Source organism: Melanerpes formicivorus, unplaced genomic scaffold (assembly GCF_026170545.1).
Source record: "Melanerpes formicivorus ecotype bairdi unplaced genomic scaffold, bMelFor1.0.p_v2 SCAF_11, whole genome shotgun sequence".
NCBI classification, from domain to species: Eukaryota; Metazoa; Chordata; class Aves; order Piciformes; family Picidae; genus Melanerpes; species Melanerpes formicivorus.
In genome coordinates this window covers 15,048,960-15,292,752 of record NW_027142363.1, presented here as the reverse complement: position 1 = coordinate 15,292,752, position 243,793 = coordinate 15,048,960, and the positions used below count along the sequence as shown (strand labels likewise).

At 40.7% G+C, this 243,793-nt stretch overlaps 1 protein-coding gene across 1 annotated transcript; it reads right to left on the bottom strand.

Moving 5' to 3' along the window:
- Positions 1-3,572: 3,572 nt before the first annotated feature.
- LOC137444200 (ephrin type-A receptor 6-like) lies at positions 3,573-187,077 on the bottom strand. The gene is made up of 5 exons (XM_068144635.1): positions 186,836-187,077; positions 146,954-147,018; positions 66,144-66,807; positions 6,511-6,582; positions 3,573-3,773 (listed from the first exon to the last, which is right to left on the bottom strand). Exons 1-5 carry the CDS (start codon positions 186,987-186,989, stop codon positions 3,688-3,690), a joined length of 1,041 nt encoding a protein of 346 aa, XP_068000736.1. The 5' UTR covers positions 186,990-187,077; the 3' UTR covers positions 3,573-3,687.
- Positions 187,078-243,793: the final 56,716 nt, after the last annotated feature.

The following is a 243,793-nucleotide window of genomic DNA, read 5'->3' as shown; positions in this document are numbered from 1 at the left end:
ATTCATCAGCTCTATACAACCTGATTAGAAACAACTCAGATGAAGACTTTCTGATTTGATAAGCCATACTTTGACCTAATCTAAAAAGTACAAATAGATCTCATGAAGGCCACTTATTTCACTCTTAAGGTCTGATGAATTTTTTATGTGTATCCTGATAACACAGTAATATAAAACACCCATTCAAACACAAATATTTCAGATTAATTCATTGTCACTTGTAGCTTTCCACTTTATTCAATGCAACTCAGCATCCTAACATGACTCTGACATGCTTTGAGCAGTTACCTTCAGGTAAACACTGAAAACATTGTTTACTCTATGCTTGAAATATATACTGAACTTTCTTTTGTTTTCCCCCTTTTTCAATAAGCCTGCTCAGAGTTCTGACTAAACCAAGTTCTGCTTTTTGTTTATAAAGGCGTAGAAACAAATGGCATGTTATACTCACATAGCACTGTAGAAATAACGCAGCCACTTGTGATTCAAGCTTAGTGAGTGACAACTTGGGGAGTGTATATTCTTCATCTTAAAAAATAATACCTTGAAGTTTTGAGGTATTGCTTTGTGGGCTGTAAAAAAATACATTGCTCTTTTTACAATTTAATGAAGCAAGGATGAAAACTGCCAGCGAATCTTTGAAATATTTGCTTAAAATGAGACTGTTATTAGCCTTTATTATTTAAAAAAAGCACACTGTAGTGGTTCTTTCTTACACAGATATAAAATCCGCAGTCTTACAGAGCTTTCTGACCAAATACAGGACATATTAAAGAACCTCAACGCTACCTCTTTTCAGGGAATAAAAAGATGCTACCCAGTTGCAACCAATAAACATCTTAATTTCTTTGGAAATTGTAAACCATAATGGAAGATAAGCACCATTACTGTTGAAATAGGGAAAATCTGACTTTTATTATTTTATGGCCAGAAATCTAGCTGCTTATTACTTGTAAAATGGCTATTGCAAAATATGTACTAAAATATGAGTCAAATCAAAAGGAATTGAATTTGAGACAGGTAAAAGCACAGGAAAATGAGTTGTTTAGTACTACATGATGACCAAAAAATTGGTAACTAAGAGAGCTGTTGGAAGCACAGATATTGAAAATAGGGAAGCTTATAACTTATACAAGTATCCAGGACTAAAACAGGCACACACTGGGTGAAGACCCAGCTGCCTGTGTTCTATGACATCAAGGAGAAATGTAGATTTGGGCCAGCGGTTAACTATTCCCAGCTACAATCAACTTTTCCTGGCAGAAGGTGATTTTTCCTGGCAGAAGACATCAACTTAAGAAGGATATTGAGACTCTTGAACGCGTCCAGAGAAGGGCAATGAGGCTGAGCAGGGATCTGAAGCACAGCCCTGTGAGGAGAGGCTGAGGGAGCTGGGGTTGCTTAGCCTGGAGAAGAGGAGGCTAAGGGGAGACCTTATTCCTGTCTATAACAACCTGAAGGGAGGTTGTAGATAGGTTGGAATTGGTCTCTTCTCCCAGGCAACTAGCATCAGAACAAGAGGACACAGTCTCAAGTTGTGCCAGGGGAGGTTCAGGCTGGATGTTAGGAAGAAGTTCTTCCCAGAAAGAGAGATTGGCCATTGGGATGTGCTGCTCAGGGAGGTGGTGGAGTCACCATCACTGGAAGTGTTGAAGAAGAGGCTGCATGAGGCACTTGGTGCCATGGTTTAGTTGATTAGATGGTGTTGGGTGATAGGTTGGACTTTATGATCTCAAAGGTCTTTTCCAACCTGGTTAATTCTATTCCATTTTATGTGTGTAATTGCAATTTTATTTTCTTAGATCTCTACATCAGAGATTTCTGAAGCTAAGTGCTTGACACTGGCAATTGTAAAGAATCCAAATATATGTTGGAAGTGTAAATAAACCATCTTAGTTTTGCATCTGACTACTAAATGCAACTGAACCTACAGCAAAACTGGGCTGTTCCTGCATCTGGTGCTGGACATATAGTCATGGGGCAATTGTGTTCTTTGTGCCCTCAACTGCTTCCTTTGAAGGGAACAAGACCTACAATAAGGCTGTTAGTGTGTGGTGTTGGATGTATAGCAACTCATCCTAACTGGCATTCCTATTAATAGATAAGTCCAGCCACAACTAGCCCCTCTAATCTCTGAGGGCTGCTAGAATGCAAGGGGATTTATCTCTTACCAAATTTACCCATCATTTCATGCAACATTAATAAAGTTAAAAGACATCATAAAGTCTGTGACTTACAAAATAAGAAAGATCTAACTATGTCTTAAAAAGACAAAAAAAGGTGCCCATCTACAGAAAGGAGGAAATGAATCTGTAAGGAAGGGTGCCAAAAACTAAAGATAATGAAGACCTACCTATATAGCCAAATTTTCCAACAGTGTGGGTGAAGACTCTCAATTAACGAAGCTCAGAAGAGACTGCAGAAGAAAGGAAGGGTGCACCGGGCAGGGAAGAGAGACTCAGCTTTGTGAGGAATTGCATGGCATAAAAGGAACTATACAGACTAAAGACTTAAGTAAGAAGCTAAAAAGGATGCAGAACTGAAGTATGGACTGATTTTGCGGTTAGAATAGAAGCAATTTACCTACCCTCCTCTCCTCTACATATGTTGCTACTAAGACAGACGCTACAAAATTAGAAAGCATTTAGAAGAAAGTTTTACTTTCTCTGCACATTCATCCCACATAGCACCACTTCCTATTCTTACAACTGTGATGTTGCAAGATAGCATATTGCAAGCTGGGGAAAGGTAGCATAGTAGTCCCACCACATGTCCATGATGGCAGACCCCCCCCCCCCCCCCCCCCCCCCCCCGTGGCATATGTGGGTCTTCTTTGACACTTCTGTCTCTGTACACTGGAACATACCCATCCTGAGACAGGAAGGCTTCCCTTCTGACTTCCAGGTAGTTGGAAACACACCAAAAGCAGAACTTAAGCATAAAGCAGAATAAAACACTGTAACCTCATGTCAAAATTACTCTTGTTTGTTTGTGGGTTTTGATGTTTGGGTGAGGGCTTTGGTTGGTTTGCTTTGCTTCAAAGGGTGCCAGGGTCTGATACTTATAGTGTGGATCTCCAACTTCTTGCCTCAAAATCAAATCAGACATGCCAAGGTTGGCCTGTCCCCACTAACTCCCCAGTCCCTCCCCAAGTCCCTTGTGGCACAGCTGAAATCCTGCAGCAATTTCTGTCCTTGAGTTCCCTGGTTTTTCACTACCCCAGTCCACATTGCCATTTGGCATTTCCCCATTTTTAAAATTGTTAGTGCTGTGCCCCCACCTGAATTACTCTTACTGGCCACCAGTACTGATTGGTGGCTTTTCCTTGGCTTCTGTGTCCAGCCAAGCCTATAATGCAGCTGATCCTTTCCACCAAATGAATAATCCTGTATTTGTTTCTAAGATGGATTTAAAAGGTTTTAAACTAATCAACCCGGATAGGATACAGCAAGGGAAGAGAGCAGAGAAATACTAGCTGGAAAAGCCTTGTGGCAGCCCTACCGGCATAAGACACACTGTTGTATAGTCACAATCCTCCCATACACAAGCTCATACATTTATTATTTCTTTCTTTCTATATGGATAAATATATCACATCGTATAAACAAAGTGCTTAAGTGGATTTTCCATTCTGCTGATCTTCTATCGTGGTAGCTGGCCCAAAGGTGAAGGAGTGCTGGAAGTCTTCTAAACAGTACAGGTTAATACCTTGGTTGATTCCTCACCACCACTGACAACAACTGCTGAAGAGCTTACCGGAAGTGTACAGTTCACTAACCAAAAGTATAGAAAATCAGCAATGAAATTAATTATTTTCTAAAGGCTTATTATCTAAAAATGGTTTGTATTCTTTTCTTGGTAATTATTGCACTGCCCTTCAATGTTCACCTTTTAAATATCAAGAATGGAAAGAGGATACAGTTTTGTCTTCATCAGACAGCAAAGGGCAACCTGCAAATACCATAGGCTGCTACTGCAGAAAGACATTTACATTTTATCTGATGCTGTTGTTTAGCATCCTCCTGCAAGTACAGAAGAAGAACAACCTGACACTACACTCACTTGCATGCTTCAGTCAAGATATATGGCTAGCCATTAAAGACTCTTCTGTATAAAAAAAGAGATTCTAAAGCCCATTAATTGCATCCACTTTGCATAAAAAAACCCCAACCAAACAGTCCAAAGGGAGAGGGAGTGAGGAGAAAGTTACAGTGCAGTTATTGACTGAAGGTGCTTTTTGCTGTCAGCTTGTTATGTAGACATATTCAGCCTCCTATCTTAATCCACAAGCAGATTTTTGTGATTGTATTGCTATGTCTTATGATGTCTTCATGTCTTACATTGTTGAGAAGTATACTTGTCTAACAGAGCAGTCCACTAACTCTGCTATATCAGCATACTAATTTCCTGGCATGACTGAATTGGAACAAGTAAGAAAGACAGAAGGTGCCTTGCTTTGCAAAGATCCCTGTTTCAGTTCTATATTGCATGTATATGCACGCACAATCATATTGCAGGATCAAGGACTGCTTAAGAGGAATTTCTCCTGACACCTGAACCACGGCTGGGTATTCTGGAATAACTCTAAATATATATTCATATATCAAGGCACAATGTGCTACAAGTCTTTTCATGAAGTATGTCATCTTACTGTGCAAGATAAGTATCTGAGTATCTTAGTATTATTTGCAAAGAATATCCTAAATGAAAATGGAAATAGTCTCTAGTGGGAAAAAGTAGCTGACTTTGATATGACACAGACTTTGTCAGTCTGTGAAAAAGAATTGTAAACTGCCTCCATGTGAGAAGTGAAGGCTTCTCTCTGAGGGAACACTGGACTTTAGTGGTTATTTGTATTGTATTTTGCAATCTCACCCCCATCACTGAGGTGTAGTGCCCTGAATTTACATTGCATCAGCTAACATTCAAAATTGCAGTTGACTTCAATTCTATTATATTATATACTACTTCTCCACTGCCTGGTTTTATTCGGATTCTGCTGAGGAGTGGAGGGTTTGACACTAGGTAATAGTGACAACCTATATATCTTGAAAATCTATGCTGCCACTCAGACTATAGAAATTTTGAATGCGGAAGAAAGTGTGCCATCTCTGATCAATGCATTGGCTAATTCAGTTAATCAGAGCATGAACTCCTTTCGTTTGAAAAGCAGTTTGCTGCAGGCATGGAGACCTCCCTGATGGAGATAGGCACTGGACTCCAGGAGAGGGATACTGGCTGGTGATAGGAAGCACATCTGGTGCTGCTCTGTTTTCTGTTTGTCTGCAAAACAACTTCCCTATCTTCAGAAAAAACAAGTTGCTAGCCATTTTTAGTGCCTGAGGATCACTTCTTTCGGAGCTACACATACCAACACTGATGAAATGTTTTGCTGTTGCAAATATCCCCTTCAAATGAAATTTAGCCTCTAGAATGTTAAAGCTGGTAGCCTGGCTTTCGAGGGAGCGCAACAAGCCACATTTTTCCAAAGGCTGCTACTGGGAGCCAGGTAACATAAAAACTTAGGACTCAGGCTTAGATTCTTGCTCACAGCTTCAACACACTTGTTCCTGGAAAGCTAGTGAGAGACAGTGAGTGTGACAGGCTTCCTTGTCACATACACTTAAGGATATTTTTTAATCACTGAGTTTTTTAATTCATGAACTTGCTGATTGTACTGTAGTTGCTGACACTAAAAGGCAGAATTTTTATGTTTGTTTTTTTAACTTGGAAGAAAGCATAGCGAAAGAAAGAAGCGAAATAAAAGCTTCACACATGGACAGTTCCTCTCTTCAAAGTATACAACAGCAAACAACCTGAAAACAGCAGTATTCAAAACCCATTTCAGAGTAACACCTACTCAAACTACATTCTCTTTAGGAGATGGAAGCCAGACTGTGTACATCATAGCTACTGCTAAAACAAACTGGAAAAGGTAATTCCTGAAAAATTAGTTGGCCAATACCATGACAAACTGTTGTACTCGCTCTGTTTGTGAACACAAAAATATTTGAATCACATGAGATCATCCAGTCCCTTCAGGAATTACATTGCACATGATGACTCACATTTATTTTATAATGGTAATGCAGCAATGATTTGTAATTTTGAGAGTGAAATCCTCTCAGGGTTGAAATTCAGCATCAGAGAAAAAAAGGCATCATTCATTTTTCCTTTTATTGTTTATGCCTATGTGGGCATATTTAAAATTTCATATACACTTAAGCAAAACCCTGACATAGTATTTAAAAGATTATGTTGTACAAACAATTAAATCATAGACTTATTTATTTCTACCTCAGTGTTCAGTTGCAGCTCCTTTCTCCCATTTTCCACTTTTCCATCCAGTCACACAGCTGGGGAACAACGGGTCTCCCACACTGTCTGTGTGGGACACAGCTGTATAGACAGCTGCTTTAAGTTAATCAGCTCTCTGAGCAGAGAGGTGGGGGTTCAGAGGGGTGTAAGAACTGGCAGAGAGGAGTAACTACTTTATTTCACCTGGCATACCTGGCAGGGTTTCCTGCTGTCCTCCTCCTAGGAGTGTTTCCCACAACCTCTCCTGCTCCACAGCTTGAGCCTCTGGAGAAGCAACGAATGAAAAAGGATCAGTGGCAGATGGGACCTGTACACCGGTAGGAAGGACTGGTGCTGGTGGAGAGGAAGTATCACAGAAAGACAAGGTGAAGTATCTGAGAAAAAGGCTTTCTGCTTTGAACAACAATGCATGGAGATAATGTGATTTGGACCAGGGTTTGCCTCTGTTGTAACCTGGACTTTGCTGAGAGCAGAAATAGAGAAGAGCCAAAGCCCATCTCCTCAGCCACAGGCAGAACAAATGACCTGCAGCTCCCTGTGGGCAACACTCACAGACATCTCCCTGCTTTTGAGCCAGCTCTGTTTTACCTAGAGATGTCAAGGACCAGCAGATCCAGGCTTTCCTCAGGAAGGAAAGGATCATCTATGTACTATGCTGAACCAAGAGAAGAGACAGTGAAAGAACAGGAAAATATTTGCACATATGTTCATGCTGGAAAGCAACAGAAGGACACAGCTGATAGCAAGCTATGCCTTTCCTGAGTGCACCACTTGTGATTCATAAAGCTCTGGAAAAGAACTCTTCACCACTCCCCATTCCTGGTGACTTACCAGGGACTGAAGTTTACTTTAAAATTTCCACCTGCTAGGTATCCTGAGGTTTTCTAAGTCTAAATAACAATTTTCCTTTTACCTGCAATGAAAAAAAAGTGGTTTACTTGACAGCCAGTCTTAAGTGGCCCTTAAAGACAATGGGAAATATTGAGCTTTGCCTAAAAAAATAGAACTAAACAATCTCAGCCAGTCCTAAGAAAAGTGCTCCACAGGCAGAGACCAAACTCATTTAATTCTTTGGTTTATTTTTGTATATTTTCTTTCTCCATGAATTAAAGTTTAATTTATAATGAGTGGAATTTTTCTAGTAGGGGTGAAAAAGCATTCCAGACTCAAGATAAGGTGTGTTACACTGTCTGCTCCCAACCACCTGATGAGCGTCACTTGGCTGGTGCTCAGACCAGTGTTTTGAACAAGGGATAAATATGTGACAGCTGCCAAACCACAGATGAACTAAATGAATGGAGGAGGATCTCAATGATCTGAAACTGCAGTGTGGGACAAGACACCTGTCACAGAAAGAGCAGAAGAAGTTTTTCAGCTGGCAAGGTTGTAAAATGACAGACCTTTTCTCTGTGAGGTGGAAAGCTGGTTGCTATTGTCACCATCAGGATTTGTGACAAGATCTGAATGCACGAGACATGTCAGCTCGGCCTGCATCTCTGGAGGCACCCACGCTTATGGCTCGCCACATCTTAATGTTCTTTGACAATATTTCTAATAATATTTTGAAGCATTTATTAGTCATTTTGTAATACCTAACATACAGGATAGAGCTTAAAGTAGTATCTGTTCCTAGGCCAGACTGGAATTTCAGGAGTGTTTTATCACATTATACTAAATATACATATATCCCAATTAAGTTGGCTGTATTGATTTTTATTTCCTCATAAGCTGATCCACCGAATAGTGAGTGCAATAGGAGACCTCTTATAAGGAGCAATATGACCAAACAAAATTATAGGAAAATAGTGAGAGGAGGAGAACAATAGGGGAATTTCTGTCCTTGCACAAAAACCTCCTCTGTTTCAGCTACAAAACCAAAATGAACAGGAGACATTTTAAGGCACAGTGGGTCTGGACAGAAGAGTATAATTTTGTAAGAGGTTACTCCTTTAATCTTTTTAACATGCATATCAACTTTCTGCCAGTATGATGCTTCACTTGCATATTTCAGTGCTGATTTGTTAGAGAATGCCTTATGATGCAAATGTTCCAGTGTTTCTACAGAAATACATTTTATATTTAAAGTCATACAAATGAAAACCATTTTATTCTTCTTTCTGGGCAAAATGGTTTAAATAGTTTAAATTGAAATTACAGTGACCCACATGCCCCAAAGCTGCCTGCCTATCTTTCAGTCTTGCAAGTCATCAGTAGAAGATAACATGCATGCTTCCTTGCTGCTGTTCCTTCCACTTGGCATAAAAAAAAATATATTTTGATAGCACATGCTGTTTATTAGGTTGAAGTCATAGTAAATCCCCTTGACTTTTTTATATCTAACCTTATAATCTGTGGTTCAGTTGCACATAAATGACATACCTCACAGAGACTGAAAATCTTTTTCTCTGCAGAAACTCCAGGGATGGCATCCTTAGGCAGAACCTCAGCCCTATTAAATCAATGCTATCTGAGACTATTTGAATCCTGACTTTTTAAGCTGCTGTGAATCACAAGCTGAGGGTACTTACAGTCTTTAAATCAAATACATTCTTCTGATGCTCCCTCAGTATGTTCATATATGAAATGCTTTCCTCATGTGGAGCATGGCGTCACCTAAGGGCACAGTAATGTTATGGTGACCTGCAACGTGGATATCCACAGTGACAGGGATATTGGTAGTTTTGGGATATGAATGGCAAACTGCAGCTGTGGCCAGGTCACTGCCCAGACCATTTCTGAACTGATGGAAATGGTTGTCAATAGTGTCCTCCCTCATTAATTACATTAATTAATTTAGGAAGAAGTTCTATACAGAGACAGTGATTGCCCATTGGAATGGGCTGCCTGGGGAGGTGGTGGAGTTGCCGTCATTGGAGGTGTTCAGGAGGAGACTTGGTGGGGTGCTTGGTGCCATGGTTTAGTTGTATAGGTGGGTTGGATTGGTTGATAGGTTGGATGCGATGATCTTGAAGGTCTCTTCCAACCTGGTCTATTCTATTCATGGGAGCTGGCAGATCATGCTCATGTATTTACATTTTGCCAGGCATGCTGATATGGGTAGTTGTCAACTCTACATCTATTCTGTCTTTTTGCTGGTTTAACAAGGTAGGTTTGTAACAACCATTGCCACATTTATTCCACATGTAAAATGCTTCACTGAGTAGTAAAGCAGTCTCTAAACTGTAAAAGCAAGAGCACCTACACTAGAGCCATCTAGCAGCAGTAGCTTCTCTTGAGGGAGGCTGTCTCCAGGAACAGTCAGGTTCAGTACTGTTTCTCACTCTAGAGGTCATTTAAGACTAGAAATATTATGATACCTGTTGAGAGCAAATGGATTACATATTTGCAGCAAACCCCTGGTACTTCAGATGTTGGTAAGAACAGATGAAACTTTTGGAAACAGTCACTGAAGCATCTTCATTAGAGTACGAGTCTCGTTTTGTTTGCATCAGCTGACATGTGTTAAATGTTAGTGGTGACAAATTTTCAGCTATAATTCAGAAAGGTAACCATGGAAAATGACCTTTTTAGATCACTGGTCATGTATTAAGAAGTTTCCCCAGCACAGCATAGTTATAAAGCAGCTCAAGACATTTTCCAGTAAGAGGTTGTATTGCTACTCTTTTTAGTAGAAGAAATAGATGTGAAATAGTCCCTAAACCACTCAAAAAGCCCTCAACTACAAAGCTATAAGAGTTGGGTCACTTCAGCCTGGAGAAGATAAAGCTCCAGGGAGACCTTACAGCAGCCTTCAGAACCTCACAGGGACATATAACAAACCTGGGGAGGGACTTTTTACAAGGGCTTGTAGTGTTAGGACAGGAGGGAATGTCCTTAAGTTGGAACATGGTAGATACAGACTGGATATTAGAAAGAAATTCTTTCAAGTGAGGGTGGTGAGACACTGGAACAGGTTGCCCAGGGAAGTTGTGGATGCCACCCCTCTGGAAACATTTAAGGCCAGGCTGGATGGGGCCTTGAGGAACCCAGTCGGGTGGAAGATGTCCCTACCCGTAGCAGGGGATGTTGGAACTATATGATCTTAAAGGTCCCTTCCAACCCAAACCATTTTATGCACAAACTATTTAGATGGGGGATGCCAACTCCTTTGATGATTATTATTTAATTACTTCAAAAAAGATTCACATTTTCTGAAGTTTAGAAATAGAGAAACAGAGCAAACACCCAAGAATTGTTTCATAGCTGATATATTAACTGTCTACCTGCTTGGGCTTGCGTATTGAAATAGTTCTTGCAGTGAGGGCTCTGCCAACCACATTTGCAATTTTCTTCTAGTTCTAAGTAGCAGGCAATTTGAGATCCTCCTTACATTACTCATATGATTTTATCCAATTGAAAATCCTTCTGTTACTATTTGCCACTGAAAGAGAAAATATTGTTTGATGGGCAACCTACTCCTTTCCTTCCATATATTGAATTAAAGCTCATTTCAGAATCAGCTTGCTGTTTTCTTTTCATGAATAAGCCCTCACCTCAGCATGCACAGAATATAAGCAGCACAAAAAAAGTTACAAAGCTACTGCTATCCCAACACTGGTGTTCAGGCACTAGTGGTGTCCCCCAGGGATCAGCACTAGGCTCCAAGTTCTTTAATATCTGTATCAATGACCTGGATGAGGGGATTGAGTCCATCATCATCAGCCAGAGGCAAGACCCTCACCAGCCAAGACACCACGCAGAAGAGCTCAGCCCCAGCCAAGAGCCCCAGCCAGCACCCGTGGATGGGAGTGGAGAAGTCATCAATGTTAGCCCTAACAACCGGGGGGCCACCAGGCCCCCCGGCCTTTGTAGTCACCACCACCATCACCCAGTGTGCACCAGGGGCACTCACCAGAGATAAGAGGAGGATCCTCAGCCCAGATGGGCTCAGCTTAGGGCTGCTGCCTTTCCTGTGGGGATTAAATAGGGGAGTGGGTGGGGAGGGCAAAGTGGCCACAGCTGGGGTGGGAGGAGACTGCACCAGAGCTCAGGTGCTCTGGGTTTGAGGGGAAAAAGGGGCAAATGGGGCTCAGCCTCCAGCCAGTTCCTAACCCAGCTCAGAGTGCTGCTGTCCAAGCCATGGGCTGACAGCTTGGCCAGGAGTTTGCTGTGGGGGACAGTGTCAAAAGCCTTTCTGAAGTCCAGGTAGACTACATCCACAGCCAGCCCCACATCCACCAGGCAGTCACCTGGGCTTAGAAGGAGATTAGATAACTCGGGCAGGACCTGTCCTTCCTAAATCCATGCTGACTGGGCCTGATCCCTTGGCCATCCTGTAAGTGCTGTGTGATTGCACTCAAGATGACCTGTTCCACAATCTTGCCTGGCACCGAGGTCAGGCTGACAAGTCTGGAATTCTCCGGCTCATCCAACCGGACCTTCTTGTGGATGGGCACCACGTTGGCCAGCTTCCAGTCTTCTGGGACCTCTCCAGTCAGCCAGGACTGGTGAAAAATGGAGAGTGGCTTGGCAGCTCATTTGCCAGCTCTCTCAGCACCCTAGGATGATCCCAGAATCACAGAATTAACCAGGTTGGAAAAGACCTTCAAGATCATCCAGTCCAACCTATCACCCAACACCATCTACTCAACTAAACCATGGCACCAAGTGCCTCATCCAGGCTCTTCCTAAACACCTCCAGGGATAGTGACTCCACCACCTCCCTGGGCAGCACATTCCAATGGCCAATCTCTCTTTCTGGGAAGAATTTCTTCTGAACATCCAGCCTAAGCTGCAAAATTGCTTTAGAATCATAGAATTGTTGGGTTTGGAAGGGACCTCAAGGCTCATCCAGTTCCAACCCCCCTGCCATGGGCAGGGAGACCTCACACTACATCAGGTTGTTCAGAACCACATCCAGCCTGGCCTTAAAACCTCCAGGGATGAGGCTTCCACCACCTCCCTGGGCAACCTGTGCCAGTCTCTCACCACTCTCATGGGGAAGAACTTCTCCCTAATATCCAATCTGAATCTACCCATTTCTAGTTTTGCTCCATTCCCCCCAGTCCTATCACTCCCTGACACCCTCACCTGCCCCATTTGCCCCTTTTTCCCCTCAAACCCAGAGCACCTGAGCTCTGGTGCAGTCTCCTCCCACCCCAGCTGTGGCCACTTTGCCCTCCCCACCCACTCCCCTATTTAATCCCCACAGGAAAGGCAGCAGCCCTAAGCTGAGCCCATCTGGGCTGAGGATCCTCCTCTTATCTCTGGTGAGTGCCCCTGGTGCACACTGGGTGATGGTGGTGGTGACTACAAAGGCCGGGGGGCCTGGTGGCCCCCCGGTTGTTAGGGCTAACATCGATGACTTCTCCACTCCCATCCACGGGTGCTGGCTGGGGCTCTTGGCTGGGGCTGAGCTCCTCTGGATGGTGTCTTGGCTGATGAGGGTCTTGTCCCTGGCTCTGGCCTGGGTGCAGAAGTGGTGGTGGTAGAGCAGGAGCTGTTTAGCCAGATGATATGATGCTAATTACACTGATTGTACCTCGAGGCCCCTGGAGTCTGCTCTCCTCATCTAATAAATCTCTGTTTTGTGCCTCATTTGCAGGCTATTTTTTCCCCTCTCACTGCTCTACTTTCAGAAATAAGGAAGGAAAGGAGGGGAAAAAAAAAGGCAATAAAGCAGGTCTGGAAAATGCATTCATTTATCAATCTCCTCTGAAGAAGAGCAGGTTGGGAAGTGAGAGTCTCTTCTTGTGAGTCACAAGACAAATGTCATGAAGGAGAGGCAGGACAAGGCTGTATCTTCCCCACGGTGGCAAACACAGTGGTAAAAAACAATTCCAGCTGGCTTAGAAATCTCAGTCATGCTTCTCTACAGAAAGCATCATTGACAAAGGGACATTGTGAGAAGTGAATGCCCAACCTTCCTACAGACAGCCTGGTCCTGAGTCTTCAAGATGTCTTCCTTGAAGTAGGTGCAGCCCTCCTGGACCCCTTGGATTTTAAGGGCTGTTTCCCAAAGTACTGAGTGAGTTCTTTAATAATCTGAAGTCTACCCTTTGCAAGTCCAGAATGGAGGTTTTGCTGATGCCCCTCTTAGCTTGAGTGCATCTCAAACATACCTTTTATTTTGGCAAAGTGCTACAGGAAGGCTCTTGTATGGTATTCTGGAAATAGATGTCCCAGCCAAGATTAACCATGAGGAATCTTATTCTGAATTAATGAATATATATGTTGAGTTTCAACTTCAGGTCACTAGAATAATTACCCTACATTAACATATGAGCAAGTCAGCAATCATCAGTCTGAGTCATAGGTCACTGACTGCCTCCTGAAAAGTGCTGACCCCTCCACCCATTCCCACCAAATGTAATCTTAATGTAAAATGTTTGAACTTCTTATTACCTTGTTAACCATAAAATATTACAGTAAGCAAGAAACAAAACTTTTCATATAACAAATTCTGAGTGTGTGGATGGCACAAGTTAAAAGACATGCTAAGAGCAAAGTTTAAAACAGCATCACCATGACCTTGGTGGGCAATGGCAGTCATCAATCAGTAACCAGAGCAAGCAGGTGACCAGGAATGGTGGTGCACAAGTTGAAAAATAAACTATTCTGCTATGCAACCCCCCTCTACTCTATCCCTGCTGAGAAATGTGGGAGCTTGTGGTGGTGGTTTCAGACTATGCCTTTAAAATTCAGTTACAGATTTTGAGCAGAAAAGTAGAAAAATATAAATCAATCACTCTTGGGTGTGAAAAGGAAAACAAAAGATTATTCTAAACAAATTCATTGGGAAAATATCTGGAACAAGAGGAGCTCTACCATAACAATTCTGCCCTTTTCTCTCTTCTGATCTCAGCTGCTTTGCTCGGGAGAGATAACCTGCTTTTGGGCTGGCCTTGGCTAAGTCTAACTTCTCTGCTCCTTTCTCTTGTCCCTTTTGTGCAGGGGCATAAGGGGGTTAAGGAGGGAGAAGCTGGTAGCTTCGCCTAGTCCTTGGCCAGGGGGGTCCTTATGCTGTTTATTAATTGTAAATATCTGTAAATATTGTAACTCCTGTATATTTTGTACACATTCATTGCATCCCACTGTAGAGTGCAGATTGTGCTTGTAAATAAAGCTCCATTTGCTTCTGAGTTGGTCTGGCAAAAGTTAATGTTGGGGGGGAAACTTCAACCACCACACTTGTTTATCTTCGAATAGGTACAGACAATGAAGCACTAACCTACATCTAGAAGTGCGGATATACAAATGCTGAAACAAAATTTTATTTTTAAGATTTCCCTCTAGATTATTTGCTTTACAAACTGCCAGAAAAATCTTTGACTTGAATGATCTTCAGGAGTGGGCACAGCTTTTGTAATCTTAGTTTAAGCACTGCTAAGACAACACTCTGGTGGTACCAAGAAAACAGCCCAGCATCTCAACTCTGAAATGCTGCTGAATTCCTTTGAAAAGTCACCTACTGAGGCAACTGAAAAAAGAATAGTTGCATCTTAACAAATAGAATAGAATTCACCAGGTTGGAAGAGACCTTTGAGATCATAAAGTCTAACCTATCACCCAACACCATCTACTCAACTAAACCATGGCACCAAGTGCCTCATCCAGGCTCTTCCTAAACACCTCCAGGGATGGTGACTCCACCACCTCCCTGAGCAACACATGCCAATGGCCAAGCTCTCTTTCTGGGAAGAACATTTTCTTCCTATGAAGAAGCATAGCTTATTATATTTTAATCTTATACAGTTTTCTGGTATTATTGATACATAAAAATCACTCCAGCTGGCCATGCAGTTACTTGTTCTTCCAATAGTACCTTTAAAACAAACAAACATTAATACTTTTCCCCAAGACTATTTTGTTAATATGTAGTGCTGATGATAATGACAGAACACTACCCTCTCCTTCCCATTAAAAAACCCAAACAAACCAAACAAGGAAGCTATTTGGCCAGCATTACATATTACTAGCTGCTAATTTGCACTTTTGTTTTCTCTTACTTTCATTTTTAATTCTCTACCAGGTCATCAGAGAAAAGATAATAGGTGTGTTATGTGTTTTCCTTGAAAACAGTTGCAATAGCTCCCACTAGCAGTATTTATACTTGGAAATGTATTTTGTGAAGTGTAAAAAGAACAGTGTAACCTATGATCTAGAAAATAAATTTCTATACAAATGGAAGAAGCAATTCTTAGAGCCCTACCATTATGTAAGCCAATGTTTCCTTTAATTATTTTTTTTTTAAGAGAAGTTTTTATTTTAAATTAACAAAGAATTATCCTGAAATGAATGTTCACACCTTACCTACTCTGTTATGAAAATATAACTCAAAACCCCAAACCCTGAATCACAGAATCACCAAGGTTGGAAGAGACCTCAAAGATCATCAAGTCCAACCTGTCACCACAGACCTCATGACTAGGTGATGGCACCAAGTGCCATGTCCAGTCCCCTCTTGAACCCCTCCAGGAACGGTGACTCCACCACCTCCCTGGGTAGCACATTCCAATGGCTAACAACTCTCCATGAAGAACTTTCTCCTCACCTCCAGCCTAAACTTCCCCTGGCACAGCTTGAGACAGTGTCCTCTTGTTCTGGTGCTGGTTGCCTGGGAGAAGAGACCAACTCCCACCTGGCTACAATGCCTCTTCAGGTAGTTGTAGACAGCAATAAGGTCTCCCCTGAGCCTTCTCTTCTCCAGGCTAAACAATCCCAGCTCCCTCAGCCTCTCCTATTAGGGCTCCTGCTCAAAGCCTCTCCCCAGCCTTGTTGCCCTTCTCTGGACACGTTCAAGTGTCTCAATGTCTCTCTTAAACTGTGCGGCCCAGAACTGGACACAGGACTCAAGGTGTCGCTTAACCAGTGCTGAGTACAAGGGTACAATGACTTCCCTGCTCCTGCTGGCCACACTATTCCTGATGCAGGCCAGGATGCCATTGGCTGCCTTGGCCACCTGGGCACACTGCTGGCTCATGTTTAGGCAGCTGTCAATCAGCACCCCCAGGTCCCTTTCTGCCTGGCTGCTCTCCAGCCACTCCGACTCCAGCCTGTAGCTCTGCATGGGGTTGTTGTGGCCTAAAAATGAAAGCTTAGGACACTTAAAAGCTTAAAATTTAAATGAGAGAAGGAAACAGGCAGGTGAACACAACTGAAGATGTGTTTGAAAGTTCTCTTTTTGGAATACTGATACTAGAATTACTGTTAACTCTAGCAATAATGTTTATCACAAGACAAGTTTTAGAGAAAGAAATGTTTGTATGGAAATAAAGCCTTGGTCTTTTGTATTGCAGAGAATCATTCTCCTTTGAGGACATGACCACAGTGTGATAGTCTGGCATTTAAATAATTCTATCCTTTGAAGTTGTTCATGCCCTTTAAGCAAAAGAGATGATTATGAACTTCAATATTTTTGATCAGTCTAAGGAGAGTCCTAGGTTGCAAATGGAGCAAATTCATCAAAACAGATCCAACTATGCTTAATGTTAATAAAATCTAATGCAATGTAAGTACTAGCAGACCTTTATCATGAATAAACCAAGCATTTCTTGCTTCAAGCCTATCTTCAGCTAAATCTTCTCGTAGCAGCTGGTAGCAGCACAATATCACTGCACACTGAATAAAGAGTAATTTAATAAAGCAGCTTTAATTTGAATAAGTCTCCCCAGATTATGCTGTGATATGCAGCTTTTTTGCCCTCATTCAGAGGCCTCCTGTCCTAGGCAAGGAGCATTCCCCCCCAGACCATGCTCCACCATGGGTATGGCCACAGCACCACCCAGATTTCCTGCTCCAGCTCCTATTCCTGTGGAAAGACTGTGGACAACAGGCCCTGGCCCTTCTCCTTGAAGGGACTAGTAAGAGAGAGGAAACACTAAAGTCCAGGAAGAAGATAGAATTTACTTCTAAGGACTAACAACTAATAACAAAGACCCTCCCTCCACATGGCTCAATGCTTTTTGATTCCCACCACTGTCACTTGTTAGCCATGTGGGCACCCTGTAAAGCTGACAAAACAGGAAGGTGGTTGCTTAGTAAACACAGTTTCCTCATCAGCCCAGTCCAGCAGATGGAGGCACAGGTGCTTGCAGGTATTTCTGAGATCATCCCATGGCAACTCTGTAGGACCTGTAGAGCATCTGGCAAGGAGGCAAGTGCTTTAACCTGACCTGCAGCAGCTGGGCAGCTGACTTCTTGGAGCCAGCACAGTTGTCATTAGATTTGAGTCATGTTCCCAGTTCTTGAGAGGTGATATTTAATGTTATCTTTTTATGCCAGCAACTCAGAAGTCAGGCTTGTGCTGGTTTAAATCCACGTTTTGCATACACAGAAAACAACAAGAGTTTCCACTGCTGACATGCAAGGTGATGTAATTAGTAAGGCTTTTTTAATCTCTGGCTTCCATTATTTCCATAGAGGCTAGATTACCACTGTCCTAAGAGGTCCTGCATACTCTTACAGCTAAAAACTTTTCTTAAAATGAATATAATGTGAATTTTTAAAAGAAAGATTATTTCCTAACCCTCTTTTGTTTTCATTAAGAATAGGAAACACACAGACTTTACTAACTTTTATTCAATAATACAGTTGTCACCACTTGCTTCTTCAAGGACAGTGACTGGAACTGGATGCCCACAGTTGTAGTGAAATGTCCCTCTGCCTGGATGTGTTCCTGTGTGACCTTCTCTAGGTGAACCTGCCTTGGCAGGGGGGTTGGACTCTGTGATCTCCAGAGGTCCCTTCTAACCTCTACCACTCTGTGATTCAGTCACTAGCATCTTCCCAGATCAGTTTAAAACCCATATTAATGCCAAAACAACACAAACATTGCTATGCCCTGGTACAGAAAAGTAAATTCAACTACAGTTCTTGAAAATTCTCCTTTTCCCCATTCTCCTTTCCTTTAGCCCCCTCCTTCTCTGCCACTATTCCACAATGAATCCTTTGGCAGAGGAGTGTGACACACGTCGAGTGTTGCAGAATGTACCATAGAAACCATACGTGTAAGCGTCACAGTTAACAGACATTCCTGCTGAGAGGCTGGTGTGAGAAAAGTCTAAGGCAGCCCTTGCAGATCTTGGTGAGGGAGTCTTAATGCTACTACTCTGTATCCTGATGTGAGGACCACATTTTGAAACATCTTTCTGAAAAGCAAGGAAGAGTACAGAAGAAAGCTAGGAAATATTTGAAGTCTGGAGAAAATGTTCTAGGGTCAGAATCTTAACAACCTCAATCTGTTTATTTATTTATCACAAACAAGACTTTGTGGTGTTCTAATTACAGTGTAGAGGACTTTCAAAGGGAAGAAACAACAGGTACTAAAGAGCTTTTTGATGGATTGGAGGAAGTAAGGACAGGACAAAAAACCCCAACCAACAAAATCAACAAACAAAAGAACTTCCATCACCCAGAAACAGAAGCAGGAGAGATTAAGCCAAGACTAAGGCAGTGCATTTTAACAGTGGATTAAACACTATGACAAACCAGAGAGGGCTTCCTATCCAAGTACCAACTGGTTACACTTTGAGGACACTTGTGTTAGCAAATCAAAGTGTATAGTTTAATTAAACATCTGTGTCTTGGCTCTCTACAGGGCTAACTGTGTAACATAAAATGTTCTGAAAGCACCAGAGTCAGTGTCCACAAAGGGTGAATTTCTCAAGACAGCACAGTGGCTAACAGTATTCTTCCAGAAAGAGGAAAAAATATTTCTAAATCTGTTTCAGTGTAAGAAAAAAATATATATTCTATTAGCTGAATTGATGACACTCACTTTTCTTAGCTAAGGTGACTCTCTGTAAACATACAACTAGGTAACAATCCTACACTCCACTCTGAATTTAAAGGAGTGGTTCAGCCTAAGAGGCTCTAATGTCTCAGTCCAGCTGAAGGGGGGGGGTGTTTATGAACACTGACACTGCACTCAGAAATGGTTCTTTCTCGTGGACCTTCAGCTGGCTACTGCTCTTGCAAGTCTGAAGACAGCTCCTCAGCCTCTCCAAATTAAGACCTACATTGCTGAAATGTGTTTTAAATAGTCATTAATAAGGCAATGTCAGAAAATACTAAAAACATCTCAGTATATTTATTTTAATGAAGCAGCTCACGCAACAAGCTTCTGCCTCAATAACCCTCATTCATCACTAGTTAGGAATTTTGTAACAACAGATACACAGTTACTAAATCAATCCAAAAAATAATTGAGAAATACAATTTCAGAAAGTTGTTTTTTGTCTCTTCAAGAAATTGTTAGCATTATTGATGAAAACAGTGAAGCCACAGAGGTGGCCCTTTGGCATGGTGTGCTGCTGGAGCCCGTGCTACTCATTGTTGTAATACATAGGTTTAAAGACCACCTTGGCAATACACTTGAATTGTGCGTTGTCCTTAACACAGATACAATGAACACCTGGGAGATGCTAGGGTTAATGAGTATGAGAGACACTCACACATACCTTAATTAACACATTCATAAATATTCATAGGTCAACTAGATCTGTAATTATTCTCAGAGTCTTAGAGAATCCTAATCTTCTATTAAAGCCTTAGCCTTTTATCTTTTTTATCTACTAGGGTTTTTTCTGACCAAATATTAAATCTGTCAGTCAATAAAAAACCAAAAAGCAACCCCCAAAAAAACCAACCTGCAAATTACAGGCTGCTCATTAGTAGTTGAAAAACTCATTCCAGTGAAAAGTTAATTAAACTAAAGCAAAACTAAATATAAACAGCATGGTGCAGGAGCTGAACAAGGAGCAGTAAAATAATGCACTACGCTGTCCTGTTTCAGGTATAATAGCACTTCATGCTGCAGGAAAGCTGGAGGCAAAATCTATCAGAGGACTTACTATTTTATTTTACAGACACATGAAAATGTCTCACAAATCTGTGTACAAATCAGTAGACAATGAGTCTGTCCCCATGCTGCATAAACATGAATCAATTACCAGTCATCTCATTCTCCTCCACAGTGGTTTAATCTATGCTATTCCTCTACACCAAACCACGACAGGATCCACTTGTCCTGTCACATACAGTATGCTGGAAGAGCACAGCACAGACTGTATTGAAGGTGCTGGTACAGCATCCTGTCCTCTATCAAGACATTATTAACACACCTATATTTTGCTATGCAACGCTGCAGGTGGAGCAAATGCAGGTTCCCAGCTATGTCCTGCACTAACACAGCTGCAGTATTTATGGCAAGTTGGTCGTGGCACCTGCACTTCTCTATGTATTTCAGTCTTGCCTACTAAATACTGCTACCTCCCAGCTGGTCTGCTGCAGTCTCACTCTTGATCCATACTTGTGCAGGAAAATATGCAAGAAGATTAACTCTGATTTAACCCTCCCCAACTTTTCCAATTTCAGCCCAAGAGCTGTTCATAATCATGTTTTCAAAACAGAGGTCTGTTCATTAACTTCTCAATGCCCAGAAAACGCCCAGATAACTTGTAATTCTTAGAAATCTGCTACCAACCTTCATCTCTGGAGCCCTCAACACAAGAGGGACATGGACCTGATGGATCTGGTCCAGAGGAGGGCCACAAAAATGATCAGGGAATTAGAGCACCTCTTCTATGAAAACAGGCTGAGGGAGCTGGAGTTGTTCGGCCTGGAAAAAAGAAGGCTCCAGGGAGACCTAATAGTGGTCTTCCAGTACATAGAGGGGAGGCTACAAGAAGCATTCAGAGAGACTGTTTACAAAGGCCTGTAGTGATAGGATGAGGGGTAACGGCTTCAAACTAGGGAAGAGTAAATTTAGATTGGATATTAGAAATAAGTTCTTTACCATGAGGGTAGTGGAACACTGGAATAAGTTGCCCAGGGAGGTGGTTGGGGCCCAATCCCTGGAGATATTCAAAGTGAGGCTCAACAGGACTCTGGGCAACCTGATCTAGTTGAGGATATCCCTGCTTACTGCAGACGTGGTTGGTCTAGGTGACCATTAGAGGTTGTTGTCCTTCTTGGCCACCTGGGCACACTGCTGGCTCATGTTTAGGCGGCTGTCAATCAGCACCCCCAGGTCCCTCTTTGTTTGGGAGTTCTCCAGCCACTCTGACTCCAGCCTGTAGCTCTGCATGGGGTTGCCATGGCCAAAGTGCAGCACCTGGCACTTGGATTTGTTGAATGCCATCCTGTTGGACTCTGCCCATCTGTCCAGTCGGTCGAGGTCCCTCTGCAGAGCCTTTCTGCCCTCTAACTGACCAACATCTGCTTCCAAAAAGGGGTGGATAATGTCATGGATTGAATTGAATCTATGGATGGGCATTCAGTACCATGCTGCTGTCATGCTAACTTCAAAATGAAAGTGCTGGCTGGAGGAAAGTATCATGGGCTTGATGGTCAGATGGTAACATGAGAGGCTTCCTGTTTAGGTTGTTGCTTATGGTTTGTAATTTTGGGTGTTGGTCTTTTCTGCTCTACTGACTGCTGTGTGCTTGGGTGGGGAGAACTGATTTAACATTGGCTTCTGCTGTTGCTTTTGCTAAGGTAATTGTACAGCGTATCAGCTCATTAAACTCCTTACATCAACCCAGAGGGTTGGGGTGGTTTTTTGTGTTAATTTCCCTCCCACCTCTGTGGGGGCAGGGGGACTTGTGAGAGCTGTGTTAACCCAGGACAAAAAGAAAAATGGTAGGGAGAGTTGTGAGAAGCTGACTCTAAGTTTCACGCTGCTATGGATACCCGAAAAGGTGCAGTCATCATTAAAACAGTCTGTCTCAAAACCCATTGTACATTCCCTATTCATTTTTAACCTCCATGATGGGAACATAACAGTTCTGTGAATAAGGCCCTTAACATCTCTCTATTAGGACAGGAGATACAAGTACCAATTATGATAATCAAATGTAATTGCATTAAAAATAATTAGCATTTTAGCTATCAATTGCTGTGCCCTCCACAGCAATTAGAACCAGACCAAATTTCAGTACAATTTTTATTACTCTGCTATTCATTCAGTACAGTAAAAGAGAGAGAATATTTTCTTTCCATGTGTGCTGTGCTCTCATTTTAATGGGCACTATTATCATCTAAGTAGAATACATACTACCAGAGGTGACATAGTTGTCAAAACATTACATTCTGAACTTTTCCCCAAAAGATTCAAGTAACTTTTTTTTACTTTGTATGCTTATGAGACTGTGAGCAAAAGATGTCTGCCATCTAATTATATGGTTTAAGAGATATTAAATAGCTCATTAGAGATATTTAAAGACAATTAAAAAGGACGGTAGGATCAAACCGAGTAAACAAACTTTTGAATAGACTTTATTACTGGTTGATCATGGAATTAAAGATACTTCAGCATGCTAGCATATTGTAAGAATTCAGTTGGACTCTTTGCACAGATATTTTACAGATTTTTTCATTTATAGAATCTAGCTGCTTGGTACAAACCCAAACCAAAACAATGCTATCCTTCTGGATCTGTGAAAACATGAAGTATTCATGAGAGGTAATCTTCTGGAGCAAATAAGTGTGGCTTGAATTGCTCAGAGCTGGGACTGATGAGAGACCTCTTACACACTGTGCTTTAAATCTTAGTGATGAATGGTTTTTCCATACTTGTTCATGGCAAGACACCTCTTCTTTACCCACTTTTTGAGCAGATTCCTATTTTCTTGGATAAAATCTTAGGCTATTGAAAGTGATTCCTCTGTGAAAAGACATAATAACTTCTGGTTTTCCTTGCCTATCCACTGACCAGACCAAAATGTGGATAACAGGCAAAACAAATCAGTCACTTGCCAGTTACCAATTCTCCAGATTCAACTAATAATATCCTAAAAACTCAAATTAAGTCCTCCCTCAAATGATGTCATAAGAAATTACAACAATTCTGTCAGATCCACAGAGTAACACCTGACTGATTTGAATATGGGAATAATTTCAGAAGAAAATAATATATTTGTGTACCATTTTTTATTTAGATATAAACAATTGGATTGGAAAGAAAAAATGAAGAATCATCTGGCAAAAAAGTTTCAACTGTCATCCTTAAAATGATTACATCAATAGAAATGTACAAATAAGAAGGGAAGTTAGTCTGCTATCATGAAGTGCACATCTTCTGTATTAATGGGCAAGAGACACAGGAGAAACTGCATGAAATGCAGTTTGCTTAGCATTGTAAATCCAAGTGAATACAGAATTACACCCAAAGGAAGCAAGGAATAGATGAACTGAGATGACCACTATGTACTGTTACCAAAGTACTTTAAGTTAATCTGTTGCCTGAACACCACTTCTAAGCCAAATTTAAGACAACTCTTCTACCATCCTGTTAAGATGACAAGTAATTCAGTGTGGGAAGTTGAAAAAGGAATAAAAATGGAAGGTGTAGATGGCCTTCATCTTTGTGGAGGTGGGAAAAACATTTAGCACAAGCAACCTGGCTGGTAAATAGTAGAGGTTCAGTGAACTGAGCTGGACCTGCACACTTACATCTGCTACAGGAAGTAGAAGGTGAGAGAGTTCCTGTTGTTAGAGAAAAGAATCAGTTGGGTAAAATTGTTTGGGTATTTTCTCCCTCAGGAGAGGCTAAACCTGTCTGAGGGGTGGTGTCAGCTGAAGGTCCTGGTCACACTTATTGGGTAATGCAAGAGAATGGTGAAATTCAGTGTATTCCACAAAGAAATTTAACTTTAGCTGAGAGAGTTTAAATGCAGAGCGTTGTACAGATACATCATGCCTAAAGGAAGAATCCATGAGGAATCTACAGTGCATGAACCCTGAGAACCCTGAGAGCCCCGAGTCAACTGAGAGTCCCTGATTCCCTTTCTTTGCTTAATCTGCAGAGAAACAAACTGTTTTCTGTTTTCTTGTTCTCTGATTTTCTTGGACTTTTGAATCATCTACATCTGAGGATAGCTAGAACGGACTATAACTTTACTTACAAATTGTAGGTACAGTTTTAGATTGGATGGACAGTATGAACAGCCAATGAAATTGTTTAGAAGGGGTGGATTGTGACAGTTTTAGGCTGTGCCTTTAAGACAGCTACAGAATTCTCTAGCTGAATGTTTTGGTGTAAAAAGGCAAACAAAGATAATTCTAAATGAATTTCATTGGTAGATTAGTAGGAATGTAACTTTAAGGATTTTAGTCTGAGTTCAGTCTGTGCATCTGTTTTCTTTCTGTTCTGTTCTTGGCCGGTGCTGGTGCTGACCTTGGACTAATGAGATAAGAAACTACCTTTTTTTTTTTTTTTCCCTTAACATCTGTTTTGAACTAACAAAATTTCCCTTGATATCCATTTTCTCTCTGTAATCCTTTTTGGGAAAAGGGGAGGAAGGGGAAAAAGGGGTTTTGGGGGGAACCCAGCAGGGGAATTCTCCTCCAGAGGGAGTTTATGTGTTTTGTTCTTTCCTATATATTTTTGTATATACTGTAAATACTGTATATTTTGTATATATTCATTGCATTTCATTCTGCTTGCAAAGTACAGCCTTTTCCATTCGCTTCTCCGACTGAGTTAGCTGTGGTTTGTCTGGTGGGAAGATTGAACTTTCTCACTACCACAAGGTGATAAAGGGATGTTGTACCTCCAAACCAGGTGAGAAAAGGATGGGAGTTAATAACAAGGTACTGCCTCTTGGAAATGGATGGGAAGGCAACTGGGGAGGAAGGTACTTGTTAAAATAAAGAGAAATCAGTAGGGCTTAATGAGGCAGGCTATGGGAAAGTGGAACTGTAATATTTATGAGCCCACGGCTCTGCAGGTCTGGGCAATTTTGCCCACCCCGCGGCAGTGGTCACCTCCTCGCAACTACTCTAACTGCTCTGCAATCTGTGTTGAGACCAGCATCTCCAGGATCAACATATCACTTGACATGCTCAGGAAAACCCACACTTCAGACCACAAAGGATTTATCTGTGTGCATTTGTGTGGGAACCAGTATAACAAACATCTTGGTCTAACAATAGATGCCACAATTATAAACATGGCTAATACCTGGAAGACATTTCTGGCAAGATCACGAGATAGGAAACATCAACATCATGAATTGTAGAAGTAATTTGAAACATATTTGTTGATCTAGTGAGGCAACTAGGAATCCAATGGTTTTCTTCTTTAAAAAAAATCCATTACTTAAGCACTGACTAAACAGCAGTGTTATTTGTCAGCTTGTGTAATAAAAATAGCTGTTCCCACACTTGGTGCTCACATTACACTCCACTTCAGGAAGACCTTCAGAGGCCAAACCACTAGCTGCTTACATCCTGCATTTTCTTTAAAGGCTACAGTAGCATTAAGCACATGGCTGCTTCAAGCTGTTTTCCAGTATATACTCGATTTCTAATGGAGTACTTAGAGCTGTGTGCTTTGAGGGGCTGCAGCACTTAAAAGCATTTTAAGGAATATTAAACTTTTATCTGTCATTTCTGCCCCTTACTGCCACAGTCTTTATACATCTCTCAGAGAATCCTGTCTGATTGGTATAATTAGAGTACAGACATGGGATAATGTCACTGCCCTCTTTCTCAGAAAAATCCTAGAAGTAATAGGTCAAGAGAATAATCTTGTGGGGTACTTGAACTTGTGAGGATTAGAGGGTGGGAAAAGAGAGAGAAGAGCAAGGGAGAGAGTATCACTCAAGTTTATTCAAGTCTCAGGATTGCAATAAGTAATCTTACCCATGGTAAGCAGATTAGAGCTGGAAGAATACTGCTTTGTCTGACTGGCCAATTACAGTTATCTGATTCAGAGATTATTTGAATAGGTCTTTATTTTTAACTATAGTGACAAAAATGTTACTTCAGGTGAAACCACTACTACTAATTTTGAATTTTTTTTGTTCATAACATTTTCATTATCATTTCAAATGACAAAATGAAAAAAAGTCTAGACCAAACCCTTTTTTTACCAAATGCAGTCTCCTACCTTAAGTCAATATATATAACATCTTCCTTCAGGAAGATGCATGGTGCATCCTGGACTGCAACAGGTAGAGGGAAATGAAGTGCTTTTACACAGACATGCACACATACATGTGGTATCTACCTACAGAAGTAATTAAAATAAAAAATGAAGTTGATAAAGGATCATTTTCTTGCCTAGACATATTTTTACACAGTCTACATCTAAAGTTAGTTATGAAACACAATTCCAGGCTTTGCCACTAAACAAAGCCTTTACATCTATTGCCCTCTACAACTGCCTGACAGGAGGTTGTTATGAGGTGGATGTTTGCCTCTTCTCCCTAGTAAAAAGTGATACGATGAGAAGAAATGGCCTCAATCTGAAGCAGGGGAAATTTAGATTGGATTTTAGAACAAACTTCTTCACTGAAAGTATTATCAAACATTGGGACAGGCTTCTCAGGGAGGTGACTGGATCACCGTCCCTGGAGGTGTTTAAAAGATGTATAGATCTGGTGTTAAGAGATATGGTTTAGCACCAGACTCATTGGAATTAAGTAATAGATGGACTCAATGATCTTGAAAGTCTTTTTCAATCAAAACAGTTCTATAATGCTGTGATCTTTCAAATCCAAGTTCACTTAAAAAATAAAAGAAGTAGCATCCGTCTGGAAGGCTGTTATTGTGTAATGTTTCTGGTGACAACATTCATCACACATTTTAAATTTAACTTCTGCATTTTCCTGTGCAATAAATGGAAAAATACATCATGTATTTGAACTAAACCTCAAAGAATTCAGAATATATGCATCTGCCCTGGTAAAAGTATGGGGGGAAAAAGGGGAAAAAAATCCCAAACAGCAAAGAAACAAAAAAAAACACCAAAAACCACCCTGAAAGGAAGTAGAAAGATTGAGGAGAGACTAAAAAAACATGTAGTGGAACTGAAGGAATGGGTTTTGCTTGATAGAAAGAAGAGGGAACAGAAGAAGGAAGATAAAAAAAGGTAAAGCTACAACAAAGACAAGCAAGGTATATAATAGGGAGACCTTTTCCAATCTTACATTGATGAAAGGCAGCAATAAGAAGCTAGCAGTCTCCTTCAATAAAAGTTTTAAGCTCCCAGGCAACCAGCAGCAGAACAAGAGGACACAGTCTCAAGCTGTGCCAGGGGAAGTTTAAGCTTGAGGTGAGGAGAAAGTTCTTCCCAGAAAGAGAGATTGGCCATTGGAATGTGCTGCCCAGGGAGGTGGTGGAGTCACCATCCCTGCAGGTGTTCAAGAGGGGATTGAGCGTGGCACTTGGTGCCATGGTTTAGTAGTCATGAGGTGTTGGATGATAGGTTGGACTTGATGATCTCTGAGGTCTTTTCCAACCTTTTTGATTCTACGATTCTATGATAACTGACCAAAACACAGGCAAGTGCATCATTAGCTATTTTCTATAAACAGAAATTCACATTATGAGTACAGCAATAGCTTCTCAGGTATCTAATGCTTTGCACTCTTCAAATTGTGCCTTTGCAAGTGGATGAGAAGGTAAACAGCAGCAACATTTTTCTGCATATAAACACTGTGCATATACAGCAACCTGCACATATGGCCTTGCAGCAGATATCCAAATAATCTCTAGGGGTCTATTTACACTTTAAAGTTTATGCAAACATATGTGAATTAACATGAAAAACAAGTACGTGTCAGACAAAATAACACACAGCACACATAAGCACCACTGAGTTCATATTACCTCACCTAGTGTTACAATCATTCTGTCTTTGTATTATAAAATACCATATAAACAGCATACCTATGCTGATACATATTGCACACTATGTACTTTTTGCATTCTATTTATAATATATTGTAATGCTACTGTTGTTATTTTCTTATTTGGAAGCATCGACGATTCCTTTCCCCATTTTTATCTGTTCATTTTACCACGCAAGACCTGAATCTCTGGATTTTTGAGGTTAAGCTGCTGACAGGCTAATATCATGCTCCCCTAATGCAAGCCATCTATCACAAGAACCACACAGTAGTTTTAAGCACTCATTTGCAAAGCAGCTTGCCTAAAGGAAGGTCACATTCAGTCATTATATTAGTGAATCCTTCTGCATGAAAGTTAGCTATGTGGTGTGTCACTTTATGTTTATAGCAGCATTACTCCAAGTCTGATGTAAATTTTATGACCCAGAAGGTTGTATCACTTAGGCACTCTGTCAAATATGCTCAAGCACATAAGTCAAGCTACTTTTTGACAGAAGAAAGCAAAGACTGTACATAATAGGAAGACCAAAGGATCTATGCTGTTGCTTTGCTGTGGTTTGATCCCAAAGGATGGAGTACTACAGCTAGGAGTCGACGGAGCAGTGTGTACAGAGCACTCCATGACCTCCTTCAGGAATTCACTTCTCAAGGTTAAGTCTTATCTGAAAAATTGTGGTTCGTAGAGTCTAAGGTCTAAAATAACATGAAATTGTGCATCCTTTCCACCACAGCACTGCTGGAGAAACATGAGTCATTGGGGCTGCACTGGAACAATGCCAGAAGCATTGCCTTTCCTGTTCACTCTGCCTAAGACAAGGAGAAAATACATACATACACATGTACATACATACATACATATTCAAGGAGTTTCTCCCAGTGCACTAGTGCCAAAATTGTTAAATGTCAAGATACATCCACAGAAAAGAATCATAGAATTGTTTGGGTTGGAAAAGACCTTCAAGATCTGGGGTCCAACTATTAATTCTACTTTACTGAGTCCACCACTAAGCACCATGACTTTTAAACACCTCCAGGGACCACAACTCAACCACCTCCATTGGCAGCCTGTTCCAATGCCTGACAACCTTTTCAGTGGTTCTCCCCCCGCCCCCCCAATTGCCCACTTAAATCTTCCCTAGTGCAGCTTGAGGCTGTTCCTCTTGTTCTATCACTAGTCATCTGGGAGAAGAGACAAACACCCACCCCAAGATAAACACCCTTCAGGTAGTTGTAGAGAGTGGCAAGGTCTCCCCACCACCTCCTTTCCTTCAGACTAAACAATTCCAGTTCCCTTAGCTGCTCCAGTACCATGATGACTTTCCTTTATTGGTGTGCCCAAAACTGAACACAATACTTGGGGTCTGGCCTCACTAATGCAGAGTACAGCCTTTCTTGTAGACGAGTTTCATGTTTGCTACCCTTCAGTCCACTGGGATGTCCCCAGTTAGCCATGGTGAGCACATCCACCAACTCCTTCAGTACTCTTGGGTATAATCCATCCAGACCCATAGACTTTTTTGCATTTAAGTGGTGCAGCTGGTCACTGACCATTTCCTATTCAATTGGGAAGGTGTCATTCTGCCTGCTCCACCATGTCTTCCAGCTCATGGGACTGGAAGTCTAGAGAACAAGTAGTTCTACTGCTAAAGGTTGAGGCAAAAAAGGCATTAAGCAACTCAGCCTTTTCAATACAGAATTGTAAAGAAAGTTCAGCCTATGGTTCATTACAAGCAACTGTTCAAAAAGAATATTAGATTGTTATGAAAGTGTTTTCACTCACCACATCTAATTTCATAGGTTTCTAAGTCACTAACAGTCAGAGGATATTTAGGTTGAACTCAGGTGTCAGAAGCACAAAACCATGGAAAAGCACAAAATTATGGGTAAGCACAAAATGATAATGATGATCAGAGGGGACACAGGTTGGGTGAAGATCCATGGTGTTCCCATGGCACCAGGGAGGAATGGGGGAGGTGAAGGTGAAGGCTGTGTAGCTCCATTAGCTCACCTGCAAGATTGCTGACATGACACCAGGATCAGAAAGTGTTTGTGCAACTGGTAATGAAACAGTGTCTTGACATCAGTCCCACCCCAGCACTCTACACCACTGTAGAGTTTTAAGTATTACCTTGATTTCACACCTAACTGGAGGACTGATAGTAGGATGACAAATGACAAGGAGAGACTGATAGGTTTGTCCTCCCTTGCCTCCCCCGTCCCCCAAATGGGACACCTTTTGGTAAGATTTGTGACCTCAGCTATGCTGAGTGCTTCCCCAGTGGATTGAGGTTGTGATTGCAATCATATTTTACAGCTACAGAGATAGTCTGTAGTTCAGCGTATTCATACCTGCAATCTTAAAGAAACTGTATATGTTGCATATGAATAAGCTTCACTATTCATGCACCTGATTGCTTCTTTTGAATGCAGTCAGATCTACAGCAGACAGGCTGTTTGTGCATCTGGTGTCAGGACTATAGTCACAGCAAATCTCTTGCCAAATTTATTCATCACTAAACACAACACTCAGGGAATGATGTTTCCGTTAGCCTGAGTCCTGTGCACACTGGCATCAACAGCAGCATGCAGGATAGTGAGCTATTAGCTTGTAACACAACACTGTGAAATCAGGAGTGTATCAGTGTGGCACAGACTATCTGCTGTGCTGTAGAACACTCCAGGCACCTGTGAGATGAAGAATGTTTGGAAGCGGTTCAAGCATACAAGCACAGAACGGGCACAAAGCTTTTCTTTCTTGTTGAACTTTTGATAGATTTTAAGGACCCTGTGACCAACTACCCTGAAAAGCTTGCTAATGGGTGATAAATAAAATGAACAGTATGCAATAGAGCTTTTGACATGGCATGAAAAACCTCAGGTGACACTGATGATGCACTGAACACCAAAGGTAAAAGACTGTATTTGTGGTGAAAGGATTTTGTTTTACAGACACCCAATGCATGACCACCTGTCCTTAGAGCTAACTGATTTTAGATAAAATTAATAGCTAGGAAAGGCAGAAGCAAAGTAAAAGGTTATGAATGTAGAACTGATGCAACAATAAATTCCATAAAATAAGAGACTCTTCCTGTCAAGCAGTTTTACTTGTTCTGTGCAACTGATCAGCCATTTTAAACAGTTTTGAGACCAAATAAACGAAAACTGAGAAAAAAAAAAGAGAGCCTCAGTTGTTTCAGCACAGGTGACCTACTGGAGAGAAAACCTGCGTGCACACAAACATGCCTCTGCGACAGTATAAAGGGGCATGCTTCATTGCAGGACAAGCAGTGACCAAGAATGCTAAAAACACTGTAAGATACATCTTAGTAGATAATAAAAAAGTATTTAATTCCTGTGTATCTATTAAAATTCTGGAAATGCCAATTCACAGGTATTTTAGTATAGCTCTATTTAAACAGCAAAACAATCCCCATAAAAATGCACACCTCTTTCATCCTTAAAATTTGAGGTGGTTCACATTAATTGGTCGTGTTAGGGAAACAGTGGCATCACAGAATCACCTTTACCAAACTGTGTTTACATGACATAGACCTTTTTCTTTATATTCCGAATATCTCATACAAGCTTTCACTTGAAAATTCAGTTATGTATAAGCAATTCTGCAACATTCAGTTCTTCTGAATCTTCTCTTCACTGCTCTCCTTTCTTCTTCAAATAGACTTGCCTTTCCTGAGCTATTTTGTTTCACTTCACGAACAAGAATAGAAGCAGCAGACTCAAAATATCTTCTGCCTGATACTGCTGAGTAGATTCATTGCCATGCATATTCATATTTAATCAGGATTCTGCCACTTACAGAATTCAGTTTTAACTACTGCCCTTTTCCCTTCTGAGGACAATTATGAATGAATAACAAGACTTACAGTTCATCACTGATTTGTAATACAAGCTATTATTCCAATGGTTTGTTTTGTACGCTCAGCATTATGCCTAGCTATTGTAGTTCACAGAAAAACATTATTAGTACTGTAACTTTGCTGCTCTTCCAATGTCATCAATTATTGGAACATACAACACTGATTAATAAATACAAAGAAAAAAATAGGATGTTAAATGGAATCCAAAGTCCAAAGTATCAGGGAAAGCACCAAACACCCTATAGCTGTTGCCAAGAACTTCTTTCTAGAAACTAGGATTTTAAATACAGTCTGATATATCTGAGAGCACTAACATGACCTGGACAGTGCAGTTTCCATAATCACTGCCAGTTTCTGAGCACTGCATGTTTTAAAGTTTTGGAAAATTTTTGCTGTGCCTTTGTGAAGTTATTGATTGATATTGATTTATGAAATATGGATTATGGAAATATTGATGTTATTATTAAAATTACTAATAACTGATGAATTATGTATGAATTTTATATACAGATTCTAATGCATAATTGTGAAATACACCCCATAAGTAGTTTAGTATTTACTGTTTGGACCCAATTAGAATATTTACAGAATTAATTTCTATTAATAGAATGAACAGTGCATTTCCACAGCTTGACCAGACGCTTGATGGGACGCTGGCAGTTTAACTATATACAGAGTAATACAATGTGTCAGAGGCTTGAACTAGAAATTTGGAATGGAATGGAATGGAATGGAATGGAATGGAATGGAATAGAATAGAATAGAATAGAATAGAATAGAATAGAATAGAATAGAATAGAATAGAATAGAATAGAATAGAACAGAACAGAACAGAACAGAACAGGTTGGAAAAGACCTTCAAGATCATCAAGCCCAACCTATTACCCAACACCATCTCATCAACTAAACCATGGCACCAAGTGCCTCATCCAGGCTCTTCCTAAACACCTCCAGGGATGGTGACTCCACCACCTCCCTGAGCAGCACATTCCAATGGCCAATCACTCTTTCTGTGAAGAACTTCTTCCTAACATCCAACCTAAACCTCCCCTGGCATAGCTTGAGACTGTGTCCTCTTGTTCTGGTGCTGGTTGCATGGGAGAAGAGACCAACCCCACCTGGCTACAACCTCCTTTCAAGTAGTTGTAGAGAGCAAGAATGTCGCCCCTGAGCCTCCTCTTCTCCAGGCTAAGCAACCACAGCTCCCTCAGCCTCTCCTCATAGGGCTGTGCTCAAGACCTCTCCCCAGCCTTGTTATCCTTCTCTGGACACATTCAAGTGTCTCAATGTCCTTCTTAAACTGAGGGCCCCAGAAATGGACACAGGACTCAAGGTGTGGCCTAACCAATGCTGAGTACAGGGGCACAATGTCTTCCCTGCTCCTGCTGGCCACACTATTCCTGATACAGGCCAGGAGGCCATTGGCATTCTTGGCCACCTGGGCACACTGCTGGCTCGTGTTCAGCTGGATGTCAACCAGTACTCCCAGGTCCCTTTCTGCCTGGCTGCTCTCCAGCCACCCTGTCCCCAGCCTCTAACACTGCATGGGGTGGTTGTGGCCAGTGTGTAGTCCCTGGCACTCACATGTGTTAAATCTCATGTCCTTGGACCCTGCCCGTCTGTCCAGCTGGTCAAGGTCCCTCTGCAGAGCTCTCCTATCTTCTAGCAGATCAACTCCTGCCCCCAGCTTGGTGTCATCTGAAAATTTACTGATGATGGACTCAATCCCCTCATCCAGATCATCAATAAAGACATTGAACAGGATGGGACCCTAAATGTTATGCTGCTAGGTGCAGGTGCTTTGCAATGAATGCTAGTGAGTGGAAAGCAGTGCACGATACTCTGTGTCCTTTGCTTGAAGCAAGATTAGCTGCTTGGTGCTGCAGCTTCACCTTTGCTTGGCTCAAAGGAGCAGTGATATATCCAAGACCACTAACATAACCTGGACAGTGCAGTTTGCATAATCACTGACAGTTTTTGAGCATCATATATTTTACAGTTTTAGAAAATTTTTGCTGTGTCTTGTAATATTTTGTGATCTTAAAGCACTTGTAAGTCTGTGAGGCAAGAGCACAGCAAAGTAGTACAATACCTGAAGCTGAAAGCTCTTGCATTTTTGAAAGTTGGTTTTGCTCAGCCTATGTGAACTGCTGTGCAGTGTGATGCATATTCAGTGTCTTCACAGCAGGACTGGTGATACAAATATGAGATCATCTGCGCATTTGAAGAGACATCAAAAATATGCTTGGTTCCAGTTATTCCTTGTGAATTCACTACTAAGCAGAGAGTATTTTAATCTCAAGATGCATATAAGCTTAATGCATGTGCTAGAATCCATGTCTTTCTTGCCACTATCATGCAGACCAAGATTATGGAAAGGTCCTTAACGGTGGAATATGAGAAAAGGTAACAGAAGACTTTCACTATGAAGCAGGTGTGGAGGATGTGCCCCAAGAAGAGGAGGCACTGGCAAAACATCTCACTCCAGATAGTTCAGGTCTCTAGCGGACATGTCCAATGTGATACCTCTGGAAGAGGGCTATTTTACCACATGTAATATCAAAATAACCAGGAAGACCTTCTAAAATACCAATGATTTAATTACACAAGCTAAGGATACTTCCCTGGAAATTGTGTCAAGGACTGGGAGGATGAGGCACTCAGGGATGGAAAAATAGGAGAGAAGAAAAATACTGCTCCTCTGTAAGGGACACTACTATTCCCTTGTTGTACTTAAGGAGAGGATGAGGTATGGCTTATGCATGCACAGCATGATTCACTTAGACACAGTCACACTTACAGCTACTACTGTGTAAATAATCAATAACATGTGGGAAGCAAAACACACACATGCACCACCCAAATCCACTTCTTTTTCTATTGAAAGAGCTTAGAAATCTGGTACATAAAGTTCTTGTTAATACTAAGGTAAGGTTGTACAAAACTAGTTCAGATCCTTACAGATCTGCTTGGTAAAACACTCCTGAAAAAAGAAGACATTAAAATAACATGACTGCTTGTATAAAATGAGTGCTTCCTTTCTGGCTGATAGGATTGCCTCTTAAGTCTCCTGATTAACTCCGGAACACAACTTATCTGCTATTTCTTTGCAATCTAACAGCTTTTCTGCAAGAATTTGCTAAACTGCTAAGCATCTGCTTCTGAACATCATCTAAACATCTGCTAAACTTTACGACTACTTGACTCCTGTTATAGTTTCAGAGCTTGGGCACAGCTCTGCCAATCTGCTTCAAGAGATTGCTCACTGTAAAGTGGAATTGTGTAAGCTGATGAAAGAACTTCCGCGACCATTTCTGGGCAACATAACTAGGGTGCTTTATTCTGTAAAATAACAGCACCAACTCAGCATCTACTGAGCACAATCTCTGCTCTGGGATCTGAGGCATCTCCTTCCCCTTCTTCACTGGCCTTGGGGCTTGAAGAGTTGTCTCTCCCTCGCACATCCTCACTCCTCCCTCCAGCAGTAGTTGCCGTTGCACAGTTTCCCCCTCCCCCCCACCTTAAATATATTATCACAGAGGCACTAACACTGTCAGTGATGGGCTCAGTCTTGGCCAGTGGTGGGTTTGCCTAGGAGCTGTCTGGCATTGGCTCTATCAGATATGGGGGAAGGTTCTGCCAGCTTCTCACAGAAGCCACCCTTACAGCACCTCTTCTACCAAAGCCTTGTCACGCAGATCCACTAGGCTTTTCCAGCATCAGGATATTATGCCTGATTTTACTTTTGGTTTTCCTTTTAGTACTTCATGACATTCTTTAGCTTTTCCATTATCATTTTTTCCCAGAGTCTATATAAAGGCTGGCCAGTGTTATGGTTTGGTTTTGTTTTGTGTTGTGTTGTTTTGTTGTTGTTGTTTTCCTAGAAGTCTAGAAAATATTGACTCTACAGAAACACCACCCTCTTTTCCTGCTCTGGTTCCCTTAATTGCTCTTTGCAACAATTTTCCACTGATCTATTTTCTGAAGACACCATGTCAGAGTTAGCATGAAAAAGGGAAAACAGCCATTTGCCTTTTTACACCTCCTGCTTTTTCACAGCCACCATTATTTTTTTGTTTCCATTGTTGCCTGCAAAGTTTGTCTGCAATTGCCTGCATGAATTCCTATCACAGGTTCAATTCCTGACACATTCTATGTATTTACTATATTGTAATAAAGTTTTCTTCTATGGCCTTTTTTCATTCACAGCACTGGTGTTTGCATTGGAAGAATGTAAGCAGTAAAACCAACCACGCCCAAAAACCCACTCACACTGAAAATGTAAAGAATATAAAACCTTTTAATGTATTTTCTATATCATTCTGTATGTCATATTAGCACAAAAAGTGAATTATCTCCCCACTGAAGAAGACATTCTATTCACAACCAAAAGAAATGTTTCCTGCCTAAAATACATATATAGAACAACTTCTCATCTTGTCATCCTCTGTGCTTCAGAGAGCAAGGTAATGTTTAGTGTACCAATTTCAGGAAATTTATGCTTTAATGATTGCAGTCAATGTGTGACAAGCACAGGATAAGTAATATTTATTAACATAAGACCCCTGGAAGGGTCTTGAAATTGCTGTTAGACTAGAGAGCAATGGACTCTCTGCAAGGACCACTGAAATGGCCAAAGAAATTATCCAATTCACAGTATCACAGTATCACCAAGGTTGGAAGAGACCTCAAAGATCATTGAGTCCAACTCCAATTCCTTTACAGTTGTCTCCAAGGATATTGAGACACTTGAACGTGCCACACAACACAGAGCCATTGGGAATTAAGTCTTTTTGATGTTGAACAAATTCTTCATAAATTCTGTGGAAAATTAAGATTGTGTGCACAACCTGAGGACCCTTCAGCTAAACAGAAGTGAAAAAAACGTGCTTTTGGGAAATACTTTGTTTTCAGTATCCAAAAGACATTGCTGAAAATAGTGACATAGAATGGAGAAGAGGAGTATGTCAACCAGATTGTGGTTTGGATATTGCACAGCTATGGCAGGAGGTAGAATTTGAAAACTACATTACATTGAGCTGAGAAAGTGGCTGAGGATGCTTTAAGCTGGCCATAGTTTGCAGACAGTTCTGTAGCAAGGGACAGGGGACACTGCCTGTGCTCATCTGTCCCTCTCATCAGTAAAACTGAACAGCTCTCTCTATCCTGAGGAAAGAGCAGGCTGGAGGGTCCTGGAGTATCAGGAGCCCTTTCAGTAGCCACCTTTACTCTCAATCTGTTTGCTTGTGCATCTTCTATGCTGTAGACACAATGGTCTACACAGTTCCTCCTTATTATCTCTAAAGTGGGATTTGCTGAGGTGGTCAGTAGCAAGTGCTCCAGCTGGACTCCACAGGTAAGTTGGAGACACTGCTGTTCACCCTGGTTGTGCCCCTACTTAGGTGAGGTGGTCTGGATGGATGTGTGGCTTTCACAATGACATCAATAATGAAGATGATATGTCTGAAAGAAGCCCACGTGGGTTAAAGAAAAGTTGCTTGCATTTGGACTCCTTAAATATATGAAATATTAAAATACAGAGCTTCCTGGGGCACTCCTGCAGAGTTCCCAGCTTTACCTATGGCAACACTGTCCTACAGCTCTTTTTCATAATACTATGGGAAATCAAGTGCCATACAGATCAATTGATATACACACTGCAGTTTGAGCAGGAAGCACTGTGAAACATAAAATTTAATTGAGGATTTTTAAACATTATTTTTAAGCTAAAAAATCCACCCCTGCTCTATTGAGCAAACAAAAGCAGTGTTTTATCTTCACAAGAGTTTTACATGGGTGGATTGCAACCATTTAATGAACTATGGATTTGAATGATGCAGAATTGGGATGTGTTCAGGAGATATCAGGAAGTGAAAGAAGATGAGAAATATTTGTTTTGATGTGTCATAGAATCATAGGATCCTATGATCATCAAATCAGTAAGGTTGGAAGAGACCTCAGAGATCATCAAGTCCAACCTATCACCCAACACCTCATGACTAACTAAACCATGGCTTCAAGTGCTACATCCAATCCCTTTTTGAACACCTCCAGGGACAGTGACTCCACCACCTCCCTGGGCAGCACATTCCAATGGCCAATTACTCTTTCTGGGAAGAACTTTCTCCTCACCTCCAGCCTAAACTTCCCCTGGCACAGTTTGGGGAGCTATTTGTCATAGTTCTGGAATACCAGTAGAGCAATACTATCCTAATGCTACAGAAAGGTAACAAGACTTTATGTAAGAAGAAGTATGTATTGCAATGAAATCAAGTCTTTTAGTGTACAAAGTTCACAAAAATGAAGTAAGCAATAATCAATGTTCTCAAAAGCATTCTTCCTTCATTTTAAAGAAAGAAAAGTTAACAGTCAGAAGAAAATCAAATCAGTAAAAGTAATTGTAAAAAAAGATGCCACATGGATCATAAAATTTGAGATTCATAAAACCTCTGAAATACAACTGACAAAACCCTACTGATGAAAATTTTTTCATTCCAGTATAATAAAAATATGTCAGGCTTAGAGATAATGACTATCACATAAAGCATAAATCTTCTAAATTGCTCTTTGTATGAATTCAGTATTTCTTCCCCAGAGGAGCAATGGATGTGTGAGTAGACACAACAGTTGCATGTCCACGTACATGTGTATAAATACAGCCACAGACATACATAGACATGTACATATTTAAGTGCATGCTGGTGTTCTTGACTATTCTTTTCACCCATACTTAGCATAGCCATATTGAAAATGAGTAATGAAATTATCATAAGTAAATGAGGACTAATGAAAACTTTAGCATCTCATTATATATTGATGATCTGGATGAGGGGATTGAGTCAACTGTTAATAAGTTTTCAGATGACACCAAGTCAGGAGCAGGTGTTCATCTGCTAGAGGAACTCTCCAGAGGGACCTTGACAGGCTGGACAGATGGGCAGAGTCCAAGGGCATGAGATTTAACAAGTCCAAGTGCAGGTGCTGTACTTTGGCCACAACAACAACATGCAGTGCTATAGGCTGGGGTCAGAGTGGCTGGAGAGCAGCCAGGTAGAAAGGGACCTGGGGGTACTGATAGACAGTAGGCTGAACATGAGCCAGCAGTGTGCCCAGGTGGCCAAGAAGGCCAATGACATAGTGGCCTCTATCAGGAACAGTGTGGCCAGCAGGAGCAGGGAAGTGATTCTGCCCTGTACTCAGCACTGGTTAGGCCACACCTTGAGTCCTGTGTCCAGATCTGGGCTTGGATATTGAGACACTTGAATGTGTCCAGAGAATTCCAGGCTATTGGAATGTGCTGCCCAGGGAGGTGGTGGGGTCACTGTCCCTGGAGGTGTTCAAGAGGGGATTGGATGTGGCACTTGAAGCCATGGTTTAGTTAGTCATGAGGTGTTGGGTGACAGGTTGGACTTGATGATCTCTGAGGTCTTTTCCAACCTTATTAATTCTATGATTCTGTGATTTTGGAAGATGATGATAGAAGAATGTGACAAATCCAATTCAGATCCTTGAAAGTGTGCAGCTTATTTGTGGAAAAATATATCACCTCAAATAAAAGGTCAAGTGTTACAGAGCAATACCAAAATGGGAAATAGCATTTTCTTGCAGTTATGTCTTTTGAAATAGCATTGGCAAGCACTGTGCTCTCAGTCCAAATCATATTTGTGTATAATAATAGCTCTGCCTCACACTGCAGAACAGCAGTTGTTTTTTTTTTTTGAAGGAAATGAATGCTGCTAGGTAAATGTAAAGAGAATTCTAAGAAAAGTAATAAAAATTATATACAATGAACGCAGAATTTTAAAATACAATAATTTCTAGTAGAGTATTTGAAAAGATTTCCCTTTCTGCCTTAATTTGAAGCTGTATGAGAGCAATTGAAATCTTGATATGGGCAAAAGTGACACTAAATTGAAATAAATGAAAATACCTGGCACTTAAACAATGTTCAGAATATCTCTAAAATTTACTATACATTTGTCAAAATGAACAGCCTAGGCTGAAAACAAAATTACAATGTTGGATTTATTAGGAAAGCACTGGGGACTACAGGCATATGTTCTCAAAGCATTAAACAAAAAGAGTTGCTTTGGCAGAAGTTTCACAAATATTTGAAAATACAATCACACAAAAAAAGCCCCAAACTTGACTCAGACTCAAAATCGTGTCAGTTCTTACTTGATCTATCTAAATCACACAGTATCCCATGTGGAATGGAATCCAATCTCCTTATCTAATTGCTGTGATAATTATTCCAAGATAGTGGAAAAACAAGAACAATCCATCTGTGAAGGAATTCAATGCTGCATCACTAGAATCACAGAATCAGTAAGGTTGGAAAGGGCCTGAGAGATCATCAAGTCCAGCCTGTCACCCAACACCTCATGACTAACTAAACCATGGCTTCAAGTGCCGCATCCAATCCCCTCTTGAGCACCTTCAGGGACAGGGACTCCACCACTCTGGGCAGCACATTCCAATGGCCAATTACTCTTTCTGGGAAGAACTTTCTCCTCACCTCCAGCCTAAACTTCCCCTGGCACAGCTTGAGACTGTGTCCTCTTGTTCTGGTGCTGGTTGCATGGGAGAAGAGACCAACCCCCTCCTGGCTACAACCAGCCTTCAGGGAGTTGGAGAGAGCAAGAAGGTCTCCCCTGAACCTCCCCTTCTCCAGGCTAAGCAACCCCAGTCCCCTCAGCCTCTCCTCATAGGGCTGTGCTCAAAGCCTCTCCCCAGCCTTGTTGCCCTTCTCTGGACACTATCAAGTGTCTCAATGTCCTTCTTAAATAAAGTTCAGAAATAAAAGAGTAGGCTCAGTATGTGGGGAAGAGTACCTGTGTGTAAATATCCATGTATGGGGACTCTTTTTAATATACTTTCAGAGAATCAATACCCATAATTATGCCTCTAAATAAGAGCAAGTGTTAAACAATGATGTATTGTCAAGATTTTCTATAGTATATAGTGAAATTAATAGGCAAAGGAGTACTAGTCAGCAAATAAAAACATAAAAATTCATCCTTCTTAGGAGCTGTGTTCAGATGAATTTGCATATACTGATTTAATTATACACAGTGTTTCTAAGGCTTTAAGTCCCTCTGTGTTATTGCAGCTCCCTCTCTCACATAAAATATTCAATGTATTCAAAGTTTTCTATTTGCTACTTAATCCTATTAATTAAGAATAAACAAACAGCATTTTTAGGATGATGTGTGGAAATACTTATTGTTAAATAGTCTTAAAACCACTAAGTATTTATTTCCAAATGGACTTTGACCACCCTTATTCAAGCACAGCTTTATAAATATTGTTCCTATGCACTCTTGAAGTAGATTAAGTGACCAGGCTATTATCTAATTCCTGCTTTCTGCTCCATCAAGACAGATGTTGTCTGTGTTTTCCTATTAAGTCTCCAAGACATCTGCACATTCAACTTCATTTATTAAGACTGAATTACTGGAACTCCCTCTCTTGCCTTGACAACACACTTTACTCCATTCATGCCTATTCAGAATATTGTTGCAAAGATTGCTGCGGCATATTTTTGCATCTCATTTTTTTCCTTCTTCCTTCCTTTCATGCCCCTTTATACCAGACAACATAAGCACCTTGTCTTCATGAAAGCTGATTGTGGTCTTTCCATGCATACTTATCTCAGTCTACTACCAACTCTGCTATCTCTAGTTGCCTTCACAAACCCTGTCACCTTGCCACTTCGGTACTTTTGTGCTTCCCTACTCTGCATGTGTAGAGTAAGTGAGGGAAAAGCTCCTTCAGTTTCCCATCAAGCCTGAATAAAAAGAAAAACCAAACCACCACTTTTAAAAAGCTAATTCTCAGTTAAGTCTGTATACAAAATACAGCAAGTAGTCTTTATTATCTATTTTCTTAGTATTGTTATGTCTCTAAAGAATGTAAGTGGTTTTTTCCTGACACATACAAATCGTCTGGGTTCTTGTTTTTGTTGTGATTACTCCACCATGCTACCACAAGTCATAATTCCTTCCACTGGATCAGCTTGTATTATTTGTCGTTCTTCTCAAACAAGCCTCCTGTTGCATTTTAAATTCTCGGTTCTCTGTTCCTCCAGCTACTGTCTAAATCAATACTGTACTTTCAGTAGATAGCCTTCTCACTTTTGACACTACAACTGGCCAAACAAATGCAGGCAGCTTTGGCTCCTTCTTGCTGAGCTTAGTTCCACAACACTGTTGACCTTGTAAAGCCCTAGATTCCTGGAGGTATGATCTTCCTGCATTAACTTCAGCCATGATGGATAAGATCAGTTAGAATCCTTTCACTGTTTGAATAGTTCAGACAAAATCTTTGTACTTATCACTACAATACTTTTCAATGTCTTTGGAGGGGATAAGAATGTTAAAAACCTTTTAAGATAAAATACATGTAACTCCTTTAATTAAGATCCCAGTCTTCACACAGACATTCTGGGGCACCTTGCTGACACCGAGATGTGTGCACATAAATAACTTTGCAAAATATTACCTTGCAACTTCAAACTAGCAACACTACATTTTAATCTAATCCACATGAAATTGAAAATAAAATATGTTGATGTTTTCATTACCATCCACCACACACAAGCCCTCTGTTGGACTCTTTCTAGTATATCCCTGTCCCACTTGACCTGGGGAGCACAGAACTGGGCATAATACTCCAGATGTAGTCTCAGCAGGGCAGAGTAGGGGGGGAAAGAAAACCTCCCTCGACCTGCTGGCCACACTCTTCTTAATATACCTCCAGGATACCACTGGCCTAGATTGGCCACAAGGGCACATTGCTGGCTCATGGAAAACTTATTGTCCAGGAATCCAAGGTCCTTCTCTCTCTAGCAAGCCAAACTCTAATCTGCACTGGTGCATGGTGCTGTTCCTCCACAGGTGCAGGGCTTAATCCTGCTCAGACTCATCAGGTTCCCCTTTGCCTAGCTCTCCAGTCTGTCCAGATGTCACTGAATGGCCACCCAGCAAATCCTCCCAGTTTTGTATCAGCAGCAACCTTGCAGAGGATACTCTGCAAGCCACTCTATTGTGGCAGCTGCTCTTCTGTAAACAACAAAACCTTCTAAGATTAATGCAGAAGGTATGAGATTACTAAATGAGGAACTTGTTTATGAAGAACAAAAAAAACAACAACATTGCATGCATGATAAACATCCTGCAGCAGCTGGACCTATGGAGGTGCTGGGACCTGCCTTTTATAAGGAATTATTTTTAGTACTTTTACAGGGGACTATTTTTAGTCTGTGTACAGGGCTGAATTCTATTGGTTAAGTGGGTTAATGTGCAAGATAAGATAAAGTATATATAATCAGGCACTCAGGGCAATAGAGGGATTCTGGCAATGCTGTAATAAAGGAGATTTGATTCTGTCATTCTATTCTATTCTGCAGTTCTGTGATCCTGTTGTGAAGCATCAGGGTTTGTGCATCTTCATTCCTCAGACTCTATCCCCTCATCCATATTGTTGATGAAGATGTTGAATAAGACTGGACCCAGTACTTACCCCTGGGGAACACAATTAGCTACAGGTCTCCAAACAGACTCTGCATCATGACCCTCGAGCTCTATTGTTTAGCCGGTTCACAAGCCATCTCACCATCCACTCTTCTACCCCATGCTTCCTGAGCTTCCCTACAAGGATGTTATGGGAGACAGTATTAAAATCCTTACTGAAGTCAAGGTAGACAACATCCACTGCTCTCTCTGCATCTGCCCATTCAGTCATATCATTATAGAAGGCTATCAGATTAGACAAACATGATTTCCCTTGGTAAATCCCTGTTGGCTACTCCTGATAACCTTTTGTTATTCCATGTGCCTCACATTAAAATGAAAAAGAGACCAGAAACTCAGCACTGAATTTGGATTCTCATTCTCCAATGAAATGTTGCTTCCATGGTAACAAATGCATAGATAGGAGAGAGCAGAGGACCTGTTGTATTTTTCCTTGCTGAGCCTGTGGAGCCCATCACAGAAGTGGTTAATAACCAGAGGAACTGTTGTCCCCTTGGGATCTTTACATAGCTGCTGCTCAGCTCAGCGAGACCCTGCTAGGACCACACTTGTTTGTGCTGGGCACAGAGAGGTAAGCTGAATGCTCACCTAAATGCTCCCTAAATAAATGAGTTCAACTTTCAAAATAAACCTGAGGGCACACAGTAAGAATAATGACAATCTGATTTCTGCTGGCATGCTGTTACACGTTCTTAATACCTATTTCTGAACAAACTAATTCCTTGAGATGACAAAGAAAAATTGCTGCTGAAAACTGATGCAAAAGCAGTGAGAAATGAAAACAAAACCTGGTCTTATTTTCAGTAGCTGCCACAGAAGTATGCCTGCTTTAGAAAAGAGAATTAGGAAATATTAAATTTTCAGGAAGGTAAAGATGAAGTTGAAGTTTTATTAAAGGAGAAAGATTTGGGGCATTCTGAGATACTTTCCTTGTTCTTTTTTTTAAACATTAGGAAATCAAGAGTTAAGAAATTAAGAAGGAAGCCATTCTGGTTTTGCTCAGTGGTACTTGTTTTTCAGAGTACTGATTTCAAGGTTTAGGTCAGCATCAATCAAAAGATCTTAACACATAGAAACACATTGATAAAAAATGTATGTAGGCTTCCCTCATATTTCAAAACAAAACAGTATAGAATTAAATGAAAAAAAAACACCCTCTTGCACGCTATTCCATTCTTACTTTGTGTCTCAATGGGAAGAAAATGACAGATGGAAGTATAAAGTATGTTTACTCATATCAGACCTTTGATATGCAAATGCTTGTTCTGAAAGAATGAGGAAAACACTGACCAACAGACATCCTCTCAGAAGAGGAGCATCACAACCTGAGGGAAAAGAAAGATAAACACTCCTTGGCAGATGCAGTATGAATGCTGACTATGGGGAGTGCCACCACAACACTTTCCTGAGGGAAGCATTATGTTTTGAAATGTAAGATCTTGACAACATTTAAACACAAAAAGAAGTGTGAAATATCTCTGGGATGCTGAGAATAAATAAAATACATTCACTTACTTGTGCCTTTTAAAAAGTTTATTTTAAAATTTCAGCACACCAGGAATTCTGTTAGAATAGAATAGAATAGAATAGAATAGAATAGAATAGAATAGACCAGACCAGACCAGACCAGAACAGACCAGACCAGGTTGGAAAAGACCTTTGAGATCATCGAGTCCAACCTATCACCCAACACTATCTGATCAACTAAACCATGGCACCAAGTGCCCAATCCTGTCGCATTCCAATGGCCAATTCCTCTTTCTGGGAAGAACTTTCTCTTCACCTCCAGCCTAAACTTCCCCTGGCACAGCTTGAGACTGTGTCTTCTTGTTCTGGTGCTGGGTGCCTGGCAAATGAGACCAACCCCCACCTGGCTACAACCTCCCTTCAGGGAGTTGTAGACAGCAAGAAGGTCTCCCCTAAGCCTCCTCTTCTCCAGGCTAAGAAACCCTCAGTTCCCTCAGCCTCTCCTCACAGGGCTGTGCTCCAAACCCCTCCCCAGCTTTGTTGCCCTTCTCTGGACACCTTCCAGCATCTCAACATCTTTCCTAAACTGAGGGGCCCAGAACTGGACACAGGACTCAAGGTGTGGCCTAACCAGTGCTGAGTACAGGGGCACAATGACCTCCCTCCTCCTGCTGGCCACACTCTTCCTGTTGCAGGCAAGGATGCCATTGGCCTTCTTGGCCACCTGGGTACACTGCTGGCTCATGTTCAGCCTACTATCAGCCAGTGCCTCCATGTGCCTTTCCGCCTGGCTGCTCTCCAGCCACTCTGACTCCAGCCTGTAGCACTGCCTGGGGTGGTTGTGGCCAATGTGTAGAACCTGGCACTTAGAAAAGATCTAACTTCAGCCTCACATAGTTTGCCTTGAGAATCTTATTTTTCCTTTTGCAATGATGAAACATAGTATCATAGTATCAGTCAGGATTGGAAGGGACCACAAGGATCAGCTAGTTCCAACCTTCCTGCCATGGGCAGGGACACCCCACACTAGATCAGGCTGGCCAGAGCCTCATCCAGCCTCGTCTTAAACACCCCCAGGGACGGGGCCCCAGCTACCTCCCTGCACAACCCATTCCAGGGCTTCACCACTCTCATGGGGAAGAACTTCCTCCTCACATCCAGCCTGAGTCTCCCCACCTCTAGCTTCATTCCATTCCCCCTAGTCCTGTCACTACCTGAGATCCTGAGAAGTCCCTCCCCAGCCTTCCTGTAGGCCCCCTTCAGATACTGGAAGGCCACAATTAGGTCACCTCAGAGCCTTCTCTTCTGCAGACTGAACAGCCCCAACTCCTTCAGTCTGTCCTCATAGGAGAGGTGCTCCAGCCCTCTGATCATCCTCATGGCCCTTCTCTGGACACGTTCCAGCACCTCCACATCCCTCTTGTAATAGGGACTCCAGAAATGGACACAGTACTCCAGGTGGGGTTTCACCAGAGCTGAGTAGAGGGGGAGAATCACCTCCCTTGACCTGCTGGCCACACTTCTCTTGATGCAGTCCAGGATCTGATTTGCTTTCTGGGCTGCAAGAGTACACTGAGAGCTCATGTTGCACTTCTCATCCACCAGCACCCCCAAGTCTCTCTCCTCAGGGCTGCTTTCCAGCCAGTCACTGCCCAGCCTGGATTTGTGCCTGGGATTGCCTCGACCCAGCTGCAGGAACCTGTGCTTGCTCTTATTGAACTTCTTGAGGTTGGCTTGTGCCCACCTCTCCAGCCTGTCAAGGCCCCTCTGGATGGCATCCCTTCCCTCCAGCCTGTCTGCTGCACCACACAGCTTGGTGTCATCAGCAAACTTGCTGAGGGTGCACTCAATGCCACTGTCCATGTCACCCACAAAGATGTTGAACAAGCCTGGTCTCAGGACTGATCCCTGAGGGACTCTGCTTGTCACTGGCCTCCGCTGGGACATGGAACCATGGACAGCCACTCTTTGGGTGCGGCCATCAAGCCAGTTCTGTATCCATCTAGTGGTCCACCCATCAAACCCACGTGTCACCAGTTTGGAGACCAGGATGTGGTGCGGGACAGTGTAGAAGGCTTTGCTCTGGTCCAGGTAAACATCAGTTGATTCAAAGGAGATCTCAGTGTATGATGTTTGAGGCCTGCTCTGAATCACTGGCTGGTGGAGCCAAACTGCCTCTGTTAACTGTACAGAGAAGGAGAGGAGATTGGCCTCTTAGACCTTCCAATACAGTGCATTTCTAACGGTGACATTATCACCACTGACATTAGCTTAAAACGTGATTCAAACTCATTCAAAGTTTGTGACCTTAAAAAAAAGCCAAACAACCAACCAAACTCCACAAACAACAAAATAACTCCCCCTTACAATACATTCTAACAATTACTTGATAATAGGGCAGTGCTTGCTGCAACTCTTTAGTGAAACCAGAATGTTTTTCATATGCACTCCAAGTCTTTTCCACAAGTGAAAAGCCAGCACTGCATCTCTTCCAGTCAGCTACAGAACGGAGGCAGGATGCAAAAGAAATGCTCCACAAATCTCAGAGTGCAGGAACATGGTAACAGTTCAGAGGCAATAAAGAATTACTTTAACAAATGTAGCAAGGATAAATACTGCCGTTTTCCAGCTGATTATTTTAACAGGGTATTAAGCAAGATTTTAACAGGGTATTAAGCAAGGCCACTAAAATGGTAAAGGCCCAAATAATGCCACCAACTTGCCTTATATTTAATGCATTCAGAGTCCACAGTGTACTGATTTTTAATTTTTTTCAAGGATTCCTTAGCTTCTCCAACTATTGCTAGCACAGAGATCTAATGCAGAAATAAAACACCAAGATTTTTCAAGATATTGCTACATCTAATTGTTCACAGTGGAACTGAGGTCGTTAATTTCTCCCAGCTACAAGAGGTTTTTTTGTGAAAAAAGAGTAACCTATGATTTTAAATAGTTTTGTCATGAATTTTTTTGTCAGTAATGATAGCTATTGTAACCACTTGTTCCTCAGAATGCACGTTTTACAACCCTGCTGCAATAAAAAACACCCAACCCAAACAATAGCAAAACCAAACCCATCAAAACCAACCAAACCCACCCCCTACAACTCCTCCCCAGCCCCCCACCCCAAAGGACAGCACAAGCCCGTGCCCTTCACAAATGCAAAACCAAATAACTGCAGAAAGACCTAAAAGAATATAGGTGGAAAAATCAATACCCCGATGTTCTGGACATTAAAGGCAAAAATAAACAGTACATGAATATCTTTAAGATTGCTACTACTCATTTCCAAAGGAACAGAAAAGTTTCATTGTGCTCTTGTGCTTCAGATTAAATTGCGCCATTGACACTATTAACATTTAGGTTAAGAGAGATAAGGTACAGGTATAAAGAGCCAATCAAATACCACTTACTCAGGTTGCTTCTCTAGTAACTACACTGTGGGTCTTTTGGATGCAGACAGCTGTAAAAAATTACCAAAGACAGATATTCAGTCAGAAATCAATAGGCTGTTTTACAGCTACTGTGCCTTCATTTCTTTCAGGGATACCTAATTTATTTCTAAATAGCAGGAAAGTCCATAAATCATGAAAAAGTTAACAGCTTTACAGCTTGCTCTGGAAAGATGTTTTTTGTTCTGTTGTTATCACATTGTGGTCGGTTGAAATTACCCCCAACTAATTGGGAGAATTACCCCCCAAAATGAAAATTGCCAGACTAGCTCAGTTTGAGATGGAAGCAAGTGAAGCAAACTGCAATCTAGAAATACGAAACACAATGAATACTAAATATACAAAATATGTACTATACATATATTTACAATTTATAAACAACACAGAAACTCTTCAGACACCCTGAATGGATAGAGGGCACTTGTTCACCTCTTCCCCCCCACTCCTTCCCTCCTTCCCATTACCTCATACAGTAGTCAAAACAGAAATGCCTGGCAAGGCCACAGGAGAGAGGAAAGTTGCCAGCAGAAGCGACAGAAGAAGAAGAGAGAGAAAGGACTGCTTATGCCTCTGCTCCATACTCCCATTAGCAATCCAATGAACTGTATAGAGCTTATCATTATTTCTCTTTTACATCCAATGGTAATAATTTTACTTTCAGCCTTTGCAGTCAAGATCTAGGCTATAACTTCCCCATCAAACTGTAACACACATACAACTCCTTTTCTGTTAACTGGAAACAGCATATTTCCCTATGACTCCTTACACATTGTCATGGGCTGACTTTAAATCTGCAGCTATTTGTACCTCATGACAGCTTCAAAATGGAAGTGCTGGCTGGAGCAAAGTATTATGGGGCTTGAAGTTCAGATTGTAACATGAGAGGCGTGTGTTTACGCTGCTGCTTTTGGGTTCTGGGTTGTTCAGTGTTGGCTCTTCCGCTGGGATGGCAGCTGGACAGGGAGGGATGGGGGAGCAGCTCCCTGGCTTGGGCTTTTAGCTTGCTGGCTTCCTGCTTGCTGCTGCTTCCTGCTGTGCTTTTTCTTCAAACAGGCTAAGGTAATTGTGCATTATGTTATCTCATTTATATTAAACTCTTATCTTATCTCAACTCTTTTATCTCAACCAGGAGGGGGTTTTGTATCATAGTATCATAGTATCAGTCAGGGTTGGAAGGGACCACAAGGATCATCTAGTTCCAACCCCCCTGCCATGGGCAGGGACACCCCACACTAGATCAGCCTGGCCAAATCCTCATCCAGCCTGCTCTTAAACACCTCCAGGGATGGGGCCTCGACCACCTCCCTGGACAACCCATTCCAGGGCTTCACCACTCTCATGGGAAAGAACCTCCTCCTCACCTCCAGCCTGAATCTCCCCACCTCCAGCTTCATTCCATTCCCCCTAGTCCTGTCACTACCTGAGATCCTGAGAAGTCCTTCCCCAGCCTTCCTGTAGGCCCCCTTCAGATACTGGAAGGCCACAATTAGGTCACCTCAGAGCCTTCTCTTCTGAAGACTGAACAGCCCCAACTCCTTCAGTCTGTCCTCATAGGAGAGGTGCTCCAGCCCTCTGATCATCCTTGTGGCCCTTCTCTGGACACGTTCCAGCACCTCCACATCCCTCTTGTAATAGGGGCTCCAGAACTGGACACAGTCCCTCACTTCTGTGTTGTAGGGGAAAGGCTGTGTTAAACTAGCTCATATTTTTATTGCTACAAGAGTGCATAATACTTGAGGAAACCCAACCAATCAAATAACAACAACAACAAAACTTCAAAAATTTTAAATTAGATCTTCCATGCTGTGGATAAAATACTTCATTCTAATCAGGAAATTACAGATTTCACAATGCAGCTACAATGTAGTAGTTTCTAGCAACTGAGGAGTAACTTCAGGCAAAAGAGTCAGTACTATAATTAACAACATCTGCTACAGGGACTTTGGGACCAGAGATGCTGGCCTGTCATGCTTGACAATACACCAGTGGACGCTCCAGGTGCTCCAGTGCTCGCAGGCCCTTGCATGGACACTGCAGTCCTGGTAAAAAGAGGTGATGGGTAAAAAGGTTGCTGAATTAATAAAAGGTATTTCGACGCTGGAAAGTAACTTGATTATCCATCTCACTTTTGTATCCTTGGCCATCCCTGTCATGCATACTATTTCCCTTCTAGTCTTTTCAAGATAAAAACCCTTATCACCTTGTCTACTACAGGGGGAAAGGGTTTCTGGCCCAAGCTGCTCCTGGGCATCATGGGTGGTTGTAGCCACATCAACCCCCTTCTGCAGGAGCTGCAATTCTGACCTGTATGTCTCCATTATGGTAAGAAATAGGAGGAATAACTCAGAAAAATACATTGATTCCCATCAAATGCCCCAGCTAGCACAGGCACCCAGACAAGACTACAATAAGGCACTGTCTACCAGGAACATCTTCCAGCAACCAGCCCTGGTCCCCATTGCTTGTACCCACCTGCATCTGTACACAAACAGGGGAGGCAGATGTTTCTGGTGGACTGTAGATAACAGATTCCTCAAATGCACTACCAGGAGATGTGTACAAAAATAGTACCACCCAGGCACTGCTACAAGAATGCAATGATGTGAAAAAATGTTTCTTCTTTAGATCTTTTTCTCTTGCAATATTGTCACATGAATTTATTCTTGTTCAGCACTGATGGGGAAAGAGAATTTCAACACTTCCTTTTAAAATTATGTGACTAGTTTGGGATTGTTAGACTAGCAGGATATTTTATGAAGGCACATGATTTTATCCACAGACAGCTTGCAAGCAACTTCTCTGCATTTTCTGTAGGTTAGATTTTTTAAAGCAACAAAATATATCTACAATGACAATCCTATAAATATTAGCAGATTTATATTCTGAATACTTCTTTTCCTACAGGTACCTGGAAGAGGAGTGGCTTGTTTTAAAATTCATTCTCACTTATTCAGGCCATTTTTCCCTCAGAGGAAGAATTCAGTTTATGCAAGGTTTCTCTATTTGCAGTAGTTTGTGTTCTGGCATTTTGAGATTTAAACACATCACGAAGTTAGTTCTAGGCTGAACATGAGCCAGCAGTGTGCCCAGGTGGCTAAGAAGGCCAGTGGCATCCTGGCCTGTATCAGGAACAGTGTGGCCAGCAGGAGCAGGGAAGTCATTCTCCAGATCTACTCAGCACTAGTTAGGCCACACCTTGAGTCCTGTGTCCAGTTCTGGGTCCCTCAGTTTAGGAAAGATGTTGAGTTGCTGGAATGTGTCCAGAGAAGGGCAATGAGGATGGGGAGAGGTCTGGAGCACAGCCCTGTGAGGAGAGGCTGAGGGAGCTGGGGTTTCATAGCCTGGAGAAGAGGAGGCTCAGGGGAGACCTTCTGGCTGCCTACAACTACCTGAAGGGAGGTTGTAGCCATGTGGGGGTTGGTCTCTTCTCCCAGTCAACCAGCACAAGAGGTTGTAGAGTCTCCTCTGGAGACTTTCAAAACCCTCCTGGATATGTTCCTGTATGACCTGCCCTAGGCGATCCTGCTTTGACCAGGGCATGGGACTAGATAATCTCCAGAGGCCCTTTCCAGCTCCTAACATTCTGTGATTTGGCTGTAACAACTGTAAATCATTTCTTTCTCCTCTTACATTTTTTTTATTCTAAAATTGTTAATGCCACATGAGAGAGTTTGGTGGTGGTGAACAGACTGGGGCACAACACCTAATAAATCACTGACACATTAGTTCCATAGGAAAGAAGAATGATAATGGCAGTGATCTGGAAATGTCGCTTTACTTCCATGTATATGTGTGTGTGAAGTCATGAATTTTTAAGCTAACCACAACTATTCATCAAAGGGAAAATCTAATGAGGTTTAGCAAGTGGAGCCTAGCCAAACTCCCACAGATTGGCAAGAAGCCATCCAGAGACCTTAAGCATTTCAGAGCACTAAAAAATCCCTGTAATGGGACATTGTCAATGTGGCAGCCATCTCCTTAGGGACGTTAAGGATATAAAGCTTCTCTTCTGCTATCCCTGTTTTACTGCTTTTCTGTTAAACAAAACAGTTTATGTTCACTAAGTATTTGGAATTTCAGCAAGCATTAAAAACTTTCACACATATTTTATTTCAAAATTTTAGTCACCTGATCAAGTTACACCACCAGCATATACCCCACACACCCCATGACAATATACATCAGCATTAGAAAAGCAAAATACTTAACAAAATAGCAAATCCATGAACGCCTCCAAACCCAGCTACTAGAAACTTCTGACAAAAGTGACACTTTTTGTGGGATTGTGGTTTTTAAAAGAGGATCCAACAATGTCAGGATATCCAAAAGCCACTCAAAAGAGGGCATGAGATTTAGGACATCCTAGTGCCGAGTTCTACACATTGACCACAACAACCCCATGCAGTGCTACAGGCTGAGGTCAGGGTGGCTGGAGAGCAGCCAGGCAGAACAGGACCTGGTGGTACTGGTTGACAGCCAGCTGAACATGAGCCTGCAGTGTGCCCAGGTGGCCAAGAAGGCCAATGGCATCCTGGCCTGGATCAGCAATAGTGTGGCCAGCAGGAGCTTGGAAGTCATTGTGCCCCTGTATTCAGCACTGGTTAGGCCACACCTTGAGTCCTGTGTCCAGTTCTGGGCCCCTCAGTTTAGGAAAGATGTTGAGATGCTGGAAGGTGTCCAGAGAAGGGCAACAAAGCTGGGGAGAGTATTGGAGCACAGCCCTGTGGGGAGAGGCTGAAGGAGCTGAGGTTGCTTAGCCTGGAGAAGAGGAGGCTCAGGGGAGACCTTATTGCTCTCCAGAACTACCTGAAGGGAGATTGTAGCCAGGTGGGGGTTGGTCTCTTCTCCCAGGCAACAAGCATCACAACAAGAAGACACAGTCTCAAGCTGTGCCAGGGGAAGTTTAGGCTGGAGGTGAGGAGAAAGTTCTTCCCAGCAAGAGGAATTGGCCATTGGAATGTGCTGCCCGGGGAGGTGGTGGAGTCACCATCCCTGGAAGTGTTTAGGAAGAGCCTGGATGAGGCATTTGGTGCCATGGTTTAGTTGATTAGATGGTGTTGGGTGATATGTTGGACTCATTGACCTTGAAGGTCTCTGCCAACCTGGTCTGGTCTGGTCTGGTCTGGTCTATTCTATTCTATTCTATTCTATTCTATTCTATTCTATTCTATTCTATTCTATTCTACTCTGCAGTCATAAGCTATTTATATATTCCCCCACACCATTTGCATCATCAATATACTTCAAGTGTATAAGGGAAGCATTAAAAAATGGATAATACAGAAGAAAAAAAAAATTACATCTTCTAATCAATTTAAATTCCCTCCCAGACTTTTCCTTTGAAGAGAATCCAGAATTTTATTGATAATTGTAAAAGGTATTTTGCATACTCAAATTCCTTTGAAACACAGGATTTCTCTTGCTAACATGGTTCACCATAATTACAGTAATTGCATGTATAATTTTAACAACTGACATAAAAAGTATAACTATGACTATGCATAGTTTGCAAAGAGAAGTACATGCAGAGGTAACTGAATGTGCTATTCATGTAAAGAATCCCCATTCTGATTTTGAAACAAAAATGTACATATCCCTCCTGTTGTGGGATTTGCCTTTACTGACATCCTAAATGCTGCAAACCAACCATTTCTTCAGGCCTCTCCCCAGGATCTTTATTGCCTCCTGACTTGGTGTGATTTTGTAGCTTCTTTTATGTTTCCTGTTAAATGTGGTGGAAAATTTATTCTGAGCTAGAAATAAAAGAATACTTTTATATCTTTAACTATTATTCCAGTCTCTGATCTCCCAATGTTTTAACAGTAAAAACCTCAGTGCCCCTGTGAAAGAATCTTGAACATGCCATTGTATAAAGCTCCATTCTCCACAATGCAATGGTTCATGTAAAAAATGGTTACATTTAAAAAAAATAGTGGTTTCTGCAATTAATTTAAAGCAATATTTGAAACAAAATTGGAAGAGGTGAATATGAACTGTGTCTTATTCTGGGCCCCTCAGTTTAAGAAGGATATTGAGACACTTGAATGTGTCCAGAGAAGGGCAACAAGGCTGGGGAGAGGTCTGGAGCACAGCCCTGTGAGGAGAGGCTGAGGGAGCTGGGGTTGCTTAGCCTGGAGAAGAGGAGGCTCAGGAGAGACCTTCTTGCTGTCTACAACTACCTGAAAGGAGATTGTAGCCAGGTGGGGGTTGGTCTCTTCTTCCAGTCAACCAGCACAAGAACAAGAGGACACAGTCTCAAGCTGCAACAGGGGAAGCTTAGGCTGGATGTGAGGAGAAAGTTCTTCCCAGAAAGAGCAATTAGTCATTGGAATGTGCTGCCCAGGGAGGTGATGGAGTCATAGTCCCTACAGGTGTTCAAGAGGGGATTGGAGGTGGCACTTGCAGCCATGGTTTAGTTAGTCATGAGGTGCTGGGTGATAGGTTGGACTTGATGATCGCTGAGGTCTTTTCCAATCTTGTTGATTCTGTGATTCTATGATGGTGAACATAATCATTAAGATCATACTCATCAAGTGAAACGAATACTTCAGGACACTGAAATACTCATGGACTTTGGGAGGGGTTTTTTCCCTCCCTAGTTTCTTGCCCATAGATAGTGCACATATTCCAATTACTTTTGAATTTGGTTTTTTGCACGGTTTTTCTCTCTTGACTATTCAGTTTTTCCTTGAAGAATGCTTTACAGTAAATTGAGATCTAATTTTTGCCTCTGCATAGAATATATGTCGATACTGAATTTACTCTTCTACAGGGACTTGATTAGGGGCTGTTACTGAACTGTGCATCATTTTAATTAGAATTAACACTTTCATCTTGTTTATGAATACATGTAAGATAAGTTTTGAAATATTTAACATCTGGGAATACTGTCAAGTTGTCACAGCAAAATTAAGATATTTCACATAAACAGCTACTATTATGTAATAGTCAGATACCAAATAACTAAACATTCATTGTTAGTATTTGGAGTATAATCTCTCTGTGCACACATTTCCATGTCCTTTGGGAATTTATTCATGCTTTGATCTATATCCCTTTGAAGAAACACTCTTTTTCTTCCTTTAAAAAGAGACATTTCAAGTGCATTCCTTGACTCTGTGAGGTGTTTCACTGGTATGGATGAGACTTATCTTAAATAAATTATTCTACCACTAGCAGACATTTCCCTAGAACACCAAAAGCCTACTCCAGTGGGTTGGTTCCCATGGACCTGGGCTGAGATATTTACTTTAGGACAGAGATTCATAGAAATTACTGTTCAAAAGGCCTCTGTCACCAGGTCAGCAACCTCTCACTAACTCAAGATTCTTTCCTGCAGAATATTCTTCTGTGATTTGATGGGATGTGAGGGAGCAGCATGTGAAATGAAACTAAAACCAAAATCCAAACCCCCAAAACCCTTCAAGAAAAGGATTTTCAGCACATCAGCTAAAACATCATGAGACTGGATTTCTGAGAGGAATCCAGCAGTCAGTCTCATGTTAATTATCCCTTTATATCTACTCCAACCTCTGTATTACTACTTGATTATGGCAAGACTTAAACATGATGGACACGTGCCAAGTGAGCTCTGGTTGGCAGATTAATAGCCTGGAGATCAAGTCTGAGGCAGACTTTCTGTGAGCTGCTGGTGAGGAAATACAGGGAGCAATGGCCAGCAGCTGGTGCCTGGGAGACATGGGAGATTAATGGCAGTAGAGAAGGGCTTCTGCAAGGGTGCTCAGGGCTGCTCCAGTGGAGGCTGGCTCCAGAGGTAACTTAGAGACACTTCTCAGTGCAGCTGAAAAGATGTCAAGATACCTTAATTCAAATGACAGTTAAGAAGCTGTTGTGAACCATCAGCTGTGACAGCATTATTTAAAATCTGTATTATAACAATGTATCATGTGCATATTGCTGCAGGGGAAAGGTGACATGCAGTAACCAGTAAGAACTACCCTTTAGCTTCTACAGGCTATGTTTCCTTCTACACCTCTGCTGTAGGCACTAAACACCAAAGTTCCTTTAAAAGCCACAAGAATCACCCTGCACACTTGGACATAGATGTTCAGCACAACAACATGCACTGTCTGTCTGAATGTTGAAACATGAGAAATTGTGGATTATCTTTCTTTCTTTGTTTTTCAGTCTATCAATAGCTAGACTTCTTATTCTGACAAGTCAAACAGTTTTTACATTTCAAACCCATTTGTTTTTCCTTAGAAGTATGGAAAAGAATAAAGAAACATACCTACTCCTCAGGCAACAAGATGTTAATTATTTCCCTTTTACAAACTTGTCTTCTTGGCACACTATTAATAGTGTAGAACATTAAAGATATAACTTTTTCATTCTGTTTATCTTTGGAAGTATTTATGCTTTCTCAACAGAACACTGAAAACGTAACGGCTTGATGGCCGCACCCAAAGAGTGGCTGTCAATGGGTCCATGTCCCAGTGGAGGCCAGTGACAAGCAGAGTCCCTCAGGGATCAGTCCTGGGACCTGTCTTGTTCAACATCTTTGTGGGTGACATGGACAGTGGCATTGAGTGCACCCTCAGCAAGTTTGCTGATGACACCAAGCTGTGTGGTGCAGCAGACATGCTGGAGGGAAGGGAGGCCATCCAGAGGGACCTTGACAGGCTGGAGAGGTGGGCACAAGCCAACCTCATGAGGTTCAATAAGAGCAAGCGCAGGGTCCTGCATCTGGGTCGAGGCAATCCCAGGCACAAATCCAGGCTGGGCAGTGACTGGCTGGAAAGTAGCCCTGAGGAGAGAGACTTGGGGTTGCTGGTGGACAAAAAGCTCAACATGAGCTCTCAGTGTGCACTTGCAGCCCGCAAAGCCAATCAGATCCTGGGCTGCATCAGGAGAAGTGTGGCTAGCAGGTCGAGGGAGGTGATCCTCCCCCTCTACTCAGCTCTGGTGAGACCCCACCTGGAGTACTGTGTCCAGTTCTGGAGCCCCTATTACAAGAGGGATGTGGAGGTGCTGGAACGTGTCCAGAGAAGGGCCACGAGGATGAGCAGAGGGCTGGAGCACCTCTCCTATGAGGACAGACTGAAGGAGTTGGGGCTGTTCAGTCTGCAGAAGAGAAGGCTCCGAGGTGACCTAATTGTGGCCTTCCAGTATCTGAAGGGGGCCTACAGGAAGGCTGGGGAAGGACTTCTCAGGATGTCAGGTAGTGATAGGACTAGGGGGAATGGAATGAAGCTGGAGGTGGGGAGATTCAGGCTAGATGTGAGGAGGAGGTTCTTCCCCATGAGAGTGGTGAGACCCTGGAATGGGTTGTCCAGGGAGGTGGTCGAGGCCCCGTCCCTGGGGGTGTTTAAGAGCAGGCTGGATGAGGCTCTGTCCAGCCTGATGTAGTGTGGGGTGTCCCTGCCCATGGCAGGGGGGTTGGAACTAGATGATCCTTGTGGTCCCTTCCAACCCTGAATGAAACTATGAAACTATGAAACTATGAAACAGAAAATGCTGGCCTAAAAGGAGAATGGAAGATGTAAACTTGTCACCAGGATCTTCCAAAAATTTACCAGCAATTGAGCTCTTTAGATACAATCCACTTGTAATGTAGCATGATAACATTTCCTGTCTCCAGATCATGTTTTCTAGGTACTTTTTGTTTGTTGGTTTGTTGTTGTTGTTGAGGTGTGTGTGTGTTTGTTTTTAATGTTTGTGACATTGCACAACAGAACTGTACAAAATGTCTTGTGTGTTATCTTTTGTATATGCAAATCAGATTGTTTTAAGAAATCTAAGTTATGCAAGATAGACACAAGGATTTTAGACAGCCAAACTTCAAAATACTTACATAACGTGGAGTGATGCCCTTGGCTGAATGCCAGGTGCCGGCCCAAGCTGCACCTGCACCAAGCTCCCCTCCTCAGCTGGACAGAGAACAGGAAAAATAATGCAAGGCTCATTGGACAAGCCAGGCCTGGGGATCCACTCATCTTGGGGAAATAGGTTTAATCAGAAAAGGGTAATGAGAAATAAAACCAAATCTTAAAACCACCACTCCCCCTTCTTCCCATTCTTAACTTTACTCCCAATTTTCTCTACCTCCTTCCCAAACCGAGTGACACAAGGGGACAGGGATTGGGGTTTTTGTCAGTTCCCTCATAAGTTATGTCTGCCACTCCTCAGAGGGACGACTCCTCTCACTTGTTGCCAACTCCATCATGGGGTCCCTCCCACTTGAGACAGTTCACCATGAACTTCTCCAACATAAGTCTTTCCCACAGGGATGTGGTTCTTCATGAACTGCTCCAGCATAGGTCTCTTCCATAGGGTTCAGTCCTTTGGGAACAGACTGCTCGCATGTGTTCTCAAGTATTGCCAGCAAACCTGTGCCAGTGCAGGCCCCTTCATGGGGCCACAGCCTGCCTCAAACACATCCACCTGCTCTGGCATAGGGTCCTCCATGGGCTGCAGCTGGATATCCGCTCTACCATCCTCCAAAGAATGCAGGGGAACAGCCTGTCTCACCCTGGTCTTCACCAGCGGCTGCAGTAAAATTTGTGCTCTAGCACTGAGAGTATCTCCTCCCCCTCCTTCAATGACCTTGGTGTGTGCAGAGTTATTCCTCTCCCATGTTCTCAGTTCTCTCTCTGGCTGCAAATTGCTCTTGCACAGTAACTTTTCCCCCTTCTTAAATATTTTATTACAGAGGTGCTACCACCATCAGTCATAGGCTCAGCCTTTGCCAGTGGTGGGCCCATCTTGTAGCCAGCTGGCACCACATCTGTCAGACATGGGAGAAGCTTTCAGCAGCCTCTCACAGAAACAACTCCGTTACCAAAAACCTGACATGCAACCCCAGTACACATGAACATCAGCAAGAATGATGCTGGAAGAGCCACAAGGCCAAAAGACCAAACTGGAAGCACTAGTAGAGGCACAACATATTTGTTCAGAGTACAGAAGATATGGGAACTGAGATGCTAAGCAACCAGTATTCTACATAGAAGGTCAGGAAATAACAACCACAGCAACAATAACAACAATAATAATAATGCAATAAAGTAGTAAAACAAGTGCCAGCAGCACCACCTTTGTAAGATTATGACAGATTTGTAAAAGCAGGGACAAATGTTTGAAGAAAACCAAACAACATTTCTAAACTGTCTCAGAGGTTCAGTTCCCTTTCTTATTTATATCACTACCAGGTTCCATGTGAAACAGTTCTGCTACTGAGTTCTTGATGATGCCTGCCTAGTACAATTCTTTCAGCTTCCTATTGAAGACTGTAAAGCACTGAAGACACTAAAGCATTACCACACTACAGATCCCAAAGCATCAGTTTCCTTTTCAGAATTATGCCTATGAAAGTAATGCAGCAGCCGACCCTTTTGAGTTCTAGTTATTGATCCTCTGTTCTTGCCAAGAATGCTGTAAGTGTTTGAACAGCACTGCAGCTCAAAGAGATACATCTTCAATGCTTCTCTTGAAAACCATAGGCTCAGTGCTGTAAGTTGCAGCAGAGAACTGATCACCACCACCAACACCTCCACCAAACCAAAGGTGTTGAGCTTTCCCCACATAACAGAGCACATAAAGCAATGTGGAACCCTCACTGCCTGACTCTGCATCAATTCCAGGACATGTAGCACTCGAGCAGCACGGCAAGGCAAGGTACTGCCTGGCATATGGCTTTGCTTAAGGAGGAGCTGTGATTGCAGTCAAATTTCTGCTCCTCTCATGAACCACGATAATGTAAACCCTGACCTGAACTACTGAGGACAAAAAAGTTTCTGTAACTGGAACCTCAGTTTTTGTGGGAGTAATCCTTCCTCTCCCTTTTCTCTTGTACAAAGGTATCAGTCAGAATCCTTCCACTTGAGAGTACTGCAATTTTATTATAATTTTATTTATTTTCCATTTTCTTAAGGCTCCATTTCCTTTAAGCTAGTGAATAAAATGCAGAATGCTTTGCTCAAGGAATGCATCTAATATGACACAAATTTTAGTGGAAGTAATTTCTGAGAGTCTTTTAAATACCATTGTTGTTACAATACAAGTTAATTCCTTACACAGACTGACCTTATAGTCTACACCTATGTCACAGTCCTGCAGTGTAAAACAACTGCTTTTGATGCTATCTGCAACCATAAGTTTTAGGGAGGGAAGGATAACTCAGTTGGCTAAACCAAATCTTGTTTCACTTGTATTATTTTTTTTAAACATGCATAGTTCAACTTTTTAAACCCTAATCACATGTATTCAAGACAAACATTCTGTCAGAAATGTCTTTGCACAGTTACTTCACTCCTGCTTTTCATTCCCAGGCTATACTATCCAAGAGGAAATACCTTATTGATTGCTTTGAAATTACATTTCTCAGTATAAATATTTTAATAATTGACTGAATGAAATGATGGGGAACACCTACAGGAACAGTTCCACCAGAGAATGTGTTTCGTGGTTTATTTCTGAATGTGATATTGATTAATAGCCTGCCTCGTAGGAGGTACTGGTGATTCTCTTTAGATTTTGGAGCTCAACTTTGAGTTCTCAAAGGAACATCATCTACACGGAAATAACAATTTTATTCTAAACTCCTTGAATTATTTTGAACTATAAATTCAAGTGTTGTGTGCAGAAGCAGCAGCATTAGAAAAAGATTAAAAAAACCCCAAAACACAAACCCAAACAAATTCCTAGATTCAGACAAGTGCTGAGCCAGAATTCTAGGAACCTTTTGTAAGTAAGCTGGACTTCAGCAAGGCCTTTGACACTGTCCCCCACAGCAAACTCCTGGCCAAGCTGTCAGCCCATGACTTGGATGGGAGCACACTGCGATGGGTTAGGAACTGGCTGGATGGCCAAGCCCAGAGAGTGGTGGTGAATGGTGTCACATCCAGCTGGCAGCCAGGCTCTAGTGGTGTGCCCCAAGGATCAGTGCTGGGCCCTGTGCTCTTTAACATCTTTATTGATGATCTGGATGAGGGCATTGAGTTGATTATCAGTAAATTTGCAAACAACACAATGCTGGGGGCAGGAGTTGATCTGCTGGAGGGTAGAGAGGCTCTGCAGAGAGACCTCGACAGGCTGGACAGATGGGCAGAGTCCAAGGGCATGAGATTGAACACATCCAAGTGCCAGGTTCTGCACATTGGCCACAGTAACCCCATGAAGTGCTACAGGCTGGGGTCAGAGTGGCTGGAGAGCAGCCAGGCAGAGAGGGACCTGGGGGTGCTGGTTGATGGTAAGCTGAACATGAGCCTGCAGTGTGCCCAGGCAGCCAAGAGGGCAAATGGCATCCTGGCCTTTACCAGGAACAGTGTGGCCAGCAGGAGTGGGGAGGTCATTCTGCCCCTATACACTGCACTGGTTAGGCCACACCTTGAGTACTGTGTCTAGTTCTGGGCCTCTCAGTTTAGGAAGGCTGTTGAGTTGCTGGAACGTGTCCAGAGAAGGGCAACAAAGTTGGTGAGGGGCTTGGAACACAAGCCCTATGAGGAGAGGCTGAGGGAGCTGGGGTTGCTTAGCCTGGAGAAGAGGAGACTCAGGGGTGACCCTATTGCTGTCTACAACTACCTGAAGGGGGGTTGTAGACAGGCAGAGGTTGGTCTCTTCTCCCAGGCAGCCAGTACCAGAACAAGAAGACACAGTCTCAAGCTGTGCCAGGGGAGGTTTAGGCTGGAGGTTAGGAAGAAGTTCTACACAGAGAGAGTGATTGCCCATTGAAATGGGCTGCCCAGGGAGGTGGTGGAGTGACCATCACTGGAGGTGTTCAGGAGGAGACTTGATAGGGTGCTTGGTTGCATGGTGTAGTTGATTAGGTGGCGTTGGATAATAGGTTGGACGCGATGATCTTGAAGCTCTCTTCCAACCTGGTCTGGTCTATTCTATTCTATTCTATTCTATTCTATTCTATTCTATTCTATTCTATTCTATTCTATTCTATCCTATCCTATCCTATCCTATCCTATCCTATCCTATCCTATCCTATCCTATTCATGATTAACATTGGCAAATGATACATACTGACCTCTTTAGTAACGACTAAAAAGCCCAGAAGAATGTGTGACTGGGGATAGTATTTCAGGATTTTGAGGAAAAACATCTTGGAAGGAGATTAAAATAAAAGTGCTATAGATTGTCTATACAATCACTTCAGAGATGAGATAATTTTTTCAGACTATGTGACACACAAATATTTGTGAATCTCTAGTAATCAACAGGATTTTTTCCTCACTGACTTCAGAAAAGGAAGACAGTCTCCAAATTAATGAAAAATTCTTTATCAGTGTGTCTCTCAACTGTTTTAGTCATATTGGGGTATGGATACTGTGAATTCTCCTCAGACACTTTCACTCTGAAGTGATGCTTTTAAAAGCAAGGACAATGGATAGGGAATACTGACGGATTCACAAAGAGAGACATTCATAAACCAGACTTACGCTGAAATAAGTGAAATGTTGCCAGTTAATTTATTTTCAACCTTACTTGCTTCCCTGTGATTTTAACAGCAATGCTAAAACTGATCAAAGACTTTTTTATTCTCATTCTTGCTGCTTGTGAAACTATGAGCAATGTCAAAGGCAGAATGTCATCCCTTATGCCATTTTGTACTTCCTGAATAGAGCGCAGTATCTCTATTAATATCAAACCAAAAATTTACTTTTCAAATCCTGTGACAGATAAGCCTTATTTGCCATGAAGAGCTTATTATTTCCCACTGAGCCATGTGTTGGTGTGTAATTTACGTTTTGACACAATTGGCAAGGAGGAAAATATATTCAAGTTACAGGAGATGAAGATGTAGAAGCTTCTCTTCTTCCCCCACCTACCTCCCCACTGCTCTCTTCTATGAAAACAAGCTAAATACAAGTGTTACAAATTGTCCCTTAGAAAGTTAGTAATATTCAGATATTTTAATATTTAATTGATAGAAGAGTTAGTTCAGGATGTATTGATAAGTTACAAATCTTTCAAAGACTCCATCCATGTCTCAGTCTCTATGGCTGACAAGATTGCTGTCAACATAGGCAGTGATTTCAGTTCAGTTCACAATGGTCAAAACACTCCCATTATAAAAAGATTCCCTGGTGCCCGAGTCTGCATCTCCACCTGCAGCTTTGGCACAGATGGAAATGTGACCTTCCTGACAGTAACTCTTTCAACTCATGGTTTCAGCATAGGATCTGGAAAGTGGCCACAAGTGAGATTAAGTTGTTACTCTTTAGTTCTGAAAATATCTAATACACTTGGGCTTGCCTTAGGCATGACATTCATGAAAGAATGAAAGAGAAACATCTTTTTGGAAAACGGTCAGAAAAACTAGTGCTAATATTAAAATACACTGAAACTGACTGCAGGAAAACATTGGGCAACTTTGAAAGCTAGTTCAAAACACATATGGAAGTTCTACTACATTATAACTTTCTAAAATGCTAATTTGATCCTCTTGGTGGAAACAGATACATGCAAGCATTGATAGCTTTCGCTATTCTGCTCCAGCCAGGCAGAAAGGGACCTGGGGGGACTGGTTGACAGCAGATGGACATGAGCCAGCAGTGTGCCCAGGTGGCCAAGAAAGCCAATGGTATCCCGGCCTGGATCAGCAGTAGTGTGGTCAGCAGGAGCTTGGAAGTCATTCTTCCCTGTGCTCAGCACTGGTTAGGCCACACCTTGAGTCCTGTGTCCAGTTCTGGGCCCCTCAGTTTAGGAAAGATGTTGAGATGCTGGAAGGTGTCCAGAGAAGGGCAACAAAGCTGGGGAGGGGTTTGGAACACAGCCCTGTGAGGAGAGGCTGAGGAAACTGAGGGTTGCTTAGCCTGGAGAAGAGGAGGCTTAGGGGAGACCTTCTTGCTGTCTACAACTCCCTGAAGGGAGGTTGTAGTCAGGTGGGGGTTGGTCTCTTCTCCCAGGCAAGCAGCACCAGAACAAGAAGACACAGTCTCAAGCTGTGCCAGGGGAGGTTTAGGCTGGAGGTGAGGAGAAAGCTCTTCCTGGGAAGAGTAATTGGCCATTGGAATGTGCTGCCCATGGAGGTGGTGGAGTCACCATCCCTGGAGGTGTTCAAAAAAGGATTGGACGTGGCACTTGAAGCCATGGTTTAGTTAGTCATGAGGTGTTGGGTGACAGGTTGGACTTGATGATCTCTGAGGTCTTTTCCAACCTTGTTGATTCTATGATTCTATGATTCTGTGTTGGTTCAGTGGCAGACTGGATGACCAATTGAAAAAAATGAATGGAGTCAATACATTGAAGAAAAATTTCCTACCATTTTTTGTGGGCTTTGGTTGCTGGTTTTATTGCAATGGGTTGAGACTTCACATTCACATTCACAGACATACATGACAGGCAATTATTCATTGAGAGTTAATGTCTTGAAGAAAGTCATTGTCCCATTAGGAGAGGAACATTTTGCCTTTATGTAGAAAATTATACTTGCTTCCAGAAACAGCAATGTCAAAACCAGCATTTTTGCAATCAGTGTATTTTGATAATTACTGCCAGCAAGAGTAGACAACAAAGTGCAGCTAATTTTCTGATTAAAATGCATAGTGTGCTTTTTAATGCCTGACATTGCCCAGTCTTGCTGTGCAACTTGTCTAAAAATTTCAAATCTGAGAAGCTCTTGAGCAACATATTTGGACAATTAGCAATGTCATTTACGTAAGGTATGGATATAGGCTCCTTGTCTTCCTTTTTGCTATAAAGCAAACATTAAACCAAAGTGGACTGGTATCTCAGTGGCTACCGAGGCTTTCTATACAGTCATTATTACTTGAAAAAGTACCTTAATTCTCAAGTGATTGTGAAACCAGAACATACAGAAGAGAATACAGAAAGTACACATATACTTAACTCTTACAGAAGCTAAAAAACAACTAAGAAACTGTAGTATGAAAAGAGTCATGATGAGTTATGATTAAGTGTCACTTGTCCAGCAGTCTTGGCAGGTGGAAATAAGTCTCAATGTGCACATTCTCCATGGGAAATAGTCTCAAATTGAATCCCCCAAAACTCAAAATCCTTGCATTTCCTCATGTATAACAGAGAATTTGAAAGTGTAATTCCATTTACAGATATTTCCCATTTGCAGTTATCAAACATTTGCCAAATGCAAACACCCTTTTGAAAATGGCAAAAAGAGGGTTAGTGAGCCACCACAGCATTTGAACTGTGCAGAACACAAGCATATGATTTGCTCCTGCACGTGTTCATTCTTCTACGTATGGAAGTGTGGCACTGATAAGGGGAGAAAATACATTTCCCTTTGTAGCTATCTCCAGGTTTCAACCTTGATTTGAAACATCTTTAATTCACTATCATAGTGACAAGGTGCAATGCTATGTCATGTTGTCTGTTCCAAACATGGCCTCAAACACCTCAGGTTGGACTTGAGATCTATTGTTTTTTCACTGTGGTAACATGCATGTTATTTATGAAGGCATTCAAAACTCTTTGTTTTAGAGAAATGTTGACAATAATGTGATCTTTTCAAGTAAATTCATCTTTGTCTTTGTGTGCTTACAAAAACATTTGAGTCAGAGTTAGTTAACTAGATTCTCTTTTCAGACACATGGAGGAAAAAAAAGATTCTTTTCCAGTCACTGCTCATCTCAGCTACAACAGGATAGAAGAATACTGCTTCAAATCATGCACTTATCTCCAGTGGGTACAGAAGGAGTGAAGGTAACTAAGTGATCTATACACATTTGCACTAGACAAAGTGAAGGTCATCTTTAGTAACCAACAGTTTTCTTAGAAATCCACAACACTGTGACTTCAAATCACCTTGTTTATTTCTGGACAAGAGGCATTACTGGGGAAAGTGAAACAATATTTCCAACGTCAAATGAGCTATTTGCTGTGCATGCAGCAGTGTAAGAGGTTTTTAATTATTATTTTTAAAAAAGAAAGAAAGAAAGAAAGAAAAGTCAAACAATGTTTTCTTACCATGGCAGGAGCCATCCAGTTCTTCATACCCTACACTGCAGATGCATCGTCCTAGAGGCACAAGCCAATCCCCATCTGCTCCACAATAGAGTTTTGGAGTATCGCGCTCCTCTGCACTCTTCACACAGGAGCCCCGTACTTCCACCAAGGAGGAAGAGTCAACCCTTGGGATAGTATCAGGGAACATTGCCAAATTACGGACTGTGAAAGGGCACTTCTTGTAATAAACACGGACGGAGACCAAAGCAATGCAAGCTCCAATGTCTTGAAAAGCAAGATAAAATCCTTTCTTGTTTATTGGCCCAACCTCACGGACCTCTGTATTGAGTTTAAGAATCCGGTCACCCAAGTCCATCTGGGTAAAGCTCTCATCAGCTGCAATAGTATCAATTTTAATGTACTGGTTTGGCCTGAATTTCACTCCATGTGACTCATCTGACTCCAGGTAGTAGAGATTGAAAGTTTCCTTGCAGGTTCCCAGTACCCATGGAATACTGTTGCAGTCCCTCAGGGTAAACTTCATTTCCACGTAAATTTTCTGTGCGGCGTCGCGGGAGATCCAGTTTGTTTGAAGCCAGTTGTTTTGGTTTGGCTCCATCACGTTACATACCTGGTAAGTATGAATAGGATGATTGTGTTCATCCATTTCAGTTATGGAATCCCACTGGAAAGAAAATAAAATGGGTTACATTTATATCAGTAAATTTAGTAAGTCTGAGAATATGCCTGGGTGTGTCATTCCATCAGCCAGAACATTGCTGTTTGGTGTACTGGTGGGCTGGCCCTGTGGCAGTCCACTAAGCAATTCCCACAGCTCAGGCACATGACACTAGCCAGGCATCTGCAGCAGTTAGCAGCTAGTGTATGGTGTAGGATGTCCTGGTATACACAACTGCCTAAGAAGCATTTGACTGCATAAGGAATAAGGAATGTTACATTTCTGGCTCCATACAGCCTGCATTAGAGTTCTTTTCACTAAAAAAAAGAACACAAAACCAACCAAAACTAAACCAACTAACCCACCCATGACTACCCAAGAACAAACAAACAAATCTGTCACAGGTGTCATGCATGGTTGTTGCCTTCAAAAATTCTCCTTTTTAACAGGATAAAGAGGAGGGAAGTAGGAGTGCTTACTTCAGAATTGCAAAGTAATGTTTGGCCTGTGGCCTACAGGGTTAAGGATACACAGGAAGTACAAGTACAGTTAACCATTTTTAAGCAATAAAATGTGTATCTATCACCACATAGAAACACTGTAGAAAGAAAGACTTTATCTGTTCATCTTTTTCCGTGAAAAAGTAAAACTTAAGGTCTAGGTTCTCATTTTCAGATAAATTCCCATACTGGTAAGGCCCATGTGAGCATACAGAAAACCACCTGGCTTTACTCTGAGTTTTAGGAGCAAATAATGTCACACTATGGGGGTGGGAGAATATGAATGACTCCAGGACCTTTCACACAATCTTTACATAATACTGCAACAACACAACATGAAATCACACAACAAGCTCCACCATGGCAGAAACTGCAGGGAAAAAAAATTAAAAACCAAAAAAATCTGTGGCTACATTAGTCTGGAAATTTTTATTTTAAATGGTGGCTGGAATTAATTCAAAAAAAGGAATTCCCAGTGTTGCTAGATGCAGCCAGAGGACTCAGATTCCTGGTGGGTGCAGCATGCACCCAGGATCGATGCAGAAAATAGGCTAAGTGAAGGCCTTTACAGGCCATTACTTTTGGGGACAATTACTGCAACAGCAAGAATGATAACCTCATCTAAAGATCCTGTCCAATGAATTACAAACCCATGGGTTTCTTTAGATGATAGACAGATGATGGCAAACACTTGTCAAATAATCTGCTGACTCGTAAGTGATGTTACGGGTAAGACAAGAATGGCTTTGCTCCTCTGACTGGTTTGCGTTCAGAAAGGGCAAGGCTGCTGCCTTAGCAAGACAACAACAAATTCAGATTTGTCTGGATTGCACAATGAAAGACTAGTCATCATAGCATTTCTCATGTTGATGTCCTCTAAATGGTCTGAACTATGACTGAAGTCTACCTTGTAGAAAGCAATATCAAACACCAAACAGAATTTGGCTTTTGGCAAAGAAAACTGACTTTCATGTTCTGGTGGGCCAGGCCTCAACCCCTTTGCCAAGTATGAACAAATACAGCTTGAATTGATTCAAAGTTCCACAACCATGAAGGATTGAAGAAAATAATTAAAATTATGTTTACAGTGTTAAATAAAATTAATTAACAACCACAATTTCAAACCTTAAAACTTCACCAGAAGAGGTTCTTCAAAAACCCAGCAGGTAAGTCTCTGTTGCTGATTGACATTTTGCCTATGTCTGGGCCAAGGACATACCACCTTTTTCCTCAGGTGCTGTATGTTTAAAGACTATTACACAAGTGTGTCACACACAAATACAACCACAAGTTAATCAGAAGAACAAACAAACAAACAAAAACCCCTCACACACAAATGCAAAAGGTTTTCTGCATTTATTTGTGATCAAAGAAATATACCATATGCTCCAGAAAGGTCTCACAAAAAAACCAACTAACCAACCAACCAACCAACCAAACTACACACAAAAAACTCCCAAAACAACCAATAAAAAAAAAAGGCCATCCACAAAACCTCAAATCCACCAAACAAAAAAACAAACCCACAAAAGCCTACATAAAACCCCAAACACTTCACCACCCTAAAGACACAACAAAAGAGAAGTAGGTGGGACTGCAATGTAGTTTTTAAAACAAAGACCAGTCTTGACAATCAGAATAAACTAGCTTCAAGAAAAAAACCTCAACACACTACTGTCTCTTAAACATATTAAGAAAAAAAATATACAAGATATCCTCACCTTCCTGCAAGATTCTCTTCAGGAATAGTGTTTACTCACTTAGAATCAATACCTCAATTTGTATTTAGAAATTGGAGTCCTGAAGTGAGCTGCTAATCATGTAGTTAATAATATAAAGCTGTTACTTCTGTAGGAAAGTAAAGACTCAGCACTTCAATAACTGGTATAAATGAATATAGAATGATGGACTGATCAAACATAGACAAGGCATTGTTTCATTCAGGTCTTCTGTGCTTCATGCCAGTGCCTTTCCACAGTGACCCCTGAAAACTGCCTGCTGACAGCTCCCCATTTATAAGAATGCATGCACTGGGCAAGTTATTTGCAAAACAATTTAACACAAGTAGTAATCTTGTCATCAGACACAAAATATTTTTGAAGGAGATTAATAACTCATGCTGCAACATGTATGCATATAAATACAACTGTGGGTTTGTTGGCATGTGCTTTTGATTATTAGTCCCATATTCTAAGTGCAAATTAAGCGTATTCCACCAGCCTATAATGTCAATGTAATTTACTGAAAAATCTGACAGGACTCAGTCAGTGACAGTCTGACAAGGACACATGCTTCCTAGTGAAATACAACCTGGTTTTACTTTTACACAAGTGCTGCATTTTTATTCTGATTAAAACAGACAGGAAATATTAAGTAATAGTTTAACCCAGTGATGACAAAAAGAAGCCAACCAATTCATTAAATACACACATTGGAGGTTTGGGTGTGTTTCATATAGTCTATAATTAATTGAAAGTATTTATCCATATTTTAGTTGTACAAAACTATTCTTCACTTAAACCTTAGGAACAAGTGAATGGAAGCACCCCATCAGTGATCTTTTCATGGGAAAGTGGTAGCTTCCCACCAGAATGCCTAACCTGACATGCACAAAAGCTGCCAGACGCTGTCTGACTTACACAAGCAGACAGTTCAGACCTCCTTCAAACCAAGCCTCTTGCTGTCCAAATGCACTGAATTACTTAAAAAAAAGAAAAACAAATGTACCTTCCTTTCAAATGAGAAAAGCCTCTGATATTGTTGATGGAAGTAGCAGCAGTAATTCTCACAACTGCAGTTCCAGGATATGTGAAAAAATAAATGGTTTGGAGGAAAGACTGCAAAATTGTAATCAACAGCTGCATGGATAAGAGGATATGTTTTACTTTCTTGTGTGGTATAAAGCAGGAGTAAATGTCACTAAAATAGATGGACATGGAATTTAAGTATTGGTGGAGAGAATATGTTAAGATTACTTGCCACATTCAAGTACCAAATGCGAGATTAGGCTACAAAGCACCTAGATTTTAGTTAGATAAAACCTCAGCTGTTTTCATACCTCTCCAGGCTACTTTACAACCTTTCTGTTTCATTTTAGAACTTCACTAATATTTAACAGTTGAATAGAGAACACTATTAAGAGCAAGTTACCTCACTTAGATCTTGTACTGGCTAAATCTGTTTTCAGTGTTCCCTACTTCTTATTTTAAACCAAACACTATGGATTTACAGCAGCAGCCATTTATTACAATTCAGTAGACTGTTTCACCGCAGGTTTTATGAACATTACAAAGAGAGAGATTTCACTTCATATTTTATGTTATTTTTTAACATATCACTATTTGATAAGGAGATGTCTTAGTGATCTGATGCTGCAGGGAAGTAAACACAGTGGACTGTGTAAACACACTCCAGACTGATGGAAGCAGTCATAAGCATCCCTGAAGACACCGGTTATTTAAACAGATTCTGAAGAGATGATAAATTGATGATTGGCATGATTTTCCCATTACTAGCCATACACAACACTGGATTTAGAGGGGAAACAGAACAGAAAGGACTGAGAAGATATTAGCTCATCCTGTTTCATCCCAGGCCTCTGTGGCAGCACAATAAAGCTGCATGCTTCCACATCAACCCTGTGGCTCCACTTTTACTTACAGCGTCAGGTGCTGCCTACAGGCAGCCCAGAGCAGTCATGGCACTGCCACAGAGCCAGGAACAGTTCATCTTGTCCTATGTGAAGACCTGCACTGAAGGCTCTTCATCGTGACCCTTGAGCTAACATTTCCCATGTTAGCAGTCTCCACTAGACCAGTTGCACGTGCTTGGCCCCGTGAGGCCAAGCATATTCTCATCTGTTCAGCAGCAGCTTTATTTGCACTTAAAGAATTAATTACAGTATTTCATTTGTATGTCAGACTTTACTGTGAGAAGATTTTCCATTTAATAGGGATAGTTATAACAACTAGCTGAAAATGTCTATTTCATAATGAGCTAATATCTAGATAACTTCACTTTGTTGTCACACTAATTGATATATTAATAGTGAGTTCTTAATCTCCATTAAGTTATTCATGCTCTGATCCCAGAAGAAATTTGGCAGTCTAGGATGGCAGTTTTAGCATCATCCACAGCTCAAAATTCTTTTAATTGACATTTAACTTCATTTAAAGGAAAAGGGAGTGACACTGGTTACTTAGGCCCATAATCTTACTCATTGGTTTAAGGATTGGAAGAAACCATCTATCTTACAAATGTTGCTGTATTTCTATCCTAAGATAGGATGAAGAGGTTGATAAATTATTCTATAGGTAGCTAGAGGCTGTTCAATAACACAGAACTTACAGGATGGCCAAGGGATCAGACCCAGAGAGCATGACTTTAGGAAGGGCAGGCCCTCCCTCACCAACCTGATCTCCTTCTATGCCCAGGTGACTGCCTGGTGGATGTGGGGCAGGCTGTGGATGTAGTCTGCCTGGACTTCAGCAAGGCCTTTGACGCCATCCCTCACAGCAAATTCCTGGCCAAGCTGTCAGCCCATGGCTTGGACAGCAGCACTCTGAGCTGGGTTAGAAACTGGCTGGATGGCCGAGCCCAGAGAGTGGTGGTGAACGGTGCCACATCCAGCTGGCAGCCAGGCACTAGTGGTGTCCCCCAGGGATCAGTGCTAGGTTCCAAGTTCTTCAATATCTTTACTGATGATCTGGATGAGGGCATTGAGTCCATCATCAGTAAATTTGCAGATGACACCAAGCTGGGGGCAGGAGTTGATCTGTTAGAGGGTAGGAGAGCTCTGCAGAGGGAAGGTCCCTCTGCAGGCTGGACAGGCTGGACAGATGGGCAGAGTCCAAGGGCATGAGATTTAACAAGTCCAAGATTTAACACATCTAAGTGCCAGGTTCTACACATTGGCCACAACAACCCCAGGCAGTGCTACAGGCTGGGGTCAGAGTGGCTGGAGAGCAGCCAGGCAGAACGGGACCTGGTGGTACTGGTTGACAGCCAGCTGAACATGAGCCTGCAGTGTGCCCAGGTGGCCAAGAAGGCCAATGGCATCCTGGCCTGCATCAGGAATAGTGTGGCCAGCAGGAGCTTGGAAGTCATTGTGCCCCTGTACTCAGCACTGGTTAGGCCACACCTTGAGTCCTGTGTCCAGTTCTGGGCCCCTCAGTTTAGGAAAGATGTTGAGTTACTGGAAGGTGTCCAGAGAAGGGCAAAGGAGCTGAGGAGGGGTCTGGAGCACAGCCCTGTGAGGAGAGGGTGAGGGAGCTGGGGTTGCTTAGCCTGGAGAAGAGGAGGCTCAGGGGAGACCCTTCTTGCTCTCTACAACTCCCTGAAGGGAGGTTGTAGCCAGGTGGGGGTTGGTCTCTTCTCCCAGGCAAGCAGCACCAGAACAAGAGGACACAGTCTCAAGCTGTGCCAGGGGAGGTTTAGGCTGGATGTTAGGAAGAAGTTCTTCCCAGAAAGAGCAATTGGCCATTGGAATGTGCTGCCCAGGGAGGTGGTGGAGTCACCATCACTGGAGGTGTTTAGGAAGAGACTGGATGAAGCTCTTAGTGCCATAGTTTAGTTGAAGTTGATTAGATGGTGCTAGGTGAGAGGTTGGACTTGATGATTTCAAAGCTCTTTTCCAACATGGTTAATTATGTGTTCTGAAGTTTCCTCCCCTTTCTCCTGTTCCATCTACTCAAAGTATCATTCTCTAAATACAGAGGGTTCTGCACTTAAGCATGTTGTATTGGTTTAATCTGACTGGCCTCACTAGAAGGGATGAGCAATGTTGAATGGGGCTGTCCTCAACTCTCCTAATGTTATGCTCACTGCATAACAGGATGGGGTTAGCCAGGGCTTATGGGACCTGAAGCACATTCTATAGCTTGTAAAGTTTTCTGTTCTCTCTTTTTTTGAGGTTGGTTTGTTTGTTTGTGTTAATTATTTTATTTTGTATTGCTGGCTTACAGGCAGGGGTACATCCCCTGCTCTGGTCCTTCAATTTTGCAGGTGCAGGGGATTTGTGTTTTGTCTTTTCCCTGCTGCTTCATATGCAGATATTTCTGTTTTCTTTTCCATAATCCCATAACCCTGCAAGAGAGTAGTAAATTGTCCATATCTCAACTAACATCTGTGCCTCCTGGGCCCTTTTCCTCCTTGCTCACCTGGAGGGGAGGGAGGCAGGGGAAGATGAGGCTGGGGGTGGTGAAGGGAGAAATGCCTCTGTTTCGAGCAAACTGCTGGGGTTCAGCTGCCAGCTGAGTTACAAACAGGACACATACCCAAGCAGTGTATCTTAGCTCAGTCCTGAATAAGACAAGGTTGTGGCAGACTTAGATTCCTGGTCAGGGAAACTACTTTTCTCCCAGGCAACCAGCACCAGAACAAGAGGACACAGTCTCAAGGTGTGCCAGGGGCAGTTTAGGCTGGAGGTTAGGAAGAAGTTCTACACAGAGAAAGATATTGCCCATTAGAATGGGCTGCCCAGGGAGGTGGTGGAGTCACCATCACTGGAGGTGTTCAGGAGGAGACTTGATAGGGTGTTTGGTGCCGTGGTTTAGGTGATTAGGTGGTGTTGGATGATAGGTTGGATGCGATAATCTTGAGGTCTCTTCCAACCTGGCCTGGTCTATTCTAATTCTATTCTATTCTATTCTATTCTATTCTATTCTATTCTATTCTATTCTATTCTATTCTATTCTATTCTATTCTATTCTATTCTATTCTATTCTATTCTATTCTATTCTATTCTATTCTATTCTATTCTATTCTATTCTATTCTATGTTGCATGTTAAATACATGAGACCCTTGAGTAAAACGTTATACACAGTTTCTCTGTTGAGCAAAACAAATTGGGACAAGGACTGACTTCCCATGCAGAACATTGAAAGAAAAAGATTGTGCCTGAAAGATCATGGGAAAAGAGGCTGGGGAACAAGCACTATTAAGCTCAGTCATTCTGAATTTGACTACCTTTTAAGTACGCACAAATGGAAATGCAAGTCCTCAGTGGCAGTAAGTCTTCTTACCTATCTGGCAACCTATTTAGCCTTTCTAAATCATGGAACAAAATATGTAAAATTCATGCCACACAATTCTGTTTTATTCCCTTCTTTCAGAGTGCTACACAATTTCAGGAATTCAGGTGTCAGCTACTTCTTATGCAAAAACATATGCTGGCATCTGAAAATTCAGTGAATATGAGCTGTGTGAATGTAATTTTCTGATGTACACTGCCTTCATTGTGCACAGATGTCCACCTGGAATAGGTCAGGTTTGTAAAAGAGAAGGACTATGTTTTTTTATACAGAGCTGCTGCTGTCCTAAAAACCAGTCTGGAGAAAGTTAAAATTATGTCTATACAACTCCTACACCCACAGCAGTTTGGACAGGCTTGAGAGGTGAGTCCAAAACAACCTCAGGAAGTTCAACAAGGCCATGTGCAAGGTCCTACACCTGTGTTGGAGCAATCCCAACCACAAATATAGGCTGGGTGAGGAGTGGCTCAAGAACAGTCTTGAGGAGAAGGACTTAGGGATGTTGGCTGATGAAAAACTCAACATGAGCCAGCAATGTGCACTTGCAGCCCAGAAGGCCAACCATATCCTGAGCTGCATCAAAAGAAATTCTAGAAACTCTAATTCATCTAGCCATTTGCTGCTTTGCTTCTCAGGCTACGGGAACCGCCGGCACTGTGGAGATTTCTGCAAGCGCTGCGAGGCTGCGAAATGTGACCAGCAGGACAAGGGAGGTGATTCTCCCCCTCTGCTCTGCTCTCCTGAGACCTCACCTGGAGTACCTCATCTACTTATGGTACCCTCAGCATAAGAAGGACATCACACTGCTGGAGTGGGTCCAGAGCAGGGCCAGAAAGATGATCAGAGGGCTGGAGCACCTCCTTTTATGGGGACAGGCTACAGGAGCTGAGGATGTGCAGCGTGGAGAAAAGAAGGCTCCAGAGAGACCTTATATCAGCCTTCCAGTAGGGGAAAGGGGCCTACAAGAAAGCTGAGGAGGGACTTTTTACACAGACTTATAGTGATAGGATGAAGCCTGAGAAGGGCAAATTCAGACTGGATATTAGAAAGATTAGAAAGAAGATATATTCAGTCTGGATGTTAGAGACACTGGAACAGGTTGCACCAGGAGGTCGTGGCTGCCCCCTCCCTGGAGGTGTTCAAGGTCAGGCTGGATGAGGCCTTGAGAAACCTGAGCTAGTGGAAGGAGTCGCTGCCCATGGCAGGGGCGTTGGAACAAGATGATGTCTTTCAGCCCAAACCATTCCATGAATCTATGAAATCTGCAAGTGAATGCTCATTTCCTATTCACTACTGACAACCTTTTGGATCCTATTTCCATGGAAACAAGCTGAATGGTTAAAATAAAGGAAGTTTTAAGAGTTTTTGAAATTCTCTTATACTGTCTCCAGTGATATGATCTCCACAGAAATGAGATCAGAAAGGTCTAAGCTAAAACACAATAGAGAAGTACCTGCACTTGGCATGTACAGCTGCTGGCTGCCATCTGGAAATGCAGCTTTAAACATCTAGCTGCTGTAGTGACATTCAAGCAAAGCCAGCCATATTAGAGAACTGTCATGCAGGAAAAACACCCTCCTCTCTGAAATTAGAAATTAATCACTTTAAACAGAGTTGGCATGGAAATTGACACTGAACGCAGCAAGATTAAAGAGTATTTCAAAGCTACAGAATCAGTGTAAATGGAAGGTATTGAATTAATACTTTCCCCCATTCCACCTAAATAATTTTGGTTCCCTCCAAATCTTTTTCCCCTCCAGGTCTACAATTCTGTATGTGAAAATAGATGCTCAGACAGGCAAAGCTCATTAAAATGAGTGATAATATTGAACATATGAAATGTGCCTATTTGAAAAACAAAACAGAACAAAAAAAAAAAGGCAGACAAAAATCCACAGCTCTTCATGTATTTCCTAGCAAGTACAGGATGGCATAGCTAGAAAAATAAATCAGCAATTAAACTGCTTATCATCTTATCTTTAAATCAAGCTGATTCAAAGTCGCTTAGGGAATGCATAAAAAATATAGAGTATCAATCAGGCTATCTCCATAGAGCTATAACTACAAATGCAACACAGGGTTAGAGGAAAATGTGACATCTGTTTTCTACATAGGCAGCAGCATATAGGCACAGACCATGACAAGCCTCTCATAAAGTCTGTAGGAGTAAATAGAATTAAAAGGGAAGAACAAAATCAGGATTTAAAAAAAAGTTAAATAAAGAATAACTTGGGGACTGTGAAGAAGAGAACACAGGGAAGTGGCAGATTAGTCTGTGTTCTCCAAATGCAAGTGTTGATAGGTCTTGGGCTGTGGAACAGCTGCTCTCTGGCTGAAGTGGCCAAGATGATTCCAAAGCTGTTACTGCCTTTCAAACTGAAAATCCAAACTAGTGAGTCACTTTTCTGGTATTTACTTGAAACACTGAATAGTGAACAACCGTGAGAGCGAGCTGCTCCAGGGGGTTCAGCTTTGCTCTGGAAACTCTTCAGGTTCATATGAATATTTTCTTCAGGCAAGCAAGCCTAGGATCTGTTAAGATTTGCAAGATGAGCCCTGGAATCCAGATAAAACCAGTTTCAGATACAGGAGACAGTTAACTCTTGTGGGGGGATTGGTTAGTGTCTTCAGGACTAGAAGGCAAAATAGAACAGCTCTGCTTTGTAAAATGCATCGTAGCCATTTAGGAAGAAAGGGGAATCACAGGTCCTGAACAATAACTTCTATGCATATAAAATAGAGCAAATATTTACATGCCAAGAAATATGTTTATAGTTCAAAACATGTAACCTGATGTAGGGCTCAAACTGCTGAGGCAGTTCATCCATTTGAGCAGAATTTAAACAGCAACATCTTAAGTTTAGGAAGTTCCACCTGCATCAAGGAAAATGTTGCTCATGGAATAATGTTTCTGCTGTCTGGATATGGCAAAGACAGCATAATACAAGACTCAGAAATAATAATACAACCTTCCTTCCTTTCTCTTTCACAAGAAGGCAAAGCACATTCAGAAAAGGGATATAAAGAAAAATGGAAAGGAAAAAATAAAAAATAATTCATATATACATGTGCACACATGGAGGCTGTTTATAACAGACTGACAGACAAATGAAGCCAGCTACTAACATAAAAAATTCCATTCTCTTGAGTACTCTGAGGATCATTGTTTCCCTGAATCTGCTATGGACTATAAAAGACTCAATGACTTGCATCAAGGTTCTGCAAGGATAGCACCCAGACTACAATTTTCTTTCTAAACGAGACATGTTTAGTAAAACCTCAGCAGGTGGCAAGAGATGCCACAATTCAGGAGTGAAAACTGCTGCTGATCACCTTTCAGGGGGTGTCATATCTCTGTGTAATCCAACACTCCCAGGCTGTGCAGAACTGAACAGAAAGCGAGAGCAGAAAGCCTATGCCTTTTCCAGAGAGTATAGCTCTTAGCACTCCGTTCTGCTGCATGCCCTGCAAAATTTGCATGTGCACCACCTCTGGGACCTGTGCCACAGCTTTCTGATCTCTGCTTTGCAGAAGGAATAATAATTATTAAATATATATATATATGAAACAGTGGTTTACAGGCATCGGGTAATCTGCTACCACAACAGAACTAGATCTAGCTGATTCTAAATGCTGTGCTACCATTAGCGGAGAGGTTGCCAGCAGCTGCGGAGTCCCTCTGCTAAAACAAAACACTATGTAATGGTGATGCTGGCAGGCTAACTAGAACAAGAAGCTAGCAAACCTCACCTGGGTGACTATTTAGAGGATTAAGTGCAGCAATACACAATGACACACATGAGTCTGTTGTGGAGTATCTGATGCATGTATGTAAGAAAAAAGTTTTGTCATCTGTTACTGAAAATACAAGAGTATAAATTCTCATACTTCCTTATCATAAGACAACAAGGATGGAGACAAAAATTACAGCTGAAAAAATAAATAAATCAGAATGAAGTTCAGTCAGGCTCCAATAGATACTAGCTGCTTAATAGTATTTATTTGCTACTGTGTTGTTTTATTTTCTTAATACGGGTAGCTGGGAAAGCCCTGGGTGATCCCTTCCCATCAGCTTGTAGATCAGAGTAAGTGGAGCAGAATGCTCTAATACTGTTAAGCCACTGTACAGGGCCCATTGGTAATGCTGCACAATAGCTGGCTGCATCCCCTCTGTAGCCTGGGGAAAATTCCTGGATCTCCAAACTAGAAGAGATAATGCTGCAGTAACTGTTTTTGAGTCCAGAGATATTTAGAAACACAGGAAAATATAGACTGTAGGGATCATTAAAAAAATAACCCACCAAAACCCCACACCAAACCCTGAGCAATCTCTACATTTCTTGTTTAGAAATTTCTACGAGTTCAAGAGTCATCTATTACTCAGCTGCTTGTGACCAGCTTGTGGTGCCGTGTCAGCACTGCCTGACCCAACAAGCCTTGTGATATAGGTGCTGTTTGAAGACTTCCCCTCCTGCCCTACCCCCTCTTCCCACATGCTGCAACCCTGCAAATTGTTTTTGCCTGCTGAGAATAACATCAGGGCAGGAAGAGACACTAGGTAGATGATATTCTCAGCCCTCAGTCTGAGAGCTGACCTTGTCTGCTTTATGATTTAATGCATGCAGCACTATGACTGCTTTTAGCAGTTAACCCCTTAAAAAATTGTGCACTGCATCAAGTCACAAAAGTTCCAAATATTGGTTCCCTTTCACTTGCTTCCCAGGCTTTGAATCTTCAGTTCTGGTATTTAAAATTCATCCTCAGCAGCAGGAAGATCTTCTTTTGCTTTCACCACCTCAAGAAACAGAGCTTCAGACAAATACCACAGATTCATGGAGAACAACAGTCCTGACTGTGCATCCAGAAAGCAGGCTATGATTCAGTTTCCCACTTTCCTTCCCTGACTAATATCTCAGAGAAAATGCATTTCAGTAGCAGTGAGAGCAGAAACTGTATAAATATCTCACAAGCTCCAGGTTTTCCCATTGAAAAGCAGTGGATGTCAAAGTCTAATTCTATGTGGGCATTGGCATATTTAAGTTACTACAATTAGCAAGTAGCTAATGTGGTTAATATGGGTTAAGTAAAATCCATAAGAATATCTATGGCTTCTTCCCATCTCTCCCCAGTTCTTTCCTGCAATTCTAGTGTTTAAGAAAGAAAGAGAAAAAACAAACCAAACAAACAAAAACCCACCAAAACCCACCAAACCCCCAAATCCTGTCATTTCTGCTTCATCAATTAATGTTTTTAATTGAAACTATTCCAAACAGAAGCAATTAAAAGTAATAACTATAGAAAACAGCTATATAAGGCTTTTCATCTTTGGAGTACTTTACAAACAAGAACACATTAATTCAAACTAAGACATAAAACTAAAGAAGCAAAACTAAGGATAATGAGAGGAAAGTTAAGTGACAGATCAGTGAGTTTTACCAGCATGTGTTGTAGCATGGGTGTAGGTGTTTGATCACCCTGAGCACAGCTTCCAGGCCAAGATGTTAGCAGGTGAAGATGTTTGTTATGTTATACCGCAGGGTTACATACTCTTTTTGAAAGCATAGGTGTCACATCTTAATTGGTTATTTTCTACTGGCATGCATGTAATTAAGGCATACAATAGGTTAAAATAGCAAAACAATATTCCAACACATCTGACTGAATTCTGCCAAGTTTCCCTCCACAGGGAATAGAATGAAGCAGGTTGGAAAAGACCTTTGAGATCGTCAAGTACAACCTATCACCCAACACCATCTAATCAACTAAATCATGGCACCAAGCACCCCATCCAGTCTCGCCTCCAGTGATGGTGACCTGCTTTTGGTTATATTCTCTTTGACCCCAGGAAGGTATATGCTGCTTCCTCCAGATCAAACAAGAAAAAATCACCCCATTTGAAAGAAGTTTAAATCACGCTTTCAAGTGTTCTTCCTGCGCCATGAATTCATCATGACAAAGGGCAAGTCAATTGTTTGCCCCTACCTGGCTGAAATGCTGCTTCCAAACTGCTGATGACCAAAGTTCACTTTCTAGGTTGAATGGGAGTGGTGCATAAAGATTCTGCTAATAGGTTTCATTATAGGTTGGAGATATCTTTGAAAAAGTGTCCAAAACATGTATAGAAAGAAAAACATAAAAGTCTGCCATTTTATTTATTTATTAAAATAAAATGCTGTTACTATGAACCTTATGCATATAGACTTTCAACTCCAGAGCTGGAAGAGATGAAATCAAAATTGGAAAAGAAAGGAAAAGAAAACAATAACGAATGTTTTGCAGCAAGTTTGTTTTTCATTCTTCTCATGCAATTGTTTATTTATTGAGAGTTTATACAGTAGCTCTGTCTCCTGGGGGAGCCAAGGCTCAATCATACTTGTTAAAACATACTGAAAGAAAACAATCTGCCACCATTTCCTGGTGCTCTTTCCTTGTATCCCATTTCTGAGCATACAAATGGAGGATGCATAAAGCTTTTAATTATCCTATAGTACATATAAGCTGGTGTTGAAAAATAGACTACATTGGAGTGCAGTCTGACCAGAGCAACCTCTCACACATCTCCTCTTTTCTACATTGTGCTGCATCCTTCACAAATGTTTGAATAAGAAAAGATATGAACTATGATAATGAATAATTCATGTGCTCCTTCAGCCTCCCTCCTCCCATTGCCCATATTTTCAATTAGATAAAAACCAAAGGTACTTTATAAATCAATTTCTGGCAAAGCTAATGATCATAAAGGAGAAAATTTCATTTTACTCTATCATGGTTATTTTGGTTTCTTATGGCTTCATATATAAACTCTGTGTAAAGTGGATCCTCTCTACTCTTTGTGTTACATGCACAAATTCCAGTCACATGGGTACATATTGAGAATGGCTCTCTTCCTGCCTGTATAGTGAGCATAATCATAGAATCATAGAATGGTCTGGATTGGAAGGGACCTCCAAAGGTCATCTAGTCCAACCCCCTCTGCAATAAGCAGGAGCATCCTGAACTAGATCGGTTTGCCCAGAGCCCTATCCATCCTGACCTTGAATATCGCAACAGATGGGGCCCCAACCACTGAGGCAACCTGCTCCAGTGTTCCACTACCCTCATGGTACAGAAACTGTTCCTGACATCCAATCTAAATCTACTTTTCTTTAGTCTGGGGCTATTGCACCTCGTCCTATCACTATAGGCTTTTGTAAACAGTCTCTCTCCATCCTTCTTGTAGGCCCCCTTCAGTGGTGATTAGGTCTCTTTGGAGCCTTGTCTTTTCCAGGCTGAACAACCCCAGCTCCCTCAGGTATCTTTGTTGCACAAGTAGTCCAACCCCCTGATCATTTTTGTGGCTCCATCAGGTCTATGTCCTTCCTGTATAGAGGACTCCACACCTGAATGTGTTACTCCACGTTAGGTCTTCCCTGAGCAGAGTAAAGTGGCAGAACCACCTCACTTGATCTGCTGGCCGTGCTTCTTTTGATGCAGCCCAGGATGCAATTGGCCTTCTGAGCTGTAAGTGTACACTTTCTGCTCCTGTCCAGGTTCTCATCCACCAGCACCCACAAGTCCTTTTCCTCAGGGCTGCTTTCTATCACCTCATCCCCTAGTCTGTATTGATAGTGAGAATTGTTCCGGTCCAGGTGCAGAACTCTTCACTTTCTCTTGTTGAACCTTGTGAGGTTGTCCAGCTTGTCCAGGTCCCTCTGGCTGATGTCACATCCCTCTGGCATATCAACAGCACCACTCAGCCTGGTGTCATCTGCAAACTTGCACTCTATCCCACTGTCTATATCTAGTACAGATCCCTGAGGATACCATTTATCACTGCTCGCCATCTGGACTTCAAGCCATTGAGCACTACCCTCTGGATGCGGCCATCCAGCCAATTCCTTATCTACTGAACAGTCCACCAAATCCCTATCTCTCCAGCTTGGTGAGTATGATGTTGTGGGGGACTGTGTCAAAGGCTGTACAGAAGTTCAGATAGATCACATCCATAGCTCGTCCCTTATCCACCAACATAGTGACTTTAACATAGAAAGCCACCAGGTTGGTTAGGCAGGATTTGCCCCTTGTAAAGCCATGATGGCTATCTTGAATCCTAGAATCACTAAGGTTGGAAAAGACATTTAAGATCATCGAGTCCAACTGCAACCCAACTATCATTACTACTAAACTATATCCTGGGGCACCACATCTACATACTTATAGAATACCTCCGGGGATGGTAACTCCACAACCTCAATGGGCAGCCTGTTTCAACACATCTGTCTACCACAACTCTTTGGGTCCAGGCATCCAGCCAGTTTTCAATCCAGCAAAACATCCACTTGTCTGTGCCATGTATATCATTTGGCATAAATCCTTTATTCAAACTATTTTGTCCAATTAAGAAACACTGAATAAAGCTTTGATAAAAGTGAAATTACTACAATTGAAAGAATGAATATCAAAAGCAGATCATCTTTATATGTTTATAATTGCTGAAAATCTTCAATTTTGTAGAGTGAGTTTGATTTTTGCTGTGAAACAACTATTTTCTAGGGCTTTTTGTTTAATTTATGCTTTTAACAGACCTTACTCTTTTCTAGAATGCAAATGTTGGGAGTATTCATGGGGTCAAGGGGAAGAAAGCTGTGCAGTTCAGCTTTGAGGGTTTTGAAGAGAAATTCCACCCTGTATAATTAAGAGATGATGCAAACACTGAAAGTCCAAGGAAAGGGAGCAAAAGATAACACCACATTCAGTTTTTGTCTTTCCTATTCATTTCTCACTCCAGGAACTGTCCTAGGGACCACAGAAATTACTTTATTCACATGCATTATATTATGTGGCTAGTTTCTTAGCGCAGTATTTAGCATCTGGCTCTTGATAGCATATTTAAATAGAGAATTTCAGAATGTAAGTCTGACTCATTATTAAAGAATAGCATTTCACTGCCTAAAACTGTAGGACCGTCTACCATTTTTGTAGAGCCAAAACATCTATCACACTGTTTAGTATATAAACTATTGCCATAAAATTATTTAACATATAGTAACTAGCTAATAGTTTTCTGGCATTTATTCCCCAGCTGGCAGCCAGTCACTAGTGAACTGTTTCCCAGGGATCAGTGCTGGGCCCCATGCTCTTTAATGTCTTTATCAATGATCTGGATGAGGGCATTGAGTCCATCATCAGTAAACTCGCAGATGACACCAAGTTGGGGGCAGGAGTTGATCTGTTAGAGGGTGGGAGAGCTCTGCAGAGGGACCTCACCAGGCTGGACAGATGGGCAGAGTGCCAGGGCATGAGATTTAACACATCCAAGTGCCAGGTTCTACACATTGGCCACAACAACCCCACAGGCTGGGGTGAGAGTGGCTGGAGAGCAGCCAGGCAGAAAGGGACCTGGGGGTACTGGTTGACAGCCAGCTGAACATGAGGCAGCAGTGTGCCCAGGTGGCCACGAAAGCCAATGGTATCCTGGCCTGGATCAGGAATAGTGTGGTCAGCAAGTGCAGGGAAGTCATTCTGACTCTGTACTCAGCACTGCTTAGGCCACACCTTGAGTCCTGTGCCCAGTTCTGGGTCCCTCAGTTTAGGAAAGATGTTGAGTTACTGGAAGGTGTCCAGAGAAGGGCAACAAAGCTGGGGAGGGGCCTGGAGTACAGCCCTATTGAGGAGAGGCTGAGGGAGCTGGGGTTGTTTAGCCTGGAGAAGAGGAGGCTCAGGGGAGACCTTTTTGCTGTCTACAACTACCTGAAGGGAGGTTGTAGACAGATGGGGATTGGTCTCTTCTCCCAGGCAACCACCAACAGTACAAGAGGACACAGTCTCAAGCTGCACCAAGGGAGGTTTAGGCTGGATGTTAAGAAGAAATTCTTCCCAGAAAGAGAGATTGGCCATTGGAATGTGCTGCCCAGGGAGGTGGTGGAGTCACTATCCCTGGAAGTGTTTAGGAAGAGCCTGGGTGAGGCACTTGGTGCCATGGTTTAGTTGATTAGATGGTGTTGGGTGATCGGTTGGACTTGATGATCTCTGAGATCTTTTCCAACCTGGTTAATTCTATTCTATTCTGTTCTATTGTTGTTTCCTTTTTGTTACTGCAGAATAACAGCCATGGAGAAACACAATGTTCCCAGTTCTCTAAAAATTTACTATAATCAAATTGGAAAGCTGTGATTTACAATTCTCTTATAATGACAATGCAAAACAAATCACAAGCAACATTTCTCCTTTTTTCCTTTTTTTAGAGATATGATCTTGCAAATACCAAAACTCTTTGACTTTTGACTTTGACTTTTGACTTTGACTCTTTGACTTTTCTGTGTTTGTGCCAGGATCTAGGAATAGCATCTCCCTAAAAATCCTGATTATTCTGGAGACAAAAATGGGAGCATATCAGAAAGGAAGGATCTCTAACTCTCCTTATATAAAGGTACAAGGAAATGAGACTACCTGAGAATGAAGACATAACCCAGACCAGGTGGAAAAGAAGCATACAACCACAGACACCGGAGATCAATCTCTCATTCCTTCATCATATTTTTCTTGACTTCATCAATCACAGCTACATAGATGGAAGTAGACAGATGATGGCCATGTATGATTAATTGAAACAGGCTGTTTCCATTAACTTCACATAAAAATATTTATATTGGTTTTACTGCATTGTATTTGTTACATACAGCCACTTACACTGTACATTACTTTTGTACCACATTTTCAATACAAAGCTCTTTGTTTCTCATAGGAACACCCATCTCAAGATTCCTGCCCTCATTTACCAGATACAAGGCTTGCATATAAAGTGTAGGTACCAAAAAATTGAGATATACCATCTGACATTTGTTGTCTCATAATCATTTGAGTTGAAATTACACGCTTGACAAAATAAGCACTTCCTCAGAGCACAGTGTGAGGAATTCAAGCCCTTTACCACCACCCACAGCCCCCAAAACATAGTACAAGTCTTGCCCATTCTTCCTATTCTCTTTTTCTGCTGAGACATGTGATGTCAAATAGTCCAAAGAAAAAAAAACAGTTACATACAGTATTCACCTGCAATCCCTTCTCAAATTTCACAGTATCACAGTATCACAGTATCACTTAGGTTGGAAAGGACCTCGAGGATCATCGAGTCCAACCTGACACCGCAGACCCCATGACTAGACCATGGCACCAAGTGCCATGTCCAATCTCCCCTTGAACGTCTCCAGGGTCGATGACTCAACCACCTCCCTGGGCAACCCATTCCAATGCCGAATGACTCGCTCGGTGAAGAACTTCCTCCTCACCTCGAGTCTGAACCTCCCCTGGCGCAGCTTGAGACTGTGTCCCCTTGTTCTGGTGCTGGTTGCCTGGGAGAAGAGGCCAACTCCCTCCTGGCTACAACCACCCTTCAGGTAGTTGTAGAGGGCAATAAGGTCACCCCTGAGCCTCCTCTTCTCCAGGCTAAACAATCCCAGCTCCCTCAGCCTCTCCTCATAGGGCTTGTGTTCAAGGCCTCTCACCAGCCTTGTTGCCCTTCTCTGGACACGCTCAAGTGTCTCAATGTCCTTCTTAAACTGAGGAGCCCAGAACTGGACACAGTACTCAAGGTGCGGCCTAACCAGAGCAGAGTACAGGGGCACTATGACCTCCCTGCTCCTGCTGGCCACACTATTCCTAATGCAGGCCAGAATGCTATTGGCCCTCCTGGCCACCTGAGCACACTGCTGGCTCATATTCAGGTGGCTGTCGATCAGCACACCCAGGTCCCTCTCTGTCTGGGAGCTCTCCAGCCACTCCGACCCCAGCCTATACCTCTGCATGGGATTGCCATAGCCAAAGTGCAGCACTCGGCACTTGGACTTGTTGAAAGCCATCCCATTGGACTCTGCCCATCTTTCCAGTCGGTCGAGGTCCCTCTGCAGAGCCTTTCTACCCTCTAATTGACTAACATCTGCCCCTAACTTTGTGTCATCTGCAAACTTGCTGATGACTGACTCTACCCCTTCATCCAGATCATCAACGAATATGTTGAAGAGGACAGGGCCCAGCACTGATCCCTGGGGGACACCACTGGTGACTGGCCTCCAGCTGGATGCGGCACCGTTCACGACCACTCTCTGGGCCCGGCCCTCCAGCCAGTTCCTAACCCAGTCCTTTCTTGAAGCAGATATGTTAAAATAAATATGCATGCTGTTGCGTGTGCATCTGTTTCCTAATGAGATCTGACACAGTAATTTGTGTGCAGCAGGCTGGAGGGGTTTAATACACTTGCCTCCTCAGTTTTATCCAACTTTATAAAAGTTTCATTAATCTTTGTCACCAACAAGTGGAAAGCAATAAAATATGTATAACAAAGTAAATAACAGTATTCAATAACAATATACACTTTAATTTTAGTTCCAGTATTAAATATTGGTTTCTGAAAATGAACAGGCCACTGTTCAGAAAGGCTAATTATCTGGTTAGTCAGACAGTTCAGACAAACTAGGTACTCTAAAGTTCAGCTTTTGTGTTGCTGCAGATGAGAAGTATCACATAAATCATGAATTTCATGTGAGAGGAAAGAGTAACACAGTTGTCAGTATTCACTTTTTTATGCTCTTATATATTGCTCACTATCCTGGCCTCAGCTAAAAAAAATGTATCTTTGCATTGTACATATAAAACCAGTACATGATTAACCAAAACAGAAGACAGGTAGAGAATAAACTGTAAGGTTGGAAATATAAAATAAAACATTCTGCTAAAGCCTCAGGTTGGAAAATCCCCAATACACACACAAATGAATTGAAAAGTCCTCAAGAGCAGGGTCTAATATTTTTATTCTCTTCATAAAGAAAAATAGAATCAGTGTTTTCCCATGAACTGAGATTTCTATATCAACTTTATATAGAAGACCTTTATTTAAAGTTTGATACAAATATCCACTCCAATATTATCCACAGATTTCCTAATTCTTTACCCTGCATGTGTATTCCTAGATAAGCTTTCCATATACAAAAGGGGCACTTGGACCCAAGATTAAATAGGGAAAGAAAAGAAAAACACTAAAAATGTTCTGATTAGAGTAATTTTAAGCAGTCTCTACCTGCTAGGGAAGAACTATTTACTATAAAGAATGAATTATAATTCTTACCCAAACACTCTTTGGTCAGGAAGAAAATCACGCTGCTCTACAGACAGCTCACATTGCATGTAGGAAGTGCTGTGGAATTTCTGTATCAACACAAGAGCTCTTCAGAGTTAGTAGGTCCTCTCCATATCCTAATTCCTTGATGTAGTGTCAGTAATGCTGACTCTTAGACACTTGATAGCAATACCTCTTTTGAGTCCACTTTCCCTAAATATATTATAGATTACTTGCCAGCATTGCCTATATATATATATATATATATAGCTTTACCATATTTGCCCTAGAGAGAGGACTCTAAATACATGTCTGTCTTGACTTCCACTTGTTCATTTCTTGCTTCCTAGCATCTGCACAGTCATACAAAAGAGAGTTTCATCTAGACTTATGGTCAGGCTTTTTCTTTCAAACTAGAAAAAGCAAATTATAATAAGTTGAAGGTATAAAAGAGTCCTGGGCCAAATACAACAAAGTAACAGACATTTTATTTAGGGCTCCTAACTCTGATCACAAGCATTAGGGCCAGGTGCATAGCTACACCATATTTGGTTGTCTTTTATGTTGAGCAGCTACTATCTCCACCTATCACTACCTGCATTTCTTCAGAGTTAGGTGTTCAAGGTACTCCTAGGACACTGCTTCAGAGTGCTATTTAATGATCTCTAATGCAATGGAGTTGCTTGTGCCAAATACTTCCAAATTCTGTTTCCACCTCTGCTGTACACACAAGCAGTCTGTAAAGTTGCCCATTTCTCCTGCTGCAATGCAGTTCACTGCAGTTCAGCTGTTTGGGACTGAAATAATTGCTGTATCAAGGAACCATTTGCTGCTCCCTTTTGAATGCATTCATGTTGCAGAAAAGATTATATTTTTTTGGTCATCTCAGCAATATGATTTACAGTAAATTGTAACATAGTGACTGAGAAATAAAGGATAGAAAGTAGTGTAGCAGAAGCATCTTGGGCCTTAAAATGCACACACTGTCTTTGCTGCCAAGGTACCAAGAAATCCCAGAGCTAGCTCCTAAGACCTCCCTCTCCCTTTCTTTTCCACATTCTGTTACCAGAATGTACAATGTGGGCACCTAACTGCTCTTTCTAGCACTGGGCGTCTGGAATCCTAACCACACACTGTTTTCTCAATTCAATGTTACATAAGATTATTTATGCATGTAGTATAAGTAGATAAATATAGTACAAATCAGGGAAAATCATAATCAAAATGACACAGTTCTTTGATAAGTCAAACAGCAGAACTCAGTAATTTTTGTGCCCAGTGTTCTAGCACCCTGCCCCTGCTCCAGAATCTATTTATTTCCCCAACAGTTTTCCACAGTAACTTCACCAAGTACATCGACAATGCACACGATAGGTCCAGCAAGCAAATCTGCTCCATTCACTGCTCTTGAGGTTGTTGAGCACAACTAAAGTCTCCCACAATGTACTGCGTGCAGGTGCAAATACCAACAGCCCTATAAGCAGCCCCTTGACCACAATCATCAGATCTCAAAGCAATCCAACTTAACAAAGCATCAGCTCCCACCTCTCCTGCAGCTTCCTGCCTGTGGTCAGCCTCTGCCCTTGAGGATCATATGGAACATTGACAACCCCCCTGGTGTAGTGCACCTTACTGTCTGTATTAAAAGGAGTTTTATTACATGAGGTAACTGCTGCTACCTCAGTGCTTATAACTAAATAGTTGTCCTTTTTCCAGGATTTTTTCAGTCAATGCAATGAATGTAACAGCAAAATAAAAACAATACCCTCTTGTGTATAAAACAACAGCTCCTGAGTCAGCTTGGGTGATTCAGAGGCTCTGTTGGGAAGCTTAAATGCAGGGCTAGAGAAGTGAGCCAAACCCCTCAACAATTTAACTAGGAACTGAACATTTGGCATCTTTGAAATCAAGGGCTTAAGTTTTTATTTTGTCTTAGCTGTTGCATTTTGCCTGTGCTTTTTTCTCCTACTGTGTTCACAACATATCATTTAGACTTCAGCAGCTCACATATAAAGGAATCTTACACTCCCTAGTGTGAAGAAGCTCTTTTTTGTGGTCTTGTTCTGTTGACAAACTTGCCTTGTTGAAATTAGTAGGTATTTAAATGATGTATCTAAGTAAAGTTATTCTGTGTTAAATAGAGCTGTCAAAGTTTTGCTGGGAAAAAAAGAGAAGAGTATACTGCATAGGTTCCTGTTTTTCCAGAAGTTTTTTAGCTTATCTTTTCCCACACAATATTTAGCCCTTAAAATTGCTGTTCTGCTGGAACACTCTACCAAGAACAGTGATATGAAGGCCCATGAACTGATAGCACTGCATGCAACATTTACTATAAACTAAGCCCCATGAACCGGCTTCTAACTTTTGAAGTCGGTTTTTGCTTATTTTCAACACTGTATTTTGAAATGGCTGTTAAGCTTAAGAAGAAACAAAGTGCTCCAGTAATCACTGTGCTTATAGCATTTTGCTGTTGTTTTTCACTGTAAGGTATATTACATAGCTCTATTTCTGTTTTAGTTTGTGATATCTTAATCTATGTGTTTCGATAGTACTTTTATAAGGGAACCTTTAAGAGAGGGAAGATTGACATCCCAAGCAACACAGATTAAAAACTACAAGTGAATGAGTACTACTTATCCTCAAAATATGGATTGTAGCACCAGGTCTTGTTATGAGTACATTCCCCCTTCCAGCAGGAACATGATTTTTGCCAATATAGATCACAAATGCTAGAAATTCTGTCACAGATACAAAAATTTTTATAAGCAGACATAGTTTCATAAGTATTGTGCTAGATTTTAAAGCACCTAATGTTAACCCAAATATTTTGGAGGTGTAATTAACCAGAGGCCATGGAAACAGAGCCTTTTTATGCATGTTAGAGCACAAATATATAGAAAGGAAAATAAAAAAATACCATGGCTGAGAATATCTTTTCCACTCACATTACAGTCAGTGCATCCAATGCTAGTTGCAGTGAAAGTATCTTTATCAAATAGCAAATGCAATCAAAAATGGATGCTCTGATTGAGAGTTGTTTCCCAGGCACATTTGGAAGTAAAATAAAGTCTGATCTATTCTGTTGTTATGAGCAAAATAAGCCAAACTATATAACATTTTTGTCTTACAATATTCTCATATGCAAGTATCAAGGTAAAAGTGGTGTAAAAAGCATGTAAGGAATGTCTACGAGAATTTTTTCAGACTACTATAGTTACTACTTTCGCCTTCCATTTCTATGAGGCATTTTGTGCCACACAGCCTTAGCTCAGTGCATGTGTTGCAGAGAAGTTTTCATAGTGACAACATTGTTTGAAGTTTCTTGACTTCTGTGAATGCGCAACATCATGAAAATAGTTACAGTAAAAGATTAATGGTGTTTTCTGTGGCATTCCACTTTTGATGATGGTGAAAATAGCTAGCATGCATTGGTACACACTAGCAGAGTTTGTGTTAATAAAGATTTAAATGAGAATTTTCAGCTTGCATGGATTATAACACAGTGCTTCTTCAAGTAATAAGAACTTGCTCATTTTCTGCCTTAAATTCCTGAGCTTTTCTGAACTAATCTCCTTGACAGTTTTCCTGTGGTAACCTACACAACCTCCCCAAGTAATACTGGGAGCGAAGAGCTTCCTTGCACAAAGCAATGACTCTCACTTCAGCTGCACAGGCTGTGTGTGTGCACAGGTAATGCCCACAGATGCAAGACACCAGCATTCTGTGTGCTGAGCCAAGAGGCTACCTGGTGTTTTTAATTAAAATGCAGTCAGCTGAAAATCATTAATACTGCTAGAGAAAGAAAACAACCTTTACTCTACTGGGCATGGCTAATAAAGTTCTTGGGTTTTAACTCCTGCACTCCATCTGTGAAGGTTAAGATGAAGGTTAACTCAGAGAAGTTCACAGTTCTCTTTTACACGCCCTGTGGTTGCATATAATTTAAACCTTATCTCCATAATCATAATCACAGAGTTTGTTACAAGATTGCACTTAAGTATTTATTTCTTAGAAATTAATATTACTCTCCATAATAAAAACATGCCTATAAAAATGTAAACTTAAGGCAGGCCATCTAAATAGCCTTCAATATACCAGGCAGGACTAATCTGACAGACCTCTGGTAATTTAAATTCTGAGAATGTAGGAAAACTGCAGCTGATATTCTGCATAATGTAACTAAACTGAAGAGTCAGTATTCTGATGAAGACTTGAAAAAGTTATGTTCTTCAGTTAAAAATCTGTTCATTTTGTGAACATTCTTGTTTATTCATAATAATATTAATAATAATATTATTATTAATTATTAATAATAATAATCCCTTGTCTATGGCAGGAGGGTGTCAGTTCATACCTGCAACTTCACTTACCACAGTGAAGAGCACGTCTCTCCAAGCTGAATGCACAAACTTTTTAATGTTCCATACCCACTGAATTTACCTGAATTTTCACCTACACTCTTTTTCCCTCCATTCAAAGCTTTATTACTGACTCCAGCACTGTGAAGATTATAGCTAGCAGTTGCAAGAAGTATTTGAAATCCAAGAGGCATACGATTGTTAGTTCGCATACTACTCAAGTTTTGTAAAACTAAGAAGGATGGAGTGCACACCTGGTGCCTTCTGACATGAGATATTCCAATACCAGAAATTAAAATACATTGTACTAAAAGACAGATTTTTTGTCATATCCTCTCATTCTCTATTTAGGTGATGTGGAAGCATGAAAACAGCAATTTGTTGAAAGCCAGAGTGACAATTTGGGACTGAAGAAGTATTGTTTAGGAAATATGGATAGTAGCACTTGTGCTGCCAAATACATATGGAACAGCTGGGCAATATATGAAACCTCTTTGTGCTCTAGTTCTCCCTATACTAAAACCAGAATGCTTCAGGTCATCAGTCTGGAAATACAAGGATCTCTGATTTGGGACACAAATCCATAGACTCAGAAAAAGGCATGTACAGTAGTAATGGGAAAGTGAGAAAAATCAAAGCAATGACATACTCACTGAGCTTTTCAAAGAAAGCTTTGAATAGTTAGGAATTTCAGACTGCCAAATATCTAAGAGATTTTATTAAATAAATAAATAAACACTACAAATATAAGCAACAAATCGGAGAATGTGAAGACAAAGAATTCTCAGTTCAGTACTTGTATTTAATCACTAGAGGTACACATGTGTTTTGCACCTACAGATCTTCAGTCTGTCTACACAAGTTACCTGTTACAGCATGCATATCTACCACCCAGAGACCCTGCAAGTCTCAAAACCAACACCATGTGAGTTTGTCTTTCATTTCTGAAAGTCTGTTCTCCCTTCATCTTTGTGAAGGGAAGATTTATTAGTCTCCTCCTTTCGTTAATTTATTTCTGACTCAAACTGTTGATCCTATTTTACTAGCTTTGCTGAAGAACGCTCTGCATTTCTCAGAACAGAACAGAAGAGGCTGCTCTGTAGAGCTGGCTAATATCCAATGATCTAACAATTCAATTAATTGCAAATGTGTCTTGCTGATTAATAAAACCTCTCACAGAATAGGCTGTTTAATCTGTATTCATAACGTGACACTAATTACTTCCGTAATTCAGCGAACTATGCAGCACAGGCCATCAAATCTGTGTTAAGATATTGTAAATTTAATTTTAGTATTAAAATTTGAAAATATTATCAATGTTTTGTCTCCTATTTTAGCCTACATTTGTAATTGAATTCTACACATCCACAAGCTAAGTGAATTGGGCGGAAGAAGCAGATGAAGTTTAGTGCAGAGAAACTGGGATATTTTGTTAGAAAATGTGAACAGACTTGATAGGATGCTGATGGAAGTGCTGTGACAGCAGTAAATACTAAGATGTACAGCATGTAATTTAAATTAGCCATTATGTTGGAGAACATGGCATGTTTCAAAATAGACACTTGTGCATAAAAGTATACTGGTAGTATTGTATGCATTTTTAAATCATTCTGATATTCACAGGGGCTGGTATTCATACTTCTAGAGAAGAGCCCAAAAGAGCCTAAGTGAAGTTCTCAGAGCAGTCCCAAAGCACACTTGAGAGAAATTTGCTTGAGTGAAGAGTTTCAAGTCCTGGTGCAAAAAAAACATTTGCTACTTTGACTATAGGAGAAAAAAAAATATTCTCTTTCCAGGATTATGCAAGTTTCACTCTGAAGTCAAAGAAAATCCATAGTCAAATTAGCTTTGGGATTGCTGAAACATACCAAGTAAACCAAATAACAGGTCAATTGATTTTTCCTACTGCTCAAGTGTAAAAACAAAAAAGCAAACCAGAATTTTCTTCATGGAGTGATAGTTATCTATTCTGCATTAATTGGCACTTCTACAGTTGTCTTCAATCACATGCAGCACGTGTATCCATGCCTTCAATAAAAGCTATTCTATTAGTTTTGCTATGGTTTTAAGAAAAACACTATAAATATGGTCAGCTGCTGCTGTTTCCAGATTCAGTATGCATACAGTCATCACAAGGACTACAATCTTTAACAAAACCTTCATCTTTTATTTAAACAAACAAAAGCAAACAAAACACCCCAGAACACCCAGACCAAAACAAAACAAACAACAAAGCAATACTACATCACCAAAATCAAAACCAACAACAATTTCGCAACCACTTCACAGCACTTTCTCTTCCAAAGTATATTTCAAAACCAAACACAGCCTATCTCTCCCTTCCCATAACACTGCTACAACTGAAATAATCCTTGATATTAGTGCATTTGTTCCAGTAAAGGTACATGTTGTCCATTTTTAACAGAATTATACTTTAAGATGTTGGCTAACTATCTATTCCTAGTTCATTCCTGTGGCATAACACAAATAGCAGTTCCAAGGTATGAGGCTCTGGCCAGGCTGATCAAGTGTGGGGTGACCTGCCCATGGCAGAGGGGTTGGAATTAGATGACCCTTGTGGTCCCTTCCAACCCTGAATGATACTGTGATACTATGATACTATATTACAATGCAAGGCATAAACCACAGCCCTGCAGAATGACAAAATGCCCATATAGTCCTTTAAGAGAAATGTTAATTAACAGCATCTAGAAGATGAGATGAGCCACAAACTGGAATTCCTCAATGGCTGTTTGAATTTCCTTGCACCGTTTCACAACTCTGTACTTTCCAGGGATCATTTTACAATGCTACTATTTACAGAGTTACTGAGTCTGGAATAATTTCCTCTGATTATGGAAATTTTATGAGTAATGAAAACAAAATACATCTTTAGTAATGACAGTAAAATTGTCAGATAGATAAGGAAACCTACCATTTGCATTTCTTATTCTCTAGTATGGGTGAATCCACAGTACAAAAGGGCCCTTAGGAAATAAATCTAGAATAATTTCCTTTGAGTTATTTAAAGCTTACATCAGGACTTTTCATTACAGTTACAAGTCAATAGCTATTTGTATGGAAAGAAAAGCATCAAACAACAACACTGCAAGAGTTAAGAACATTTTAAGGAAATTGCAATAGAAGTGAGTATTGAAAGCAATCCAGGACAGGAACAAATGCATGAGAATCCAAACATTTTCTGTGCAGTGTCCCTGCTGAAACTGTCTGGATGTTTCACACAAAAAAGTATAGTGCTTTTAGAAGTCCATGAGCTTCGGAAAGCAGTCCTGTGTTTCCCCTCAGTAAGGAACATGCTCAGAGGTTACTGCTCAGACCTAAACAATGGTTTATTCTAAACATATTTGTGATAAAACAGGGCACTAAAGTTTAGGGGTTTAAAGCATAGCCACTAAATAAAATCCCTTCTGTTTGACACTGAAGAATTGAATAGGCAAATACTTGCCTAAAGGCACTCCCCTAAACACCCTGAAGAAACACACACGTCATGCTTTTTTTATGATAGGTGTTCACACAAATCTGAGTTTAGCCTTAAGAATTTTCTTTTTAGTATCAATTACAGAAGGTGTTTCAAGATGCATTTTATAAATGTAATGAAAAATGCAGCAATTACTACTGCCTTGTCATTTATTTCTAAGAATAACCACAAGCAAATGTCTGATGCAGAGCTGTAGTCAATGCTACAGAAATACCTTTCCCTCGTTCCAGGATTCTAGTTGTATCATCCTGTCATCCAGAATTATCACCCAAAACAAGAAGTTTCCAGTGTGTTGCCTCTTAAATTTCATAGGCTAAAGCACTAGGTTCCAGCTCTTCAAGCATATATAGGTCCTCAGTCCAACATAGAATATATATATAACACTATCTAGTTTTACAGATTATTCAAACTATGCACCTACTTTACTTGCTTGACAAGCCTTACCAAAAAATATTTCAGTGGGACTCAAGCAGGTTATCACATTGAATGGTACTTTTTAATGTAATACAATGATTTCCCCCCATCAGTAGCATATTCATTAACAGTTTTCCCATTGCTTCTTATGTTCACAGAAAAGCAGTGATCATCTGCATGACCACGGCGGGGGAGGGGGGCGGGGGGGGGGAGAAGAGGGAGGGGGGAAAGGAAAGGCTATCTGGAGGTCATCTACTCCCACCTCATTTAATCAGCCAAAAACTGCAGCAAATTCAGACGAGGGTACCTAGTACCTAGTGCCTCACTCAGCTGGAGCCTGGAGATGGGCATTCAACCACCTTTCCCATCATATGCTCTAGAGTTTGATGGTGAAAAACTGTTATCCAGTGAAACTTTCATTGTCATGGGCTGTGACCATTGCCACTTTCCTTCTCTGTAATGTCCCCTTACCTGGGGAAATGCTGCCATTGGGTCCCCCAACCATTCCCATGTCCAGGCTGGACAAGCTCCACTCCCCAGCTGTTCCTTGCATGCCATGCTTCAGCACTTTTTCTTGGTGCCTTTCAGCTGAAATACTAGTTGGTCTATAACTTGCTTCATAGAATTTTCCATACAGCAAACATTCCCCTTATCCATCTACAAACAAAACCAGCTTCTTAAAAAGCGAAAGTAGATCATAATTTCAATATCCAAAAAAGCTACTAAACTGGTAAAAAAAGTGAGCCAGAAAACAGTCAGGCACTAGTACCTGATCAAGCTATTATTTTCTATTAATAGTTTCTATTAGACAATATTATATTGCACTATTAAATAGCACTAACAAATTGTTGGGATGATCTCGCGCATGCTTTGCACATCTGAATGCTCCCCCAGATAACCACTGGGCAAAATTTCCATAGCTAAATATCAAACTGTCACAACACAGGCCATTTTTAATCTGCAGTTTGCACACAGTGACCCTCTTCTGGATGCTAACCAACTCCAGAACAGCTGGAAGTTATTCTAATGAACACCCGCAAGCATGTTTAATTAGCAGATACTGATGTCTCCTATGCTTATCCTTTTTTAGGGTCCTAATCAAAGACCATGCTTACCTCTTTTTAGTTAGTATTCATATCCAACATTCTGTGATAACCAAGAATAAAAATATTCTCCTGTCATCAGTTGTGTGACATCCTTGTCAGCTCATATCTACACTCAGTTAAATTACCCCACGCAAGAGTGGAGAATCATAACCAAAGTCATTCAGCGTCACTGTTGCCCTTTGCCATAAAGGGAATGTAATTCCACTGCACAAACAGAAGTCAATCCACAATATGTCATGCAGTAATACCAAAATCTTAGCTTTTACTGCAATCTCTCTTTCTGTAACTGTTTTGCAAACTGTGCAGGGGAAGTAAAAATGCGCTAAGAGCTGTGGTAAACACATAGCACATAGAGTAAATATACAAGGAAAATGTAGTTAGACAACAAAGGGTCTCAGTTAAAGACTATGTTCCCAAGTTATGCATGCTGGAAGACCACATGAATTGTATAGTCTCATTGTGAGAAATTAAAAAATGGAAATACCATGAAAGGAATAAAAGTGTAATTAAAAGGGTATACAAGAGAACCTTCACATGCCACTTTTTCCTCCTTAATGACTTCTATTAGCAACAAAGCAATTTTCCAGTTCCTCAGAAGAGATAAACTCTATAAAGTCTAGCTGAGACTTTATTCAGGACCATAATATTTCCACAGAAATGTTAAGGATAAAATAACTTCTAGCATTATTTTACCAATGAACTACAATGTAAATGCCCACATTAACTGCCTCAGCACTGAAAATCTCTCCTTCTGGTTCTCAAGTATAATGATCAAATCGGATTTCTCATTGCTTTACAGCTATTATACTGCTTAACATTGATTCATTTGCAATTTTAATTTAACCATTTATTTTTCCTGTATACTACTACTAGTTTTTGTCTATACTAGTACTAGTTATTAAATTATAATTTGTGCTGAAGCAACAAGGTCATAGATTGTTTGCTTCTTTGTATTAAATTCCAACTGTTTACAGGACTGTTTTCATTTTACTAAGCTACTTGAGAGTTTAGAGTCAAAATATCTAAGAAATAATTAACATTAAATTCTTCCTTATAAGTCTATTTACCTATTAATTATTTTACAGTTAAATACTTAGAATCAAGGTTTAAATTCAAATGAGACATATAAGTAAGGCTATTGCTGGTGTTTGAAAAGGGAGTTATTCAAAGTTAATCTCATTCTCACAGTAACATTCTCCTTCAATGATACAGTCCAATATTTTCCTACTACTAGATTTTAAATCTTGTGAACATTAATTGACATAAGATCTATAGAAATATGTGTTAGCCTATTTGGGGGATGCAAAATTATAACAGGACACGAGAAACCAGAAAGCCTATTTCACATTTTAAAGACAACTGTGAATAGAATAAACCTTTATTAGAATAGAATAAACCAAACCAGGTTGGAAGAGACCTTCAAGATCATCGTGTCCAACTCATCAACCAATCCAACCCACCCAAACAGCTAACCCATGGCACCAAGTACCCCATCAAGTCTCTTCCTGAACACCTTCAATGATGGCGACTCCACCACCTCCCCGGGCAGCCCATTCCAATGGGCAATCACTCTTTCTGTATAGAACTTCTTCCTAACATCCAACCTGAACCTCCCCTGGTGCAGCCTGAGACTGTGTCCTCTTGTTCTGGTACTGGGTGCCTGGGAGAAGAGACCATCATCCGCCTGTCTACAACCTGCCTTCAGGTAGTTGTAGGGAGTGATAAGGTCACCCCTGAGTCTCCTCTTCTCCAGGCTGAGCAACCCCAGCTCCCTCAGTCTTTCCTCATAGTGAACCTCTTTAACACCCACATATTCTCAAAAAAAGACAAACTAAAAGATATATGTTTAACAGATATACAAAAGAGTTGACAAACATTTGTTACAAAAAAAAGAGACATGTTTGTGGTATCAGAAGAACTCTAGTGTTTGGTCTCAGTTTCCTTTCCTGTCCAGGAACTCCTTGAGAATGCAATTTAGGGTGGTAAAAAGTAATATATGATTGATATCCAGTCTTTCAATTTTTGCCTAATTAATATTTTTCCTATTTTAATATTTATTTAAGAGGTTGTTGATCTCTCCACAAATAGCATCATCACTGACCTTTGAAATGAGATGTTGATGTTGTCTTTAATGTGCACAAGATTGCCATACAGTGGTGTACTAAGGGTACAGCTATTGCCCCAATAAACAGCTATTAGTTGTGACATTTGAACCTATGTTTGTGCCTTCCGTCTTAGTGGAAGATGACTTACTATAATGGATGGGAATTTCTAAAGTTCTAAACAAAGCCTTTGTCACAGCATCTAAAACTCTAACAAGAGTCAAGAATGTCCCTAGAACACGAAGGATCCTTTGATATTGACTTCCTGGTATTAAAGCATTGATGTTTTGAGCTCCTGTTTGCTAGTTTATCACCTCTTTTCCATGGCAATTTCCCAAAGGATCTTCACAGTTCTTCTGGTGTTTTTAGAAATCACTATGCATATTTAACCGCTAATTTGAGGCATCAGATAGATACACCAAATCAAACCAACGTGACCAAAAAATACACAAAAGGGTTCAAATCCCTTAAGAAAATGTACATCTTTTAAGCAGCACAATTGAACTGATACTCTAAATATTGATCATTTGCAGACAAAACAGAAAAGCAAATTAAAGTTTATTAGGTGGTGAGAAACCAACATTCTGAATCAATGAATCACTGTGTTACATTTAATCCCAATTGATTTGAGTAGTTCAGTACGTCTTCCAAGCTTGCCTTTATGTCATATCATAAAGTGTAAAGCAAATGGAAATTTATTAAGCTATGAATCCTTTATTACTTAAATTCAATAAGTTCTAAATGGCTCATCCATAAATGGCAGCTCAAGCTCTCTATGTTTAAATTTTTTAACACAATAAAAAGCTTTAGCAGACTTGACATGTTGGTCTAGTGGCAGCTAACTGAAACTGGAGCTTAAGCCGTTACTCGTAGCCTAAAGGAGAGCGTCAAGGCCACAGGCAATGTGGGTGCAATTCCATAGAGACTGAATGCTATCGCTGAGCTCTTGAAGCCAAAGATGAAGCTGACATACAGAGAGAACAAAGTCCTTCCCTCCCAGCAGAACTAAAATCGCTAAGATACAGGGTAAAGATGAAATGATATACTACTGCCTGATGAGGAAGCAAATGAATACTTATTACTACTTTGTTACCTAGATGGACCCAGAGGGTACAGACTGCAAATCTCAATATTAGAAAATGACATAACATCCCACTCCCTCCAAATAACTGCTTATAAAGCTATCAAGCAAGACTAATTTGCGTACAAGTTCAGAGCACAATAAAACATGTAATAAGGATGCCTTCTTTCATCAAAATCCATTCCTGCAGGTAGTCTTTTCCTAATGAAGAAGAAAAGATAATGCTGTGACCACCAGTTTTGTTTCCTCCTCTGAAAATCTTAGCAATACAGGCTGGACATTAAGGCGGTCACAACCACCACAGCATGCAACCCTCACTGAAATATAACAAGGGCTGGTGCCTAATGCCCACCAGCTGCTACAGGAGTCCTCACTGCAAACAAGAACTAATGAAGAGGTGAAATTTAGTATTAGAGGAGCAGTATCAGGTGAAGTTGTGAAGATAAAGGGATATGAGAAATAGACAACACAGAAGCTCCTGAAGAGGTAGTAAGAGACCACCAAAACAGACATCAGAACATTTACATTCCTGAACTGCTGCAACTGACAAGTGCCATTTTTATTTAGCTCCTGTATGGAGAAGATTTAGCTCTTGCAGTGCAAACACAGAAATGCAATAAGCTCATATTAATATTAATTGCCTTTTGGGATTCAGTTCTAAATTTGTTTTCATATTCAGAACACCTAATAAATAATACTGAAGTCCAACACAGTATAAGCTGACAACACTGCTGGTGTAATTCTGCAGAAAAATACTCTAAAACACCATTTGGAGAAGTATCCTATACAGCATGCTTTGAGAGAGAGAAAAACAAAACAAAACAAAAAAACCAAACCCCCCCAAACAAACAAACAAACAAAAAACCCGAACAAAAACCACACACACATCCCATCATTTACTTCTTGGAAACATATCTGAGTCAACTGCATTCGAGCAGCAGCCCGAACATCCATAGCAGAAGCAAGGTACGATGCAGATAGTCTTCTCAAGGTCATCATCTTTTTCTCTAGTGTTTTGAGCAGTGCTGAGAGTGGGCTTGGAAAACCACACAACAGCTATAACAAATATTTTTATTTGGTGGTCTTAGCAATGGTGCTCTGGGTAGTAAAAATGCTGCATGGCATCACATCAGCATGGTCCTTCTGTGCCATGTTATTTGCTTATTCACATTAAACAGCATACTAGGCAGTGACTGATATATGAAGATACAGATATGTGGCACAGGAATTTAACTCCTGGTCTGTGCTAAATGGCAAATAAATTACTGAACACTTTCTATGGCAGGGGGATGTAATCAAGAATACCAACACTGAATGTATGTTTGTCAGCAAAATAAAATTAAACTATTGACTGGAAAGATTTGGTTTTCAACTGAATGCTGAGCTAATTTTCACTCTCAGAAACATCTAAGAACTGACTTATTTTGTTTTAGTCTGATATTAAATCATCTATTGATGCTTATTTGAAACACAAGTTATCACAATACTGTAATAGGATGCAGTACTCTACAATTCTAGCTGTAACAACACATTCCCATCCCAATGAAGTAAATGAAAGTTTGGTTATTACTTTACAGCATTAAAAAATCCCCCCAAATATGCTATTTGGATTGGACTTGTTAGGTCTTCATAGAAACAAGATTAAAATGCACCAAATATGAAATTCTAGACCAGGAAGTCTGTGAAAGTTTTTCTAATCACTTCAAGAATTCCTTCAGGGGATACATAAGCTATTATTTTACCAGTAACACTATTCTTCTCTAATCATTATGGGAATGTATCCCAGAGCAAAGTAATTATTCTATCATTTAGTGACCACAAGGAAAAAAACTGAATTGAAGCAAAATAAGAATTTTTCTTCTTGTTGGAAAAATAGAGTAATTTTAAAAATATATACACACAGACACTTCAGTCAAGAGACATCAGAACACACCCCAAATAAAGAGTGGGTTAAAACAGCCCACCCTAGTTTTCTGCTCACTTTTTCTGAATCTAGATCTCTTCCAGTTTATATGCAACATAAGAAATAAAATAGCTTAAAATATATGAAAGCTTTAACTAATTTATTTCTAATTTAGAGCTTCTCTTTGCTTCTTACCACCTTTTTGTCTTTTTACCACCTTTTTTGCCTTTTTCATTTGTAAACTCTAGGATAGTGATCATCAGCTCTGTTTTTGTAACACACAATACACATTGAGACCTGATTCGTAACTAGCAACTTTTTGCAAGATAGTAATATGACTGTAAAAAGCACTATCAATTATTTTCATTGTCACCTTTCTACAGGAAGAATCTTCATATAGCCTGACCAGATCATAAAGCAAGACTGAGGAAAAAAATACCAGCCAGCCTTGTACATCCTCTACATACCCCTACAAATTCAATTATAAACTATCTTATAAGTCATGCATAGGGATATAAAAGCCAAGAAAGACTTCAAAGAACTCAAGATTCCTTCTTGAACTGTAAGAAATGTGCAGATACAGCAGAGAGAGATAACTCTGATGTCATCTTACTCCTCTAACATCATACCCCTCTAAAAGTTTGTAGGGAGGATTGTTTTCTGGGTGTTTTTGGGATGGGCTTGCTTTGGTTTGGGTTTTTTGTGGGGTTGGGGTTTTTGTTTGTTCAGTTTGGTTTGGTTTTTTGGGTGGTGTTTGGTTTGGCTTAGTTTTTTCTTTTTTTTGGGGGTTTTTGTTGGTGGTGGTGGTTCTTTTTTTAATGTCTTCAAGATTTACACAAAAATGTACATAATGATTAGGACATTACCTGCAGGGATCACTGATATTGCATGAGTTAAAATACGGATAGAAGCAGGACAGCAAAAGTTTTTAACAAAACTAGTTAGTTTCAGAAAACATTATTCAATTCCAATGCAGTTATTTAGGTTGATTCTGGTAAAATTAAGTCAGAAGAACATGAAGAATAATTTTAATTTGGAAATGCTGTTTTCAATATGGAAAATTCCATTAATATGCAGATTCACTTAAATATTTAACACACTCAAAATGCAAAGAGTTTTCACTCTGAGTTTCTAGCTACGTATTTCTGGAAAACTTTCATTATATGAAAATATTCATTGCTTTCCCTTTTCATCCTTTAGAAGTTTTTAATATGCTTTGTAGCTCAATTATTAGAATTTCCCACAGGTCATAAATTCTACTTTTTAAAACATCTCTACTGACAGATTTCAAGACTGGAATGAGATTTACATTACTTGCATCACTTTTGTCAATTATCCACCTATTACTTATTCACTTGAGCTATCCAAGCCATAGAGCAATACATTCATAATTTCTATGTGAATGCCTATGCATTATTTTTCAGTTGTCACCACGACAAATCACTATATCATCACCTCTGTCAGAACTGTTTAATCAGTAGATCTCAAAGGTCTTTGCAAAGAGGGAAATTACTCTGCCCATTACCATTGCTTTAGCAGTTAGTGATTTTTTCACAAAGAATCTGCTTGGTGTAACAAACTGTTCACAAAACAGGACCAATTTTCCTAATTTCCCAATCTGGGCTCCTTAAGGATGGTGGAACTATTGTTCACTCTGGGTTTTAAAAACAAACAAACAAACAAAAAATATTTACTATGCCAGCATGTTGAATTTTTACAACTATTCTCACGCTCAGAAAGTTTTCCCAAAACAAAAGAACCTAAGTGGAAAATTCTGATAAAGCAAATTCTGCTTTGCTTCATAAATAAATAACTAAAAATATGAGATTGTATTTTTCATTCTGGTATGAAAGATTTATCTTATCATTCCTCCTGGTATGTGAATGCAGCATGCCATCCATCACCGATAAACTCCTTGGCCTTGCGTTGCAAATAAAAGAAGGGAGACTCAGAGACCCCTGGAGTAACAGCAGAGACCTGGATCTTCTTCCACCTCTTCCAGACCACATTGCCACCTGTGGGGTCCATTTACATAAATACATAACAGAACACTTGCAGGTTGCATTTTGATGTTACCAGGGCACAGTCATTCAGCCATGAAAAGTTGCAGTGCAGTTATTTTAAGTGCATTAAAAGGTAACTTGCCCTTCAATTGCTTTCTTGTCTACACATCAAAGCATAGATTCTCAAGAAAAATTAGCAGTGGTATGAGCCTCTCCTGCCACAAACAGATGCCTGCGCAGGGATCCAGTATCTGCAAGTGCTCTGACAACAAACCTCCAACTCAAGTGTTCCACACATCAAAAGACACCATTTCTAGCCCTTCACTCCAACAAAAAAAGCAAACACCTTACCTCAGTTAACTTTTTTAAGAGGGAGCTTTAGTAATGGACTGTAACAGCATACTCATTCACATTACAGAAGTGGGTATCTGGTGGGAAATTTTTCAGGGGCAGGTTTTAACAAAGTGGGGGTTTTCTGTATTAAAATCTGCCACGGTTGTTGGGTAGATAGGAGTTGATATGCTGCACTGATACACTTTAAAACACAGGAAGGACTAAGTAATGCAGTATGGCTTAAACATCAACAAAACTTAAGTTGCAAACTCAAAAGGTGGAACAGGTGGACTGCAGAGCTGCAGGAATTGAACAGTTATCCTTGCCAAAAAGTGCAGAGCTGGTATAAATAGCACAGAGAGCTGGAATGATTTTGCTGAAGTTTTTACTCCAGCTAAAAGGTTTATGACAATAGTTAATGGAAAAGAGCCTAGCAAGGGAAAACAAATTACATAGGCAAAGTTGTCAGAGGTTACCCGTTTAAGAGGGATATTGACAGGGTTTCACAAACTTTGGAAGCAGAGATGTTCCCTGCTTATATTCACGGATGGCAGATCATCTGCTCTTACCTGAATTTAACACAGTCTACTAACCAAAGCAGTTGCTTCATGAATTCAGCATTTCAGCAAAAGCATTAGCTCCCAGTTGTTAAGTAACTGAGAAAAAAATTCCTCCATGCAGGTATGATGCTAGTATTATACCAAATCTATGTTATAAACATTTTGAAACAAGTACTGAACTTTTCTAGAATTTAGTCAGAATGGATCCAGACTCTGAATTGTGTAGGCACCATTAGTCTTCATATAAGCAACAGTAGGACCAGAAGTTTTTCTAGTAAGTGCTAGTATGTCTTCACAGGACATACGTACCTGGGCCATCACATCAGACCTCATAACTGGGGAGACCTCATAACAACTGTAGCTCTGCCACTAAAAGCTTGCATTTCTCTCCCCCCAGTTTTCAGGGGACATGCAAGAATTGCAGGTCCTTGAAACTTCTATCCTTTTGATAGGGTAATTAACGCCTTGTCTTTATATGTGTTTGTCTCCCTACAGTAGTACAATTGGCACAGTGCTAAAGCAAAAAGAAGCAGAAAAATGATGAAAAGAGAAATCCCTTCCTTCAAATTCAGTGTTAAGAAGCCATGCATGATGCTGTAGTATAGAAAAACATGCTCACAGTCTCCAAAGATTGAAAGGTGAAACTACTGGCCAGTTACACTTCTTGTAGTAAAGGTGTTTGGGTTTTTTTTGGTGTGTGTGTTTCGTTGTTGTTGTTTTTGCAATAGCAGAGCTAGCATTGCCTTTGCCTCCTGAAAGAGAAAAGGGCCAAGAAATACATGGTAGACAGCTCTAATGAATCTACTTGTACTCAGAGGTCAGGGTGCTCACAATGGAACAAACAACAAATTATCAAAATAATAAGAGAAATTTAAGCAGCAGTCAGCAGTCTCTGAAAATATAAAGGACTAAAACTAAAATGTTTAGGGGAGAAAGATGAAACGGAATTTGCATTAGCTCTCTGATTCACTCTCAAAAGCAGAAATGAGTAAGTAATTTTAGAAATCTGCTGTGTGCAATGAATATTGAAAACCAAAAATAGGTTACATTCTTACAGTCACATCAGCTTGAGGCAGTAAATGACATTTCTGATTAATTTTCCAACAGAATTGGTGACAAAATTCCATTTGAAGGAGCCTTGAGTACTCTTTCTGACCAATTTTCTCCAATAGGAAAGCTGCATATAAAATATTTTTCTTCAGGTAAATAAGAGAATCTGCTTAGACAGTCACAAATATTTATGATAGATTATGTTACATATGAGTTTGCTGAAATCCCAACAAAACTGGTACATTTTTTTCATTAACCAAGCTTTGAAGGCTAATTTGTAGGAAGACCATGCTCTTGTAGCCTCTCAGGCGCTAGAGAATTGGCCAAATAATGCAACTAAGTACGGAAAACAACTATTGTTCTACAAGGTAATCTAGGTTCTTAGAGACTAAGCACCTAGACAGAACTATCATATTCACAACATCGTCAAATGAGTATTGCTGCATGAAGCAACAACGAGAAGAGAGCTGAAAGCAAATTAAAGAGAGTTAGTAAATGTGAAAACACAGAATCAAGAAGTTTTGCAAATAAAGTTCTCATCTTATCTCTCTGTTGTGCGGCAAGAGGTATGTACTGAGAATCAGGAGACTGCTCTGTTCTCCCTGCTCTGGAAAGCTCTAAAGCAGGGCCCTTAGCCTATCAGGATACAGTAACATGAATGAATTGCACTGATTCTGGTTTATTGAAAATATCAGGGTTCTATGGAATTTCATTCTGGTTTGTTTGGTCATACAGTTTTTGGGACTTTGGTCAACTCTGTATTATTGTTTCAGGAAGGAATGAGAAATGTTTTGTAAGACATGAAGAATCCATGCCACAGGTTAAAGCATTCACATCGAAGCTTCGTGTGAAGGATGTTCTTGATGGTGGTAGGCAGCTCCTGCTTCCATACTGAAAAAGCAAGAAATATTCGTGGAGAGAGAGCAGTACAATAAAAAAATACACACAATAAAAAAAGGCACAAGAAAGGCAAAGCTTCAGATGTAACAAAGAGAAAATTGTGGTGCTACCAAGGCCTCAGCAGGCAGGACAGCTCAAGGTATTGCTAGCAGAGCTTGTTCTGTAAACTGATAGCAAATTGTATGGTAGCAGTTTGACTTTAAAGCTGTCATTCCCAGAATGGATGTCTGCCGGGACACTCATCTACAGCAAAGCCACACTGTTTGTTATATGAAAGCATGTAGATACTTTCTACTAGACTTCACAGGTGTCTGCAATGGGGTTGAGGCCTCTTTCCCATGATTCCTTTAATAAGCTGATGCTGAATCAGAAGGTAAATCAGCCTGGCAACTACCAAATCATATATTCCCATGGAAAACAAATGCTTATTGATCTGATGAAATAAAACAAAAAAATCAGTTTGTGATGCAGCTGATGCACGGCTGGATGGTATCATGTCACTGGGGCCATGTCATTGGTGCATGTGTGCTTGGAGGCAAATAAAGACCCTGATGTTTTTTCACAGAATCTTAGGGGTTGGAAAGGACCTCGAGAGATCATCAAGTCCATCCCCTCTGCCAAAGCAGGATCACCTAGGGCAGGCCACACAGGAACACATCCAGGTGGGTTTGAAAGTCTCCAGAGAAGCAGACTGTACAACCTCTCTGGGCAGCCCGCTCCAGTGCTCCGTCATGCTCACTTTAAAGAAGCGTTTCTCTGTGTTTTAGTGGAACCTCCTGTGTTTCAGCTTCTACCTGTTGTTCCTTGTCCTATCACTGGGGACCACCATGATTTGATATGTTTCCTCTGGAAACTGAAGAACATTATTCATGTTCTTTATGGGTTCGTTTTCACCTTTAAAGTTTGCAGGAGCTATGATAGTTTACCTGGGTAATACCATTTAGCTGTTAGAAGAGGCCAAGATCACCTTTGTTAAACAGTTTAGGTAATGAATTGAAATAAAGATCAGTAAGACTAATAAGCAAAATGATGATGTCAGCTAAGTTGATCAGCAAGGTGTATTAATTAAAGCTTTACTAATAAGATTAACATGTGGAATAAATAAACAGAGGAATTAACTATATTTTCTTAACAGAGGGTAGAGAAGAGAGAGCAAAACCTAGGATACTACTAACACAACTGCTATCTTAACAGTTAGTGTATAATTAAAATTAATTGCCTAGAATGAAATTTTGGAATTAGTGCCAGCATGAGCATGAAAGAAATGTATATACTTCACAGTATGAATAAGAAGAGTCCATTCATTATTTCATACATAGAGCATGCTAATTGTTCTAAATTGTACCTCAGTAAGATTGATTGCATTGGGTTCGTGTCAGGACTGTGGAGGTTTGCTGAGCTTGTGTAGTATGCAGGCTTTAGACATGGGATCAGCAAAGCATAGGCAGCATATCAAATGTTTCAAATGTATATAATGTTCATATTCCAGTTCCAAAAAAAGAATAATACAGGGAGAGGTTCTCAAAAGAGAGTGCTTGGAATGAACAATATTGAAATATCACAGGCTTCTCCTTCATCATCCTAGAGTAAAAATGTAGGGAATACAAGACAAACCAATTTTACTGCAACTCAAATGAAAGATGGTCAACCATATATCAGTTCAAAGGATGCCACAATAATGAAATTCACTTCTGTTTTCATCTTCAGATAACTGTGTGTGTTAGAAAGCCATGCAGGAACTAGTGGTAAAATAGCCCTCTTTAATCAGTGAAAACCAGAACTTTATTACAGAGACGCTTGCTGCACCAAGTGTTCATTAAATTCAAATATTTGATGATTACATCCTTCCTGCACCACTGAAAAATGGCTTCACCAAGTGTCCCAAACCATTTCTGTTCTTTTGATATTTTTTTTTTCTTCATAATTTACTTTCAAATCAGACAGAAATTTTAACTAGTACCATTAGTGGGAGACACTCATTGCTTCCACTGACAATCTGAGCCTTCGATTCAGCACTAGTGATTAAATTAGCAAGTCAAACCAGGTAAATGTGGGAGGAGAAAGCAGAGATATCATTGCTGTACATTCTATTCCAAACTGATTATGCTTAAGGCCACATTTTGCTTTTAAATCACTAATGTATCTGCCCAAACAATCCATTTGACATTGTTTTCATAGATAAGTAATTTCACCCACAGAAATTTTTCAGAGCCTAATCAGCTAACATAATAATGGGGAAGAAGTGAGGGGAAACAAACATCAGTAATTTCCAAACACTGGCAATTTGTCTGTTCTTTACAAGCACAATATGTCCTTTACTGATTAAGATGGACAAAACATTCTTAGACTAGACTAGACTAGACTAGACTAGAATTAACCAGGTTGGAAAAGACCTTTGAGATCATCAAGTCCAACCTATCACCCAACACCATCTGTTCAACTAAATCATGGCACTAAGTGCCCCATCCAGTCTCTTCCTAAACACCTCCAGTGATGGTGACTCCACCACCTCCCTGGGCAGCACATTCCAATGGCCAATCTCTCTTTCTGGGAAGAACATCTTAACATACAGCTTAAACCTCCCCTGGTGCAGATTGAGACTTTGTCCTCTTGTTCTGGTGCTGGTTGCCTGGGAGAAGAGACCAACCCCCACCTGGCTACAACCTCCCTTCAGGGAGTTGTGGAGAGCAAGGTCTCTCCTGAGCCTCCTCTTCTCCAGGGCAAGCAACCCCAGCTCTCTCAGCCTCTCCTCATAGGGCTGTGCTCAACATCTTTCCTAAACTGAGGGGCCCAGAACTGGACACAGTACTTAAGGTTCTGTCCTTGTTCAGCCAAAGACACAGATGTTTGTTTTAACAACCTTAAATTCAAGGGCAATCCAAAAAGGAAGGAGTAGAACAAACTGCTTTGCAGAGCATTAAAAAATCCATCCTGCTGGCAGAACTCTCTTCTCCAAGAAACAAAGAAACAATTTCCAACATAAGGTCCTGAAGACAAGACTGCTCCCAGATATCTGCAAGACTTAGAACTGGACAAGATTTAGAACTGGAATAGATTTTATGTTTACTTAAATAGTCATTTCATTCATTTATTTGGTTAATTAGTTTTTATCTGGATTAAAATTATTTGGTTTGATTTAAGACAAGGCGCTGGCCAGACTAGATATTCTTATCTTGAATAAAACTATTGCTGTCTTTTACCTTAAGGTGTTTTATGTTTTCACTTCCCCTTTCCATTGAGAAACATCTTTATTTTCTTAGTGAGTTAGAGAGGGAGCATAGACAGGTTGGACTCGATGATCTTTGAGGTCTCTTCCAACCTTGGTCATACTGTGATACTGTGATAAGCAAACAAGCCACAGTTAACAATAAATATGCATAAAAGCAATGGTAGTTTCTCAGTGTCAAATGTAGAGTTGTTTGGTTCTTTGGTTGTTGTTGGGGGTTTTTTGTTGTTGTTTGGTTGGTTTCTGGTTTTTTTTTTTCCCTTTTTTTATTTTCCTTTTTTTTGTCATGAAAGGCATGGGAGAACTCTCTCACAAAGACACCAAATGAGTAGTTTCTGCCAGATGATTTTCAGAGGTTACTTCCAACCTCTACTGTTCTGTATTCTTTGAAATGTAACTTTGCACATGTCAATCAACTGTAATTCAGTCTACTGACAGAGTTGTCATTCCATTAATTTCCCTCCAGCTTTATGTCAATTTAAGCCTGGATCATGTTCTTTGTTAGTGGAACAGTATCTTCTAGAAGAACACAGCCCTATAACAATGTTCACTTTTGAGCTGTGTGACTACTGACAGCAAATCTATTCTGTTTAATAAGCTATCCCTACATTATCTTCTCTGCAACAGATATACATCTTCAGTATAAATTTCACAGCTCCATACTAATCAAATCAAACATCAGCTGAGGTATTCATAACTGTAGTGACTCAAGGTTTTAGTTAAATGAATTAGTGTAGAATGTCATACATAAGGTACAAAAAATTAAAATCATCTATTTTTGGAGCACCTCTCCTATGAGGACAGACTGAGTTGGGGCTGTTCAGTCTGCAGAAGAGAAGGCTCCGAGGTGACCTAATTGTGGCCTTTCAGTATCTGAAGGGGGCCTGCAAGAAGGCTGGGGAAGGACTTCTCAGGATTTCAGGTAGTGATAGGACTAGGGGGAATGGAATGAAGCTGGAGGTGGGGAGATTCAGGCTGGAGGTGAGGAGGAAGTTCTTCCCCATGAGAGTGGTGAAGCCCTGGAATGGGTTGTCCAGGGAGGTGGTTGAGGACCCATCCCTGGAGGTGTTTAAGCCCAGGCTGGATGAGGCTCTGGCCAGCCTGATCTAGTGTGGGGTGTCCCTGCCCATGGCAGGGGGGTGGAACTAGATGATCCTTGTGGTCCCTTCCAACCCTGACTGATACTATACTACTTGTAACTGCTTGCTCAACCAAACCAAACCAAACCCAAAATCAAACCAAACCCAAACCAACCCAACCCAACCAAACAAAAATCTTACAAAAAATAAAGAAAAAAAACTTAGCAGCACATTTATACACAGTTACTTTTAATGTTTAGTTTCAACAGAAACTCCACTCAAGTGGAAAAATTCTCATGGCAGGAAGGAGCAAACACTGATACTCAGAAGCCCATCACATTTTCAGTAGAGTAATTTCTAACTGTAGAGCTGTAGAGCTTAACCCATTGGGTGTTTGCGCTGAACCATTTCCTATTAAATGAATTACTTTTTTATTGAATAATGGCAGTACACCGCTGCCCACTGGCAGTGATAACTGGTCATGCTAAATTCAAGTTTAAGGAAGCAAAGCTCCTAATTGAAGTGGAATATCATGCAATGAAAATTATTTTTATTTAGGTGGTTGCATTTTAGACTTTCAATAAGCCCAAAAAAGTTAAGGTACCTCGTACATTTTAGCCTGGCTACTAAAGCAAAAGGAAAGTTTTGTACAGACCTCGTGAAAAAAACAACTAAAAGTTAAATTTTCTGTGTGGCAAAAGAAAAAATATCACAAAAAATAGTAGCAGCCTCATTTTGAAATCTTGACCACTCAGAAAGCAAGTCATGAAAGCTTTTATCCTCTACTACTGAACAGTCTCCAACAAAATATGTAATAGCTGCATACAGAACAGTTCACATAACTTGTAAAACCAGTTTTGTTAAATTCCTGGGTGAGGGATTACTTAAGCTAAAAGCAGCAAGCAAGAAAGCTGAAACTAAAATATTGAATAGAACTAGTTAGAGAGCAGAGTACAGAATATAAGGCAAAGAACATTTATATCCAGCACAGGGAAAACACTTAGAGGAATCTTACCATACATGCTGGCATTAGGGCCAAGAACAGAACTTTGGAAGATAAAAAAGCATGAACTAGAAACATTCAAAAATGACATGAGCAGAAATGTGGAAAGGATAAAAAAAACACAACCCCAAACATCTTCATTAATGTGGTAGAAAAGACAACTGCAAGGGAATGGGCTGCAAGCACACAAAGTACAGAATGTGTAGACTGTATCCCTTTGACTTACATTTTAAATAGAAAATCAGACAAAGTGATATCAAAAGACATTACAGAGAAATAGAGACAGAACTTCAAAAGGACACTTTCTGAATTAAAAATACATATGGTAGCCTCTATGCAGGAGACATCATTTGAAAAAATCTATTGAGAAAAACCGCCCTTCATCCATTCTGCATTAAGCAGTATGATGGCTTACAGGAACAGAACTACTAGCTGCTCTGTATCAACACTATAAAGCACTTCATGCACATGCTCCCTTTGTGCGTATCTCACACAAATGTTGGAAGGATAAGAAGAGAGGTTGGGAAGTGGAAATTGTGTCCCTTATCACTGCTCCTCTATTTCTGTAAGGGAACAGGGGAATTTCTGACCATGTTCACCACAGCAGGACATGAAGAAAGGTTTTGTTTTGTTATCTGAAACAGCATGTTTACACAAAGCAACACATTACCTCAATCAACAGCCTTTTAAAACTGCTTTAGTGTAACCTTTAGGAAAAAAAAGCAAACCACAGACTTCAGGGTTTCTTAACTAGATTGCTGTTTGAAGTATTTCACTGTCATTATATCCAATCTCAGTAAAAAGACATGTACTTTTCTTAATTAGATGTTTTCAGAAAGTATATTTGATACCACATAGGTTGGTACAAAATGGAATGGTCAGTCATGAGGGCACTTCATCATAAAAGATGGAAGAGTACAGAGATGAGAAGGAAGTGGCATGGAATCAGCCATCACTGTGAGAAGAACTCAATAAACTATCAATGGTGTCATCCACAGGGGTTTGGATTTTATGATCACAGCTCAGTTTACAGGACACCAGAGCTGCAAGCAACCAATGGGATGCACCTGTCTCAAAGGGGAAAAAGGATTCCATGGCTTCTGGGCTGCAAGTGCACACGGCTGGCTCATGTTGGATTCTCATCCACCGGCACCCCCAAGGCCTTTTCTTCAGGGCTGCTCTCAAGCCAGTCACTGCCCAGTCTATATCGATGCTTGGGATTGACCCATCCCAGATGCAGGAGTCTCCACTCATTCCTGTTGAACCTCCTGAGGTTATCATGGGCTCACCTTTCCAGCCTGTCAAGGTCCCTCTGGATGACATCCCTTCCCTCCAGTGTGTCTGCTGCACCACACAGCTTGGTGTCATCAGCAAACCTGCTGAGGGTGCACTCAATGCCACTTTCCATGGCACCAACAAAGATGTTAAACAAGCCTGGTCCCAGTACTGATCCCTGAGGGACTCCAATTGTCACTGGCCTTCACTTGGACATGGACCCATTGACAGCCACCCTTTGGGTGTGGCCATCAAGCCAGTTCTGTATCCACTGAATGCTCCATCCATGGAACCCATCCTGCACCAGCCTGGAGACCAGGATGTGGTGCAGGACAGTGTCAAAGGCTTTGCTCAGCTCCAGGTCAATGACATCAGTTGCTTGACCTTCATCTATTGATGTTGTGACCTTGTCATAGAAGGCCACCAGCTTTGTCAGGCAGGATTTGCCCTTGGTGAAGTCCTGCTGATTGTACCAAATCACCTCTTTGTTATTCTTCTGCCTCAACAGTGCCTCCAGGAGGATCTGCTCCATGATCTTACCAGGCACAGAGGTGAGACTGCCTGGTCTATAGTTCCCTGGGTCATCCCTTTCCCTTTTTGAAAATGGGAGTTATTTATCCCCTTTTCCAGTCAGTGGGGACCTCCCCAGACTGCCAGGACTTTTGGAATATAATAGAGAGTGGTTTAGCCACCTCCTCCCCAGCTCCCTCAGTACCCCTGGGTGTATCCCATTGGGTCCCATGGACTTGAACACTTTCAGGTTTGTCAGAGGGTCACAAACCTGATCTTCAGCCACATCGGGCAGTTCTTTCTTCCAGTCCCTGCCATTATATTCTGTGACTGTGGGAGTGCTGCTGGAGCCCTTGCCAGAGAAGACTGAGGTAAAGAAGTCATTGTGAACCTCAGCCTTCTCCATGTCACTTGTCACCCTCTCACCTGTTTCCTTTCTGAGGGGGCCCAGACCTTCCCTAGGCTTCTTTTACCGTTAATATACCTGTAGAAACTGCTACCTTTGCTATCCCTGGGTAGATTTAATTCTAACTGAGCTTTAGCTTTTCTAAGCAAGTCTCTTGCTGCTCAGGCAGCTTCCTTATCCTGAAAGAGACTTTCTGGTTTGCATATCGCTTACTGCAGATAAAGTGAAAAATAGATCTACCTAGGCAGAGGGAGATGTAGGCCTGCCATGTATTAAATTGCTGAAATACACAGTCACTGCTGTACTTTATTTTCATGCCTTTTTTACAAATCACAGAATGGATATAAAAATATATTCCTCATGATTTCACCTAAACTTCTGGAAGGGTCAATATATAGGCGCAGTTCCACTGGTGCTACACTGTCACTTGGAGATTCTTTTTTCTCATATCTTCATAGATTTTTTTATTCTTTACCGTCCAAGACTGCTTTCCAGACTCAGTACCTTTGTTCATAAAACTGCATGCAACTGACTTTATTGATAGCTCTGCTACCTCACATTCAAATGACTTTGATTCAGCTTCTCTGATAGTACATTAATGGTATCATCTGCCATTTACTGAAAATAAAAGAACAGAAAAGTTCAATGCAAGCATGAAAAATGTAAAGAAAGATCTAAAGGAACTGGGTTTCTGTGGCTGCTGCCTGACTGTTTCTAATTCCTTACAATAATATCTGTTGAACCTCTTAGCTTGGCTTACAAAAAAAGCTTCATGCTACACCAACTCCAAATATTTTGTGAGAATCAGAGCATGAGAATAGTGATCCAAATGAAGGGAAGCTCAACACCTCTGCTGTGTGGTCTTTTCTGTATGACGGCTGGCAGAGAGCATGCATGAAACTGGAACTAGATACAGCACATCTTGTTTCTTGTCTTTGTTGCAGTTATAAATCCAGCACAAACCTCCTCTGCTGCACAGCATGGGAAGTGGGGTGAAATGAGGTTATAGCACACAAATCTACACAACAACTTGGTTTTGCTGTTAATGCATCTCACAGACCAGCTTACATTAAACAAGGTACTCTTTCCTATCACTGTGGTCCCATCTTCCTTTTGGTACACCATATATTTGATGGCATATTTTTAATACAGCTAACAGGCTGATGTGACTGCATTTACTACACTACATCAGAACACATGCATGAGGTGTCTGCTAATGTACCTCATTACTCAAGATGCTGAAGACATTTTGAGAGGCATCCAAAGCTTGAGCTACTCACTCTGTAAGCTATGGCTGCACATGGCTGGGATAGGTGGACATTTTGCTGGGTTAAGAACTGGCTGGATGGCTGGGCCCAAGGAGTGGTGGTGAATGGAGTTTAAATCAGTATACAGCTGGTCACTAGTGATGTTTCCCTAGGCTCAGTATTGAGGCCAGCCTTGTATAATATCTTTATTATCAGTCTGGGTGAGAGGATTGAGTGCACCCTCAGTACATTTGCAGATTGCACCAAATTGGTCAGGAGTGTTGATCTGCTTGAGGGTAGGAAGGATCTGCAGAGAGATCTGGACACACTGGATTGATGGGCCAAGGTCAGTAGTATGAGTTTTAACAAGGCCAACTGCTGGCTCCTGCCCTTAGGTCACAACAACCCCATTCAATGCTACAGTCTTGGGGCAGAGTGGCTGGAGAGCTGCCTGGCAGATAAAAACCTCAGGGTGCTGACTGGCATGTGGCTGAACATGAACCAGCAGTGTGCTTGGGTGGCCAAGAAGGCCAACAAGTATCCTGGCCTGTATCAGGAGCAGTGTGGTCAGCAGGAATAAGGAAGTGATCATGCCCCTGTACTTGGCATTGGTGAGGCTGCACCTGAAGTACTGTGTTCAGTTTTAGGCCACTAACTACAGAAAGGACACAGGTGCTGGAGTGAGTCCAGGGGTGGGCAAAATAGCTGGTGAAGGGTCTGGAGAACAGGTCTTCTGAGGACCATCTGAGGAAACTAAGCTTGTTTAGTCGGAGGAGACTATGGGGAGAGGTCATTGCTCTCTACAAGTATCTGAAAGGATGTTGTACTGAGGTGGGGATTGGTCTCTTCTCTCTAGTATCAAGTGATTGAATCAGAGGATACAGACTGAAATAGGGCCAGGAATGGTTTTGATTGGATATTAGGAAATATTTCTTTACTGAAAGAGTGATCAGGCATTAGAATAGGCTGCCCTAGAGGTGTTTAAAAAACACACATGCATGGCATTTCAGGACATGGCTTAATCTTAGGTTGATGGTTGGACTTGATGATCTTAGAGATCTTCTCCAACCCAAAGAATTCAGTGATTCTATGTGTTTTACATCTTCTTATATCCTTTTCCCCCCATTTGCTGGAAAGCCATTACTGCATTCAAAAGAATGCACATTCTGTCAAGCTTATGGTGAGGACTACTTCTCTAAATGTTTATCCCAAAATCTTAGCGTCTAAGATAAAAACCAAGCAAACAAACATACAAACCACCGAGAGGTTTTTGGTGCACACAGAATGAACACAGTTTTTTTTTCTCATTTAGGAAATAAATTCATATTCATCATCACACCCTTCAGTAATCTTCTGGAATTCAGTTCTGTAAAAAGAATACATGCAATACATAGTTTTTTTTGAGATTGATAGATGTCTCTACAGCTGTATATATTGCCACTTTGCAAAACTTCCAACTGTCCCCTCCCAGTCTCTGCTAAACAGGCACTGCCTACCACACATCTTGCTGCCCCCCTGTGAAAGAGGCTCCAACAACCAAAAAAGCAAAACAAAACACAACCCAAACCCCAAAACCCCAGAAAAACCCAGAACCCAAAAGCAGCAACTGAAACAGAAACCCTCTCATGTTACAATCTGAACTTCAAGCTGCATAATGCTTTGCTCCAGCCAGCACTTTCATTTTGAAGTTGGGGGGAGGAGGGATGGTATGAATAGCAGCAGACTAAAACTTAACCCTTGAAATATCTTTTCCTAATATTTGCTGCTCCTTGCCCTGTGATTGATTACACGTAGAATGCCTGTTTATTTACAGAGATTACATAGTTCTCTGCATATATTGGCCTCAAATCCCATTTTCTCACTGACTTAAATAGCAGCAGGATTAGATCTCTGATGGAAGCTTTACTGCATAGGAAGCATTGATTTGAGAGATTAGCAATACAGTGCTGTGGCAAAAGATGTGATTCCTTGCAGCTAAGTAAAACAGGTTACCAGGCAGCCTCTTGAGATGTCTTATATATTTTCATCAGCCTGTGTTACTTTTTTTCCAAGCTATAGTTGATTACATAGACTTGTTTCATCAGCAGACTGGACTGGCATTAAGTAAACAATCTGTTTGTACTGTGCAGTATTCCATGTTCCAAGAAAGTTATTTTCCTCATTTGGAAAGAAAAGATGGTGATGTTGTCAAAGGTGCATACTCCTGATTTAGTGTATTCCATGACACAAATGTAACATTGGCATGAAGAAAACTCTAATTTGGCTTTGGGGTTCCACTGTTAAGCACTGAACCTGGAGTGCTGCTTTAGTTAGATTTAGGCATTAGATAAAGGTTGCTGTGAATTTCACATGGGGATTAGCTTTTCTCAAACTGATATGCAGTCATGCTTTGCACTAAGCTGACAAGGAGTTGAGGCTGACTTGAGAATGAGGGAGCTGGGGTTGCTTAGCCTGGAGAAGAGGAGACTCAGAGGAGACCTTACTGCTGTCTGCAACTACCTGAAAGGAGGTTGTAGCCAGATGGGGGTTGGCCTCTTCTCCCAGGCAACCAGCACCAGAACAAGAGGACACAGTCTCAAGCTGTGCCAGCGGAGGTTTAGGTTGGATGTTAGGAAGAAATTCTTCCCAGAAAGAGAGATTGGCCATGGGAATGTGCTGCCCAGGGAGGTGGTGGAGTCACCATCACTGGAGGTGTTTAGGAAGAGACTGGATTAGGTGCTTGGTGCCATGGTTTAGTTGGTTGGATGGTGTTGGGTGATAGGTTGGACTCAATGAGCTCAAAGGTCTTTTCCAACCTGGTTAATTCTGTATTTCTATGTGTTGTAACAACATTTTTTTTTTTTTTTCAATGAGATGTCATTAGTTTGAGGACTGCAGAGACTAATGCTGTTCTTTGCATGTGCCTATGTCATGTGCAGTGTTCTGTATGTACATTTCCTTCACAATAACTACCAACTTAGGTACTGAGTTCATTCTAGAGTGCATTCTCAGTGGCCACACATTTTCAGGAGGAAGTGTGATTCTTTTCTTAATCTTTTCCTATTAACTTTCCTCAGAAAACAGAATCAGATTTGCTGCAGGCTTTGCTAGAACTATTTGAGACACTTACGTTTATAAAATAGAGCTGCAGAACTCCAAATTTTTAAGGGAAAAGGTTCCTAAACTACTACGAGAAAAAACAGCTGAAGTGGTACAATATCACTGGTAATACTAAAGGTTCCTGAATTTCCACAACATTACTGTGTTAAAAGTCTGTAAAATGGTTTAAGATATTCAATTTTCCTTTATTATAGATTGAAGCACTATACTCAGCCTACATGTAAAAAATATATAACATTCATTAGAATAGAATAGAATTGGAATAGAATAGAATTAGAATAGAATAGAATTAGCCAGGTTGGAAGAGACTTTTGAGATCATCGAGTCCAACCTAACACCCAGCACCATCTAATCAACTAAACCATGGCACCTAGTGCCTCATGCAGCCTCTTCCTAAACACCTCCAGTGATGGTGACTCCACCACCTCCCTGGGCAGCACATTCCAATGACCAATCTCTCTTTCTATGAAGAACTTCTTCCTAGCATCCAGCCTAAACCTCCCCAGCACAGCTTGAGACTGTGTCCTCTTGTTCTGGTGCTGGGTGCCTGGGAGAAGAGACCAACCCCCATCTGGCTACAACCTCCCTTCAGGTAGTTGTAGAGAGCAATAAGGTCTCCCCTGAGCCTCTGTGTTTGCATAATACAAGAAGCATGAAAACACTGGAACACTTGTGATCATTTAGATGTTTTAGGGACCACCCCTTGTATCAAGCTATCAGCAGTATTTTAAAAAGTAACAGAAATATTGGCATAAGAAGTACACAGATTTGAATGAAACTTTGCTTGCTGTTAAGGGCTGTCCACATACTTAAAAATATATATATTTTCAGCTCCTTCCTGGATTCTTTTCAGTCTGGGGCTACATAAATAATTTAGTTGGGTCTACATACACATCTAGACCACATACACATCTGTTAAATTACGTCTAATGAGCTGTTTAATTTCCCTCCAAACTGCAGAACGAGAGGACAGAGTCTCAAGCTGTGCCAGGGGAGGTTTAGGCTGAAGGTTAGGAGGAAGTTTTACACAGAGAGAGTGATTGCCCATTGGAATGGGCTGCCTGGGGAGGTGGTGGAGTCACCATCACTGGAGGTGTTCAGGAGGAGACTTGTTAGGGTGCTTGGTGCCATGGTTTAGTTGATTAGGTGGTGTTGGATGATAGGTTGGACAAGATGATCTTGAAGGTCTCTTCCAATCTGATCTATTCTGTTCTATTCTATTAATAAGAAATTAATAAGACAGCTGTTTAAAAAATTTTATGTGTGGCCCTTGTGCTCCCACAAGCAACATATTTCAAGGTCTCCATTTTCACTGAATTGAATGGAGATGTGAAGGAGTCATTGGTCTCACACTGCCCTAAGCTATACAGAATCTGGACTTCTCATGCCTGGTTACATCTCACAGGGATGCAGATCTGTGGAGAGGCTTAAGATGCTTCATATGAATGAGCAATTACTCTGCCTACACATTCAGCCACGCTATCTAGTGAGCATGGCTCTTTGCTTCTGTGTCAAACTCAGTTTCCTAGAAATGCATAATGTATTTTAGGGCTTTCTATTGCAGGCAGTTAGGCATTTACTAAGATTTTATATGAATATTTTATGTGCAGTTATTTCTATACATCTCTATTTAAATGAACCCAGGCTAAAGGTGTAATTATCTACAATGCAGCCTTAGTGACTCCCACACAGCCCTAGACTATTATTATAAATGTGTATTTCATGCAAATTCGATCACATTGCACATGGGGAAACTTGCATTCTTATTTAGTCACACAAAATTGTACACATTTGAAAGATACTATTAAATTAAACAAACAAACAAACAACTACTGCAAACAATATACCTAATGCATTTTTAATTATCCAGTGCTTAACTAATTCCTCTAGATAAATAATACTCTGTCAGCTGTTGTATTTTATGGGTTTGCAGTAACTGTGCTCCAGAATGTAAAGTCTTTAAATTTGCATGTGTCTCGGTCTGGAGGGCGAGAGAGGCCTGGCTCTTTTTTGAGCATTTTGAACCTGATCTTCACTCACCATGGGCAGTTCCTTCTCCCAGTCCCTGCCATTATCTTCTGTTATTCTTCTGGGAATGCTGCTGGAGCCCTTGCCAGCAAGACTGAGGTAAAGTCCTTGAGAACCTCAGCTTTCTCCATGTCACTTGTCACCAGCTCACCTCTTTCCTTTCTGAGGGGGCCCACACCTTCCCCAGGCTTCTTTTCACCATTAATATACCCATAGAGATTTTTACTGCTCCCCTTGCTCTCCCTGGCAGATATAATTCTAACTGAGCTTTAGCTTTCCTCAGCAGGGCTCTTGCTGCTCAGGCTCAGCTTCCTTACATGCCCCCATTCCAGTTGTCCTTTCTTCCACTCCTTGTAGTTTCTTTTTGTGTCCCAGTGTGTCCAGGAAGTCCTTGCTCATCCAGGCAGGTCTCCTGGCATTCTTTCCTGCTTTTCTCTTAGTGGATATACTTTGCTCCTGGGCATGGAGAAGGTGATCCTTGAACACTGACTATCTGTCCTGAGCCCCTCTTCCCTCTAGGGCATTGTCCCATGATACTTTGGCCAGCAGATCCTTGAAGTGATCAAAGCCTGCATGCCTAAAATCCAGGGTTGCAAGCTTGGGATACATCCTCCTAGTTGCCCTGAGGATCTTAAATTCTATTGCTTCATGGTCACTGCAGCCAAGGTTATCCCTGAGCCTCACATTGGTCACCAGCCCTTCCCTATTGGTGAGAACAAGGTCCAGCACAGCCTTTTCTCATTGGCTCCTCTACCATTTGGAGGAGGAAGTTGTCATATATGCATTCCAGGAACATCCTGGATTGCTGGAACCTGGCTGTGTTGTCCCTCCAGCAGATGTCAGGGTGGTTGAAATCCCCCATGAGGACCAGGGTCTGTGAGCATGAAGCCACTTCTGTTTGCTTATGGAGTGCCTCATCTGCTTGGTTCTGTTGGTCAGGAGGCCTGTAGCAGACCCCTACAGTAACATCTCCTTCCCCTGGCTTCCACTGAATCTTCACCCATATGCTCTCAACCAGCTCATCATCCTTGCCCAGGTGGAGCTCCACTGATTCCAGCTGGTCACTGATATAGAGAGCAATACCTCCTCCCCTCCTGCCCTGCCTGTCCTTCCTAAAGAGCTGGTACTCATCCATCGCTACATTCCAGTCATGGGAATCATCACACCAAGTTTCAGTAACAGCCACTATGTCATAGCATCCTAGATGGACAGTGCCCTTAATTCATCCTGTTTGCTGTCCAGGCTGTGTGCATTTGCATAGAGGCACCTCAGCTGAGCTGGCAGTGCCACCCTCTTAGGTGAACCCCCCTTGATTCCCTTGGGGTGTCCCAGTGCTTTATCCTTGGCTTGCCCCAGGGCAACAAGATGAGAGCCCTTGCTAGCATCCATCGCTCTGACCCTGGTGAGCTGCCCCAATGTTTGTTACAGGCAAGTGTGAGATTAACAACCCCTTCCCCCTCTGAATCTAGTTTAAAGCCCTATCAATAAGCCCTGCCAACTTCTGCCCTAGAATGATAGGACCATTAGGTGGATTGGTAACTGGCTCAACAACAGAGTTCAGAAAGTTGTGATCAGCAGTGCAGAGTCTGATTGGAAAACTGTGGCCAGTGGTGTTCCCCAGGGATAAGTGTTTGGTCCAGTTTTGTTCAGTAGCTTCATCAGTGACCTGGATAAGGGGATTGAGTGTGCCCTCAGCCACACTGCTGATGATACAAAAGTGTGGGGGGGGCTGAAAAACTGGAAGGCTGTGCTGCCATCCAATGAGATCTGCACAGGCTGGAGAGCTGGGTTAAGATGAACCTCATGAAGTTTAATAATGACAAGTGCAGAGTCCTGCATCTGGCAAAGAATAACCCCAGGCACCAGTACAGGCCAGGGATCCTGTTGCTGGAAAGCAGTTCCACGGAGAAAGATCTTGGAGTCCTAGGAGACAGCAAGTTATCCATGGAACACCAATGTGCTCTTGAGACCAAAAGGGCCAATGACATCCTGGGGTTCATTAAGAAAAGTATGTCCAGCAGGTCCAGAATGTTCTCCTCCCACAGAATCACAGAATGTTAGAGGTTGGAAGAGACCTCCAGAGACCATCGAATCCAAAGCCCCTGCCAAAAGCAGGATCATCTAGGGTAGGCCACACAGCAATGCATCCAGGTGGGTTTTGAAAGTCTCCAGAGAAAGAGACTCCACAACCTCTCTGGGCAGCCTGTTCCAGGACTCCATCACCCTTGCTGTAAAGAAGTTTCTCCTCATGGTGAGATGAAACCTTCTGTGTTCACCTTTGTATACATTGGTCCTTGGCTTATTACTGTGCACCACCCAAAAGAGCTTGGCCCTCTCCACTTCACTCCCACCCCTCAGATATTTATAGACATTGATCAGATCCCCTCTTAGCCTTCCATTCTTGAGACTAAACAGCCCCAGTTCTCTCAGTCTTTCTTTGCAGAAGAGAAAATCAAGTCCCACAGTCATCACCATAGGTCTCTGTTGTACTCTCTCCATCAGATCCCTGTTCTCTCTTGAATTGGTAAGCCCAAAACTGGACACTATTCCAGGGAGGGAGTTCCCTTCTCCCCCTCTAATCTGTCCTTGTGAGACCACACCTGTACTATAAAGAAATGATCTCCATGGAAGTTCTCACTGCAATAAAGAGTTTTTCAAATGTCCAATTGGAATCTTAAGCCTGTTCTCAGCAACTGCAAAACCTTACTTCTACTAGGAAAGCATGTCACTGTGCAAAGTGTAATGACATAAGAATGGAAGAGAAAGAAAAAGCCTTCACAAGCTTTAAGAGCTTCTTAATTGCAAATGGGGGTCCACTACTGGCTGACCCCAAGGTAGCTTGAATGAAATAAACCACTTGCATTTTACTGTGTTTCCCAACTGCGATTTGATCTTTCTCCTGGGAAGAATTTGGTATGAACTGATCAGCATTATCTTGGTTTCAATGAGACTAAGAGGCTAAAAGTTGTTTGCTTTACAGAAATTTCAGGCACGCTGAATCCTCAGGAGTGACAGAAGGGAAATCAGTGCAGGGCAGGAGGGCAATGCATCTCTGGGGACACAGAGCCCTGCTGCTGCTTGCCACAAGGCTACTCAACAATGCACTTTATTATTATATATCATATTTGTTAAAATGAACTCTTTGCTTTCAAATGCTGTTAGGCCCCTGGGTCAAAATATGGTTTTGTAATTATATGTGTTCATTTGGGTATCTGCAAGACTTTGAATACTACACAACATGGCATCACATAAATTTAATGACATTTACATGGTAACATTAAGGCTGACAAAAAATGCTTTGATTCTACAAAGCATTTTTACTCTATATGCAAAAGGGAGAGCAGACCTGCCTACAAAAATCCTGAGACATAACAAATCCAGTTACTGAAGGTAGAAATATTCTAATATTTAATGCATCAATTATAAAATCATCCATAGAATCACAGAATGTTAAGGGTTGGAAGGGAGCTCTAGAGATCATCTAGTCAAATCCCTCTGACAAGGCAGGATCACCTAGGGCAGCCTATACAGGGACAATCCTGGGTTTTGTCCAGTCATGTCCAGATCCATGGCCTTTCTGGCCACCCAATCCCACTGTCTAACTGTCCTTAATGGAGAAAAAGTTTTTCCTTATACCTGGTCAGAATTTCCCCAGTTCATTTTATTCTCACTGCTCTTTACCAATTTGAAAGGAGTCTGGCTCTGTTCTTTTCCCTTTGTATGTACAGGCAGACTGCTATTAGGTCCTCCCAAAGACTTCTCTTCTTCAGGCTGAACAAACCCACTTCCCTCAGTGTCTTCTCAAAGGCTATAACCATGCTGGTGACCTTTTGCTAGATGCTCAACCTATTTAACACCTTTCATGTACTAGAGGCCCCAAACTGGGTGAAGTATTCCAGTCACAGTCTACCGAGTGTTGAGTAAAGAGGAATAATAATCACCGCTGGCTATCCTCCTGCTAATACAGCATATGCTGTTAGTGCTCAGTGCTGCAAGGGCACACTGCTAGCCACCACAACTGGTCAGCTAACCAATCAGTTAGTACTCAGCTTGTATTGCTGTAAAGGATTAGTTCATCTCAGACACAAAACTTTGCTTTTGTCCTTGCTAAATGTTTTGTCCTGTTTCTATCAGGATGTTCCTTTGACTTGCCTAGGTTGCTCCAAATGGCAATCTTACACTCAAGGATCATAGAATCAATAAGGTTGGAAAAGACCTCAGAGATCATCAAGTCCAACCTATCACCTAACACCATCTAATCAACTTGTCATGGGTTGGGAGACCAATTCTCCCACCACAGGCAAAAGAAAGACTCAGACAAAACAGATTGGAAAAAATGGTGGAAAGTTTAAATGGAAAAACAATGAAAGTTTTACAGAAAACCACAAGCACCATGACAGAAAGGGAGAGATCCCAGAACATACCCAAGAATGTCCTATCCCCCACCTGGGGGTAGACCCAACACCCACCCCCCCCCCCCCCCCCCCCGGCTCTTCCTCCCCCCTCCAACCCAGCCTTGGGCCTGGGCAGGACCCCATGCTGATGTTTTATAGGGGAGTAGGGCATTATGGGAATGAAAATACCTGGTTTCCTGTGTCCGTCCACCCACTGGGCTGGGTCCCCTTTGGAACATCCCAGGTGTGGCCTGTGCAGTGGCATCAGGGGCTGGCACCCAGCCTAAACCACCACACAACTAAACCATGGCACCAAGTGCCTCATCCAGGCTCTTCTTAAACACTTCCAACGATGGTGACTCCACCACCTCCCTGGGCAGCACATCCCAATGGCCAATCTCTCTTTCTGGGAAGAGCTTCTTCCTAACATCCATCCTAAACGTCCCCTGGCACAGCTTGAGACTGTCCTCTTCTTCTGGTTATGGTTGCCTGGGAGAAGAGACCAACCTCCACCTGGCTACAACTCCCTTCAGGTATTGTAGAGATCAATAAGGTCTCCCCTGAGCCTCCTCTTCTCCAGGGTAGTTACAAGCAAATCACAGAGTCATAATACAGAACACTGTATTCTATTCATTAAAATAACACTGCTTTTTTGTTTTCTTCAGTTAGTTCATTTACTAACTGATGTTGAATGTATTGATCTTTTCACCTCTTGGAACTGATGTATTTGCATATATATTTCAACAGCATGTAAGACTCATTAAATATAAAGTAAAGAAAGATGGGAAATAAAAGGCGTGTCAAGATAGCTTTTGACATGTGCCGTACTCATGGCTAGAAAGAAAAAAACAAACACTCTTCATGTGCCCTACATAATGACCACAAACTCCATTATACTTTAAGAATGTATTTAACCGGTGTATTTGCCAATAATAATAAAAACACAGTAATTTTGCCTTCTGTAAGCTAAACAAGTGTATGATCATGAATATAAAACATCTGATCAAAATACCTAAAACCCACCAAAAAATTAAACCTTAGTATCAAAACTTTATTACATTTTATCATAACCTAAGCAAGATTCCCCATCTGCACAGGGTCTCTAGTTTAAAGGCTGGATTGGTGGTGTTTTGTTTGGTTGGTTTTGTTGTGATTCCCCCCCCCCTTCCCCCCAAGAAATAGAAAAAAATACCAATAATCCATATTTATGTATTTATAGCAACTACAATATTTTATTTATTTCCCATAAATATTTGGTTCTCTGCTGGCTTAAATAATACTACTAGCAACAACCAGAGCACCGATAATATCCCCCTCTTGTTAAGGCTGTTATGATGAAACTATTTTAAAGACCTGATAAGCCTTCTAGCACTTGGAAATACAATTTTGGTAGGTTTTGATATGAAATATATGCATCTTTTTTCCCCCACTCACCTTAGTGTATTCCTTTTATAATGTGTTTCCTTTTCCTGTATCATAGATAATAAGCATGAAAACTTTTCTTTTGAGGTTACTGGTACAGGCAACATTTATTACAACTTTTTGTAATCCAAAGACTTGTGTCGAAGATTATCTAATTAAAAATTTGCAGATAAGGTACTGAAAAATTGCTTAGCTTTTCTCAGCTTACTCCCCTGGGCAAAAAATATTTGTTTTGTTCATATTCATATGACTCAAATGTACCCTCATATTCCAGACTGGTCTCCAATATTTGGTTCATCTTCTAGCACAGGAACAGCTTGTTCTATGGCAAGAAACTAAGCAAAAATGGCAGATGGTCAGCATGGGAATGGGAAACACCTAACTAAGCTCATACAGAAAAAGGGATATGTATAGAAACTGAACGGAACTGAATTCAGCTGAATTGAAGCTGAACCTGAAGTGGGCTGTAATAGGTGGCAATAAAGGTCTCTGTAGGTACATTATCTGTGTGGGATTACTGCTCAATGAATCAGGGGACTTGAGGACAAATCACATTAAAAAAGCTGTACCTCTACTGTACCAAAGAGAAAAAAAAAGAAGGAATGTTAGTTAGAGAAGCAGTGTTAGTGTTCTTATCTTTTCTCAAGGCCAGCTAGAAGCGGTTATTATCTCCCCAAGTGAAGCAGAACAGCTAAGACCACAGGAGAAAAAGAAAAGGAATGGGAATGGAAGTAAAATGTGTAAGATGTTATAGTACAACTGCCCAAGGAGTTTGTTTAGAACAATCTTTTGTTTTCCTTTTTGCACCCAGTAGTGAATTATTTATATTTTTCTACTTTTCTGCTTGAAATCTGCAGCTAGTTTTGCAGGCATAGCCTAAAACTGCCACAATACCTACTGTATTTTTTATCTTCACAGGGAAGATCTGATCTCAGACTTGTGAAAAAACACATATCACATCCATCTTCAAAAAAGGCATTGTGGAAGATTTTGGGAATTATAGACTGGCCAGCCTAACATCTGCCCCTGGAGGATTATGGAGGAAATCTTTGTCAAAAGAAAGTACAGGAAGGAGAAGACTATAACTGAGAACACCTAGCACAGATTAACCAAGGACAATTTTAATCTGATCAACCTGATAAATTTTTACAGTGAGATGAGTGGCTGTGTGGCCAAGGTGAGAGCAGCAGGTTTGTCTCTTTCTGGGCATTTGGCATGGTCAGCAACTGTATCTGTAGATAGAATGGAGTAAATCTACAGATAGTTTTCATATGACACTCAGTAGGGGGACAGGATGATAGTATGGAGAGCAAAGAGTCATGGGCTGAGTTGAATCTGCTGCTCTCAATTCATACCATGATGCAGTCATGCCAGCTTCAAAAATTAATGTACTGACTGGAGCAAAATATTATGGGGCTTGAAGTTCCAACAGAAAACTCTGAAAGCTAAACAAATATGAGTGCCAATTTTTGCATCTGGAAGGGAATAAGCCCATGTAAAGACTGAGGACGAGTTGGCCAGAAAACAGCTTTGCTGAAAAGGGAGTCTTGGAGGACAACAAGTTGATTGTGACTTCCTAGTAGAAGAGCAATATTGATATATTGGGGTGAATCTAATAGAGGTTCAACAAGATGGTGAGGGGGCTGGAGAACATAAGGTGTTAAGGACAACCTGTGATCAGCCTGAGAAAAGAACATTAAGGAACTATCTGTGATACTGTCTGTAGCTAATTAACGCCTAGTCACAGAAAAGTAACAGCCAGACTGCTGTGCACACAGTTAAAGGACACAAGAAAACTGTCCCACTCCACAGCAATGAGGACTCTGCTCAGATATGACAAAATCCCACAACATATTCACAACTAAGTCTAGTTCCAAGCTATGCTGCCCAGAGAATGAGGAATATCCTTGGAAATATTCAAAATGTGCCTGGAAAACCCCTGAGCTACATGATCTAATTTGAAATTAGCTTTGCCTTAGCAAGGGGTTAGACTCCCAAAGGTCCCTTCCAACCTACACTGTGTTATGGTTTTATGATTTTGTGAGTTTTCTTGCTTGATTTATTGGCATTGCCTTCAACAGTCTTTGGAGTGTCAAAACATTTGACAGTTTTCCTCTTAATAGCGACAGGATCTGTCACTCAGCAGACATCTGACCACATTCAAATATTGATCTCTTCCCCAAATATCATGGGCATGATCCTTTGGAACTCGTCTTTTAGAAGGGATCACTCTCATTTCTGCAAGCCCATTTCAGTTTGTGCAAAACAGGGCTGATCTGGCTTTTCTTTCAATTGTCTGTTGCTCTGACCATGTCATGACCCTCTAAAGAGCCTTTCTTTTTTATTTTTCTTTGTTTAAATCATATCAGAACTCTGTATCTCCTTTGCTAGTTTTCTGGTTTTGACATTTCACTTCCAAGAGATTAGGTGACTAATAATAGCTAGAAGGACAATAAGGAAAATGGGTTATTGTAATCAATGAAATCAAATGCAGCCTTCATCACAGCTTAGTTTACTCTTCACTTGGAGGTAGTTTTAGGCCATGCCTTTAATATTTTTTTTCACAGACCTTGAACAGAAAGTAGAAAGTAGCTTTCATTTGCTTTCAACTGAGCTGATCTAGCAAATTTAATGTTGGGGGGAGTGTGTGTGTGGGGAGAATTTCAAACCACCACACAGTTACATCTCTTGATCATAGTGATTTCATTTTCCTGTATGATGGCAGGCACCTAATATCAAGTGGGAAACTTGAAGAGAAACAAATTCTGCTACTCCATTAAAGACCAACAATCTCTGCATTGTACTGTTTTACAGTTAAAAGAAACTTAAAGAGTCTAATATATGCTTCAAAGTTTTCCTCAAGAGTCAATCCCCAAAAGACCCAGACCGATAAAAGCAGAGATCATGCATGTATGGGAACCTTTCTGCTCATATTTCTGTCAGTGTCCATCTGACAACATCAAATTTCTGGGTTTGGCCATGGGGCCTGCCTTTCACTGCAAGAGCTAACTATAAATGTACTTTCTCTTTACCTTTTTGAAATTACTTGTGGCCTTTATGCACACTTTCTAATACAGTTTTGTTGATCTCCTGTAGCAAAACCCATCAGGTCACATGAGATAATCACATGCTCTAACAAATACCCCTCTAGTGTTCCTTTTTGTTTACAGTAAGTGTCCACTGATCTTCCTGATCTCAAAACAACCCAAAAAACCTTACAGCAAAAACTTATTCAAACTCTGGTGTATTGTAGGCAGTGAGTAAGGTGGTGATGAAGCAGCAACAGTAAATTGTCTCACAAGTGAAGGCAGAGCTTTTAAATTGAGTACGCATACAATGTTTGAACACAATTTCCTTGTGTTTTGCATCTTTTCATAACGGCATCAGAATTATTTGCAGGATGAATGTAAACAACTCATTTTCTATGGGACAGGCAGAGACTGCAACTTAAACGACCCCTCTGCAATGCACAAATTCTAAACAGAACACCAGCACAACTACCATTTGAAAAGCCATCATTTCAAGTCTTTATTGGTACAACTTTATCCATACAGCTGTGCTTGTAAAGCCAAGAGTGAAGCATGGTTTATATCAACAAAATGACTGCCTGTGCTCACATAGGTAAATTCTCCTCCTCAGCAATACCTACTACATAAAAGTAGATGGTTTCTTGCCATACTTTTTTGACCTAAGCACTGTGTGTTATTTAACTGACCATGACCCAGATCTCCATATATATCTAACAGTTGTTTTGTGACAGTAAAAAGCAGCTGGATAACCTGATACAACCAGCCAGTTATATGATCTTCCTAATCAATGTTTTTCTATTCTTCCATTTGATTGCACAGAAATTACAGATTCTAATCAGAATTTTTTTTCCTAATAGAGCAATATTGCCCAACAGTGTTACTTCAATTTAATCTTTAGTTAAAACTAAAAGGATAGTAATATGTAGGCCACCACAAAGGAGAAACAAAGCCTTCCTTAACTACATCCATTTTTCACTGTACAGCAGAGGATTGTCACACTGTTGGGGTGCCCTGATCCTGCCTTAATCAAAAGGAAAACTACCAAGTTTATTTCCTGACCAAGTCCTCTTCCCTTTCGCTTATTTTCTATGATTTTTTTCATTCTAGATGAGGCAAGAAGAACAATGTGTCCACTGGGAACCAGCCCACCTCTATCAGAAACAATCTGAGAAATAATTTTAGCTGCTATACATAGTAATAAAATACTTCAAAACTATACTGAAGGGCTTTGAGTTGCAGCTTTTAGCAGGAGTAAAGTCAGCTTGGTGTAGAAAGATGGTCTGTATTTACCTACAGGACCCTGAGTAAATAAAACAATCCCCCAACTATATTTTCAAAATACATTTCAAAAGTTCATGGATATGATAAATCAGCTCACAGTAACAGAAAGAGTACCATCAAGCAAAAGGTATTTTCCTTTTGTTATTTCCTTTTATTATTTACACTTTAGAATCATTGTGAAGGATCTATTAACTGAATGATCTGTCAATAATACACAGAATTATATGATGGCAAGTATTCAGTCAGTATAATGAACACTGAGAAATAACTTAATAATGTTGACTTGCCTGGGCTAAAATAGCTCACTATAAATGGTGGAGTAAACAAGCAGTACTTCCTTGTAACATACCATCTCAACCTCTAGTTTTGGTTTCAATTGGAAGAGCATTGCACTTGTAAAGGAAAACTGGACTCTGTAAGCCACAACAGAAAAAGACAAAAGAATAAATTCAAAAGGTGTTACAACAACAGACCTAAATGAACCACATGCAAAACCTTTGCAACAAAGAGGTTTTTTTCTGTGGGTGATTTTAGTGAATCAGAAGCTATTCCAGGAGTGGTCTCCTGAAGCCAGGATGAGTCATCACTAGATCCTACCTGAAAGGCATTTCTCAGATGGCTGCACAAAAGATATATAGGTAAAACCTTAGCATTTACATAACCAAAGACCCATTGACCAGCAAATTGACAGCACATTTTTGTTTGAGTTCTACAAAATGCATGTCTAGAAAAATTCCCTATCCCTACTATCAGTTCAAATGCATAAACCATTCTCTGAAACTGAAGAATAGTTTAAATTATATTAAATGTCAGTAAGAAGCATATCTGTATTTGAGTAATATACACATTTTGAATGAACAATGCATTAAAGATTAGGTCAGTTGCAATCCTATCAGTTAAATCGTGTAAGACTCAAACCAATCTTGACCTTCAGGCAGTGCAAGCAATGCCTAGTTTTGCCAAAATGACTGTGATGTATTACCACAGTGTGGTATTCTACCTCAATACTTCCTCATTGTTGAGGGTTATTAAAATCCCAATTAATATTTGAGACTACTTCAGTTTGCAAGATCCTACCTTCCCAGGTACCTGCAACTCTCCCAGCCTATCTCTTGCAAAAATCTGTACCTTTTACAATCACATCATTCAATATGGGAAGATTGGGTAGTTTTCCTTGGTAGGAGAAAGGACACATAAATTTAATTTCTATAATTTATTCCAATAATTTCAGTAAATTTATGAATGGCCCAAATTTCCACATGGTTCCTGTGTTCTGCCAAAATCAATTGGCGTTCCCTGTTAAACTATCTATTTTACTAATCTGAAAGATTTCTATTCTGTATTCCGTTTCCTAGTCTATCTGAAACAGTACTGCACTAAACCTTGCCATCACTCTTCATCGATTTTTTTTGATGCAAATTATCTCCCAAGCAGCAACTGGCCTGTCAGATTTATATTGAGAATATACTCAGCTACTAAGCTTCACTGAAATTCATATTGCAGTGAAACATCATTGTGTACTTCTTCAGACCAGTATATTTCATTGCAAGCTAATATACTATGACACTTTGAAACAGTGATAAAGCTCAAGTCTAATCTATACTACATCAATTTTACCAATTCTCCCATCTCGCTTTCATGCACTTTCAGCTTACTTACACTGACAATCTTTACTCCCTTTTATGGCAATTTAGTCATATTATAGATGCACTTCTAAAGCACTTCAGACATCTGGTAAACATTTGGCACGATGTGTTTTATCTGATTTTTGCCCATCGGCCTGAATACAAACAAGAGTTCTAAGGCATGTCTGTATTTGACAATGAAGTTGTACATAACACAGGAAAATAGCAGCAATATGTACCAAGATGAGAGGACCTCATCATTTACAAAGCTTAATGAAATGAATATGCTATTATGTGTTGAGAAAAATCTCTTACATTATGCTTTCAAAAATGTATAAAATTATTTTTATAATCTCTCTCTTTAAATGATGACATCTGCAAAATCCTGTATGACCTCTCTCTTTCAGTGAGGATTTAATCTTTTAAACTAGGGTAGTACCAGTCTAATTGTTAATATCTCTAGTTCTTTATCCCCAGTTCTTGCCTATCTCTGCAAAGCCATTTGTTCTTAATGAGTCCTGAATGCAGTGCCTGTCACACTACCTCGTTAACACAAGCTAAAAAGAGACAAACTCTCTCAGTAACTTCTGTTTCTTACAGTGGTTACTCTAATGAACACTTCCAACACAGCTGTCAGGCAAAAGCCTTCCCAACTGAAAATGTGAGTACATATTCAAAGGTTTCCTGTTGAGGATTTTAGTATAAATTTGCTGCTGTGCTCCTAACACAAATGCATAGTTTTAATAAAGAAACATTTCATATTGCAGAAGTAGGTGCTGTTATAAACATCTCTGTTCACAAGTTGTTGCTAGTTGGAAATGAATATATTTTGCTCTGCATTTACACAGAAAAAGGCCAAAAGGTTCTGTTTCAGGAGCATTGATCAGTTTTGGTATTTTTTGAATGCATGATTAATTTTTTTCCAAGTATCTAGCATGCTTTGAAGATATTTGAAAGTCAGATTAGAGATTATGCTTATGAATACAAACACAACACAGAAAAGAACTTCAGTGCTGAGAGTTGCATGATATTCTAATACTACACTAAAATGACATATTGATGACAGGATATTTTCAGCTGACATGCAAGTCTCAAACCATAATTCATGGAAAAAGCAATATAATCAGACACAGGCAACAAAAAATTTCCTGGTTGCCCTACTTGAGTCGAACTGCATATGGGAGACTGGAGCAAATCCTCACTCAGCATTTAATCACTGGGGGCATGTCATCTTACAGAGTACCAAGTTTGGAATACTTTACAAATGGTGGTGAAGGTCTAAAGATGGAGACTGCAAATTTGAATTACAATATATTAATATTCTCTTAAAACCCCAAATTTCACATGGCTGAGAAATTTCAATCCTAATACTCTTATCATAAACAAAGTGCTTTATTATTAAACGATCTTCTATACCATTTGTCAATTTCTGTTTAAGTACAGTAATGTTGTCATTTCTTAGTTGTCCCATTTTCCAAGTGACCAACTGTCTGTTACTATTTCTAGACACAATTACAAATTCAGCACAGAGTGTGGCAAAATGAATGCAGAGCAGATTGCACACTGAGGGGAATCTAACTAATGCAGCTAGCAGAAATGAAAATGTTGCTGTCTGCTGACAGATTGTAAAGGAGTAGAAGGAAACCAAATGAACTGACAAATGCAGCCAGAAAACTTGTGGGATGGCTGGGTACAAAAAAGCTGGACTTAGAATAATTAGGATATAATAGTAATATCTAAAATGCAGCACATCACAAGACATACATTATCACTGAGAACGAACTCCACAGCACAAGTGATCTTTTTTTTCTGTAAGTAATGTATTATAAACTCTCAGGAAGGGATTCTTTCGATTGCATACAATAGAGATGGATTATCCTCTTAAATCTGAAAGATAGCTATAAATTATTATTCATAACCACCTGGATTTTCTGCTGGGTTTCTTTATCTTTTTGTTCTCCACAGAGTTGTGATTACTTTTTAAAGAATGTCTTTATTAGCAGTGAACAAACACAACTACAGACTATCTATTTTCCACTTTTTGAAGTAGTTTATTAGGATTATGAGTTGAATAGATAATTTGGCTATGGCTGCTTAAAGAAATAAATAATGCAAGTAAAAGGTCTCTGTACTCACTTGGACCCCTTTGCAGGCTGTGCAGATTAAACTGTGTGTTCAAATTACCATGTAAAACTTCTATTCCTAAATTTGAAGTTTTCAATTCTTAATATTTTAGACTATCAATTGTTGCAAACTTTAATGTTAACTGTTGCTTAGAGAAGAGTTTTACAGCTCAAGTTTTGTACTAGAGGTTTAGAGACAGACATCTACTGGCAGAGAGCAAAGCAGAGAATTTCTACAACGCAACACTTTCAGTCCAGCTGAGGTAATTTTTTCAGAAATCTCAGGTCTAGTTTTACTACTCCAACGTTTATCAGAGGGCCAGGATATCAGCTCAGCCCTGAGTTCACGGAAGAGTTGTCCTAGAGACAACAGTTGGGATCACCTGTTATGGACAGTGGCATTGAGTGCACCCTCAGCAAGTTTGCTGATGACACCAAGCTGTGTGGTGCAGCAGACACGCTGGAGGGAAGGGAGGCCATCCAGAGGGACCTTGACAGGCTGGAGAGGTGGGCACAAGCCAACTTCATGAGGTTCAACAAGACCTAGTGCAGGGTCCTGCATCTGGGTCGAGGCAATCCCAGGCACAAATCCAGGCTGGGCAGTGACTGGCTGGAAAGCAGCCCTGAGGAGAGAGACTTGGAAGTGCTGGTGGACGAGAAGCTCAACATGAGCTCTCAATGTTTACTTGCAGCCCGCAAAGCCAATCAGATCCTGGGCTGCATCAGGAGAAGTCTGGCTAGGAGGTCAAGGGAGGTGATCCTCCCCCTCTACTCAGCTCTGGTGAGACCCCACCCGGAGTACTGTGTCCAGTTCTGGAGCCCCTATTACAAGAGGGATATGGAGGTGCTGGAACGTGTCCAGAGAAGGGCCATGAGGATGATCAGAGGGCTGGAGCACCTCTCCTATGAGGACAGACTGAAGGAGTTGGGGCTGTTCAGTCTGCAGAGGAGAAGGTTCCGAGGTGACCTAATTGTGGCCTTCCAGTATCTGAAGGGGGCCTACAGGAAGGCTGGGGAAGGACTTCTCAGGATCTCAGGGAGTGATAGGACTAGGGGGAATGGAATGAAGCTGGAGGTGGGGAGATTCAGGTTGGACGTGAGGAGGAGGTTCTTCACCATCACAGTATCACAGTATCACAGTATCACTTAGGTTGGAAAGGACCTCGAGGATCATCGAGTCCAACCTGACACCACAGACCCCATGACTAGACCATGGCACCAAGTGCCACGTCCAATCTCCCCTTGAATGCCTCCAGGGTCGATGACTCAACCACCTCCCTGGGCAACCCATTCCAATGCCGAATGACTCGCTCGGTGAAGAACTTCCTCCTCACCTCGAGTCTGAACCTCCCCTGGCACAGCTTGAGACTGTGTCCCCTTGTTCTGGTGCTGGTTGCCTGGGAGAAGAGGCCAACTCCCTCCTGGCTACAACCACCCTTCAGGTAGTTGTAGAGGGCAATAAGGTCACCCCTGAGCCTCCTCTTCTCCAGGCTAAACAATCCCAGCTCCCTCAGCCTCTCCTCATAGGGCTTGTGTTCAAGGCCTCTCACCAGCCTTGTTGCCCTTCTCTGGACACGCTCAAGTGTCTCAATGTCCTTCTTAAACTGAGGAGCCCAGAACTGGACACAGTACTCAAGGTGCGGCCTAACCAGAGCAGAGTACAGGGGCACTATGACCTCCCTGCTCCTGCTGGCCACACTATTCCTAATGCAGGCCAGAATGCTATTGGCCCTCCTGGCCACCTGGGCACACTGCTGGCTCATATTCAGGTGGCTGTCGATCAGCACACCCAGGTCCCTCTCTGTCTGGGAGCTCTCCAGCCACTCCGACCCCAGCCTATAGCTCTGCATGGGATTGCCGTAGCCAAAGTGCAGCACTCGGCACTTGGACTTGTTGAAAGCCATCCCATTGGACTCTGCCCATCTGTCCAGTCGGTCGAGGTCCCTCTGCAGAGCCTTTCTACCCTCTAATTGACTAACATCTGCCCCTAACTTTGTGTCATCTGCAAACTTGCTGATGACTGACTCTACCCCTTCATCCAGATCATCAACGAATATGTTGAAGAGTACAGGGCCCAGCACTGATCCCTGGGGGACACCACTGGTGACTGGCCTCCAGCTGGATGCGGCACCGTTCACCACCACTCTCTGGGCCCGGCCCTCCAGCCAGTTCCTAACCCAGCACAGAGTGTAGTGGTCCAATCCACAGGCTGACAGCTTAGTCAGCAGTTTGCTGTGGGGGACGGTGTCAAAGGCCTTGCTGAAGTCTAGGTAGACCACATCCACAGGCCTCCCCACATCCACCAGGCGGGTCACCTGATCATAGAAAGAGATCAGGTTGGAGAGGCAGGATCTGCCCTTCCTGAATCCATGTTGGCTGGACCTGAGCCCTTGGCCATCCTTCAGGTGCGCAGTTATTGCTGCCAGGATAATCTGCTCCATCACTTTCCCTGGCACTGAGGTCAGGCTGACCGGCCTGTAGTTTCCAGGTTCCTCCATCTGACCCTTCTTGTGGATGGGGACCACGTTTGCCAGTTTCCAGTCATCTGGGACCTCACCAGTGAGCCAGGACTGGAGGAAAATGATGGAGAGTGGCCTAGCTAGCACATCCACCAGCTCTCTCAGCACCCTAGGATGGATCCCATCTGGTCCCATGGACTTGTGGATATCCAAGTGGCTCAGCAGGTCCCGAACTAACTCCTCATGGATTTCCAGGGTATTACTCTGCTCCCCGACCCCAACGCCCCGCTCCGGAGACCACTCGTCCTGAACTCCTGCCTTGCTGTTAAACATTGAGGCAAAGAAGGTGTTCAGGACCTCAGCTTTATCCTCATCCTCAGTAACTGTGTTCCCCTCCAGGTCCACTAGGGAGTTCAGGTTCTTCCTGCCCTTCTTCTTATTGTTAATATATTTATAAAAATGCTTTTTATTATCTTTGACTGAGGTGGCCAGCTTCAGTTCCAGCTGGGCCTTAGCCTCCCTAATTTTATTCCTACATAATCTAACAGCTTCCTTGAACATACCTCGAGAAGCCTTCCCCTCCTTCCAAAGGTGATACAGCCTCCTCTTCCCCCTTAAATCCTCCAGGAGCTGCTTGCTCATCCAGGCTGGTCGCCTTCCCCGCCGGCTTGCCTTCCGGTACGTGGGAACCGCCAATTCCTGTGCCTTCAAGAGCTCCTGTTTGAAGTAGGTCCAACCCTCCTGAACCCCTTGGTTCATGAGGGCTGGTACCCAGGGGACTTTGCAGACAAGTTTTTTAAATAGGCTGAAGTTCGCCCTTCGGAAGTCCAAGGTGGAGGTTCTGTTGGTGCTAAGAGTGCTTAATTTTCTAGGGCAGAAACTGAGATGTCCATCTTGGCTACTTCTGGGGTTTAAGTTTTGGGGGTTGGGTTTTTTTTGGGTCCTCAGATGCATCCAAATTTCAGATGCAGCTGAGAGTCAGCCTTCAGATTTGAGCAGTTCATTAGAGCTGTGTTTGGCAAAACAGCTCAGGCATCTAAGTTTGTTTTCATTGCTCAGTCATGGTTGCTCTCTGATAAGTTGGATTTGTGTGGCCTTGCCCCCAGGCAAATGGTAACTCCCAGTCTCTGACAAGACTACCTGCAGTCATCCCAGAGACAAAGCCTTTGTGAGTCATGAAGTGCAACAGGGCCAAGGGCAAGGGCCTGCACCTGGGTCAGGGCAATCCCAAGCACAAATCCAGGCTGGAGGAGAGGGCTTTGGGGGTGTCACAGAGTCATAGAATCCATAAGGTTGGAAAAGACCTCAGAGGTCGCCAAGTCCAACCTGTCACCCAGCACCTCATGGCTAACTAAACCATGGCACCAAGTGCCACATCCAGTCCCCTCCTGAACACCTCCAGGGATGGTGACTCCACCACCTCCCTGGGCAGCACATCCCTATGGCACATTACTCTTTCTGGGAAGAACTTTCTCCTCACCTTCAGCCTGAACCTCCCCTGGCACAGCTTGAGACTATGTCCTCTTGTTCTGGTGCTGGGTGCCTGGCAGAAGAGACCAACCCCCACCTGGCTACAACCTCCCTTCAGGGAGTTGGAGAGAGCAAGAAGGTCTCCCCTGAGCCTCCTCTTCTCCAGGCTAAAATGGTTTGGGTTGGAAGAGAGCTCCAAAGCTCCTTCAGTCCAGCCCCCTGCACTCAGCAGTCCAAGTTCAAGTCCATGGGACCCGACGGGTTACACCCACGGGTGCTGAGAGAACTGGCAGATGAGGTTGCTAAACCCCTCTCTATTATATTTCAAAAGTCCTGGCAGTCTGGTGAAGTCCCCACAGACTGGAAAAGGGGAAACATTGCCCCCATCTTCAAAAAGGGCAAGAAGGAGGAACCAGGGAACTACAGGCCAGTCAGTCTCACCTCTGTGCCTGGAAAGATCATGGAACAGATCCTCCTGGAGTCACTACTCGCTCAAAAGAATAGTGAAGAGGTGATTGGGAAGGGTCAGCATGGCTTTGCCAAGGGCAAATCCTGCCTGACCAACCTGGTGGCCTTCTATGAGCAGGTGACAAAATTAATAGATGAGGGGCGAGCAACTGATGTCATTTACCTGGACCTGAGCAAAGCCTTCGACACTGTCCCGCACCACATCCTGGTCTCCAAACTGGTGACACATAGGTTTGATGGGTGGACCACTAGATGGATAAGGAACTGGCTTGATGGCCGCACCCAAAGAGTGGCTGTCAATGGCTCCATGTCCCAGTGGAGGCCAGTGACAAGTGGAGTCCCTCAGGGATCAGTCCTGGGACCTGTCTTATTCAACATCTTTGTGGGGGACATGGACAGTGGCATTGAGTGCACCCTCAGCATGTTTGCTGATGACACCAAGCTGTGTGGTGCAGCAGACACACTGGAGGGAAGGGAGGCCATCCAGAGGGACCTTGACAGGCTGGAGAGGTGGGCACAAGCCAACCTCATGAAGTTCAGTAGGAGCAAGTGCAGGGTCCTGCATCTGGGTCGAGGCAATCCCAGGCACAAATACATGCTGGGCAGTGACTGGCTGGAGGGTAGCCCTGAGGAGAGAGACTTGGGGGTGCTGGTGGACAAAAAGCTCAACATGAGCTCTCAGTGTGCACTTGCAGCCCGCAAAGCCAATCAGATCCTGGGCTGCATCAGGAGAAGTGTGGCTAGCAGGTCGAGGGAGGTGATCCTCCCCCTCTACTCAGCTCTGGTGAGACCCCACCCGGAGTACTGTGTCCAGTTCTGGAGCCCCTATTACAAGAGGGATGTGGAGGTGCTGGAGCGTGTCCAGAGAAGGGCCATGAGGATGATCAGAGGGCTGGAGCACCTCTCCTATGAGGACAGACTGGAGGAGTTGGGGCTGTTCAGTCTGCAGAAGAGAAGGCTCCGAGGAGACCTAATTGTCGCCTTCCAGTATCTGAAGGGGGCCTACAGGAAGGCTGGGGAAGGACTTCTCAGGATGTCAGGTAGTGATAGGACTAGGGGGAATGGAATGAAGCTGGAGGTGGGGAGATTCAGGCTGGATGTGAGGAGGAGGTTCTTCACCATGAGAGTGGTGAAGCCCTGGAATGGGTTGTCCAGGGAGGTGGTCGAGGCCCCGTCCCTAGGGGTGTTTAAGACCAGGCTGGATGAGGCTCTGGGCAGCCTGATCTAGTGTGGGTTGTCCCTGCCCATGGCAGGGGGGTTGGAACTAGATGATCCTTGTGGTCCCTTCCAACCCTGAATGATACTATGATACTATGATACTATCACTGCAAAGAAGCAAGAAGGAGTTTAATAGCCAAGGAGTGTGCAAAATCCAGCACTACTCTACTACTGCTTGAGCAGCTTTTAACTGTAATCTGCTTGTGCTTTCAGCACGAACACATGGAGTAAGAATAACATGTCACAAACTCTCCTAGTTTAGAGCAGGATAGATGCTCTAGTGCCCCAAAAGGAGTAAAAGAATGATGCTCACACAAATGGATTGGATAGTGATGGAAAGTTTAAATGGAAAAGCAATTAATATTCTACCAAAAAACTACAAAGCACAGTGGTGAGCATATCCCAAAGCATACAGAGTTCCCTTACACCACACCCAAATGCCTAACACTTCCCTTGTCCCCACCTGGGGTGCATCCAAAACCCCCAAGTCTCTTTCTTCCCCCCTGACTGCTAGGCTGGTCTCACGCTGCCCAGGCCTGAGATTGCCCTCCCTGCCCCCCACTCTTCCCCACCTTCTTAATCTGGCATTAGGCCTAAACAGGCAAAGAGGCCTGAGATACTCCCCGACTGTTACCTTGATAGGAAAGCATCTCCCATGGGAGCAGAGAGGGAAGAAAGAGAAAGAGAATGGCTTTGCAATCAGATCTATAAAGTTGCAGCATTTATGGGCAGAAATATGTTATTTCCTGTGCCCGCCCACTGGGCTGGACACTCTGGAGCCTGGAGCACAAGGGGACAGGACAATCACTTCCCTTGTTCTTGTCACAGTATTCCTGATACAAATCAGGATGCCATTCACCTTTTCGGCCACCTGGGCACATACGGGCTCATATTCATTCAGCTGTCAATCAACACCAACAGGTCTTTGTCTGTTGGGTAGCTTTCCAGGCGTTTAAGTTAGATTAATCTTTCATGATTCTTTCAGAGATTTTTGTTTAAGTGCAAAATGTCATTCTTTAAGCCTTTGTTAGAAGGTCATGAAACAGGAGAAATACTTTATTTATATTCTTCTTCTAGAAATATTTAATAGTTTCTTCTGGACTTCCAGACTGTCAGCTTGCATTAATCTAATCTTGCCATCTCTGTAACACAGGCAGAATAATTTTGCCTGAGAACAGTCACAAACTTCTTGCAAATGCTGTTAGTACTATAGCTGTTTCCCCTCTATACATACTATTTGTGTATTGATTCTGAGGTACTGACTGGAATTACTTCCTATGATGACTTAGTTACTTCCTCATCTTCATCCTCTCCATATCTGTGAGCACTGAGTGTTGTATTCTGATTTTAACACCTTCATTTGAAAGTTTCATTTTCAGGAGTGACACATGAGGACTTGGGGTTGAGGACCACACTGCTGTAATGCTTCTTCATCTAGAATAAAATGGCCTCTAAATTAATGAGTCCTTGTTTTGCATTTGTTTCATTTTACGCAGTTGTTACACATGTTCACAACTGACCCTGCTTTTGTTTGCATACAAAGAAAGAGAGAAAATAATACAAAGAGAGGAAATTATATTCATTCCCATTTGATGGAGGGGAGAAGTTGTCCTAATGCACTGTGGCTTTTAGGATTAGAAAAGAGGATATCTTAAATGCGTAGGCTGTACTTAAATAAATTCCAGTGGTGGGTTTCGAACAAAAGAGTAATTTCCCTAAGCAGTATCGATCTAACACCTGGATTGATTAGCTTTTTAGAAAAACACTGAGTTTGAACTACTTTTTTTTGCAACAGAAAGAAACAGCAAAGGAAATGTTGCATACCCACTCTCCCTAGGATTACAGAGCAACCAAGAGACATAAACCCTATATAAAGCTGTTTGCAGTAAACCAGCCTGTTCATCTTTCTGTAACCTGAGCTTTAAGATGACTTCCCATGAGTCAGCTCCACTATTTAACCTCAGAGAAAGTGGTGTCTGCCCGTGAAGACATGGGGGAATAAGAGTGAAGTAGTACTAGCTCAAACCTTCTATGGTAGCCTTCAGAAAATGCTTAGCTCAGAACTTTTCTGGCCAGCTGTAACATTGCAGAGGAAAAGACTGTTACTAAGTGAGTGGATTCCAGGTGACATTCCTCTTGGCAGCTTGGTGTTTTAAAAATGAATTGCTGACTGGTAAATTTACTGCAAAACAACTCACAATTTAACAGACAGGGTAGAGTAGTCAGCCTGGTACATTTTGCCTACTATGACAAGTCAAGGTAGTTTGGTACAATCTCCTTCCACGTGTAAACAATTTTGCACAGCTTTGCTTAGCACTGCTGCTAAAGGATAAGTAAAGATTGTGAACCACTACATTTCTGTCAGGCTTTCAGGTTTTTTCCTTTATTCCCTAATTTTCAAAACCTTACTAACAGTGCTTAATTTCCTACAAAGCCCCCCTACCTTTCCAATAGGCACAGCAGTACAGCCTCTAGTGAGGAAACCTCGGGAAAACAATCCTGTTCCCAAGGTCAGTAAACTGACTTCAAATAGAACCCTGGATAACGGCTCACATTAACTCAGCTGGCCTGACCACTGCCTCACATTCACAAACTCCTTTGAAATCTATGAAATGTTCTTCCCATTTTTTTGGTACCAATTCCAAAACCCTTGCTCTGCATTTCAAGGTTATGGAGTGACAGTTTTTTGAGTAAAGATCTCCTTTCATGCCACAGCACTTGCTTTCATAAATCAATGGGTCATTTTCAACTATAGCCCAAAGAACAGAGGAAGTATCAGATGTGTCCATTACTAAAGTAGAAATTTTAGACAGCCCATCACCAAGAAGCTAAACTGGAACTCAGTCAACAAAAGTTGATTCTATTGACCTCAAAGATATTAATGTTTTATGCTGCATTTTTGTAGCTCTAAGCACTTAATTCACTACCTGTTCAAAATATAGGGAACAAGTCTGACAGGCAAATATAGAAAACATGTTAGTAAGACAAAGCATTGCATTCTCATACTTCAGGAAGCTTAGACAAATCACTGGGAAGAAAATGAAAAACTAAAATCACGTATTATATTACCAAGGAATGAAGAACACACTTGTGCATGACTCGTCTCTGCAGCTGAATAATGAGATTCCATACAAATGCCACATGCAAAACCCCTGTGTTGTATCCTTCCTTGCTTGGGTAGGTAGTTCTAGAGGTTACCAAAACTGGTGAAAACTTGCAAACATGATGTTATGAGTGCTACAAAGTCTGGGATGTGAAGGTTAAGATTCTGCAAATTCCAGAAGAAAATCTCCTACGTTTTTTCTCCTGCTTCACCATAGCCTGTTTACAATTTCTGAGGCATACTCAATACTACCCAAATCCCACATGTTAATATTACAGTTGCTATTTAATTTAATAGAAACATTATTTGTGACTGAGCATGACAGTAAATTAATGACTTCTATTTGTCACAGTCTCATGAAAACCTATCATGTCATCCTCCTACCTTTAAAAATGCTAATCAGAGCAGTATATACCTGTAATGACACACGCACATGTAAAGATCACACCAGTACTTGTTTTGGGGGTGTGGAGGGAAGAGAGAACAAAACAACAACAAAAATTGATTAAAGTAACATGTAAGAGTTACATAGTATCTGAACCAAAACCTCTACCTAAGACACAATGAAAAACCTGTCCCTCTCCTCCAGGAAAAGGGAAAATGCTGATGTAGCCATCATGGGGCTGATGGTTATGAAAGATTTAGAAAGGCAACACTTTTACTGTTCTTCACAAAATCACTAAGTATAACAAGAGTTCTATCAGCTGATGCCAAAAACACTAACAATTGACCTGAACATTGGCACTTACTTGTGTTGCATACAAAAGTGACATGGAGCACACAAATGTATCTTCTGTTTAAATATATAAGCAGTTGTATGCTCAATTTTATTCTCATAATATCTTTCTTAAATTGATTATGCTCCTCCAACTTGTGTACTCTCACCTGTACATCTTTCCCAAAAGTTTGTTCCAAAACTTTCATTTAGCACACAAAAATCTTTATCCAATTTACAGCTTGGACTAATTCATTGACAGTTTAGACATATTTTCTTCCTCAGCTAACAGTACACACACATCTCTTAGTTACCTCTCAACACTTCATTTATTGAATTCATCTCACAGCTCACTCTAGCTTCCTTTATTTTATGTCCCTTATCCTGCAGGTTTTCCTCATGCTACAATCTGCTTTTCTCCCACTTATTTACTCCAACTACTTGAAAAAAAAAAAAAAGGAAGGACAAAAAGATTATACTTTCTTGCAATATTCTCCAATAACTGAGTCCCAACTACTGACTCAAATGTAAACCCCTCGTATTCTGTAAGTGCAGACAATCCCTAAAACACAGCAACGGTTTCTAAGACACCTGAAAACATCAGTGTGCTGCAAACCTACACATAGAATCACCAAATGGCAGGGGCTGGAGGGGACTTTTGGAGATCATATATCCCAATCCCCCTGCCAAAGGAAGATCACCTAGGGCAGACCACACAGCAACACCTCCAGGTGTGTTTTGAAAGCCTCCAGAGAGTGAGATTCCACAAACTCTTTGGGCAGGGGGTTCCAGTGTTCCATCACCCTCCCAGCAAAGAAATTTTTCTTGATTCAAGCATTCACAGATTGCATTGGGTTGGAAGAGGCCCTCAAAGGTCATCTTGTCCCATCCCCCTGCAGTCAGCAGGGACACCTCCAAATAGATCAGGCTGTCCAGGGCCACAAGAAGTCTGATCTTTAACGTCTGCAGGGACAGGGCCTCAACCACATACCTGGGAAACATGTTCCAGTCTTTTACAATTCTCATTGTAAAAAACTTTCTCATTATGTGTAGCCTAAATGTACCATGCTTCAGTCTAAAACCACTGCCTCTCATTCCATTGCTACCAGCCCTTCTAAACAGTCCATCACCAGGCCTTCCTGTAGGTCCCCTTCAGATATTGAAATGTAGCTATAAAGTCTCCCCAGAACCTTCTCTTCTCCAGTTCTTTCATCCTGTCTTCACAGGAGAGATGCTCTAATCCTCTGATCACATTTGTGGCCCTCCTCTTGACCTGCTACAGCATCTCCATGTCTCTCTTGTGTTGGGGGTCCCACAGCTGGACACAGTACTCCAGGTGAGGTCTCACCAGAGCAGAGTAGCAGAATCACCTCTCTTGATCTGTTGGCCATACTTCTTTTGGTGAAGCCCAGGATGCAATTTGACTTCTGGGCTGCAAGTGCACATTGATGGCTCATGTCCATCTTCTCATCCACCAGTACCCCCAACTGTGTTTCTGCAGGGCTGCTCTCAGTTTCACCATTCCCCAGCCTGTAATGGTATTGAGAATGGTCCTGGCCTAGGTGCAGCTCAGTGGAGCTCATCACACTATGCTAGAGCAAAAAATTCCTTGCTGTATTGTCTCATTGTGGTATATGAAAACATTTGTTTCTTGCTAAAGTAAAAATTCCTCACTGCGTTTTCTCATCATAGTGTATGGCATCATTTGCTTTGTCTAGGATTTCTGAAGGTTGCATGAGACTGCATACAAAATGCAGAACACAAAAGTAGCTGTAATAGTCTGAAATTGCATCTAGGAATACAAAGCACAGAAAAATTCTGAAGGAAAAAAAAAAGTAACCCATAAAGTTGAAAATATGCTGAGATTAAGAAATGTTACATTGCTTGTAACTCTGCCCTGAGGGCAGAGACACAAAATGCATTTTATAAAAACAGATTGTTAAGGTGCTGAGGATAGACAATTCTTATTTCCTTCTGGAACAGATCACAAGACATAAAATAACTACAAATGAAACAAGACTTTTCACTCAGAAAACCAGTATTTTCTGAGCTCACTTCAGAGAATCAGGTAATTCTATGCCACACACACAATAATTAAGAGATAATGTCATCTAGCGTAAAAATAAGTGATATACAATAAATACAGTGAGATCAGAACTACAAGCTGATACAATAGGTGTTAAATGCTTCAGTATACTGTATCTTAATTAAAAACTGAAACTACAAATTCCTCTGATATTTTGTTATGTGTATTTGGTGGGTAGAAAGACAAGACAAGGTTTGGAAGTGTAGCCACTGGCAAAGAACTGATGGTTGAACTTCAGAGAGTAAAATTTCTCCTGTTCCCCGCAGACACCTGGCCACATGAAGTCCAAGCATACCAGATCCCTCTAATGCTCTGGGGACCTCTACACATTGTCAAGTGCCTCCTAGAAATCTGTACTAAGAGTACAGTGAACCCCTGTATGACATTAACTGGAACAACAAACTTTAATCTATAATGGTGAGTGCAGGAAAGAAAACTAAACCATTTCAATATTTTCTCTAAACGCTTAAACTGGTTTAATGCCATTAACATATTTATAATGTTTTTCTGATTTAGTTAACTTGATGTAATTTTACCAGATGCTAAAATCTGTGTCAATCCTTATGTAAATCATTAAAGGTTTGTTTTAAGTTATAAAACTTAAAATGATTTGATTTCATGACAAAAGTAGTCATAACAAATTCCTCCAGCAAAGTGATTTTTAATATGGAATTTTATGATGTGTAACACTTAGAATCATATTTAAAGTAAGATAGATTCATAGCACTCAGGAAAACAAGAGTAGGGCATGATAATATATACTCATGTAATTCCCACATCTGTTACTTCTACTTAAAACAGGCTCCTCCAGTCCTGCAAACAAGGACAAGCCTACAGACTATCAACAAGTCTATATCCTTGCAAGGAAATCCAACCAGGTATAACAGACATTCACTTCCAGAATGGTAAAATGTCAAAATCTAGACATTAAAGCAAAAAATGGTGAGTGACTTACCCCATTTAAAGGAAATGTTTTCCATCCTAGTTCTCCAAGGGCAGTTGTAGTATCAAGTAACACAACTGAAAATGGAAAAATAAAATAGTGTGTTTGTGCTATTGCTTGGATAAGACAAAATAGTTAAGAATTAAACTGGCATAAATTGAACTAGCCACATCAGCCAGCTACCTCTGCTGAAAGCCATTAAAACAATTAAAATGTTGGAGTATAAATAAAAATAGAATCTAAGTATTTATGCTTACATTTCATTACCAAATGTCTCAGAAGATGCAACTTCTACAACACCTTAATTTTTTCACAGAAAAAATCACCAAATCACAATATTGTCTCAAAGGTTACTCAGTGAAAGGTGCCTGAATAAGCCTGCAGATTTTTTGCAATCCATTGCCTGGAAATCTAGAAAGTCTGTACATGAATTTACACCTTGAATTAAAGAAAAGCAGAGGTTCAAAATTAACATCTTTTAAAAAATCCCATGAAGCTCTCAGAAATAAGGTTACACTATACACAAGTTGTATAATTCAGAAAGAGCAAGGAAAGACCTAACAACTTTGGAGCTGATATTTTAGCTGGAACACCACAGTGCTACTTATGTTTTGCATTACTTTTGTCATACTCATTCTGTTTTCTAAATAGACAGAATACAGAGTACAGAATTAACCAGGCTGGAAAAGACCTTTGAGATCACCAAATCCAACCTATCACCCAACACCATCTAATCAACTAAACCGTGGCACTAAGTGCCTCATCCACTCTGTTCTTAAACACCTCCAGCGATGGTGACTCCACCACCTCCCTGGGCAGCACATTCCAATGCCCAATCTCTCTTTCTCTGAAGAATTTCTTCCTAACATCCAGCCTAAACCTCTCCTGGTGCAGCTTGAGACTGTGTCCTCTTGTTCTGGTGCTGGTTGCCTGGGAGAAGAGACCAACCCCCACGTGGCTACAATCTCTCGTCAGATAGCTGTAGACAGCAATAAGGTCTCCCCTGAGCCATATATGACAGGATGTGCATTATTGTATACTACAAAATATTTCTGTATTAATACAGTGAAACACATTTGCTTCATTTTTCTCTTCCTTACACTACTGCAAAAACTACACAAAACACAGGTTATAGTGATAAGGAAGCTGACTCTGAACAAAATATTTAGTACATGAGACATTTTGCCTACATGTACCACTGCCCTCTAATGGAATTGTTTCATCTGACCCTCTAATGCAAGAAACATAATTTAGGATTTAAACATAAAATTAAATATTGTATATGGCATTTTATTTTAATTATCAATTTGGTGTGTTTTGAATGCTCAGTTCCTCCTTAAAACCCACGAATTCCAGTTCTTCTTTGGATGGTTAGATGATGGAGAAAAATAAAGTTTGGAGCATGACCTCGCTCTCCATGCCTTTGGGGATTTTATGCTGTGGCATATCTCCCACCTCTTATCAATGTACACCTATCCATAATAGGTCTCTGTAAAGCCATACAGCAGCAGCAGAAGCCATGATTTCTTTGCCTTATGGAAAAGACAAATTCACATGGTAAACTGTATGAACACTCCAGCTTATTAGAGGAAACCTGACCTAACATCTTCCTCTCCCTTTTGTATTAGTAACAATTCATCTGAATGTATGTTGACTTTTAACCTGAAACTTTTCAGCAAATATACAGTCAGGTAGCAAGCTCAACATTAACCAAATAAAAGTTTAATGATTTATTTGAAGAAACTAATGACATCTTAAAAAGGATGTTCAACAAAGGGGAATATTCTTCTCTTTACTTCTTTACCAGTGTGTGATGCTGTGTGAGAACTTGAAGAGAAATGAAACATTTTTTTACAAGCTCTATTTCACTTCCATAATATGGAATCACTATCTCCTCTGAGTGTATTGCTGACTTCTGCTTCCTTAGAAGCAGTGATTTACAGCTCTCTTACCATTTTGTGTTTCCATATGGCTACCAAACTCTTGTTGATGAATTAGGAAAGCATCTTCCCATTTGGCCCATGATGCTGCAAGTTTCCCATGTAAACCTTCAAGTTATAATGTACTAGGGATCTATCACCTCCCAAAAAGTTAAGCCACTTGGTTTAGATATTTTCATAGGGAAGATTAAATACTGACCTGGTTTATGAGAATATTTCAGTTTATCTTAGGAGGTTTTCTTCTCTTCATTTCTCATACCCTCCTCTCTCCATCCAGCAAACATGGACTGTTTGTAACTGCACCTGGGTTTCTGCTGTTATGTCTTGCTATTAGCAAATGCTATTCTGATAATATTTTCATAGATAATTTTAATAGAAAAATAAATAATGAAAAATACTTTATGTTATTGCTAAACCGATGGACTGGCAGGCAGAAATTAACTCTTTCTACAACCATTGTCAGAGAATTAAGTGTAATTTCAGTTTTGCAGATCTTGTGGTAGCAGGACCGTGATTTAAAATGGTCCTCAAAAGGAACACAGGAAATAAACCCCACTACCTTTATGATTTAATTAATTCCTACCCTGAATTAATCAAGGACTACTTGAAGGCTCAAAGCTACACATTAAAAAAAAACCAAACCAAACTCAGAGTAAATTGAGCAGTGAAAATTGCACGTTTTAGTTGAACCATGACCTAATATTTCTGGTATACACGATCCAGATGATCCCCATCAAATAACTGAGTTTTGTTAAAATACAATTTTTAATGCATCTTACATACCCAGCCTCTTGTATGCTCACATAGTGAGAAGTGAATCTGAATGAACCTTACAAGATTTAGTAAATCGCAGTGCAAGGTCCTATACATGGGTCCAGGTAATCCCCGGTATCAATACAGGGACAGAGAGCAGCCTGTCAGGGAAGAACTCGGAGGTGTTGGTGACACTTAATGAGAAACTGGACCTGAGCTGGCAATGTACACATTGTGCAAGCCCAGAAGGCCAACTGTATCCTGAGCTGCATCCAGTGTGACCAGCAGATTAAGTGAGGTGATTTTCCCCATTTACTCCACTTCTGGGAGATCTTATCTGGAGTAGCATGTCCAGCATATGAAGGACATCGACCTTTTGAAGTGGGTCCAGAGGAGGGTCACAAAGATGATCAGAGGGCTGGAGCTCCTCTTCTATAGTGAAAGGCTGAGAGAGTTGGGTCTGCTTCACCTGGGGCAGACTTTGGGGAGACCTTATTGGGCCTTCCCTTATCTAAAGGGGGCCTATAAGAGAGATGGTGACAGTATTTTTAGGAGGGTCTGTTGCAATAGGATAAGGGGCAATGGTTTTAACCAGAAAAAGGGAAGATCTACACTGAGGGTGGTGAAGCCCTGGAACACGTTGCCCAGAGAGGCAATAAAAGTCTGATTCAAGATCAGGTTGGATGGGGCTCTGAGTAACCAGATCTAGTTGAAGATGTCCCTAGTCACTGTGGTTGAGGTTAGACTAGATAACCTTTAAATGTCTCTTCCAACCCAAAGCATGCTACAATTCAATGATTCTAGATGCTATCAAACCTGTTGGAACTTCAAATTGGAAAATTCAAACAATCACTGGCCAGAACTCGAATGCTAGCACCTCCTGAGTCCAGAATGAAAAGGATAAAAATCAAAAGGCTGTTTCTAACAACTCTTCACTATACAACACAAAAAAAGATCACAATAAAAAATGTGCAAATACTGACAGATCAAGTAAACACTATGTTTACAGCAAAGAAGTACAAACACCAGTAAAGTGGTGAAACCAACAAGGCAAGCCATACAAATGAGGACATGAATAAAGTAATAAAATCCTCACACACTTCAGTGATTTGGAGATATCTACCATGATAGACTTCAGTGTGTGACTGAGATACCCAAGCTATCCTTAAATGAGATAATTAAGAAGCAGCCTATCCCCAGCAGCCCAAACCTGATGGCAGACAAGTCTGCACTGCCAAGAAGCTTCCAACTTGCTGCTCATTGGCAAAAAAATAAATCACCGTGCTAAACAAATTCAGCCTAAGACAAACACCCTCATGCATACAGCTGAATTGCATTCAGGAATGAATGCTGCTCCTCTGACTGCAAAATACTAAGTTTCAAAAGAACTGGGAATTCACATGCAAAGAGATGGTGGGCACTACATGTATGATGCTTACAATGAGAAAAAAGCTAATAGAATAAGGAAGCTATACTTAGTGACCTTTATCCTAACATCTAGTTATGCAGGCATTTCTATGGCATATAAATGCTGTAAAAAGCCCCATTCCTCTTACATGAGACTTCATGCCAAGATGCCATTATGGATATGCCATTAGCTGCCAGCATATACAAAAGTATGTATAAAGAATTGCTGCAGTTAGTAGTAATTAACTTAATGTTATAAATAAATTGTTTGCAAATAAGCAATGTTACGGTCATTGCTGACATCCACGTGTAGCAGCCAGTTTTTTGAGGTGACATAAAGGATAAAACTTGCAGAATGAACAAGAGTGAAAGACTGCAGGTCTGCCATTACAGTCATGTCATGAATCACAACAAACTCAAAGATTTCCTTGGGTGACAGCTCAGATTTAGGACCTGCATGTCCTTCCCTAAATAACTGAGCTAAGGATACTGTTGCACAATGATAATATGCAGTTGTAAACCTATTATTTTACTTACATGCACTTGGAATTTAAGTGTTTGGGTTTGTTTTCCAGCACATACTTCAATAGCTATTACATTAGTATAACTCATTACGGCATATTGAGCTCCAGTTACCTTTTTTTTCTAACATGCCTTACACTGCTATTATTAGACTTTACAATTGAAATTAATCTTTTCAGAGGTTTCCCCTAATCCTGAGGGAACTGGTTTATTTAAAACTATGATACGCATTGCTGAGGCAATCCACTGTGGAATTCTAATTCTAATTCCCAAATACCATTCTGAATATGAACCCTGCAATCTTACCTGTACAATCAAGGACAAAACCTGGATTTTGGCCAACTTCATCTATCATACCCTGCCATCAGAATAGGTCATCAGATCACCCATCATGACCTCCTGTTCATTGTGGACTAATACACTTCAGATACTCCTATAGAGGGTAAGCCAAATATTTGCAAGGAAAACAGAATGACAAACGGACCTTAATTTCTTAAGACAATTCTAGTAACTCAGGGAGCTGCAGAAGAACACCAGGGCATAAAAATCCCAACAAAAAATGCTGAAACTCAGAAGATGACAACTTGGCAAGACTGCAAATCAGTTCTCCCCAACACATCTCACTCAGGTGGCAGCTGCTGGGCCAGTAGAGACTTTCCAGGTGCCTGTCTTGAGAATGGGGATCATTTGCTGCCTAGCCTGGTAGTCTTGAGAATGGGGATCATTTGCTGCCTAGCCTGGTAATGTGCCCTATTTGCATGCTTTGAAACTTAGCCAGCAAGCATGTCATACACTCAGGTACTACTGATGCCCTATGTGCATTGGGTAAAAGATGCCCAAGGAAAAGATGGAAAGCTTCACTGTCATCCAGAAGGGCAGGCATTTATTGCAGATGACACCCAGAAACAGGCAAAACTGGATTTTTTTTTTATAGTCTCTGAGAACTTATTGACTGTAAACAGTTTAAAAAACAAACACTCTGAGCTTGTAAAACCTCTCACTTCCAGCCCTCAAGAGACTTGTTGCTCCCTTCTGAATGGTCTGCACTTTTTTTCCCAGGTTTTATGGTCTTTTTCATTTTTAGAAGTAGGAACACCTTCACTACTCTGAAATCATTCCTTCTAATTTATAGTAAGATAAACCTGACTGTAGGGAAAGATTTGCCTTTGTTCGAATTAGAGAAGGCTATGTTTAGTCTGTGACTTGGAGAAGAATGTAAACATCTTGTAACTGAAGGAGAGAAATTAGGCAGAATCTGATTGGATGTGTTAAAATATTGTTTTGTCATTTTAACCTATTGCATGCCTTAATTACAGGCATGCCAATAGAAAATAGCCAATTAAGATGTACACCTATGCTTCCAAAAACAGTAGATAACTTTGCTGTATAACGTAATAAACGTCTTCGCCTGCTTGCATCTTGTCCTGGTGATTTGAACACCTATACGATAACAGTTGGTGACCCCAATGGGATTTGCTCTCTTCTAAATTGTCTGCACTTTTTTTATTCAGGTTTTATGGTCTTTATTTTTTTTTGTTTTAGAAATAGGATCACCTTCACTCTTCTGAAATCATTCCTTCTAATTTATTTTAAAATAAAGAAACCTGACTATTTTTATATCCTGTTTATATATCCAAGGTCACATTAACCTATTTTTCACTTCAATCATAGGCAGCTATTAATCTATCAAAATCAGTGTCCCTTACAGAACCACTCCCTCTTCATCACTTATTGTTCAGTTGGGGTTCCATTTTTATTCCCGAGTGTACAGAGATTCATTTGTTTATATTAATAACAATTTTACTTTTAATGTTTTACTTAACGTTTAACTATTACTAAATTATCAAATATATTCCCTGTTTGTACACCCACATTTTTTCTTTACTTACTTGTTGGCTATTGATGTTAGTTTCTGTATTACTAATGGAAAATGCTCAGCAGTTAGGATTTTGAATGTTATACAAAGACTATGCCAAATTCAGTCATTTAATAGTCACTGAAAACTATTTCAGAGTTTCTTAGACCACAGTTTTTTAAAACCTATTCACTAAGAATTTCTAAGCTCTTTATTGTCAGGACAATTTGTGGTATTTTGGCATACTTTGCTAGATCTAAGCATGTTATCTCTGTGTCTTGTCTGCTTGAGGAAGACAGAAAGAAGAGGGAGATACACAATATGCTAGTCAACCTTTGGCAATTAATGTGTAATTAACAGAAAAACTATTTAAATGCTTAGGGGTTTTTTTGTTTGGTCGGTTTTGGGTTTTGTTTTCTTTTTAAACCAGGTCTGTTTTCCATAAAACAAAGGAACTGGCAATCATTATGTACATATCAACTGAATCCATTTCCATTATTGCGCATGCAACAGCTATCTGGTTTAGGCAACATTAATGAGCTGCAGTAATAAAGAATGAGGAACACCTGGTAAGACAGTAGTATATAGGAGTCATAGCAAATCATAGAGTAAACAAAGTATTGACAAAGCTGTTTGACTGAGATAAACAGGATTATATCCAGCAATACATACAGAATAATCCTTCCTCTCTCCCCAGAATTTATAAACCTTTAGCAGCAGTGCTGTGTCTGGTTTGCAAAGACACCACGGGATTGCAACAGGAGTTATGAGATCTCTAGAAAGGTCTGACCTCTGGAAGGTCCGAGTGCAATCATTTATCTTGGAGGTTAAATTAGAAGGACTTCCCACTAAAAATCTTCTATTGTGCAACACATTGTTTAAAGTAGAAGAGAATAATCTGTTCTTTATTAATGGTCAAAAAGGAAGAAAGCGTTTAAATTAAACAATTTCATGTTAGACTTCAGCAAAATCCTTACTCCCCCCATAGCTGTAAAGAAGAGGCATAGTTGTGACTAATTGGGAAGCCGGGGCAAGGCTTTTAAGACACCTTAAATACTGTCAGACATGGTTTCTACATAATCTCATGCTGCCTTGGGGTAGAGAGAGGAAGCTCAATGACTTCTCAAATGTGCTCCAATGCTGTGATTTTTATAAGAATTTACCTGGTTAATGGTGCCTTTCTTTTCAAACCAGTACTCTGACACCTATGCTCTTCCAATATTCTTGAATTCTCTGAGTCCCCAAACTCATTAAATTTACCATCAGTAGCCCAGAGATATCCTCAGCCAATTCTTTCACGGCTTTTGGAAGAGAATTATTTATGCCAGATGGGAGTACTTCATATTCTTCCTGTGAAGTGAATAAATTACTAAATTTCTAATTTTCTCAAGTCTGAACATCTTATTTTCTTCATCTTTCTAAAAACTATTCAATACCATTCATACAAACATTTTTATTCATAATACAATTGAGAAATTCCCATGATCCTGAGTGTTCTGAGATTTGGCCTTTACCTAACAGGCTTAGCTTCTCTATTCCATTTTCTACACTTCATATTTTCTAATGTGCATTCATTTCCACATGTAGCCTCTCTTCTCCATTCATTATTACAAGAATTTCTATTTCCTGTTTCTGCTTTCATATTACCTCCAATGTAGGTTAAGTGGTTGTCTAAACCTGGCCTTTTTATATTTATCAATGATTTCTCAATAAGTATTTTGGAAATTTTCCACTTTGACCTTTTTTCATTTTCACACTTGCACACTCACACAAGCACACAATTAGAATTTCCCCCTAATGACTAGGAACTGGTCTGAACCATTATTCATGTACAAAAAACAAATGTTATGCTGGTAATGTTATTAAACAGGACACAGTACTTTTTATGTTTGATAACTGCCCAAATTAATTTAGTTTCACTTCCAGTTACAGGAGGGCTCCAATAATAGAATAGAATGATAGAATAATAAACCAGGTTGGAGGAGACCTTCAAGATCATCGTGTTCAACCCATCTAAACAACTAACCCATGGCACCAAGCACCCCATCAAGTCTTCTCCTGAATACCTCCAATGACAGTGACTCCACCACCTCCCCGGGCAGCCCATTCCAATGGGCAATCACTCTCTCTGTATAGAACTTCTTCCTAACCTCCAGCCTAAACCTCCCCTGGTGCAGCCTGAGACTGTGTCCTCTTGTTCTGGTACTGGCTGCCTGGGAGAAGAGACCAAGCACCTTCAGAAATTAATCCCTGCACAGCACCATTTTTAATTTCCATACATGACACACAGATGCTTCAGGAATAAATTACCCACTTGTAATTTGATCAATTATCTGTTTCAGTCTTACAATTCCCTACTGCTAGTGGGTGTTTTTTTTGTATAAAATGACACTACCCACCATTTTTACTCAACCACTTTTCTTAGAGAACCTTATTTTATATTTCTTTGCATGATAATATTTTAAATTAAATTAAAATTTATGCTTTTTGTTACATCATTTTATAATTTCCTGTACTTGCACAGTGCTCCTGCTATTTCAGAGCAAATATAACTATTCTTTCCGTACCTTACATGCAAGTGCACACATTCTCCTGAGTGGAAGGTTGCTTTAATCCTGCTACTTCATCTCTTACCAATTAAGGCTACACTTTCATTTAAAAAAAAAAAGAAAAAAATCAGTTTTGTATACTCTTTTTCACATTGCCTTTCTTCCATTCTCACTTGAAAAGTTAACACGAATCCCTTTATTCTCATGTGGTATTATTATTAGCATTGCCAACCACTGCAGACCCCCCAGTGAGAGTTACCTCACTGGATTAAGTGTTAAATAGAAGAGAAAAAAAGGACAAAGCTCTTGTTTGTTCTCTTCTTATTATTTGGTGGAAGAGTTTATTGAATTTGGACTATGAAATGCCTACTTTTATGCAACTGTACCATGTAAATGAGCAAGATAAATAAACCAAATGCTGTACTTTGTTCCTGTTAGGTAAAGCCATAAGACACCACACTGAGAGATCTAATTCATGCAATAATTTACAATGAAAGAGTAACTCATATATCTACTGAGAGAGCTGGTGGAGGCAGAGGCAACTGATTCCAGCTGTATCTTCAGTACCATTATTCCATATATGGCCAAATCCCTGAAACTAGTTAAATGGAACTAATAGAACCTCAGAATTATATGATCTTTCAATATTGTAATGGGTTGGGGCAGACCCCTCCCCACCATGTGCAGAAATAACGACTCAGACAAACAGATTGCAAAAGTGATGGAAAGTTTAAATAGAACAGTGAGTGCGTGCAGAGAATTAGAAACACAGTGACAAGAACCCCAAAACAGACCCAGAGAGATCCCATCCCCACCTGATGGTGCACCCAAAACCCCTAGGGCTCCTCCTTCCCCCCTCCCCACTGCTAGGCTAGAAATAACCTAATGTCCTGTGTCCACCCACTGGGCTGGACTTCTGGATAATTATGTTATTACATATCACTTTTGCATCTTATATGTTCCTTTCTGTTTGCAAATTATTTGCCAAGTATTTATTTTAACAGCATATATTTTTTGACAATTGAACTTCATGAAGGTAGAAGGAAGAAATAAGTCACTTGATTCACAAACCATTTGGATTTTTATATTTGTAATTGATTCTATGTAATTGATCCCAAATTCTGTCAACACATTACTTTAGAAGAACAAGTCATGATCATATATAAACATCCCTCTCACTTACATCTACATGAAAAAAAAAAAAGGGCAATTTTACAATTTTTTCCAAATAACAAGGTGTGTAGCCATGGAGATAAAACCCCCTCACATTCATCAGAGAATTGTGGAATGTCCTAGGTTGGAGGGAACCTTAGAACTAATCTACTCCAACCTCGCCACCACGGGCAGGGACCCCCTCTCAACTAGATTTGTCTGTTCAAGGTCTCATAGGTCTCATCCATCCAGCCACAACCTCCCTGGCCAGCCTACTCCAGTGTTCAGGAAGTTCTTGTATTGAAGAACTTCCTGAAATCCAGTCTAAACCTTCTCTTCCTCAACATAAAATCATTCCCTCTTGTTCTATTACTGGACAGCCTTATGAAAAGTCCCTCTCCAGCCTTTCTGTAGGATTCCTTCAGGTATTGGAAGACAGCCATAAGGTCTCCCCAGAAGCTACCTCTTTTCTAGGCTGAACAACCGCAGCTCCCTCAGTCTCTTCTCAAGGCAGAAGTATTCCAGCCCTTGGATCATCTTTGTGGCCCTCCTGTGGACTCACTCCAACAGCTCTGTGTCCTCCTGATGATAGGGACACCAGAATTGGACAAAATATCCAAGGTGGGTCTCACAGGAGCAGAGTAAAGGGGAAGAATCACCTCTCTAGCCCTGCTGGCCACACTCCTCTTGGTGCAGCCCAGCATACAATTTGCCTTCTGGGTTGCACGGGCATGCTAGCTCATGTTGCGCTCCTTGTCAATGAATACACCCAAGCCACTTTCTTCAGAGCTACTCTCAACCCACTCTGCACCCAGCCTGTATTTGTGCCTGCGATTGGCCTGACCTATAAGCAGGACCTTGCCCTTTGACTTGTTGAACCTCTTGCAGCCCTCTCCTCAAGTGAGTCCACCACACAGCTTGGTGTTATTGATGAACTTGCTGAGGATGCACATGATGCAACTGTCCATGTCACTGACAAAGATGTTAAAACTGCATTTGACCTAGTACATATCCCTGAAGAACTCAGATTTTCCTCTGTTCTTCACCTGGACATTGAGCCACTGATCACAACCCTTTGAGTCCCTCCATCTAGCCAGTTCCTTATCCATCACTCTAAACAAATAATCTAATGTGCATTTCAGCACCTGTAAAAGAGTTTATGGAGAAATAATACTCAAAGTTGACATTTTAAATTCTACAAGTAGGCCTAATCCATTTTATGACTTCTACAGCACCAAGGGACTAAGAATTTACCTTCTGTCAGCAGCTGCATGTTTTCAAATGGCCTACTTCATGTCTAAATTTTTTTTATCTGTACAGGACTACTGACACTAGCCCTGTAATTTTTGGCAGATAGTTGTAAAAGGACCCTTCTGGAGGAAGCTCTTGGCTTTCATATTCAGGGCACGATACACACCAGTCCTTATGTGTTATTTCAATACTAAAAAGACCATAAATAGCCTATACAGTCAGCCTTTGCCTAGTGCATTTACCATGGATTATTTTTAGTGTTGTTATCGCTTGCCTTTCTGAAAGCAGGTCAGTGCATTTGGAACAAGTGACAACTGTGGCTACAGGCTGTCAACCTTTAAGTTAATTTTAGGGTTTAAAGTATCGACCACAAACATTTCTTACTTTAATAAGAGCAGTTTTATTTCCTTCTTAATGCCACATTATTGCAAACCACACAGTTGCAATACTTTAAACACCTATCAAAATGCTCTGATAGGTAATTATTATAATTTATGGTTTATAAGCTCTACCTAGCCCATTGAACATACCTGCAACTTTTATCTCTGTTCATAACACAGACAAATATTCCAAAGAAAGAGGAGAAATTAAACAGTTTATCAATTACAGGCACATAACACCAGTTAATAAAAGATACGTTCACTCCCAGTAAGGCAGGTTGCGTGTTTCTTTTCATGAACATCAGCTGCAGCCTTGGGAATCAACCTGATACATTCAATGGCATCAAACAAAGTGTGCACAAAATGTGCCTGTTTGCATATAACACTGTATCCTGGGTTTGCTGGGACAGAAGCATGGGCCAGCCATGGTCTGCAGACACCATCAGTTTTGAGTCAGCCGGGACAACTGACCCAAGCTGGCTCACAGGTGTATACCATAACATAAAATATCATCTTCACTAAAACAGGGGAAGGTTACTGAGAACAGAGCCTCTTCCTCTCCCTTTTGTTTTTCATCCCTGGAGCAGCTTGCTTATCATTCTGTGTCTTTCTGCATGCTGTAAATTCATTGGACTTCTATAACTTTGTGTACTTTATATTTGCATTGGTATTGGTTTGGCTGTTTCATTACAGATTCACAAATTGCATTGGGTTGGAAGGGGCCCTCAAAAGACATCTGTCCAGTTGCCCTGCAGTCAGCAAGTCTACCTCCGACTAGATCAGGCTGCCCAGGGCCACATTAAGTCTTATCTTTAATGTCTCCAGGGACGAAGCCTCAACCACATCTCTGGACAGCCTGCTCCAGCATTTAACCACTCTCATTGTAAAGAACTTCTTCCTTATGACCATCCTAAATCTACCCTGTTTCAGTTTAAAACCACTGCCCCTCATCCTATCACTACCAGCCCTTCTAAATAGTCATTTCCCAGGCCTTCCTGTAGGTCCCCTTCAGATACTGAAATGCAGCTGTAAGGTCTCTCAAGAGCCTTCTCTTCTCCAGACTGAACATCCCCAATTCTTTTAACCTTTCTTCATAGGAGAGGTACTCAGGTACTCCAGCCCTCTGATCATCTTTGTGGCCCTCCTCTGGACCCACTTCATCAGCTCCATGTCTCTCTTGTGCTGGGGGCTCCAGAGCTGGACACAGTATTCCAGGTGAGGTCTCACCAAAGCAGAGTGGCAGAATCACCTCTCTTGACTGGCTGGCCGTGCCTTCTGTCCTTTCCCCAGCCCCTTCTGCTTCTGGAAGGGTCATTCAGTGATAGAGTAACTGCTGTGGTTTAGCCCTGGGTACAGACTAAATGCAGGCACAGTTACAGGCCCAAATTATGCACAGTTCAATCTTTATGTATTCTGCTGCTTTGCAGATTCTTTGGCTTTAAGAAAACTGTTGTGAAGTTTTATGTGATTGCTTCTCCAATATGAGTCTTATTCACAAACATGATTAAAAATAATTACTACAATAAAAAGAAAGCATATTCATATCTAAAAAAAATAAATGTGTTTACCTCAGCAACAGATGAAGCCCCAGCTTTTCCTCTGGTAGCTGTGGAATGGAGAATTAATAGATTATACCACAGAATCATAAAATGGTTTGGGGTTGGAAGCAACCTTAAAGATCATCTAGTTCCAAACCCCTTACTATGGGCAGGGATACCTTCCACTAGATGAGGATGCACAAAGCCCCATCAAATGTGGCATCAAATGTTTCCAGGGATGGGGCATCCACAAATTCTCTAGGTAACCTCTTCCAGTGTCTCCCCACTTTCATAGTAAAGAATTTCTTCCTCACACTTAATCTACATCTACCACCTTTCAATTTGAAACCATTGTCCCTTGTCCTGTCATCACAATCCTCATCTTTCCTGTAGGCCACCTCTAAGTACTGGAAGACTTTGGAGTCTGCTCCATGCTGAACAGTCCCAACTCTCTCTGCCTGTCCTAACAGGAGAGGTGCCTAGCCTTCTGAACATCTTTGTGGCCCTCCTCCAAAGCCACCCCAACAGGTTTATATTTTTCTTATGCTGGGGACTGCAGAGATAAGCACAGATGTCTCACAATGAGTAGATGGGCAGAATTGCCTCACTTGATCTGCTGGTAACACTTCTTTTGATGCAGCTCAGTATACAGTTGGCCTTCTGGGCTGCAAGCACACGTTGCCAGCTAAGGTCCAATTTTTCATCCACCAACACCTCTTGGAGGCCATTCTCTGCAAAGCTGCTCTCAATCCCTTCATCCCCCAGCCTGTCCTGATACTGGGGACTGCCTTGACTCATGTGCTGGACCTTGCAGTTGGCCTTGTTAATAAACTCATGAGTTTGCACAGGCCTATATCTGAAGCCTGTCAAAGTTTTCCAGATGGCATCTCTTCCCTCCAGCATGTCTACCACACCACACAGCTTGGTGTTGTCAGCAAACTTGGTGAGAGTGCACTTAACCTTGCTGTCCACCTCACCAACAAAGATGTTAATTAGTACCAATTCCAACACTAACCCCTAAGAAACACTGTTCATTACTGATCTCTGCTTGGACATAGAGCTGTTAACCACAACTCTTTCAGTATGATCATCCAGGCAAATCCACATCCACTGAGTGGTCCATCTGTCAAATCTGCCTCTCTCACATTTAGAGACAAGGATGTCATGCAGGATAGATGACATCAATTGCTCTTCCCTTATCCACCAAGCCAAGAGTGACTGTCCTGTAGTTCCCCAGGTCCACTTTTCTTTTTCCAGTTTTAAAAGTGGGGTTGCTGTCTTTTCTAGTCAGTGGGAACTTCACCAGACTACCACGCCTTCTAAAATATGATGGACAATGCCTAGCCACCTTATCTACTAGTGCCTTCAGGACCCATGTATACATCTCATCAGATTCCTTATATGACCTTGAACCTGATCTCCTACAGTGGGAGCTTTTCCATTCTTTAACTCCTTGTCTTTGCTTTCTGCAGCTTAGGCAGTATGGCTGGAGCACTTTGCCAGACTGAGGCAAAAAATTCATTTGGTACTTCAGCTTTCTCCATATCTCAAATGACCAGGTCTCTCATTTCCTTCTGGAAATGGCCCACATTTGCACTACTCTTACTTTTATTACTGATGTACCTATAGAAGTTTTTCTTGTTGCCCTTGATGTCCCTGTCCAGATTTAATTCTGTTAGGGCTTTGGCTTTCCTAACCTGATCCTTGGCTATTTGGACAACTTTTCTGTATTCCCCCCAGATACATCTCCTTGCTTTGTGCTTGAGTTTGTCCAGGATCTTCTTGTCCATCCACACAGAAACTCCAGGCATCATTACCTGACTTTCTTCTTTGTAAGGATAAGGTGAGCTTGGAGGACATGATCCTTGAATATTAACTAGACTACTCCCTCCAGGTCCCTACTCCCTCCAGGACTGTATCCTATGGTACTCTATGAAGGAGATTCCTGAAGAGGACAAAGTCTGCTATCAAACCAGGGTAGCAAGCTTGCTGTGCATCTTCCTCACTGCCTTTAGGATCTTGTGCTCTACCATCTCAAGGTCACTGCAGCCAAAGCTGCCCGTTAGCTTCTCATTCCTCACTGGGCCCTCTGTGTGGGTGAGAACAAAATCCAGTATAGCACCTCTCCTCATTGGCTCCTCAATCACTTGAAAAGCAAAGTTATCACCAATACCTTTCAAGAAACTTCTGGATTGCTTCTGCTCTCCTGTGTTATCATTCTAACAGATAACAGGGTGGTTGAAATCCACCAAGAGGATCAGGGTTTGTGGTCACCATCCCTGGATGTGTTCAAGAGGGGATTGGATGTGGCACTAAGTGCCATGGTCTAGTCATGAGGTCTGTGGCACCAGGTTGGACTTGATGATCTTCCAACCTTCGTGATACTGTGATATTGTGATACTCCTGTCCATCTGTAGAAGGCCTCATTTGCTCAGTCTTTCTGGTTCAGTTGCCAATAACAGACCCCCACTATAATGCCACCTGTCCCAGCTTTCCCTGACCTTTATGAGCTCTCAGTGTAGGACAAGCAGTGAACATAAAACTGTCTGGTAGGTAGAAGCAGACTGTTCTAATAGATTTCTCACAAAGAATATGATAGGAAAAGAGGTGGCTTACATAGAGTAAACAGTGTGTTCTTAACCATCGACTCAGACTCAAGCTGCACCAGGAGAGGTTTAGGCTGGATGTTAGGAAGAAGTTATTTCCAGCAAGAGAGAGTGGGCATTGGAATGTGCTGCTCAGGGAGGTGGTGGAGTCACCATCACTGGAGGTGTTTAAGAAGAGACTGGATGAGGCATTTGGTGCCATGGTTTAGTTGATGAGATGGTGTTGGGTGATAGATTGGACTTGATGATCTCAAAGGTCTTTTCCAACATGGTTAATTCTGTTCTATTCTAGTCTCTTTCATTTTTAAGGTACTCCTTTTCAGCAGAGTTTGCTGTTAAGATGAAGTGAGATAAATTCATGTTATTCACAAGACCAGAATAACAGCAGAGCTAGTTGATCTCACATAGCTATAGCATTTTCCTACGCATTTAGTTTCCTGTGTGAGATTCAAGGAGGTTAAAAGCTAATCTTGATGAAAACAGGACTCACAAATTATGATAAGAGCCCAGCTACCTTAGGCAATAATTTTCATTCTGACTTGAAAAAGCTAATTGATATTCAGTTCCCCACCATGTTCATGTCAAGAGTATATTATTGGACAGATTTTTCTAAATGAACATGAATACCTGACAGTTTTGTCAGCTTTGTTTATTAACCTGCATATATCTTCATTAGGGAAACTGGAAACAAGTTATATTCACATAAAAGGATTTATCTTTCCCTGCACTGGGAAAGTACAAATTGCTTGTGTGTTGAAGTCAACTCTATTAGACTAGGACTTAATTTGTGGAGTCACAATGTGACACTTAATATTCTCCACTTTGCTCTTCACATTTTTATTCTGCATTCTTTAAAAGACTTTTAAAATGTCTTTTACTTTTGGATTGGTTTGGTTTGATTTGATTTGGATTTTTTGAGTGGTGATCAAACAAACAAAAAGTTTGAGAACATCCATAACTGAAAAAAAAATAGACAAAAGCTCTTGGGAAAGTAGAACAACACTTACACAGCAATATCAGACAGTCGAATCACAAAGTTAAAAATTCTGAAGCTATTGCTTCTATACGCTGCATTTCCTGGGATTTCCTCTTCAAGAGGGCTAAAATCTTCCCACAGGAGTTCATGAAGACAGCCAAACCCACCCCAAGCACCCATTCATTCTTGCACTGCACTGACACAAAGACCTAGCACCTCTCTTATTAAAGTATGACACGGTATTGCAAGGGTTTGTTGCCTTTGCCTCATGCATTGCTGGGACATTGATATACAGGTACCTTTCAACCTGGTGATCCTTCTCTTTCCAAAAGGAGTGCAAATCAGAATCAATACAGATCCTTTTCCCAAGTCCCTTTAAAGCAAGAAGTTTTGAAGAGAACCACTGATGAAGTGGCAAACAAGGACTGGGAAGACAGATGGCCACTGCTTCTCAAGTAGTTACTTAATAACCATAATGAAAAATCAGCTGGTGGTGACTCCAAGGAACAGAACAGACAGATGTTAGGAGAGGTACAGAACAACTGTCCAAGATTTGTCCAAGAATTTCTAACTCACAAGCTGAAGTTCAGGCTTTTTGGCAGGGCTTTTGAGGGTGCATGTTCTTGCAGGCACCGCCAGAGCTGCACAGCATGTTGCTTCAAACAGGCTGAGAAAAGGAATCGAGAGTCTGAAACTGGCATACAGGCAAATCAGATGTGGGAACAAGTCAGGGAAGTCCCAGGCATGAAAGATGAAGGCAGGTGCTTATGTGATGGTATCTGCTGGTTGATGGTAGGCTGAACATGAGCCTGCAGTGTGCCCAGGCAGACAGGAGGGCCAATGGCATCCTGGCCTGCAGCAGGAGCAGTATGGGCAGCAGGAACAGGGAGGTCATTCTGCCCCTGTACACTGCCCTGGTTAGGCCACACCTCAAGTACTGTGTCCAGTTCTGGGCCCCTCAGTTTAGGAAAGATGTTAACTTGCTGGAATGTGTCTAGAGAGGGTTGGTGAGGGGCTTGGAACGCAAGCCCTATGAGGAGAGACTGAGGGAGCTGGGGTTGCTTAGCCTGGAGAAGAGGAGACTCAGGGGTGACCTTCTTGCTCTCTACAACTACCTTAAGGGAGGTTGTAGACAGGCAGAGGTTGGTCTCTTCTCCCAGGCAACCAGCACCAGAACAAGAGGACACAGTCTCAGGCTGCACCAGGGGAGGTTTAGGCTGGAAGTTAGGAGGAAGTTTTACACAGAGAGAGTGATTGCCCATTGGAATGTGCTGCCCGAGGAGGTGGTGGAGTCACCATCACTGGAGGTGTTCAGGAGGAGACTTGATGGGGTGCTTGGTTGCATGGTTTAGTTGATTAGGTGGTGTTGGATGATAGGTTGGACACGATGATCTCGAAGGTCTCTTCCAACCTGGTTTATTCTATTCTTTCTATTCTATTCAATGACCTTGATTACTTCTATAATTGACCTTTATTACTTCTATAATTCAGTGTAACTTCTGAGTTTACCAAATTCAGTCAATATTTTTACACCACAAAATGAAACAGGGTCATCCCTATTTTGTAGGCAGAAAAACTATAGTGCAGAAGAATTCATACAGCCCATAGTTGTTAGATTTTGATCACCCTGCTTTCCCAGGCTGATAACGCTAACCATGCCTATATGTAGTGGTACAGAGGGTGGAAAACCACATCTATTCCATCCCCGTATGCTGCATTGGTGAGGTCTGAATTATCACCCAGAATTTAACCATAAGTCATAGAAATGAGCCTCCAGAAGAGACAGGACATTGCTGCTATTATCCATTACAGACCTATGCCAGTGCCATGTAAACAGAATGTTAGTATTTCATACTCAAGTTAGTTAGCATGTTACTATTTCATACTCAAATAAAAGGACATGACCCCTGCTCTCCCCAGTGACCTAAGGAAGCAAGTGACATACAAAGGATTGGAGAGGGCCATCAAGCCTATATTTGTATTTTTCTGCTTGTTAAAGCTGTTGTGGTTAGTAATGATTTCAGCTGCCAGCAGCTAAGGCAAGTCATCAGCAGAGCCACAAGCTGTGGGCATATCAAAACAGAAAGCAATCATGACTTTCAAAGGTGTCAATGCTCTCAAGCAAAACGTGGGTTTTTTTCTCCATCGCATCTTGAAGCGGCATTTCATTTGCTTGGTAAGTTATCTACATTAGAAGTGAAATATTTAATACAGTTGGCCTTACAGCTGTGGTCTGAAAGTCAACATGTTGTACAAGAAAGAATTTAGCAGAACTCATGTAAAAAAAAATCCTTTCTGGGTAGAAAACAAAGTCAACTCAGAAAATAGGAGGTCAGCATTTGGGTAGATTAAATGCTTTCTTTTAAATGCAGAGCTTCAACAATATACAAATGGAACTTATTAGAAAGAAGAGCTGTTCCTCTCATGACAAGTATTTCCAGAGATTCCTAGGTTTATACTCATTATGATAAAATGTTTATCTCCTTTGATTAAATATCAACACAGCTAGTCAGTTTAATGTTTTTCAGCTTTGTAATTCTCTCTCTCACTGAGTCACTCTGTCACTTTTCCCACTAGCTCTCCATTTATAATTTATTGTGTCAAGGACCAAGCTTCCTCCGCATGAGCATTTTACAGGTGCTAGGTCAGGCTGCCAAGCTAAAATACATGCTAATAATTGATAGCTTTGAAAATCTCGGTCTCTTCACCCACAATGGAACATCAGCATGAAGGCTTAGTTGTCTTTATAAAATAACCAGGTTTGCAATACTTTTAATGTTATCAATAAATAAATTGTAATTTACTTGACAGAAAATAAATTTAGATTATCTAAGCAAAGATCTAAGTGCTTTAAAAGACTGGACAGCTGTAGGAATTATCTCCTGAACGTAAATGACCTTGTGATGGCAGTGATTACATCAAGATGTGGGAAGTGTCTCAACAAAGATGTGCCACCTCTGCCCACAGGGGTGGTGGAAAGATACCCTGGAATGTGCAACAATGATAAGTACATCCTGGCCTGATAAACTCAGGGGTGTGTGGTGAACAGGTGGGAGGCAAAGAGGGGTAGAGGGCCACTTTGGCACCAACTTCTGCAAGCATGCAGTAAAGAATACCTGGAACTAACACCTGAAAGTCACATATGCATTGCAATGTGACTAGGGTGTGGAACCAGGTGGAGCTGCAATAAATGAACTGTATAAAAATCCCAAGTTATGCCTGCTCTGGGAGAGAAGAACCACTGAAAACCCTACATGATGGAGCCTGCTCAGAGAGGGAAGAATTTCACTGAAAACACTACATGCTGGAGCCTGCTGAGAAGACAAAAAATATCATGGACCACAGTAAACTCACCAGGACTCTCGGACCTCTCCACTCCTGAGGCTGAAGGCATCACAAGCTGAAGGGACTCTGTGTCTCCCCACCTCCTCCCGGCTGAAGGCAGAAAAGCACCTTGGGGTGGTAATAGCTCTCCTGCTCTCTCTTGAGCCCTCTCCATTTTTCCTCCACCCCCTTTTCTCTCTCTGTTTACTTTATTCTTTAATAAATAGCCTCACTTTGATATTTGGCCTCATTTGTGCTTTAATTTCACTCATGGGAATGTTCAAAAAATAACCAAGTCTTCTTCCCAACTTCCAGACTGAAACAACAGCATTGAGTACTCACCTCTACTATATACAGACACTAGCTTTGAATTACGTGCTTTTAATGCACATACATAGAGATTAACATGTCAAAGATAACTGAACAGATCTGAAAATGCTATCATCCATGCAGTGAACTGTTATGCCTGATCTATTGAATAACTGGTGTCATATTCAACAGTATTATAGTTGCTCTCCTTTTTTTCCTTTGTGACCATATTATCATCTAATTGGAGAAACCAAACTGTTTCTGATTCCATATCAAGAAGAGAAAAGCTGCTTTCCCATATTATTTTAGGATTTAAAAGAAAAAAATTCTAGGATGCAAGAAGTGATTTGGATATGATGCAGGGAATTTTTTAACATATCTCTTCCTAGTCTACAGCTCTTTAAACACCAGCAGAATAGAAAATATATTGTAACCTAACAGTATAGCACTAATACTTTTAAAAAGTAATGATAAAAAAAACCCCTTACTGCTAAAACAGTGTAAAGGACTACTGGTCTCTTTTTACACAACTGAAAATAATCATTTTGGTAACAAGAAGTTGTCATGTGTAACATGCATGGCGTTAGAAAGCATTTGTGAGTCTTCCACTGACTGAAGTGAACGCACGTTCTCGGGCACGCTGGTTTGGCAGGTACAGCGCTGTGCTCCACTGCTAGAAATGCAGCAGCACTCACTGACTTACTTAGTTCAAAGCACCGCTTCAAAGGACTGCTTGAGACTTAAGTGACTGCTGCACAGCCCAGTGATGCAAGAGGAATGTCACTGAAGAGCACTGGAGTGCTGCCAAGGAACTTTGAATGCAATGCCAAATATGGACTATATAGTACCACATCCGTACTGTTACTGCAGAAGATGGGAGCCTTTCTATTTGAACAATTATCACAATGGTAGTATTTGAATTAAAATTTGCTTCATGTAATTTTTATTCAAAACTTTTTGTCCACTTTTGTCATTCTGTCTGAAATGTTTAAGCTCTCTGAGAGAGAAATGTTAGTCTGAAAGTCAGTTTGTATGAGAAGAAGGAAGAGAAAGGGAAAGGGAAAAGGACGAAGAAAATTGGAAAGAGGAGGCAGCTAATAGGTTTTGCAAATATTTACTTTCATAAAGACAACTGGCCACCAGAATTATATCTAAAATCCAAAATACACCATAAGGAACTGATTTGTCTAGTGTGGCAATTTACAGGACACTAAAAAGAACTATGATAACTGATGCCGTCTTCCTTTCTCATTTCAGACTACACAACAGAGCCTGTTTGAATGAGAGAAGGTTTCAATTTCATTACTGACAGAATTACTCCAGAGTAAACAATATCCTCAACATAATTAGCATACACTGACCATTGAATCCAAGAACAGTTTCCAGCCAAACATTTTTTCCACTTAATTTTTTTTTTCTACCTATAAAAAGGATTACTCAGATTATAATAACAGAGATGGAGAGAATGAGTGTTAAAAGGAGCATAAGGCATACAAGTATAGCCTCAATTAAAAAGGCAGCTATAAAGGGAGGTAATGCCTAAAATTAAATACAAATTTATTACATATATTCATAAAAGGCCTCTTTTGTTACAGGATCTACCACTACACCTGAACAATCTAAAACACTGTGCTAGTTCCTCTCATTTTCCCACCTGTTCAAAAATCATTCTCAGACTGTGAATACTATCTTAAGGCAGGTTTCTCTGCCCTCTACATGAAAGCAATCAATTATTGTTTAATGTTGTTTCCCACCAACAATAACGAATGCCTTGATCAGAATCTCAGTGTGCTTTTTTGATTGTCCACAGTCCCTCCATTTCCAGTGCCTGCCTTCAATCAGGACAAGTCATTTAAATCTCATAGTTAATTTAGAACAGATGAAGGGGCAATTTAAGATGTTTCATTTGTGTAAATGCCAAATTTATAACAATGAATATTATCTTTTACTTTGCTATACAGCTTAATTTATTGCATCTAAGAGCAATAAAACAGAGTAAGTACTGAGTGATCCTAATAGCCAAGTGGAATCAAATTAGAGAAGAAAAAGCTGACATCTGAATTATAATACATTAAGGTAAAACTACAGCTGAATTTGAGAATGGTTTCATTCCATTTGACTTTGAGAATACACACTTCTTTCAGTCTCATTTCAGAATTATACAACCTGAAAAGTGGTTTAAATCTAAAAATTATATGAAATACTATTTGTGGCTTTACAGTTCAGGTATCATTAAATTACTGTTTGTGTGACAACACCATATTGATAATGAACATTGAACATTCTAGCTTATGATGTATCTATTGTTATCTAAATGTTATAAATAAATCTGGCTTAGGAAACAGTTGAAAAGCAGTTAACTGCTTTACACAGAGCAAAAGAAGTGAGAGAGTGCATAAAAGCATACTTGTTACACAGACAGTATTTAACAATTTATAGTGCAATTCCTCAAAGATTAGTCATAAGACTGATCTTATTTAACTATTGTCCTTGGCCCAAGTAGGCTTGTTCTAATAAGGTTTGTTATCATGGGAATAGTGGGAGGCATTGTCAACACAACTGAAGGATAGAACACGACGTAGGGGGCTGTGGGGAGAGAAGGAATGATTCTTCCTACCTGTAATAAGGAAGAGAGGACATTAGATATAAATCATTAGACAATCTAAAGGGAGTCATTATGGACTAATACTCCATAATGCTGCATTGTTGTGAACCATAGCAGTTTTGAGCAATAAAAGTGGGATCACTGGACTCAAGTTGATGATATGACTTTTCTTACTTACCCCACACTGGATTTATTTTTTTTTTTAACTCTGTAAATTTTTGAAGATGCTAGAACCTACTTGGAGTCTACCAACCTGTATGCTTACACCTAGAGATGACATATTATTGAACAAAGGACTTTTTCTCTGACAAACTAAGCGCACAATTTTGTAAATTAGAATATTCCTGGAGGAGAGTCAACAGAACTTGATACTTTTATCTTCTCTTCATTCTTCCTAATGTCTTCTCTCCCATATCAAAAATGTACTGTTCCATCTCAGTATCTGAAAAAAGGATAGCCCACTGCTATGTTAGGAACTATAGCCTTAAAGTGTATCATTTTACTGCAATAAAAATTGTATTTAGGTTCCTTACATCTGCACAACTGTATTTACCTCTGCTCAAAGAATACAACCGTCGATGAATCTCATAATGAATTTTACTTCATTAATAAAGTATTTCATATCAAACTACTTGTTAAATTCTTTTTACAGTTTTCTCTTAAACCAAATCAAAAACCTTTTAACATATATTTCAGTAAAGGTGCCAAAACCCAAACATTCAAAGTAATTTGTTGTGCATTGTGAAGCCAACCTGAGCTACTACTAGGCAGATTAAATAACCAGGTCATTTGATCAAAGTATTCACTGCATTTGGTGTAATCACATCTCATTTGGATGAAAGAACACAAAGTATCAGGAAAGAAAGAATCCCTTAGGTTATAGACTCAGACAACCATAATCACAGCTGAAAGTTTAAACACACTATTGCAAAAGAATGAATAGCATTTCAATTGCTCTTTCAACAACTTGAATATCAACTAACTTTTTCCTTTCCTACACTCACTGTAAAAATGAAGACCCTTAACTAAACAGGTGCTCAACTGAAGGGTATGATGAAGAATCTGCTCAAAGCAGGGGTTTATTTTTTCATTTTTTTTCCAGTCCTGATGAACCTAATAAGTATATAACATGCTACCCTGAAGGAAAACATGTCCAGCCACAAATTGTCAGTCTTATCTGAAAAATGAAAAGTGCTCGGGTGGTGGCAATTGATCTTGCACTGAAAATAAGAGCAGGACACACGAACTTGCCACCTGAAGAGGTTTCTTCTTGTACCTCCTGGTACAGCACATCAGAAAACCTAACTCCACTATTGATTTTAACCAATTCTCTTAGCATTTCAAAGGCAAAATAATGTTTCCACAATTTAAGGGGGGGGGGGGGGGGGGGGGAATCCCAGCAACTTAACAATCATCTTCTTAACAGTAGTAACTCTAAACAGAAAATTCTGCTCTGCTGTCTTTCCCTTCCATTCCCAGCCTTCATGATACAGTCATAATGCACACTCTATGACATCAACATGGGCTGGTAAAAGTCTGGTGCTTAGACCCAAGTTATGTGATATAGCAGTTCCAGTTCTACTCATTCCCTTTAGGCCTTTTATATAAACCAAAGATTGTATCTGTGAAGTACAGTGTATCCTTAATTTTATTTGCATAACTCAGTGCAGTTTCAGCTGACTCACTTCAGCCATCTTTCTTTGCAGATGACACACAGTATGTTATTTCTCTGCTGTGAAAAAAACTTTGCTAATTGCAAACCTTTTATTTCATTCCTATTTCTGGAATTTTAAGTGAATTAGTGGAACCTTCCACATTCAAAAGTGGAATGAATAAATGAAATAATCTGATTCTGCCAACACTGGGTTTTGAGAAGTTGCTAAACTCATTGGGATCTGATAAGGAGTTTGCGAAGACCACTAATGTAAATTACCTGCCAACAGAGCACCATGGCAGCTCCTGCTCCAAGGCATGTGTACTAGTGACAAAGATACTTAGACCAGACAGCCCAACAGGCTTCTCAAAATGACTTTTATGTCAAAAGGTCACATTTGACTTTTATTCAAATAACATGGATATACTACTGACAGCTAAGAAGAAGAAACAGAAATATGACTGGGTTCTGTAATAATACAACCAAGTCCCAAGTCATGATTTAGTGTTTTTTTTAAAACCCAGTAGCTGTAGCAAGTTACTACCTAAGCACCTACCACATATTGCCAGGCAAAAGAAATAAAATGAAATCTGCTACAGGCTCTACTTCTGACTACCTCACAATACTTGGAAGTTCAGGATTACTAAAATGTGTTTTCAGTCACCAGCTTTGGCATCATTATTGTACACTGGGCATTATAAAATTCCTAGATTGATTATAAAATTCCATACCAGAGAATTCTCTAGTATGCCTGGAGAGATCCTCTTCAGACACATTGGAACAAAAAGTGTTTCTCTGGGGCCTTTCCTTGTAGCAATAAAAGGAATATATTGCATGTATATTTATTGTCAAATTATTGTCTCTCTAGCTTTGGTCTTTTTTTTTGTTCTGATACCCAAATGGTTCAGCTGTCCTTTCCTATCTCCCTTTAAAGACTTCACAGTGCCTTTCACTGTCACACAAGCTTGTTTTTTCTTGAACCTGCACGCATTAATGGTGCCTAGTAGAATTATGTCCTAACTGATTCCTCTTGAAATCATCCTACAGAATGTATTATAGCACAGAAATGCAGATTTTACCAATGCTGATGTTGATGGTGAATTTATTCATCAGTTTCAATGAGCATGCTGGTCCACACACATGGCTGAAGAGAACAACATGGATGAAAACAGTAAACATACTTTCTTTTCTTCTTTAGTATCATTACAGAGTTATACCTAAATGTTTTAATCACTCTTATTTCCAGTAAACTTTCTTTCTTCATCCATTGATGTTCTCTACCTGTCCAGGTCCTTTAATTAAATGCCATGGAAAGCTGCTATAGATATTGTTGGGTTGATGTGTTTTACTGATTCATAGAATGGCTGAGGTTGGAAGGGACCTCTGGAGGATATCTTGTCCAATCCTCCCTGCATAACCAGGGCCCTAGAGCAGGCTGCTCAGAACCATGTCTAGACATCTTGTAAATATCTCCAATGTGAGAGACTCCAAAATATTTCTGGCAAACTGTGCCATAATTTAGTCACCCTCACAGTGTGGTGTTCTCAAAACCCAAAACCATCAGAGTGTGGCAGAGAACCACCACAGTGTAGTTTCTTAAAACACACAAAAAAGTGTCTCCTGATGCTCAGACAGCGCCTCTTGTGCCGTTAGCTCTGTTCCTGTCACTGGGCACCACTTAAAAAGATCCTCACTCCATCCCCTTTGTATCCTCTCTTTAGGTATTTATGTACACTGGTAAGATCCACCTCCAGCCTTCTCTGCTCTAGGCTAAACAGTCCCAGTTCTTTCAGCCTTTCCTCATAGGAGAGTGCTCCAGGCCCTTCATCACCTTTGAAGCCCTTTGCTGGACTCCCTCCAGTATGTCCCTGTCTCTCCTGCATTGAAAAGCCTAAAACAGGACTCAGCACTCCAGCTGGGGCTTCACCCGTGCTGAGTATAGGGGAAAAATCGATTGCCTCCTTCAACTTGCTGTCAATACTTTGCCTAATGAAGCCCAGAAAACCATTTACCTTGGTGCCCTCACCCACATCCTTTAATGCCAGGATGCTTTTCAGCTGAGTGGTCCTTAGCATACACTGATGCATAAGGTTTTTCTATCCCTGGGTGGAGGACTTGACACTTCCCTTTGTTGAACATCATGAGATTGTTGTCAACCCATTTCTCCAGCTTGTCAAGGTTCCTCTGCATGACCCTCTGGCATATCAGCCACTCCTCTCAGTTTTATACCATTAACAAACTTCCTGAGGGTGCTCTCTGTCAGCAATCTTATCAAACTGCACAAGTGGGGTTTAAATAAAAAATAGAAAGAAGTGCCAATACAAAAGAATCTTCAGGTTTTGAGCAGTAATAATAACACACAGTTACTATTAACACAGTTATTAAAAGATTGGAACTATATGACCTTTAAGATCTCATTCAACTGAAGCCAATCTATGATTATTTTCCAGACCATTATTTTTAAAAGAGAACATTATTTACTGGAACTGAAAGGCAGAGAGGCAGTTTTAACAAATCTCTTGGGATGTTTCAGTCACTTTCAGTTATAAACCAGAAAAGGTTTGAATTTTTGCATAGGTGAATAGTTCAGATTGGTAATCCTGTTGAGGGAGGTAAAAGTACTGTTCTGCATTAAAAACCGACTAGAAGGCAAAATTAAATAGGAAGAAACAGCCAGATGTTGTTGACAAAAGCTGCATAGCAGGAAGAAACAATTATCTGTTTGGAGAGCATTGGAAACCTGTTTGATATATTTATTAAATGGGAAAAAAAGTGATAAAGACCATGATCTACACCCTCTTGTCCCTTGCAATGATTGCAAATCAGGTACAACTATGTTCAAATTGCAGTGGAGTAAAATAAGTATGGAGGAAGATAAGAGACAAAATCAGTTACCAAATTAATTTGGACACATACAGACATTCAAGCAATCCTGAATTTCATATACCAAATTTAATATCCCAATAAGAAGCCTGAAGCAGGAATGGAGGTACAAATACAAATCAAGAAGACTGCCTCTTGTCAGTAAATTTTAACATTATCTATGTGCAGGTCTAAATGTCAACACCTAATCGAGCCTAATCTAGTATTGACTTTTGTTTGTTTTCATAACATCCATCTGTGGCACCACTATCAATCAGCCTTTATTTCTTGACACACATCTCCTAAGTATTAAAACTAACTTCTCAATTTGCTCTGCTATAATGGAAACCCACTAGTGCTAAGGTTTCAAGACATTACTTACAATCAAAACTACTAATTATTCTAAAGTGGATAGGCTAAGTATTATCAAAACTTCTGATGTACTGTGGCAACAACAGGTGTGCCATGAGAAAAGGGCGAAATGGGAGACTAGCCACAAGTGTGACCTCCATTCTAACTGTGGTGTTAATTAACTGTCTCATCTTATAAGGCGTATTTTTGCCTTTTCAGCACTTTCCAAACTAAAATACTCTATGTCAAACCCAATGTTTGAAGTGGACTTCTTCAAAACAACCAACCAACCAACCATTTAAAATGTTACAACATTTCCAAGGGCAAGAGAACGAAATGTATGCTTTGCCTCTTTACTTAAAGAACACTAACTTTTCTGTGAAGCATTTTGATAGACATTCAATGATGTCCTTTGCTATAAGGTTACATTTACCCAAGCTGAATATGTTCATGATAGCAATTTGAATACTTAGCAGTCCACCCTTAACAGACTCTATGTATCAGTTTGATTGTGCTGAGATTGTTAGCACAGAGCAGCTAAGCATACTCCACAATAAAACTGTGAGGCTGCACAGGATTTCTCTGTCACTACATCTTCTGGCTTCTAAGTCAACAAGTCCAGAAAGCTTTAATCTGTATTCTCTCATCTCATTCAGAGATCTGAAAAAGTGAAAAGGAAGACAAACACCCCAAACAAGATGCATCAATGAGGACTGGAACCACAAAGAACAGAAATGGAGATGAAATTGTGGGCACTGAAGGCAAGAGGCTATCTAGCAGAAGAATAAGGTTAAGAAAGGCCAAGAGGGGAAAGAAAGGAATGGAAAAATGAAGTGATAAAAGGAGCCACAGAGTGGGAGGTCACAACCATGAGAGTTCTTATGCAACCCAGAGAAGCCAGCCCTGGCTTGTTACCAGAAAATGAGCCTATTTTACTTGAGGGTTTCCAAACTGCTCTGTTGCTTAACATAATCTACTGGGAAGATGTGTGCCTTCAATGTCACGGATGATGGCATCGCTCTTGCCTTGAGTAATTTGTATCAGTAGAATCATAGAATCAATAAGGTTGGAAAAGACTGAAAGATCATTAATCTTGAAAAAAACCAAACCCATCATCCTGTACTAATGATATGTAAAGAGGAAGGGAAAAAAAAGAACATTTTTAAATATAAAAATTGCAGTAGGGAAGTAAATTTCACATTAAATATATTTTTATACTAATGAGATTACAAAGTCCCATACCCAAAACTTAAGAAAAGCCAGAACTGGAGTAGTCCCTATAGCTTACAGTTAGCATCAAAGACAGCTGGTGCCTAAGACTATGGGAGTCAAATTGCTCCATGAGCAAGCTGGCCAAGGCTTCTGCTGTGAAGTTGAGGTCCTGACTTCAGGAAGGCTGTTAAGAGACCAGATATATGAAATGGCAAGAAAGTTTCAGATCTTTATGTGGTATGAATGCACTTCATCTGCATTCCACTTTTTGACAAACTGAGTATTGATAGATCGTGGATTTTCAAGATGTGGTGGGTTGACCATGGCTGGATACCAGATACCTAACAAAGCCACACTATCTCTCCCCTCCCCAGCAGGACACGGGGAGAAAATACAACAAAAGGCTTGTGGTCTGGGATAGGACAGAGAAATCATTCACTAATTACTGTCACAGGTAAAACAGACATGACTTGGAGAAATTAATTTAGTTTATTACCAAGCAAATCACAGTAAGGTAATGACACATAAAACCAGATCTTAAAAACACCTTCCTCTCTATTCTGGGGTTAACTTTACTTCCAGTTTTCTCTACCTCCTCTCTCCAGTGGCAGGAGGAGATGAGGAATGGGTGTTGTGGTTAGATCATCACACATTTCTGCCCCTCTTTCCCTCCTCAAGGAGAGAACTCCTCACACTCCACCCCTGCTTTAGCAAGGAGTCCTTCCCACAAGAGGCAATTCTCCATGCTTTTCTCCAATGTGAGTCATTCACACAGGCTACAGTTCTTCATGAACTGCTCCAGCATGGGTCCTCTCCACAGAGCATAGTTCTTCAGGAACAGACTTCTCTACCATGAATCCCCCACAGGGTCACAAGTCCTGCCAGCAAATCTGCTCCAGCATGGGCTCCTCTCTCAACAGGTCCACAGGTCCTGCCAGGAGTCTGCTCCAAAATGAGTTTTCCAGTGGGGTCACAGCCTACTTTGAGCATCCACCTGCTCTGGCATGGAGTTCTCCATGGGCTGCAGGTGGACATCTTCTCCACCATTAACCTCCATGGGCTGCAGGGGAATCTCTTCTCAGGTGCCTGGACTACTTACTGCTCCTCTGTCACGCTGCAGTCCCTGGTGTCTACAGAGATTTTTCTTTCATATGTTCTCACTCCTACTGTAATTCCTGTTGCACAATAACTTACTCTTAAATACGTTATCATAGAGGCATTACCTCCACCACTGATGGACTTAGACTTAGCTGTCTGCTGTTTAGCCATCTGGAATTGGATTGAAGAAGCTTCTAGAAGCTTCTCACAGAATCCACCCCTGTAGCCCACCATCAAAATCCTGCCACACAAACAAACATTCCTAGCAGAGAATAAAAAAATATCAAAGAATTTCACTGAAGACTATAATCATGAAAAACAAATTCCTTTAAACATGAAATGGGTGTCACAAAGTGGTTATCCAAGCTGAAATCTCTGGCCTTTAACTCTTCTCCTCAGTCTAGTGGCTATAGCAACACAGAAGGCTTGCTTAAAAGAAAATAGTGAAAAATAAGTTTTGAAGAGATTCAGAGCTGAAAAAATAACTCTGTATGCAGCCTATTGTTCACACAGAGCCATATGTTAAACAACAGCAACAACAAACGTTGGACTCCTTCCAACTATTGGCATTTATTCACATTAGATGCCTTGTAGATAAACTACAGAAAAATTGAGTGTATGGTAACATTATATTCATCTGCATCAAGAGGAATCATTAATATGATGTGGACTTCCATCTGATTTCCTCAATGATTTTTACAATCCAAAATTCCTTCAGAGACAGTTCTTATACAATAATTCTCTCTAGTAGACTTTTATTTGCATAGCATAAACAAGCATTCCTCTTCCTCTGAATACAACACATCTTTTTCACTTCCAAGACACACCATTTCACAAAAGCAAATGCTTATCCTTAGTATGAAATGCTTCTCTATATTTCTTAAATAAACTAGCTAAATGAATTCTTTCTGAAATTCTTGGTCTAGAAATCTGCAATTTAATGATGTTTTTTTTTATCATACACCAAAATCACAGGGTAAACATTCCTACTGATGTCTCAGCAGCAGCTTGAATTTTCATCGCATCTGATGGCAGTCTGAGTGCAAGTCTGGCTGAGAAGCTCATGTGTGCCACATCTGTCATCATGTTCATTCATTCTTAAATGCTAAGACTATTCATATTTACCTAAATTGCAAGTTCCCTTAAAAAATAAAGTCCAGTAAATTGAATGATTAAATCAAACACAGTACTCTGAGTGGGTGTTCCTACTGTATCATTCTGGCATATCATTTAGCAACTAAAGCAGAGACAAATATTTTACATTTCCTTTACTTTTCCCTTCAAAAAAGGCTACGTCTCTTTTTATTTTTTTTCCCCAACACATCTAAGATATATTTGAACAACTTAATTCTAAATTTTACCAGAATATTTCCTGTAGAATTCTATTTTGAACCAGTTCCTGGGAAAACTGGCCTGGGAAATTTCAGAGAGAGAATCTCTTTTCCCAAGATTAACATGCCAGTGCATTGCTTTACAGAATGCTTTCTAATTCCTCTTTTTTTTATTATTATTATTCCTTTATTTTAAGCTAAGAAGCAATCAGCTGCCAGAGAATACAAATTACAGTAGCAAGTGCACTCTAACCAATGGTCACTCACCAAGACAAATCACTCATTATATGCATCAACGATACTGTTTGATCTATGTGATTCTTCCCCTTTTGTTCTAGGTGCAGAAGCTGTTAAATGGATTAAAACAGTAGAGCTCCCAGTAAATACACCCTCTACTATGCCCTTGTTCTCTGTGTACCTTCACAGTGTTTTGTTACAGATGGTGCCTACTTCCCACCTTTCTTTCTGCATAGAAGTGACACAGGACTGATTTTATTCTCAGATAAAAACTGTGTAATTTTAAAAATCTGATGGCATGAAAGAATGCTGTGTTATAATTGCAGTTAATATATGTGTGTCTTAAAATGTTCACTCTGTTTATGCTATCCAGCAGAGCTGCACTGACCTATGAGGAGCTACTGTGCATCTAGCCCTCATTAATCTGGTATTGCTCTTTTTGGAGAATCAGTCATCAAACAGTAAACATCTTCAAATACTGCCTGGAATTCAGTCAACTTTGAATAAATAAACCTATCTTTCTTAAGGAAGAAAAACTACCAGCTTCTTGCACACCTACCTGAACACAAATCAAGTACTTCAGTTACAATTAAGAGTATTGCACCTTTCAATTCTTCTATCTTCCTATAGCCTTTAAGTAGAATCTTGAAGTACAAACACAGACAACTTGGGGAACAGTGGAAAAGGCAAAAAAAGAGAAACCAAATAAAAGAAAAGGAAGACCTTCTTTATGTTTCTTGTGATGGGACTGTTTTGGACCAGCTGGTGCAAGAAGATACATGGATGGGTAAAAGGCCAGCCCTGGCCATGTATCTTGCTCCACAGCAGCATCCTGTGGGCTTCTCTGTTGCATCAGCCCCCTTAACCCCTATGTTTTTCAGAAGAATATTGCAAGCAACATTAAGGAAATGGTAGAGGTCATGAAGCTTGTGACAAAGTGAATGAATCACAGCCTGGTGGGTAACACAAACAAACCCAGGATTTAAATCCCTCCTGTGAATTTCAGTTTGTCTCCTTCTTTGCATAGAGATAAACTGCAGGAACACAGAACTTCGAAACATGATATGAGGTTAGACAGAGAATTGAATATGGGGAGACTTAAGGAATCATTTAAAAATAGACTTTATAATACCATATTCTTTACAAGAAAAAGATTCAGATCTAATGTCTTTATTTTGATTCACCCTGTTTCAAGTCTGTTTGATGCTTACAGTTTATTCTGTTGTGCTGTATCTTGGTTTTGGTTTGTTTTTTTTTTTAATGAGGAAATGTTTCTAAACATTCAAAACAAGATTTCAGAACTGTTAAACTTCAATTTTTATATTTAGAGACAAATATGCTTTAAATCCTCAGATTATTCTACAGAAAGGAAGTTGCTAATCTAATTTCCTCATAAATGTTTTTGAATAAAAAAAAACAAAAGTGTGTGGGAAGTACCCAGGCATTGTTTGGGTGGTGGTTTTTTATTGTCTATAGAAAGTATGTGAAGCATCCTAAAAATACCTTCATTGATTAAAAGCAATACATCTCTAATTATCATTATCAAGATAGCAAGCATCTTTATACATTTTTTTTACAGGAAGATAGAATTTAGTCCAAATGGAGACCCAAGACACTAAGTGATAGCAATGCTAACTTACAGAACATTGTGCATGAAACACTAAATCAGTAACACCTTCCTCCTGACTAGGAAAAATTTTAGGTGTTTTAGTTTTGAGATTTGTTGGGGTGGTCTTGGGTTGTTTTTTAATTAGATATATTAGCAAGCATCAGATATCCAAATAAAATATGCAGTTGGTTTAAAGCCAAGTTTGGTCTCAAAGCTGTGTCCTGTAACACATTAAAAAGTGTTATAAATGGAGGCTGTATTAACTGAAGAGACTTTAATGCCTATTTAGAAAAGGCTTGTTCTGAGACATGGGGATGATCAATAGCCTACCTACACAAAAGGAGGTGTTGCAAGATTGATAACAAAAGCATCCTCGGAACTAGCATAACGATTGCTGAAGTAAGTGTTAGACTGGAAGACTAACTCAGGGGATTGCAAGATAAATGAACCAGCTGAAGATAATTTCACTGTTAGATTTTACATGCTTTTGTACAGTCTGGAAATAATCTGGCATAATTACAACAGAAGACAGAGTGATTATTACTCTGAGGACTAGGTACAGAAATGGAAAGTGTTTAGAAGTTCATTTTAAAAGCCCTAAACCCCAAAATCTTTAACGTTTTAACATGTCATACAAACAATACTAGAAAAATCCTGAATTTGACAAGATAGAAGTTCACAAAACCAAAATGACAAGGAAGTAGCAATCACCAACTAGAAAGTAATGTAAAAGAAGGCTCTGGGGAATAACTTTCTCATGAAATTGAGTAAATTGATTTGTACAGACCAGAAAGAAATCATGCAATCATGTTTTTATCGTGTAAGAGAAATCTGCTTTTTAATAGCAATTTGCAGTCCCAACACCTTATTATAAAGTTTGTCACACTATTAACAGGTTCAAAAACAGCTTCTGAAGATGTTTTGTTCACCACAAATGTTTTTTTATTCACTTCTACATGATAACATGCTTCCTGGAGGTCAGGATAGATTTTGAACAAATAATTCATTTCTCTACTTCATTTCCATACTATTTGCCATATTCTTTGTCAGAGTTCAGTTTGTTAACAGGCATGACAAACAAAATGACAGCCTCTTCTTTGTGTCAGTGTCAAACTAAGAGAAATCCAGTGATCCTAATAGCAATATTCCATCTATAAACACACAGCTGGAATAAAAATATATCCCAACATGGCTACACTACATTGGGATGTATAGTTTAACAGAGTAATAATAAAATGCTTCTCATATTGCATATGTGTATCAGTCTCTAAACACTGCTAATCAGTTAAAGGAGATTTTAAACCAGCTGGGGTTTTCATTTAAAAACATAGCCAACAAATTGGGCATTAACTTACTAACAATTAATTTCTTGAACTCCTAGACTTCTCTAAAATTCTGAAGTGAAAAGTCTAACATGAGAGATGAATAAACCCTTCATACAGACTCCAGATCTCAGTAATTAGATCTAAAACTATGTATCTGGAAACACAGAGATTTCCATAAGAAAAAATTTCCTGAATACTTTTTTTCCACCTCTGATTTGTAAACTATTAGCAAAATAGTTATCTGGCCAAAAATTAACTGTTGAATTTACAGGAGGATAAGAATGGCCATTCAGGACCAAACCCAAGGTATATCTGATCCAATACTGAAGACCACTTTGAGAGCAGCCAGCAGACACTGTGAGAAGGAGCTACTAAGAGTAGGCAGATGCAGGACAGCCATCTCCTTTGCACTGGTGTCAGTCTGTTTTCCAGGCATTATGCTGGCTTGCTTCCTGGTGGAGACAAGATGCTGGTTGAAACTGAAATCATTGATCTCCAAATAAATCATAAGAGATGGAAAAAACACTGCTCACTGTCAACTATTCTCCTTAGGTTTTGTTTGTTTAGTTGGTGGCTGTTGGTTATTTTCCATACTCCCCTGTAATATTTAGCTTTCTCAACGATAGTTTCCCTGTGGTGTTTTCACACCCTCAAATTACATCAAAGCTACTGTACTGACATGGGTTTAAACTGCATCTGATTAAAGTGCACACTTTTTAAGTTTTTAATATTTCCATATCAATCATTCTCATTTGTCCAAACCAAACTAATAAAATATGCAAACAGCACTGAGTATTGCCAAACACCACACCAGGAATATATCATGAAACATTAACTGAAAATCTGTTCATCTCATATTTATGGCATACACATCAAGGCTTTTGGATACCAAGCAATTTCATGCACATCTACAACTGCAGATGTTGCAAAGCCCTCATTAGCACACAAGTCTGTACAGATGTGGGGAAATATTTTTAAAGTTTCTTAATAGCTTGAAACTAAAATATGATTTTGCTCATTATTTTATTTACACATTTAAAGGGGAATGACAAGCTTTCAGTGAAATGGGTCTATGTATTTAATTTTCTCCTTTTTCCATATAATGATATAAATGCTCTCAAAAATATGAGGTGAAGAACTAAACATCAGAATCTACCTGAGATATCTTCTACCAGTAAAACATTAGTCTCATTGAGAGAAGCTCAGTCTCTACAGGCACGTAATCCTTGGTCTTCTTATTGGTACGGGAAAATGATGAGTGCTGTATTCAGAGAGAGTGCCTACTGATGATGGATTACACCTATGTAAAAATAAATGTGAATAAAAATAAGCCAACTTCTTTGAACTGATGAATAACTCCAGGTTATCTGAAAATGTAATACCAGCATCAAAAAGCTTTATTACCTACTTTGAGCTACCCAATTTGCATCAAGGGTAATCATTGTGAAAATAAAATCTACACTCATTTCAGAACTGACATTTGACATTATTTTTACCTCTTTTTTTCCTTTTTGAAATAAAAGAAAGAAAATGAATATAGGTGTCTTTTAAAAGGATGCATTAAAAACCATCAACTTTGCATAACCTGACAAGATGTAGCAGTACCTGGCAACTGAAAAAGCAATGACTTCCCACTACAAGTTCACTGATAAATGTGACACGTTATAAACTCTGCAAGTTCTATAATTTACTTCAGAAAACTCTTGGTAACACATCATAGCAGATGTGGTCTGAAAGAAGCCAAGATAAGAAATTTCCTTCTGGTTTACATACATGTGGAAACATCTGTATGCATGCTTAGCACAGGATACTGTTAAACTGTTACCCTGATGTGACCTTTCTCTGAAAAGCTCATACATGTTTTGCATAAAGGAGCCCCCAGCTTAGATGTTATTATCTGTATTTTTAAGTTTGAAAGTAATTGCTTGGTTCATTGTGTTCTAGCAACCAAACGTTAAAGCTAAAATACAGACTGAAACCTTGTATAATAATACAACTCATTCATAGCAGAATGTCATGAACACGCCAACACCCACCCTGCACCATTAACCAAAGCTTATGTTTCAGGCAGTTCTGTTTCAAACAGCAGTGGTACATTTTTCCTATGCAGCTTCATGGCCCTGCTTACCTATAGGGTTTTTCTTAGCAGTAAAAATTAGCCCTTGGCATTGTCACATCTTGGTCTTGAATTTACCACTCCATTAAGATGAATGATCAAGTCCACTTCCCTGTCAATATTATCATTTGTGTCTGTTTGCTACAGATACTTTAAGACACCATACATTGATTTACTGGGTGAAGAATAACAAGCTAAGAGTCTTGGAGCTATACAAATGCATATTTCTGTTTAGGAAAACAAAGAAAAATATTAATCCCAACAGAGTTGTAACAATAATTTGTAAGACAAGTGTAGAAATTCTCTCAATATTCCTCTTTAATAAATAGAAATAGAACACGAAGAGCTAAATGGAAGAGCTGTGCATTTACAAACTCAGATTCATAAAAGTTTTCTCCTTCTACCTTTTTCCCACAACTAAGCAAGAAACCTAAAGAAAATATTCCTTTGCAATTTAGTGTCAGTGTTATGTTTGTAAATACAAAATGGAATACCAAATATATCAGATAGTAAAACCAAGGTAAGTTACCATCATTAGTGAAAATCCATTTTTTTTTTTTTTGCAATTACTGCATATGTTTCTGTGATGCACATGATAAAATTATTACCCAATTATCATAAAGACTTTTTTTTTCTCAGTTAACTGCACAAGATTAAAAAAAAAAAATCTTCACAGCTGGGATTCCAAATGTTAACAATTGGAGTTCTAAACTTACACAATTAAGTGTTTACACAATGGGCACCATCTTTTACCCATTTTCTCACATCCAGTTTCTGGATTCAGAGCAGGTCAACGTTAAAGCTAGAGTCTTCTGCTAGTACTTTATTAACTGGGTGGAGTGTGTGGTTTGAAACACCAGTATTAATTCAGTAAATTCATGTGTGTTTCGTTAGTTACAGTTATTACTTGACTTCTATGGTCTAATGACAGTACCAATGATAAAGGGTCGCTCGCTTTATTGGAACCCTTGAAACAAGGTGCAGAAAGAGAAATTATTCAGAAGGTAGGTAATTATCAGTTCTCTATACAATACCCCAATACCAAAACTTTTTTTGGGGAAAACTTATGCCAACAGTAAAAAGACACTTCAACCTTGACAGACGTTTCTTTGGGCTAAACTGTTTTGGTAACTATTTTCTCAATTTTTCACCTCTTTTTTTAAAAAACACTATTAAAATACTACTAATTTAACAGCAGGAATACCAGGCAGTTTAGAAACACAATCTAGCTTGCATTACTGAATAAAATTTCTTTATCTTTGAAGCATATTGTGTGTCTTGAGTTATTCTGTAACACACAATGGATACATTTTTTAAACTACATTCAGGTGTCTTGTTAAGCCTTGCAGTAATGTAGAAGTCATTGACATCCATTAATGAGTGGCATGGAAAGAAAATCGTGTTGTGCGACTGTGAAAACCAGATGTCTTGTAAGACATGAATAAGGGCAAAAACTAATACAGCACTGATAAGACTGCATGTCACACAATTATGACATTAAATTATTCACCACATTTAGTACCAAAGAGGTAAAGGAATAACAACTAAAGTTGGGATGCCCCTGTCATAACTGACTCTGATTGTTCAGGTTATTTTTGGCCATGCTCTCCTATTTTGCTATTTTCTAGATATTGTATTCTTCTTAGTGTTACCCCCATTGATGAAATGAATACTCAAAATGGGTTGTAAAACAGAAGTGTGAAACTATGTATTTCAGAGTACCATGACTAAACCCAGTTTGTTTGCTCTGCTCATTACTTTCCTCTATAGCCATTTTCAACATTCCTTTCAATAACAGCAGGTGAAATAATTCCTGTGAGAAGCAATATTTAGTGCTGCCCTTCAGGTCCCATATTATCACTAATGTCACACCAAAATGCCATAACATGAAAGTTAAATTGTACAAAAATCTTAAAAGTAGAGAAGATTCTCTTAGTTGAGGAATAGATGTATCTGGCATTTTCCATAACTTGAGAGCTGCACATTAAACAACCATTTAAGGAAATGCTCTGCTCTATCCAGATGTTTGACAGCACATAACATGATGCTTCACATTCAGTTATGGGAGGGTTTTTTTTCAGTTCTTCTGACAAAATTTGTTATCTTCTGAATGTGATATGCTTTTTTATTTCATAAAAATAATTATTCCCTTCTTAAGTTAGAGGTATTTTTCTTAAATGCAGACATTGCAATTAGAAGAATTAAGCTACTGTCTTATGACAGTATGATGAGCATGCACCTGTAACAAAGACTTTAAATGGGATTTTTATGGGACAAAAAGACCTTAGCTGTAGAAATAAGGTGTTAAGGAAGGCCAGGCACCTTTATGTGGTTCTCTTAATGTGCGGTGACATTGCTCAAACCCATTCTGCATACTTTGTTGTTGAAGGACTAAAGCAAACCCTAAAACCACATTTCAAGTAAAAAGATGTTAGCACAAACACCTCACCGGGAGGTGACTTTTGGCTACCTGCTGTTCAGTATCTCGGTCACAACGCTCGCGGCTAGGGATGGCTTTGGAGAGCCCGCGTGCGCCCCTCTAGTCCCGGCAGCCGCGACGGCGGGGGACAGCACCTCGCCCCTCCCGAGACGTAGCCCCGGGCGAAGGGCAGGCAGCGGAATCATCCTGCTTCTCTCTTGCCAGACACACGGCTTTTGCGGGGTGGGGGGCACGGGCGGCAGCACGGGATGCTCGCCGGGCGACGACTAGCCGCCTCGCCCGCCCCCGCACTGCTTCTACTCCCTCAGAAGCCGGGTGGGTCGCACCTACCGAGAGGGCTCGGTGGGAGCCCGCCGTTTCAGTGGGCCGGGCAGCGCTGGTGCTGCTGCGAGCAGGTGTGGACCCTCGCCCCGCCCGCCGGTATCTCACACCCCGCGGCCGCCGGAAAGTTGTCGGGAGCCTGTTCGTACCGCACCCGGCGGCCGCCCTTACCGTGGTTGCTGGCGACGTGACCGGCGGCGGCGGGGCGCGCTGTCAGCAGGGGGAGGAAGAGGCCGACTCTCCAGAGCAATCCTCTCACCTCACAACACCCCATGGCTGGTACTCGCCGAGCGCCTCGCGTCCTCGGCCCGCCGAGGCTCCTCATCCTCCTTCAGGCCAGCGGGGAACGTCGCCGCGGCGCCCTCGCCCACCGCCCCGGCAGGGTCCGGTCTGATGCGGCCCGGCCGGGCTGCGCTGCCTGTACTGCCGCCGGAGTCTGCACGGGCCGGGGCGGACGCATCCACCAGCAGCGTCCCGGGGCACGGCGGTGGCCCAGAGGGCGAAGGCGGCCAGGGGTGCCGGCAGCCCTCGCTGCCGCCCTGCGGCGAGGGACGGCGACGCTGGGAGCCCAGAGAGCTCCGACAACTTGAGAGGCAAAGGCGGCGGCGTGAGGGGTCGCACGTTGCTCCCTCCGCCGGCTCCGGCCAGCGACACCTTCAGCCCCGCATAAGCTCCCGCAGAACCTTCAGCAGCCTTCTCTGCAGAAACAGCTTCCTCCCCCTTCCGCGCCGCACGGTCCCCTGCATCCCTGTCCGCGGGTCGCGCCGAGGGGCTTCAGTTTCCCACGGTGAGCGCCTCGTCCCCGCCGCAGAGCTCCTGAGGCGGGAGGGGGAGAAGGGCCGGGCGCCTCCTCATGCTCCCGAAGGCATCAAGGAAACTTGCGGGATGGCATTCCCGACCCCTTCACCGCTGTCCAGGGTTCTGACGCTCTAGCCGCTCAGTCTGTCTCTCCCTCTCTGCCGCGCAGCAATCAGAAATCAGGCGGCTCTGCTGTGATATTCGCTGCTCCCTCCCAATTTGCGTGCCGAGCAGCCGGCTGCAGTTTTTTGGTGCCGCCGCTCCCCTGCCTCCCCCGGAGTGATTGCCCCCTCCGGCAGGGGAGCGGGGCGCACCGCTGCGCCCAGCCCGGTGGGTGCGGGGTCCACCTCGGCGGGGAGCGCCTCCGCGCTAGGGGCGCTCCGCCACACGCGCCCCGCCAGCCAACAGGAGGCCCCGGCGCACGCGGAATGGGGCGAGAGGGGCAGGGAACGGGAGCGGCAGCGGCGGCCCCTCCTCAGCCGCGCTGTTGAGGGGAACGCGGCCGTGCGGAGCGGTGCGTGCTTGAGGCTCGCACTGGAAAGCACCCCATCGCCGCGCCGCTGCCGCCAGTCCGCAGGTCAGATGCGTCCGGTCCAGCGCTAGAGGGGGTTGGCTGACTAGGCAAGGGGAGACAAACCCGGCTCGGCCGAGGGGCTCTGCTCAGCAGAAGGCTGCGGCGGGGCTTTGCCGTTGACGCTGTTTAAAGACAGGCGGGATGGTGGCCGCGCGCTGCCCTTGAGGCGCGGGCCTGGGTCAAGGCCTCCGCCCGCAGGTAGCGGCGTGGGCGCCAGACAGGAGAGAAGGCATCCGTCCGCGACGTTGTTTAGGAAGCACCGGCTTCCTAAAGTTACGCCAAGGGGGTAACAGGAGACCGACAAACGTGAGCCCGCCGCTCTTGGGCATCCCTGAAACATTCACTCGTGTTTTGATTTGGGATTGATTGATTTATTTTCCTCAGGTGGTAGGAGCGTGTGCAAGGCTGGGAAAGCCGATGGGAGAGGAGCATGAGGGTGTGTGTCCTCGTCAGGTCTGCCGGCTCCTGTCAACCCTGCCAGGCCTCCGCGCTGGACCTGCTGCCGCTCAGCGCAGCTCCGGCATGCTGCCTCTTGTTTCTACTGCACGAAGCCTGCCAGCGTTTCAGTTCCTGGATTTGTACAATGGCTGAAACCAACAACATTTGAAGATACTCATATCCATATTTATGAATTCCCTAAATCAGGTGTCTCAATCCACATGTAGGAGGAAAAAACCCGCTATGAGTCCCAAAGCTGCTGAGTTTGTATAAATCCTGTTGAAGTCAATGGGTATCGTTTCTGCTGAGATGCCTGAATAGATGCTCACAGAAAAGCTATATATGGAAACAATTACTTCACAATGCAAGAATAAATAACTTTAATATTAAGGATTATTTTCAAAGGAGTTGTTCAATGACCAAAGCCAACACAGAAATAAATATGTGAGGGTTTTTAGAAGGACTTTTTTGTCAGGTTGCAGCAGGCCTACAATAGTGCATTATTTCCTGTACCGGGCTGTATTAACAACAGGCTGTAAGGCAAAGAATCTTTATTCATAAAGGTAACAGGGAAAGCATCAGGAAATATTTACAATTAGTCAAAATGACAAAAGTCTTTCATGTTTTGCGTTAGTTTCATGGGGAGGTAAAGGGAGAAAGTTAATAGAATTTGGGGATTGAACTGGATCACCTCTTACAACCCAAACTATTCTATGATTCTACATATCACAATTAGAACTAGCATTTTAGAATTAGCATGGTCAAAAGGAAAGTATCACTGACACCACAAGGTTAGCTTTTGAGGGTAATGAGTGAGAATTCAAATTTTCCTTCTGCTTCAATTCTTGGTTCAGTAATAAAATACTTCCCAATTAGACTGTCATGTATAAAGGACATCACGTATAAAGATCCTTCAAATTAAGATGAGTCATCTGGGCCCACATACTATCAGTATCACTGCTTGTCTGCAGCATCAGGAAAGGAGTTTTCATTTGTTTATCTAAAAGGGCAATTTGCACAACACAAGTGAGATTCCTTTCTTCATGTCTACTGTTAACATGATATATATTTGGGATTTTTAGAACATAAAACTTTCCTTGGACAGCCCTAGTAACACAAACACACACATACATACATATATATACATATTTATGAGTGTGCGCTCTCCATATACTTATGTGCACTTGTGCATCTCCATATGTACCTGAATGCACATCAGATGGGCACACTGCACATTTTCCATCCTTACTTCCTAGTAATGAATCTGTGTTAGACTTCTTCAAGGAGCTTAGAAAGTCTGTTTTACCAGAACTTCTTTTGATTTTACATGTCACATCAGACTATAGTTGAATTCAAAAAGGAAAGTGAAAGATGTGGCAGGAGGACAGACAAAATGTTTTTATGTTTCTGTTCACATGTAAAGCACAGCTTGAACTCCACAAGCCAAAGGAAACTGTTCAGTAGCAGAACAGCTGAAATGGCTGGCATTTTCTCTAAGGTGTCCTTTTGCCAACATTTAAATGGCTACAGAATTTCTGGGAGACAACTTTGACAAAACAGTGCTCATTCATTTACATGTACCTTACATTTCATTGTGTATTACAATGAATTCCAAGTTAACCACCAAGCTGTGTTCTTTGAGATGTGTGCAAACCTGGTAAATGTAAGAGAGAGCAACAAAAAGCATTAAATATCCAAAGGCAGAACCCATTTATATCCAGGTTTTTTTACCCTAGTAATTTGAACCATTTAGTATTGTGAACAGTTCAGCAATACATTTTTTTAAAGGGGTAATTCCTCTGAGTAAGACAAAGAAGAGGATCCACAGTTTGAGGACCTTCATCCACAGATTTCTACAAAGTATGTTTTCGTAGCAAGGAAATCCATGTATTCTCATTCTTAAACCAGAATTAGGTCTGTTCTGGGAACCTATTTTTATTGTTGTTTTCTTAGATAAAGATATCATACTTCTTTTAGAAACAAATAAAGAAGAAAATAAATATGGTATAGTCATCAAATTAGATGTAGTAGCCTGTCCTTTCATCTTTGGGTGGTTACCTGTACATACATTTGTGTTCATTATAATAAAACGGTAACAATTTTAAACAAGCCATTACTTTTTTATTACAATTCCCCATAATACAGCATTGCATTGTGTGTTTGTCCTTTGAACCATCATTCACCACTGTATGTGGTTTGGTGTGATCAAAGAAAGTATTTTAATTAAGACACTGACAAAGAACAAATTTATAGTAAACCACATTTTCCGTGCAGCACTCAATGCATGGATGTTTACTGAAATACTTGGGCTGAGACACTTGGATTAGGATTTTGTAGATGAGTAACACTCACACATTTGGACCTGAAGTATAAAATGTACACCAAGAAAAAATACTAATGATCTAATATACAAAAAAAAAACCCAAACCAAAAAAACAGATTATCTAATACTGATCCTTTAAAGTCTGGGCCAATAGATTTTTTTTTAGTGAACAGAATACATTGCAGGTTTGTCACTCTAAACAGAAATAAAGCTTTTCATAGTATCTTCCTGTTCAGGGTTATAAATTACATTTCCCCATAAAATAGGAAGTGAATTCCATTTTGTTATACATTATATTCTCCTCTGTCTAGATATATACACTTTTTTCCCCTCTTGAATGAGTGAGCCTTTTAGTTTAATGGCATCTTGGGTGACCTCATTGCTCTCAACAACCACCTGAAAGGTGGTTGTAGCCAGGAAGGGGTTGGTCTCTTGTCCCAGGCAAGCAGCACCAGAACAAGAGGACACAGTCTCAAGCTGTGCCAGGGGAGGCTTAGGCTCGAGGTGAGGAGAAAGTTCTTCACAGAGAGACTCATTTGTCATTGGAATGTGCTGCCCAAGGAGGTGGTGGAGTCACCATCTCTGGAGGTGTTCAAGAGGAGATTGGACATGGCACTTGGTGTCATGGTCTAGTCATGAGGTCTGTGGTGAGAGGTTGGACTCGATGATCTTTGAGGTCTCTTCCAACCTTGGTGATACTGTGATACATATTTAATGACAGAGCGACAATAGATCACTACTGGCATTTTGCTTCTTCCTACCATAGTTCCCAAATATGGTATGTGCAGCAACTCACATTCAGTTGTTCTTTTTCAGTACTTGCAGATTTTGACAGTTTTCTGTGGTCAAAAGAAAAAAAAACCCAAAAACATCCCCCCACACACTTCAAAGAAAATAAAAATTAGGTTAACAAATTCTCAGGCTTATTGCCTACCCTATTATGGATATAGGAAAAAGATAATGAAAGAAAAAGGGATGACTGTCAAGCAGAAAACCATGTATGCAAAGAAAACTGCTAGAACAATTGCCAAGTCTGAACAGGTATTTGTGTTCTGACATTAAAATTACATTTTTAGTTATGGATCTAAATCAGCACTTTAGTTATTAATTTTCTATGTTGCAGAATATTTTGTTATGGGCCTACACATACAGAATCCAACTGTAAAAGTCTTTATATTAATTTTGTAAGTTACTAGGTTACATTTTTCTTTTCAGTTATCTTCAGTGTTGTCTCCTCAGACTAATTCTAGTGCTCTACACAGTGTAAGGGTGCAATTTAATTGACAAGGAACCAATTATACTGAACAATGTTTTAGGGAAATAACAGACAGAAAGTGCAGTACAGTAGGTTCATCCCCGTATTGTTACATGCCAAGCTTTGAATTGCCTCAAATTATTTTTACACTAAAACTACTGAAACATGATGATGAGATTATAGGATGTAGATTGTACAGTGTTCCACATCTTTCAAAGTTTACACATTGCTGTTGCAGAACAGCCTGTACAACAAGCCTTTCTCATGTCCAATATTTCCTCTGGCATTTCCATGGTAATTTATATAACAAAATACCCCAGTTTTAAAAGGCTTATACAGGTAAATAAGTTACTATGGTTTTCAATTGCAATTTATTCAGATTTTGCAGGAGGGTCTAATACTGAGAAATTTGTCCTGGAAACCTTTCAAGAATATCAAATTTGTTGACAGTGGACATTTTCAATATTTAACTTTTGTGAGTGGAAGGTTGCTACAGCAGGGTTCCAGATAAAGGCAGGATGAATTAAATCAAGTATCCCAAAGGAGAGGAATGGAACTTCTAGACTACAAAAACAGGCATTGTGACCTCACTGACAATGGAGGAGCTGCAGTTTTCCTCATAGTGGTGGCAGAGCTACTGTCAGAGATGTAGGTATGGCTGTGGTTTAGTAGATCACCTGAATTAAAATGTGAGAGAGCAGAATTGCATACTAATCAAACTTGGGAGTCCAAGACAGCTAAGCTTTTATATAAAGGTTTTATGCATCTCAGTTAATTAAATAATTCCAGCTGAATTAATTGCAAATTGAGTTGGGACTTAAAATGCTAAAGTAATTTTATTCACAAACAAAATGCTTTGGGGAGGGGGAAAGAAAAATAAAAGGACAAACCCCCCCCTGTAGTTACTAGAGAGACAACTAGATTCACGCTGTCCAAATAGTACAAACTCTTTGTCTCCTGGAAGTTAGAACACTTACATTGCAGTTGTAGCAGCACATAAAGCTTCCCGGATTCTTTCCTAACAGTATTTAGAATGAATCAATGATTGTAGTGAGATATTTATTGACTAGAAGCATTGGTAATACCACCATACCTGAACATACTGTGCTAACGCTATAAGCATTCTTCATCACATTAACAAGACTACATGCCCCGTTTTATTGACCTGTGTTTCAAATTGAAATATTACTGCTAAAACTTAAATAAAACCCACTTACAGCTTTAAAAGATACTTATGCTTAAGTACCTTTTATGAAAAGACAAGTTCTTAAATTTCACACTGTACTCACAAAAATTGTGAGACAAAAAGTGAGATCAAAAGGATTAATTCTTATTGTAGATTGTGATAAAACCAGAGTTCTCCTTTTGAATGGTGTTGGCTATAGACAAACTGTAGCTGTCTGCATCTAAATATTCTGCCAGAGCTACACAGTACTTTAGAAAAATTGTCACATACTTTAATATATACTGCTTCTGAAAGCAAACCCTGTGGCTATGTACTATTTTACTTGAACTAATGCTGTATCTCCTTAAAGATTTGAATCTTCCTGATTGTTTTTCACTTTTGGTGCTGCTGCCTTGTAGATGGGAACGAGAAAACACTGAGGTTGGCTCAGTACAAATAACAATAAAGGCAAGCAACCACACTTATTATAAAGACATACCTTTTTGCCCTTATCCAACTGCAGCTTAATGCAGAAATTGCTTCAGGCGCTGGAGCAAATGTGTTTATCATTACCACAGATTAATGTTCATTTTGAACAGTAAATCCTATACATGGTTACATTTTCTTAGTAACTGGTGTGATGTGATGTATACAGTTCTGCACATCAAGCTAAGATAATCTCTAGGAGAAGCAATTTTTCCCATGGAAAACTTCAATAGGATGCAGTTACTATATCGTACACAAGACACAGGTGGTAATTATATCAACATAGTGGATATAATCTGAGCTACTCCCAGATCTGATGAGTGAAAATATTGTTACTTGTATGCAATGGCCCTTCATACGACCACTGAACTATTTTGGTGAGTGCACTTAGTCTCAAATTCTACACAAAATATTCTAACTTTAATTTTGAAAGAGTGTTAGCATTTAATAAACTGCCCCAAGTTTGATAACATCTGTCTTTCACATACACTTAAAATGACATAGAGGATGCAGTCACTCCTAATGATTACAGTACATTTGGACCTCTCAAGCAACCTTTACTTTGCCCTTAAAACATGAAAAGGACATACTGGAACACAGTCACAACCTATTAACTGAACTTTGAAAAATACTAATATGCCATCAAGTTTATTTACTTAAAATATACACAAAATATCAAACACTTTTAGACACAATTAACACTTATTAGTGTTACAAACCCTGAAACTGCAACTTTACTTGGACATCTTGCTGCTTTCCACCAGCAACAACTTTTTAGTTAGACATTTGAGGAATGCATTTGATTTTGGTGAGCATAAGAAATTACCTGTTTTGTAAGGGCATCAAGTAGCCTGCATATTGTAACTATAAATTAGGCAAACTAACATTTAGGGATTTTTAAATATGTGATTAAATTAATAATACATTGGAGACTGGTATTAACTCCTATAGGAACATCCTCAAAGTCTGTGTAGTTCCATAATATTCATATGTGAATTTCTCAGTTTTCCATATAATTTTATAAATTATGTATTTATGTTATTAGGCACTAGGTTGCAACAGTTGTATTCCCAGTGATACCTCCTCTTCAAACTTAGTCTGATTGAAGGCTCTCTGTATCTGTCTAGAAGTAAAACACATAAAGTGAGACTGGGCTAGACGGGACCACAGGGCGAGTTCTTATGCTTAACATTGTCATAGAATCATAGAACCAACAAGGTTGGAAAAGACCTCAAAGATCATCAAGTCCAACCTGTCACCCAAGACCTCATGCCTATTAGACCATGGTACCAAGTGCCACGCCCAATCCCCTCTTGAACACCTCCAGGGATGGCATCTCCACCACCACCCTGGGCAGTACATTCCAATGGCCAATTGCTCTTTCTGTGAAGTACTTTCTCCTCACCTCCAGACTAAACTTCCCCTGGCGCAGCTTGAGAGTGGACAGCCATTTTGAGTGGACAGCCATGGCACCCAGAAAATTCCTGCAGGGTCTATGAAATTTACCCTCTATGCTATTCTCTCTGCCTTAGAGTGAATGGCCAAAGCATATTAGGAAAAGAAGTTCTGGTAGCAGAATGAGAGTCCAAATACAGTTCATGATAAAGAATGAATCAAATTGTTAAGGAATGTTGTTATGTGCTAACAAGCCTTATTACAGAATCTCCAAAATTTCATTTATATGAATAATGTAAAAAACCTCTAAAATCTGTTAAAACAACAAGGACTCAGTTGCTAAAAATAAAGATTTAAGAGTTTTGTGAATAAGTATTGCAGATGTTTTTACTTTCTTAGTATAAAATGTGTTTCAGTGCCTAATCCCTGTTGCATTCAATAGGTAGCATTAGTGTTCAGGACTGTAAAATTGAATGAGGCAGGAAGGTATTAAAAACATGACTTGCTTGAGTTAGAATTTAGCCTTCAGGAAACTCAATTTTGTTCTGACCTTTGTTACAACCTTTTGCTATGACACCAAAGTCATAGAAATCAATGTTAATCACACGTAGCTAACTGATCACCTACGTGAGAGTTGTCAATAACAAGTAAAAGAGGTAGTGACCAAAGGTCACTAAATTTAAAAACAATCTCATCCTTTTGTCTTGACTATGAATGACCCTCTCCCTGTCTTTCTTCTTATAACCTCCCATTTTTACTGCAACCCAGTTCTTCCTTGAACATATCCTTTGAATAAGTTTCCTGGTTGCTTTATTAGACACAAGATTAAAGAAACACAGGATGCATTACTCATGGGAAGTAAGAAACTAAAGGTCTTTCTGAGTTTTGCAAGGCCAAAGCTATTATGATTTTAACTCAAACTTTGGTAAATGAGAAAGAAATTGCTGTACATATTTTTTATATGACACACAGTTAGCAAATAGTTATGGTGCAACTTGGTACCACCAAATTAAAAGGGCAATTATAAAAGCAGTCTTTGTAAGAGGAGGTTTGCTTAAACCTTGAATAGAAAGGAGATGCCACGTTCCTTTGTAAATGCATTAGTGTTTGTGTCTCTTCAGGCAGGTGTGACAGGTTGGGTTAACCTAAAGCAGAAATAAAATAAAAACCTATAACACTGCGGGTAAATCTGGCATAAACGAGGTGAAATTTATCCCATAATATATCACTACAGAGGGCAAAAACATAGGATCTTTTGTTTTCAAACAAAAGATCAAGTAATAATAGGGAAAAATAATATCTAATGTGTGTGGATAATTTTGTGCCATAACCCCTTGTACTTTGAGCTTTGAAATTTGTCTGCTTACAGTGATTGTCTCTACAGAGGTATCTGTTTCTTTATCTTTGTTATGTTTCGTTATTTCTTAGAGACTTCTGCTTGAAGTTTCTTTGCTACCACAACTTCATCTGGCTGTCTTTTACTAATCCTTCCACTGTTTTCTAGTAATGTGGAAAAAAATTTTGACACCTACTCTAGATGCATGATTGTTTCTATTCATCAGGGTTTCATTCACAGTAGAATTTACAATGTTGCTCTGTAAGTTATATTAAAAAAAAAACCCACACTTGTGTGCATTGGCTGCTTAAAGAGATCCCAGGCAGGTTAAGTGAGACTATGGTAAACAAACAGTTTTTATCCTTTGGTTTCTCAAATCTGTTCATTTTAATCACCCTAAATACTTTGTCAGCTTTGCTAATAATTGTTAGATAATGAATGAATGAATGGAAATTGTAATGCCAAGATTTTACCTGGATAGCATCATCATTTTTGTGAAGAAAAAGGCACTTCAGTAAGTGCAGATAACTAAATATAATTTCTGTAGTCATCAGCTGCTGATGTAATAGCAGAAAACTACAATTATAAAGGATAGGTGGTACACCTGGGAATCTAGCAACTGAATTAGTAACTCGAATCTTACAATATTTTATAGCATTATACAGTAAGAATCATATAATCCTTTAACCTGTGATCTTTATTCCGTTTCAACTTAGAAACCTGGCTGTTTCTAAGAGGGAAAAATCTATATGACCCTGCTGATCGTGGGATAATTAGTCCATCTCAGCTAAAGGAAACATTTGAACTAATTTAGTATACATGCTTTTAATAATCTGAGCCTAATTTTCTAAACCATTTCTTTTGCAAGCTGGATTGATGGTAGTTTTGAAATATTTAATTTGATGCTATATTGAAAGCAAACAGTAGGCAGAAGTTTGTGCTTTTTGTCCTAAGCATTAAACTAAATGGTGTTCTCATGGAGATGAGAAAAATGACATAAAATGGTGTCACTGACCCTGCTTTTTAAACTCTATCACTTCTAATTTGAGCAAGGAAGAATATTTTCAAAATGCAGAATACAAAAGCACTTTAAATAATTATACCATCAGAAGCCAGAAAAGGATGAGAACATGGAGCTCCTAGTTGATTAATTTTCAGAACTAAAAACCAACCTAGCACATCTTACTCCAAATGCTGTTTTTGAAGACTGAAAGGCCAATGATACCAATAATGCTAATTTTTCAGGAAAATAAATTAATCACAAGGGTGCATAGTATGAATAAAGTGAACACAAATTGAACTGTTACAGGAACTGACAAATGGGTTTAAACCTGAGTGATGCTCTACTTGTTCATTTTCTTAAGGTTTTAAGTAGCATGTGGGTAAAGAATGGGAAAAGTTTAAATTTGGTATTACATACAAGATGCCACTAGAGGGACTTGTACAGCCAAGAGTAACTTACACGAACTTCAGGGAGAGTTACAGAAACATTATTGACAAAAATGCAAATAGGAAGAAGTGGTTACAGTTATATTTTTTAATCACACCTAAAAAGAACTCTGCCTCTCCATCTCTGTCCTTTCTTGACAGTATCCTATGTTTTTTATAATGCTGACATCCTAGAATAGAGTATCAGGAGTTTATGTAAATCACATAGATAAAAATAGACTTTATTTTGACTTCTGAATATGGCTTACTTCCTTTAAAAGTTTCTCACTTCTCTTAATTGAAATTCAATCTGTGCAATTAGAATGGTTAATTCGTTCCTGTGCAAACCCCTACATATATGTAGATAATAAATATTCCATGAGGTGAAAACAATGAAGAATTTTCAAATTAATTTTGAGAGAAAAGTCTTTGCAGTGATTTATTTGCATCACAGGGGTAAGCTGCTAAAATGGGATAAGGAATTCTCTGCCCTGTATTATATTATAAATTGAACACCTGAACTGCAGTAAAGAGATATTTCTGTCCTTTTAGGTTTTTCTACACATCTGTTTCAGGTAGTAAAAGATGCAACATAAATCCACGAATAGAAACATTGTGTTGCTATAAGAAATAAATTGACAGTAAAGCAAGTAGCCAAACTATGACAAAAAACAAAGATATTTGTGTAACTGTCTGCTGTGAATTTCAGTGTGTGGTTGAAATACATTGGTAGCTGGCTTCATAATTATTCCAGACAATGCCTCAATTTATATTAGCAGATAAAAAACAAAGCAGCACAAATTTAAATTAATGAGAAGCACATTTCATGTGACTTTTTACTTTGATCATTGAAAGGATATAGCCAATCAAAGTTTGACCATACTTTTTGATCTTATAATAGTGCACTTTAAAAAACTTTAAAATCAGTGTTCTGAATTTCCAGACAGAATGAGTTGAGGCAATTAATACAATGATAATTTTGCGCTACTGAAATGGCTGCATCTCAGTGAAAGCAGCAAGCATCTCTTACCTTTCTAAATGATTCAAGAAAAATATTTTTGGCAAAAAAAAACAAAAAAAAAGAAACATCACAGTATCACAGCATCACAGTATCGCCAAGGTTGGAAGAGACCTCGAGGATCATCGAGTCCAACCTGTCACCACAGACCTCATGACTAGACCATGGCACCAAGTGCCATGTCCAATCTCCTCTTGAACACCTCCAGGGATGGTGACTCCACCACCTCCCCGGGCAGCACATTCCAATGACGAATGACTCTCTCAGTGAAGAACTTTCTCCTCACCTCAAGCCTGGTTCAGCTTGAGACTGTGTCCCCTTGTTCTGGTGCCGGTTGCCTGGGAGAAGAGACCAACCCCTTCCTGGCTACAACCACCTTTGAGGTAGTTGTAGAGGGCAATGAGGTCACCCATGAGTCTCCTCTTCTCCAGGCTAAACAATCCCAGCTCCCTCAGCCTCTCCTCATAGGGCTTGTGCTCAAGGCCTCTCACCAGCCTTGTTGCTGGTGAGAAGCCTTGAGCACATGTTTAAAACATGTTTAAACATGTTTAAAACATCCCAACTCAAATTTGAAAACATTGTTATGTTGCAGAAAAAAGCATTTGTAAAGAACATGGTCTTATTTTCAGACCGAATCAAAGGGTAAAAACTTGATAATCTTTTTGTATTATTAAGACAGTAAAATATCACTGCAGGGAAAATAACTAAATCAGTTTACAAAACATAATTTGTGTAAGAAGAATGCTTACTTAAAATAGAACAAAAAAATTCAGAAAAATATTGCTACTTTGATTAAAAGTTTGGGGTGATGTAATTATCTCTTCATGGGTTTTTTTACAACAGTTTGTTTTGTTTTGCTTTTCTCATGAAATACCTAATGAGAGATCCAATATTGTGTGTATGTGTGGGTTTGCTGTTAATTTTTATAAGGGGAATTGAAAATTTCACAGTAGAGCATTAAACTAAGTGGATTAAGTGACCTTCTGGCACTTCACAGAAAGAAAAACAATGAAAAGAAAAATCCTGTCAAACTTAATTTAGAATGTTTTTATTAAATCAGCAGTGTAAGTAAAGCTTTCTCTCATAGAGTTTCCAGTCACATATGCTGATGTGCAAGAAGAATACATCATGGCAAGTCTGTACTACAGTGATATGTAGTGTATAAGGATGATTACGTGACTCCAGAGATGATAAAAGCAAACTAAACTTTAAAAGAAGCCAGACACCTAAAATTAGGTGTAAAAATTACTACCATTTCCTTAGCAAAGCAGTTACTTCTAGGGAGGCAGCTGTGTCTAATCTATAATTTATCTTACCAACACATACAACCCAGAACATCTGCAAATGGGAATCTCTGATTTCAAGGGACAGAGGAATGCGGTCATAGTGCCTAATCAAAATCCCCCCAATCTTAACACATACAATGTAAATTAATATGACTGTATCGTTGCACCCTAAGCTGAATGCAGTAATACATATTTATAGGCTACTGAGCATTCAAGTGTTTTCTTCTAAACTTTTGTCCATGAAAAGTCATCACTCTCCTTTACCTCACATCTCATGTACTTCCTGAGCTTGTAACCTCCACTTAGACTGGAAAGGCAAGCTGACTTTTGTTGCCTGCAATAACTACTCATATATACTAAAATACTGCACTGTTTCTGATGGCTATTGTGTATATTGTGTCCAACCTATCACCCAACACCATCTAATCAACTAAACCATGGCACCAAGTGCCTCATCCAGTCTCTTCCTAAACACCTCCAGTGATGGTGACTCCACCACCTCCCTGGACAGCACATTCCAATGGCAAATAACTCTTTCTATGAAGAACTTCCTAATATCCAGCCTAAACCTCCCCTGGTGCAGCTTGAGACTGTGTTCTCTTCTTCTGTTGCTGGTTGCCTGGGAGAATAGACCAACCCCCACCTGACTACAACCTCCCTTCAGGTAGCTGTAGACAGCAAAAAGGTTAAAAAAGGTGCAAAAAGGTTAAAAAAAGTTTAAAATGGTTAAAAAAGGTTTTAAAGGGTTAAAAAACACAACAAGGTTAAAAAACACAACAGTACCTTGTAACATTTCCATTTCTATTACAGTTTCAAGTTTTGAATACAATTATAAGATTCAAAAAAGTATATGAAACCAATCATTTGACTGGGTAAGAAAAACTAAATTAACTAACTTGGAATAAGAATATTGTCTATATTAACTCAGATCTTGATTAAATTCAGAGTGTATTTTTAAATCATGCATTAAAAATGGTTCCAAGGCATGGCTTCTGGTAGCCTGCGTGAGACCAGAGTGTCCTGACTGTCAAGTTGCCTTCCCAGTTTCACCCAAACCTGCCCTTTTCAGTGTACTGTGCCAAACTGTGCACCGACACTGGGCCTGATCCTAACCTTGACTTGCTGGCTGGTGTTCCCGTTTTGACCTTCCCCATTACACACAGCAGACAGCATGGCTGGCTAATGTCTCTTTGGGGTTGGAGTGCTGGGAGCCATAAGGGCTTGCTCAGAATGGCAGGACAGACACTTCTTGCCTGCCAGGGTATAAAAGCTGAAGCAGCCCCAGCCATGAGCACCTCTCTGGGGACTGAGGGTTGAATAGGGATCAATGCTGTGATCATCAGGTCCATGACTGACCAGGGCAGGGCAGCAGTGCAGTTGAGGCTGCGTCTTAGGCAGGGACTAAGCATGAGACAATCAGCTGAAAGGAGCTCCCATAGGCAGGATTCAGCTCTGACAACAACTTCCTTATAGCACAGCACTGTTGGGGAGCTTCCCTGCATGGTCTGTGGAAGGACAAAGACCATCCTTGGCTGCTCTGGCTCTGAGTTCAGCGTTCCCCATCACCTGCCCCCCGGAGCAAAGATATTCTTCAGGCCTTTACAACAGCCATCTCTGGCTTGGACCTCAGCTTGTTCCTAATGTGTTTTTTCTTGATGTGAATCTGCGTCATAGCTGCAATCTTTTCCAAAAATTCCTTGGAATACCCAAGATGTTTATCTAGTTATTTTGTGGCATTGGTAACACCTTTGTGCAAGGCAATACTGCAAATGTTATTTGCAGAGCTAAGTACTCCAGATAGAAGCAGTCACTGTGTACGTGTAGCCTGTGTAGGGAAAAATCCATTCAGATTTCACATCATACTAAGCAGTTGTAACAAATGGCACCTGTGCACGGCAAATTCAATGTCCATACTGAGAGATTGTAGACTTGAATTCCAAGCATCAGAAGTGGGCAATACTGTACTATTTAAATATACACTTAACAGACCTGTGAAATGGCAATTCCAACAGCAAACAGATCTCTCTTCTCTGCTGACAAGACCACTTGTATTGCCTCTTCAAGCTGATCCCATCTGCTGTAGTGTGTGTCACAATATACATCTTTTCCCACTTTCCTGTTTTACCTAGATGGATAAATGGCTCAATGGAGATCTGTGGCAAGTGGATTTCCTCAGGGATGAGTACTGGGACTGGTGTTGTTTAACACCTTTTTGGTGACATGGACAGTGGGATTCAGAGCACTCTTAGCAAGTTTGCCACCACCAATCTGTGTGGTGCAGACAACATGCTGGAGGGAAGGGATGTCATCCAGAAGGACCTTGACAGGCTGAAGAGTTGGCCACACACCAACCCCATGAAGTTCAACAAGGCAAAGTCTTGCACCTGGACTGGGGCAATCTCAAGCACAAGCTGGTGATGAGTGGATTGAGAGCAGCCCTACAGAGAAGGACTTAGTGGTGTTGGTTGATGAGGTGCTTGACATAAGCCAGTAATGTCTGTGGGCAGCCCAGAAAGCCAACAGTATGCTGGGTGGCATCAAAAAGTATGTGGCCAGCAGGGAGGTGATTCTGCCCCTCTCCTCTGCTCTCATGAGACTCCACATGGAGTACTGTGCCCAATTCTGGAGCCCCCAACACAAGAAAGACAAATATGGTGGAGAGAGCCCAGAGGAGGGCCCCAAAGATGATTAGAGGGCTGTAACACCTCTTCTATGAGGACAGACTGAGGGAGTTGGGTCTCTTGAGCCTGGAGAAGGTCCCAGGGAGGCCTCATAGCAACCTTCCAGTACCTGAAGGGTGCCTACAGGAAGGCTGGAAAGAGACTACAATAAGGGCATGTGGTAACAGGACACGGGGCATCTACAAAAGACTAGATTTAGACTGGATATTATGAAGAAGTTCTCTATTATGAGGGTGATGAGACACTGGAATGGGTTGCCCAGAGAAGCTGAGGATGACATCCTTGGAACTGATTAAGACCAGGCTGGATAAGTCTTTGAGCAACCTGGTCTAGTAGGAGGTGTCCTAGATAATCTTCCACCTCAAGCCATTCAAGGTTGGACTAGATGATCCTTGAGGTCCCTTCCAACCATTCTATCAATGATTCTATAAATCTCATGCTAGAAAAAGCTTACAAGCCCCCTTCAGCTAAATCTTTTTCAAGCTACCTAAAGAGCTCTTTTGCACCTGACACAATGGGTGAATCCTGGAAGGACTTAAAAATAACTTACTTTTTGGACATCCAAAGTAAATGTAGATGTCCAGGAAATGGAAAGGTAGTACTGGATATCTTTAGCTGTTAGGGAGATGCTGAAACTTTTAATTCAGAGACATTAATCCAAACTTAATATTGTTATGTTACAAATATCTGAAATTAGGAACAGACAATTTGCATAATTAGAGATTGTGATGGAAAGCTATAATTAATACAATATTAATTTTTAAGTGGATTAAACGGAACAGCTTTTTCTTGACATAATCCGAAACTATGTAAAAAGTGACTGTTATTAAAGGAGTCTGAAGTGAGAAAATGTGAGAGAAGTATTTCAGCTTATCCCCACATGCATTATTTTTAAATCTCTGCAGAGGTTAAAATTCAGACAGATCACAACATACAGAAACAAAACAGAAATGATGACTCGGATAAGTAGGCTAGCCTTTGAACCTAGCTTCTATCTTTCAGGTAATGAAATTAATTAATACCAGCACTGGCTTTTACAAGCATTAACATTTAACAGGAATATCAGAAAATCTTCTTGACATTAGGACTTTAAGATCTCAAGCTTCTTCCTCTGTCTGAGATTTTAAATACTCTCACATTGTCCCTTTCCCTGGCCTGCTCCCTATTTCTTTTTCACTTTATGCAGAAATCTCTTGGGGTTATAATTCCAGCACCAGTAGCAGACATTTAGTCTTCTATAGAAAAAATAAATTCTAATAAGACAGTAAACTTTTTGTGGGTAGCAAACTTTTTATTTACTCTGCCAGTTTTTCACATGAAAAATACTATTTTCTAACATATTATTCATTAGTGTGATTTTTATTTGAGGTCTTTGGGCACTTCTTTGATCCTGAATTGTTAAAATGGATTAATTGTTAAAATTAATCAACTTTATAGACAATAGGAAATTTGTTTAACTACAATAAAATATAATTTTGGGGCTCTTAGCAATAAACACAGTGTTCAAGCTACTCTACTTATTCAATACTGCAAAGTTTGACAGAAAACTCCCTCCATTATAATTTGTCCTTTTTGGAAACTCATTCATTCACAAATGCCTTTTGACTAGAGGAATCTATGACAGCACTTATCAAAACATTCTCCATCAAGTCCCAACTCCTGTGCATAATGGGTTCCAGCTTTGACTTCTAGAGAGTTTTCTGTGCATATCTGTGGTAGTTTAGGCTATGCTTTTAAATTTTATCTGCAGATTTTGAGCAGAAAAGTAGAAACATTTAAATAAGTCACTATTGGGTGTAAAAAGGAAAACAAAAGATTGTTCTAAACAAATTCATTAGATAAATGCCTGGGATGAGAGGAGCTGTACCATAACAATTCTTCACACTTCCCACTTTCTCCATTCTTTTTCTCTTCTCTTCTGATCATGGCTGTTTTGCTTTGCTCGGGTGATAACGTGCTTCTGGCTGGCCTTGGGATAAGTCTAACCCACTGCTTTTCTCTCTCTGTTCCTTGCTCTCTCTTGGGACAGGAGGATTAGGGGTGACAGTGGAACAGCTTCCCAGGTCTTTTGACCAGGGAGGGTTTTGTGTTGTTTTCTAATTGTAAATATCTGTATTACATTGTAACTCCTGTATATTTTGTACATGTTCATTGCATTCCATTGTATAGTGTAGATTTTGCTTGTAAATACAGCTCCATTTGCTTCTGAGTTGGTCTGGCTAAAAGTTAATGTTGGGGGGAAAATTCAACCCATCACAATATCCTCATTTGCTTTGTTTTGTGAGATCAGAGATAATTTTTCATTAATATCAGGTACTGAAGTCAGTTTTTATTCTGGATACAAAGCATAAATACATCTAGAATCTTGAGCATTGAGTTATGAGTTTCATATTTTAGCATGAAAGTTTCATGACCTAGATCCTGTAGTGGAGTTCAGTCTTGATTCAGGCATATGTGTTCTACAAATCATATGGGAATAATGAGATATTTTATAATGGTATTCACAAATAAGTAACACACCAGGAGATGTCTGAACTGGCAATATGAAATGATTGGAAGTTCTGTGCTTCTAAAATGCAGTAATTTTTAGCTCAGAATTCAAGATACTTGAAGACATTTTGTGGAGCAGGGTGGCAGGTAGGGCATATTGGTTTGTGCTTCACATTGCAGATGGGAGAACTGCATCCTACATCTGTAATTAGGATTGCTTGTCCTTTGAATAGTTCACATTGCTATTTTATTTTGTAATGAGCACACTTTTAGACAGACTTCTTTTTTTTAATGTTGTTGTTGGTTTTGTGTGGGTTTTTTAAATATATGATTTCTATTTTTGTAGATGATCTAAATATTAGCAGCCAGGCATTTCAGTTTGTGGGCATCCATGTTATGAACTGATTCCTACAGATAGGGTCTAAGATGGGGAGAAGAGAATAGAACTGTTAGCAAGATGAAATTCCTTGAGCTGCTGCTTGTAGCTAAGGAGCCTTTAAAGAGTGTGCAGGGGGAAAAAAAAATCTTCATTTTCATATCCTGAAAATGGACCATGTTAAGCTCCATTTCCTTCCTCACAGGTTGCTTCACTCCTGCAATGAGAATGTAAAACTCTAATTAAGTTTTCTTTCAATGGAACATAATTTTCAGAGACACACATGTTATAGATGATATTGGGCAGAATTATTCCTTCCTAAAGTTCCATTCAAATCCTTTTACGTTAATTTCAACCATCTGCCATGTATAAGGGCCAAAATAAAGAACATAGAATCATAGAGTAGCTTAGGTCAGAAGGGACCTCAGAGATGATCTACTCCAACCTCTTCAGCATGACTCAACTAGGCTCAGCTGCTCAAGGCCTCATCCAGTTGGCCTTGAACACACCCAGGGAGGAGACATCCACAACCTCCCTGAGCAATGTATTCCAGAGTCCCGCCCTCATGCTGAAGAACTTATTTCTAAATTACAGTCTAAAGCTTCTCTCCCTCAGCTTAAAACCATTCCCTCTACCACTAGACAACGTTATGAAAAGTCCCTCTCCAGCCTACCTATAGGATTGCTTCAGGTGTTGGAAGACAGCCATGAATTCCCCCTGGATACTTGTCTTCTCTAGGCTGAACAACTGCAGCTCCCTCAGCCTATTCTCAAAGCAGAATTATTCCAGCCCTTGGATCATTGTTGTGGCCCTGCTTTGGATTTGCTCCAACAGTTCTGTGTCCTTTGTATGATAGGGACACCAGAACTGGACACAATATCCAAAGTGGTGTCTCGCAAGAGCAGAGGGGAAGAATAACCTCTTTTGCCCTGATGGCCACAGTCCTCTTCATGCAGCCCAGGATACAATTGCCTTCTGGGCTGCATGAGCTCACTGCCAGCTCATGTTCAGCTTCTCACCAATCAATACACCCAAGTCTCTTTCTTCAGAGCTACTCTCAACGCACTCTGCACCCAGCCTGTATTTGTGCCTGGGGTTGCCCGACCCGTATGCAGGACCTTGCACTTTGACTTGTTGAACTTCATGTGGTTGATTTTCATAATGCATCTGTTTCAAACATGTTTGTTTTAGGTTTACATAGTGTATATTCTATTGTTGAATAATTACATTATCGTATTACTAGTGCTATCTTGTATTACTTTTTATAAGTCCTCAGAGTTTTTGCTAAAACTACTGTGAAGTTCAGAGATAATGAAAATACACAGCCACATATTCTCAGTGTCTTATTTATCACATAGACTTTTTTATGAATTAAATGATTGTTAATTATAATTTTGAATGTTGACATTTCTTTCTAGGTTAGGTAGTGTAATTCTTTCTTTTTATTTTTTGTATAAGCACTTTCATAAGCTATACAGCAGTCATTTGGTTTATTTGACTTAAAAATATCAGTTGCTGAAAGGATATCGTACATGAATGTAGCTTGGTAACAGACTTTGATTTCTTATATACATTATGATTAAGTATTCAAGATATACTGCAATATTTTATTGCTTCCACCAAAATTTGTCTGTTACACAACCTTCAGACTGTAAATTGTGTAAATGTGATGGTTTAAGCCTTAACTGGGAGTTAAGAGCTCAGATGGGGGCAAAGCTGAGAATCTCTCCCCCACTCCCCCGCTCCTCCCTCCCAACAGAGAGGTAAAAAAAGGAAGAAGCAAATCCACCAAACAGTAATTTGGAGTCAGCTTGGAAGTAGAGAGGTAAAGAGTTTTCTTCAAACAATATATATATAACAATAACAGCTAAGGTTTACAAGGGCAAGAAACAAGGATGGATGGGAGGGAGAAAAAAAAGAATATTACAAAACCAGTCTCTCTCTGAAGAGGCACGGAGACAGCAGGGAGAAGGATCAGGCCAAACCACGTGGCAGAGGAACAGAAAAGCAGCCACAGTAGCTCTCATCCAGGAGAGGCAGGAGCCAAAAGGAGAGCTAATAGCTACAATGACCTGCTTTTTATACCCTAGCTGGGCAGGGAGTGGGGAGTGGAACAGACTCAGCTTCCCAGGGGGAAAATGCCCTGCAGGGAGGACAAAGTACCCACAAGCCCTCCACCCTGCTTTGTTTTTTGTTTTCAGAATGGGCGTTAATCCACCACAGTAAGTCAGTGGAATATTCTGCCTTGAATAATTTATTTTCTATTAAATTACAAATTTAATGCTATCCAATGAAAATAATCCAGTTGATTGAAGACTGATACTATTGGTTACATAAGAGCAAGTGCAGGGTACTGCATCTGGGTCGAGGCAATCCCAGGCACAAATCCAGGCTGGGCAGTGACTGGCTGGAAAGTAGCCCTGAGGAGAGAGACTTGGGGGTGCTGGTGGATGAGAAGCTCAACATGAGCTCTCAATGTGCACTTGCAGCCCGCAAAGCCAATCAGATCCTGGGCTGCATCAGAAGAAGTGTGGTTAGCAGGTCGAGGGAGGTGATCCTCCCCCTCTACTCAGCCCTGGTGAGACCCCACCTGGAGTACTGTGTCCAGTTCTGGAGCCCCTATTACAAGAGGGATGTGGAGGTGCTGGAGCATGTCCAGAGAAGGGCCACAAGGATGATCAGAGGGCTGGAGCACCTGTCCTATGAGGACAGACTGAAGGAGTTGGGGCTGTTCAGTCTGGAGAAGTGAAGGCTCCGAGGTGACCTCATTGTGGCCTTCCAGTATCTGAAGGGGGCCTACAGGAAAGCTGGGGAAGGACTTCTCAGGATCTCAGGTAGTGATAGGACTAGGGAGAATGGAATGAAGCTGGAGGTGGGGAGATTCAGGCTGGATGTGAGGAGGAGGTTCTTCACCATGAGAGTGGTGAAACCCTGGAATGGGTTGTCCAGGGAGGTGGTCGAGGCCCCGTCCCTGGGGGTGTTTAAGACCAGGCTGGATGAGGCTCTGGCCAGCCTGATCTAGTGTGGGGTGTCCCTGCCCATGGCAGGGGGTTTGGAACTAAATGATCCTTGTGGTCCCTTCCAACCCTGAATGATACTATGATACTATGATACTATGATGATCTTCCCCAGTAAACTGTAGATAACACTAATGAGACTTAGTATAAGGTAAGAAGAAACGACAAAGGTGAGCATAAAGTCAGGAAGTAAACAGATCTAAGGTACTTTTTTTATTGTGACGATGAAATCATTGGCATTCCAAGAATGTGAAATTTTGCGTATTTAATTTCTTATAAAGTGTCAGAGATTTTGATTATACTTTAAAACAGCTGTCTTTCAAGTCATTGTTTTATTTATATAGCAGTATTAGACTAGTGGTTAATTCTCTTATGATAATAAGAGATAACATAGATAAGCAACTATGAAGTCAATATAGTAATGGACTATAAATAAGTAGGCAATTTACAGGCCATATTATCAATTCTGTGCTTTTTAGAATCTAATTAGCTATGCTTTGCACAATTTTATTTTTATTTCAATACTTGATTCTTCTGTGTGAGATATGCCTGATATGCTCTAACTCTCCACTTAAACTGGACCAGTGCAGAGTAACCATCTCGCAAGTCGGTGAATTGCAATAGGGTAATTAGCCAAAATGAGCATCAGTGTTCACAATTCCTGCCCTGATATGCAGAGATTGGATACCAAAGTAATGACTTATTTCTATAATTGCAGGGCTAGTCTTCTTTAAATGGCTTTCTACTAATGCTGCAGTATTTTATTTATTAAGTAATTTACTTCTAAATGGAAGATTATAGATTTACAGCATACAGGGTCAAATTTTCCTTACTAATTGCAAAATGGAAATGTCTATGAAATTATGTTTGCATTCTGCTTTTCCAGAATAAAAAAACCCTGAAAACTGCTGCATGTAATAGCAAGATAGCCAGGGAGTGTTATTCCTATTATTCAAATGCCTCCTAGTGCAACCAGTTTCAGCTTGTTCTAAAATCTCATTTCCATTTACTTTTGAGTAATACATAAATACTTTTTCTTTACTTTTAATGAAAAATATATTAAAATATTAAATAACTCAGTGGTTGCCTTTCTTCTTTCATATCTGGAACTGAGGAAAAATTCATTTATTCAAACCAGCTAAACTATTCATGGTACAAGAAAACTGGATACCAATTAGTGAAAATAAGATTTATTGCCTGAGTTATTATCACCTCTCTCAGCTGCTCCACCTTCTTTGATAATGTTATACATCTTCAATTATTTATTTATCTTATTTAGTCCTTTATTTTATACAGTTCTTCTGTCTGTTTTGTTTTGTTTTGTTTTTCCACTAGTGGATTTTTTTTTCAGTTGTGCTTTTGAGAAGGAAATATTTCCTTCATGTCATTTCCCAAGATAGGTTCATCTGTGCAACAGATTTGCACATCAAGAAAGTATCTTCATGGCAGTGTTATGAATGACACGCTGAATAAAGAAACATAGCATTTGACTGATAAGATTGTAAGGATAAATCTAAGTTTTGTAACACTTACAGTATTTTCTCAAGTTCAGACTGAAAGATAGAGCGTTGTCTGTGCATTGTTACTGTTTTTGATGTCTAGCTGCAATTGTTCATGATGCCTGCCTTTTGCATTTGACAGGTGCTTCAGTTCCCTTCCAAAATAGACATGAATTCTTTCTGGTGACACCCATGTGTTGTAAGACTGTTTTCCAGAACTGTGTTTGTACATCTTTGTATAAGAACCAGTGCTGGTGCTGGGCAAGCTTCTCATTTTGCATGTTCATCCCAGCCTTGTCCTAAGAGATGCGTAGACCACTTTTTCTCTGGTCTCTACTTTCTGATGTACTCAACACAAACAAATTATTCAAAAGAAGCATCTTAATTTGCACAGTTTCTCAAAGCCAGGATGTGATCCTCAAGAAAATCCATCAAACTGATAGAAGAAATAAAAACACAGCATGAGTGTAACTAAGAAAGAACCCAGAAGCAGATTAATTTGTGCTGTAGAAAAAATTGTATCTGTAAGGACTAGAAGACAAAAATCACAAAAATGTTGTAGCTGCCAGATACTTTATCTTTTTACCTTGATATATTATCATCCCTGACATACTGTGTTTAGTGAAAGACTGGACCAGGTTGCCTGGTCCTTGGAAATAGTCATGGTCAGGTTGGATGTAGCTCTGATCTAGTTCAAGATGTCCCTGCCTACTGCAGGGAGGATTGGACTAGATGATTCTTCAAGGTCCCTTTCAACTCAAACTATTCTATGATTCTATGGTATCTTCTTTAACAGCTAATACAGGAAAAAGACCTGAAATACTTCTATATGGCTGATATTCAACTCTGGAAAGACGTTCAAACCATAAGTGCAATATGTCTGCAAACAGATGTTCTATCAGTAGCCCTATCACATCAGCCAGTGAGGAAACCAGTCTAAGTGGAAAGATAGTTATAACTTTAACAGCCACCACTTAGTTTAGAATGTATTACCTACAACTGTTCCAAATAGTTGATACTGTCAAAAATGAAGGCCTCTGTAATGGGTTGAGGCAAACCCCCTCCCCACCACGGGCAGAAATAATGACTCAGACAAATGGATTGCAAAAGTGATGGAAAGTTTAAATAGAAAACAGTGAGTGTGTACAGAAAGCCAGAAGCACAGTGACAAGAGAAACCCCAAAACAGACCCAGAAACATCCCATCCCCACCTGAGGGTGCACCCAAGACCCCCAGGGCTCCTCCTTCCCCGCCCCCCACTGCTAGGCTAGTCTCAGCTGGCCAGATCTGAGACTACCCATCCCCCTGTGGCCTTGGGCTTAGTCAGGCCCATGGCTGGGAGACATCTCCCCCAGTTACCAGGTGGCGGAGAGGAAGGAAAGAGGAAGTGCCAGACCCCGCCGTGGATTTTATAGTAGTGCAGGAAATATGGTAGGAAATACCTAATTTCTTGTGTCTGCCCACTGGGCTGGACCTCTGGACACCGGAAGCACCTCACATAGCAGAGGGCACCCAGCCCAAACTGCAACATGCCATCCCTTACTTCATACCATAATCTCTGCACCCAAACATATCATCAAATCAGACATCTTCTGATGACATGTCCGGCAAAGTCCGTATGTTCATCTGGGTGTCCACTCAAACAGTCTCTCATTCAGGCTGAATTGTCAGTCCATTCCAGTTCTTCTTCTTTCATCCAATGGAACCTCCCAGCGATGCAGAGTTCACTCTTCTGCAGTGCAAGCTCTTCATGGATTCATTGGACATCTTGGCCACCTGGAAAAAGCCTCACAACTTCTCAACTAGACCTTTGTTCTCATCTACATTCACTCAACAGCATATTCTCCACCCCTGGGGCAAGCTGGTTGGAACACTCAGGCTCCATGACCTCTTTCCTCCATCCATCCAGGATGCCGCAACCAACCGCTTCTAACCGCAGTCCGAAGATACACAGATGCATGTCAGAGGTACTCCACCCTCCCACTGGGCATTCGTGTACCATGGCATGACAACATCTGGCTACACAATTCCCCCCCTGGAAGAGGGAGGGGACTGCACCACAGCCTACTGAGAAGAAGAGAAGAAGGGAGGTGAAATCAAGTGCTAGGCACCATTTTCGGGCCCACCGCAGCCCGAGTGCATGGCTGGGCCCGCCACCACTGCCACTCGGCGTACAGCTGGGCTCCGCCCACCTCTACCGCCGTGGTGCAGATTCAAAATCACCTCCACCCCTTGGGCACTCAAACGGCTCCTCAAGCAAAAGAGAAGAAAGAGAAATGTTGTATATGTTCAAAAATATTTTTGAAATATTATTTAACATAAGCATGTGTAACACTCCCTGAGTAAATCTTACATTTTCTTTATTTGTATTCACTCTAACATTATAAGCTTTATATAGACATAGCAGAAAAAGAATAAACTATTTCTCTCAGATGCATTGCTAAAGTTATCTAAGAAGGAAGCACTCAGTAGAATAGAATAGAATAGAATAGAATAGAATAGAATAGAATAGAATAGAATAGAATAGAATAGAATAGAATTAATCATGTTGGAAATGACCTTCGAGATCATCAAGTCCAACCTATCACACTATTCCTGATGCAGGCCAGGATGCCATTGGCCTTCTTGGCCACTTGGGCACACTGCTGGCTCATGTTCAGCCTACTGTCAACCAGTACCCCCAGGTCCCTTTCTGCCTGGCCACTCTGCATCCACTCTGACCCCAACCTGTAGCACTGCATGGGGTTCTTGTGGCCAGTGTGTAGAACCTGGCACTTAGTTGTGTTCAATCTCATGCCCTTGGACTCTGCCCATCTGTCCAGCCTGGCAAGGTCCCTCTGCAGAGCTCTCCTCCCTTCTAACAGATCAACTCCTGCCTCCAGCTTGGTGTCATCTGCAAATTTACTGATGATGCATTTGATCAGATGAACTCCCTTTTCTGGCACACTAAGGAAGAGGTTTTGCTTAGCAGGGAAGATTGAAGTGTTGTACTTCCTGTGATGGTCTGGATTTACCACTTTTTCTTTTATAATTTAGATCTGGAGGGAGAAAGACAGAACCAGAAGTACTCTAAGCTCTACTAACAACTAAGTGTTTTGAGTTTCCAGTAGCTCCATTTGGAATCTCCAAAGGTAAACCATGGGAAGCTTAAATGAAACTTCTTGAAATAGGACTATGAAAAAGTGCATGTCTTTAGTGGACAGATTTTCTTATTATCAATATCAACATACACATGCTAGTGCTCCCCTAAGTTCACAGGTGAAAATTACACTGAACATTCTTAATGATGAGAGATTTTAAATTACAGATTTTGTGAGAAAGAATAAATCCCTTCCCAGCAATTATCAAACATGTGCTGCTTGTTTTCTTTCGCAAACTGTCACCTTCTCTCACTCCACTTACGCTGAAAGACTTTCTTGACATCTGTGATGATAATGGCATCTCTGCTGTTCAAGACACTTTTGTGTTCTGTATTTTCACCCCTCTGCCCCGCTAGCTTATGTTACACTACAGGCCAGGCCCTCATTCTGCTCATTCACAGGGGGCCCTCTGTGAAATCTTCATGATAGTACTGAAATATCAAATCAAAACAAAAAGAGTCTCTCTTCTCTTTTTTTTAATTCTTTTTTTTAATTTTTTTTCTTTTTCTTTTTCTTTTTCTTTTTCTTTTTCTTTTTCTTTTTCTTTTTCTTTTTCTTTTTCTTTTTCTTTTTCTTTTTCTTTTTCTTTTTCTTTTTCTCTCTTTCTCTTTCTCTTTCTCTTTCTCTTTCTCTTTCTCTTTCTCTTTCTCTTTCTCTTTCTCTTTCTCTTTTTCTTTTTCTTTTTCTTTTTCTTTTTCTTTTTCTTTTTCTTTTTCTTTTTCTTTTTCTTTTTCTTTTTCTTTCTTTTCCTTTTTCTTTTTAGCTTTCTTTTTCTTTGTTTCCCTTTTCCTTTCCCTTTTCCTTTTTTCTTTATGTTTTCCTTGTTCTTTTTTTCTTTTTCTTTTCCTTTTCCTTTTCCTATTTGTCTTTTTCTTTTCCTCTTTTTTTCTTTTCTTTCTCTTTCTTTTTTCCCCTTGCCGTTAGGAAATAATATAATTTGGTACATAACACATGGAATCATGTAATAAATGAAATTGTTGCTTGTGGCAAGAGGCCTAGTGGAAAAATGATTAAACTCTGAAAGAACTGTCTATTGCTAGCATGCCATCTAAGCCTACACCTGGAGAAGAGTGTTAGATTTGATAGGGTGTGCATCTCTTGCAGTATCTCGAGGTATGGATTTGATTGCTGTTCGATTGAATTTACCCCTTACAGTTGAACACATTTCTCTTGTTACCTGATCTACACATTTCTCTTATGCTATAGTGCAGGTCTCCTAGAAAGGCATTTTATTGAAGGAGCATCTTGTTAGCTAGACAAACTGTGTTTAAGTCCAGGAAAAACTAAATTACAAAAAATTGGTCTGGAAGCAGGTTTGACTTTTGTGTCTGGTTTCAATACATATTTTTGTTTTGTTGTGTTTTGTTTATGTGTCCTTCAAAAATTCTCTCCAATAGGACAGGGCATTTAGGAAGGGCAGATCCTGCCTCTCCAACCTGATCTCCTTCTATGATCAGGTGACCTGCATGGTGAATGTGAAGAGGCCTGTGGTTGTGGTCTACCTGGACTTCAGAAAGGCCTTTGACATCATCCCCCACAGCAAACTCCTGGCTAAGCTGTCAGCTCGTGGCTTGGACAGCAACACTCTGTGCTGGGTTAGGAACTGGTTGGAGGGCCAAGCCCAGAGAGTGGTGGTGAATGGTGCCACATCCAGATGGCAGCCAGGGATCACTAGTGCTGTTCCCCAGGAATCAGTGCTGGGCCCCAGCCTGTTCAGTATCTTCATTGATGATCTGGATGAGGGGATTGAGTCAGTCATCAGCAAATTTGCAAATGACACCAAGTTGGGAGCAGATGTTGATCTGTTAGAGGGCGGAAGGGCTCTGCAGAGGGACCTCGACTGACTGGACAGATGGGTGGAGTCCAGTGGGATGGTATTCAACAAATCCAAGTTCTGGGTGCTGCACTTTGGCCACAACAACCCTATGCAGAGCTACAGACTGGGGTCGGAGTGGCTGGAGAGCTGCCAAACAGAGAGGGACCTGGGGGTGCTGATTGACAGCCACCTAAACATGAGCCAGCAGTGTGCCCAGGTGGCCAAGAAGGCCAATGGAATCCTGGCATGCATCAAGAATAGTGTGGCCAGCAGGAGCAGGGAAGTCATTGTGCCCCTGTACTCAGCACTGGTTAGGCCACACCTTGAGTCCTGTGTCCAGTTCTGTGCCCCTCAGTTTAAGAAGGACATTGAGACACTTGAATGTGTCCAGAGAAGGGCAACAAGGATGGTGAGAGGCCTTGAGCACAAGCCCTATGGGGAAGAAGAGGACACAGTCTCAAGCTGCACCAGCGGAAGTTTAGGCTAGAGGTGAGGAGAAAGTTCTTCACTGAGAGAGTAATTTGTCATTGGAATGTGCTGCTCAGGGAGGTGGTGGAGTCCCCATCCCTGGATGTGTTCAAGAGGGGATTGGATGTGGCACTTGGTGGTCTAGTCATGAGGTCTCGGGTGATAGGTTGGACTTGATCTTTGAGGGCTCTTCCAACCTTGGTGATACTGTGATACTGTGACACATTCATCCCTCTGTATAAAATACGTAGTACAATTCATTACATCTTTGATGTAAGAATTGTGGTCTTGTTGTACAATGAGCTCTGCACACTTCAGGCTTTGTTCAAGACTGACATCTCCCTCATTTAATACTTATTACATGTAGGGGAGTTTAAGGAGTAACTCATTTGTGAATTCGGAGTGTGACACACAAAAAAGACTTAAATCCCATATTATGATCTCTCTCTCAGACTGGAAGGGTGATCATAGTAAGAGCATAAATATTTACACTTTGTCTGGCCCACTCTACTATTATCCATCTTGCAAACTTCAGCTGAAGGGATGTATTTTAATTATTCTTCTATATTCTGTTTTTTATTGCTTGAATAATATAATTTTTATGTCCACTCATTTATTACTACAGTTATAGGAAAATATTATAAGAATTCATAATGATGATGCACTATCATACATTTATTTGTGTTCTGATTTCCTCCCTGGAGGCTTCAGCCTTTATCTAGGTAATTACTGACATTTTCAACAATTTCCAGTCTCTGCTAATCTTGGACATTATAAATTGCAAATTGAAAGTTATTGATTGCTCATTTTCTTTATGTAACTGAGAATGTTCAATGCCTTAGAGGAACTAACTCCAGCTCCTCAGCCATCTGGCTTAATAGTATATCCTCACTATCCACTCTGCAAATGACATCACCTGTCCTGTCCTCAGTCCTACAAAATGTGGGTAGTTTCTACACAACTATGTAACTTCACTTTAATAAATCTGCTCACCTTTGAGGTAGGATCATAGGATATGAAACTTAGAACTAATTTTCCACCATGACCGTAGTGTAGTGCATGCTACTCAGTCTGTTCCTCTTGCAAGTGCCTGCCTCTAGAGATGTTGCAACAGAATCACACTGTAGCCTGTAGGACTGACTACATCTTGTTTATATTACAACATACACCAGGCTGAATCAACATCCCTGGTCACAAATATATACACTCACGTTCCAAGTCCACTTGGAATGAAACTTTAATTCTGTTCTGTATTTTAGACTTTCAGTTTAAAAAGAACAAAGATTGAAGTGAATGTAAGAAAGTTAAAGTTAGTGATTTTCTGTAATTCAAGGCAATAGTGACTATGTCAATGGATAAGGGATGAGCTATGGATGCGTGCACACTATCTGGACTTCTGCAAGGCCTCTGACATGGCTCCCCACAACATCCTATTTGACAAATTGGATACAAATTTGATTGCTGGACTGTTAAGTGGATAAGGAATTTTCTGGATGGTTGCCTTCAGAGGGTGGTGCTCAATGGCTTGAAGTCCAGATAAAAAGAAGTGCCAAGTGGTGTCCCTCAGGGGTCCATACTGGGACCTGTGCTGTTTAGAATTTTTGTCAGTGACATAGGCAGTGGGATTGAGTGCACCATCAGCAGTGTGCAGATGACACCAAGCTGAGTGGTGTCAATACACCAGAGGGACAGGATATCATCAAGAGGGACCTCAACAAGTTGGAGAGGTGGGTCCAGGTGAACCTTCTGAGGTTCAACAAGAGCAAGTGCAGGGTTCTGGAGGTGTTTAGGAAGAGCCTGGATGAGGCACGTGGTGCCATGGTTTAGTTGATCAGGTGGTATTGGGTGATAGGTTGGACTCGATGATCTCTGAGGTCTTTTCCAACCTGGTCTATTCTATTCTATTCTATTCTATTCTATTCTATTCTATTCTATTCTATTCTATTCTATTCTATTCTATTCTATTCTATTCTATTCCATTCCATTCCATTCCATTCCATTCCATTCCATTCCATTCCATTCTCCCTCACTGTGCTGTAGCCTTTCTGTGGCTCTTCTGGGACTCAGTTCTCTTGGAGCTTCAGCTGCAACTTCAGCAGAATTTGGCTCTTGTCTTTTTTGTGGCAAGAACAAGGCAAATTTAAACCATTTAAGACAGGTTAAATACTGTCTGAAGACAATTAATGCCCTTTGGTAACTGGGACACCTGATAGCTTAACCTATGGGATGGGGTCTATCCAAACATGGCCGGGGCACACACAGTTCACAGGCATGTTACGAAGTTAATTACATGTGCTACACATTTGCCTGGACCATCTGGACCCCAGGAAGTGTCCAGGTTAGTGCATTTGGAGGTGCTTAGCCCACTGTCTGGGTTAAGGCATGCTTTGTGGTTTGAGCCTTCAGGACAAACATGCTAAAAATAATGACTCCAGAGATGACTCTGACAAAAAAGTAAATGTTTGTTGAAGTCCACAATTCCAAATTCATACTTGATGTAAAATGCCAAGCTTTTAGGCCTGCCACTTCCCTGAATGGCAGATTCAAACCCCAGCATTCTGCTAGAACATGCAATGCTTTCTGCCAAGAGGTCTATCCAAAAGGCATGAGTAGAAAGATGAGCTAATTTCTGCAGTGGCTGTTGTTCATGACTGCAATATAAAGTTTAATGGTTTTGCTTAAATAAGTATTGACCTTAGTTGATTCAGTGGTATTTCAGCTGAGAGAATTCCTGATTTATCTCTTTTTATTAAAGGTCACAAAACTAGCTCATTTTGCTATTTGGTTACACCAGTACTCTGTTTTAATAACTTCATTTTGAGTACTATTCTGCTTAAATGGAGCAGGAGCTCGCTCTCTCCATTAAGTAGGAGAAATCCTTCACTGCTTGGCTACTTTCACGACCTGGCATTTTTTGCAGCTGTGTGTGGCAGTTTTCTTTTTGCCAAACATTCTAGCTTTTCATGGCAGCCAAGGTAGAGTGTTTTAGTGAAACTGCAAAAAGATGAAAGGACAATGCATCATGTGATAACACCTACCTACACTGAATAAGTGATATGACATACTCTCAGGCGGATGCACTATCTGAGAGCTGTCAAACCAAAGAAGTCTTGACACATGCTTCTAGGTATTAAACCCACACACTATTCCCCTTCACTTCTGCTGAAGCAATGCTGAAAGAGTTCATGATTATGTTTGATACTAATGGCTTGTTTTCATTAATTGACTGCTGTTGGGACTGATATGCAATGTTAATATATTAATATATCTATTGCCAGATGTAATGCTCTTTATAGCAAGGCAAGGCTTAAACCAGTTAATAGGTTAGGACTACTGGAAAGGATTGAGAAACAGAAGATAAAGGGCTCATCAGGACCAAAGGAGATAATTAATCTGGAAAGCAAAACTTAAGAAACTACTCAGTAGAGTGGAGAAACTAAAAAAGCACTGGTTTTGAAAGATGATGCAGACAACTCTGTTGGCAACTCTCGTGGGGGTGGGTTGAATAGGGGGCCTAGAAGAAGGTGCTGTGAAGGCTAGTATCTACTCATAGGAGCAAATAATGATAGTGATAGACATTGTATCAGTTAAAACTGACCTTCATATTTTAAGGCCTCTGTAGTAATACCAAAAAAAGGCCAAATTCTCCTCTTTTACAAATGTTTTTATTCTAGCAAAGCTTTAGTATAAGTTTAGTGTTGTCTTTCAGTAGTCAGGGCTTTTTAACTATATACTTTTTTTCCTGTTAAAATCTATTATAGATGGAAATGAATAGTCTTTCTCAAGGGAGCAGAAAATGCATGGTTTCTAACAATTTTCTTATTGAACCAAAATCAGATCTCATGTCTGAATGTAAAGATGAAGCTATAATGGCAGTAATTTGTCCAGGTGCTAATGAACTGCTTCTGAAAGTTGCTAGACTCAGAGTACTGGACACTCAATCACTAGCAGCCTAAATATGTTGCACTACTGAATGAATTGTTATGTTTGCAGAAACTTTTTAGACACTCTACAATGACCTGATGTGCTTTTTGCCAACAACACGGAAAGATTCTTTAACAACAAAACGCCATGGAGGATTCTTTAACTTTCCATACCTCAGGCATATATTTTTTTATCTGTAAAATACAGATAAGAAAGTTTAAATGTCATTAGGAACTAGCTATAGTAGGGCTTTATTTATTCAGTCCTGTTAATTCTTGTGATTGCTTCAACACCGTTGATCCCAACTAGTACCTTACATTGAATTAAGGGGGCTTATTTGTTGTGACACTGATAGATTTGTGACACTGATAGATTTGCATTCAGTATATGCCTATGATTAACTGATGTGGATTGCTGATTATTGAATAATCAGATTATAAGTGAATAGCAGTCTGAAGATTTTTTCACAGACTTCCACTATTCTGAAGCATGTTCTGAAGCTTGAATAACATGCATGTTATTGTGCCTCTGACTAACAGTATTGTGTGAATGCCCCAGAAAGTTGTGTGAAGCTTGCCCTATACTTCTTTTTAGTAACACCACCCTTCCAGACTTAATTGTGGACTTTATTATCCTATTATCTTTGCATCCACCTTCTTGAAGACTATTTTATAGACATTTTGTTTTCCATAATTCTGTTTATGAAAAGCACTGAAATTAACTCTGAGGCAACTCTTGTTGCAAGAGCCCAATAAGGAGGGTTTATTTACACTGAATACTTGTTCCCTGAAAAAGCATAGGGAAAAAATAGCTATTGGTATACAGTATTTTTTTACTATCTTGAAAAATTGCTGATTTTGGTGATTGAGCCCTAGTGGCAGCTCAGAGTAATGAAGGATGAAACATTTTCCAATTCACAAAGCAGGAATTTGCACAATGCCAGATGTAAGCCTTTACAACACCAAATTGGACAGAAAGTAAATACTGCTCTAAAACTCCTGTAATGTTTATTAGGCAGTGTCATAGGTGTTTACTAACAGAGTCGTCTGTAGCCAAACAGAAGGGAAATATTGGTAAATACTAACCAGTATCATTTTTGTCCTAGCTCTGGTCACTGTTCACCCACATAGACTGCGCAGAAATGGAATTACTACAACCTCTTCAAGCAAAAGACTTCAAAAGATTAGATTTGTTAGCACGTATCAGAAGGCATGAACTAATTATAACAGAAAGGATAAAGTGCCTAGATATCTTCTCTCAACCTGTGCCACAGGAATCTGGGCAGCCACATTTTCCCCTTTTTACAAAGCAGTAAAACATGAAAAACTTTATCCTCTCAGTTTATGCAATGTGCAACATATTTCTGTCTTACAGGCCTATTTCACCAGAGAAGATGTATTCCATTTAGCATGATACTTAGAAGCCAGGGAAGTGCTTAAATGTCAAAACCCCTTCTCCAGCTGGTGCTTTGGAAATTTATCTCATATTACAAAGCTCATCCATAGCTGCATGGCTCCCATGAGAAAAAAACCACAGTCATTTGCTCTCTACAATGAGGCACAATTACTTGAATATATTCACAGTGACTAATCAGTGTTGAACACTAAGTTCTAGTTTCATCCTCCTTACTACAGCAGTGACAGGACTTAAAGTGCTATTTTTTTTTTTTTTCAGAGGCAACTGCTGCCTCTCTGATTGTAACAGCAAAGCAAGGCACAGTCAGTGGGGCACAGTCAGCAAGGCACAGTCAGCAAGGCACAGTCAGCAAGCCTAGATAGGATTGGCTATGCTCTGCACTTCTCCCTGCATGGCACCCAGTGGCTCCTGTATGGTGACTGAGTAGAGTCTGGCAGCCAGGGTCCCTGCAGGAGAGCTGGGCAACTGGAAGCACCACAGCAGCTTTAGCCTTGGACATTAGGCACCTCCCTGGGCATAGGATAAGGTCAGGCTGGACCATGTGCCTGCAGGTGGGCTCAGCTCAGTGGGGCTCATGGCTGGGCAGGGTGTGGAGGGCTGGATTTTGCTGTGGTGTTGCTGGAGCAGGGGCTGACAGTCCCAGGGGGCTGACCTGTGATTCTGGGCCATGGTCAGAGTGTCAGAGCCCTGGGGAAGTTCATACCCAACTGCTTGCCATCCACCCCACATTGCAAGGGCCCACAATGCAGTCCTTGGGGTACCTCTGGTAGCCTCCTTGGGCTACCAGAGAGAAGGAGCAAGAAAGAAGAGAAAGGGTAATTAAATACTTACATATGTAATGGAATTTTGTTGTTCATAGAAACATAATACTATAGAAATATTTAATTACTACTAGTTAATGATAAATTAATACATGAATGTTGAAGAAACACCTTTATTTCTCTCATCATTTTTAAGTGAAGATCACAGAAAAGTCCAAGATCTTTCCTTCAGCAAACAGCCTCCTCTCTGCTAGATTAAATCCCTACAAGATTTCATTATTGTACTGTGGGAAAACAAACAGCTTTTTGGACTATTTCATATTAGTAGAAAACAAATAGTGCAATATCAGTAATACCCCTCTGTGAACTGGAACACACATCTTAAGCTCCTGACACTTTGTTTTCTTTAAAAGCTTCTTTATTCAAAACATATTTTCCCACTGTCTGTCAGGAAACAACTGCTTGGATGCTTAGCATCTCACAATAAGTGTCACATCTTTTGCCAAGCCAGGGATTACTCCATTGCAAAGACAAATGATAAAGATCTGAAGCAAATCCAAGGCAAAATGCCAAACACAGTCAAAATTACAGAAGCTGTGAATCAGCAATACACTGATGTACATAAATAATTAGAGGAATTAGTTTTGTTTAGAACAAGCAAACAATTGCAGTGATGTGCAGTGTATTTAATTGTTCTCAAAAGCTGCTGCTTAACAGGTACCAAATTACAAAAGTTACTTTAAATATTCCCAGCTTTGACCTTGTGCTCCATCTTTGCCAAAGGGTCACAGATTCTAATCTAACATGTCCCATTAGTTTGGCAGCATGATTTATGACTATTGTTGCAAATTCTATAGTGATTATTCAAAAGGTGAGCCAAGATGATTCTTTCTTACAACCTTAAGGTATCTGTGGTGGTTTCAGGTTATGCCTTTAGGATTCAGTTACAGATTTTGAGCAGAAAAGTAGAAAAATATAAATAAATCACCATTGGGTGTGAAAAGGAAAACAAAAGATTATTCTAGACAAATTCATTGGATAAATATCTGGAGTAAGAGGAGCTGTACCATAACAATTCTTCCCTTTTATCTTCTCTTCTGATCTCTGGATGTTTTGCTTTGCTCAGGAGAGATAACCTGCTTATCAGCTGGCTTTGGCTAAGTCTAACTTCTGTGCTCCTTTCTCTTGTTCCTTTTGTACGGGGGGGTAAGGGAGGCAGGGAGGGAGAAACTGGTAGCTTCCCCTGGTCCTTGGCCAAGGGGAGTCCTTGTGCTGTTTATTAACTCTAAATATCTGTAAATATTGTAACTCCTGTATGTTTTGCACATATTCATTGCATTCCATCATAAAGCGTAGATTGTGCTTGTAAACACAGCTCCATTTGCTTCTAACTCAGTTGGTCTGGCAAAGTTAATGCTGGGGGGAAACTTCACCCCAACACAGTATCAATCAAAGTAGTACTATGTTGTGCTGTATTAGGAATAATAATTGGTCGTTGTTTCACCAGTGAGAAAAATCTTGCTATGAGGAGTTTATCTGACTCTTTGTAATTTTGCATTTTTCTCTGTAATTATTCTATGTAATGAGATATTAAATATGTAATTTTTAATTATCTGACTGTATGTATGGAGTTAGGCTTCATACTTACACTATTTTTGTATTTTAAAGATTTTTGTTGAACTCTGCATTAATGCTTTACCATCTCAATTCTAATAAACTGTGTAAAATCTCCATGTTTTATTCTGTAGATGAGCCTTGCAGCTGACTAAAACTGTTAAATGAGTCACTTAGCAGGAATTTAAAGTCACATTCCATCTCATTTTCATCACTTCTTAAGGTATGTAAAATTTTCATTTAGTTATGAGTATTAATACAACAATATCTAGCACATCATTGTCTTTTATTCACAGCTAGCACCTGAACCAATTAGCTTTAAATTGCAGATGCTTGCAGTACAATTTAACTAACACTTTATTTTTAAATAGATCACCTTTTCCCAAATTCACCAGCAATATGAACAGCATTGTAAAAGAAACACATTAAAGCTGGCAGAAGGCGTACAAGCAGTAAACTAGTGTCATTTACTTTCATTATTTGGTGGTTCGCAGGATTAGTTTATATTTGTTTGTTTGTTTTTAATATATCAGCATAATTCCAGAGTTCTCTGCAATTTACCTGTTAGAGTGCAATTTTGCCAGTAGAAGCCTGTACTCTCTATTAGGCAGGAGTCAAAGGGCACCTCCCAGCCCATGTAGATTGAAATTGTGTTAGGAGTGATTACTTACCTGTACCATAAGTAGGAAGGTCTTTTATGCTCTGGTCAGGTGAACAATAGTATCTGGGTTATTTTCCTGTTCAACAGCTTCTAGTCAGGTCATGGGACTACTTTCAGAATCTGCTATCTATATTAATTAAGGAGCTGCTTTTCTTTAGGTCTAGAAAAGGATTTTGCCTTTGTAGTTGGTTCAAACACGAGCTCAGACAAGACAACTGCAATAGATGCAGTTCTTGGAGTTCTCTACAATGGTTTCTGTGACAATGCCAGTGATGAGCAGTGTGAGCAATCTGGCAGTGTAGGCCTAGAGCCTGACATGGTGGTAGGCCATGCTCAGCATAAATGTAGAAGTGACTAGCAGTGTAGTAAAACAGTGCTGTGCCTGCAGCACATAACTAAAGCAGGACACTGGTAGCTATAAACATAGAGAGATATCTTGGAATAACAGGACATGCACTTGCATAAACAGCCTCATGTGTTATTAGTAGTTTGACCAATAATCTATAATAGTGCGATGTGTGGTCATTCATGAGGAACCGATTAAGCTATGCCAACAATGCTCTCCGAGTTTATATAAGTTGTAGAAGTTCCCTTAATACGCACTGCTTCTTCTTCTTCTTTTACTTTACTTTGCTATACTATACTCACTATGCTCGCGCTATAGTCCTACAATACTGGAACAATAAAGGAACAATACTCTGTCATATTGGTCGTCCATATCGACTCCAGTCTCTGTCGCTGACAGGTTTCTCCATGAGAATCCATTCAGATGAATAAGAAAGTTCATTTCTGGTTATTGTAGTGCATCAGATATCATTGCTTGTTTTAAATTGATTTACAAGAGGGGTTAGCTGGGTTAAAATGGACTTACGAGAAGACCTCTGCATGAATTTTCTAAATTCCTACCATTAAAAAATTGGAAAACATCCATCTCTCAGGGCAGGAAGGTCCAAGGGATTTAGGATGGAAGGAACTGGCAGTATTTATTTTTTTAATAAACGAGCTCAAAATACCCCTACAACAAAACCAACCAACAACATCAAGGAGACAGAGAAAATGACCATGAAATGTTGTGTATTTTACAACTTAATAATGGTCAATATCACATAAAGGTACAGGCTTACACAGAGGCATTCTTGACTTACAGGGAAGAATTGGGACCAGTAAGCCTTACTTTAAGTATCACAGCTTAAGAATTGCTGAATTTTGCAAAGAAAATTCTGTGAATATGTCCTCTTCCCTTCTCAGTTCTTTTGGATATTTTTTTTAATACACATGGAGAGTCTGATACTTGAAATATTTTTACTTTCAAAGATGAGTGAGGTAACTCAAAGAGTTATCAAACAAATCCCTGGAAAAGAATTAAATAGCCAAGCAGTTAGGCAGCATTTGCTGAACAAATGGTCAGAGTGACAGACAGTTTATTTTTGCTTTTAAATCAAAATCTTTCCACTTTTGTATCATTTACTTAGTTTCGTGTCCTCCATAAAGCTTACACTGGTGCTGCAAGGTTCTCTAGGTCTAAAAATTTGGAACTAGTAGATATTCCTTTCTGTTTCCTTCTGTTGCACATTCTGTCTGTTAAACAGAAAATTACATCAGACCATCACAGAAAACTTCAGCCTGGAACAACAGTAAAAGAGTAAACCAAAAAAAAAAAGTAGTAAGTACTAGCGGAACATTGTTCAGGTTTTTAGTGGAGGGCAAAAATAATCTTGGTTGAGATATTTTCATTTGCCATAAGGTTGAAAGATGTAAAAAGTTGCTATTATGCTATTATTTCTCATCCTGTCGATTGCCTTGCTTCTGTCTCAGACTCAACTTTCTGTCTCTTCCTGCAAGTTTCCTTTCTTCTAGTGCTGAACTGCTGGGACTCCCAAGAAGTGCTGGTAGCCTATAAGCTTCTGTTTACCTCAGCACCCTGGTTCTTCAGCTCTCAGTGGCTGTTGCAGGTGGTTTCACCATTGGCTCACTTGAGCTTGTTTCCTTTCTGGAACCACCCAGGAAAGCAGAAAAGAAAGGCAGAAAGAACCTGCCTGTGCTGGAAGCGGCACAATGCCTTTGAGCATCTGAATGAGTCTATATCATCTTTTTTCTGTATCCTCACTTAATAAATGAGTACCTGGTAGATCTCTGAGAATATACATCACAAATAGTAAATGTTGCATCAGATAAGCTGTGAAGCACAACAAGGAAATAAAGGATCATCCTTGACACCTGTCTTACCAACAACAGTGAAAAAAATACAACTGAGAGTTGAGTTTGTTTCCCGTGTTACCTCATGAAGCCCCATGCAAAACTTGATCATTGTTTCTGAATTCCCAGACTTGATACTGCCCCTATTCCGCTGATACACAACTATAAATAAAGGTAAAATCAAGCATCCTATAAGGCACAGCAGTGCCTGTGCAGGAAGGCAGAGACACACAGTGATAAATCAAATTTTTAGTAGTTGAAGTGGAAACTGGAAGTATAGGGACAAGGAAAAGGGAGCATCTGTTGGCACCACTGAGCTACCACAGACTGACTTATCATATTGAAGAGTGAAATACATTCTTTCTGCAAAAAGTATATAGAAATCTTGTTAATAATTTCCTTATGACCAGGCCCTACAATTTATATTCCAGGCACACAGTGAAGCACTGAAGAGATCTGGTGTCTCATCGCAGTTCAGTGAGGATGATACTGAAGACAGTATCTCCCATTATCTTGTCCTTTCAGCTTGAGCAAGGTAAAATAGAATTGTCTAAAGTCATTTAAGAACGAGTAAACTTGGCTTTGTAGTGGAGAAACAGCATGACAAGCTTCAGAATTTTCTTCTTCTTAGTTCTCCACTGTATTTGATTTTGGGACTGTATGTGCCTATACAGACAGACCCTGGAAAATCATGTGTAGTCAAGGTTTATCTTAAGCTATTACATAGTTTGACTTAGGACTGCTGGTTGGGTCACACATGCGACAGGAGTCTTCCAGTTATCTCATGCTTCCTGTGCTTCATGAGAAACAAGAATAAACCAGAGAATTACTGAAGCTGTTCTGAATCACCTCGAGCAGTTTGTTTTCTGAGTTTCTCCCCACGTGCATCCATGTTTATGGATTAAGCACGCTAGGATGAGAAGTGAGTATGTGCAAGGAATGTCCATTTAATAAGGCTGAAGAATAACTCTGGTTATTCTTTCTCTGATTAGAGAATGAACAAGGCAAATCTCCAAGGAAGTAAGTAGAAAATGGGTTTAAATTAGGTGATATGTTAGGGTAGAGAATTTAAGAAGGACATTGAGACTCTTGAACATGTCCAGAGAAGGGCAACGAGGCTGATGAGAGGCCTCAAGCACAAGCCCTATGAGGAGAGGCTGAGGGAGCTGGGATTGTTTAGCCTGGAGAAGAGGAGGCTCAGGGGTGACCTCATTGCTCTCTACAACTACCTGAAGGGAGGTTGTAGCCAGGAGGGAGTTGGTCTGTTCTCCCAGGCAACCAGCACCAGAACAAGAGGACACAGTCTCAAGCTGCACCAGGGTAAGTTTAAGCTTGAGGTGAGGAGAAAGTTCTTCACAGAGAGAGTTGTTAGCCATTGGAATGGGCTGCCCAGGGAGGTGGTGGAGTCACCGTCCCTGGAGGTGTTCAAGAGGGGATTGGATGTGGCACTTGATGCCATGGTTTAGTAGTCATAAGGTCTGTGGTGACGGGTTGGACTTGATGATCTTTGAGGTCTCTTCCAACCTTGGTGATTCTGATTCTGTGATTCTGTGACATAGAGAGATGATCCTGGATTGTGGAGTGGATTTCATGTTTTTTGAAACAGCTATATGTTTTTATTAGTGAAATTTAGAATCAAGAACTACCTTTATTATTGTTGTTGTTGTTGTTATTATTAGGAACATTCATAACTGGTGTGGGAAAATTTCCTGGTCTAGTTTACAGGAATACTGTATTGTTTTCATGATGACAGAATCAAAACAAATTCTCTAATTTCTAATAATTTATTCTGATTTTATTTGCATTTCTTACTGGTCTGAGTGTCCATGGTTTTCTGATAACTATGATATTCCCTGAAAAATATGGGTGTAGTTGCGTATTTTCTAATATGAATGCATAAGCAAATTCTACATCAATGCAAGTTAAAATAAAAATGTGCTTGTAAAGACACGAATAAAACTAGCAGTTTCTACCTGAACAAAGATTTGATATGAGAATGCAGTAAAAAAAATTTACTCATGAGTATTTAAAGATTAAATACAAAAGTATTTAATCAAGTGTAATTTCTCTTGTTGACTCTGAATCAGTGCTGAGAGATGAATAGTCTTATCTGAACCACAAATATGCTGCTAACCAAGATCAAAGTGCAAAATCACCTGATTTATGAGCTAACCCTGCTAAACAGGACTCAGGGGACCAGCAGGAGATTTCTGTTATTGGATCAGCTCTTGAGCTGGATGTATATTTTACAATTATTATTGATTCAGTCAGTTTCCATACACCATTGTTTTGTTTCTAAGCATAATGATTTTGTTATTATTTTTTAAATCCCCAGATGCTGTACAGCTCAAATTATTCCCAAGCTTAATTGTTGGGGTTTTTTCCTACTGAATGACTTGTCTTATAATCACCCAGTAGGTGGGGGAGATGGGGAAAGGTGGAGGGAGAAATGAAACTACAACACAAAAACCTAGATAAAAAAGGTAACTAATCAGGACTGTTGGAAAATACTTTCTAAAGGTAGGTAGCAAGAAACTAGAAGAAATTAGGTTCTCTTAAATTAGAACCAATGCTTTCACTATTTCAAAGTTATCATTTCAATGAGCAGAAGTACTCAATCTCATGAATATTGTTCTGTAGCAAAGTCTAGGAGCAGTACTCTCAAATGTATATTGAAAAGAAGAATGAATACATTGTGACTAAGATTATTGCAGTGAGCTGCATTTCTGAGGTCTTCTGAAGGCTGTAGACAATGATGTTTCATAAAACAACAGAACAAGTTACTGCCTGCTGCAGAATACTTTTGCTTGAATTGTTGCAAATGATTTGTTCTTGTCCTGAATGGTGTTTTGCAAAAGAAAGGCTGGGCAGGAGCTGTCATTGTTCCCAGATGAACTAATTTTTCACCCAGAGTTCTTGAAAGCTTTGATAAGTCCTGGCTCTGGAATAAGTTGAATAATAGTGAACAGCAAGCTAAAACTACTGCAGTGGAATGAACAAATACTGAAAACAACTATCAGAGAGGTTTACTGTTCCCTTTTTCCCTTTGTCATACTAACAATTGGACCTGCAATACATGCTTAGAAAGAGGTAAGTATACTTTCAGTTATCCTGATTAGAGAACCTAATACAACCAAGCTAGATTAAACACATGCTCTCATCTTAAATGCTCAGTGTATGTGAGTAAGAGAGGAGGGGAAGGTTGGAGAAAAAAAGTTCTGCTTGTTGATGTCCAGCAAGGGCCTACAGTTCACTGTAGGCTGGGGTGCAAGAAGTTGTGATAGGGGTCCTCATGGTGTACAGGACAGAGCCTGGCAGCCACAGCCTGTCCCATCACCCCCAGTCAGGGAGCAGGGCAGGCCAGGAAGAAGCTGAGAACAGCCCCAGCCCTGGGCATTGAGCGCCTCTGAGAACGTGTTGGGATTAGGATCAGGCCTGGTGAGAAAAGCTGGGCTGGAATAATAATGTTGACACCCTCAGGTCCTTGACACTTCTGTCAGAGAGCTTGGATTTTGTCCTGTCCTGGCCAAGCTGTCAGGCCATGGCTTGGACGGGAGCACACTGCGTTGGGTTGGAGGCTGAGCCCAGAGAGTGGTGGTGAATGGTGCCACATCCAGCTGGCAGCCAGTCACTAGTGGTGTGCCCCAAGGATCAGTGCTGGGCCTCATGCTCTTTAACATCTTTATTGATGATCTGGATGAGGGCATTGAGTCCATCATCAGTAAATTTGCAGATGACACCAAGCTGGGAGCAGGAGTTGATCTGCTGGAGGGTAGAGAGGCCTTACAGAAGGACCTCAACAGGCTGGACAGATGGGCAGAGTCCAATGGCATGAGATTGAACACATCCAAGTGCTGGGTTCTGCACATTGGCCACAGCAACCCCATGCAGTGCTACAGGCTGGGGTCAGAGTGGCTGGAGAGCAGCCAGGCAGAGAGGGACCTGGGGGTGCTGGTTGATGGTAGGCTGAACATGAGCCTGCAGTGTGCCCAGGCAGCCAAGATGGCCAATGGCATCCTGGCCTTTATCAGGAACAGTGTGGCCAGCAGGAGCAGGGAGGTCATTCTCCCCCTCTACGCTGCCCTGGTTAGGCCACACCTTGAGTACTGTGTCCAGTTCTGGGCCCCTCAGTTTGGGAAGGATGTTGACTTGCTGGAACGAGTCCAGAGAAGGGCAACAAAGTTGGTGAGGGGTTTGGAACACAAGCCCTATGAGGAGAGGCTGAGGGAGCTGCGGTTTGTTAGCCTGGAGAAGAGGAGACTCAGGGGTGACCTTATTGCTCTCTACAACTACCTGAAGGGAGATTGTAGACAGGCAGATGTTGGTCTCTTCTCCCAGGCAACCAGCACCAGAACAAGAGGACACAGTCTCAAGGTGCACCAGGGGAGGTTTAGGCTGGAGGTTAGGAAGAATTTCTACACAGAGAGAGTGATTACCCATTGGAATGGGCTGCTCGGGGAGATGGTGGAGTCGCCATCACTGGAGGTGTTCAAGAGGGGATTGGACGTGGCACTTAGTGCCCTGGTCTAGTCATGAGGTCTGTGGTGAGAGGTTGGACTCTATGATCTTTGAAGTCTCTTCCAACCTTGGTGATACTGTGATACTGTGATACTGTGGTGCTCCTTATCAAGTTAACTTTGTTGTCAAAATGGTAAGCAAGTCTTTTATCACCAGTCATTTTCTGCTAGTTTTGCTACTTTCCTGATTCTCTATGTGAATAAAAGTGTGTGGTTTTCATGTGTTCCTTAGTTCATCACTTCAACAACACCGTGTACATTTTTACTGGAAAATGCCTATGGATCTCTGGAGTTTACATACCAGCAGCTGTAAAGGAGAACAATTATGTCCTAACTAACCTTTAGGGTTCAAGAGGACTTAATGTTGGCTGATAATGAACAGAGGGAAATGAGGTAATAGCAAGGTCCACATAATTTAAGTCTGTTTAAAGGGGTGTTTTTAAATGCTTTGGGCAAAGCAGGCAAGTTTCAGTGCTTTGTTAATCTGTTAAAAAAAAAAGATGTTCTGTTTTCAGACAGGCTGTTTTATTTGACATCATGCAATTTGGAAACTACTCATGCTACAAGAAAATAATACTCTACCTTTATGTATGGTAACATCATTAATGCTCTTTATTTAGATGAATATGATGACATATCCTGTCAAAGCCATCTATGCATGCTAGGTACACTGAATCTTTAATCCTGTGAACTCATCTTTAGAGGCACATTTATAACAATTTGTTTTGTGTTTCGTGGCAACATAATCTGTATAGACACACCAGGCTCTGTTTAGGATAAAGTTTGTAGCCCTCTGAACTTTTAAAGTTGTGTATTTTATAATACAGCCTCTAGCTAATGTGTTTCAAATCTCTTGCAATGCTGCTACTGCTGATATCAAGGAAGAATGAAGGTGGTCAGCGTACTGGTATTATCTAGAGAGTAGACAAAACTGTGTTGGAGTTAAGGGGCAGAGCAAAGCAGAGTAAACTTTCTATAAAGAGACAGCACACTTTATATGTTAGTCCCAACCAGATCTAATTAGGGGGATGATGTAAAACTGTAGTTAGACATTTTAGGGAAAGAAGAGAAGAGGTACAAGCGAGGAGTAAACCCACCATGACTGATGAAAGGGAAGAGGGGAGGATAGATTGAAAGGTTCATCAGCTTAAGAATGATAAAATAAAATCAACACATTCTCTCAACATTCTATCCATACTTCAGCTATTTTTTACAGCCATGTCTCTGGAGTGCTATTTCTGGCTGTTTCTTTCCAGCATTTTTTCTGCTTAAGCCACATATTAAAGAAGAAAAAGAGATGTGTTATTGCCATCATCAACAAGGAGGGAAAGATGAAAACAATCTTTCCCTCTCACTTCTCACACCTCTATCACAGAAAATCAGAGTAAGATCTTTATTTGTTATTTATAAATGAAATATTGTAAAACAATTACCTTATAAATTTCTTTGTTGTGACATGGAAGCACTGAGAATTAGACACAGCAATTACCATTTGTCATAGAGCTTCTACATCAGGATATAGAGAATGAAGTAGATCTGCTACATGCTTTTCAAAAAGCTACTTTGCTGTGATGAAACATTGTAATAGTGGCAACAAATCACAAATGGTAATTTGCACTCACTATGCAGCCAATTAAAATTCTGTGTGAAACCATTGGCAAGGTAATATTTTCTGTCTAATATCATAGATTTTGCCTTAACTTCTCTTGTTCTGAGCACTTTCAGTGCTAATGCATGTATCTTTCTAACATTTGTTTGCCTAGTTGCCAATAGATTATTTTGGAGAAGGGAAATGTCTTACATACTCTTACCAAGTTTCTTCAGTACGCTGAAACCACTGATTTATGTGATTATGTAGGACAGATAAAATACTCTCTAGCCTGACAAATATTCCACAAAAAATTATTAAACAGTGTTTTTCAAATTATTAATTCTTTATCACAAAGATGAAATTGAAAAAGTTTAACTTGATGGGCAGTCTGGGTTATAAAAAAGGTATGAACAGAATGAACAGGGTTTGGCAGGCCACCGGTGATAAATAAACAAATGCTCTTTCGTACTTCACAGCGATTACTGTCGTCAAGTCTATTTATTATACACCCTTTTATATAGCAAAAGATGCCTCTTTATTTTAAATAACTCCCCTTGAGCAAATAATTTCATCTTCTTATGAAAAGATAATTCTGTCCCAATTTTCCTGATGGGGAAAAAAAAAAAATATCTTAAAATGTGTCAAGAATTTAGTGACATGTTTCTTTTGAGGCAAAGAACTAATGAGAGAACTGTCGCTGGCACTCTAAGAGATGCTCACTAGAGAACAGACGTTGTTACACCAGGCTCTGCCAAGCTGTAACTCCATGTGTGAAATTCTCCAAGGAATAAAAACCATTCATACTTCAGTAACTTCTAAATACAAAGTATGGTGCGACCATGTTTACATCAAAGAGTAATTTCTGCAGATCTTTGTTATGTGAAGTTTTGTTCATGTGGTGCTGCTAGAGAATAAAATTCTCTACTACAGGCTAGTGCCTGTAATAATGAAATTACACATTCTGTGCAGAAGTACAGGAGATGGATAGTTATCATATTCTGGGATGACAACTGCATGGAGCAGTCTCCCTACTGGTATGTGACATAACAAAGTGACTCTAGAAATGCTTGGCAAAAATTACTCCTCTAATTGACACTTCATATAACTGTCTTCTGAAGGTTAGAGAAAAAGAGACTGACAGAATTATGGGAGCATTATTTTGGAGTGCTTGACTCAGAGAGGGAAAGCTAATCTGTTCTGATTGGTTTACTAGGTCTTTAGGAAGACACAAGTTGGCCAGTAGACCTGAAATAGTAAACGAGTTTTGAAACAAATGAAAAAAAAAGTCCCACTGAATTGTAAAGTTTAGTCAACAGTTACTGTGTTCATCAACAGGCCAGAAAATTTCTCCTCTCTTTGTACTGGGTCTGCATTGCTTTTTCACAGCAGTTTCTGTGTTCTCTTCAGCTACAGGCTCTTCAGATGATCCAGTATTGCCCAGAACTAGCATCTAGTGCTTCAGAAAAGCCCTTCTGAAATGCTCAGAAAAATAATAAGGCTTGGACTTACCTATGTATGACTAGCACAGGCTTCAATATATCCCTGCATTTTTTGTTCAGTAGGTTTCTGAGTTTGAAACCATTAATCTTGGCAAATGAGTCAGTTAAGAGCATCAGATGTTGCTCCACTCCATGCTTGCTCTGCATCTGTCAGATGATAGGGTGTTAGTCAGGATGCCTGTAAGGATGTCCATCTCTGCAACTTTATCCAGCCCATCTCCTATTCCCCTAGAAGCAAGACTCTTTCTTTTTTTGCCATGTAACTGTAACAGAAAATTTGGATACCTGACCTAACTGTTAAGAAAAAAGTAGAATAATGGGAATTAATATTGTCCTTTTTATTTTATTTTTTTTCTTAAAAGAAGACCTCAACTTTCTGAGGAGCTGTGAATGTTGAAGTATTTCAAGAGACAGTAGTAATGCAAAGTCTGAGATTATATTAATTGAAACAAATAGCCCCAAACATGCCTTGCTAGATTTGGGAAAGGAGGCATGTGTTAGGATGCAAGAAAATACTCTAGAGAAAGTGCAAGTGTCAGTGGTTAAGAATCTCAATCACTGCAGCAGATAACTCAAAAAGCAAATTTTAGCCTACAGTTTATGAAGGATGTTTGTAGGTCACTTCCATGAGTCCACTCTTTAAACTTCCTCTTTCTCTCCTTGTTCCCCCTTTCCAGCAGTATCTTGTCATTTTTTGAAACCAAATTGCTTCCACTGGACAAAAGATACCATGTCATTTGTCATCCCTATATACCCTGAACACTTTCCTACATCTCCTAATTCTCTGAATGTCACTTCTGTTTTGCCTTTGCTTGCTATCTCCACTTTCATCATTCCCAAGCTCTCTTACTTAATTTTTATCTCATAGTGCCTTCAGTCCTCTTGAGATCCTTCTCCTGGTCACAGGAAGTACTCAGGAGAACTGTCAAAGCAGGATAAAGCTGTTTCATTCTTAGAATTACTTTGAAACTGTAAAAGTAGGGTAAATGTCTACAGGTCATCAGATACTAATTGCTTCCCTAAGTTCTGGGAACTGACAGAGGAGTGATGCTGTCACTTCTCAGCTTTTCCACTTCCTTGTAAGTCATGTTACAGTTTTTTGTTTGCTTTGCTTTGGAGTTTTGTTTGCTTATTTGAGTGGTTTGTTGCTGTTGTTGCTTTGTTTTATTTTGGACGTTTTTATTTTTTTTAAATTTCCTGTGTGCAAGGAATTGCATGACTGTGTGTTCCTTTGGGGTTATTAATGTCAGGAAATCCAGTTCCATCTGTTATATATATATATATATATATATATATATATATATAATCAGAAGAATGCAAATATTATCCTGACATTTCTAACACTATACACCAAATGAAGACCAGACTCTTATTTTTAAGTACTGGCACTTTTTGTCCACTTGAGATACAGAGGTTAGAGTAAATCTCTTTTAAAAAGGAAAAAAACTGTAGATGGGATGGAAGGAAAAGAGAGAACCGTTTTACTTTTACAAAAAGCTACTATTAAAACCCCTGAAATAAAAGCTGTGGCAACCCTTTGCTAACCCTGCTTGTCATATCATCCTATTGGGCTGTAAGCAGCATGTCAAACTAGAAATGAAATTCTTTAAAGCAGGAATCAGATAGGTATGTAGGGACACCTGTGTCACAGAGGCACAAGACGGTTACACTTTTTTGTCCTTGCAATGCTCTGTATGACCTTCTCTTTTCAGCTTTTAAGCATTAGTTTAACAACAAAATAAAATGTAACAAGCATCGAGAGGGACTGTTTCTTTTTCCTAGCTCAGATTAAGGTTACTTTGCAGTAGCATAATGCAAGATGCTGTGGGCTAGAATTGAGCTTCTGCAAATCTTCTGGTAACAGTGAAAGAGACGAGACACAGAAGGGGAATATGCTTTTTGTGCTGTCCTTGCTTACTCATTTTATATGACAGTTTGTGTTTAGGGCAGTAGTTTGGGATGTTGGGAGAAGACAGGCACAATACCTGCACACAGAATCTGCATACTTCTTGTTGGTCTCTAGGGATGATGGAAAAAAAAAGGTAGTGTTGTGAAAGTTTCAGTGGGTTTAAACCTCTGGTTTACACAGTCTGACTTAGAAACTGTGGGTAGCACAAGGGACACTCACTGATCAAGGAGAAACACCATCAGGCCTTTCTTATTGTTCTTGAAGTAAAAGGGAAGAAAATGCAATATATGGTAAAGAAATGGGGAGGAAACCCCAACAAAACAACAAAAAAACAAGCAAGTAAACAAAAAAAACCCAACCAAAACCCCACAACCCTCAGCATCAGGTAAGTCTGTGAAAAACTGTACATGAAGCTATAACAGACAGCAGGTCCAGATAGACAATATGAAGACACCATCAAATTTTGTTAATAAGGAGGTCATAAATATCTGATATCCAGAGGCCAGGTTCAAGATTTTGACAGCTTGGAGACTGCAACAGAGAGCAATGCTGTGTTCTATTCCTTCCTGACTCTCAGTTTATGGCTAATAAAGGTGAATTCTGGTTTGGGTCAAAGTTTGAAAACTCTTCCTGTTTAAAACACTTTTTACCCCCCCCCCCCCCCCTTTCTTTTGCCTTTTTTTTTTTTCCTTTTTTCCCCCTCTGCATTATGGCAGCCTGTGTTTCCATGGCAATAGGAATAAAAATCTATTGGCAGATTGTAGGCAGACAGCAGATGACAACTCTCACTACCAGGTTTCTGCAGCTGACTTTCCAATAACAGTTCCAAGAAGCCACTGCAATGACAAGCACAAAGATTTTAGCACAATATTGTCTCCTCCTGTATGTATTACTTCAAAACAGATGGAACGTGCCTTGAGGATAAAATTATTATTTAGAGAAATGTTTATTCCTCTCTATTCTCAACTGCTTGATTGTTCTTTTTGGCTTCAGTTCTGCAAATACAGAGTGTGGATAGATGCAATTGTATACTTTTTACGTGATATCTATATGATAGTGCAATTTCTGACAAAGAAGGTATGTTGTATCTCTAAAAGTGAGATAATTTAGGTAAAGAAACTTGCAGAAGGGCTGAAGCACTCCAGCACATGGAAGAAAAGAAACTCACTAAACTTTGAGGAGGAATTTAGGATGTATATTCTCAGGGTCAAATGTAAGGGGAGATTCTAAAAGAAATCTATGAAGAGAGATGTGTTTTGGGGATACTCTGAAGAGCTTCCCAGGAAGTAACACAACACTGTTAAAGAACATATTTCCACTCTTCTTGTTAGTCTTCCACAACTGATCAGAAGCAATTACAGTCGCCCTGTGGCAGTAAACCTGCATGCTCCTGCTGCCAGCAATAATGATGGCCTTTTCCCTACTGTCACTGTCTAATGTGGAAATTTCAAGCTACTAATAAACTGTAGATTAGATCATGAGGAAAAAGTATTTCACTGTTTTTGTTTGTTTCTTTCCTTTTTTGTATGTTTTGGGTTGGGTTGGTTTTTTTTTTTGTTTGCTTGTTTGCTTTCTGTTGTCTTTGTTGTTGTTGTTGGTTGGTTGTTTTTTTTGTTTCCCAGAACATGAGTGGTGAAACTGTTTTCTATTTAAAAGAACAGCTCTAATTCATTGTCCTACTGCCACTGTAGGCCAGTATTTATTTTAACCAGAGCTGGAAAACTTTGAGCCAAGATCTCTTTGTATGTTTTATGAATTTTCCTTTATATGTGGCTTATATCACTTGAATATGCTATTGAAATTTAATTTTGCAGAATGAAAACCCATTATGACTGCATGTGGATTCATTTGAAGCCTGTCAGTATTGCACAGGCCTTGTGAAAGGCCCATGTTCATGGACAAATTTCTAAGCTGTTTTCTTTCCCATCACCTGGCCATGAGAATTTGTTTTTTAGTCTTTTGTTTGGCTGGTTTGGCTTTCTGAGGAATACCATTCATTTTTCTCAGGACAGTCCCCTTTTGTAAATTATGAGTCCTTGAACTTAGCTTCTATGGAAAGAATATCTTATCCTTATAAACAGAAATCTTTTTGTTGGAGCTGTCAGCCACTCTCATGGGAACTATTCCTCACAAAGGTCATGAAAATGCAAAGCTCTAGAAGACGGTAGTGACTGTACTTCAAAACAGCAGCTTTATTATCTATTAAGTTTGTTATGATTTTTTTATCTTCATCTGTCTGTGGTGTTAGGGACATCATGTTGAGTATTTTCTCCCATAAAATTGTTTGCCTCTTTCTTTAAAGGTAGGCAGTATATTTTACTGCCTATTTATTTAGCATCCAGAGCTGTAACATATATAGTCTCTGGAGTTCACTAATTGCCTGTTACTTTAAGATGAGGGCACAAAATAAATGTTCCTTGAAGAACATGATAACTGAAATACTTCATTTAAAAAAATCCCTTAATTCACAAAGAGTGCCAATCTCTTCTCACAGTGATAGAACAAGAGGGAACAGCCTCAAGCTGTGACTGGGTAGGTTTAGACTGGACATTAGGAAAAAAAAATCACAGAAAGGGTGGTTAGGCATTGGAATGTGTTGTCCACAGAGGTGGTTGAGTCACTAACCCTGGATGTGTTTAAAGGTTGTTTGGATGTGGAGTTTGGAGATATGGATTAGGGGTGAACCTTTTAGAGTAGGGTTATGGATTGGATTTGGTGATCCCAAGGGTCTTTTCTGACCTGAATGTTTCTGTGATTCTGTGAAATACAGCACTGATAGGATTAAACATACAGAAAGCACTGCTGAGACTGCAAGAATGTCTAAAGCTGATATTTGGAGCAATTCCAAAGTCTTTGTTAAAAGGAAATTGATAGATGTTAAGATTTGGTCTTAATAATGTCAGGGGAAGTTGACATTGAAGTGAATAATTGTGATAACTTTATTATAATTCATTAATGTCCAATATTCTTAACTAGAACATCAGTAGGTTTCCATGAAAATAATAGAAAGAGAAGGAAAAAAAACACCTTTTGGAAATAACAATGTTGAAGCCTGACAAATATTCTCTCACAAGCCATCAGTCGTTTGTGTTTCAGTTACTGACATACAGGTATCTGTGGTGGCTGCATCTAATTAATGCTAGTTCATAGAAGTTTCTACACTGAACTGATGTCCTCCTAAGCTACATAGAATCATAGAATTGTTTCCATTGGAAAAGACCTCTTAGATCATTGAGTCCAGCTGTCAACCACCATGGCCATTAAAACATGTCCCAGAGTGCCATGTCCACCACACATTTCTTGAATACTTCCAGGGACAGTGACTCTACCACCTCCTTCAGCAATGCATTCCAATGTCTGATTATTCTTTCAGTAAGGAAATTTTTCCTCATATCCAATCTAAACCTCCCCTGGTACAATTTCAGGCCATTTAATCTCATTCTACATGTTTCCTCTCATCATCCAGATCCAATCCTTTTCACTGAGTCATGATGACTTGATTTCTGCTCTTTTTGTCTAAGGCACAAAAGTAAGCTGCATATAAGAGAAGCTCTGTCTTGAAGTGTTTGTAAAAAAGGGGGTGTCTGAATGTCTCATGTCACTGAGCATGGAAGGAATTTCTCAAATTGAAACAAGTGCCACATTTTAAAATCTCTTTCTTCTGTGGCTGGTAATTCAAAGAGAAAGAGACAGAAGGAGAAAACACTTCATGAGTTCCGAGATTGACATAGAAGGATAAGCTTTTGTAAGACACCAAGGTTTCACTGTGTATGATGTGAAATGCTTTACCTCCAACTAATCTGCCAAAATCTCTCAGCCTGATGCTCCCCTGTTTATATTAAAGGGTATGTTTATAAGATTGTTCTTTGTGGAGAAGTAGCTAAAATCTTTAATATTGTGGTGGTTTGGCCCTGGCTGGGGGCCAAATACCCACCAAAGCCACTCTACCACTTCCCTTTTTAGATGGACAGGGAAGAGGGGAAAATATAACAAAAGCCAGTTATAAGATAGAAGCAATTCAATAATAAGATAAGCAAAGCAATAGTCCACGTGGAAATGAAAGCAGAGATGTTACTCTCTCCTTCCCATCAGCAGATGGTGGTCAGTCTCGGGAATCAGGACTTTTTACACGTAATGGTTCCGCTGGAAGACGAATGCCATGGACAAATAACCACCCTACTTCCTTCTATTGCTTTGGTCTTATATCTGAGCTGACATCATGTGACATGGAATACCCTTTTGGCCAGTTTGGGTCACCTGGTTTGACTGTGTCCCCTCCCAAGATCTCGCCCACCCCTCAATGTTCTCTCATAGAAAGAGAGATTGGCCATTGGAATGTGCTGCCCAGGGAGGTGGTGGAGTCACCATCACTGGAGGTGTTTAGGAAGAGACTGGATGAGGCACTTGGTGCCACAGTTTAGTTGATCAGATGGTGTTGGGTGATGGATTGGACTTGATGATCTCAAAGTTATTTTCTAACCTGGTCTATTCTATTCTATTCTATTCTATTCTATTCTATTCTATTCTATTCTATTCTATTCTATTCTATTCTATTCTATTCTATTCTATTCTATTCCATACCATTCGCATCGTGCTTAGGTTCCTTATGTTTCACTAGATTTTATCATCTCATTTGATTCTCATACTTAAATCCCTTCTTGCTTACACTCAGACTACGTACTTAAACCATCTCAATACCCAACACATGCAGATTTATATTGGTATCCCAGTCCTTTAATAGAAAGATGTTCTTCTGCTCCTTCAGATGTTACTTGGGACTGTTCAGGACAAGAGGAGCAGGATATCCTACTGTTTGGTATCCAGACGAGCTTGCTTTTGGCTACTGTGATGCTCTTGTTTCTTGTGAAACTCCATCAGTCTATGTTCTTCTTACTGCATTACTTCCTGCAACATACAACTTTCTTTGAGGCACACACTGAGTTTCTCCATCCTTTCTCATTACTCACCAAGTACATCCAGGCCTCTGAGCAAAGACAATCCCATGAATGGGTTTGCCTTTCCCCATAGGAGAAGCAACCCACACCGCCTTTCCCAGACACTTTCCTATATGCACCACAGGGACCTAATCTCCCCCTGCAGTGTGTGAGAGTTCTGTTTGGGCAGAACCAGGATGGTTAGCAGATCCTCTGGAATTAACCAGCCATGTGGCTTCTGCTAAATTTGTATCTCAGTGCTTCCATGCCTCCTTACCCAATGGTGTAAGTGACTGAATTAATTCTGAAGAATATCTTAACATGTCAGGCCACTGCCTATAATACTGAAAGTCAGTAATACCTCCACCATATTATGTGATCATCCCAGATTTAGTTTTGTGTAACACTTTTAGTAGAAATGTATATATATAAGAATCTTTCTTTTGTAGCTCTAGAGTGATGTGAGACTCTTGGCTCTTGTGCACTTCCAGAATCCAATGTATATCACAGAGTCACTATAGATAGAAAAGACCTTCAGGATCATCAAGTTGTGGTAGGGCCAAATGGGCCCAGCACAAACCCAGACAGGTCCTAATGTGTCTAGACATTGAGGAGGAGACAGGGTAAGGAGGGGAAAAGGGCAAAAGGACAGGACCTAACATGTCCAGTAAACAAGTCTCCTTTTGGGGCAAGGGCATGTGTACTGGCCACTGTTTCTCCCAGACCAGGCTATGTTTCTGCCTTTTATGGCCACAGCCTGGTGGAGTCCCTTTTTGCTGGGTAACTGCTGGCTATGGTCGCCCTATTGGCCCAGTTGAATGATATATACATGCTGATTTGCAGTCGCCCTGCCTTGCCTGCTTGGACCTGCCTTTCTTTAACTTGCCTTGCCTGGACTGCCTTGCCTCAAGTTGCCTGGACCAAAACCTGGGATAGAAGCCATGAACCTCCTCACTGCAAGCTTGAGAAGTCATGAGCCGTAGGAACCAAGCCTCACTTCCCCTTGCAACTAGATTTTTTGCCTCAGTTTATCCAGGAAGATGCAGGAGCCCTTCGCTGAATGTGTCATATCTCCCACTGTCCTGCTGGAGCCACACCAGCTACAAAAATTGTGTGGCATTCCTGCCAGCAACCATCCGTGCCTGGCACACAAGAGTGCCCCAAAAAGCCTCAATGGCTAAACAGCAGCAGCAGCCCCTGCTTGGGGTAGAAGTCTTCATGAGTAATTAATTCATTTCCTCCTTGGCTTAATGGTTCTTGTTGAGTCTCTCCCCACTTCATGCTTGAGCACTATAACAGTGCTGGGGAATTCTTTCTTTCCCTGTTATTCCTCCCAGTTTGCTTAAAATTGTTAAAATTGTTATATTGCCTAAATACTGTACATTCCCACAACAGATCTTGGCAGCTTGAATGTGATAAATAAGCTGGCAAAGATGTTGCCTCTTCGATGTTTCCTCTGATGAGCAGTAGTAAACATACATTTAAATTGCCGTGGTTTAAGAATCAAGGAAGAAACTTGCCTAACTGAAAACTATTCTCGGTTCTGCCTTCCAGGACTCCTGAATGTATTCATCAAGTAGCCTCTCTTAGCTTGTTAAAATGCCTTTTGTTCAAACAATCTCTTCTCCCTGTTCATTTGTATTCCTCATAGCTTTTCACTGCTTAAGTTTTGCATCTTCTTGTAGCAAAAATGCTGCTATCTTTATTCTTCCTGATCAATCCCCTGAAATAAAGTAGAACTCAGCTAGATGTTATGATTATAGTTGCTAATATTTAATAGGAAAAACAATTAATAAAAATATTGATAACTTTATTAATTTTTAAAAAATCCACAAAAAATATTAATAAAGCCTATTTGCTGGTTTGAAATTATTCAGTTGTGGAACAGATACCTCCCCAGCAGGAACATGGAATGGTTTAAACAATATTAGCATAAAAACCCAGAAACAGCAAACAGTAACTTAAACTGTAAAGAAAAGAAAAAAGAACGTTGACAACAGGCCGGCTTTGCCCACAAGGTTGGGGGGAGCTCTAGAATTCTCTAGGGAAACAGAGCTTTTAACAGATGCTTATAAAATCAGATTTGCTACATTATACTCACTGCAAAATTACTCTTTAGTCCAGCATATTCTGTTGCCACATATATAATCCACAGGTTACGGTACTGCGCGGCAAGCACGTGGATTTGAACAAAGCCAGAATGGCGTTACGCAGGTGAAAGCTGGGAGAGTACTTTCACTTTCTGTTGGCTTTTGCAGCTTGTTGCTGCAGCACAGTCATGGGGAAAATTTGTATCTCTGAGGACTTTGTAGCTGAAAGCATTGCAGAAAAGAGGCTGCTGCCAAGGCTTGCGGGGCTCGTCGGCTTTGTGGCTTTGCCTTTTCTGGAGGGGTTCTTCAGCTGCATTCTTTGCAGTGGTTTTATTGCTTCTTCCAATAAAACAAAATTGTACTGGGGTCTCAGGTCCTCCAGGGTTCATCTCTTGGCCAGGCAAGATATGTCTGTCTGCTCCTGGGCTTTATAACACATTATTGCAAGGGGCACTTGTGTCTTTCTGGGTAAACGGAGGCACAGCACATATTCCAAATTGCAAGGCAAGCAAGGCTTGGCTTTTTGGATTTGCAGAATAAGAATCATGGATTCTCTCTCCCAGATCTTGGACAAGGCAAGGCAAGGCACTCATTCTTTGGGCTGGTATTTACAGATTTCCTGAGACAATGATGGCCAGAGACAACAAAGATTAAGGGATAGAAACCTGATACTTTAACCTACAGAACCAGTTTTCTCCAGACATGGCCCACTTGGATCCCAGGGCATGTTCAGACAAGCCTGTGCAATGTGGACAATCTCCTGAAAAATCAGACCTCCTGGCTCCTGCTTCATTGTCTGGTTCAGAGCATATTTGAGGCTTTGTTCCTTCAGTTTATAAATATAATTGCAAATGCATAAATCCAGATATGGGTCAAAATGTAGCTGAGAAAGGATGCAGGGATCAGATAAAGAGACAAGCTAAGGTAGGAAAAGGAAACTAATGGCAAATGAAGTAATGCAGAAACAATAGTGTCATTCCCAATCAAGTATATATAGCTGCAGAAGAATGAATGAGAAATTTCTGCAG

Bases quoted from the DNA above. Each gene is read 5' to 3' on its own strand.
- LOC137444200 (XM_068144635.1), bottom strand. From the start codon at position 186,989: ATGAGGAGCCTCGGCGGGCCGAGGACGCGAGGCGCTCGGCGAGTACCA. The intron at 66,808-146,953 runs GTAAGTCACTCA...TTTTCTTTCCAG, and splicing joins AAACATTTCCTTTAAATGGG to TGGGATTCCATAACTGAAAT. The intron at 3,774-6,510 runs GTATGCCAGGTG...ACTTTTGGTTAG, and splicing joins ACAGCAGGAAACCCTGCCAG to TGAACTGTACACTTCCGGTA.